The sequence below is a fragment of the Lissotriton vulgaris genome, chromosome 4_1 (genome assembly GCF_964263255.1).
Source record: "Lissotriton vulgaris chromosome 4_1, aLisVul1.2, whole genome shotgun sequence".
Taxonomy (NCBI): Eukaryota; Metazoa; Chordata; class Amphibia; order Caudata; family Salamandridae; genus Lissotriton; species Lissotriton vulgaris.
This window is the reverse complement of record NC_141691.1, coordinates 1,559,929,940-1,560,188,776: the sequence shown is the minus strand read 5'-3', so window position 1 is coordinate 1,560,188,776 and position 258,837 is coordinate 1,559,929,940. Positions and strand designations below refer to the sequence as shown.

The window sequence follows — 258,837 nt, the reverse complement described above, 5'->3', positions numbered from 1 at the left end:
GTGGTAGTGGATGTGGGGGTGGTGGAGATGGGTGTGGTGGTGGACGTGGTGGTGGTGGACATGGTGGTGGTGGATGTGGTGGTGGTGGACATAGTGGGGGTTGAGGTAGTGGTGGTGGATGTAGTGGTGGTGGATGTGGTGGATGTGGAGGTGGTAGTGGTGGAAGTGGTGGTGGAGGTGGTGATTGTGGATGTGGTGGTGGTGGATGTGGTGGCAGTGGATGTGGTGGTGGTGGACGTGGTGGGGGTGGACGTGGTGGTGGTGGATGTTGTGGTAGTGGATGTGGTGGGGGTGGACATGGTGGTGGTGGAAGTGGTGGTGGATGTGGTGTAGGTGCTGGGTGTGGTGGTGTTGGCCGTGGTGGTGGTGGTGGATGTGGTACTGGTGGACATGGTGGGGGTGGACGTAGTGGTGGTGAATGTAGTGGTGGTGGATGTAGTGGTGGTGGATGTGGTGGTGGTGGATGTGGTGGTAGTGGATGTGGTGGTGGCTGTGGTGGACGTGGTGGTGGTGGGTGTGGTGGATGGGGTGGTGGATGTGGTGGTGGATGTGGTGGTGGATGTGGTGGTGGTGGATGTGGTGGTGGTGGATGGGGTGGTGGTGGATGTGGTGGTGGATGCAGTGGTGGTGGATGTTGTGGTGGAAGTGGTGGTGGTGGTGGGTAGTGGACATAGTGGTGCTGGATGTGGTGCTGGTGGACGTGGTGGTGGTGGCTGTGGACGTGGTGGTGGATGTGTTGGTGGCGGAAGTGGTGGTGGTGGATGTGGTGGTGGTGGACGTGGTGGTGGATGTGGTGGTGGTGGTGGAGGTGGGTGTGGTGGTGGTGGACGTGGTGGTGGTGGATGTGGTGGATGTGGTGGTGGTGGAGGTGGTGATTGTGGACGTGGTGGGTGAAGACATGGTGGTGGATGTGGTAGTGTTGGTGGTAGTGGTGGTGGACATGGTAGGGAAGGTGGTGGTGGTGGTGGTGGTGATTGTGGACGTGGTGGTGGTGGTGGACGTGGTGGTGGTTGTGGTGGTGGTGGTGGTAGTGGTGGTGGACATGGTGGAGGTGGTGGTGTTATAGTGGTGGTGTTGGAGGTGGTGGTGGTGGTGTTGGAGGTGGTGGTGGTGGTGGAGGTGGGTGTGGTGGTGGTGGATGTGGTGGTGGTGGATGTGGTGGTGGTGGATATTATGGTGTTGGTGATTGTGCTGGTGTCGCTGGTGGACATTGTGGTGGGGGTCATGGTGGTGGTAGTGGTGGTGGATGTGGTGGACATGGTGGTGGTGGTGGACATGGTGGATGTGAACGTGGTAGTTGTGGACGTGGTAGTTGTGGACATAGTGGTGGTGGACCCGGTGGTGGTGAACGTGGTGTGGACGTGGTGGACGTGGTAGTTGTGGACATGGTGTTGATGGACGTGGTGGTGGTAGAGAACGTAGTGGTGGTGGATATGGTGGTGGTGGACGTGGCGCACATGGTGGTGGTGGATGTGGTGGTGGTGGTAGTGGTGGGGGTTGTGGTGGTGGTGGAGGTGTGTGTTGTAGTGGTGCACGTGGTGGTGGTGGATGTGGTGGTGGTGGACATGGTGGTGGTGGGCGTAGTGGTGGTGGACATAGTGGTGGTGGATGGGGTGGTGGGGGTGGAGGTGGTGGTGGACGTGGAGGTGGTGGTGGACGTGGTGGTGGAGGACGTGGTGGTAGACATGGTGGGGGTGGTGGATGTTGTGGTGGAGGTGGTGAACATGGTGGTGGTGGACATGGTGGTGGTGGACATGGTGGTGGTGGATGTAGTGGTGGTGGATGTGGTGGTGGACAGGGTGGTGGTGGTGCTGTGTGTGGTGGTGGTGGCCGTGGTAGTGGTGGACGTGGTAAAAGTGAACATAGTGGTGGTGAACGTAGTGGTGGTGGATGTGGTGGTGGTGGATGTGGTGGTGGACGTGGTGGTGGTGGATGTGGTGTTGGATATAATGGTGGTGGTGGATGTGGTGGTGGTGGATGTGGTGGTGGATGTGGTGGTGGTGGATGTGGTGGTGGTGGATGTGGTGGTGGATGTGGTGGTAGTGGTAGTGGTGGTGGACATGGTGGTGGGTGGTGGACATGGTGCTTGGTGGTCGACATAGTAGTGGTGGATGTGGTGGTGGTGGATGTGGTGGTGGTGAATGTGGTGGTGGTGGGTGTGGTGGTGGTGGATGTGGTGGTGGTGGTCGAGGTGGGTGTGGTGATGGTGGATGTGGTGGTGTTGGACTTGGCGGTGGTAGATGTGATGGTGGACATGGTAGTGGTGGTCATAGTGGTGGTGGTGGTGGTAGATGTGGTGGTGCTGGACATGGTGGACATGGTTGTGGTGGTGGACGTGGTGGATGTTGTAGTGGTAGTGGTGGACATGGTTGTGGTGGACGTGGTAGTGGTGGACATGGTGGTGGTGGATGGGGTGGTGGTGGACATGGTGGTGGTGGATGTGGTGGTGGACGTGGTGGATGTGGACATGGTGGTGATGGACATGTTGGTGGTGGAGGAAGTGGTGGTGGTGGACATGGTGGTGGTGGACGTTATGGACATGGTGGTGGTGGATGTGGTGGTGGTGGTAGTGGTGGCAGACATGGTGGTGGTGGAGGTGGGTGTGGTCGTGGTGGACATGTTGGTGGTGGAAATGGTGGTGGTGGGGGTAATGGTGGTGGATGTAGTGGTGGTGGATGTGGTGGTGGTGGATGTGGTTGTGGTCATGGTGGTGGGTGTGGTAGTGGTGGATGTGGTAGTAGTGGATGTGGTGGACATGGTGGTGATGGACATGGTGGTGATGGAGGTGGGTTTGGTGGTGGTGGACTTGTTGGTGGTGGACATGGTGGTGGTGGGGGTAATGGTGGTGGATGTAGTGGTGGTGGATGTGGTGGTGGTGGATGTGGTTGTAGTGGTGGGTGTGGTAGTAGTGGATGTGGTGGACATGTTGGTGATAAACATGGTGGTGGTGGATGTGGTAGACATGGGGTGGTGGTGGATTCTATGGTGGTGGACGTGGTGGGGGACGTGGTGGGGTGGTGGATGTTGTGGTGGAGGTGGTGAACATGGTGGTGGTGAACATGGTGGTGGACATGGTGGTGGTGGATGTAGTGGTGGTGGATGTGGGGGTGGTGGTGCTGTGTGTGGTGGTGGTGGCCGTGGTAGTGGTGGACGTGATGGAGGTGAACGTAGTGGTGGTGAACGTAATGGTGGTGTATGTGGTGGTGGTGGACGTGGTGGTAGTGGTGGTGGTGGATGTGGTGTTGAATATGATGGTGGTGGTGGATGTGGTGGTGGATATGGTGGTGGTGGATGTGGTGGTGGTGGATGTGGTGGTGGATGTGGTGGTGGTGGTAGTGGTGGTGGACATGATGGTGGGTGGTGGACATGGTGGTTGGTGGTGGACATAGTAGTGGTGGATGTGGTAGTGGTGGACGTGGTGGTGGTGAATGTGGTGGTGAATGTGGTGGTGGTGGAGGTGGTGATTGTGGACGTGGTGGTGAGTTGACGGTGGTGGTAGTGGTGGTGGAGGTGGGTGTGGTGATGGTGGATGTGGTGGTGTTGGACTTGGTGGTGGTAGATGTGGTGGTGGACATGGTAGTGGTGGTCATGGTGGTGGTGGTGGTGGATGTGGTGGTGGTGAACATGGTGGACCTTGTTGTGGTGGTTGACGTGTTGGATGTGGTAGTGGTAGTGGTGGACGAGGTTGTGGTGGACGTGGTAGTGGTGGACATGGTGGTGGTGGACGGGGTGGTGGTGGACATGGTGGTGATGGACATGTTGGTGGTGGAGGAAGTGGTGGTGGTGGACCTGGTGGTGGTGGACGTTATGGACATTGTGGTGGTGGATGTGGTGGTGGTGGTAGTGGTGGTAGACATGGTGGTGGTGGAGGTGGGTGTGGTGGTTGTGGACGTGTTGGTGGTGGACATGGTGGTGGTGGGGGTAATGATGTAGTGGTGGTGGATGTGGTGTGGTGGATGTGGTTGTGGTCGTGGTGGTGGGTGTGGTAGTGGTGGATGTGGTAGTAGTGGATGTGGTGGACGTGGTGGTTGTGGACATGGTGGTGATGGACATGGTGGTGATGGACATTGTTGGTGGTGGACATGGTGTTAATGGACATGGTGGTGGTGGATGTGGTGGACATGGGGTGGTGGTGGAGACTGTGGTGGTGGACGTGGTGGTGATGGATGTGGTGGTGGTGGATGTGGTGGTGGTGGCAGTGCTGGTGGACATGGGTGTGGTGGTGGGTGTGGTGGTTGAGGTGGGTGTGGTGGTGGTGCTGGACATGGTGGTAGTGGACGTAGTAGTGGTGGACATGGTGGTGGTGGACGTAGTGGTGGTGGACGTAGTGGTGGTGGACGTAGATGTGGTGGATGTGGTGGTGATGGACATGGTGGTGGTGGATGTGGTAGACATGGGGTGGTGGTGGATACTGTGGTGGTGGACGTGGTGGTGGTGGATGTGGTGGTGGTGGATGTGGTGGGGGTGGTGGATGTTGTGGTGGAGGTGGTGAACATGGTGGTGGTGAACATGGTGGTGGTGAACATGGTGGTGGTGGACATGGTGGTTGTGGATGTGGTGGTGGTGGATGTGGTGGTGGACGTGGTGGTGGTGGTGCTGTGTGTGGTGGTGGTGGCCTAGGTAGTGGTGGACGTGGTGGAGGTGAACGTAGTGGTGGTGAACGTAGTGGTGGTGGATGTGGTGGACGTGGTGGTAGTGGTGGTGGACATGGTGGTGGTGGATGTGGTGTTGGATATGATGGTGGTGGTGGATGTGGGGTGGTGGATGTGGTGGTGGTGGATGTGGTGGTGGTGGATGTGGTGGTGGATGTGGTGGTGGTGGTAGTGGTGGTGGACATGGTGGTGGGTGGTGGACATGGTGGTTGGTGGTGGACATAGTAGTGGTGGATGTGGTGGTAGTGGACATGGTGGTGGTGGATGTGGTGGTGGTGGGTGTGTTGGTGGTGGATGTGGTGGTGGTGGAGGTTGTGATTGTGGACGTGGTAGTGAGGTGATGGTGGTGGTAGTGGTGGTGGAGGTGGTGGTGGAGGTGGTGGTGGATGTGGTGGTGGTGGTGGAGGTGGGTGTGGTGATGGTGGATGTGGTGGTGTTGGACTTGGTGGTGGTAGATGTGGTGGTGGACATGGTAGTGGTGGTCATAGTGGTGGTGATGGTGGTGGTGGTGGTGGATGTGGTGGTGGTGGACATGGTGGACATGGTTGTGGTGGTGGACGTGGTGGATGTGATAGTGGTAGTGGTGGACGTGGTTGTGGTGGATGTGGTAGTGGTGGACATGGTGGTAGTGGACAGGTTGGTGGTGGACATGGTGGTGGTGGATGTGGTGGTGGACGTGGTGGATGTGGACATGGTGGTGATGGACATGTTGGTGGTGGAGGAAGTGGTGGTGGTGCAGATGTTGGTGGTGGATGTTATGGACATGGTGGTGGTAGATGTGGTGGTGGTAGTGGTGGCAGACATGGTGGTGGTGGAGGTGGGTTGGTGGTGGTGGACATGTTGGTGATGGACATGGTGGTGGTGGATGTAGTGGTGGTGGATGTGGTGGTGGTAGATGTGGATGTGGTCGTGGTGGTGGGTGTGGTAGTGGTGGATGTGGTAGTAGTGGATGTGGTGGACGTGGTGGTTGTGGACATGGTGGTGATGGACATGGTGGTGGTGGATGTGGTGGAAATGGGGGGGTGGTGGATACTGTGGTGGTGGATGTGGTGGTGGTGGATGTGGTGGTGGTGGCAGTGGTGGTGGACATGGGTGTGGTGGTTGAGGTGGGTGTGGTGGTGGTGGTGGACGTGGTGGTGCTGGACATGGTGGTAGTGGACATAGTGGTAGTGGACATGGTGGTGGTGGACGTAGTGGTGGTGGACGTAGTTGTGGTGGACGTAGTGGTGGTGGACATAGATGTGGTGGATGTGGTGGTGGTGGATGTGGTGGTGGTGGATGTGGTAGTGGATGTGATGGTGGTGGTGGTGGGTGGTGGATGTAGTGGTTGTGGATGTGGTGGTGGTGGATGTGGTGGTGGTGGTGGAAATTGACGTGGTGGTGGTGGATGTGGTGGTGCTGGATGTGGTGGTGGTAGTGGATGTGTTAGTGGTGGTGGATCTGGTGGTGGTTGTGGTGGTGGAGGTGGGTATGGTGGTAGTGGTGGATGTGGTGGTGCTGGACATGGTGGTAGTTGACGAAGTGTTGGTGGACATGGTGCTGGTGGACATAGTGGTGGTGGATATGGTGTTGGATGTGGTGGTTGTGGTGGATGTGGTGGTGGTGGATGTGGTGGTGATGGATGTGGTGGTGGATGTGGTGGTGGTGGATGTGGTGGTGGTGGTGGCAGTGGAGGTGGACATGGTGGTGGTGGTGGGTGGTGGACATAGTGGTGGTGGATGTGGTGGTGGTGGTGGATGTGGTGGTTGTGGATGTGGTTGTGGTGGCCGTGGATGTGGTGGTGGTGGATGTGGTGGTAGTGGATGTGGTGGTGGTGGAAGTGGAGGTGGATGTGGTGTTGGAGGTGGATGTCGTGGTGGAGGTGGGTGTGGTGGTGGTGGTGGATGTGGTGGTGGTGGTGGACGTAGTGGTGGTGGATGTAGTGGTGGTGGATGTAGTGGTGGTGGATGGGGTGGTGGTGGATATGGTGGTGGAGGTGGTGATTGTGGACGTGGTGGTGGTGGACGTGGTGGTGGTAGTGGTGGTGGATATGGTGGTGGTGGAGGTGGTGGTGCTGGACGTGGTGGTGGTGGAAGTGGAGGTGGATGTGGTGGTGGAGGTGGATGTGGTGGTGGAGGTGGGTGTGGCGGTGGTGGTGGTGGATGTAGTGGTGGTGGATGTTGTGGTGGTGGATGTAGTGGTGGTGGATGTGGTGGTGGTGGATGTGGTGGTGGAGGTGGTGATTGTGGACGTGGTGGTGGTGGACGTGGTGGTGGTAGTGGTGGTGGATATGGTGGTGGTGGATGTAGTGGTGGTGGATGTGGTCGTGGTGGATGTGGTCGTGGTCGTGGTGGTGGGTGTGGTAGTGGTGGATGTGGTAGTAGTGGATGTGGTGGACGTGGTGGTTGTGGACATGGTGGTGATGGACATGGTGGTGGTGGAAATGGGGTGGTGGTAGATACTGTGGTGGTGGACGTGGTGGTGGTGGATGTGGTGGTGGTGGATGTGGTGGTGGTGGCAGTGGTGGTGGACATGGGTGTAGTGGTGGGTGTGGTGGTTGAGGTGGGTGTGGTGGTGGTGGTGGACGTGGTGGTGGTGGTGGATGTAGTGGTGGTGGATGTAGTGGTGGTGGATGTAGTGGTGGTGGATGTGGTGGTGGTGGATGTGGTGATGGATGTGATGATTGTGGACGTGGTGGTGGTGGACGTGGTGGTGGTGGATATGGTCATGGTGGAGGTGGTGGGGATTGTGGACGTGGTGGTGGATGTGGTGGTGGTGGTGGACATGGTGGTGGAGGTGGTGGTGGATGTGGTGGTGGTGGTGGTGGAAGTGGGTGTGGTGGTGGACATGGTCGTGGTGGTCATGGACATGGTAGTGGTGGATGTCGTAGTGGTAGTGGTGGAGGTGATGGTGGTGGTGGACATGGTGGTGGTGGACATGGTGGTGTTGGACGTGGTGGTGGACGTGGTGGTTGTGGACATGGTGGTGTTGGACGTGGTGGTTGTGGACATGGTGGTGTTGGGCATGGTGGTAGTAGACATGGTGGTGGTGGACATGGTGGACATGGTGGACATGGTGGTGGTGGATGTAGTGGTGGTGGTAGTGGTGGTGGACGTGGTGGTGGTGGAGGTGTGTGTGGTGGTGTTGGACCTGGTGGTGGTGGACATGGTGGTGGTGGACGTAGTGTTGGTGGATGTGGTGGTGGTGCATGTGGTGGTGGTCAGCGACGGCTCGTGGAGGGAGTTACGGTGGGGCAGGAGGGTGGGGAGGGGGAGGGGCAGAGTGGAGGTTGCTAAAAACCGGCATATGGATAATTGCAGGTAAGTAAACAATTTAATTAATAAAACGAATTTCGTAGTGCGCCTTGCATCGCAAAATGCAATGCAGTGCGAGCTACGAAATTCGTTTTATTAATTAAATTGTTTACTTACCTTCAATTATCCATATGCCGGTTTTTAGCAACCTCCACCCTGCCCCTCCCCCTCCCCACCCTCCTGCCCCACCGTAACTCCCTCCACGAGCCGTCGCTGGTGGTGGTGTATGTGGTGGTGGTGGACATGGTGGTGGTGGACATGGTGAATGCGGTAATTGTGGACATGGTGGTGATGGACATGCTGGTAATGGACATTGTTGGTGGTGGACATGGTGGTGGACATGGTGGTGGTGGACATGGTGGTGGTGGATGTGGTGGACATGGTGGTGGTGGATGTGTGGTGGGGGACGTGGTGGTGGTGGACGTGGTGGTGGTGGACGTGGTGGTGGTGGTGGGTGTGTTTGTTGAGGTGGGTGTGGTGGTGGTGAACATGGTGGTGCTGGACATGGTAGTAGTGGACATAGTGGTGGTGGACATGGTGGATGTGGACGTAGTGCTGGTGGATGTGGACTTGGTGGTGGTGGATGTGGTGTTGGTGGATGTGGTGGTGGTAGGTGGAGTGTTGGTGGATTTGGTGGTGGTGGATGTGGTGGTGGATGTGGTGGTGGTGGTTGGTGGATGTGGTGGTGGTGGTGGTGGTGGTGGTGGATGTGGTGGTGGTGGACATGGTGGTGGTGGATGTAGTGGTGGTGGATGTGGTGGTGGTGGTGGATGTGGTGGTAGACGTGGTGGTTGTGGACATGGTGGTGTTGGACGTGGTGGTGGACGTGGTGGTTGTGGACATGGTGGTGTTGGACGTGGTGGTTGTGGACATGGTGGTGTTGGGCATGGTGGTAGTAGACATGGTGGTGGTGGACATGGTGGACATGGTGGTGGTGGATGTAGTGGTGGTGGACGTGGTGGTAGTGGAGATGTGTGTGGTGGTGTTGGACGTGGTGGTGGTGGACATGGTGGTGGTGGACGTAATGATGGTGGATGTGGTGGTGGTGGATGTGGTGGTGGTGGATGTGGTGGTGGTGGACATGGTGAATGCGGTAATTGTGGACATGGAGGTGATGGACATGCTGGTAATGGACATTGTTGGTGGTGGACATGGTGGTGGTGGATGAGGTGGACATGGTGGTGGTGGATGTGGTGGTGGGGGACGTGGTGGTGGTGGACGTGGTGGTGGTGGTAGTGGTGGTGGACGTGGTGGTGGTGGTGGGTGTGGTGGTGGTGGGTGTGTTTGTTGAGGTGGGTGTGGTGGTGGTGGACATGGTGGTGCTGGACATGGTAGTAGTGGACATAGTGGTGGTGGACATGGTGGATGTGGACGTAGTGCTGGTGGATGTGGACATAGTGTTGGTAGATGTGGTGTTGGTGGATGTGGTGGTGGTGGATGTGGTGGTGGATGTGGTGGTGGATGTGTTGGTGGTGGGTGGTGGATGTGGTGGTGGTGGGTGTGGTGGTGGTGGTGGTGGATGTGGTGGTGGTGGACATGGTGGATGTAGTGGTGGTGGATGTAGTGGTGGTGGATGTGGTGGTGGTGGTGGATGTGGTGGTAGACGTGGTGGTTGTGGACATGGTGGTGTTGGACGTGGTGGTGGACGTGGTGGTTGTGGACATGGTGGTGTTGGACATGGTGGTTGTGGACATGGTGGTGTTGGGCATGGTGGTAGTAGACATGGTGGTGGTGGACATGATGGACATGGTGGTGGTGGATGTAGTGGTGGTGGTAGTGGTGGTGGACGTGGTGGTAGTGGAGATGTGTGTGGTGGTGTTGGACATGGTGGTGGTGGACATGGTGGTGGTGGACGTAATGATGGTGGATGTGGTGGTGGTGGATGTGGTGGTGGTGGATGTGGTGGTGGGTGTGGTGGTGGTGGACAGGGTGGTGGTGGACATGGTAAATGCGGTAATTGTGGACATGGTGGTGATGGACGTGCTGGTAATGGACATTGTTGGTGGTGGACATGGTGGTGGACATGTCGGTGGTGGACATGGTGGTGGTGGATGTGGTGGACATGTTGGTGGTGGATGTGGTGGTGGGGGACGTGGTGGTGGTGGAAGTCGTGGTGGTGGTGGGTGTGGTGGTGGTGGGTGTGGTGGTGGTGGGTGTGTTGGTGGAGGTGGGAGTGGTGGTGGTGGTGGTGGACATGGTGGTGCTGGACATGGTGGTAGTGGACTTAGTGGTGGTGGACATGGTGGATGTGGATGTAGTGGTGGTGGATGTGGACGTAGTGGTGGTGGATGTGGTGGTGGTGGACATGGTGGTGGTGGTGGTAGATGGGGTGGTGGTGGATGTGGTGGTGGTGGATGTGGTGGTGGATGTGTTGGTGGTGGGTGGTGGATGTGGTGGTGGTGGGTGTGGTGGTGGTGGATGTGGTGGTTGTGGACATGGTGGTGGTGGATGTAGTGCTGGTGGATGTGGTGGTGGAGGTGGTGATTGTGGACGTAGTGGTGGTGGACATGGTGGCGGTGGATGTGGTAGTGGTGGTAGATGTTGTGGTGGTGGTGGTGGAAGTGTTGGTGGTGGACATGGTGGTGGTGGATGTAGTGGTGGTGGACGTGGTGGAGGTGGGTGTGGTGGTGGTGGACGTGGTGGTGGTGGATGTGGTGGACATGGTGGTTGTGGACATGGTGGTTGTGGACGTGGAGGTGATGGACGTGGTAGTGATGGACGTGGTGGTGATGGACATTGGTGATGGACATTGGTGATGGACATTGTTGGTGGTGGACATGGTGATGGTGGACATGGTGGTGGTGGACATGGTGGTGGTGGACATGGTGGTGGTAGTGGTGGTGGATGTGGTGGTGGTTGTGCAGGTGGTGGTGGTGGTGGAGGTGGGTGTGGTGGTGGACGTGCTGGTGCTGGACATGGTGGTAGTGGACGCAGTGGTGGTGGACATGGTGGTGGTGAACGTAGTGATGGTGGACATGGTGGTAGACATGGTGGTGGTGGATGTAGTGGTGGAAATAGTGGTGGGTGTGGTGGATGTGGTGGTGGTGGATGTGGTGGTGGTGGGTGGTAGTGGGTGTTGGACGTGGTGGTGGTGGATGTGGTGGTGGTGGAGGTGTGTGTAGTGGTGGTGGTGGACATGGTGGTGGTGGACGTGGTGGTGGTGGACGTAGTGGTGGTGGACGTAGTGGTGGTGGATGTCGTGGTGGTGGATGTGGTGGTGGTGGAGGTGGTGATTGTGGACGCGGTGGTGGTGGACATGGTGGTGGACGTTGTGGTGCTGCACGTGGTTGTGCTGCACATGGTGGTGGATGTTGTGGTGATGGTGGTGGATGTGGTGGTGGTGGCAGTGGACATAGTGGTGGTGGATTTGGTGGTGGTTGATGTGGTGGTGGATGTGGTGGTGGTGGACATGGTGGTTGTGAACGTGGTGGTGATGAACGTGGTGGTGATGGGCGTGGTGGTGATGGACGTGGTGGTGATGGACGTGGTGGTGATGGATGTGGTGGTGGTGGACGTGGTGGTGGTTGGCATGGTGGTGGTGGACATGGTAGTGGTGGACGTGGTGGTGGATGTGGTGGACATGGTGGTGGTGGACATGGTGATGGTGGATGTGGTTGTGGTGGATGTGGTGGTGGTGGATGTGGTGGTGGTGGATATGGTGGTAGTGGTGGTGGACGTGGTGGTGGTGGACATAGTGGTGGTGGATGTGGTGGTTGTGGTGGATGTTGTGGTGGTGGTGGGTGTGGTGGTGGACGTGGTGGTGGTGGACATGGTGGTGGTGGACAAAGTGGTGGATGTGGTGGTGGTGGATGTGGTGGTGGACGTTATGGTGGTGGTGGACATGGTGGTGGTGGACGTTGTGGTGGACGTGGTGTATGTGGTGGACGTGGTGGTTGTGGACATGGTGGTGATGGACGTGGTGGTGATGGATGTGGTGGTCGTGGACGTGGTGGTGGTGGACGTGGTGGTGGTGGACGTGGTGGACGTGGTGGTTGTGGACATGGTGGTGATGGATGTGGTGGTGGTGGATGTGGTGGACGTGGTAGTGGAAGTGGTGGTGGACGTGGTGGTGGTGGTGCTGGGTGTGGTGGTGGTGGCCGTGGTGGTGGTGGTGGCCATGGTGGTGGTGGACATGGTGGTGATGGACGTAGTGGTGATGGACATAGTGGTGATGGACATAGTGGTGATGGACGTAGTGGTGGTGGAGGTAGTGGTGGTGGAAGTGGTGGTGGACGTTTTGGTGGTGGTGGATGTGGTGGTGGTAGTGGAGGTGGGCATGGTGGTGGTGGCGGTGGGTGGTGGATGTAGTGGTGGTGGATGTGGCGGTGGTGGATGTGGTGGTGGTGGATGTGGTGGTTGTGGTAGTGGAGGTGGGCATGGTGGTGGTGGCGGTGGGTGGTGGATGTGGTGGTGGTGGATGTGGTGGATGTGGATGTGGTGGTGGATGTGGTGGTTGTGGTAGTGGTGGTGGACATGGTGGTGGCAGTGGGTGGTAGACGTAGTGGTGGTGGATGTGGTGGTGGTGGACATGGTAGTGGTGGTCATGGGTATGGTGGTGGTGGATGTGGTGGATGTGGTGGTGGTGGATGTGGTGGTGGTGGTGGTGGTGCAGGTGGGTGTGGTGGTGGTGGACATGGTGATGGTGGACGTGGTGGTGGTGGACGTAGTGGTGGTGGTGGATGTAGTGGTGGTGGATGTGATGGATGTGGTGGTGGTGGAGGTGGTGATTGTGGACGTGGTGGTGGTGGACGTGGTGGTGGATGTGGTGGTAGTGGTGGTGGACATGGTGGTGGTGGAGGTGGTGATTGTGGGTGTGGTGGTGATGGACTTGGTTGTGGGTGTGGTGGTGGTGGTGGTAGTGGTGGGGGACATGGTGTTGTTGGAGGTGGTGGTGGATGTGGGTGTGGTGGTGGTGGACGTGGTGCTGGTGGACGTGGTGGTGGTGGATGTAGTGGTGGTGGATGTGGACGTGGTGGTGGATGTGGTGGATGTGGACGTGGTGGAGGTTGACGTGGTGGTGGTGGTAGTGGTGGTGGACATGGTGTTGGTGGAGGTGGTGGTTGAGGTGGTAATTGTGGACGTGGTGGTGGTGGTAGTGGGCATGGTGGTGAGTGGTGGACGTGGTGGTGGTGGAGGTGGGTGTAGTGGTAATCCTGCAGGAGTCTGCCAGCAGGCTGTGCAAAATTCAGCAGCGCCTATAGGCGTTTGTTGCAATGCATAGACTTCACACAGAATCTGGCATCACAGTATAGAACATTTCTTAGCACATAATTAAATCAGAAGCTCAAGAGAGCTCTTTCGGCATCTCTGGCAAGTGTGAATGAACAGCACCATAAACCTCTAAGAAACAAGACCAGAACGGATAGGAATGCGTACAGTGTAGTTTCTGTAAGACTTTCCGAAAGTGACCCTAATCAGGACATAACTAAAGCTTTCATGTCTATTTTACAACATCTAGATAGCAAAAGACTGGGATCCAATGATGAAAGCGGAGGTGACACCAAAGTAGCAGAAAGCAACAATATAATTTATGGGCGCATTACCTCGGCTGTTTAATCGAGTGTGATCTTGGGCATGACAGCCTTCAGCAAGCAAAGCCAGAAACGGTGGGGCGGGGGAGCTGATTCCTTTGAAGTCTGATGTCGGCTGCAAGTAAACCAGCATGAGTGAGGAGAGAGGCAAATGGTGTGCGATGTGCACGCGCCCGCACACATGCACTGTAGGCAATCCGCCTTTGGGTGCATTTTTGAGAGCCCTTACTTAAGTCTCGCTGAGAACGCATGCACGTTCGCTCAGCGAGACCTACAAAGGGCCTACGCCCATTTCATTATAGAATCTGCGTAAGCCATTAGCGTGCGACGTTGCTTTACAAGAACAGTGAACAGTGTGGATTTTTTTCTCAGTGTAGCCAGCTATCATTTTACCCAAATAAAGATAGGACTCTAAGTCTCGTGTTTCTCAGAGCCTATGCTCCAGACAAAGTAGCAATCTTTCCTATTCTTTCTATTTTTTAGAATCAAAATTTAACTTTTCCATGTGTTCATCTTCAAGTATTGAGACATTGTATATTTCTGTAGAGGCTTAAGCTTTTTACTCAACACTATGGGAGTCAGATCCATAAATATAATATCGTCTGCATACATTAGACACAGAAAAGGGCGGCTGCCTATCTTCGGAGCATTGCCTTCTTGGGAAGGAAAACAATCAGGAAGATCAGCCACATAAAGGGAGAAGAGGATTGGTGCTAATAGGCAAGCTTGCTTCAGGCCATTTTTTGTAGGAATCGTGGCTGAAAGACCTTGATCTCCTCCTAGAAGAACCTGGGACCACGTATTAGAGTACAGGGCTATAATGACAGATAAAAGGGAGGGGCGGTTCCCATTTTTAGAAGTTTGTTCCAGAGTTATTGGTGATCTATCTTAAAGAAGGCTGTTGTAAAATCTATAAACACCACAAATATCTGTGAGTTGCGAAATTGAGTGTACTTCTCTTCAATTAATTTCAACTTACAAATATTATCTATGGTACAATGATCTCTCCTAAATAAGGCTTCTTTTAAGGGGAGGATTTGCTCTTCAGACACGCAATCATTAAGATGATCCAGGACGCTACGCGCAAAGACTTTCCCAACTGAGTCTTATAGGGCTATTTGCTAGTAGTTGCCTGTGTGGTGCCTAAGCCCTTTTTTAAAGAGTGAATTAAAATACTACCAGACCAGGAGGGGAATCTTTCCTAGCTGTTTGCAAAATCTAAAGAGAGGGGCAAGGAGTGTTGTGCTGTTACACAGATAGACAGTGATGCCAAGATTGGATCTGGCAGGCAAACTCATCCCTCATTAGGAAACTGAAGGCTGTGACTTTGATTCACCTCTGGCTCAGTAATGCACAAGTGGAGACTCCTGGAGAGAGGCCTCAAGTGCTCATTTCCGGCTGGCCAGGGAGAGGCAGCAGTCAACCTGAAGTGCACACTTTGTGGGCCCATGTGCGCTGGCTGGTGAGTATGGTGTCTGTCAAATTCGATACTGTTTAAGCCCCGCCCCCACACCCTCAGGCCCACATGCACTGGCTTCCAGGCTCTCTTCAGACAACCCTCCCATGGCTGAAGGCTGACTGCAGCAGGCAGAATAAAATAAACCTTAAAATATATACGTTTATTCACATGTTATATATGAGTGGCGCAGCGCCTCAAAGGAGGAACCAGCCCTGCAAAGCGTCCAAAACATATAGATGGGGGCCGCATATTTGATGTCATCGGGCCAAAGGGGGCCTGACAGGAAAGCAACAGCGACCCCTTTGTCAGTTAAAGGACAGATGATAGATATCCTGACAACTAGAGGGGTTGGATTTCATCACTCCGTGTTTCACGGGTGCAGCAACTCAAGGATTACCAGGAGGCCACAGACCCTCGTAAGAACAGCGAGCACCAGTGTCATGTACTATGAAAATTATTATATGCTCGAAATTGTATTCCTGGTATCTTTGCCTTGGTATTCAGGATGGTGTCACCGAATGGATTTTAACAGTTTAATACTCGGATCGCCAGTAAATAATCCCTGTGTGTCAATAAAAGTAGAAAACTTGAGATAGTTTCCCCCAACCAACAACCGTGTTGAACTCAGAAACTATGGGAGGGGTGAATTCAATCACGAATGAGGCTTAGTGTTGAAACGCTTCTAGTTTTTTTGGGTTGCAAGAACCACTGTTTGTGAAGCGGTCTCACAGTACGGAAGGAGGCAGTACTGTCAACAAACACGAGTGCAACGATAAAGGTCGCTTGCGAAAACCTGCGATCGTTAGCAAAGAGGTCGACATCACATTTCATCAGATCACGATCTCCAGGGCATTCGCATTGGGCGGATTAACCACTGCTGCGGCTGCGCGCGCGTCACGTGACTGCTGTAACCCTGGAGGCCGGGAAGGAGGAGGGCTGGATCCATAGGGGAGGGCGGATAACTTTCCCCATAGCTGCGGGGTGTGTTAGGGCAGCTATCGGCATGCCTCATTCAGGCACCTTTGACGACGTAGAGGAGTGGGAAGGTGTGGGAGCGCTGCCGCCCCCTTCCTGTCTGATACGTTTCATTCAGCGACCGCAGCATGTCCGAAGAGCCCGCGGATTTCAACAGAGGCAACCCCAAACTCAACGATTTGCCCAGCCACACCGCAGTAGTGAAGAAGGCGATCCTTGTCATACGGCAGAAAGCTGAGAACGAGGGCTCGCGCTGGCCCCTGGGTTTGTCAGACGAGTTCTTGCTTCGGTTCCTTCGAGCCAGAGACTTCCACATTGATCTGGCGTTCAAGGTAAACAAACGCACGTTTTCGTGTCACTGATTCATATTGTTGTCTATGATGGTTTTCATTGCATACACTTGGAGTTGCTCATTATTTGCGAGGCACTGCGTCGGCCAGTTACTTTGCCTCGGGCTGTCTGTGGCTGTGATTCCTCCTGGAGAGGTTCTCTACCGATTTTGTTCCTTGGTGTCAGTGGGTAGTTTGTGTGATGTGGGTTATCCCCCAGAGGTGTTTTGTCGGGTGGGGTTATTGTAACCTTCATTGCCTAACTCTACCAATGCTGTGTGTGTAGTGGAGTGTCACTACATGGCAGCCAGCATAGGGTTTTGGTCTGGATGCTTGTTGCGTAATCTGTGTCAGCAATGGTAGTCACTCATTCTTCCACCCTTTAAGTCATCCATCCTCTCTCCGTCGACCCTTTCACTTAGCAATCCTTCCTTCCATCCGTCCAACCAACCCACCCATCTACTCATCCACTCATGAATCCATCCATTGACCATATCACTCATCCATCCTTTGTCATCCATTTATCCTCACTCATCTATTCATCCTTTTGTCCATCTACTCTCCCTTTCACTCACTCATCCATCCTTACATCCACCCTTTCACTCAACCATAAATCCATTCACCCTTGCACTTATCAATTCATCAATCCATCCATCATTTCACTCATCCATCCACCCACTCACTCATCCACATTTTCACTCATCCATCCACCTTTTTACCCATCCAGCTACCCTTTTACCCATCCAGCTACCCTTTTACCCATCCAGCTACCCTTTTACCCATCCAGCTACCCTTTTACCCATCCAGCTACCCTTTTACCCATCCAGCTACCCTTTTACCCATCCAGCTACCCTTTTACCCATCCAGCTACCCTTTTACCCATCCAGCTACCCTTCCACCCATCCAGCTACCCTTCCACCCATCCAGCTACCCTTCCACCCATCCAGCTACCCTTCCACCCATCCAGCTACCCTTCCACCCATCCAGCTACCCTTCCACCCATCCAGCTACCCTTCCACCCATACATCCAGCTATTTACCTTTTCTCTCTTTCATCCTTTCACTCACTCATCAATCCATTCATCCTCTCTCATTATCCATCTATTCAATCTTTCATCCATTCACCCTTTCACTAATTCATCCAGCCATCCACCCATCTCTTCACTTACTCACTCGCACACCTTTTCATATTAATTTTGATCTGAGCCTTTTTGAGAAGAGGCCCATCAAGAACTTCACCCTCGCTGCAGGAGTCATTCCGGGACCGGGACAGAAGCCACCCAGGGCAGAGACAGGATCCACCACAGGAGGAGAACAGGAGCCATAAAGGGGGGGGGGGGGGCAGGTGCCATCACAGGAGGGGGAACAGGATCCACCAGGGTGGGCACAGGGGTGGGCATGCAGTATTCTAGTATCTTCCTGGTCTCTTCCAGGGTGGGGGTAGGGCTCCTCAACCCCTCCAGGACAAGACAAGGAGAAGACAGGCATTCTTTCCAAAATGTTAGTTTTTCCATTCCCCCCTGTGATGTACAGTGCTTAAAGGAGATACTCCAAGAGAACTGATTTAACTGATTGTCCTCCATACTATGTTAATCAGTGTGGGTGCGATTGTGCCATTTTTTTTAATTATTATATTACAGACTGCAGGTTTGTTTAGAATTTAGTAACAGTAATTAAGCTCTGTGAAGAGAACCACGTGCTGCCTCGGTGTAATCCGGGCCAGTTCTAGGATGTTTGGGGCCCTGGGCAGAAAGGGATTGTGTGAGGCCCCTCTAAATTGCATTGACATGACGCATTCATTTAAAAAAAAAATCTGAATAGATGCCCCTGCTCCTGAGGCTGCAGCCTCTCCCTCTAAGTCACCTTCAAGCATCTTTTAACAGCTCATCAAGGGCTGGAGGTGTGAGGGTTGCCATCCCGCTGTGCCTCTCCAATGCTGCTGGGTATCAGAGCTTTGGTACTGCATCGGAGTCTGTAAGGGAGGTGGGTGGAAGCTGTGCCGGCTGTAGGGTGATGCGACCGGTTAAAATTACGGACAAATGGCGTCTGTTAAAGAATCCTTCATGGACAACGTACAGACGGCTGAAATTACGGACTGTCCGTGAAATTTATGGACGGTTGGTCACCCTAGCAGTGAACCTGTTTTGTTGTCTGATTCCTGACCCAATGTGACGTCCAAGTGCCCCTTGCCTCATGAGAGTTGTTCCTGAGGTCATCTTATCCCAAAGCCACCTGCTACCTCTAATAAAAATTACAATTGACTCTCCAACAGTGGTTTTACTTGAAAATTATTTTCCTCTCAGAAAAAATGCCATTATAGATGGCAACAGGTCACATGTCATGTGTACAGGATTGTGCGAGTCCTGACTTTTTAGTCAATATTTTCTTTGTATGTTGGTAGTTTTAAACCTATACTTCCAATGGTAAAGAGTGAAAGTAGAAGCTAAGGAGTGTAACATAATTTAAGTTAGAAATTCAGGTTAACAAATGGTTCCATTCATAATATGGAGCCAGTGGTAAGTGATATAACATATGCATTCTGATCATCTTTATATGCTGGATAGTATATGCAATAGAAATTGTCGCTCAGTGTTTAATTCTCCCAGAGTACTCTGTGACATATCTCTTGGTTGCAGTGTGTCGTAAGGCCTTTCTTTGAAGTCTGTGGTTACTTTAAATAATTTTGGTGATTGGACTTCCTTGTTGTTGTAATTATTATCACTTTTGTATTGTGTTGCTAATTTGGCCGAAATTATATTTTATTAGGTGTTTAGAGTTACAGAATCTGCTATAAGAACAGGTTCCAATGGCTCGAAATTCACTATAGCATGCCACGGGTACAAGGGTATACCTAAGTGTTCTACCTAGAACCTGGGGTAATTACAAAGAGCAAAAGAATGCTCAGTGAGGGAAGGAATATAGGCAGGCTAGAGGTCCCAATTCAATATATGAGTGGCCAGTTTGAATCACCAGGCCAAGGCTAGTGTACAGTACCTTTTTAAAAAGAGACGGTCTAGCAAGAAGGCAAAAGGGCACTGCTAAGTATATTCCATCATTTAACCTATAATAAGACTCGGGGACTTTTTTGTGTGCAAATATTGGAAACCAAACAATAATTTGATTATCTTTGAGCATTTGGAATTCCTGGTTTTTCAGTCTAAGGCTTTTATATAATGTGTGTGTATGTGAATCACTGGTGAGCACCGAGCGCATTTACTGCACTTTTTTGCTCGTCAGTGTATCGTCCATTGTTTAGATTAAAAATTCCCTTGACATATCTGTGCCTGGCATGCCGTTTGTCTCTTCCAATGGGTTTTGTCTGTTCATATCTATCTTCTATGGCTCTTATGACCAATATTGTGCGTGTATATGCTTTTACGCAGTTGGATATAGCATTTTACGTCAGTATTTCCTTCATTTCTTTTTTGTAATTCTTTATTGGCATCCGTTCCAAAAAATAATATCCATCATGGGAACAGAAGAGACGGACGATCATCAAAAGCAAGACATGTATACCCAACAACGGGGGACGCAATAAATCTAACCGCGTGGAAACGACATTTGGGAGGGATGGGAAAGGGAGAGAGCAGAACCCAAGAGGGCGAAAGAGCGGGAGTATAGAGGAAAGAGGAAGGAGAGAGAAGAAAGCTGTGCGAGATAAGTGGAGAGAAGGGAAGCCAGGGGACAGAGGACAGGTGAGCTGTGCGAGCAGGCTGCTTCCGGAGGCGGCCTGGTGGCGAGGTGAGGGCCTGGAAGGATGATGGGAAGGGGGCATGGAGGGAAGCAGGAGGGGAGCGGGGAATCCAAAGTAACCAAGATTAGGGCCATCGCTCGGTCTGTCTTTCAGAATTTCGAATGTACATGAAAACGTTTGGTGGCTAGTGCCAAAAAGGGGGTTACCCCCCTGAGAAATTTCAACCTTTACTGGGCAGGCCTTGATTATTGTTAGTGAAACACAAATGTTTCTCTTTGTAGAACTTTAAAACTAACCAGTGAAGACCTCACTTTCATCGTGTTTTAAAAAAAAAAATTAAATGTCTCTGCAACTACTTATTTCTTTTTCTACAGCCGCTTGTTCACACACCCATCTTAGTCGCGCATTTACTTTTTTGTCCTTCACCTAAACTATAGAGATCGAATACAGTACATTCTGATATTGTCGCTCAGATTTTTCTCTTGTGTTTTGTCAGACAAAATAAATCCTTATTTCTGGTGCTGCTGTGGATCAAACACCGCGAGCAGTGGGCACTTTTGGTATTTTGAAAAAGTACTGCAGAATTTCCCTACTTTCTCTACTTAATAAATGCAGAACTGAAATGCAGCACTTCTTACTACCTAAAAGGAACATGTCTATGCTTTGGGGTATGTTTAGCAAGTGCTTTTTAGGTCTTGGCCTGATCCAGCACATGCGCTGGCCTGGCCGAGACATTTAGTAGCTGCTTTGAAAAGTGCTACTTTCCCTGCGACCAGCTTACTATCACGCGCACAAGAGTGCGTGTGCATGTGCGTAATAGCAAGGTGGTGGCCGGCAAGGTAGCACTTGCGGTGACGCACGTGCGCACCACTCGGGTTTTTTTTTTATTTCATTTCGCGGCCGCGCGCTTTACTTTTAGGGCCACGCGGCCAATGCTTGTTTTTTTAATTATTTAAATTTGCGGCCGCGCAGCGGTACTTTTACGGCTGCGTGGCCAATGCTTGTTTTGTTTTGCTCCCCTGCCTATCCCTCCTGTTTAATGACAGCTCATGCACTCATCTACTTACTTAGGACAACTGTAAACTTATAAATGCTTCACGTCCATCCATTCCATCGAAATGACGCTTATTTACCCCTTTGATCGTGCCCCCGTTGCAGAAAACCCCAAATAAATAAAAGTGGGATTTGTTTTTTGTAGAAACACATCAGCTGTTTCCTGCGTGTAGGTTACCGGCTTCAAACTCCTTCACAATGGTTGCGCCTTCTCCACCTGACCTCACCCCTGACAGCAAGTCTGCTGACTCAGCAGAACTGGGCTGCTATTCGCTTCATGGAATCAAGCCAGCCATGTGCGTTTCAGCCTGGCCTGGCTTATTGACATACTTCTGGAGCCTGAGTCATCTTTAGGGAATGGAGGAAGATATCACAGGAAATGCCACTATAAAGTGGAGGTGTGAAAATAAACGATGTGTGCCTTAAGAGGAGCCTGTCCGCTGCACTTTGAGGAAAATCCGATGAGCAACGAACGTGAAGCCGCGGCAACTAGAAGTGATTCTCCAAAATGTGTCTTCGACGCAAAAATGGTGCTCACTGTTATTTAAATGTGGAAAAACAATGACTTACCATGACATCATCTCTTCGGAGAGCAACAATATATTCCTTTTTAGCTGTGTCAGCTGCAGTTTTTTGTTGTTGCTTCGTGCCTAAGCTTGGGTTTAAGTCCTGTGGTTTCTCATTGTGTGTTGAAACTACACAGCGGGGAATAGGCGGCAGTGCAGGTGCCCTGTTGTGAATGAGCAGGGATAATTAATCAAGAGAATGCAACATTATTCGGAAATCAGACTTTCACTGTGCTTTTGCCCAGGTTAATTAATTTTTTTTATCTGTATATTTACAAGTGACTACAAAATAATCACTATGAATTTATGTGAACTACTGTGTGTGATGAACATCTCTCACTATTAGTACCATCTAAAATGTGTGTGGTATTTACCTGTACTAGCGGAGCAGGCCTAGATTAGGGGCTGCTACTTATCTAGTATCTTATGCTGTATTGAGTGAAATACATTTACACTGTTGCGCCAGGGTGGGTGACATATGGCTCCATTCGGAATGGAGCCCACAGTGTAATTCCCTATCCCTATGGAGTCCACAAAATTGACCTCCCTTATTGAACTGCATTATGATTGCATATATATAGCGCTTGCTATCCATGACGAGGCGTTGTACATACTTCTGGAATCTAAGATTAGCGGTTAATCCAGTGGCTGGTGGTTACTATCGGTTATTGCTATCAGTTTTGTGGCACACCCTCCTTTGTGCAACATGTTTGGTGCTATTCTCCATTCCTTGGTTGCTGCATCCAGGTAATGCACACCATTATGCAGTTCCCCTTTGACTCTTTAGGATTTCAGTCAAAAGTCCTTATATGGTGCTGCAGCACCTTTTAGAAGTAAGTGCCCTGGGGCCCAACTAGCCCAGCTCTCACAGCATGGAGGAATTGGGTGGAGTAGTGACTGCCCTCGGACCAAGCACCCATGAGTCCTGCTCATTTCAGAGAAGTCGGGCTGCTCGCGGCCCAACCGGCAGCACAGGCTCTCTCTCCTGAGCAGTGCTGCGTGAGTCCTTCTCAGTTGTTGGAGCAGCTCCCATATCATGAAGACGTAAGTTGGCTTTATCCAGTGGGGTAGAAGTCCTTTCATCTCCCCTGACCGGAGCCCAGTGAAAGTGCTACGTCATCCAAAACATCCTCAGAAGCCCTTCAGTCAGTCAGGGGCAGTTCCCTTGCTGTGCGGTTCCAACCCACCTAACACAACTTCAGTCTCTCCTTCGGGTAGTGACCTGAAACCTTTGGCACGTTGGAACCGGCAGTCTCTCTTGACATACAGGGTTTCTGCAGTACTTGGACAACACAGGTGCAGACTTTCTTGGTGCAATTTTTTGTAAAAGAAGAGACACATGTATGTAGTATTTTACAAATAAGCTTCCAATGGGAAACACATGGTTTTGGGGGAAAACAAAACGAGTATACAGGTACTGTAGATTAAGATCACGAGAAAGAATGTAAACCTTTTAGTCTGGACAAGCTAAACCACATCTTTAGTCCCGAGAGCTATGATGTGAAAGAGTGGCTTTAAGTGTCCTAGATGGACACATCCTAGAGGTGGGCCAGTTAAAACAAGCATTGGCATAGCCAATAGGTCTCGCCTTTGGGACCTTATAAGTGTTTAGTTATCCAGCACAATATCCTTGGTGCAACAGCATCAAGTGTTGCATGGATAAACACTTATAAGTTCCCAAAATGCGAGACCTATTCGCTATGACAATGCCTGTTATGCTTTATATCAATTTTTTACTTTTGAGTACAACAGGTTTAAAAGTTTTGCAAACTTTCATAGTATTTGGAGTTGGCCCAAATGTATTTCAGAATACATTGTGTAACCCTTCTCTGGTGCTAATCCTATTATAATGGCTCTTTAAATGGTTTGACTATATCACTTTTGAGCACTTAACTTGATGAGGCACTGTATTTTAAAAATGCATTTCTTGCCATTGAGAACGGTCTGTCTTTTCAGCCCCCAACCCATGTCTCAAGCAGAGTATGTGAAGTCACAGCAGACGTGGAGCTTCAGTGGGACAGTTTCTCCTTTGTGCATGTTATTTTGATGTTAGACACGCACTTCGCTTCCATGAAGTAAGACTGGAGGGATCGACCTCTACAAGACTTTTGAGACAGAGATATTCCAGCTGTTTGTGAAAGACAAGCACATGATGTGTTACACTGCTTGTTTATTTTCTAGATGAGCAAATTCCCTAAACTTCAGGGGAGGGGAGTGTACCGCATGATCATGTATGCAACCATTATGAATGAGGCTTTGCGAGTGTTTTTTTAAATTAGAAGTGTTTCATTTGGGGATTATTTTTATAGGCCTACATGCATGCCTTCAGGGGCACATGTGAAATGCTCTTCCAGGAGGCTTTGTAAAGCATTATCTTCAGGGCTCGAATGGTGACTAGGTCATCAGCATTTCATCACTCAGATATAAAGAATCCTTCCAGGTATTCCTCGAGCTTTGCTTGGAATTCATTGACATGATGTTGGTACATAATTGGGCTAAGGGTGCCACCTTATTGTTGGTATTTCTGTTCCAGCATGGCTTCATTTTTCACATTTCCTTACTCAAAGTCACAAGTCTACACCTGCAGATTGCCTCTTTTATTTAGATTATAGTTCTGTGTGTGTTGAGGAATCACAGACGGTTCCCGGAGTACTACTTCAATTCTTTGATCGCTTTAGGCTTCCATTGTTACTGCTACAGACCAGTTTATATTCATGTGATTCGGAAACTGTACACGGATAAGTAGGGACGTTTTGTTCTTTTGCACCCACAACCTATATTTTTCTTTCTCCACAAGGATTTTATTTCTAATATTCCACCTCTTTACACTCTTAAAAAAATACATTTGGCGGGAGTAGTGTTTTTGGTATGGTTTTAGGATGAAAACCTCTGTTAAGAATGTTTGTCAATATGTACAAAGTTATGACTTTGAGTGTACTTGCATTTTTAATTGTCACTCCTCCGCCCTTCCCTGGAACACCCATGTTCTTACACCTCACCCTACAAAGGTAGAGAATCTGTCATAATCTGTCTGCCCTTCAACATGGTATGTGAATTTATATATACAAAATTCCCCAACCAGGTGTTGTGAATCAGGATGTGAAATAAGAATCGCAAGTTACTTTTTTTTTTTAGAATCCTTGAGTTACATTCACAAAAACATGTCAAGCGGGTGCTTAATAGTTCGTCCTGGGTGCTAAAATGAATAAAATGGTTTAGTCATTCAAAGAAAGGACACTTTTCAATTTTTTTTGTCACTTACATATTTGCTTGTAAGGGTATGATGGAGTGCATGTTTTGTACGGAAAAACGTTCAGCTTCTATATAAATGTTACTGTCAATTAGAAACTTCAGGACTCTTTGGTTCATAAGCTTGAAAAAACAGTTTGTTCATGTCACCCTTCAAACACGTCTCTATTGTTTTAGTGAAGGGCTCCCAATATTTATAGAATTTGGTAATGGATGAGCCGCCCTTCAGTCAGGCCACGCGTTTGTTGAGCGCCCAGACTGCCTTATGATGTTGGGTGGGTCCCTTCGAGCATTTCGAATGAAAATTGTTTGCACATCAGATACAGTATGTAATAGAAGTTGTTTGAGCTTCTCATCTAGTTAGTTGTAACGTGAGCCTCGATATTTTTCTTTTACAGTGAATGCCCTCATTTAATTTGATTACTTCAATTCTTCCTCTTGTTGGTGTCTGATTTTCCTCCAGGAAATCTGGTTTATAAAAATTAACTTTTTGAGGTTTATCCCCTGCGATATCACTTTATCTGTATTTCTAAAGTGTTCAATTTTTACGCCCGCAACCTCTTTCAAAGAGCTAATAGCTGAGTTGTCGCTAAATCTAGCTGAGTCAGTTTACCTTTAATGTATTAATCTGTTTTCCGTTCCATTTTCTTGTATTGTATTCCCTGAGCGCGCAAGGGTGTTTTGACTGTAACTCGGGCTTTACCGCCACCATTACAAACTATGTAACCAGATGACCATTGTGTTCATCTTCTTTTCGCTGTTCTTTCGTAATTGATACTGTTGCTCTGCTGAGGAAGAGTGTGCCTGCATCTCGGAAAACCTGTTTTTATGTGAGCTTGTCAGTTTGCACATCCTGTTTACTCCTGAACTGCAGAGTCTTTTCTATCCCAGTGTTGATCGCATTTTCTTCTTGCCATTTGTGTTACTTTACATTCATGCCTCCATAACCTTTTTTCCACATAAGTGTCGTAACATCATAGGGATTCTAAAGGTACCCGGGGTTTTTGGATTCTTCTCGAGGGAACTGAGGAAAATAGCCAAAATATATCCAAAGTTTTTTGTTTTTTAATGAAATATGGCAAATCTATACTCCGCAAAAAAGTGTCCTTTCCCCCCTAAATATGGCATTAATGAAATGTTTGCTATGCTAAATCCCCATCTTCCCAGTTTATTTTTCCACTTTTGTTTTTAACCACGGTGTTGGATTTTTACTAAGAAGTGGCCAATTGTTCCAAATTTTTGTGGTGAAAAGGAATATGAAAGCCATGGGTGATGCTAGAAAGCTATACATCTCTGAACAGTAAACACATTCTGAATTAAGCAAAGGGTAATTTTGTGTAGATTTCTCAAGAATTTCACAATAAAATAACTGTTTAGTTAAAAAAATAAAATATAAATGAGTCGGCAAAAACAGCCATTTTTGACAACATTTTGACCTGTAACTTCTTGAGACTGTGGCCAATTTACAAAAGCAGTATACCATTATATCAGTTCGTCCATCCTGGCTGTTGGGTTTATATATGGTTTGTAGGTTTATCAAGAACTAGACGTACCCAGAGTCAACACCTAACTGAGCTACACGTACAATAGATTTTCATTGTGACCGAGTAGAAAACTATTCATGTGGTAAAATAAATGAGAAATGGAAACCCATGTATTTCTGAAATGTACACCAGACAGTGGCAGCTTGTGAGATTTGAAAGTGGTAGAGCGTAAAAGTTCGTGGTGAGTGGCTTGAGGTGGTCTAGCGAGCCCACACACCATAAGGTTGAGGGGGGTTTCTCCATCTGGAAATGTTTGAAAAAAGAGGGGGGAAATGGTGCATTTTCAAGCAAATTTGAGAATGCAAGATAGTTAATGAGCAATTGTCAAAGAGGGCTTGGGATCCGGTGCTGCAATTGGTACTTGGCAGATATGGGTGATTGACTCTCTGCGACTTGCACTTGATGCAGGAAGTCTGGTCATGCTTGTTCTATTAGATGTCTCAGCAGCCTTCAACACGGTTTCTCAGGTTTGTCAGGATGCTAGAGACCACTTTCTGAAAGGAAGACATTAAACTGTCCTCCTGGGCCCCTACTCCTCTCGCAAAATGCGACTAGACAGGGGGTTCCCACAGTCTCTTGCCTGAGCCCCACTTTGTTTAATGTCTATATGGCACCCCTTGCTAAGATCGTAGAGCATGGCTTTGAAATAATCTTGTATGCAGATGATACCCAGCTGATGTTTACATTTGAGTCACACCTGACTGCTACCTAAAAAAGCGCTGTGCCCTGGGTACGTTAGCCATCTCTGAATGGATGAATGAAAGTTGTCTCCACCTGAATGTAGACATGACAGAGATTATTCTGCTTGGAAAAACCTCTTCTGTCTGGTCAGATGAGTGGTGGCATTGCCAACTGGAGTCCGCCCCTATGCCCAAACAATCTGTTAAGACTCTTGGTATGAGAATCGACCAAGCTCTCGCGATGAAAGAGCACATTTTTGTCACCACTGCATTATGTTATCATAAAATGCGCCTTCTGCGCAGAATATTTCCTTGCCTTCCAAATCTGCCAGAAGAACACTAGTGCAAGCCCTAGTAATACGCAGGTTAGACTATGGCAATGCTCTTTTGGTGGAAGCAAATGAGACGCTGGGAACTAAATTACAAGTAGTCCAAACAGGCTTGTTCTGAATCTTCCTCCTGGCACCTCTTCGACACCGCTGCTAAAGGAGCTGCAATGGCTATGATGTAAATGAGGTGCATTTTAAGTTCTGCTCTCTAATATACAATGCTCAAAAGGCAAAGGATCTGTATATCTCCAACTAAAAGTAGACCATACCCACCCAATAAAAGCTTAAGATCATGTGAAAAAGCCCTATTGTGTGTCCCCCGCATTGGTTTAGCGAGATACAGGGGGAAGAGCTTTCTCTTAACTTGCCATCTGTTATTGGAACAAGCTTCCACGAACTACATGTCCGCACTTGTACGAATTACTGCAAATTCAGGAAATTGCTGAAAGCCCATCTATTTTAAATTCCTTTAATTCACTTTCTGCTGATACTTGTTACAGCGACTCGATGCCCACGGGTGAGTCGTGCACTATATTAAATTTAAATAACATAACATTTATGTTACTTGACTATGTAACTATCAGCATTGCACTCTTTGTTGTGCGGCATCACATAGTGTGTAAGTGTGTAAAGGTTCTGACATGTTTTACGCTTTTGTGTTTTATTAGAGCATGCTAATAAAACACAAAAGCGTAAAATATGTCGAGCCTTCGCATGCTTACATACTGTATATATTTCCTTAACCAGCACTTACGTTATAGAGGGATGTAGACAGAGTAACTTATAACAGGCGCCTGAATGGAAACCGGGCCTGTCCCATTTTTGATAAATTGTTTTTTTAAAGGTGTATTTCAATTTCACACACAACATGAATAATTGATAAGGAATTGACTGAACAGAATGGGCAGCACTTTCATGGGGAGGTGGGGGTGGTGGTGATGGGGGGGGGGGGGGTTGATCAATTAAGAGATGCTGGAATCCCCACCGAACCCCCCTTTTGCGCAGAGAAAAAAGACCCCTGAGCACAATGTCGGCTCCTATGTTTCGTCAAAATTAAAGGAACCTGTTTAGCACAAACACACAAAACATCCTGTACGAATGGAGCTGAGCTCCTTATTAATGTTTGTTAGTCACTTTCCAGTGCAAACAGATCGAGGTGAGAAGAAATGAAGCAAGGATTCCCGCGACCTACTTCACCATTATTTCTTCAAAACATGTAATTTCCTCAATTCTCCGAGTCCTAATCACCCTCACTTGTATACTAAGGCAGTTTTATTCTACAGTCTTTTTTGACTTCCACAACAGCAATGCTTAACTAAACACCCAGTGACTGCCGGAAAAGTAAACGTAAAAGTTCCTGGATCGAAGGGAGTCGGTCTGGGGTTGAGGAAGGAAATGTAGCCAAAGGCCATGGGTTAAAAAAAAAAAAATAAATCACGCAGGGGTCATTAAGAACCCCCAGGAGAAGGGACACAAACTGTATGTCCCACTATGTGCGCAAAACTTTGTAGTTTGCAAATAAACTACTTACGGGATGCGCAAAATATGTGGTGCAAATTTTTTTCCACTCCTAATTTAGTGAAAAACGGTGCAAAACACCAGTACACCACCCCTGCTTAATTTGTCACTTTCTTAATAAATTAGGCCACTTACACTGTGACAGGTCTGTGTGAAAGTCATCTGCATGGATATTCTCTACAAATGGTCAAAGCACATAAACTGTGCTGAATGAGTGCCACTAATTAATACATTAATGAAGAGACCGGAACTTGCACGGCACCATGGTAATCCTCAGAGGAGAACACTGTCCAGAAAATGGAAACGCCGAATGTAAATGACCCACAGCAACCGTCTGGCATGGCACTAGAAAGACAAAAACAAGTATATGGCGCAGGAGGGTTGTTAAAGGTAGTTTGCGCATAATGCCTTGTCGAAGCGTATGCATTTCAACACTATAATGTACTGGCTTTCCTAACATCTTTTGTTACCTTACAGTCGCAGACGGAAGAAATCTCTCGGACAATAGGTCCTCCAGAAGGCTGAAGTGAGGGGGTTTAGTGGAAAACTCAGCAGTCGGTAGCCAATATAACCATATATTCTAAGCAAAATCACACAGGGGACATAAAGAGCTCAAGGAGTGCTGCGTACCTAATAAGTATAAACACAGACTGTTCGTGAGAATATGTAAACACACACACCTTACCTCAGGCCTCAACGCTCAATACATGCTGCACCCGTACGGCAGCACCCGAAGGACTTTTTACGAGTAATACTCACATTTCATTAGGGGAAATTGGGGCAAATTCTAAGGTAGGCACTTCCCCAGACCCCAGATATTACATTTAGTAGCATTGGCTATTTGTACATTTCTGAATTTATGGTAACTCATACTAGCTTGTGATTCAGAGGCCATTTTGCAAAATGTCGTCTTTCCTTCATACTGCCTTACATGAAAGACACAAATGCAGGGCAGTAAAAACAAATGTTCTATCATTTTGTGTTCCCACAAGTCTCCTTATAAAGACTGTGCCCCACTTGTGTGACTGGGTCTAGTGAATGCGGGAAAACATACCTCAAAAAGTGACCTTGAGACATTGTATCTCACCCAGCACAGTCTAGCCTCTATTTTTCCTTTTCAATGTGGTAGCTGTAGATTTTGGGCCATAGTTCAGCCACCAACCAGGAAAACCTACCATATTCAGACATTTCTGAAGCCTAGACTCTCGGGTGTCTAGGATGGTGTGACTTGTGTGGTTCTAACAAGGTTGGCTTACACAGAAGCTCTTGCAAACCTAAAACTGTGGGGAAAAAAGAAAATCCTCATATTTTTGTGAGTAAAAGTTCTGGAAGGTGAGGGGAGCCACACATTTCCCTTACCATATAGTGTTTCCCCGCATCTCCCTATAATAAGCATTTGCAATGCAATAGGTCTCGCTTTTTGGGACCTTGTTTAGCTATTCAGCATATTGTTGATTATATTACATTAACCATTCAAGATATTACTGTTTGTGGTAAAAATTGGGTGACTGAGAGAACTTATATACCACCACTCTCACAACCCTCAGACTATCAGTGTACTTAAGTGCCGGCAAAGTGTTAATGGGTGGCCTTCGCTGTAGAATAATGAAAGTATATACAGTCAGCAGGGCTGCCTTTACAAAATCTAACAAGCACAAATATACAATCAGCACAAGGTCCTTTTATTCAGTCACTTGGCTAAATGTTCAAGTACAAGAATCGTCTTGTACACAGTCACACCAATGCAAGATCCTGCCATGTAGACACTGGACTCATGTGCAACCGTGCTGTGGGCATCTGCTTGGCCTGCATGATTCAACACATGGTCGTACAATAAATAGTCACTTGAACTGTACATGATGTTATGATTTATAAATGTGAGTTGGTCAGTTTGAATGAGTTAGAAAAACTGAGTGAGTCACACTGAGAATAAATGAGTGAGTGGGTATAACAGTGACTGTGTAAGTGAGAAAGTATGAGTGTGTCAGTGTATGAATGAGTGAGTGTGAATGAGCAAAAAAGAGTGAATACAAGACAATGTGTGAGAATGCATGAGTCCAAAAAAATGAGAATGAATGTTAATGAGTGTAAATGATGGAATGGAAGTGTGAATTCGTAAAAAATAGTTATTATTCCTGTGAGTCTGCGATTGTCCATAACATACTGAGGGTAATTTTGGCTTGGGGAGGCAACCATGGCAAGTTCCTGCACTGGAATGCTGCAGGCAATTCTTATCATGACAGGCACCTGTCACAAAATATTGGCACTGGCATATTAGAGGTAATTCTTGACATATGGGACACCCATGACAAAATTCTGGCACTGGCATAGTGCATGTAATTTTTAGCATAAGGACATCCATGGCATATATGGGGCACCCATGAAAATATTTTGGCCCAATGGAAATACTCTTTGACATATAGTGGTAGACAGAGCACATTTTATTTAAAAAAGGGTGTCTACTCCTGAGGAGTGTCTTATACGCTCAGCACCCTATGAAAATATTTAACAAGAGCACTTTTAGAGCATGTGGCATTTTAACAAATGTATGTGAAAATTGTGCTTGAAATGCACCGTAAGGCCCAGTTTTTTTCTATATGTTCTTGGGGAAGAAGCCCCTTGAGTCCACCTGAAGGAGCTTGATCACTGGCTTCACTCATTCACTACAAATGAGGGCAATATTACACTCCACCACTTTAAAAGATATGTGGTATCTAAACCAGCCATTTGTTGGTGTTGTGTTATTTATTTAATCATGTAGCTATTATGGAACATTAGCCATGTCGATTATCGTGGTAGCATTAGAATTATGGTCATGTGACTGTTTTCTGGGAGGATGGTGATAGGTTCACATGATTTCACTTCCTCTGATGTCATGACGTTCTAAGGGTGTGTGATGCCACTTCCACTACCCCTGGCATTTTTGTGAATCTACATCCATTTTCCGAATGCATATCACTAAATATTTTAGTTTTCTGAAGAAAATAAAACTGATGGTTGGTGTACCTCCTTTACGTGATGGGTACATGTGAGAGTTTCTCCTGCTCCTTCTTTCACTGCCATTTGCATGATTTCTAATTTAAATGGAAAGCCACCTGTCAGCGCTGCATGATGGTTTGTGAGACATGTTATGTTGTGTTATGTTACAGGTGCTATTATAGCGCGCAGCTGCCCCAGCTAAGGGGCGTCCCGGCGCTTTAATGAGCAGGAGAAGCGACTACTGCAGAAGTGGCCTAGCGGCTGTAACATGACAAAACAGATTTAACTAAAGAGGTAGGTTTTGATAGCTTTTCTAAACGGCAAGAGATCCTGTAGGCCCCGAATCTGGAGTGGTAGAGCGTTCCATAGTTTCGCTGCAAGGTAGCGGAAGGAGCGTCCTCCCTTCCGTACATGATTAATTCGAGGCGCCACAACTAGGTGCTGACCTTCAGAGAATAAGGCTCGCCTAGGGATGTAAGGGGTCAGAAGGGGACAGAGCATGGGGGGGAGATGCAAAATGCAAGATTTTAAATGCCAGACAGAGGGTCTTGAATTGAATCCTCTTGTCCACGGGCAGCCGGTGAAGTTTGGTCAAGGTGCTTGAAACCGACTGAGAGCGGGGGAGCCCTATTAAGGCTCTAGCCGCCACGTTTTGGACGCGTTGCAACCTTCCTACCTCTGCCTGATTAGCTCCCAAAAGTAGGGAGCTCGCGTAGTCAAGTCGAGATAGAATGGAAGACTGAACTATGAGCTGGCGAGTAGGAGGATCAAAAAAATGTTAGGATCGGCTTCAGGTTACGAAGGATCCCAAAACAGGTGGCGGCAACCTTTTTAGTGTGGGTAATAAAATTTAGCGAGTCTAGCCAGACTCCAAGGTTTTTTACCTCACTCTTAGGTTCGGGGAGGATTCCGAGCATCAGGGCGCACTACTTGAAATCGATCTGCACAGTTACGTTTTGCTTTGTTATCCTTCGACACTGATGAGCGTCTGACAAGACATCCCTCATTGTGTGTCTTCCGTCTTCGAACAGGAGCGGGGACTAGATGGGTGCAGGAGTGGGGTGCGGTGAGCCCCAGGGTGCCTTCAGCCAGTTAACTTGGAATCCGGGGCCCGCGCCGTCCTGTCATCCAGCAGCGCTAGAACTTGGACTCCCCCCGGGCCAGGCACACTGCCTGCAGCAGGTGTTGCGCCCTCCTCTGGGACAAAGGCAGCAGGTGTATGCATTGATGTGTGCCGGAGACAAGATGCTGCTAGTCTGCTCTCCCAGAGACGGCAACAGCATCTGGGACAGCGCTAGGAGTCACCATCCTGTAACCAACAAAATCAGTTGCTGTTCCTTTCATAATAATGCATTAAAATATCACTCTCAATCGAGCGGGTAGCGCGAAGCAACAAAGAAAAAAAATGAAGCAGTGTATGAGCATATGCTATCAACTGTGTTTTCTATAAAATCAGGAGTCTGTTTGTAATTACAGAGAAAATGTAAGAATAATTTTCAACTTCTTAATTCCATTGTGTCTGTACAAATAAAATCAAGCGACTATATGAATGTTGAACTAGGAATACATGATTAGCAAATACAAATACACGCAGGGAATGCTGTAATGTGAAGACAGTGATTATTTATTAGAGAACATGTTTAGCGTACAATTAAAGGGGAAATAAAATATGCATTTTTTGGTACGCATAAGTGCAATTTTGAACTTTTCACTTTTAAAACATAAGGGAAAATGCATAGATAAATCAATTCACATTTTTTTGCACAGTATTTGTACAGATCGAGATCTTCGTACTTTCTAAGTTGCAAACATAATAGAAATCATAGCGCTAAAACATAAGCGCGTCCACAAAAGTTAACTGTTTTTAGAGAAAGGGGGGAGCAAGAGGTGAGCCCGTGAGTGGTGAACGCGAGCCAGGGAGAATCTTTACTTTTTCAAGCACTGCACTCGTGCTTGTGGCTTGCCCCTGCGCTCTCCAGAAAGGTGTATGCCACCACAAGCACGAGTGCAGTGCTTGAAAAAGAGCTGAACGATGGCTAAAGGTCTCCTATGTATGCAGCGCATGCAGGCAGCGTAGGTGAGACCTAAAAGTGTTACCTGGTATTGTGGGTGGGTATTGCTCCTATGACCGAAAAGGGCCCAAAATGCAATATGGACTAATTACGTTTTTCCACTCACAACTGACTCTTGTTAAGCAACTTGGGTTGCTGTTCATTTGGAGTACTAGCTCAGCCTGGACCCAGGAAAATCTACCAAACCCATACATTTCTGAAAGGTAGATGGGATTCCAGTGTAGTATATCTAATGTGAATCTCTCAACGTTTTCATATCCACAATGCCCTGCAATCCTCAAACGTTTACTACAATTGCAAAATATCCTCTCATTTCTGTAAGGGAACTTTCTGGAACCTGTAAGGAACCACATATTTCCTACTACCCAGCATTCCCTCCAAGTCTCCCAATAACAATGATACCTCACTTGTGCGGGTGAGCCCAACTCCTGTAACAGGAAAGGGTAAAACACATAACCTGATCAGATGACATTTTCTATTCAAAACAGACCCTTTTTGGCACCATGACTAACTGTTGATTTTGATCCCTAGCTCAGCCAACAACTAGAGAAACCTATCAAATCTGTGCATTTCTGAACACTAGATGTCCGAGGGAGTACAGTGTGGTGTGCCTTCTGTGGATCCCACAACTGTTTTTACCCTCCTTGCTCTGCAAACCTCAAATTTTGGCTAAAGCACACGTTTTCCTCACATGTCTTTAAGAAAGTTCTGGAATCTGTGTAGAGCCACAAATTTCCAACCACCGATCATTCCCCTTCCAAGCTGCCTGATTAAAAATGGTACCTAACGTGTGTGGGTTGGTCTAACACCGGCAACAGGAAAGGTAAAAAAAAGCAACATTGAAACATCACATTTTTCCCAAAATGCCGAAACTGCTCTCGCAATCTAGTTAGTTGAGGGTTTGGGGACTTTTCTCTTCTGCCACACAGAGGAACCTCCGAAATCTCGACATTTCTGAAAACTAGACAACAAGGGGTGTGTAGAGTGGTGTGGCTTTTTTGGGTACCACAAGGATTTCTTACCCAGAAGCAAGCCTCCCTTGAAAACCGTAGACTGTGATTAAAAAACAAATTTTCCTGAATTTCTGTGACAGTTCTCGAATCTGCTGGGAGCCACAAACTTCCTACCACCCAACATTCCCTCGTCTCCCCATAACAACGGTATCCCACTTGTGTAGGGTGGCCAAGAAACAGTGGCCACAGAAGGCCCTAAAGTAGTACGTGCAGAGATCAGTGATTGGTTTAGTTGCCGTATTTGCAGCCGGGCTGGATGCCAACGGTGGAAACCTACCAACCATAGAACTTTTTGAAAGCTAGACAGCCAGAGCATTCTAAGGTGGTGTGCCTTGTGTGGATCCCACAACATTTTCTTACCCAAAATGCTCTGAAAACCTCTAAAGTTTTCTATAACTAAGCATTTTCAAATCATTTCTGTGATGGACGTGTCTGCAACCAGCAGAAATGCACAAAATTCCAGTACCCAGCATTACCCCATTTGCCCTGATAAAAACATTGCCTCACTAATGTCGCTAGGGCTAGTGACCGGGGCAGGAACGTACCATGTCTCACCATTCTGGACTCCACAGTGTGTCTAGTTTTCAGCATTGTCTGGGTTTGGTAGGGTTCCCTTGATAGGGGTCAATCAAGGGTCAAAATCTACAGGTATTCTCATTAGAAAAAAAGCATTGGTTTTGAGTGAGAAATATTGATTGTCCGTGTTGCATTTTGTGCTGTTTTCTATTGTGGGTGCTAGGCTCACTCACACAAATCGAGATTCATTTTTGTGTAACCATGTGGGAACGCTGGGTGGTAGGAAATTTATGGATCACTGCAGATTCCAGAACTTGTCCTCACAAAACTTAAAGAAAATGTGTGATCTTAGCTACTTAGGCAAAGTTTGAAGTTTAAAGGGCATTGTGTGAAAGTGAGTGGGATCAATGCAAAGTACACCAACCTGTACATCTCACGTTGTTCAGTTTTCAAAATTGTGAGGGGATGTTATTGTTTCTTTGGAGTCCATCCATTACAGAAGTGAAGACTTACACTGGAGATTTTGGCAAAGCAAAAAGTGCCAGCTTCAAAGAGCAAATTTTAATAACCGTATCAGAATAGTGAACCCTCGACTATTGGAGGTGAACTGTAAAGCCACGTCAAGGCACCAACCACTTTAAGGGCCATTCGTATGCCATTCCTGCTCCGTACACAATGACTTTCATGCTGCCAGCCACTGGCCCAATCCAAAACAGCAGAACACACATCAACATACCGCCTGCATTCAAAGGCATATCACATTCAAACAGAGGACAGAATCACCAGTCAAATCACCCCTCATCCACTCGTTGACCAACTTGCACACAAACGCACCACATGCAATCCTTTATACACATATGGACAGACACGTTGTCAGTAGTGGCCTTATTTACTTTTTGCGATCGATTTTAGGTCTGGCATTAGCCAAGATCTTTTGAATTTACTAAAACTAAATGTAACTTCTAGGGACTTCCAAACTGCTTTTTTCATCCGTTGCTCTGTTATGTCATTCACATTTGTTTGGCCCACTGCAGCTTACAACGTGCCGCAGCGGTTCAGCTCACTTATGCTATTGCCTAACTTCGCTTTGAGTCACAGCATTCTTATCTTTCCCTCACTGCCAGGGTGGCATTGTGCGCTTTTTGAGAGTAAAAATGTCATTTCAGTCCATTTTTCGTTTTTTTAATAAAGGCAAGTGCGCTCCTCCTTCGGCAATAAAGTTAAATGAAAAAACATGCTAGAGCATAACCAGCATCGACCAAGCCAATCTGCTTGTGGCCAATGGCAGACCTATTGGCTTTACCAAGGATATTTTTTATGCCTGGCTTGACAGCACATCTTGCTGCTTACCTTTTGTTACTACAAGACAAAGTAGGCTTTGGCTATGGCTAGAGGAATATTTTTCAGTGAACTCGTGCTTTTGCCTGTTTTAGGTATTCAAGCTCCTATGGAGTGTTTATATTGTAAGAGAATAGTCTAAATCTAAATAGGATAATTAATCATGGCTCATTAAATTATTTACTTCCTGAATGTCCCTTCATTGTTTGCACTGTTTTCTTTATTTGCTTCTTCCCCTCTCTCCCCGTGGTCTGGTTTATTCTACTCCTAGTGCCCCTGTGCTGTCGTTGCTTCTTCCCCTCCCACCCTTGTGCTCCTGTTGCTTCTTACCCTCACAGCTCATGTTGTTTGTGTTGCCTTTGCCCCCACCAGCCATGACAAAAAAGTCTTATGGTGTGGCCAGCCCGGGGTTTGTCATATAACTTTTTTTACTGTCCTGTTCCCACCCTCCCCCACTTGCCCGTCTCCTCCCTACCAATGTCCGTCCTGCCTGCCCTCCAGAAAAAATAAAGCTCCATGATGCGGCTACCGCTGTCAGTATCATAGGGCTTTTGTTCTGACTTTACATTTAGCCACGCTGTGGTACACATGGCTAAAATACATTAGCAAAGCCAATAACTCTCACATAGGCGAGACCTATTGGGTTAGCCAATGCTTGTTTTAATGAGAAGGCATAGCACAATAGCCTGTGTACAATTAACTATTACTGTTCCCCGAACCACGATCAATAATAGAAAATTGTGAATTGCAACACTGGCAGAATGTTATTCTAAGGAGTAAAAATGGGGTTACAATGTATACATATTTGCTAAATACTTGTAGCTGTTCTAAAAGGTGAAATGTTTCTCTGCATCGGATCATTACATAGTTATCATGTAGCAATATCTGTTATTAACTCAATTTGTTCCATCTTCTGAGTGATATTTTGGAAGGAAGAGGGCGAACAGATTTAACCTAACTATTCTTACCTGCATGGAGACATTCTTCAGTGTTTCCTGTGCTGCTTCTTGCCAGCGAAACTATCAATCTCCTTTTACTTTCGCATTAACCAACACGAACCATCGCTAAACTAGACAATTAACGAACCATTACTATACACAACAAAGAGACCATTAACAACCTGTAGGCGTGGGAGGGGGGCTGGGTACACTCTCTATGCTGGGAACAGGTGCTGCAACAGTAATAGGCTGACCAGTATATTTCTTTAGACTCGGTTTTATTTTTATGGTAGGCCTGGTTCTGAACGTCAGTCTCTCTCTGGCAAACTCCAGCTTATCCGTGATGGTGGTGTCTTGTGGCCGGGTTGTCTTCAGAGGTCGTCTTCCCAGGTGCAGCGTCTCCGTAACCCAAGGACAAAGAAGACCGACAGAGGGAGGCCGTTAGGTTTTCGTCTGATACTGCCTTACCCCCAATGGGACCCAGTGTTGGTGAGGGAGCACCTGTGAGTTATACAATTTCCACACGTGTTCGTGCTCAGGCGAGGGAGGAGTGATGTGAGGAACACAGGTAGGGGAAGGGAGGGGTAGCGGGAATCGGGAAGGACACAGGAAAGGCACGCACAGGGGTTTCTACACTATTTACACGGGCGCTCTTTCGCCCCACCCAGGTTGCCCAACGCCGCCGTACCTGAGAAAGCCACACTCCTCCCTCGGGAGTGTGGCACGGCGGATCACGGGGTCGTTGGCCTCCTGGCTCTCCTCCGCTATCGGTTCTCCCGTCCTCTCCGCCTTCTTCTTGCTTCGCCTTCGGACTCTCTTCGCCTTCTCCGTCCCTCTCCTCCGCAGTGACGTCACACGCCGTATACAGGGCTTCCCTCTCTTTCATCCAGCCGAGTCCTCCTACGTCAGCCGGAGGCGTGGTCTCGCCGGAATCCCCATATGCCCAATTAATGGAGCCGGTATCATTTTCCTCGTCCGGTTCCGACTGTGTTCCCCATTCAGCCCTCGATGTGCCAGTCTGTGGGGAAGGAGGGGAGTTAGGGTCAGGGGTCCACTAGTCTTCCCGGCCTCCCGTCCCGACCCCGTTACACAACCATTGTTGTAAGGTGCAATGTACTCATGTTTTTGGAGCAATGGCATGCAGCTTGTTGGTAGGTTTTTATAGTTCACTTAGGTGGTTCTTAGAAACCCCAGTTAACCACTCTGGCCGTGCGACATTCTGTATGAGGATACAGTACATTTTAATTTATCCTTGGATTTCTGCAACACTATGGTGCTACCACTCTACGTATTTATTCTCTGCTCCGGTCACCACTGGCGAATTCATAAAGCATGATTCCAACAGTCCACTACTTTCCAACCCAAATCGCAGCTAGGCTGTTTGCTATATTATCTGATACAGTAATTTAGCACATGTAACCCTGCTGTTCTCTTCCTCTATAATTAATTTAATTATGCTAACAGAAAAGTTCCTGTCAAATAGTCCACACCAAAGTCAATATCTCTAGTCCTGGACCACTTTTGGGTTGTCTCTGTGGGGACCAGAGACATCAAAGGAAGAAGGTGGAGAAGTGTGGCTCAGGGGTTAGAGGCGGCAGACCTGGAGCTTGAGTTCGGCCCTGGACCAGGGTTCAATTCCACGCCTCGGCGGGTCTTGGGCTCAAAATTCCACGGACTCGTTAATTCTCGCTTCGGTGCCTTCTCGACTCACGGGTTCACACTCTGCGACTCTGGGCAATAGCTTGCTTAATCTCCACAACGGCCCCTCGCGGTGGGATGCCTGGCTTTCACCTTGTGGATACCCTGCCAGGGTTATCTCACAGGGGAATACCAGGACGGGTTCCCTAAGCAAGCGCTGAGATGCCCCAGGGTAAGTCGTGCGCTATATAAGTTTCATTCATTTCGTTTCAGGTTGGAGTAGACGTCCTGCTTCCCCCTGGTACCCACACAATAACTAGTGAATTCTCGTGTGTAGTCCTTGGTAGCCGTAGCCCTGACCTGCCTTGGTCTTCTTCGGATTTCATTGGGTGGACATTAACCAATCCCCACTTTGGGTTCCTCCCCATTCTGGGGATAGGCATTTGTGTCGTAGGGCTCCAGCTGTAAAAGAGTGTTGACTCTCCTCTATGTGGCAGTTAAAATGCCATAGAGTCCCAACTGGTTTGTCGCTGCTACCTCTCCCAGGAAAACTTGTAATGTTCGTTCAAGTATCTCAACCTCGGCCCATGCTTCCGATGGGACAGATTTCAAACCTGCACTTCTAACTATTGTGTACACTCTGGGATACTTTGAAACACGTTTTTGGGAGGGTCTTGCTTTGGAAAATGAACACCCTTTTCCTGACCCCTAATTTGGTAGGCTCCAGACCGTCCAAGGAAGCTACCTTGCCAGTCGTGAAGGCCAGTTGTACACCTGCCTTCTAAACAGATAAATGTGGTTTGGACAATTGCTGCGATACCTTTAAGCCAAACCCAAACTAGTTGAGTAAGGAAGTTGAGTCCTCCCTTTGTGAAACACAATAAGCACACTATACATTTTAGATTCAGTTTTTAAAGTGGAAGTGGAGTTCTAGTGTTTGAATGAAAAGTTAATTGCATTCTTAGCCCATTAGGTTAGCTAACTGTGAGTACATGTACATATTGCATTTTGAAATTGTGATTCTTTAGATTGCATGTTGTAATATCATGTAATTTCTACTCACCATACACAATCAACCAGCTATAAACAACAAACAGATTGATATCTCAGAATTATACAAAAAGGACTCTCATATTAGGCATAGTAGTGGAATTGCAATGGTCCAATGTCTTATACAAATGTTGATAGTTAAGCTTGGCGTACCCATAGAGAGACTGCCCATCTTCAGTTGACTGTATTGTATTGAGATTTATATATCCTTTTCCGTAACTCTTGCGACACCTAAAGAACAAGGGGCTATTCTGCATGTTACTTATACAGCACAGCCGAACCCTGGTTGGGCAACAAGAGCATTGCTTAGTGTTTACAGGTAAGGATGTTTTCCCTATAATGTTTTTCTTATACCCAGGAATAATTTCAAGCAGTGCCATACTCAATGTTGCTTTCTTGCTTTGGATATAAATTGTGAATTTTGACTGAGGAAAGATTGGTCTATTTTTGTGTATTACACCTAGCACAGGGCAGAGGGGTTTGAAGGATATTCTTCTTGCAACAGCTTACCATTGTAGGGCCTTCAGGGCAGGGATGATGTGAGTGTGTTCGTTCAGGCTAAGTACTTGTCTGGCAGCACCATTCTTGATTTTTTGACTGTACATTGTGGAGTGTGTAGGCATACACCGGACACAAAAGAGCAGTTGATGATGGACCCTGTGAATTTGGCCTGGGTAGAGTGAAATACATTGTAATACGCTCATACTGTTGAAGGTGATTTTTCTGCTTTCCAAACCATCACACCTAAGCTTTTGTTCAGTTGATGTGGTTGGAGGAAGTCCAGTCTCCTTTTTCGTTCACAGTCTATCATTTTTTGGTCTCACCTTCAACAGCTCATGCGCTCTTACTTGTAAGAGATATTGTATTTAACAGGGCTGGTAGCCCACCCATTGCATAACTTACATTGGCTTTATTGTCACTCTTATTTGCTACCTTCTGAGTGGACAGTATGTGATGGCTTCACTTCCTCTTCTTTCAGCTGGAGCATGAGCCAATCACTGATTTCTTCAGCTTGATTGCTGTCTTGCTGATCGTGCTGATTGTTGCACTGCTTTTAATTTTTTTCTTCCTTGTCATCCCTGTTGAACCTCTTGCCATTTGTAGCTGTTCTTAACTATGTCATATGCATGAAAGAAGACCGTTTCTCATTCGAAATGGATATTTATTGTGACAATAGATGTTATCTGCTTTTATTGTGATAACAGATGTTATCTGCTTCTAAATGTATTTTCGCTAAAGCATAGGTGCAGTTGCTTTCTTTGATAGTTGTTTTTTTTGTTTGCCAAATGTCATTTTCTTTTTCACATTTGTGGAGATTAACTGATTTGGTGTTTTGTACCGAGACCTAACAAACCTAGCTAAAGCCAATAGATCCCACCTTGGAGGCTATTGGCTCTGTCATTGCCTTTTGTTTGTGTTGTACAGCCTAGTCATTGACAACTTCAGCAATGATTTTGTTGTGCGTGCGACTTGAGTTGAAACTGTTTACTGATCATGCCGATGACCAGCTCTTACAGAGTCTGTGTAGGGATGCTAGTTGGGACGCCCACCAGCGATTCCCAACACTTCGCATCAACTTGCACAATGCATGCTCTCCTATTGGCAACCTAGAACACGTCAGATCTCAGTCACAAATGCCAATTGGGCGCCTCATAAGAAATGCCTTTTATTGCTCCATGCCGATGTTGATAGAATCTCTTGCGACCCCATGGCTTCTTACCCACAATGGCAAAATAGGCCTCTTGCGCTACATTTTCTTCGACTAAATAATACACTCATAAAAATACACTTCAGGCAGCCGGTTCGGTGCAGCATGCTGATCTCTTGCTTATCGCCACTTATTGCCAACTTGTGATGCTGGACATATATTACACATGAGATGTTGTTTTCTATTGTGATTTATTGGGATCGCAGCACACCTCTTCTTTTCTTCCTGCTCCTTGCCTCAGCCCCTCTAACTGCCTGAACTGGAATGTCCAGTACCTGGCAACCACACCACATTCCATCCCCCGTTGTCAGCTGCCCTCCATTCTTCCCAATACATTACAGATTTGTAGACATGCTGCATAGCAGCGTAACTGCTGTATAGCATGGCTAAAAATAATAACCACAAGCATTGGCATAGCCAGTATGTCTTGCCTTTGGGACCTTTAGTTTAGCCGTGCAGCATATTAACCTGGGTAGGACAATCTCAGGAGGAGTAAAGCCTGGGAGTAGGGGAGAATGCTGTAACAATGGGCAAGCATCAGGGAGGGTGGGGGGCCAGGGCAAGCAAGAGCAAATGAGGAGCAGGGAGTAATGAGGTTTGTTTTCAGAAAGAAGGGACGAGAACCCAAGCAACCCGCAACAAAATGTAGATACCTGTAAGTGAACTGTATTTGTTCGGCAAGTTATGAAGAAGCATAAAGAAAGCACAGTTGTGAGTAATTCAGAAGTGTGCTGGAAACAAAATAAATCAAGACACTCTTGTTGATAAACGAAATATTCACTGAAACCTGATTTCCACACATTATCATTATTTGTGCGCTATATATCTTTATTGGTAGAACTGTATGTATATGCATAGTTAGTGGCCACTTCAATAGAAAATGCACCGTCTGGAAATTACGTTGCAGTACCACACAATGCTTCAGTTTCATTCCGATATCGCCCCTCCTTGTGTCCATTAATGTTAGGTGGGTTGTGAAAGTTTGTTGTTTTAAAGTCATGAGACCTGGTTCTAAAAAGATGGTGAACAACTATTCTACATACATCCCTTTAAAGAAGACTGGTACACTGTAGATAAAATTCGTACCAATTCTCCTTCCTTTGCAAGTTTAAAACATTGGATTTCGAGCAGACTAACCTACAAAGCCACCATGGCTACACAACTAATTTGTAGCTTTGGAGTAATTTGGATAAATAGAAAAATAGGCCACCGAAAGGACTCCTACCTCTGTCTCAATCTAAAATGGAGCCATGACCTTCATGTGGTTTTGAAGTTGGTTCCTCTTGCCTTCAGAAAGGAAACCACTGCAGAGAGGCCTGTGCCAATTAACAATACAGATACTTCAATGTGGAGACAAGAGCTGTCTGCCAGTTAAAGGCTGGATTCTGCGTACATTAAGCGCCAAAGAGTAGACGTATCAGCCGAACGTTACAACAAGGAACTCTTCTCACGTCTGAGGTTACTTGCAGTCACCGACCTGCAGTCACATCACCACATGCTAATTCTAAGACATGAAGTGTTTCATAACAGACGTGCTGGCCACCAATGCTAAAGATGCCCAAAAGCTTCATAGAAACAGTCTGGCTGAAATTGAAAATTATATTGGTTTATAAGTCACCCAAAACCCACTACCACAAACCTTACACAGCACAGAAACACAGTGTATCGCTGAGGAAACTTGTGCATTTTAAACTCCTATTGATTCAGAACACATTTTTAAACTTGCTAAAAACTGTCAGCTGACACAAACGTACATAAAGTAACAACAACAAAATAAGCTGTACGGTAGTGACCTGAGTGATGCACCGCATGCAGCTCTTTAAATTGAAATATTGGCAGCACTGAGTCCCTAGCACTGCGATGGCAGACCATCTGTGGAGTGAAGAGATAGCTTGTAACTTGTCTCTGCCTTTTTTTGGGGGGGGCATGGGGGGGGGGGAAGAAGGAAGGTATTTTTGTGTGGGGGGCAGGATGTAGTAGACAGCGCTTGGAGCCTGGAAGTGCTAAGGTATTAAATAAACAAGCACAGCGAACCTTTCATCAAGCCAGCGAAAACACGAGCAGAAGCAGGCAAACTAGAAATAAAAGTGCTCACAGAGTATCTATAACACCAGAAAAAGTAAGAGCGCATGTAACAGAGGCAGTCCTCATGGGATGTTACAAAAGTCCAAGAGGAGGGACTATTTAGCATATCCACCAAACAAAAGGAGGCATTTATGAAAGGAAGTAACAGGAACCAAGAAAAAGATGGAATGTGCATGAAGCACACATTGTAGATAAAGCATTTCTTGAAGAGACCGCCTATGCGCGGCCTAGGTGAGACCTAAAAAAAGCATTATGATGCATCCATCACGAATGCACTTTTTTTTTAAGTGCATTAGCCCTGGCTGTGTCATAGCACTTTTTAAAATGTGTTTAACTAAACTGCAAATCACCTTCACTGCTGCACAGTGTGGCTACAAAACATTGCCTTAGCCAATATCTCTCCTAGATGAGATATATTGCTTTTGCCAATGCTTGTTCCACATGATTTGTAGGGCTTTTATTTTAGTTTTTTTTTGTAGCATTCCATTGTTCATTGCTTTTAGGACTTTGTGAGCCCAGATGTCGTAAAGACTGGTTGGCTTTCTAGTTTATTGATGATCTGGGTTTCAACTGTGTAGTCGTAACTGTTTAATTTAAATTATTTCATTCGCTTGGGGAGTCGGACAAGATATGCATTGAATGATGCACGTGAACCTTGTGGAACTCCCCTGCTGATTGGTAGGTGGGGAGGGACACAGATTGTGTTCTGTCCGAAAAAGTTCTCTATCCATTTTAAGGCTGTGCTTTATATTTCTGTTTCGTTTATCCCTTTGAGTTGGGGATTGTGGTCCACAGGATATGAAATATGAGAGGTTGAGTAAAACGTGCAGCGAGTCAATTGGAGTAACCGTTTTATTTAATTTCTCTCCCGATTGCAACTAATTTTGGCTATGTGCCTCTGTGTTGCCAGAAATTAGATTATTTTGCTTTTGAAATCGGATAACTCTGTGAATATTGCTTTTTCAGTTAGTTTGCCCAGAAAAGGCTATGTTAGAACCGGGGTCTCTAGTTGGTAGGGGTATGCACCCTAGACCAAGTAGGGACCATTGCTTCCGACAGGGTAGCTTGGCTCGGAGCAGGAAGGCGTAACTTAAGAGGCAATGTGTAAAGTATCTGTGTAACACACACCATGTATAACACAGTAAAACATTAACAAAAGAACACCACACCGGTTTTTATAAGGAGAAAAATATCTTTATCTAAGACTTTGGCAAGAAAGTTCCATATATTATGAAAGGTTTCCACTATGTAATGTCTCTTACGTGGGAACTACTGGGGCAAACCAAATCAGTTTCCACCTGCCGTAATTTAGACACTGCCCGCAGTCTTTATGGGCCTGTACCACCTTGGCAGAACAGATATTCATAAAGCAGTTCCTGACGCTAGGTTTCCCCTACCCATACGAGGTAGAGTCATTAGGTTCCCGCAGCTCTGCCCTCTGGAGTACCCCCTAAACAGTCAGTCCCCAAGGGTGTGTTTTTATCTATTTGGGGGCCCAAGAGGTACTCTGGTAATCGGCCCGCTTCTGAGATGAGCCAACGCTCCCAGTCCTGCCGGAAAGATTGAGCCATGGCAGATGAGGTTTACCAGGAGCGGGGCGCACGATTAGTTCAGTGAGAATGTCTTGCCAGTCCGTACAGAGCGAATTTAATTGGGCCAACCCGCAATCATAAGAGATGGTCCCCAGTAGGCAGTGTCCCAGCAGACAGTCCATCAGCAGCTCTGCGCTTGGCAATATGAGCGCCCGCTCGGAGAGTTACCTGGTTGCGGCGTAAGGCTCCCTCCTGGCCTCAGGGCATCCACACTGTTTCCGTCCCGCAGTCCGGGCAGGGCAACCCCAGGCGCTGCAGCTGTTCCCTGGAACGTGATTGGTTTCCTCGTGTTCCCGTTACTCGGCACAGCTTCCTCCTGGTGACGCGCCCCTCATTGCCGGGCAGCGGCGGCACCAATCCCAGCGCGGTCTCTGCTCAACGTCAGCAGTGAAGCAGACGGAGTACCCGAGGCCCGGGCTGCGGCGGTGACTTCAGGTTTGATGTGAGACTGATCCGGACTCGGCCTGCAGCAGTGCATTCGGGGCTAATTTCAGTAGTGTTTCTGGAGCGCTTGCACCACAGGCCAGTGGCGCGGTTTTCAGGCAGCAATTTTGCCACGCATGGACTCAGGCCTGCAGAGGTGACCTATGGGGGAAATCAGCGCGTTCCTGTCACAGCGCTCCCTAGTCACAGCACAGTCAGGACACGGGCAGCATGACGACAGTTGAAGGGTGTTCCCCGTGCACCCCAGCAACGATTATTTTAGCACACATCGCTTCCCTGACACAGCGCCTTTCCTCCACAGCCCTCCCTGTCACAGCGCTACACAACACAGCACAGAGCTATACAGTCCAGTTAGGTCCTGAGCGGCAGCTGTAATTCAGGGATGCTGGAGAAAAGTTTGGCGCACCCAGGGCTGCAGAGGCAGTCTGATAACCGGGCTAAAATGTAGTAGTCCTTATAAATTCTCCACCAAGCAGGGGGACAGTCGGCATCCAGTTGTGGAGGCACTCTGGAGATGGTATTCCTGGTTCCCCTCTGGCAGGGCAAGATCAGCAGGCAGGCAGGGCAGCTCAGCTAACTTGGGGCAGCAATTCCTAGGAGCAGTCAGCCTCAGAAGTGTAGCCGTCCTCCTAGCACAGCAGTCTTCACTCCAGCAGAGAGTGTTCCAGGTCCAGTAACACGCAACAGGAATGTGTGGCCAGAAACCTCACTAACATACCCTAATGTCAGGTGTCCGGGTGGGGGCTGCACTTCCTGGAAGAATCTATGAGTTAGAAAACTCTGTAACACAGTTACAAAAAGTCCCAGAACATGCAGACTACCAGCATGTAAATGAAGGGTAGGCCTCATTGCAGTAGCAGGGCCTGTAGCTGATAATCTAGGGTCATCATGATTTTAAAGGAGAGCACCTGCATCTCAGCACTGTTTAGCAGTGGTAAGGGGTCCTAATGTCCAACAAAAATATGGGTCCAGTATGAGGCAAAGAGGGCAAAAAAAATGTAGGGGAAGACCACCCTAGGACTGACTGGTCTAACAGGCCCATTCTGTATTGGTCTGTGGATTGTTGGGTCCTTTGGGTCTGGATCTTGTTTCTTCAAGATTGGTCTGATTTTTGATTCTCTGGGAAGTTCTCCAGACTCCGGTGACTCCTTGGTAATCGCTCTGGCCGGTATGGGTGCAGAGGCGGATTCTCGAATGTTCTTGAATATATGTGGGGATCATGGTGCTGCAGGTGGCACAAAAAACACTTTCTCGCCGTTTTGACCAGCAAGCATTAACTTCTTTAATTCCTAATTATCGATCTGGTTTGGAGTGTGCCCTAGTCACTGCTGAAGGTAGTAGACTTGGCCTCAATACTCGATCGATTCCAGCTGCAGAATTGGCTGTTTATTACAGATCGGTGGGTGGCACATTTCTCTTAACACACTTCCTTTTACAAGCACACACACACACGCACACACACACACACACATCTCAGGGGAAGGCATATGCTTTGATGGGCTGAAGTCTACCTGGTGCAGTACCCTGCACTGTTAAACCAAAAATAGTGAACGTGCACGATTTGGGGGAGGCGAGGGGTGTTAATCGATGAAGAATTTCTATTTCTTGTCAAATTAGAGTAATGTAATCTACCAGGAATAAATTGCTATTGGATCATAACATTATATAAACTCAAGGTAGACCGGTTCATATGGGACATTTCTACTGTTATTTACAGTCTTTAGAAGAGTCCCGGGAAGTTGAGGTGTACTGTACACTTCGATTATAATTGGCCTTCTATTTTATAATCCCTTCTTAAATTTCACTAAGGCCCTATTCGAAGTTGAGCAGAAAAGGGAGGGGTGTTTACCATGTATGCTGAATACCATTAGCTCAGGGTGAGGTATTTACCACATGAAAAATACTTCCAATTTTGAGAAAATAGAGAATATCGTGCAGAATGGATTTTAACACACTTCATTCCACATCATTTGCGTTTTTACTAAACCTTTTACTGTACTTAAAACCCAACTCGTAATTCCGGTACTTGTGTAAGCGCTTGTTTCCTCAGACTTCAGAGTTTAGCCCTTGACTTACAATTAGTGCCTAATACTGAACGAGGAGGTCCTCTGATGCAAGCTGAGTAATGTGTTTTTCTCATGCTTAAGAAAGTGATACACTTGGGAAATTTGTAGGAACAGAAATATTACTCTGCTGCAATTACAGTGGCATTTGGCTTACTGAGAACGAACAACAGATCAGTGGTATTTCTCAGTTTACAGTGAAGAATAAGGGACAAGGAGGAAGAGACAAAATATACATGCACTATGCACTCTCACACTGAACTTGCAGTGGTAGAGAAGTGTTGAAATCACCTTACTGCACATTTCTAGCTATTCTTTTTAGGTCGTACAGTAATTCTCTATTTGTCGAAAATTACAAAATGTTGGTGTGAACAGGTCTCTTTCACAAAAACTGTTGTAAAACGTTTGTAACAGCAGGTCCAGTTTTTTCACCTGTTCTTCGTGTTTCACTACATGTTATGGTGCTTAGACCTCCTACCCTGTGGTATTACCCCACACCCTAAATGGGACACCTTTGTCGCTATGCTGGAATACAAACCTAATCAAAAAGTCTAAATGAGCATCTGAAAGACCAACATGATCTGTGTTGATAAGTATTCTCTATTTTGCTGTTTGTCTTCTTAGGTGGACAATATAATCATATTTGACTGGTCAGACTAGAAGCTGGGAACGTTGCAGTGCCAGGGTGAATTGTGTCTGCTTAGGTATGAGGCGGGAAAATTTAGGACCGGTATTTTAAACCGACTTTGCAGAAGGAGATTCTGCCTATTGCAAAAGCAATTTCTCACAGCGTGCAATATTTTGAAAAATGCTCCCAGGTAGTTATGATACTGGGAACTGATTAATGATTTCAATTTATTTAATTTTAATCTAGTGCTAAATCGCCCGGATTAGGGTATTCGAGAGCTTTTAATAACGAAGCAAAGGCAATTGGTGTCACCTTTTGGCTTTGCCAATGCAAACCTTTCTGCTTTGCCAGTAGTTTTTGAAGATGCTGATCAGCATCGGTGGAAAGATTAATAAAAGCAGGATGACGTGTGCAAACATACTCACGCATCCACTTGTATGCATCATGATGGTTCAGTAGCTGCCATGTGATGACATCTACACATGCGTCACCGTGCATGTATGCGCAGCCATTGTGATATAGCAGTTGTCTTTTTTTTTTGGGTGGCGGACACCCTTGGAGCCATAAATTACAACAATAAATAAAATGTGTGCAGAATTGCTTCCTTATGAAGGAGAGGCTCAGCAGCAAATTGCAGCTGTTGGACCTTTCGGAAAAGTAAAAAAAAAAAAGCATGGGAAAGGGGCGCAATGAAGCGCAGGGAGAACTAAAGACAGTAGCAGAGTTGGTGTGGTGTGCAGGGGGCTTATATAAAGGTGTAAGAAAGCAGTGGGATGAAGAGGGGTGCAATGGATGAGCTTCTACAGACTAAGAAAAAAGTTTACATCCGCACAACGTTTAATCAGAGTGTTTTATTTACTGACTTAATCTGTGTCAGTGCTGGTGGGTTTTGTGCAGTTCTATGTATATTAAATTACATGCTGCTTGGCATAAAATGCATTCCTCTGCAAAGCGCATTTAAAGGGCAATTCAGCAGCATGACACACAGAGAGGATCTGGCAAAAAACGTTTTTATTTTACAGCTTCCCCGCATTGGAGAAACGTGTAAAACAAGTTGCAAAATACACAAGGCATGAACTTTTTTAAGGTGCGCTTTAAAACGGATTACGGTTGCATCCCAAAAACACTAGCTGTATTGTGAGGAGAGACGCGTCAAAGGTTATTGCCGATTTGTGACTGATACAGAGACTCCTCTCGTCATTTGGATCCTTTGTGCACATCGGCGGCCCAGCTTCTGCAGCTCTTTGCTGTGCACTGGCAGGTTTGCAGATCTCTATTTGGGGCCACCCCAACTGCAAATATTGGAACAACTGTGCAAGAAATATTTTATGGGCTGACACAGCTGCTTGAAAGCACAGGGGCTAGATTCTGGAGTAGCAGGTCTATCTACATGGGTGAGTGGGCGGTGCGACACTGACCTGCTTGGGCAGAAAGGCCTGGAGCTCGGTGCTGTTCATCTCGTCCCAGGCTGCGTTGAGCTGCAGAGAGTCCAAGTTGAGCTGCAGGTTTTCCATGGTCCCGGTAAAGGGCTGCGCAAGACCAGGAGCCTGTCGGCACCTCCCTTCACGCTCCTACAGCACAGCAGTGAGCATAACTGCCGTGCCACATGTGGGGAAGAACAGCCTACTGGTTGGAGAGTGCTTCCGGGGGGCTGCGGCACTGCGCTGGGTGTCCTGATAGGAGGCGAAATGATCACATCTTCACTCAGCATTATTGAAGATGAATGCAATTGACCACATAAGAGAATAGTGTTTGCTTTTTTTCAAACATTATCTTCTCTGATTTTTTTATACTATGCATAATGTGAATAACTTTTATTTTGTAAAATCATGTGTAGGAAAGTAGGATCTGCTTTTATGGTTACCCCCACTTTTTGCCTGGTGCTATGCTGTTTCACTAGTCTGACTGGGATCCTGCTAACCAGGACCAGGGCCGGACTGGCTGTAGCGGGCAGCAGGCGTTTCCCTGGTGAGCCGCCAGGGTGGGGACTGGTTTTCAGCCCCAGAGGGGCCATTTATGTTACCGGGGCCGGCAATATTTGCCCCCTGTAACAAAAATGGACGAAATCAGCCCTAGTAAACAGCTTGGCCGCTCCCTCCCCTTCATCTCAAGGGGGGGCGGCCGAGCAGTTTGACAGTGCGCGTTTCGGTTGCCAGTCCGGCCCTGACCAGAGTCTGTGCTTTCTCCCCTATACTGGTATGGTAAGTACTTGGGTACATCCCAGATTGGATACTGTTGTACTGTTGTACCCTTATCAGTCCCTAGTATATGGTACTGAAGCACCAGGGGTCTCCCATGGGCTGAAGCATGTATTATGCCACCCATGGGGAACCACTCAGACTGTAACTACAGTCCTGCCATTACAACTTGTGTAAACTGGTACTAGCACCACTTTAGAAAGATATAGGTTTCATCTATATCTAAGGTCACTGCACTTAAAACCTATAAGTCAACCTTAAAGCAGGCCTTTCAATCCCGAAGGTGCTCAGTTCTGAGTGTGAGTGTGCCCCTTCATCACCAGGATTCCCCTACAGCCTACGGAGTCCATTCTCCTGGGGTGTAGGTGCGACAGCTGTATAACAAAGAGGGGCAGCTCGTCATTACACGATGACCATCTCGAAACTGGCTTGAACAAAATCTGTTGGAATCATACTTACACACCATAAACGGTGTGAGAGGTATGATTCCATGTACTGTAAAGCTCTTCCAGAGCCCCTCAGTGCTCCCGGTACCAGTCTTCTAGGCCCGAACAGCACAAGGCTGCTGCCGACCAGAGACCCGATTCTGCCCTCCTGCTGCTTTGCAAGCTCGAGCAGGGGAAGGCTGAACAATACGTATCCTGTCACATGGAGGTGTGGCCACCTCCCAGACATTGGGGCCAGGTGGGAGCGCTTGCCAGTGCCCATCAGTCTGCTTGAAGGGCACATTTGGTGCCCTCCTTGCATAGTCCAGTTCTGATCAAAGTAACACAAGAAGGGAGTGAAGAGGTAATTCTTAAAAAAGCAGAAGAGATAGATACGTCCTCCTCAAGTTATATTGTCAAAAAACAAAGGGATCCACCTTATGGGAAAGTATGAAGTGTTCTTCCAGACTACTTGTGTCTCCTACAGTGGTGGAAAGCACACAGCTTTGTTTAAATAAAGCTTTGTTTTTTGACAATTGTCCAGTTCTAACCAGGTCAGGGAGCCCTTGGCTCCCGCTTTGGCGTGAAACTGGACAAAGGCCATGGGAATATCCTCCCCTCTGTCTGACCCCTTCCCCTGGGAGGGAGCCCTGAATCACCCCAACCCTTTCATTAGAGTACTTAAGGGCTTACCTGAGAGTGGGTCCCTAGATTCGTCGTGGGACAAGATTAATTTCAAGACACCACTTCTTCGACCGTCTGGGCACCCTGGACTTCGCTCTAGGCATCACGGCTGCAACTGGGAAGACTCCTGCTGCTCCTGATCCTGTTGCCCTGCTCGTCTGCTGCAATGTCTGCGCCTGTGCTCCATACAGGAACTTTCCAAGGCCTGTGGGTATCCAAGACTGAAGGAATCTCCCTTGAAGTGAAGGAGTCGCTTTCCTGCATCTGCAGGCACCGCAACTAAGCTGACCGGTCTGCTGATCCTGGGCTCCCACAGACTCCGGAAGGCTCAGCAACACAGGTGGTGGTTCTAGACATCCCTCTAGGCCTACCCTGTCCTCTCACCAAGTTTGAGAGAAGTATCCCTCGTCAGAGCCGCAGGAACTTAACCACTGTGCACCGTGTTGACTTGCTGTTTCAAAGGCTTGTTGGCTACCTTCCTCCAAGATCTTCGGGCTCCAAGTAGCCCCCACCTCAAGCATCTCCTGTGATCAAGATCTTCATCCTCCCCGCATTCCTTGCACCGTGGAGCTGCATCTTTGGTGAACTGCTCGAGGGAATTTTGCGACTCCAAAGCCTCCGGCCTGTGGGTCCTGTTGAGGTTCTTCTTTGATTTCTCTGGGCTCTCCTGATTGCTCAGGGCCTGCCCTGACTCCCATGCTTGTGGTGAGTCACCTGGACCTTGCTGGTCCCGACACTGCACCTTCTTCCCTTTCCACGTTGTTTGCAGTTGCCAAGGCTTGTTGGTGCTACCGACGGACTAGACCCCTCAACTCTCAACATCTGGCATGGCACAGCTCATGAGCGGCTCCTGGTCTTCCACAGCGTCGCCTGGTACTCACAGCTGCAGCTCCAAGGTCACTGTCATCTTTCCTGCAGCACCCGACTTTGGTGGGCATTAGTCTTCTGGGCACCTGGTCACTGCCAAGTGGCCTAGACTCTTTCTTCTCTGCTTGCAGGTACATCTCGACTTGAATCCAGCTTTTGGGTTCCACTGGACACTTTCACCTTCCCCAGCTGCTGCACCTTCGTGTAGTCCTCTATTGAGTTCAATGTTGATTTCTGACTCCACTTCACACATATGCACCTGGCTTCCCTGGTGTAGGTATCCTGGTCCCTAGGGTATCCACGGGCGGGGTGGCTCTCTGAACTTCTGCCTTCCATGGAGTTTCTTCAGGGTCTACTGGGAAGGGTTCTTCCTCTTTACAATTGCAACTGAGACTTACCCATTGGCTTGCATTGATCTTGCGGTCGCGTTCCCACTCTGCAAACAAGTGCTTCCTTGGATCCCCTGCACTTCTACGTCTTCTGGGTACAGTCTTGAATTGAGTCGTGGTTCGCACACCACTATTTTAGTATATGGTATCCACTGTCTATTTCGTGCTACTTACCTGTTTCTGTTTAAAAATATTGTGCGCATTGTGTATATCTCCGGCTAGGAGATATCTGTATGTGTTAGTGAGTGTCTTATAATAAATACATATTTTTATATATACACTGTGTGGTTCCTTTTCACTTAGTTTATACCCATAACAGTATGTTCAGGTAAAACAAGCTGCTTTACACTCCTTCTGGACTAAGCCTGAAGGCTGCTCTCCACAGCTACCACTTGGAGAGCTTTTTAAGGTTGTCTAAGACCACTAACATCACCATAAGGGTTGTCTGGATTGGAGCAAGGTGCCCACTTACATAAGTGTGCATCATATACCAAGCAAGCCTCGCACATCATGTGAGCAAAAACATTAGAAAATGCATATTCAAACATCCAGTGTAAAGATGAATCAAAGAGCTGTGCAAATGAACTGACAACAAATATGCCTCCAAACCTGATTTTGATTGAAAAATGATACAGCTGCACATGAATAACAAGACAAGAAGGAGCTGAGCAGAATAAAGCATGTACAACAAACATAAGAATAAAACAAGTTAGCGATCTGTTTACTTTGAGCCTGGGGACACGGGTTTGAGGCTTGGCATCAGCTCTAAGAAAAACCTGCAGATGGCATTAAATGAATGTAAACTCGTAACAAACCTAATTAAACAATGGTTGAATGAGTACCGTTACAGGATCGAGTAAACAAACATTGTGGGAGCAAAAGAAAACAAGCAGGAGGGGAAATGCACGGAACAGGTGCCCTCTAACAGTGTCTGAGCAGAAAACAAAGAAATGCAAATGCTGTGTGTGTTTGTTAGCTCGAAAGCCAATGTGGGAGAGGGCACTCGGACCGCATCTGATGAGTGCAAAACAAAGAAATTCAAATGCTGTGTATGTTAATGGGGAAGCAAAAAAGCAAAAAGTCAACACAAAGACTACCCAGAATTTATCATCATTAAAATGAAGAGTAATGGCACAAGTAACGGGGGCAGTCTACATGGTTGGTTACAAAAGTCCAAAAAGAGGGACTGCTAAGTGTATTCATCAATCAAAAGCCAGCATTTACAAAGGACAGTGAGAGGAACCTATGAAAAACATGGGCGGTCTTGAAGCCCATATTCCAAATACAGCTTGTCTCAAAGAGAAAGCGCATGCACTGCCTAGGCGAGACCTTAAATTAGCTACCTAAATGTTAGCAAATTAAATCCAACCAAAACATGGCAAAGAAGAACTACACAAAAAAGGAACAGGCAGGAAAGCATAGGAGCAGGGAAATGTAATAGACAAGAAAGCCATCCAATCAAGAGCAAGTGGCTAACCTAAAGCCTGCTTCATTTATATATTTTGATGTATTGGAGATAAGGGCTCTTTGACAACAGGCGATACCTAAAAAGAAGTTCCAGTATATTATGAACCATAGAGGCTTATACAATAAGGCCATACTGTACAAAAATGATGTTTAATATCAAAACTAGCATATAAGATGAAGTACATGTCCTCGGGTATCTAGATGTTATTTATGTTAAATTTGAACATTGAGGAGGAGGGGGCTTTGTGTATTGTGGTATGGAATGAGTTCCAGAGTTCAGGGGTATTGCTTGAGAGAGTTTGGTATGGAGTAAGTTTCAGAATTCAGTAGCACTGCTGAAGAAACTTGCTTCACAGGGGAGATTTTCTTGAACCTAGGGAGGTTGAGTTGTAATGAAGCTTTACCTCTCGGGTTCCTGTTTACTAAAATGTTTGGCACTTAGACATGGGGTAGATGCAGAGTAAACTTGAAAAGGGCTAATTTAAATTCCGGTGTAAAGTAGCAAAGCGTTTCTAAGATGCAAAATAGTAGTGTGTGTTGTATTGAATACATTATTGATCGATAACAAAGAGTTGATAGGGGTTGTAAAGTAAAATCAGTTTACATTAGCATTAGTGCAAGAGGTGCAAGAGCATCTGGAGTGCTCCTCAACTTGCAGATGCAAAAGAGTTCCAGCAGTATCGGGCTGTCTGACACATCTATTCTCCAAGACCGGAGCGCAACTGAAAGAGCTAACTTAATGTTCTAATCTCCCTCAACCAGGCCCACTGGTACAACGTCCTGCTGTGAGAGTTCTGTGTGCAGTCGCACCCCTGCAGATCCATACTTTAAAGGTGGAAGTAGCAAGCCAGCTATCTTGACTGCAGGCACTAGTTCATCTCTGGAGGCGTGCCACCACAGCCCCATGCTTATGTCAGTGGACTTAAAAAAAATCTGTAACTCATACTCTGGAGGCAGTTTCCTACTTACTTTGCATGGTCGTGCCTAATTGCGTGTTTCCAACAAGCACCGATGAAAATGTGGATATTTAAGCAATCCAACGTGGATGATTCAGGTCGTTTTTAAAAAAATAGTTTTATAATAGCACTCATTGTCCTATTTAAGATATTTTCATAAAAATCTGCTAGAGAACACCCGAAAAAATGAAGACATCACCTTGTGTTAGAAATATTCAAAGTAGTGAATCCTACCTGATTACCGGGTCACTTGGTTCCATGGATGGCCAAGAAGGACATCCACTTGGGCATCTCGTGTGACCTTAATAGAGAGTAGATTCCCCCCTCGACCCCCCCACAAAAAAAAAAAACTGTTATTGTATAGTGTGTACCCTTAAGGCTCTCATCCTCAAGATTGGCAAATTCTCCCCCTTCTGGTGCCCTTTGCTGGTAACAGATGCCAGACAAGGTAAGGAGCAACTACATGATTTTCTCAAGTTAGTGCAGACATGAGGCACACTAACATGAGGAAGACTAGTAGGTAATTGAGTATTTTAATTTTCAGTTAAAGCAGAAGTTTACTGGGATTTTGAACCATGAAATAGCGGACAATTTGTGCGAGATGTTTACATTTTAAAGCGTATGGAATCCAGTCTAAGGGCCCGATTACGATGTTGGACGGACCGGAGTCCATCCGACATCGATCTGGAAATGGAACCGAACGACCTCCTGTCGTCGGTTCCAGCCAAGCTATTAGGATGCGACAAACCCTGTTTTGGTCGCAATGCTATACTTTGCTTTGGGAGCATGCATTCCGTTCCGAATGCATGCTCCCAAAGCAAAGAGCAGAGGTGCAGTTTATCCCTGCACCTCGTGGCAGGCACCTCAAGGTGCCCTCCACCGGGTGCAGGGATCAACAGGGGGGCACCATAGGTGCTCCCTAGGCCATCATTTGGCAGCCTTGCACCCATGGGGGCCCTGCTGGGGGCTGCCAAAGAACGTTTCCCAATGCCTTTCTGCGTTGATAAGGCCAGCACTGAAAGACAGTGGAAAACTGCCATCGTATTGCTGAAGGCCTTCCGAATGGCTTAGGGGCTCTCTGAGCCCGTTGTAAACCATTCGGAATTCCTTTTTTGGAATAATTTCCAACCAACTCCATCAAAATGGGCCACTCTGAAATTATTCCGAACAGGAGATTACGATGCAGTAAAAATGGCTCTAACCATTGGTCGGAGCCATTCTTACTGCATCGTATTTGTGCCCGAAGTCTGTTAGAAGCAGTGTTTCTTGGATCAAAGCACACTTTCAGAACCCAGATTGCATTGCTTTTGTTCGCCTCTTGTGAGGTCAGAAGATTTCTACTGCTTTGTACAGTCTTCATGAGCACTCTAGGGAGGCTGAGTTGTACTTTAAATGCCAAAGCCAGTTAGCCTTGGATCGTGTAATCCCTAAGGAGCTCATTAAAGCAGAACGAGGATATGACATAATGAAAACAAACAAATGTTTTTCTCATGCCTGAGTAAAACTATACACATGGGAGAATTCCTGGAACAAAGAAATGTGCAGCTACTCCGAAAACGATAGCAATAGGTAAGTCGGAAACCAATGCCGGCGAACAAAAAGCTGTGGTACTTTCCTTAGTTGCCGTGGACTAGTAGCCTGCCAAAGAGAAGGAGTTGAAACCTCACCAAAGAAAACACCTGGCAGGGCATTTTTTAGCATTGTCCATTTTTAAGCAAATGCGGTCATTAGAAGTGAGAGACCTAATTCAGACTCCCCAGCAGTACATGACCCCAGGGCAAGGGTTGGTGATCCTCTAGTAAGGGTGAGTGAGGCACTAGAAACTATAACACTGAGTGAAGGGTGTCTTATTTCTCCTCCATGCTCCCCCATTCCTCCATCCTGGAGCAGACCAAGCATGGGTAAAATAGATGACGTGAATTGTTTGGAGCAGCATTGATGAGGCTACCTCTTCTCGACCCTCGGTACTCTTTGACCTGACACATCCAGGACTGAACCCACATTCTAAGAAGAAAAGTAATCCAGCTGTGCCTTAAACGGGGTACCTACGGTGCTGTTGGAGGACTCAAAGAATTTCTTTAAATCTGCTTTGTTATATGTTGTCAAGTTTCTGTGCAAAACAAATAGCTAAATTGCTGAAGCTAGAGCTACATTTGATTACAGTCTCGTACTGTAGTGGCAGATGTGGTGCATAAAGATGAAAGTACTTAGCTGGGAACTTTATTGTGCAGTGGAAAATTGTGCTTGTGTAGTTGGAATGTAAGATCTGGTGGAGCTGATTCTTCATCGCCACCAGTGGGGCGAAGAACCACATTTTACACAAAGGGGCGGAGTATTGAAATAAGCAATGTGGTGTTTTCTGGAGCAGGATATTTAAACGGTGTCAATATCACTGCCTTATGCTTACCTGTGCTGGTTTTCTTGGTGCTCTTTGAGTGTTTCCTTGTATTTTATTGGTTAGTTGATCATTTGGCATTTGCAACACACCACAACTCATTTTGTTAGTGATTGATGACTTTCTGAATAGGTGAGATTAATTTGTACCTGCTCCAGCGTGTGCACCAAAGGCGGCCCAAGGGAAAGGCATCTGAAAGTGGAGTGAGACATTGATCCACAGTCAGGAGATGCGGTTTGCATTCGAATGCCACTCATTCTCTTTGACGTCTCTCTTTATGAGCACACTCTCTGACCATGGTACTGCAAAGCCTGCTGTAAATTGTTCCCCGCACTTATTTTATTTATTAATAATATCAAAGCCCATAGATATACCTGCGGGCGACCCTCCTCTTTTCCTTACTTTGCTGCATGTTCATGTTCACCTTTTAGCTTGGCTTTCTGTCGAGATTCGCCATTTACAACAAGATGCTCATGCTGGCATCTTTGCTTTTACTTAAATGCTACTGAAAAACCACCCTGCCTCTCTTCTTATGCTGGACCAACATACTTTAATATTTGTAATACAAATCGTGGATGTAAACACTGGGAGGTAGGGAAGGACAGTGGCAGTGAGAGATTAGGGGCCATGATTATTTAAATAACAAACATTTAAAAAAATAAGAGTACCTTGCCCTTATTTGCCAACTTGCCTGTAGTTTCTCCTTTATTCTATGAGTTTTCATCTGTAACTCATAACTCATAAGGTCATGAAAGATATTTTCTTGGATTTCAGGAACAGCTGAAGTCTTAAATGTCTTTTTTCAAGTCTCGAATAATGGTTTTAGGGGCTGCATTTTTTAATGTTATCCTAGATTGTTCTGATAACTTAATATTTTGACTGCCTAGTAGTTTGTCTTATAGCAGTTTTCTATATTAAAGAACGCAGTCAAACATTTTTCTCAAAACAATACTGCGACCAAAGTCAGTTGATTTTTTTTTGGGGGGGGGGGGGTTGAATCTTAAGCCTCTATCACTATTTGCCAAATGATTTGATTATCCGGTTGTGGCATGGGGAAGGGAAGTATATATAAGACTCATGTGGTTGTTGAACCATGCCTCTAATAAGCCGACTTCATATTTTACTCCAGCAGTTTGGTTTAACATCTCCCTCAATTAGTGGGATGTCACTCCTTCCTAGACTCCTCTACCTCTTTTGTTGTGGTTTAGCATTGCCTCCATCGCATGTCGGTGGCCTCCAATTACTACCCCTGTGCTGATTTATTAATGCCTCACATGGGTGGGCTGCATATAGTACTCCCATGGTTTTTTAACTACTTTCCAGTAGGTGGGCCTAAGTCAGTTCTGGGTTGAACAGATGAGGAATTCCCATAGTGGTTTAACAGTGCCTCTGGTGTGTGGGCCCTCTGGACACCATGCACTAGGCTCATGGTTGCTGAACAACTCCCAATTGGTTGGGTGTTTGATTGAGGGGCTCCAAAGATCTTGTTTTACCCAAATAATGATTATAATAGCAGGTTGTGCATTTCATGCTGTTAACCCTAAGTTGTTATGTATGTCTATCCACAATGGCATCTAGTCTCACTCTGATTGCTACACTCCATACATTTTGTGCACTTTGCTTCTACCACACCATGAAAACCTCATCCGCCTCACCCAACCTGTCTCATACATGTCAACCTACAAACACCCTAACCATGCACTCCAAAAGGTGCCTAGAAACGAGCTCACTAGGGATATGAAGCGCTATATGAATAATGAAAAAGCACCGCCGAAAAAGCACTTTCTGCTACAGAAGGTTATGGAAGGCGCCATAAATAACAATGCAATTGTTATGTCACACCTGTCAGTGCAGAGGATAATAGCGGATATGACCTTGGCTACTAACTAAGTAAAGTGCCATTGTACAGTAAATTCGTTTCCTGTTGCAATTCATGTCACCTACGCTTATCAGTGAGTCTTATTACAGGAAAGTAGGTCACCTTTTATCTCACAGCCTTAATTGCTGAGTAGGGATTGCCCAACACTATCGCAACACCTCTGTCCGTGGCTTCCTCTACAAGTTGCAAAATATCCTGGATGTCGTGTAGAACTGTGCAATTGTTGACCTAACTGGCGCATTCCTACTAGTACTGTGGTTTTCCGCTTCCACATGTGACCGTAAACGCAACTTATTGTTGTCTCACATTTCACAATATGCATTTACATGTGATTATTAACTACTATTGGTTAAGGGAGCCCAGCTTGTCAGTTCATTGAGACTTTGTGTTTTAAGGTTAATTTGCATTACTTAATTGACTGTACCATTTTTAACATTGCTTTTAGTATATATTAATGTGTTTTCTTAGTGACAAAAATCCCTTTTCATTGAGTACTGGATTTATACGGGAAAGCCCCACTACACTTTAATTTTGAAAATAGAGCTCTCGGAATCCGGCATTTAAAAGCAGGCTGATTTACAGACCTATTATTATAAAGAAAGCCCCTTCACATTGTAAGAGAATTTGGAAACGGAGAGCTGCAGTCTCCTAAAAAACACATACACACCGGGCCATATTGAATAACATTTTCATTGGTACACAAAAGGAGCAAACCCATTTTGCAACACATTTATTTGTCTTTAGGGAATGGCGCAAATGGATTTTGCTCAGTTCTTAATACATAATGAGTTTTGCATCCTAGCAAAAATGGAGTAAAAACTTTCGAAAGCCTTTACATGTCTGGATAGAAATTATTTATTATAAATTATTTTACACATTTAAGCAGATTACAAAATAATGGATTAAAAGTGCTTCAATAGAATAAAAAAAAACAATGGAACAACCTTATTTTACTAAAATGTAGAGATTGTCACTTTAAATTGTCCCATATTTCACATGTGGGAATGTCAGCAGAGCAAAAGTAGGGTGAGAGAAGTTTGTGCTATTTTTTGCTCTTGTGCAAAAGTTTAGTTCGCAGCAATTATCGCTTGATATATCCCAATCATACATGCATAAAATTGGTGTTGAATGTGTTTACTCTTTTTTTTCAGTGGTGCATACATTATTAGCACCATATGATCAAATATGAAATGGTATTTAATGAACTGAGTTAACCTACTTTCACTGAGATCTCTCAGGTGATCTTTGGACATATTTCAGACAGCTAGGCAGTGCTAATGCACAGCATTTATAATTGAAAAGTCACTGCTTTGGAACAGGTATATTTGATTTCTTATTCATACTTATAACTTGAAGATTCCTCACCTTAGAATACTCCCCAGGAGCCAGAGTGGACCCGGAAACCTTCTCAGCAATGCTCCTGCATGCTGCTCGTTGGGCCGTGTGACTACGCACTGACTCTATAAAGCCCAGAAGTCCTGGAGTGGAGGTGCATTTAAGCACCACCCTGACGTGCTGACGTCAGTTCCTTTTTTTTGCAACTTCTGACATGGGTCTTCCGACATGGCTGGCTCCCACATGTCTGCCCCTCTGCTTCTAAAACATTGTAAACCAGTGTTTTAGGGAACAATATCCCATCCTAAATCAACAGACTACAAGCTTGGCCATAATTGCAGAAAACAAATGCCGGTAACAGACCTGCACAAGCTGCATCTATGGTTTTTGAGCTTGGGGCACAATTCATAGTCCTGCAACAGGAGCACCCTTGTGTATCCAAAGGAGATCCATGACTGTGAGGTGAAGCTGTATGTCACTGAACACAAAAAAAGAGATCCTTCTTTAAGTCCCACCCTAGGTCGAAGGTGCAGCTTTAGTGTTGCTCTCAGGGCCACTCGTGCAAGAGGTCTTCAAGACGGCTGGTAAGCCTAAATTAAAGTCTAAATGCAACATAAAAAAGCAAAGCAAGGCCTCAACCTCATTTCATCAATTGATATTTAGGGAGGGGGTGCAAGTGTGTCACAAAGTTAGTTGGTCTCCACCGGGGTCATTGAGTGCCGAGCTTATTCTCCAGCCGATCCTTGTGCGCCCCAAATTTCCCAGGCCAACGGCGATGCTACAGCTAATTGAGACTTTGAAAGAGGCCATGCCGCAGATCTACAGTACTTTTCCAGCCCCCTCAAGCGTGTCTTTGGGCCCCAAGGATCTTCAGGGGCATCCAGTGTGGTTACTATTGGCAGGCCCTTCCCTTGTGCCAACTGGTCCATTAGGGTCAGCTCCAGGTCCAGTACAGACTCATTTACAGTCATCTATTCTAGTGCCTGGACCAGCTCTGGCCCCAACTCATCATTGCTGGTGCCGATGGTGCCTGAAAAGGATTGTTTTCTGATCCCGATGTCTGACCCCAAACTAAATTTAGCCCTGTCTTGACTGATGTCGCACTTTGAAATTACTAATGTACAACGGGTCATCAAACAGCCTGAATCTGCACCAATTCTTCTAAAAGGGTGGTGCCGATGGCGCCTGAAAAGGATTGTTTTCTGATCCCGATGTCTGACCCCAAACTAAATTTAGCCCTGTCTTGACTGATGTCGCACTTTGAAATTACTAATGTACAACGGGTCATCAAACAGCCTGAATCTGCACCAATTCTTCTAAAAGGGTGGTCATGCCAACAGAGGCTCCATTATCTTTTCAGCTGTGACTTTCAATAAGGTACACCACCAGAGGGTCATGATGATTGTGGGGAAAGGATTGGTGATTGTCTGCCTCAATATGAGATGACAGTTTATATATGAGTTTGCAAGATACCAGTTGTCTTGCTGCCACGCCTGATATGGGGCTGAGCTCACCATATAGACCACCGATTGAAGAGAGTGCTGAGGTCCTGGATTTGCAGCTGCCCTCTTTTGCAACTAAAACTTATGTCTCTACAGAAAGTCTACAGCCATGGCTTGCAACATCCAATTTCCTTGCTCACCTGCAAAAAGGCCCTCACTGATACTTTGATGAGCACTTAGTCGAAGTCCTGTCTCTGCCTGCCAGGCATCACCAACTAGCTCCTGGCCTCTGTGATAGTCTCACAAAATATCCTACGCCAGAAAACCTGGTAGTTCATTTGGCTTCAACCAATAAGATTGACCCCTATTCTTTCCTCACAATTCCTTCCGATAGAGAGTTCAAGAGAACTGAGGCATTTGGAAACCAAATGTCTCTTTGGACAGCCTTACGCTGAAAACGGTTAATGCAGTCTGTTTGCTTTGTCTCTATCTATATGCCCTCTTGGCCTAGCCAGTGAGATTTTGGCAGTGCTTCAGGAAGACCTTAGAGATTCTCTGTCTCAAACAATTCATGATGGCAGGTCTGGGCCAAGTACGTGATTTGTGCTGGTTTAGTTGGTGTGGACTGATTGGGGAGGGTGGGTGTCTCAAGCATTATGCTTGGCCGCCACACATATATGCACTCCATGGTTATTCCCTTTGATGGCTCTCACTTTTTTTGACAACAAAGTTGATTCTGCGCTGGAGCATTTTAAGGACAGTAGGGCCGGAACTCTCCCTGAGACTGTTGACCCCCTCCATGTAGTTCCTGCATCACTTTGGGAAACTCTGCGCCTACTCTAGGTGACTTGTGTACAGAGTCAATCTCCTCAATCGCTGACAGTCACCTCAGTTCTTTTGAGGACCGGGTCTATCAGGCGTAGCTCCCCAGTCTCCTTTGCCTGTGGCAGCAACCTCTAAGCTGCTTTAGTCTGCACTTAGCACCGCACACCCATTCCTTAGGGGCAGGATTCTGTATTTTGTTGTTGTTGTTGTAAACAGATTGTATTCAGTGGCAACAAAGCAGTCAATAACAGTATAGCGAGGATCCAGAGCTTACAATTCACAGTCGATAATTGGCTTTTGACATCTATACATAATAATCACAGTTCAACATCCACCAGAAATCGTCAATATTGGTCTTGTCCAAGGTGTTGACATGTCCCTGAGTATAGTTCAGGGTTCTCGAGCTAGCCAGGCTCTGCATCCCCTTAGTAGACATTCAAAGTCCCAGCATTCTGTTCCATTACTAATTTGCAATAATCAAGAAAAAGAACTCTCCCTCTCCTCAAAACATCTACCAACACCCACCCCGCCAGGCATGTCGCTCAGTCATCCAATACCCCGTTTGGTAATGATATCCGGTCATACAGGGCATCGTATACATTATTTACGGTAAGGTAGTTTCCTAAAAGGGTCTGCTCACATTCAGCTCCTCCATGGGCACCACATTCTCTTGGATGGCCATCATAGTTACACAGTTAGGCCGGTGTGCCGGTTTCCATACCTGGGTCTGCCCACCCAGGGGTTGTTTCGTTATAGCCACTCAGCTGTTTTAACACCTCCACTAATGCTACCCACGCTCTCACTGTTTCCAGTGTCTTTTCCCTTTTATTCCTTTGGGCCATTTGCAGTCTAATGATCCCTTCACAATCCGTCCACTTTATAAACTCCCTCAGCCACCTCAATTCACTAGGGTTGCTTTTCGCCTTCCAATGACTAGTGAATTCCATTTTGGCCATTACCAGCCCCAGGTCTATGAATTTGCTGGTGACTTTATTCTGGGTGGTGTGAGGAAACCAGTGTAGTAGGCAATACCCCGGTGTCAGTGTTATGTTGCTTTACATTGTGTCCCCTAATCTAGTCGTTACCCCTCTCCAGAACCCCACCCCCCCGAGTGACGGGCAGTCACAGAACACATGTAGAAACTACGCATTTTCCAAATTACATCTCGGACAAGCTGAAAGAGTCCAAAAATATTCGTTAAACTTGGACGGGGTAAGGTATGCTCTATGGAGGACAAAAAAATTTATCAGCTGGAAGCGCGCATGCCTGGAACTTTTCCAGCTTTTTCTACCAGTTCTTCCTACGGCTTCTCCTCTATGGGCACACCTAGATCTGCCTCCCATTTAAGACGCAGTCCTTGCAGGGTCGCCGCGCCTCTTGGGTAAATCGTCTGTATACAGGATTCTGTATTTCATCCCATGATGACGATCCTTCACCTCCAACAGATGGATCATAAAAAACGTTCAGCATGGATACGCCCTATCCTTTGTTTGTTCCTCCTCATCTTCCTCCATACCCACATCTGGTCGACTTTCAAAGGAGCACCTCTCCATTCTGCTGTAGGAGGTTCAAGTATTGATCTCCAAAGTGCTAAAAGTTGGACTCCGAAAGAAAAGAGCGTTGTTAATCTTAATTTCTTATTGCTAAAAATGGACTTGAGCCTCAAGTATATTGGATTTTTTAACTCTGAATGTCTTTGCGCAGAAGGAAATATTCAGAATCCCCATGTTGGCCCGGATCTTGGTGGACTGAACTCAGGAGACTAGATGGTGTCATTGGACCTACAGAATGCATTTTATTATATTCCCATTCTGCAGTCCCACAGGCATTACCTATTGTTCAGGGGCAGCCAGGAGCATTTCCTGGTTTCAATGCTCCCCTATAACCTTATCAGTGCCCCTTGGGTGTTCACGAAAGTGATGGGATGGCGGTGGTCATGGTCCATCTTCAGAGGTTGTGGATACCTGTTTTTTTACCTTACCTCAATGGTCTCTTTGCCTCGTGCCTCTCCCTGGTAGACTTTGCCAGATGGCACATGTGGGCTTTGCAGTCTGCTCAGGACCAAGGAAATCTGATGGATGACACCCGGATTTCAGAAGAAACCATTCACAATCTGCAATGGTGGATGCTCGAATGCAGTTAAACCAGCTACAAGCCCTCTCCCTTCCCAATCCAGAGCTGACGGTGGCAGCTGATGTGTCACTGTTGGGTTGAGGAAGTCAGCTGGGAAAGTGGTGATCAGGGGACTCTGTTCTCCAGCGGAAGTCCTGCTCCCTAGCAATCTCTTGGACTTGCAGGCCATTTATCTAGCATTTAAGGGCTCCTACCACATCAAAGGGTACAAAGTGCAGGTTCTCACGGACAACATCAACGCCATGTCATAATACAACAAGCAGGGCAGAGTGAGGTCCTAGTTCTTGTGCCAGGAGGCTCTGCGCCTCTGGAATTGCCTGGAGCAATAGGGCATTTCCCTGGCTGGGTATCACATAACCCGTGGTTTCTGATCGATCATGAATGGAGTTGAAATCTTCTGACCGCGGAAAGAGCACTGGCTAGATCTTTTCTTCCACCTTTGAGAACACGTAGTGGCAAAGGTTTTGCATGTTCGAGTTTCTGCAAATACACAGCCTTGGAGATTATTTCCCGCTGGAAAGAAACACAAGACTCCTGTACGTCTTCCTACATGTGCCTCTCTTGAGTTAGGAAAAAGATCTGAAACAACTGGGCCCAAGTAGTCATTATAGTGACTCTGGTTGAGCCAGGAGAGTGTGGTACCCACAACTTGATATGGACAACTGCCCTCTGATCAAGCTCCCTTTTCGAGAGGATCTCCTGTCACAGCAGCAGGGCAGGCCTTTCGCTTGAACCTGCGCTTTCTACTCCTTGCATGGAGATTGAGTGGCAGCAGTAAATTCCGTATGATCTGCTGCCTGAAGTGGTAGATGATCCTCCTTGCTAGACTCCCTTCCACAAAGTCAATTTATGCCAGGCACTGTGACATATTTGTGGCCTGGTGTGGATTTTGAAGGAGACCCTTCACAAGCCAAACTGTCACTTCACTTGTTCTCCTGTTCATTTTCTGTGTGGCTCTACAAGGGCTTGAAATGGACACTATTAAAGGTGAATTATATGCCCTTTTGGTCTTTCTGCATTTACCAGATCAGCCATTCGTGTTTAAATCACCTGTTGTGGTGTGGTTTATTAAAGGTTTGACACATGGTTCCTCCCAAACTGTTTGTGACGCCACAGTGGGAGTTTAACATGATCTTGACATTTCTCAATTGTATACCTTCCAGCCAGTGCACATGCTGACTCTAATGAATTCCTCTTTGTGATCACTTCAGCTTGTCGCTTGAATGAACTCCAGGTCCTATGTCTCCATTTTTACAGACAATCTTGCGCTGAGGACTTAGACGGCATTCTTGCCTAAAGTTATGCCTCCCTTCATGTTGGGCAATCCATCACCATACGCGCATTTTTTGCCCCCTCTTCACCCCATGAAAGAGGTGGAGAGGCTTCATCAGATGGACCACAAAAGGCCTTTACACTTTTACATTGATCGTACCAAGAAACGTGTGTATGATCTGCTTTCTGTGAGGTTTTCAAGGGTGAATAATGGGAATGCTGTGCAGAAATGGACCCTGTCAAAGCGGATAGTACTTTGCATCTAGAACTGCTACACACTGGCCAAGAAGCGGCCTCTGGAAAGAAGAGCCTATTTCACCAGGGCCAAGACTGCTACCATTCCATTGACGCACAGAGAGCCTATCCTTGACATCTGCCAGGCTACGAGGTGGGCGTCTGTGAACACTTTCACAAAGATTAACTGCGCTCACAACCCCGTCAGCCAGGAAGAACATTTCACTCTTTCTGCTTAAGTATCTTTTCTAAGGTAAAGAGTTATGGTTGTAAGGATCCATCAGAAGAAGTTATTTACCTTCAGTAACGAATTTCTGATGGATAGTCTATTTGAACATGGATTCCTCATCCCCCTACCCCCTTCTCCCCATTCTGTGGTTTGGCCTCTCTTTAACATCTAAAAAGGTCCTAATTTAGGAATGTGTACACTAGTGCCAGCATTTGTTTTACTATCTGCATCTGAGAGTGTGCAAAAAGTCGAGCAGGAAACCAATATCGGTGTGCAGTAGGGACGCTTGTATGCTGCTCTACTCTACGCACAGGAGCATTGTTGATTTTCGTTTTGGAGTATCCACCAGAAAGAGTGTTAGCAAAGGTGAGTAACTTATTCTTCAATTCATTTCCTTTAAGTGGCTCTTAAGGTGTTTCATGGGCAAAGATTATGTAAGCTTACTTCTATGGATTACATACTGCTAGAAAGAAAAAACACAATAGCATGGAAATGTTCCCCCGTGAAGGCACACTGGTGCAGGGTCACCCTCTGGTCCATGGGTCCGAAGACTAATAAAAGGGAGATCTGCACTGGAGTGAAGTTAAACAAACCAAGTTTATTAAACACTCATGAGCGGGACAGCGCCTGAACAACACCCTCGTGTGTTATGTGAGGAAGTACATTGAATGCAAAAACCATCACTCTTATATACTGTTTGTTGCAGTGTAATCGCATGGGAAGGAAAACTGAAGGAAACAAGTTTAAGCACGGAAATAGCTATAGGCAAACAAGAGCAGATGGGTGACCAGGAGATAAGGAGGGGGAGTAAGGAATTTTATGTCTGCAATAAGCAATCATTTGATAACATCTGAGATGAGGTGCACCGGCAGCTGCAGCCCCTCAGCACGTACACCAGTTTGACCATGTCAGAGAGGTCAGCTAAAGTTAAGGACACAGGCTTGGTGAAAAGGCGAACAGCAGAGAGTAAAATGAATATGATAAAGTAAAATGGACATGACCGTCAAAATGGCTGCCTCTTATGCTAACATAGAATTTACACTTTTCCACACTAGCAGTCAGAGATTCCCTTTCAAAATTTAATACCATGCTCCTACTTTTTGTTACTTGTCGACAGCAGTATTAAGTCTTTGGTGGCTTAGTCCTACTGCAGTGGTCTTCAAACTTTTTAGTGCTGCACCCCCCAAAGTAAAAAAATAACGTTAATTGAGCCCCCCCTCAGAATTTTCCACAATTATTCAATTACATTGGCAATGTTTAAATGTATCTTGACTTATTTAAACAAAAGACATATTTAAAAATTGTAGGTAATTTCTGTTACTGTTTTAAAAATGCAACCAAATACATGATTCCCAGACATACTATTCTGGTCAGGCAGGCCTTGTCTATGTGCACAAGTTTCCACAGTGTGATTATTAGAAATGGGGATGGGGGGTTTTAGAAGAATATTTGGAGTCCCTTCCCTTTTGACACCTTCTCCCAGCCAGCTGTAAATGGCAAAAGATGTCAGTGATGGCCCATTACAGAGCGGGTTCCTGCTCCTCATTTTTCCCTGCTTAAAATAAAGCACTCCAATCAGCATAATGATTGTTTTGACCACAGCCTAGTGCCCCCGCTGGGATAACTTGAGGCCCCACAGTTGGAAGACCCCTGCACTACAGGCACGTGTCATGATTTTAGATATGTGCACTTTACCAATTCAGAAATCATGGAGTGAAGGTTATGTTTCTCTGTGCGCCAGGTCGGGATTGAAAACCAAAGTGTTCTGAGTCAGATGGTACTGGCTCTTCATTGTCATATATGAAATATAGTCTGTGTCCATAGTTTTCCTATTGCAAAAGATTTCTTTTAGGCATTCAGTGCAAGTATTGGCCCTTGGTGTCACAGAACTGGGATCAGAATCCGGGCACGCGTCGGGGGTGCACGGTGTCCATCCACATTTTCACAGGGTGAAAGACGTTCACCCTGCCAAGAATTTGGGCCCCACTCTATAATGTGCTGAACTCGCCCGGTGTAATTTCCAAACACAGGGACACTTTCAGCAGCGCCTGCACGTTGTCTGCTTTCCACCAGCAACAAGCAACAAAGTGCAGGCGGTGACGTGGCTTTCTTCTTTAAGACTCTTGTTGGGTCCGTAACAAAGGCCGAATTTGAGGGGTCATCAGGCCTCCTTTTGTTCCAGTCTCTTGGCTGGGAGCAGTCAGGATTCTCACACCTGATGCAAATGAAGTGGAGTGGAAACAAAGGCTCATACCTTGTTAGCACTTTACATATACTTAAGAGAGGCAGCTTTTCACTTTGTTCAGTCCTTGTTTAGGAGATATGCATGCACTGTAAAAATATCAGATGTGTTGGTCTTTCCCAGTATTTACACAAAGCAAATTGCATTTACATAGAGCTTACTTCCCCTGAGGAGGCGTTGAAATAATTTAAGTACCACCATTTTTTCTTGTATAGCCCTACTCATTCTAATGCAGGGTGTCAGAGCGCTTTACATCAACACGTGCATATTACATTTACAATAAATTATATAAGTTTGTAAATTAATGTATAGGATGTGTTACATAAAACTGGGGGATTGCAAGGCCTAGATGTCACATATCATCTTCCATATCTCGCTGTGCTATTATCCGTGCAATGCACTACAACGTGCACGATACACCTGCTAAACTTATATGTGAGGGCTTTATATCTGATGTCACTCCTTGTGATGCCACTAACTGTAAATTCGTGGCTTGTGATGCCACTTTCTAAGATGTCAATTCATGTGAAACGATGTGTGATGTCGTGCGCCATGATTTTGTGCGCCGTGATGTCCACTTGCATACTGCCAAACTAGGTCCGTCCTCCACTTCTTTTTTTAGGACTTGTGCCCTGATCAGAATACTAGGGTGGACGCTACGGGATGTTGAACTGTCCTCTCTTTCCCCCGCCGATATTTTCCTCACCCAGTTCCCGAGGGCTGCTGTGGGAGAGTGACCGCAGTGTCTCCCGGCCTGCCTGGGTGCACAGACAACGTGAACCTTCCACTTGCCGCCATGTCTGCTCCAGCGAGTGCTACGGAGGAAGACCTGCCGACTTGTGCTGGCTCTGCCTTTGCTGTGGCCCAAGGGTCGTGACCCTGTACCATGGACTGGAGGAAAGAATCCTCCACCTATGAGTGCTTCCCCAACCTGATCGAACTTCCTTTGCCTGCACGGCTGCAGTTTGCATGGGCCTGAACAAGCAAGCCCCTGTGACAGCAAGAGCGCTGCTCGTCTCTGTGTGTTGGGAGACTGAGCACCGGCGCTTGGAGGTTCTAATGCACGTCACCTCCGATAATGCGGATGGCAGAGCGCCCGACTGAGAACTTGATTTTGGTTGGACTCTGAGCTTATTGCAACACGCTTCTAGAACTGCCTGGTAAACGCATTCAGAGTGACCTTCGGATCACAAATCCCAAGAAGGCTGGCCCATTTCACCAAAGTTAGCCTGCACCTGCGTTTCAATCTAAAGCTTGTGCTTGTCTGTGCAGTAAACCCCGTAGCATCCATAGAATACTTTATATGAGAGCTGCATATTCATTGTATGTCATATTGAGTTGAGGTGTGCTTAAAGTACTTCTCTTTTCCTTAAAAAACGCGCCGTGCTGGACATTAAGGTATTGTCTATGTTTTAAACTGCTGGATTTCGGAGTCTCTCTCCCACCACATTACATCACTTCCTTCCACTGCTACCCTCGCTACCATGAGTGACGTTTGGTAGGGGTTTTCTTGGCCCAGTTTGCAGACGGACACAAGAGGCAAATGACCCCCACCACCAGAGTTGAGGTCCAGGAGCCCCTGCCTGCCCTGATTGCCAGATGGTCCAATCAGTCGTTTAGAAGGGTGTCTAGAGTTTGTACTATACCATATTTGGCAATTATTAACAAACCCAATAGGTCTGTTTTTTTTGCATAACCTGCTTTATATGTTGTTTAAAAATAAACTAATATAATTACATGTTGCTATTGGCACGGTGAGGGGGAAACTGGATGTATGGTGTGGTGCTGTAGTGGATGGTAATGCAGGAGTGAAGGATGTTAGTGCTGGGGTCTGGTAGTGCTCTTCCGCGGCATGTCACTGTGAAATATGGCAATTAGTGTTGTGCAAGGGTCATATGGAAGGACCAGCCTGTATAAGTGGGGAGTGGGTTTGAGATGCTACTCTGCCGTACGTATAGGGACACTAATGAAAGGTGCTGACCCATTCCATACCTCAGTAGCAGTAGATGTGTCTTACATAGCTGGTAAAACTGGCTCTTTACATAGTAGGAACCCTGCACATCTCTCCCGTTTGTAATCTACATAGGGCTTCATTCACAGCAATGCAAGAATTGAAAAATGAGCTCTGTACATTGCTCTTCAACTCGGTCTCTAAATCCACAGTTAAAATCCTGACTTTACTTTTTGCTGGTGAGATACTCCCATCTCCAGTTATTTGTCCGGTTGCGTGCTGTCACAGCTTGGCTATAGTTGTCTTTCCAAACATATTATTCTCTCATTGCATCTCTGGAGCTGCAGTTTCTTTCTCTTCATTCATCACATCAGATAACTTGAAGAATGCAATTTTCAACCCAGTAGAATTTAGTAGCTTAGTCTAGTGCGATTTGGGGTGCGCCGTTTCTGGCATCCTGAAGACTGAAAAGAGCAAACTTGGGTTCTAGTACTTGCTGTGAGTCTGGCCAGTGCATTGTTGATACTTGCTGCATTTTGCATAGCCTCACATCAGATCCCAGGTCTTCCTGTAGGCCAGAACCCTTCGCTGTAGGAGATGATGTGCGTTTGCCTATGCATGTTTGTTTTGACATTGTCATCTAGGAATGTCTTTTTCTTTTTCTTTGGGGAGAAAACCGATCCGAACTGGCCTCTGTTGTGTCCTCATGCCTTTGAATGCATGGACCGCAACCTCGGAATGTTTTTTCATAAAGAAAAAAAGCATTAGAAGGGCCACGTGTGAGTGTGTGTGTGTGTGTGTGTGTGTGTGTGTGTGTGTGCCTGCATTGGAATGCACCTGCAGCTATTTTGGCACCTTTTAACAGAATTTAGTTTCTTATGCCAAGATCTTTTCAAAACGTAACTTTAAAAAGAGTATATGTAGGAGTCTTAAAAGAAAGAAGTGAGTGGCATGGTAGCAGCTGCAAAACACCCTCCGCCCCCAACGAAATGTTACATGGGAGCAATGGATGAGTGGATTTGGGATGGAAAAGAAGAAGCATGCGGCTGGGAAATGAGAATGTGTGAGCTGGGTAGAGATCATAAAAGTCATGCGCTCCCATCGTGTACTAAAAATAGCGAAAACAAGTTCTGATGTCAACAGTGGAAGAATGCAGCTCCTTCAGTCACAAACTTAGCTAAAGAAGATACACTCCAGGGACGGATTCAATGCAACAATAGGGACGAATACCATCCAATAAGATGCAGGGAACTGAAATAGACCTGAAAGCCACCCAGTAATCAGCAGGGAGTTGACCCAATGCCCCCTCTTTCTCTTGTACTGTGGCCAATAGATAAAGCACGCAGTTCAAGCGGGCTGTAGGCCAGAACTAAAACTTGATTCTGCTCTAGAGAACACTGCAGGATACTCTCCATGGAAGTGCAAGCTCCAAACTTTTTTCTGAGCAGAACCTGTTTTCCAATTCCTGTTTTTATTTTATTACGTAAGTTGCAGATTTCTTTTAGCTATAACTTCTTACGAAGGTCTATATACCTATCTGCACTTTCTGTAAGGAAGGAAAAGACATTCTCATGCTTTGTCCAGCAGTCGATCCTGCCTTACCGCTGCGGCCCAAAGTGTTGCTTTCAGCGACCATCTCATGTCTAATCGCCATAGTATCTTTTATTTTAAACTTTGAGATGTTATAATTTAGCCGCTTCACAGAATAATACAACAATCTACTGTCTCTAGACTGACCTCAGTGTGCAGCGCTACTCCTGCTTGTTCGCTTTTTTGGACTTTCCATTTTATATTTAGTTTTAGGTTTCTGCCCCGTCAGAATAAATTACCCTCTCACTTTGTGCACCCCGCCCCCTCCAAATAAACCCACCTCATCCTTACATGCTTCTAATGCAGGAATTAGGTCTGATGAAGCTTGGGCCTGTTACAAACAGCCACAGCCTTTCCTCTTCCACCTGCGACGCTGTTGGAGGGGTGATGATCGAGATTGTGAATTGTAACTTTTCTTATTTATGCATTTATTGGTGTTTTTTCAGTCGCCCGAGTTGCTCAGAGGCTGCTTTAATTTTAGAAATGTTATTTTACATCAATAGTCTGAGAGAAAGGGGGCGCCCAGTAAATAATGTAGTTGCAGAAAGGCCTCTCATTGCTTCAGAATGTAGATTTTTTTCGGGGGATTATTTGCACTCCACTGGACTGGTGTTATTGTCATTGTTGCATGCGATTTAATATACATTTTCTCATTATGTGAATTTCATACACTATGTACTGCATGTAAAAATCCTCGGTTTAGGACTTTGGTTGACTTTGGAAAGAACCCAATGCAATGATTTTTCAAGGCTGGTAAATATTTGCTGTTGACTTTGGGCCGAAGTTTACTGTGTATTCATCAAACGAAGTAGCTTACCTTTGTACAGCCAAAGTCACGGAGTAAGTAAGTACGTGCAAAGTTACGTCAAAACCAAAAAGTGTTAATGATTAGCATGTGTGACTAGAAATCAATAATACACTTTTTCATCATGTTTACATTCACTTGGAATTTTATCCAATGTGGACAGCAATGATATGCTCTCTCTGGTAATTCGTGTGATCTAACTCTATAAAATAACCTTCAAACTCCTAAACTCCTGTGTGTGTACCCATGGGAGCAGAGAAACCAACAGATGTCCTCTGGTAGTAGGGTGGGTGTTAGAAATGGGGTCTATAGTTGGCAGAGGTATGCACCCTGTCCAAGGAGGGACCCACAATCCTAGTCAGGGTAAGTAAGTTGCACAGCAAACCTAATCCATGCTCACTGCCTTGGTAGCTTGGCACAGAGCAGTCCACTTTATCCACAGTCGCAAGTTGTAAAGTATTTGTGTACAAACACACAGTGAAACCACTACACAAAAGTACTCCACACCAGTTTAGAAAAATAGCCAATATTTATCTGAGTAGAACAAGACCAAAACAACAAAATTCCAAAAATACACAAGTCAAGATATGAATGTTTAAAAATGCAGTGTTTAGAAGTCTATAGTTCCAAATGGGGCTATCTGGTAGCACTTGACCAGGACAAATCCAAACGTTCAGTCCGACCATGATGGAACGTGGGCCTTCTACTGGAATCATGCAGATTCCCTCACAGTACCTTGAATGCATCGAAAATCAAAGACCGTGCATGGCGCAGAGGAGGTGAGGTGTCGTAGTTGCAAATGATGCATCTGTTCCTCAAGGTGGTGCATGGTAGTTGAGCTTCCTATTAAGGTATGATGCGTTGTGCTTAGGATTTGAGACGTCAGTTGCTTGTGCAAGACCTCTGTTCTTGAAGACGCCCCGGTGTTGATGATGAGTCAATGTCGAAAGCGCGCTGCATTAATTCTTCCATGTCTATGTCGAACCACTGGGCTGAAGGTGCTGCATCAAGCGAAAGTCACGCAGGGCTGGGCCTGCATCAGATTTGGAGTGGTGCATCACGGACTTAAGTGAAGCGGTGCTAGAGACACACAGCGGCTGTTCTTCAGAGTTGCTGCTTCAGCAAAGTCTTGGCTGCGTTGTAACTCACGGTCATTGCTTTGCGCACTCAGCGAGCAGGGGCAACAGCTTTTGTGCAGCCAGCAGCGATGCGTCGAGTGTTGCAGAAACACGGCAGTTCGAAACTAATGCTAGGAGTCGATGTGCGGGTTCTTGGTTGCAGCACCAATATCACCTCCAAGGGCCCAGGAGTGGATTTGGCATCACTTGGCAGGACCGGACTCGCCGCAAAGGAGCTCAGGTGCTGGTAGCAAGATGCAGGTGAAGTCTTTGACAACAAGCTCCTAACAAAGGAGCAGTAATGGGTGGACAGGTTGCAAAAGCACAAACAGGGTCTTAACAATGAAATTCTATGGAACCAACTCAACACGTGTTGGACCCACTCATCAGTGTCATGAACTACCTAAGAAGTATAAACCTCCACAGCCTTATGAGGGACCCATGGTGGAAATGTAACATGTGCTCTCTCTTTTACCATGGCAACACCCAAACCCCCCACACTATGTCACTGACAACTAAGCACCTTAGAGCCATCACATACAAGTACATGTATATCACAACACACAGCCCCTAAGTTAGAAATGACAATTACAAACTCCTCATGCAGCGGACATATGGATCAAACTGCTTGTTCCCTGGACCGCTTCCCACCGTAACCTATATTTATACGTATCTGACACCTGATCTATATTAATTACATTACCACTTTATACTGGTATGAAATGCAGTGCCAACACATGCCATTTACATTTCCCAACTACTGTGAAAATTACTAGTGTGGTCAGTACAGGAAACGTACGTTTCCCAGTGATAACAATATATTCATCATGCAATAGTGTGGGATAATTGACATATTGTGTGTCCCCCCTCACATGCATGCTGCTCATGCTAGTGCTCACATTTTATATGGAACCTGTAATCCCTGACAATATGCTGCTGTGAGCTCCTTTTCAACACTGCCTAACAGCTATTGGTGAATCAGGACTACATCTCCCATGATACCCTGGCATGGGCGTATGCACGCACCTACCAGGGCTGGGAAAAGCAAAGTGTCAGCTGGAGGTGTACCGTTTTTCAAAAATAAGTTTGTATATGAGACTGAACAAGGCAGCAATGAGTGGAACATAAATGTGTGCATTCTTTAGCATGCACATTTTTCACACAAAGAGAGGGCATATGTGTGTCATGGAGGGTGAATCACATGATAGCCAACATCCTTATACCATGTGCATCTGTATTTGCAGGTATCTCCCTGAGCGGCAAGTATCACACGTTATGTGAATGCTTTGAGTATTTTTGCATGCCATACAAAACAAATGAAACGTAAGACATGTCAATGGGGAATGACATATTTACGAACCCCGTCTTGACAAAAGCCTCGGACCTTTTTAGGCCATGAGTATTGGGCTCAAATAGGTTGATATTTTAGAGTTATAAGACTATTGCATCCTAATAACCTTACATAGTGTTTATTTGTAACCTTCCTACCCACCCCAATAATAAAGGGATACCTTTGGAGTGGGTGAGGAATTCTCTCTTTAAAGTTACGTCCCCTATCCAACTATCTTCGTAAGTGCTCCATGGAATATGGCCGACCACACTGACCTTTTACGAGTCAGGGTGAACCCGATGATGAAACATGCCACTATTAGAGTGGGTAAGGGTTGTGTTTAGAGTCCACAGGTGTGGCACATCACAGATTTCCACTTTTTTCTTTGTGGAGATTCTTAAACTCCACAAGGGATACTCTTTGGTTAATAGAAGTATTTGATTTCCCGGAGACTTCAGCAACAGGAGGCAAGCTCAGTCAAGCCCCTGGAGAACCTCCAAAAGCAGAATGCAGACAGTAAATTCCAGTCTGCTCACTCTAAGGTAAGAAGCAGCAGGACAACACAGCAAAGCAGACAGCAGTTGCAGCCCCCCCCCCTGGCTGCAAAACAGTTAATCTTCCTGGTAGAATGTCCTCAGTCTAGAAGTGTTCCGAGTCGATGATGTCAGAGGTCTAGTACTTATACCATTTTAGCCTTTGAAGTAGGGAGACTTCAAAGAAACGTCTTTGTAGTGCACAAAACCCTTCCCTTCTCTGGCTCTATACATACTACAGGTGGTGGAGACTTCTTTGTGTTGGGACAGGCACTGCTCTATTCAGGTGCAAGTGTCAGCTCCTTCCACCACTTTAGCTCAGGAAGGCCCATCAGCTGGGTGATGGGTCATCTGGGTTATGCAGGGCACTCATCAGGTCTTTTTGTGGGTGATTGTCTAGAAAGAATTTGCAAAGCCCAACTGTCAACCAACTCAGACGTGTATTCTAGGGCCAGGCAGAGAATGGTTTAGTAAGAAAATGCCATATTTCTAAAAGTAGTATTTTCAGACATGCAATTTAAAAACCAACTTCACTAAAACCTGTGTTATTAAATTGTCAGTCCAGAGACACCAAACTCCACTTTTCTATTTTCTCCCAATTGGAAGATAGACTTGTAAGATGTTGAAGGGCAGCTCCAATGCTAACCCGTGGGAGAGATTGGCCTTGCAGTAGTGAAGAATGAATTCAGCAGTTTTTCACTACCAGGCCGTGTAAAACTTAAAAGCACATGTCCTACCTTTTAAATACACAACAGCCTGCCCATAGGGCTAAATAGGGCCTACCTTAGGGTGCCTTACATATAATAAAAGGGAAGGTTTGGGATTGGCAAGTAGGTACACTAGCCTAGTCTAAATGGCAGTTTAAAACTGAACACACAGACTCTGCAGTGGCAGGCCTGAGACCAATTTTAACAGCTACTCATGTGGGTGATGCATCAGTGCTGCAGGCCCAGTAGTAGCATTTGATTTACAGGCATCATGCACTGTACTAGGGACTTATTAGTAAATCAGACATGCCAATCATGGAGAAACCAAATGCTACTACCTTTTAGACACAGAGCACAAGCACTTTAGCACTGATCAGCAGTGGTAAAGTGCCCAGAGTCCTAAAACCAGCAAAAACAAAGTTCAGCACACAGTCATAAACAGGAGGTCAGAAGCAAAAAGACAGGGGAACCTACCCCAAAGTTGCTAGCTCAAACATGTGTCCCTAACTGAAAATGGGGACAACTACCCATCCTGTTAGGAGTTATCTTCCCTAAAGTGGAAGATCCTGGAAGGACAATTAGCGTTGACGTGTTCTGTTCCAGGACTGTGTTCCACCTTAAAGTCCATTCCCTGTAGGGAGATGGACAACATCAACAGTTTTGGATTCTCACCCCTCATCTGTATTAACCATCTGAGGGGTCTGTGGTCTATCTGAACCCGGAAGTGAGTCCCCAACAAGTAGGATCTTAGTTTCTTCAGTGTCCAGACCACAGCAAAAGCATACCTTTCTATTGCGTTTCACCTCTGTTCCCTGGGAAGTAACCGCTTAGTAATGAAGGCTACAAGTTGATCCAGGCCATCTTTGTTTAGTTGTGAAAGCGCAGCCCCCACGCCATGCTCTGAGGCATAAGTCGGTCCCATGAATTACTTGGAGAAATCTGAAGCCTTGAGCATGGGCGCCATGCACATGGCTTCCTTCAGGGTGTCAGAAGCAGTCTGGCACACTTCTGCCTGCATCATCTGATGTGGCTGCTTCTTGGAAGTTGGCTGTGTCAAGAGGGCAACAATGGTGCTGTATCACAAGATGAATCTCCTGTAATAACTGGTGAGGCCTAATAAGGCTCTTACCTCTGCACCATGGGGGTTGGAGAGAATTGGCACCCAGAACCACTGGACTAGACCAAGGGCTGTTGGCGGACTCAATAACTCCTAACTCCAACATCTTAGTGACTTCCTCTGTGATGCTGGCCCTCACTCTGTCAGATAACCTGTTCGTTTTGTGCTCAACAGGATGGCTGTCCCCAGTATCAAGGTCATGAGAGCACCAATGGTTGAATCTCTTCACTGACCCATGCTGCTCTTTGGAAGGCAGGAGGTCAGGGAGAGGTTCATTCTACTTTTCCACCCCATAATCACCAATAGCATGGTCAACTATGACCTGCTTTCAAAATGTGGTTTGAGGCTTTCCAAATGCAGGACCCTCTAAGGGTTCCTAGGAGTCTGCAAGTCCACCAGGTAGGTGACGTCACTCTTTCACCTTAAATGAGCCAGACTATTGGCCATGTAGGGCATGAGGCTCTACTGACGCCATCATCCATGCCTCTTGACCAGGCTGAAAACTTAATTTCATGTTGTTCTGCCTAGCTTCCAGATTCTGCTGGGTACGTTTCCAGAAGCATACGGTCTGATTTCTGTAGGCTAGTAACGGACTACATCCTGGGGTGGCTTCTTGGGAATTAACTCCCAGCCCTACTTCACCAAATTGAAAGCTCCTCTCACAGGTAGCTCATGCAGAAGTTCATATGGGCTGAAGCCAACCCCCTTTCTGCATACCTTCCTATAAGCAAACAGAAGGCATGGTAAGAAGGCATCCCACTTACGCCTCATGGGTTCCGAGAGGCTCCTAATCCTGGATTTCAGGGTTCAGTCGAACCTTTCAACTGGTGGTAAGGCATGGAGAACTTGTAGGTAATTCCACCTGCCTTTATGTTCAAGGACATGAAGTTGGTACCGCCTCTTTAGTGAAATCCACACTGGGTATAGAACCCCATCAGAGCTGGGGCCACTCGCCAGACAGGTAGCACAGGACACGCAGAACACATCTGAGGCCTTCCTCATTTGGGGCCAATAGAAGTGGATGACAAGCCTGTCAAAGATCTTGTCCTGCCCCAAATAACCTGCCGAAGGCACAGCATGCGACAAACCCAGTAGAAAGGCTCTGAAGCACTGGGGTATCACCGACACACAGGCTGCCCCAGGTTCAGCAACCTTAGGCTCGTTCTATAGGTGATCATTCTGCCAATAGATTGGGTGAGTTCCAGAGGTATCACCAGCTGCCTAGACCTTGGCCTGCTTCTGAAGACTCACAACAGTAGGACACTATTTCTGCACTGCTCAGAACTTCTCTCTGGAGGTACTTCCATCCTGCTGCCACTGGGACAGCTCAGGCAGTTTCCCCAGTTTGGCCAAATATTGACACCTCCGTTCTGTGGTGTCTCCACTTGGGTTCAGCCTCCACCCAGACCGTGGGCATCTCAGGAGCAGGTTTCCTGTACTCCTTACCCTTACCTTCATAGTAAAGACTTGGGTGACTTTCAGGCTCCAGGTCCTTCTGACCACTTTCACCTGCTGCCATGGACCATGTGATCAGGCACATCCACTCGGGCAATCCCAACATCTCCAAGCATGACCTGAGCTCCACCTCCACCTCCTTCCAGGCCGTATGCTAAAAGTCCTTGCCCATCAGACAATCCACAGGCATGGATGGGCTCACAGCTACTCTTAAGGAACCTGAGACCCCTCCCCCCCCATTCAAAGGTAACCTCAGCCGCCAAACATTGGCTCTCACTGTTGTCTACAGCAACTACTTGGTGGACGACATTAGGGACCACCTGCTCTAAAGACATCAGATGACATCTGACAGTTGTCATGCTGGCTCCTGTGTCTCTCAGAGCCTCCACCCTCTTCCCATTGACAGTCAACCACTGCCTGTACTCCCTGGTGCTGTCAGGTATGAGGGTTCTCCAGACCATCTCGCTGTCAACTAGGGTCATCTCAGATGCCCCCCAACTCATTAACTGGGACCAAGTCCTCCCCAAGCGCCACATTGGCCATCCCCTGGGTGTGCCCACCAGTGGGGAATTGTGTCCGCTTGGGACACTTGGGATCCCCTCTGAAGTGCCCTTCCTGATTACATTCAAAACACCTCAGGGGTCCCTTCACTGCAGGATTTCCTGAAGGGAGCCAACTATTCTTTTCAACAGGGAGTTTGGAATCCTTACCATGCAAGATAGTTTGGGGCCCGTTTAGAAAAATTCCTTTTATTTATTGCTCCCCCCCCTATTCTTCAGTTGGGAACCCATCCCACCTTTGGCTAAGTCTCCCACATACAGCTTTTTGTGGTCCCTGGGGTTGAGCCAACTGTTAGCCTCCTTAGTAAGCTTCCTGGGGTCAGTAAGCTTACTGCCTATCAAGTGCTGGTGCAGCTGTGCAAAACAAAGACTAAACTGTGTTCTTGTTCAATCAAATTGCCCAGTCCCTGATAGTCTGTTACCTCACTGCCCTTCACCCAACCACCCAAACACTCTACTCATGCCTGGAAACCAAGCTTCTCACTTGTCCTAAACTTCTGCCTGTATTTATCTGTGGTCAGACCATATCTCCTGATAAAGTCTTCCTGCATGTCGGAGTAACTTAACTGGAATGTTAGCCCTAGAGTCAATAAGGTGTCCCTTCCCTTCACTGCAAAATGCTTCCACAAGCCCACACCAATCTCGATCAGGGACCCTATACATATATAAAGCTGCTTCATAGCACTGAAACCACTGGTCTGTGTCATCTCCCACTTAATAATCAGCCACCACATTCTTGGTTATATGTACTTTTCCCTGAACCTGTACTGAAGAAGCGCTACCACCATCTGTGCTGGACTTGGCTTTTAAATCCAGCTCCTTCAAGCTCTGTTCCTTAGGTAGAAGCATCTTCTCCTCCAATACCAATTTATCTTTTTCCTTATCGACTTTGATTTTGGCAGTATCCATCCTCCGCTTCCTTTCTTCCTGCCTGTCTTTCAACTCTGCTGCAGACAGGCTCTTGGATGAAGACTACTGCCAGCTCTGGAGGGAGCCCTTTGATCATTCAGGCTGCCCCCCCACCCCACAGGCTTTGCTGGATCCTGCAGCCTTTCCGGATGCCCGCTTGGATCCTCCCCTACAACAACATAATGCTCCTCCTTTCGGTGTCCATTTGCATCTCTGGTACTGCAGCTACTCTTTTTGCTTTCTTCACGTCATCACCAGTGTAAATGAGCTACAATTTACTGTAGTTCTTCTACGTGTTTAATAAAGCTTATTGGAATAAAGTGCTACAGACCATAGATACTCCCTTATCATCTTGAATTCAACCACCTGTTCACTAATCAAACCATCTCACGCAGAAAGGCGATGACCCTTTACCCTGATAATCACAAAACTCGCCCAGTGTCAAAGACCACTTTAAATAGACAAGCGTTGTCAATTGACCATGTTTTTTCACGTTCCGCAGGAGTTGAGCTACTGTGCAACACGATTTAAGAGAAAAGCGATATGACGCAGTCAATGCTGACCGCATTGTAGCAATTTTTTTTTTTTTTTTACTTTAAGCCATGTTGCAGCGGACCTCAAATGCTGTGCAACATGTGAAAAAAAAACATTGACAAAGCCAATAGACTTTGCATAGGCGAAACCTGTTGGCTTTGCCAGTGTTTGTTAATTTTTGGTTTCTTGGGGCTCGGGACTCAGTCGTTTTGAATCTCAGATACTGGAGTTTGTCTCCTCGGGTGACCTAATGTGAAACCAGAGCAGAAAATAGGCAAGAAGTAGAATAACTTGGTATTAAATGAGATTAACATTTATTCTGTATTCAAACCCCAGCACAGATATTTAGGAACATAGCAGAAGAGTAATAGTAAATACCTTACAAGTAGCTCTGTCTTGCTGTCTTCAACCAAGGCTTGTCTTTATTTACACTTGTGTTGCCAGTTTGTTTGATTATTCCATGTATACTACTTGTATAGTCAACATGTGAATTAATCATAGCATTTGAGGGTACCTTCCTATAAAGTATTTTGGAACCAAGATTAAGAGCAAATTGTGGTCAATGCATTCCCATGAGCGCATATCTTTAGCACAGTTCAAGCTCTTCCCAAGGCTTGATGTAGAGTTGTCACTTTTCCTAGATTTTTACTTGTCATGTTACATTCCAGAAAGCTGTGAGTGGTTGATGTTGTAGCAGAATGTGATGTTGCCTAAAATGGGAATGATTCATTGTAGCCAGAGGGATAGGTGGAGAGTTGAGAGGGACGGGGTCTGACTAAGCGTATAGGAGAGTGGCTTCAGATAAATGGGATGAGCACCTGAGAAGTCTGGAAGTAGTAGGGAAGCTTGGTGTGGGGAGCAAACAGAGCCATGTGAAGTGGTTAGTGAATGCAAGGAAGGCTGCATTCGCTCATTGCTTAAGAGATTAAACTTTCAATCAACCTGCCCGTTTTCCATGACCCATCTAATGGTAGCCAAATCCTTTCTCATTTGCGAGTCTCCACATCCGGCTTCATTCCAGGTTCATCCCTCTCCCAATGCATACTCGGTTTCAAGATCAGTTGCATGGGATGCTCCACTATCCTCACTTTTTACAGGCTGGTATCATGCAGTCTTCCATCTGCACATTTACTCTTCTAATCCTGCAATTTAGACCCTTTGCATTTCCTTTCCGGTAGGTTTTCTACACTCAGCCATTCTTCCAGACCTTCTTCAGCTAACCATAGGATCCTGCTCACTCCCGCTGGACCACACCTTCCTTTTTTATGTCTACATGTTTTTATCCATTCCTCCGTTGACTTCAAAGGCCTGTATGTCAATTGGGCCTCAGATTTGGTCTCAAGCTCCTTGTGGTCCCTTCCTGTCTAGTCTCTATTTGGGACTTGGTGCTGACAAAATGGCACCATTCTCCCCCCAAATCCCCCCCCCCCCCCCCCCCCCCAACAAATTCTTCTAGATGCCGTTGCCTCCCACAGTCTTTGGTTGTCTTTTGGCCTTTGATTCTTATGTGTGATGCCTACTGTTATGAAGAACACCTGCCCTCTTGTGTGCAGAGTCTTGTCCTCTTTCGGGTAGAAACCTCTGGGGTCTGTACCTAGAGGTTGGAGAGCCAAAACGTAACCGGGAAAGTTGAGCCAGAGGCCAGTCAAGGGTCCAGCTTGGCTCTAAGAACCTGTGCACGAGACGAGCCTTGAAAATAGTTAGCATGTACATAATGCAACCGATATATATAAATATGATCATGTCTCCACAAACACACAAAAAGTGTATTTCTTTAACATGCGGAAGCATTTCACTATAATACATCCGAGTATATCACTGCATTGAGAGATAATTATTAAGTGATAATTGTCCTCCCATCCCCGTTACATCAATGAACTGAGAGGCAAATCAGTTGTCATGTCTACGCTATAAGTGGGCTAGATTCTTGTTACATATGGAGCAACCTTATAGTCTGTTAAATCATACATAAGAGGTTTTTGTACGGCGCAGATCCTCAATTCACATAATTGAAAGCTTTCATACGAGATAAGGAAAAAAGAGGCTTGGTGAAATAAAATATTTGCCTGGGATCAAACATTTTGGTGGAATGGGGAAGCCAGGATTGATCTCGGGTTTTATGGTTTCACATTATGTAAATCAGCCACTTGATGTGTCACAATTTCTCTCCTTTTTAACATCAAAGGTTTAGACTTTGGCGAGCTTTGTTTTTTAGGTCTCGCCTTTTCCATTGGAAAATGGCGAGAATTCAAGTGCTCAAAATGCTCGTCAAACCAAGGGCTTTTTGGTGCGATTTTCTTTGGGTTCACGTGAATCACGTGACCAAACAAGCACGCGCATCAGCCTCCCTCCCTCCTAATTGCATTTTTTCACGGCCGCCACCACATCAAAGGGCTTCTCCCAGCGTGCGGTCTGGGGCTTCTCCTCCCCTAATTATTCATGGCTGGCCGGTGGCCGGCCGTACTTTCACTTTCCCGGCCGCTCTTGTTCTATTTCTCACACATTTTTTTCATTTATTTTAGTTTCTCACGTTTTTTTCGCAACTTGTACATTCTGCCTTTACCACACTTCTTCCGGGTCGCGTACATGCTTTGAGATTTAAAGCCAGCACGTCAGGGGAATAGTTGTGGTTCATTAAAGCACTGTGCCTCACACAGTTGAAGTTCGGTCTAAAATGCGGGGAAGCTGCGACTACATTGGTAAGCGTAATTGCTTCGTTTTTTTTATTAGTTGATGGCATTTGTAGAAAGCAGATTGGAGCTCCATAGAGCTAACATCAAAGGACACCAGCGGCTCCCTGAATCCTCTCCCCACTCGGAGCCACAGCCTCGTGCCACCCTTCCAACCCCCAGCGACCGTCCGCTCCCCAGCCATCTGCGCAAACCCCCTCCCGCCTCCACAGCATCTCTTCCTGCGCTGCATTTACCCTGCAGTGCCACGGGTATCCCGGTGTCAAAGAGGCAGGAAAACTACATCTGGGGCAACATAAACTCCTTATATCTTGCCCCTCACTGCGCAACCACTATGCGCTCTTGCGCCCGATTCCAAACCGCACGTGGGCCTTCTGCATGCCCCCTCGCTGCTCCCATCTGCAAACAACCCCCCCCCCCCCCCCAGCGCCATGCACTGCCAAAAGGCACTAACCCTCCCACCTGCCACACCATCCCTCCTAAGGCCTACGGCTCACCTAGCCCGCCCCAACCCCCGCCCCCTCACCTCACTCAATGCAGCATCACCTCTCTTCTCCGTAACATTCCCAGGAGAGAGGAGTGTGGCGCAATAGCCAGAGAAGCCAACTAGGAAACTAGGTTATAGTCGCAGCATTAGCTCAGCATCCGTGATTCTGTGCAAATTACATTATACCTTGCCTAAACAATTAACGTGAACTTGTTTAGTGTAACCGGTGCAAATGCAAAGCGCTACAATACAATTGGGTTGCCCAGTATAAAACTGGAAAAAAAAGCGATGTCCCTTGGAACGCTTTTTTACACTTGCGCAAAATAGCGCATTTGCATGTCAAAGTAATATTCACCTCAAGCTCGTTAATTCTGTTGTTCCTTCAGATATGTCATTTATAATGTTATTCGTATAAGCAGTATTTTGGAAATTTGCTTGCCAAAACAAGACAGTTCAGTTTACCCACTTTGTCTGCAATGGGGGCAATAGGGCACAGTACTGCGGAGTTTGGGTGCATTTATTATAGCGATTCTGTGATTGCCTGCACTTGGAGACAGACTGGTCTGCATTTATTAAAGGAATGCTATGATTGCTGGCATGCGGAGATGCTCTAAAGAGGTTTGATTTATTGCTGAGAGCTTCAGAGTCAGCGTTTCACAGCACTTGCAGATTGTCGCAGACTGTGTAACATTTGGCACAGGCGCATCAAGAACTCCTTTTACTCCCACAAAGGAAGAAAGCTTCCAAATAATTAATGGAGAGTGATGCGCACCAGAGACCAAATCATTGCAAACTGAAGGCCTGGGTGATGATAACAATCTTATCTGTTTTCTTTAGACAGAAGAATGTGTCACATGGGCCGACATGCATCACCACCACCAGTGATGTTCCCTCTCCAATCCCACAGACTATCTGAAACAGGTGTCCAACAATGGTCCTGAGAGGCTGGACCCATAACTCCTTTTGAGGATCATGATGATTTATGTTGAAACAGTTAATTTATTGTATATGAATGGATCTTATGTGAATATTCTCAATCGCTGGCCCTCGTGGGCTTACGTTGGACACTCCTCTTCTAATGCTAACCACTACCCCACTCAGTGAAAACTAGCATTAGCCAAGCCTACAGGCCTTGTTTTTCTTTGTAGTTACTGATCCGAGTTGGAGCGATAAAGGAAACAAGCATTTGCAATGCAATAGGTCTCGCATTCACGAGAGTTTGAGCTATTACAATTGCAAATAACAGTGCCTTTTATTTTTGTTTTCATTTTAAAAACATAAAGGGCTTTGTCATTTACAAAACCAATAGCTCCAACTTTCCGACTGCGAGACCTATTGGCAACGCCAGTGCTTGTTTATTTCTTGCCGCGTGGGGGTAGAGCTTGGTGGCAATAAAAGCTACATGAAAGCTTGGCTCGTTTTGGGCTCTAGCTAATCCAGGCATCTGGTTCGAGCTGTCAGTGACTCGCCCACCTCTACTTATACCATCATCGCTTACCTTGTTAAAGACTCCTTCTTTGGGAGCTGCAGTAAAAGTGCTTCCCAAGGCTTGTTGAAGAGTTGTCACTGTTCCTAGATTTTCACTTGTCATGCTACATTCCAAAACGCTATGAGGTGGTTGGTTTTGTAGCAGAATGTGCTGATAAATAAAATATGGAAATAAGGAATGATGCGTATGAGCCAGAGGGGTAGACCGAGAGCCAAGAGAAGAAGGTGTCTACATAAACATATAGGAGACTGGCTTCAGAAGGATGGGATGATGATCATTTATAGGGAGTCCTTCCGAGAAGTCTGAAAGTGGAAGAAAAGTGTTGTCTGGAGCAAAAGGAACCATATGAAGTTAGTGAGCGAAAGGAGTGATGCATTCACTCATTGCTCACCAACTTTTTTAGATTGAGCGTACGAAGCGCATGCGCTGTCTCTGGAGACATGGAGTATCGGCTCTGGGGGTTTTCAGCACGCTCATCACTTCTTATTGTTCCTTCATGTGACTTTCAAAAGGCCTTGTTTTTCAGAGGTCAATCCTTGCTATTTGTTCCTCCTTCTTCTCAGTTGTTTCCTCACATGCTACTGCCCCTCTTACACAAATATTTTTGCATCTGGACATTTACTTTTTATCTCGGGCACTATTTTTTACATTGGTTTCTGGGCATAACCCCAGCACACGTGCCTTCACTCGCTGTGTTCCTGTTTTCGATCGGAATTTAATTTGATTTCAGCATTGTTTACATTCAGTTACAATTGTTATGCGCTATACTTATGATAATACTTTTTTTAAGCATCATGAATTTATTTGGTTTTGTTTGTTGTGGCTCAGCATGTATCTGCAGTAACACCATTGGTTAACTTTGATTACAATTAAGCTCTAGTTCGACTGCAGTGAGCAATGATTGATCTTTTATTGTATTTTAAAATGTATTTGTTTCATCTATTAATGGTATTTGGGTATCTAATCTAACCTGAGCAACTACTCAACATTACCAGACAGGCAGATTGCAACGGCGACTGCTATTTAACTGTGGTAGGATCATACAAGAGTCCTTCCTCTATCTCCATAGCCTCCAAACAGACCTGCAACTGTTTGAACATATGCCAGACTAGACGTTTTTCGGGCTGAGATACACTGCGGGCGCAAGCTTAGACTGCTATGTCTGTCACCTTTGCATGCTTAGGAGTGTCCTAGGTTTTTCTTTTTCAGATTGCTCACAAATCTTTCATAAGACCTGCGGGTCTGACACAAGGATCCCATCACACTAAAAAACTATTTAAAAAAATCTGTAGTCTATGGAAGATGTGACTAATTTTTACCAAGTGCAGAGTGTGACAGTTCGATGAGAGTTATGAGGTTAATCCAGAGGACTGGCAGTCCCTGTAATTGAAGCTTCTCCAGCAAAAGGCCTCATCCCAGTCCTCAATGGCACTCATGTTTACTCATTTATCTGTCACCCAGAGTTTCATTCTCCTCATCTTCCCAATCCGTGCAAGAGCAGTAAAGAGGTCTAGCCACAACCAATCTATTTGATATCACTTATCTGAGTCCATTTCCTTCCAGCCGCCTTCTGGGTGTTCCCTTTTTAGGTCTCGTGCCTAGCGTTGCAGTGCGCAGCATTGCTCGCGCAGGGAGAGACCTCATGTACGGGCTTCAGAAAGCTGACCACACGCTAGTGCGTGTACTTTTGTTGTTGTCGGCTGCAATTGGCTTCTTGATGCTTTTTTTAAAAAAAGCCAGCACGCAACTGGGCAAAGGCGGGCGCATGTCCCGCCTTTGCTCCGCCCATTCCCATTGGTGTCCATTACGCGCTGCAGCGGCACATAAACAGGCTCCTCGAACCTCGCTCCTCTGTGGTGCACTCGCACCACTGTTTAGATTCCCGCCCCCGCTCATTTGTGGTGCGTGCGCACCACTGGTTTAATTTCAGCACGAAAGGGGCCGGGGAGATGCTGCTGCAGCAGTGTGGCACCATACTTTTATAGATGCTTTAACTGCAGTGTGAGTAACCAATTCTTCAACCCTATTTTCTATGGCCAGATTTAGCTTTGCTGCTAATAAGTTCAAATAATCGAGCCATGGATTGTTCCCAGTAGTGAAGATAGGTTTTAAGACCGCTTTCTTTTAGTTCTTGGGTGCTAAAATCATCTGAAAAAAGTATTTTGTATCCGTGGCCATGCATTCCAGTTTTTGTGTTACGAGGCCGAACTCCAAGCAAATCAAAGTGTTCCACGTGGGTGGAGGTAGATGTAGGATTTGCTTATACCCCATACATTGTGTTTTGTCAATTCTGACCCGTGTGTGCCAGGAAGCGCTTGTTTACGTTTACCACTCGCTCACCCTCCTTTCCTACAGCTGCTTTGGACATTGCGCTTTATCGACCGTTTTATATTTCTAATAAGTGAGCAGCGACATCGACCTTTGAATTAAAATATGGTAGCAGCACCTCATGTGTGGCTGTTTCATATTTACAAAAAGCGCCCACTGCAACATAGCACTTGAAATATTATGTTTTTGTTTACAGTGAAATACACCACTACGCTTCAAACTTAACAAGGCGGTTGTGTCCCTTTATTTTATGCTGAGCTGCTCGCCTACATAAACTTTTACAAAAAAATGTTTTCCCCCAACAGTGCGCCATGCTGCACTTTAACTTTAATAATGGCGTTTCATCTTGAACAACTTTAACTATGGCAGCCGCGCGCCTTTCTTTAGTTGTGCACAGCTCACCTTAAAAAAAGAAAAAAAAACTGAAATGGAAATTCAGTCATCACAAACAAATCAGTATTGCTTACTGACGCCATCTTTGTTCTTTAGTGTCACTGGATCAATTGCCCGGGATGAAAGCACAAAGTTGTAAACCGGTTTATTAGCTTTTCTGCCATCTCTTTCAAAACTGTTCACACTTCACAATAACTTACAGCCAGAAATGGCATTGATTCTGGCCGACTATCTGTGCCTATCAGCTGCACAGCACATCCCTGCAACATTTTTGTTTCTAACAGCGTGCCATGCAGCGCTTTAACTTTAATAATGTAGCTTCATCTTCAACAACTTTAAATATGGCGAGTACTCGCCTTTCTTTGGTTGTATGCAGCTCGCCGTAAGGCATTACTGCTTCCTGCCATCATCTTTCTTCTCCAGCGTCACCGGAGCCAGGTCGGGGATATAAACATCATTTGCAACAGCAATAGCTTTAACTTTTACTAATGCGAGACCTATTGCATTGCAAATGCTTGGTTAGGTCTGAGGTAGCACCGCAGCTGTCTGTTTGACCTACTTTTATTAATCCTTTAAAATGTACATATGGTGGCCTCTGGCTCTACCCAGAGTATTTCTCTCACATTTCATTCTGTTTCATGTGTATCTATCTGCCTCCAGTGGAAGGCTTATACTGTAATCCACTATGACCTATTTAACTTCACAGAAGAAAACTGAATCCTCACTCGTTAAATACTTTGTCACGTATGCATTTTATACAGAAAGCAGTTACTTTCTGTTTTGTTTATTCCACTCCAACAGTAATAATATTTTCGAATAGTTTAGTCAGCAATTGAAATTTGGCTACTTAAGTGCACGATATACACGGACAAGGAAGCATTGGTAAAGCTTAGAAGTCTGTTTTTAATGTGCCAACACGGGCATGCACAAATGATGTTTACATGCTGATACACGCTAAAGTCAGACCTATTATTGTCTCTGCCAATGGTTGTTCTTGTTTGTGCTCTTCTGCTTCTCCTGTGGCATCACAGTGAGTCTTTCGTTCCAGGCACAACCAAGTAATGCTTCAGGAGTTGTATGTGATCCTGGTGTGACGATACCTAGGTGAGGTAGTAAGCAACATTAATTGGCTACGTTTTTTTTTAACACATCTAACATGTATAATGTATTGTCTTTTTTTAAAGACATGAATGAATTTTTTTGGACGCTGTGTTTTTGTGAACAGCATGATTTCTTCATAAAGCCTTAGAATGGTTGAAGTTGTACAGTCCTGATTTAAAGGCAAAAAGCAAACCTTAGATGACCTGCTTTTGTGTAGGTGTGCGGCACGGATCTTTGTGTTGATGTACTATACTACTTTGCTTCTCTCTCCTATTAGTCACGTTAACTCCTCAACGTCCTAATTGGCTGTGAACAGTAGGATGATCTGTTTCCTTCCCAAATTCCTATGGTGAAAGGGGCAGTGGGTGCCCTGCCTACTGGTTGGGTGTACAACCCTGCACGAGCCTTACCCCAGCATTGCAGTCACGCACCTTGAATACAACCCACAGACATCCACCATTGTGATAGAGGTGTTAGACATTCTGTCGAAACTCTGAGCCAGCTATCTCTGCAGACAGTATTCCTCACTGTCAATGGACGGGTCAGAGTAAGGACCAGTTGGCTCAGCATCCACCATACTGTGCTGTGTTATTTCATCGGCAAGTGTAAGTTCGACTCAGTAATACCCGTCTCCCTTCTATCTGTTCACTGCCTGACAGTAGAGGGCTGTTGAAGAATTGACCAAGGAGGCATGGTGCTTCTTTGTCTGCATGTTTATTTGGAAACATATTTCTAAAGGCATGTTATCTGAACAGGGAATACTATTATTTGTTTTCTAATCTAAATTTTTGGTTCATAGTATGTCGCGCACATAGTTTGGTTACAGTTGTACCACTCTACTCACATGCCACTTAAATTTTCTTTTCAGCTTTTCAAAAACTATCACAAGTGGAGAGCTGAATGTCCCGAAATAACTGCAGACCTGCGTCCATCTTCTGTGCTCGGCCTCCTGCGTAGTGGTTACCACGGCGTGCTGAGAGAAAGGGACTCCCAGGGGAGCAGAGTTCTCATTTACAGGATTGGTAAGCAACCGCTTCTCCGATTTGTTCTGTCATTGTTTTCTCTTTTTAGTGAGCATCCTTATTAATAATGTCCTGAGGAAGGGTTTCACCCCTTTCTCACCAAAATAGGAGCATAACTGTACGATATATTATGAAATGAGGATTGCGACCATTGGAAGTAAGACTTTATTATATAAAGTTAATTAAAACTGATACAAAATTGAAGATAAAAAGGCGTGCAAATAATGCTTGTAAATGACTAAAACAATAGGTTAAAACCAGGTAAGATCATTTGGAGGGTAAATAGTTATCATGTGTGTTGCAAGGACGGATTAAGGCCAGTGTCCACAAGTCCTTTAGTTTTACACTCTAAAAGTATTTGCCTGTTAGTTCTTCAGTCTGCTTGCGTGAAAATTCACCTCCGCTCCATTAGTCGTATGTGCTTTTCCCGCTATGCGGGGATGTTCTAATATTTTCCTGTGGCATTACCAACATTTCCCAGCTTCTCATCGATCAGTGCTAAGAATTTTACTAGCTTACCTTTCAACTGTGGATCGTCTGAATTAAAACAGAACTATCACAGCTTGCCTCCGTGTTCAGATCCCTCACTGGTTGAAGTGGTACTTGAGCATGCACAATCTTTCTCTTGTCAGACTGGGGCAAATGCATATCAGGTGAGCCATGTCCTCAACCGCCAATCTAGAGACATTTGCCCTTGCAGCCATGGTGGGAAGTGCTGAATGACTGGTAATTTTCCTAGTCTATGTTTCAGGAAATTCTCCTTGATGGTCCTGGAGTACCCTGCACTGAAATAAGGTTGTGGACGGAGCGATGCGTAACGGTAAATTGTCATCCAGGCGTGTTTTCTCTGTGCAGAGGTTGCTTTATGTTCTATTAATGACATGCTCCTTATTGTCTTCCACAAGAGTTTCTTCATGCCGGCGTGTGTGGTCTGGACTGCCCAGGCCTGGCTGAGACCGGTGTCTTTAAGGCTCTGATGTAGGTGTTTACTTGCCACTGTTCCCTGTTGAAGCTCCTGCCAAAGTAGATGGCTTAACCTTTTTACGGCGGTGTTCCTGATCTATGCCAGCAAATTATATACGCCCCCTGCCTTGCTAGCTGTTGTTTAATATTGCCAAATTCTAGCCTGATCAGAGCAGTAGATGATTATGAAGGGATGTAAAACATAATTCTTTAGGCCCTGATTAGCGTGCCATCCAGGTATGTGCATCTCTTCAGCTTAGTGCTTTACTACCGTATGTAATTGTGGGCAGGATTTTGGCTTGCGCAAACTGAAGGAGTGGAGAGAGCCTCTGACCCGTAAGCTGGTTTATTTATTTGCCTCATAGTTATCGCAAGGTTCGCTCCTTTCCTTTTCATCATCGCTAGCTGACTTGTCAACTGGCCTCTGTTGTCTACGATTACCCATAAGTATTTATAACTTCTTGTAGTTTGTATTTTGGCATTCCCATAGTGCCAGTTGTGGGGTTTTCCCCTCATCTTTTGATGGACACTAACTTGTTTTTTCCAGGTTTACTTCCAGAAAGTTGTCATTAGAGAATTTTTGAAGAGAGTTTAAGAGGCTATGCATACCCCGTACGTGTGGCTAATTAGGACTACGTCGTCAGCGTACAGGATGCTGGCTAGAGCCTTACCTCCTAACCTTGGAGCGTGTGCATTACATTGGTTGGCCATTAAAAGGTTAAACCGGGTTGGGCTAAGCACACAGCCCTGTTTCAGCCCTTTAGTTGTAGGAATATGCCTTGACAAGCGTGTGCCATCACCCAGTTTAACCAGGTATCAGTGTGAAGTGATATTAGTGTGCCCAGCAGTGCCTGCAGGATCTTCCAGTTTGTCAGCTTTTCCCAGAGTTTGGCTCTCTCTATGTTATCAAAGGCAGTCTTGAAGTCTATAAAGCACAGGTGAAGTGTTTTGATGATGTTGCCTTGACCATGAGTAATGACAGTGTTGAGTGGTATAATTTCTTGTTCTGCTGCCCATAGCTGAAGTTCTTCAAGTAAGGTGCCCTCAAAGTTTTTCACTTTGTCGTCTAGTAAAGCAACTAGACAGTTGTTTTAGGAGGAGATTTCTCACCGCTTTTATAGATGGGAGGAATAATGGAGTCTTTCCAAGAGGCTGGTAGTTGCCCCAACTGTCTGACTTCCTGGAATAGTGGGTCCAAGGCCCCTACCCAAAAGTAGGCATCCTGCTTAAAAAGGGCTGGGGTGGGTATTGGGCCCTGAAGCTCCTTCTCTCCTGCCTTTGGTAATCTGGCGTTTGATCGTTGCAATGTCGGCGGGCTCGTCCATTTCCTTGTGTGCTGTATCCATTTTAAAGTTGTTATTTAACTCGGTGGCTTCTTTAACCTTTAGGACACGTATTTCAGTGCACCTCCTGGGTAAGGCCCGATGGTTGAAGTGAAATGTCAAAAACTCTGACCATGCCTCTTCTGTAATGTATGAGGATAAGCCACCATGCGAAGGGCACATTATTTTGTTTACCGTAGACCAAAAGCATGAGCTATTGTGAGATTTGGAATTGTGTAATAGTTTCGCCCATAGCTCCTCTACCCTGGATCTTCTCTGTTCGCATTTCAGCTTCTTGAGTCTATTCCTTTGTTGTTGCAGGTTTAGATCTTCTGGTTTGAGCCTCAAAAGTCTCAGCGTTTTGTTTTAGACTTTTTTTATTACCTTTAATTGCTTATTTTGTGCTCCAGATGACAGATGCTTTTTGTCTACTGTTGAGAAGGTACTTGATAAACTTGGAAATTAGTTGTTCCCAATTGACAATTGGACATTTTGTGTGAGCATTTGGGTTCTTTAGTAATTCTTTTGTGACCTCCCCAGTGTTTAGTAGGGTAGATTTGATTATTTTGAGATTGATTGTATGGTTGGACAAGGGGCCCCCTAGCAGGGGCTCGAATGTAGGTGGAGTTGCCAGGAGAATGATTTCCTGTGCTCGTGGTCCCCCTGGTCACAGATCCTTAAAGTGACCACACTGTGGAAGAATGAATGGGAAATCAGAGTATAGTCCAGAGTTGAGGATGCCTTTTTAGATTAGAAGGAACCAGATGGTGGCGAATCATCAAAGAATCTGCCATTGAGGGCCCTGAAGTTAATATGCTCCAGGTCTTCCAGCAGGCGTTTGGCTGTCATGATCACTCTACATTGAGGTTTGTAGTTTTGTTCCGGGATGCTCCATGCCACGGACTGGGCCAGAGTCTCTCCGTCCTCTGAGTAGCCTAAGAGGTGAAGGTTAAAATCCCCTGAAAGCACCAGGTTAAGGGTCTCATGTTTTGTAACGTGTGTCAATATACAGTCAACCAGGATTTTTGCATCTTTTAATTTCTTTCTCTGGTTAATGTATATTTTGAAAATTAACACCTCATCCCGTTTCCCTTTAGTGTTGAGATTGATCTTGATCACATTAACATTTGATATGGAAGCGGGGGGTTCTTTTATTGCCTTTGAGATAGTTATTGATACGTAAGTTGCCAACCCGCCTGATAGGTGGCCATATTGTGCGATCCTGATTGCTGGCACGTGAAAACAGCTGTATCCCTGCATTTGAAGCAGTTCAGTTGTCCATGTTTCATGGAGTAGAATTATATCATGTGTTCTGAGGTATTGGTTGTATTCTAGGTCCGCAATTTTACCTTTTAGACCGTTTAAATTCAATGAGCAAAGACTGGTGGTTGCATTGCTCTTTCTAGTTCTTCCCAGGTCTTGCTTGATTTGTCATTGGGGACCCCCAGTCCAGTAAAGGTTTCAAGGGATTAGCTCTGGTACTCGACGAATGGGTGATTGTCAAAGGAACTGCTGGCCGTGGCTATAGCGATTGTTTCTCATAGGAGCTTTGACCCTGGCCCACTTGACTATTGAAGTTGTTTTCTGTTTAGGGCCACTATTGTACCCTATGTTAGAAAGGAGAGGAGATAGATATCCTGTGCTCTGATAGCCAGATATAGTTCTGCCTCATGCCTTTAAGTTGGCTTGTTATTCTTACTTCCCGTAAGGATGGTATGGTTGATATTAGTTGCAGAATGTTATTTCTGTTCAGTGTCTCAAGGCCCTTTGGACTTGAATTTTGGCTTCAGAGGCGTGATACAGTTGTTAGTTGGAGAGCTGATGAAGTTTGCCCTTGGGCGGTCTTGTCCCTGCAGTGGTCCTCCAGGGGAGTGGCATTTTCTTCTCTCCTCGTTGAAGTTTGATTGGGCTGTCAATTCCAGGTGAGGGCCGCTGAAGAAAGGCCCAGTATCCGCTGGATGGTAAAGGCGGAGAGAGATCCTGATTCTTCCGTTCTTGGGGCTTGCTTCATTGTGTCCGCCGGATGGTGATGGCGGAGAGAGATTCTGATTCTTCCGTTCTTTGGGCTCGCTTCAATGTGGAAGTTTGCTGGGTAGTTATTGGCGCACAGTTGACCATAGTGTCTGTGTCACCGTTCAAAGAAATTACTTGCTGCCCTTGTTTTCAATTGTTGCGATTTCTCTCGAGACTTCTGGATTTCTTATATAGGCTTGCCATGTAGTATGTACTTGGCCGTTTGATAGTCTGCTGGTGGAGGTGTGTGAGATTATGAGCGGAGTGTCTTGCGCTCCAGTCTGGAGAATTGAGACCTCTTGGTGGGTAATGTCAGTGGGTAAGCTATTTACTTCAATGTTGACGATGCTTTGTGTGGTGGCATCTATTGACCCTCCATTGCCACAGCTCGCTGCCTGATTCGGACTTGGTCGACTGCTCGGTGTTTGTGAATTTGAGTTTGGGCATTCCCAGGCAAAAGAGGGGCTGTATGGTTGGCTGTTTTAGATGTGGGGCCAGATGTACGACGAATTTTAGCATGAGCAAAAGGGTTAGCGACCCGTTTGCACATGCTAAAATTGGTATGGCCATGTACCAACTCAATTTTGCGAGTGGCAAATGAATTGCAACTCGCAAAAAAGTGTTGAGACTCGCTATTTGGAAGCGCGTTCCCTTCAAAATAGCGACTATCTAACCCATGTATGAATGTATTGCAACCGCAATTGCGGTCGCAAAACACTCGCAAATTACCACCCTCTTCAAGAGGGTGATAATGCAGTCGCAATTCCGAAGTAGTCCCCAAGGGACCCCTTCCACTTTGTGACTGTCTCTAAAAATATTTTTTACTGTCAGAAAGTTGTCCCAGGGACCACAACCTGCCCTTGAAAATGAAACGGGCTGCATATCTGGGAGGGCCTGTCATTGCCAATGAGCTCACAAATTGCGAGAGGCTCATTAAAATTAATGAACCTTGCAATTTGCAAACCCATTGGGAATCGCAAACCGTGTTAAACACACTGTTGTACATAGCAAATTGCGCCTCACAAAATGCGACTTGCAAAAGAGTCGCAATTTGCGAGGCACACTTTTGTTGATCATACATCTGGGTCCCGATCCTTTGCTGCAACCTTTCCTCCCGAGTTGTCTTCTTTGCTTAGCATTTAGGGCTGTTCTGCCAGCTTGAGTTGGTGTTAATCCTTCTGAGGGAGTCTTGTCGGGAGAACTTCTTATGTCGTCTATGTTTGAATTTTTTACATCTTTTCTTGCAGGGTTTTGTGTTTTGAGGACTTCAGGATCACTGGTCAGTGAGTTGAATTGAGATTTCCGTTCTTTTTTCAAGTCCTCAACTAGGTCCGTCAACGCCACATAGCTTCTCGACAATTGGCTCACAGACTCAGATAAGACTTGTATCCCGTTGAGCTCAAGTTATTAGATTGTTAAGATCCCCAAGTTTTTCGCTTATACTGCCCACATATTGGGGTAGGGTGTTCAGAAGTGACAATTCTATGTCCATCTTTTCTGATTGGTGCAGGAGAGCTTCCACTGATCATTGAATGGTGCTTAGAAGAGAGATGAACACACTTTCCCTTTGCAGCGGAGCTGTGTTGTTCAAAGGGGTTCTCCTGTTAGGATGCTTTCCCTTACTGGCTTTGCGGTCTCTGCCGGAGTTATTGAGGGTGGTCTGAGCAGGGGCCTTTTTGGGGAATCCTGCTAGTAAGAGGCCACCATGTCAGCCCATTCCTGGGTGCCGAGATAGGAGAGGACTTCTTGATCGTCCTCTTGCTTCTCTTTAGGGCCGGCCTCTATGCAGTGCTTAGGGTCGGCTGCTTGAGGTGATTTTTCCAACTGGTGATCTTGAAAATGGAGAGGGGCCCTTCAATGGACCTGGGGCCAGGGTGTGAATTGCATTTTCTAGAGCAGAAACTCCCACCTCTGGCTTCTTGTTGTTGCCAACCACAGGTACCATGCAGAACCTTTCAGGGATATGGGGGAGATGCTCTAGTTGGGAAGATTTACGCGACTGTCCATCTCTTGACGAGCGACTGTGTACTCTGGGGATGACATGTCTTGAAAGTGCAAGTGCATTTGTGCTAGGGTTTGCTTTGGGGTCCATCTGCTCCTTGGCTCTTCTGGGCTCACCCCTGAGATGGGGTCTTGGCATCCCGATCCTGGTCCATGGCGGTGGTCCACTCCTCTGGAGCCGCCGGTTTCAATGCTGTTAGATTTTGTGGAAAGTGCTTCTCTTGTGCTGTTTGCCTGGCTTGACATGCTGCAGGCAGTGAGGACAATGATCTAATGGGTTCCTGAAGACCTTGTATCCCACTGCTGGAGGAGAAGATGGAAGAAGCTGCATCTTTCAAAATGAATTTTTTAAAATAGATTTTTGGCTGGGAAAGGGTCCGGCGTGTCCCATGCTAGGCCTCATGTCTCGTAGATAGTAAGTTCTGTGTGGCTGGGTCGAGTGAGATTAACTGTGTTTGGGGCTGTACTTCCTCGCCTGAGTTCTCCTATGCCTTCTTCTTGCCTTTCACCCCTCTGGGATGTGGGGGAAGAGGCCCTCTTGTCTTCCCTCACCTCATGTCCAAGTCACGTGGTTCGCCTGGTTTCCTTGGCCGAGCCTTGCGCTGCCTCTGCTGCGTTGTAACCTTGACTTGAGGTTGCAGTAGTCCTTTTGATTGCTCTTCCGCCCCAGTGCCAAACGGAAGGCCGCCAAGGCCACTGGCATTTTCTGGACACTAATTCTCACTTTCTGGCATCGGAGGTGTCCTGAGTGAGGAGGCTGAGTGCGGTGGGGGTTCCTGGGTAGGCCGAGATAGGGGGGTGACAGAGCTCCAGACCAGCTAGGGTGCCTCCCTTTCAGTAAACCCTCACCACCACCCTGCTCACCCCGCCCTGCCCTGTCCCGATCAATGTCCTGATCTCTGCCGGAGGGAAGCCCCCCAGACCCTCAATGCCGTTGTGGGGAGGGTTGTTGAGGGGAGGCAGGAGAGGGGCGTCGTTTGAGTGCTGGGCCAGGCAGAAAGATCAGTTACGGGTGACTGGTGGGGTGACTTGCTTGGTTTTGGTAGCTAGCTTCCTTGTCAGAATGTAGGGTGGGGTCACCGCGAGGGAGCAAGCTGCCCCAGCCTACCACTGGTCGCTTCTTACCCACCCCCCGGCCCCAAGAACCTCCACAGCTCTGAGCCATACCTGCTCGATTGCTGCTGGTTTGCTACTGGTTACTTTGGAATCTCGTTGGCAGACTGAAGGCGGTCCATCTGCTGGTGCCGGAGTAGGCTCGTGTATGGACCGTGTATGCGAGGCAAGGGCTGGTGCTGAGCAGGCTTGAACCCGACGCCTGACACTTGATGCCTGCTGTGCCTGTCACTCAGGGGCCCCACTGGTTTCTTTACTACGGATCCCAGGTATCCAGCTCTTGGAACAGAGTCCCCTAGCCCTCTAGTCGTGGTGGGGAGGGTGGAAAATGCGGCTTGCAGACCTCAGGATCTCCGGTTCAAATCCCGGCTGGTCCACTCAGCCTTTCATCCTTCTCAGGTCGATAAAATTAGCACCATTCAATTGGGTAGCAATAAACATCTGTTATTCAGCTCCAAGATGCCCTTCGGCGTGAACATGGGCTTTACAAATACCTTTTATGCTATATTTACCTTTAAAGCGCTGGCTGTACATAACCAGATTTAACATACTCAATTTACTATTCTGAAAAGGAAGGAATCGGAGCTGACCTTGCCAATATGTGAACTCGTGACTTGCAGGACATAGACAGCTGCAGCGAATGTTGAACTCACCAAGCTGTCTTTCTGCCACTTGCTACAAAATACATTTTTAACTGGTAATAATTCAGATTAAGGGTTGCCATTTCTTTTCCAAGTGTAAAAGTTATAAAGATAACCTAATTTCGTGAAAATGATTTCCCTACACAAACGGTTTTGGCAGTTTAGCTCACTCAAGTCACCATTCAGAAGGCCCAAATTAAAAAATTAAATAAAAAAAGCAGAAGGCTATTTCGTTATGAATAAGTCTGAAATGGTGTAGCGCTTTGTAGTTAGCAAAGTCCTTCTATGTGGATGTGAACCTCGCAGAAAGGCAGCGTACACTTCATAGGATGATACCTCATATGAAAGAGTGGATCCAGATATTGAAAGGTGTGGTACAAAAGGGGGTGGTGATGGATGGAGCATCGGAATCAATCAAACACTCACACCCAGTCAAAAGATCTGGTGTGACCTGGACTGATTGAAGGGAAGAGATCAATTCACCATCTATTTTCCAACAAACAGATCAATATTCTTCACCACTGTATATAGGGTTATTTGCACATTCATTAAATTGTGAAATATGAGCAAAATCACGAGTTTCAGAGCTGAACCTCAATAGACTTTCAGTATGCACTTACGTCTTCATTTGTCAAACTTTATTTTGGAAGACCCTTCAGTCCCCCTACTGCTACTCTACTCGTCATATGGAAGGAATACCAGAAATCACTGCAAACCATTGACTGATGCGAACTCCCCTAATGACATTAGTTTTTAGCCAACTTAGTTGTACCACTGTGTATATTTCTGCTTTGTGCACTGACTCCTTCCCGGTTCTGCCAAGCATTTCAATTTATTGAAAGCATTCCTACATCTCCTGCAGGTAGGCAATCCCTATTCAGCATGCACTGTGCAGGGCAATGGCTGGTGGTATGACTAAATTAGCAAGGTGTAATGACTTGTTGGCTGGGTCAGAGGCATGCCAATGTAACCTTGTATTATTGAAAAGTACTGGGTAAGTGAGGAAAGCAGGCAGCCATTGTTGCAGTTAACTCGATTTGTGGAAGAGAGCTGTTTTACAGACATGGTGTATTCAATCCTAAATTACTCTCCAGCCTGCGAAAACTGAAAGGAGCTCGAATGCACTGTTATAAAATAAAGGGAACACCCAGAATTCCTATTTCTTTAGTAGTTGTGGATAAATGTGTAGTAACGCATCTTTAGTTAATTCGAAACCGTATACGCTTAAAACATAATGACAATTTTCATTTTTTTTTCTCATGAAACGCACAACATAAATCTGCATAATCATTTTTGTTGGAAAACAACCTATACAGTTTATTCAATTTCATAAGTGTCTTTGATGTCCATTCAACGTATAACCTGTTGTTCTTGTATCCCAGCCTTTGCTTCATGTCTACTGAGTTTCTTTTTTAATTTTAAACTCTCCAGGAATCGAACTACACTACTTAACAGTTCAGTTTAATCATCTAACAAACAAAAGACTCGATCATCTACGTAGCACTTCGAGGTCATTACATAAACTGCATTAAGTACATGTTTCATCGTCTAAGCATAACCTCACAATTTTCAGAGACATTGGTCAAGCACAACACAAACCTAAATCCTTTATAGACGGATAGCATAACAGTCTGCCTAAAACACCTGTCCAAAAACAAACTGCTGGATTTTGATCTTAATTTAACCAGACTCCGGTTGCTGCTTCACCACGGTCTTAATAAATGTGTCATCATCTGCTTCTGCCATACCCTTCTTAGGTCTGTCTCTGCAAGATATGCTGTATTCAGGATATGGGCTTTAAAAGCTCTGCCCATTTTCAGGGACTGCCCCTGTTACATGTATTGTTACTCCGAGCTTGTGAGCACTATTTCTTTCTTTAAGATGGAGCACTGGAGACCAGTGCTCATGGTTTACAGAGCTGTGTTTTGGCAGTAGCTGCCTCCTCCTCCTGCCTACTTTTGAAATGCACGGCCTGGTGTCACGGTCCCTGCCTTCCTATGGCCCTGCTCACCAAGGACCACAGGCAGGCTTTACTGGAAAAGTACATCTCAAACATTTTGCATACAATTCAGGAATCTGCAAATAGCCATTTAACTGAATTTGTGATACTGTTGAGCTATGCTATTTTTTTTGCATTAATGTGTGGGATTAGGAAATAGGCGATAGTAGGAGGAGCTACTTTCTTATATTTTACTTATGCGGGAAAGCTGAATCGCTGTACGATCAGATGCAGATCTGCATATGAAGGTAGTATAGGTAACTTTAAATGATATGAGGCTGAAATAGTTGAGCTCCATTATGTCCGATCTTTACAATGACATGTCGATGTCTCACCCCACCCTCCGCATCCCAGATGCGATACCGGTCCCTTTGGTCCTTGATTTCAATATGACTGGAGTCTTTTCTGCGGCCTATCAGGTGACCTTTAGTCAGCCGCTGCTCTGCCTGGCAACACAATATGGCATTCGTGCCCTACTCACCAGAGAAATGTGTTAAAACAAATCTCGTGGAAATTAGTACAAGAGATTTCCAAGTTGGTATCCAGATCCCTGCTGATCTTCTGGTTGTTTTTTGAAGATTTTTATACAGAGCTACCCTGACCGAAGGGCACTAGAACACATTGCATAACAACTAGATGTTTTCGATGAAATCAAGACATTACATATTTTTTAAGGTAGGAGATACGTGATTTGCCCGGAATCAAAGGATTTTGAGGCGAGGCCAGATTCAAACCTGCTTCCCTGGTTCCTGCTCCGGCAGCTCTAGCCGTTAGGCCATATCGCACCCATGACATCTCTCACAACACAGTGAAAAACAGCAATGACTTGCACAATTCGGTATATAATCAATTGTATGGAGCAGATTTCATAGGACAAATAATTATGTATGAAGAGCTGAGCATGAGTTCATCCAAGCCCAGATGCTGAATATTTATTGAGTTATTAATTCATTAGTTCCCACCCAATACCCCTAATAAACCTAGGAGCCCGAACCTAAAATACAACTTAAAAAGTAACTATTCCATAACTTACATAGTTAAATTAAATAACTAACCTTTAATAATTGTTAATTATTTCTTAACTTCCCACCCTATATCCTTACAAACCTAATAGCCCACAAATAACATATAATGAAAATAAGTCAGTATTACATAAATTACATAATAAAAAGCAGTCGTATAATTAAATTGAATGTATTAATTAATTCCTAATTTACTTCCCACCCTATCTCCCTACAAACCCCACCAACCTGGTACAATACTATCAAGCACTATGAAAAATTAAATAAAAAATTCTAAATCACTTAAAATTACAATCTGTATTTTAAAAACAAATAACATTGATATAAATAAGAGTAATGCATACAATTCATATATCAACAACAGTAAAATATTTAGAAAATTATATTTTTATCCACTATAGTAGAGAAAACATAATTAAAACATCGATATTGTTGAACACAATATTACTTCAAAAAAACAATATTCTTGTCAGCAATATTTGTTCACTACCATGTTTGTGTGCCACAATATTTAATTTCTGATGTTTCTATCTATATTTTTCACTTAATATTTTGTCCAACTGCTGATTAGTCTTCCTGTAGCACTACCATTTGGTAGATGGTGTAGGTGAAGGGTGGGACTGCATTCTCTGTTCAATGTGAAAGTGGCTCAGCCTTTTGTCTTTCTTCTGATTACCTGTCTGCTTGGTCTCTATAAAAGCGAAACCCACAAACCCACTTTTTTCAGTTCCAAGTTTCTTTATGACTTACGAAAGGAGTGCTCCACAGAGTAGTCTGGACTGCTGTGCAACCATAGCTCGTGTCTTCTTGATAGCTGGCTTTCCAGATATGGAGGAACTTCATCAAATCCATTCCTTCCAGCAATATCTGAATACCTCCCCTAAAGTGCCTAGAAGTGGAAGACAACAACTGCAGGAGAGCAGCTAATATGCCCTGGTGTCGGCAATCCACAGACTCTTATGTAGTTCCTCATGGGAATCGTGAAGAATGTGGCATGCTGTAAACGAGCTCTAAAGATTGGCAGTGTACTGAGGTGCTGCACCTGAATTGGGAATCTGCAGCATCGCCCCAATCATTGCTTCTGTCCCAGTTGCACCCTGACCCAGAGTCCAGTGCAACCAAGACCACAGCACTCCTGAAACTGTTGCCCCGGGGTCCTACCCGAGAGGCCTCTGCCAGGTCTCCACCTCTTCTCGAGTTTGGCCAAGCTAGGCCACACCAACCTGGACATGAACAGTCCTAACAGGCTACAATAAGCACCCACCTGACCTGTTAGGGAAGGATCAGCTCCAGGAGTGCAACACCCATTGAACTCACCGGGCTTCAGCCCCCCCGTCGTTTGTGGCAGCCCGGGGTGAGACAGATCCCGTGCACACACAGAGCCCCACCCAAACGTCTCACAGGTCTTTAAAAGACCATTTGAATGTTAATTAGGCCTTGCAGTTGTTTCACCCCTTCTAAGAGCCCCTGCAGCTTCACTCTGCCTACTGATTAAAGGTTTAGCCCCCCCCCCCGACATTTTTTCTTACCCCACCACCCCCTCCGAAATTTGGCTCTAGTTGCGCCTCTGATCAGCTCTCCCCTAAGCAGCCCTCTCTGACCACAGTGGCATTGCCTGATGCAATCCCTGAAATGGCCAGGGAAGACTGATGGCTCAATCTCATCCCAAACGTGGGTGAGGGTGCAAGACCCAGAGGAGCAGGGCTTTCTCAAAGAGGTTCCAGCCCCCATCATGGACTAAGAGGTCTGTAAGATTCAAGTGCACCAGGGATTGAACTTTTGGGCCATTTTGTAGAGCTATAGTAGGATGGACACCAGAGGCAAATGACCTGAACCCCCATGGTTAAGGCCCAGTAGCCCATTCTTGCCAGATGCACCCCCACATTGAGTCTTACAGTGCAGCTTTGACTAGAGATGCTGAGGACTTCAGGGAAGAGCTCATTTTATTTTGAGTATCAACCGAAGCAACTATAAAAATGGAAAGTATGGATTCCTGTCAAAGTGATAAATGGAGATATTGGAACTTTTGAAAATAAAAGTGTTCCTGGCCAGTTCAGATCGTGTCTAGAACCTCTCATTTGGGACAGCACTTTATGCCAATGATCTCAGGCAAATAAGACCTCTGACCCTAAGGGGTGAAATTTAAATTATCCTTATACTTGCACAAGGGTAGAAATCGCAGACCCTGCTGTTTATACAATGCTGCTTCTTTTTGATAGAATACACACATTGCAGCAAATAACATGAACAACCATAACTTCAATCATGCTGTCAGATAAGGACATTGTGCCAGAAGGCCACATACCCTAGTCAATGAAATTTAAATTAGCAAAATATGCTGCTACAACTATTGTCTATTGTTATAAAATAAACTTTTGCCTAGGAGTAAGGAATTGATCCCTATTGTAGTTATTTTCATTGTGGACTATTGTTAGAATTGGGGGTCTCTGGTTGGCACAGGTAGGTACTTGTGACAAGCAGGGACTCTCTCCTCTAGTCAGGGCAAGGGAATTACTCCCTCAAAATAACCCCTGCTCACCCTCTAGGCGGCGTGGCGCAAGCAGTCAAGGCTTATTTCAGAGGCGATGTAAGTTAAGCAGTTGTGACCATATACAGTAACCCAGTGACAACACTACAAAGGGACACCACACAGGTTTTATATAAAAAATAAGTTATACTTTATAGAGTTACTGCAAGACCAATAATGGACAGAAAGAATCCACAGTACTATCAAATTTCAAGAGTTCAGGTTTAAAAAGCTAAGTTCAAGATTCTGTGCGAGTCGGTAGCCTTGTCTGGCTGAAGCAGGGCTGAAAAGAACACAGTCTAACAAATCCAGCGGACCGCGGCGGTCCGGGCCCACTCAAATGTCGACAGACTCAGTCACAGTACCTTTTCCTTGAGGCGGGTGGCACGGATGTGCGAGCCGGTTCCAGGGTTCGTCGCGGTGTAGAAAAAGAAAGCGTTGCAGGTCACGGTGTCCTTCCAGTCGCGGTGCAGGCTACGGCTCGTTGATGGAGTCGGTGAGCTCAGAGCTTGCGTTGTTCGAGGCGGACGTTGTTCATTGCGGTGCTTCCAGCTTTACGGTGCGGTGAACAAGCCGGAGTTTGGGAGCTGGCGTCAATCAGTCCAGACAGCGGTGTGATTCAGGCGGTGCGTTGCAAAGCTTGCGAGGCGGTGCCCAACTCCGGTGCGGTCACAGGACTCAAAATCAGCAGAAGTGACTGCGTCGGTCAGACCGGTTCGATTCGGTGTAGCCAGGCGTTGCACGTTGCGGTGAACTTCCAGTCGCGGTGCAGGCTACGGCTCGTTGACGGTGTCGAGACAGAGTCGGTGAGCGCAGAGCTTGCATTGTTCAAGGCAGACCTTGCTCAATGCGGTGCCTACAGGACACCAGGCTGGTCGTGAGAGTCGGTCACAGCTCCCTGCCTCTGTAGCCACTGGAACAGCAGCAATTCACAAAGGCTGGTGAAGTCCACTGGTCCTGGGACTTCGGTTTGGGGGCAAGCTCTCTTCCAAGCCCTTGGAGATCTTTGCACAAGTTGAAAATTAAAGGTAAAGTCCACAAAGTCCTTTCTCCTCTCTTTGGCAGTCAGACAACCACTGCAGGCCAATCCCCCAAGCAGCACTTCAGCTTGGGAATAGTCTCTCGTCAGTTTCTTCAGGTTCCTTCTCCTCAGCAGAGGTTTCGTCTTGTCAGTTCAAGGAGTGATCTAATTTCATGGGATCAGGGTCCCAATACTTATACCCTGAAATCCTTTGTTCTCTGAGGGGAGAGGGGCCTTTGCCCAGTTCAAGCCAGTTCTGAAGCACTCTGTTTACCAGATTTCTCCTTCCCTTTCACAGCACAGGGCAGGCACCTCAGACGCCCCACAGGAGGTGGAGCCAGCTTTGTGGAAGGAGAGTACAGTCCTGGAGCACTTTGTTGACAGTCTTCCTCCTCTTCTTTCAGTGTACAGGGCAGAGACATCAGACACACCACAGGGGGTGGAGCCAGCATTGTAGAGGGAAGGCCTAGCCCTATTCATGTCCCAGGTGCAAATCCTCCCTCACATCTGGATGCAGATCTCCCTATTCACCACCGGGCTGCCCCAACCTATCTCCTGGAATTCCCCAGTACTGTCACACACAAACCCAGACAAGGAATACACAACCTAGCAGAGGCGGGCTCAAATGGTTAGGCAAGCAAATACCTACTTTCTAAAAGTGGTATTTGCAAACACAGAATATTAAAATTAACTTTACTAAAAGATGTATTTTATTATTCTGGGTCCAGGCATACTAAACTCGAATTTCTACCATGTTCTCTGAGTCTGTTAGGATTATAGAATGTAACAATTCTAACAGCCCATTCTGGCCCATGGAGAACAGGTAGCCTTGCAATAGTGAAAAGCGAAAATGGCTGTAATTCACTATTAAGACATGCCACACACATCAGGGCTTGTCCTACCTTATACTTGCAATGCACCCTGCCCTTGGGCCTACCACAGGGGTGACTAATATGAAGACAAGGGAAGGTTTAGGGACTGGCAAGTGGGTGCACTTGCCCAGACAGCATGACAGTACAAGACTGCACGCCGGTTCTGTAATGGCAGACCTTAGATACATTTTACCTGGCTGCTTCTGTGGGTGGCACAACGAGTGCTGCAAGCCCACTAGCAGCATTTGGATCACACGCCCTGGGCACACTTAGTGCACTGTACTAGGGTCTGACAGTAAACCAAACATCTTATCAGGGAACAACTAATCAATACATCACTTTACAGTAGGGAGCACTTGCACTGGACAGCACTGGCACAGTGCCGAAAGCATCTATTACCAGAAAAACGCATGAGGCAACAGCAAAAAATGGAAGGGAGACTCGCGCCAATGGTGCCAGGTCTAAAAACTATTGAGCAGTGCATATACGAGCATCATTTATGGGGGAATCCCACACCTTTTTTGTAAAGATGAAGGTACAAGTGGAAGGAAAAAATGTTGTCTAAGCACTTTTTTACACTTCCCTAAAAGGGAGGAAAGAAAATGGAGGGAAAAGGAAGGTCCACAATAGAGGAAAAGTAGGCCTAAGGGAATGGGAGTGAGGAAGGAGTCTTGTCAAAGTGACATGTCACAGTGCTCCGATATCTCACTAGCTGACAGTGATAGCGCATCATGGGTCACCAGCCTTGTATATCTGCCATGCTGCAGAGCAGGTTGGGAGTGGAAGAGTCGAGCAAGAGAGCCAGAAAGCAAATGAGGATAGGTAGAGAGAGGGTAGGAGGAATCAAACCTGGCAGAGTGAGAAGTGCATTTGCCTGCTGGCATCTAAAGCGACCATGACACGTATGGGAGTAATTGTTTTTTTCATTTGATATAGAATGTCTATCTTAAAAGCTACATGACCAAATGATAGTCTGACCTTTTGTTTTGAATTGTTCACATTTAAGCTAGCATTATATGCTGATGATCTCTACTTCTGTACCTCATATCTCAATGCACCAACATCAACATTTCTCTTTAAGATAACCAGATATAAAAACATGAGTTCATCAAACCTGGAAGGTCATTTATTCTGTTCAGGCAAGTTCCTCGCTGAATGCGTTTTCCCATGCAGAGATCAACATAATACTATATGTGCTTTGAAAATGTGAGCTTGCCGAGGTCAGTGTTCACTGTGTCTTGGTAGGGTAATGTGAATAAGCTAAATATTTTTAGAAAAGTAGAAAGACAAGGGACTGTGCCTAATGCTTAATTCCGAGTGCTCTTTTGGTATATATCTCAAAGACGTGGGAAAACCCAATAAACCCTTGTAGGCTTGGGCAATGAATAGTTAAAGTGAGAGGTGGCTACAAGGGATTTTGTTAATTGATAAATTAGCTTAAGTATGATGTCTATCAGTTATAGGTTCTTTAACAAATTAAACCCGATGTATCCACAGGATTACTTTGACATTAATCAACAGATTTTCAGGTAAATATATTCAGTGTAAAACAATACAATAAAGAGAAGAAGCCCAAATCAAAAAAAGGTTATGTTTGAAATAGATTGTATTGAAATCAATCGCAAAGAAAATTCATGGGGACAAAAAATAGAACAAAACTTTCAACTAAAAGTCATGAAAAGCAGTATATCTATGTTAACTGGTCAATTCATAGCAATGCATCAGCTCCATAAATAAATGAGGACAACCAAAATCATAAATGTATTGTGGTATCCTTCGGTGCAAACAATCCTGAGGAGTTGAAGTCTTTGGTCGACGTTTCGGTCTTGTATGTTGTCATCTATAAGACCATCATCAGGACTTAACTTTTCATCAAATAAAACCCCCTATACAAAAATAATTATATACAATTAGTTGATGTATCGACACAAATCAATAACATCGGCAACTCACTATTTACATAAATAACCTAAAAATCGTGCTGTGTGCGTCACATCCTATTGATGGGACTCCTGGTCAATCTTTATTGTAGCCAATAGAAAGAGCTATCTCTTAGATTGGAATCTTCTCTTATCTGGCCAGCATGGTATGAATCTCTGGCTTATCATCAAGTGAACTCAAATTTAAAAAACATTTTTTTTTTATAAGACAGAGAAAAGAGGTTCTACACCAACGAGATAATGTTGTTGTAGAACCTCTGTTCTCTGTCTTAGAACAAATTCTTTTTTTTTTAAATTTGAGTTCACTTGATGATAAGCCAGAGATTCATACCATGCTGGCCAGATAAGAGAAGATCCCAATCCAAGAGATGGCTCTTTCGATTGGTTACAATAAACATTGACCTAGAGTCCCATCAATAGGATGTGACGCACACAGCACGATTGTCAGGTTATTTATGTAAATAGTGAGTTGACGATGTTATTGATTTGTGTCGATACATCAACTAATTGTATATAATTATTTTTGTATAGGGGGTTTTATTTGATGAAAAGGTCCTGATGATGGTCTTATAGATGACAACATACAAGACCGAAACGTCGACCAAAGACATCCACTCCTCAGCATTGTTTGCACCGAAGGATACCACGATACATTTATGATTGTGGTTGTCCTCATTTATTTATGGAGCTGATGCATTGTTATGAATTGACCAGTTAACATAGATATACTGCTTTTCATGACTTTTAGTTGAAAGTTTTGTTCTATTTTTTGTCCCCATGAATTTTCTTTGTGATTGATTTCAATACAATCTATTTCAAACAGAACCTTTTTTGCTGTGTGCTTCTTCTCTTTATTGTATTGTTATACACTGAATATATTTACCTGAAAAGCTGTTGATTAATGTCAAAGTAATCCTGTGGATACATCTGGTTCAATTTGTTAAAGAACCTATAACTGATAGACATCATACTTAAGCTAATTTATCAATTAACAAAATCCCTATTGGTATATAGGCATAAAGTGATACGTTAATTAATCTATTCTGGGATACTATACGGCTTGGAAGCTGGTTGATAATGCTCATTTCAGAATTTCAAGTTGCTTAAAGCTGGTGGTAGCAGTCCTTAGAATTTTGTGTTGTTACTATGATCAGTTTGTGGCAGGCGCTGGGCTTTGCATATTATAAATGTAGGCTATACTCACAGCAGGTTGCTTTCAAAGAGTTAGTGGTCAACAAAAAAGTTTATTCACGTTTAGCTGATCTTCCAAGACTTTACTGTTAAGCCCTAGCAGGAAAGAAATGTTGAAGGTGTTGGGGCACGTTTTGTAATTCGGATTGGAATGAGGGTTGGTTATCAACTACGATTCAAGCCTTCTTTCCAAGCTCGCAGAATAACATTGGGCCACAATCTGGGTATAAAGCATTTATGTAGTAGCGTGAAGGATTTACCTCCTATGGGGCAGATATATTAGGTCGTAGGCTGATGAGCACCACAACATATTGCTTCACTTGAGTGAGGTGCACAAGTATCGACGAGCTACTAGAAAGACTGGCTCGTAGCTATATGTGTAATATGCTGTTGCAACGGGAAAATGACGATTCTGGAGAAAGAAAATTCACTTTGTGTGTGTGTGTGTGTGTGTGTGTGTGCGCAAGGGAGGGTCAAATAAAGTGTGTGTGGTGTGTGTGTGTCTCTCTCGCACAAGCACAAACTCGTACACCCTCCCACACATACATACCTAAATATAATCATCCTCACATATATCCTGACATATGTACATGCACTCTTATGCACAGATTAATGCACATAGTAAATAAACGTTTGATAATATTTACATGTGTCGATGGTGTAACTTTTATGGTTTGGTTTGACAGCAGAGCTGTCGCCAGAAAATTAGGTGAGCATCACCAGGGAAGAGGTTTTGACTCCACCCACATGTTGGGAGCCAGGAATACATGTTTTGATTGGGCAGAAGTTGTGTGCTTCCTTAATAGAAAGTGCTGGTCTCCACACTGCTGTGATCATTTTATTTATTTATGCAGCTGGCTGACCTTGACCTTTCAGGGGCACACGTATGACTATAAATGGTCTTACATAATTAAATGATGTATCTTGTTTTTCACTGACATCCCATTTGGGACGAGGGCAGTCATTAACCTAAATGGGTTTTTATTTAATTGCTTCACATTTCCATGCACCATTGCTTTAAATTCTGACCTATTGGCATTGCCAAACGTTTATGTGCTTAATAGAGAGGATGCACGCTCCTTAAACCTCTGCCAAACAAGTTCCTATATTGTTGTCATCTGACTAAATATATAGGCCCTTTTTCCGCAAGGACATGTTCATATGCAAGGGATAGCGAAGGCCATGTCATGAAAATAAATAGCAACGATTCTGTAAATGCTGTCTGTGCTGCCGTTAACCGCAGCATGTTCTCCCGCATGCTTCTTTCCCACTCGCTCTTTATGTGCGGCACGCTCCCAAAGGTGCAGTGCTACTCATTAAAAAATGTCTTTCATGTTTCTTTGCACAGCTCAGTGGGACCCGAAGTTGTTTACAGCGTATGAAGTATTCCGCGTAAGCCTAATAACCTCAGAGCTTCTAGTGCCAGAGCTAGAGACCCAGTGCAATGGGATCAAGGCCATCTTCGATCTTCAAGGGTGGCGGCTGGTGCATGCCTTTCAGATTACTCCAATGCTTGCCAAGAGGATTGCCTCAGTGCTTGCGGTAAGGCGCATGAAAAAATCATTTACTTATAGAGAAAACGTTTTTTTAATTACATAATTTTTCTATTTTCTATATTTCATAGGGGGGTAAATTACTGTAGTCATTGAATATAATTAACATTTCTGGTTTTATTGCATTTTTCTGTTATATTTGTGTGTAGGTAGCAATATTTGTGCCAGTGAAAATAAACTAGGTGCAAATACTATATTTCCACATTTATTTAACTGTTGACTCCACACCGTAATGTCCTGATTACTTACCGGTAATCCTCATTACTCTTAGTCCTACTCGTCCTTGACCCAGTCATGACACATGAGGTATATTCCACAAACAGGAAACAAAACAGGAAATGCTTGATGGCTCCACCCACCCTCCTGCCAGGGACTATAATGCCATAGCCAGCACAAACCACTTCTTGACATACCAAGCACAAGAAAGGCCTGAAACAGGTAGGATGGGTAGGAAATATGACTGGGTGGAGGACGAGTAGGACTAAGATTAATGAGGATTAGCGGTAAGTAATTAGGACAATACCTATATACCCTCGTCTTCGATCCAGTCATGACACATGAGGCCTACCAAAGCAACCACCACAAAGTGAAGGCCTTTGGAGCACTGGCAGAAAACAAACCAGACAGCACACAGGAGAGTTGCGCACCACAGTGAAACTTTTAATGACATGAAAGAATCAACGAGGAGCATCATGCTCCACAGCACGCAAAACACCACACACACATTTTAAAATGGTCATTCACAGCGCAATTCAACCTGAAATGCTTAATAACCGTAGACTCAAAAGCCCAAGGCCCTGCACGATCTCATCCAAGTCACCCCATGAAAGGCAGCCCATGAAGCCGAGACACCCCTCATGGCCCGGCCTGCACACCCGAAGGACACAGCAAACAAGAGCCCTGATAAGCCAAGGATATAGCGGACTTGATCCAACGACCCAGGGTAAGCCGAGAGGCAGCCTTCCCATGGTCAGCCAGCCCAAAAGTCACAAACTGACTGTCAGATGCAGGAAAAGCAGCTGACCTGTCCACATACATGGTCAAAGCACACTTCACATCAATACCGTGCAACAAGTGATCTTCTGGAGAAGAAGGGGCATGGTAGAAAGAAGGCAACATCCACTCCTGAGACGTATGAAACTTAGAACATATTTTAGGAAGAAAACAAGGATTCAAATGCATCCTCTACAAACCTCAAAAAGGGGGACAACAGCGCAAAGTAGAAAGTTCCCCCAACCTCTCCAAGCCAAGGTGATGACCACCAGGAGAACCAAGAGAGGAACTTAACATAAACAGACCACAAAGGATCAAAGGAGAGGACTGCAGAGCACGCATGCTCAGATAGAGATCCCAGGCAGGCACTGAAGAATGGACAGCAGTTGAGGGGAGAGAAAAGCTCCGGAACAACCGGGGCACCAACAGCCCGCCCAAAGAGAACAAAGAATCCGGATCCCGGAAAGCCCAGACAGCCGCCCACTGGTCCTTCAGGGTAGACGGGGCAAAAACCCTTATGGAATCCGCCAAAAAGAACTGCAGAATCTCAGCGATAGAACAAGGAGAGGACTGACCTTAACCAGAACACCAGATGTTGAAAGAAGAGCAATGCTTAGAATAAGAAGACAAAGTTGGCCTCCTGCGTGGGGCCTGTATCACAGAAATAATGTGGTCAGGCAAGCCCCAGCCACTTAGCGACTAACGTTCAACCTCCAGACTGCTTAGGTGAGGGGGACCAGCTGGTGAGGAGTGAAAGACTTCAGAGGAGACGGGCACCGTGGCAAGATCCAAGAAGGACCCACCGCCAGACTGCACAAGAGCGGGAACCAAGACCTCCGTGGCCAGTGAGGCAGCACCTCTGGACTTCCATCAGGAATGCACTAATGCGGGGAAAGGGAGAAAAGGCATACAGCAACCAAGGAGGCCACATGAGTGACAAGGCCTCCACACCCCACAACCCCACTCCCGAATCCGGGAACAAAAGATGGTCAGGGAAGCATTGGCCCTGGAAGCAAGCACGTCCATCTTGGGACTCCCAAACCTCCAGGTAAATCAAAGGAACACTCTGGGAAATAGGCACAACGTCAGTCAGGATAAAACCTGCGACTCAGGGCATCCGCCACCACGTTGTTCGAGCTCAGGATATACTGAGCCGAAATGGCCCGGAGATGAAGCACCACCTAACCTGCAATAGCAAAGGCCACAAGATTCAAAGACTGACTGCGAGTACTGCCCTGATGATTCATGTAAGCCACAGTCAGTGTTGTCGGACCTCACCAGAACATTGCAACCCAACAGAGGACCCTGGAAGTACCGATTGGCCCGATCCACAGCAGACAGTTACTTCCAGTTGGAAGACCGGCAGGATTCCGACCCCTGCCAAAGAGCCTGCACGGTCCACTGACCTAGAGTCGCAACCCAACCCAACGCACTGGCATCTGTCATCCACTGGTGGAAATGAATACAACCACATGCCGCAGGAGAGATTGGAAGTGCCCATCCACCACTGCAGGCTGCTCACCACATCCGGACATATCGGAACTTCCAAGGAGAAGTCCTGAGTAGGGAAATGAACAAAGCGGAAAAGATGCCACATCAAGGGGCGAAGATGGAACCTGGCCCTAGAAACAGTTAACACAGAGGCCGCCATGTGCCCCTGCACCTCCATCCAACTAAGCAAGGAAACCAAAGTCTGAGACAACAGAGCCCACAATAAAAACAGTAGATGAAGGATCCTGTTGGAGGACAGGAACACCGAATTGTCAAATACAAATGCTGAGACATCACCAGGGCACAGGTGGACTGCAGAAGCCAGTCATTCAGGTAGTGAAACACAGACACCCACAGGAAGTGAAGGTGAGCCACACAGGTAGCCACCACCTTGGTAAAGACTCTAGTTGAGGAACGCAGGCTGAAAGGGAAAACAGTAAACTGCCAATGACGACCCCCCACAGGCAAAACCTCAGAAACCTCTGGAACCCCAAAACCACAGCCACATGCAGATGTGCATCCTGAGGATCCAAGGTAGACATCACCCAGTTGGCCTCAATCAACAGGCTCACACGCTGCAGGGTCTCAATTTTGAAGGGTGTCTTCCAGACAAAATTGTTCAAGGGTCGGAGGTTGATCACGATGGGTAAGCCCAGTGACCTTCGGCACCTGAAAGATGATCGAATAATTGCCCTGACCCCACTCCAGCCAAGGAACCGGAATTATCGCCTTCTTCCAAAACAGCTGAACACTCTACAACAGGGCCCGCTGCAGGTACACCTCCTTCGGAATCAGAATCCGCACCCTGTTTGATGCGGGGGTGGGGGACAGGAACTTTATCTGGTAACCCTGGTCCAGGCCATCCAGTACCCACTAGTTCGTCGTCATGAGATGACACGCTGCAAGGAAATGGTGCAGTCTCCCATCAACCTCTGGCAGAACTCCTGCAGCACCACCCTGGAATGTGGCATAGTCAGGAATGCTGACACTCAGGACCTGCATCACAAGGAGGCTTCCTCTAAAACCTTCCATGGAAACCCTTCCCAGGGCCCTTCTGGTTCCTGGGGGAATTTCTCTGCTGACGAGAAGGCTGACGTAAAGGTTTAGCCGAAGTAAAGAATGCCTCCTTATGCTGCTGCTGATGCCAAAAAGAAAAGGAATGCTTTAGTTTCTTGAAAACCTTGTGCAACTTCTCCTCAAGGTCTTTACCAAAAAGAAGAGGACCAGTAAATGGCAATTACAAAGCCATGGACCGTTGAGCAGCATCTGTGTTCCAACCCTTCAGAAGTAAATTGTCTGGCAGCAATGGACACCCCACAGGACAGAGCACAAGCACAAACAGTCAAACGCAATGTCAGAGTAGGAACTCAGCCTGACTTTCCATAGATTCCAACAATTCAGGGCAATACCCACCATTCTGCATAGTGGAGAACAAGGACTTGAAGTCGGATAATAACGACTCCGCAACATATGCATCATACACCCCAGAACAGATGGCAAGATGGGACCCTGCATAAGTCTTCAAAGAGTCAATCTTTTTATCCTACCATCCTTTAGGACATTAACTTCATCCACGGACGGACACCCCACCAGACTGGCCACAGTGAGTCAACATGAACTGACTCCGGAATAGTATCCTCCATATCCCTCAAGGGGTACAGCTTAGACCTGAACCGATGCATCATAATGCGGTCGGGATCCTTCAACTCCTTAAAAAGAACTTCCATCACGAAAGGATGAATGGGCAAGGTCTTTGTAGACTACTTCTGAAAGTGGGGCAAAACCATGTCCCTGGACGTGCTAACTACTTCATCACGGTAACCCATGTTATCTCTCACATGGGAAAGATGTCCAGCAGCATAATTTTAGATCTCACTTTTCCCTTAAGGTCCACAGAACCCAAGGATGAACCGTCAGAAGACTCCAAGCTGGAAATATTTGAGTAAAGGTCATGCCCCTTTCTAGCGCGAACACCAGCCACCCTTTTAGTAGAGTTCTTAGCAGATAAAGTCTCTAAAATCAGCTTTTTCAGCCTGTCGTCACCACCCCCTTTACACTTCATCAAAAGAGGGGCCGCATTCACCCTGCCTCTGAGGAAGAGGGCGAAGAAAGAGGAAAGCAATGTCTGCTCTTATGATTATGCTTCCCCCATACTGAACCATGGGCAAATGACAGCACAACTACAAAGTAAAGCACTTAAATAAATCTTCCTGCAGAAAGCAGAAAATTCTGCATTCAACCATCCCCAGCGCGCAAACTGACAGGGAAATACATAGCTCGCTGTCTGCGCCGCGCAGCATGAAGGCATGCAGAGGCGTGGTAATCGAACATGACACTGCAGCCCAAGTCTGCAAGGAAGAGCCGGCATAGCAGACTGCCATAGGCTGCACCATACGGGGAGGGGCTCCAGTCGCTCCGCACACGGAGGTGGTCCCAGACAGAAACCAGCAGAGCAGCCTCCTCAATCACCAGGAGGCTGTGCCAGAAGGCCCGGGTTCAAACGTAAAAAGCCAAGTCAAAGCCAGCCTGCCCCGAGATTCAAACAGGAGCAGATTGGTTCCCACACTGCCCCTCCTCTGCCGTTCAACCTCAAAGTATCAACTGCAGGATGGGGCAAGGACGCCTACTTCCGGCCGTAGGCATAACGCTGACAAAGTTGTGTCGGCAACACGCTATCTGTACATCAGTCTCCACAGTATTCAGCTTGAAAATACAAAGATAAGGTGACCAGGGCCCTACCACGCCCAGCAAGCCAGACACCTGCTAGCAATTAACAGAGTCCAGGAGGCCTCCAAGCGCGTCCCGACTCCAGTCACTCCCACGAAGGTCTCAAGGCACACCCAGAGCTCAGCAGAAGGAGAAGAAGCCAGGAGACAACATAATGGAGGTAAGAGCCCGGCAGCTACCTCAGCGTTCCCCATCATGTCCACCGACCGGGAGCAAAAAAGGAAGTGCTTTGTGCTGGCTAGGGTATTATAATTGCTGTGATAGGTTTATATTATTGTTAAAAAAACAGTAAAGACTATGTGGTGAGCTCAAATCTGGAAACACCCAAAACTCCTGATATTCAACAACTGAATTTGCCACTGTTAGTGGGACATTTTAAATGCCATAATTGGAAAGTCTACAATCTTACTTTGGTTGGCTCATCACTTATCCATCATGGCCAAACATATTCCCTGACCCATCACACCAACTGCAATACCTGTAACGTAATCTACGCTATAAAATGCTCCTGTGAGATGATGTGTGGGCCGGACTACACAAAAAATCTAAACCAGAATACTGCAACACTGTAGAAGGATCTGGTGCAAAGTTCAAGGCGCACCTCTTGTGGACCACTACTCTGCCTCTGGTCAAACAGTAGATAACCTACAGTGGTGGGTGTTGGAAAAAATCTGTCTACACCCTAGAGGCGGTGATATACATTTGGCCCTTAACTTTAAGGAGTGCCGGTGGATCCATTCTCTGGACTCTGTAAATCAGGGACTTAACGAACAGGAAGAGACATATCAACAGATGGTCAGGTTGTAGCTGACTTAGAGTTCCACTGTTACCCCACTCTGAATGTTAGTATCCCTGTTATTGAACTCCCACCTATGCTGTGTATGACATGTGAAAAATGATATCAAAAGACTGTTATTCCGTACTTGCAGGTGGTAATACGCAATAAGAATTCAGGTATATTGCTGATTCATAACATTGTATTTAAACATGCCTTTATCTGTGTGACAGCGGGACGTAATGCATTTTTAGTCAACTCTGTGCACGGAATTGTATTTAATTATATGTATAACCACGTTCCAAATATGTACATAACGCTCACATTTCTTAAATTATTAAGTTCGCGATTTTGGCATTGTTTTGTAATCTTTGCTTGTAGGCCACTGTGAGGTGCAATCTACAAATTGATATACAAGCTGTTTTTTGCCCTAATCAGGTACAAGAATTACATAACTTAATATGTCACGACTCAACTCTGTACATTGCAATACATTTGATTGTATGTGTAACCACGTTCCAATTTGTACATAACTTTTAAGTGCGCACTTTGAAACTCTAAGTTCGTGTTCTGGGCATTGTTGAAAATAATGGCTTATAGGCCACTGGGAGGTGCCCCCTGTAAATTGGCATATAAGCGGTGTATAAATTACAGGATTTATTATGTCACATTTCATGCGGCCGAAAAATGCACACTATCAATATTCTATACGTCATGTGCCTTTAAAAATATGAGATTTTATAAAAGTATATTGTGTCAGGTTTATTAGGATCATAACGTAAATGTTGCATATTTCACTCATATACACTAAAGCACAGTTGGTATGAGCTAATCAAGTATTAGTTTGAAATTTGTCTCCAATATTTTTCGAACATCGCAGTGCTCCAAAGTGTCACATCCACAGATAGGTCAATCAAACTAAGGCATCAGTGATGACAGCAAAGCCTTACGATAGCCCCATTGAGCTGCTCTAGCTATCATAAGTGAGCGAATCCCACCGCGCTGGTGTGAAATTGCTTGACCTACGGCTGACGAGAGATTCATTCTGAAGGTGAGACCTGGGCTGGTCCTTGGACTTCTGAGGCCCTGGGCGAAAGGGAAATGTGAGGCCCCTCTAATTGCATCACAAGAAGTGACATCACAGAAAGTGACTTCGCAGGACTATTGATCTTATTTGGCATCACTGAAGCAACCTAACGTGGATATCAGTAACATGGCCAAAAAGATGAGGGGATAGAAAACAGGTGAGCAAATATATAATTTCTTAAAAGGAAAGATTGCAATCAAACAATGAGGAGAGAATGAACACATACAAATACAATTCCAGTGAAACATAGAGTAAATCCAACGTTCTAGATTATTCTTGTTGAGTGGCTCCCTGGTATTGATTCATTTAGGGAAGGCCAAGTATCTGGGTGTGTTTAAAGTGAAGGTATGCTTCAGATTCAAGGACTTTTCAAATCATTGTTTTTAATTTGGTGTTAGAACTGTAGGAAGTGGCACAGGCAGGGTGGCAGGATTCTGATGACAATGCTCATACTCCCCAAAAAGACAGCACTATTGTTGTTTATATTTCCAACTTTATGGGGTTGTACAACTTGAGGAAAATTGGGGTAGGGGTAGGAAAGGGAAAAAAGACATTGTCATCTTCATATCATGTCCTGTACGCATCTGGAGGTCAGTGGTCGAATCTGCTGTCCTTTTTGTAGGTGGCAGCGCACCCCCATGTTCTATTTTAAAAGTTCTTCACACATTTTTGTAGATTAACTATCTTGTCTGGTGGCTTGCTAGAAATTACCTCTTAGTCACAGGTTCGAATCCCAGCAGGTCCACTCAACCTTTCAACTTCACGCTAAATTAAGTAATTGGCACTAAGATCCACTTTGGTTTGAACGTGGACTTTGCATACATTGAGGGACTGCCCTGATTGATGTATGTAACCACCTTTAACAGCTGCGCCCACATTTGAAGAAAAAATCGAGAATTTTGGAGTGAACCTCCGCTTATGACAAATCTTATAATCACTTTGAAACTAAATTGAAGTGTGCTGCAACCTTTGTTTGATATTTTAGTGGGCCTTCAATTCTTGAGGAGCCCACCATACAAAACACAGAGTGTTTCAGTTTGTTTTGACTATTACATTGTTACACCACATCTCCATATTGCCGTCATTGTGCCTACATCTCTACTACAATTCACATACTTGACGAGGAGTGCAACTAAGTATAATCCCTGCGACTAATGTAATAACAAACACCTATTACAGTCAGACTCATTCCTATTTTACATTACTCAGGAGCACTGTACTTTTACTGTAGGCCCTCTTTTCCAGGTTTGACTTCTTCTGTAGCAAACTGAGACAAGACCTATCACTATCCTCACTGTTTTTGAGCTGAGATGGAGTTATTCAGGGGGTTTATGTAATGGCTAATGCTGAAAGGAGCAGAGAGATCACGGAGTGCCCCATACTCCCCCAGTATTTTATCCACCATAAGTCACAAATCAGCACCTTCAGCGAAAGAGGAATTTGAGTATTCATATTATACAACACATGTTCTGGCACTCCCTAATTAGAAAAAAATCTCTCCTTTCTATGCTTTTCTTTTCTTTATTGCATTTTGCTCTTAAGGACAAAGCGGAGGATAAAAGGTGCTTCTCAATATTTAATTCAATTATTGATACATACTCTTATTTTGCAAGGTGTCCTAGTGCGCCCCTATTTTGCTGCCCCTGACTTCTTTAAAAGTCATAAAAGGGCTCAGGTGTATTAAAGGTGAGATTGGTCCTTTTTGACCTACTTTTCCAGACCGGAATAGTTTGTCTTTCTGTGGCCGAGTGCTTATTATAACTCAGCAAGACTCACTTTGTTTGCCAGTTAAACAGCTATAAAATAATGATATGCTATTATTGAACATGTGTATGAATAATTGGTGTTCTTCTTACCCTCTTTGGTAGGATGAGACAGACTGGGTCCTGCTCAAGATTAAAACATTCAAACTTTTTGTTATCCCACTTTGCAATAAATACATTAATCTATGTTTGTATACCTTTGGCCATGTATGCTGTATCTTTCTTGCAAAAGACACCTAATTGAAGGACTTAATGCAGAACAAATCAAAACATTCACCCCAGTTAAGAGATCTGGGTTAAATCCAACATTCTTTTGCTCACCATACCACCCCAGTTTAGACCTGGCCATCTGCAAATCAGTCTTGACCGTGCCTCATGGGAACAGTTCAGCCAAAACTGCCAAACCAGGTCTTCCCTGGACCGGAAACAAGCATCCTAGGACTGGTTTCAGGGTTTCACCCCTCATCAGCCAGGATAGCTTGAAGCCAGGGGCACAGCGAGCCCGGGACCCACGGCTGGGCATACCCAGTGCACTTAGGGTGAGAAAGAAAAAGACATACATTTGATGGACGTAATACAGAACAAATCAAAACATTCCCCCCAGTTAAGAGATCTGGGTTAAATCCATCATTCTTTTGCTCACCATGCCACCCCAGTTTAGACCTGGCCATATGCAAATCAGTCCTGACCCTGTGCCTCATATGAACAGTTCAGCTCAAACTGCCAAGCCAGGTCCTCCCTGGACCGGAAATAAGCATTCGAGGACTGGTTTCGGGGTTTCACCCATCACCAGCCAGGATAGCTTGAATCCAGTAGCACTGTGAGCCCAGCACCCATGCCTGGCAATCCGGGCTGGACTGTTCCCATTGGGCACCGGGTCAAGATTGATTTGCATATGGCTGGGTTCAAACTGGAATGGCATGGTGAGCAAAAAACCAATGGATTTAGGCCCGGATCTCTGTACTGGGGTGAATGTATAACATTGTTCTGCATTCTGTACATTATTTGTTGCTTTTTTTATGCCACCCTGAGTGGGATGGGTATGCCCAGACAATGGTCCCGTGCTCACAATGCACTGGAGTCAAGCTATCCTGCCTCATTAGGGGTGAAACCCCGATACCGGTCCTAGGAGGCTTGTTTTAAGTCCAGGGAGGACCTGGCCTGGCAGTTCGGGCTGGACTGTTCCCATTGGGCACAGGGTCAGTACTGATTTGTATATGGCTGGGTTCAAACTGGAATGGCATGGTGAGCAAAAAACAATAGATTTAGTCCCAGATCACTGCACTGGGGTGAATGTATGACCATGTTCTGCATTCTGTCCATCAATTGTTGTTTTTGCACGTATCTTCCTTGCAAGCACAAACACTGCAGCTTCAGTGAACCTTGAAGTCTTTGTTGTAATGCAAATGCTTTTGCTTCTACTAAAGATGTAAGTAGAATTTTCTTCTCATTCTGTGCCAATCTCCTGCTAGGAGTGCAATTGCACCACTTCTTAGAATATCTCAATCATGTGGCTCTTTATTGCCGACATCCCATGTACTGAGTATGTGATAATGCTTCCCGCTTTTACCCCTTCCAACTTGGTGCTCTAAATTTCTACATACACAATTCCCTGTCTTCATTCTACTTCCTGTAACATAAATGACCAGTCACGCTTCAACTATGGCCATTCAGTGTTGCTGCTTACTGGAACGACTTCCCGCTGCAGCTTAGTTTCCACACTTTCTTGTTACATGTGAGCCTTGATTATGATAAAATATAATAATTGCCTTGCTCAGCTAATTGCTAATTATTTGGATGTACCAATTGGTATCTAAACAATTTTAAACGGCTGACAAGGTACCTAACTCCATGGTGCATGTGACTTTCTCTTACACATTGGTGGATCCATGAATATCATATAACGCCCATTAAGGTCACCATTTTTGTTACTAATCATAAAAGCTATTGCTTGACATTCACAGATTAGAGGGACAATAGAGCACATTGAAACTTTTTGCCTTTCCAAAATCGCAAAATCGGAAAACATAGCTTCTCACAGCACCCCCCCAGCCAGCATTTGGGTGCCTCTGATGGTTTTCTGTTACTTCATTCAGACCTGCCATAATAACTAATCGGCGGTCAAATGGCGCAAAAAACAAGCATTTGCAGTGTATTAGATCTCGTATTTATGAAAATTTAAGCTATTAGTATTGTAAATGACAATGCGTTTTATTTATGTTTTAAAAGCCAAAACATAAATAAAAGGCATTGTCATTTACAATGTCAAGAGCTCAAACTCGTGTAAGTGCGAGACCTATTGCATTGTAAATGCTTGTTTTACACGAAGCACCAAGATTCAACATTCAAAATTAAATCAGTGCAAAAAATCCATTCAGTTCTTTTGTCCAAGGAAAATCAAAAAACTCATTCTTTATTTGCCAGTGGGCCGTGAAAGGGATTGCTGAGGCCCCTTCAGTTCACAGCAGCAGAGCAAGTCAAAATGAGAAGGAAAAGAAAATGGCCCACATCAAGCCTCAGAGCCTTGGGAACCAGCCAAATATCGCCCTTCTTAATTTCACCCTGGCATTACATAAAGGCTACAATTCCCAGGGCAGGGGCCCCCCACACCTGGACCTTGGGGCTTGATCCAGTGCTTCGAGGCCCAGGGAAAGAGGCCCCCTCCCCACGGCCTTGAAACAGTGAGGAGGCACTTCCCAAAACAAGGCAGTTCTACAGACAAAGGGTAACCAAAGCCAGTTGATCTGGCTGCTCCCTCCTCCCCGCAACCACCTCCCCTTACCTGTGTTTGGGTGGTCCTGGAAACAAAGGGGTCTTCTGTCGCCTGGATACAAAATGCACAAAGGGCGTCTAGAATGACCGGTACTTAACAGAGGCACTGCCCCTGACACTGTGAGCCAACATAATTGCTGGCCCAGCTGCTGTGCTGTCCGCGATTCTGTATGTACCTTCCCCGCACCCCTACACCCCCAGGAATGTCACCACGCCCTGACCAGCAAGGTCAAGATGTAATGTGATCGCGTGGGGCAGGGGGCCCTGTAGGAATAGGTGGCCAAATTGTAAAACTGTGGCCTTTCACAGTGACGCGGGCCCCCTGTTTTTTGGCAGGGCGCGAGGCCCTGGGCAGCTGCTAACACTGCCCGTGTCTAGCGCCGGCTCTAGGTGAGACTGTTGCTTGTAGACACACTTGTGTCTTGTTGCAATTCACTGCACCCCAGTAACCGGGGTTTGACAGGGTATCCCTTTTTAATTCCGTAGTACTTGACCACATTTGGTGGCACTAAATCCTTACAGATGGGACTTCGACCTGCTATTGAAAGTTAACTGTGCGAGCTACTGCTCTTTTCTAAGGTATGCTCCGCTTTACAGCTTTTAATAGTATTAGTTAATTAATTCACGTAGCAATTTTTCCTAAAGAAACCTTTTGCTCATTTTCGTTTAGACCCCAACCTGGTGCTGGAGGTTGCCCGTAAATGTGCGTTATTCTAAGATGAGGTATGTTTTCCATATCACACTAATTACAGATGTTTAAATATTCCCTAGACTCCAACCGGATGGTGGATGTCCTTAGCTAAGCCAATTGATTCACTTATTTCCATCACTTTCTGCTCCGTCACAGGATTTCTGGTAAGGCTCCCTTCCGCATTTTAATGACTTCGAGTAGAATTAGTCCGTTCTGATTAGTTAAATTAATTTCATATCCTGGAGTGGTATTAGCCCCGTCTATTATGATAAAATATTTCTATGCGAAACCTATACAATTGGTCAGCCGTATGTACCACGAGAACACATATTGACTCCCTTCTTATCAATGTCATAGGCTGTCCATTTCCCCCTTTATAGTCCTAAGGAAGACCCGCTTTTGACGCACTGCAATTACGCTGTTACTAGGGTCGATGTTCACATCATACTGTCCATAAGGCCACCTTGACCCCAATACAGATTCGCCAGTCTGTCTAGGATTCATGAAAAAAACAGAAGAATGTACATGTGTAGAAATGTTTTTTTAATCTAATTTATCTATATTACTTATGTACGTCTGTATATAGTGCACCACTACTTCACGGATCACCACACGTCACCTATTTTCACTATTGTCAAAATCTTTTCTTCCATTAATTAAGTTGCATCTGTGACCGCCTTTCTTTGAACAAACAAAAAGTAAAAAGAGACTTTTTTCTCTGTTGTATTCTTACCATAAAGCTTCAATTTCTTTAATCACTGAAAAATCATTTTACATTTGTTGAAAGATCAATTGAGACACTTTTTTTCCTTTTAACAATAATATAATCCAATCACAGCTATTGTATTACCCGGCAGGGCCAATTGTTTTCCATATCGCCAATACCCACGTCCTGAGGGACATAGGTTCACCCCATTAACTTTAATGGGCTATAGCATTATAGTCTCTGTCTGGAGGGTGGGTGGAGCCATCAGGTGTTTCCTGGTTTGTTCCCTGTCTGTGGAATATACCTCTTGTGTCATGACTGGGTTGGGTGACTAGGGACGTAAAGGTTATGAATCTATTGTTTGCCAGGCACATTTTAGGGTAAACGGTAAGGAAACACTATGCAAAATATACATTTGCATGCTCTGCAATGGCAAAGTTGTGCTATAAGAACATAGTCTCCATTCTAAGATCTAATAATTGTGCATCTGGTAAGTATGATCTCTTTTGTTCTCGGGTGTGCAGTTACCACATGGGATTGTGAGGCCCTCGTAACGAGGCCGCAAATTGAGGATCTAAGTTATCAGAATCTTTGCCTTTCAGCCTTGTGTTTGTAATTGAGTTTGAGGAGAGAGCATCAAAGGAAAAGCGAATATCTTGCTTTTTTTCCCCTTGAAATTAAATTGAGCAGGGATACAAATTGTTTTCCTTCTGTATTATGTCCAGAATTCGGTAAAAATGGAAAACTGCGTCCCATAACGATCATACACCGATCTATAAAAGTATGTATTTTAAAATGTCCAGTATTGCATAGTACAGTTTTATTGTAGTGAATTCCACTGATCTTGCTGTAGCTGAGTAGCACTGCTTTTCCTAAGGCATTTTGACTTATTGTGCTGACTTTGAACCAGCCTCTTAAGTTTGAAGGCCACTTAATGCATGTACCAGACGTGGTACATCTAGTTTCTGGTACTAGCCTCATATGTTTTCTTACACGATCCCTACAACTACCTCTACTGACACGGGTTCACCGGCTTTGTTGATTCCTGAGAACAGGTCTCCATGATTTACACTTTGTGAAACCGTTGTCATGTCGATCCAAACACTTATTCCAATTAATATTTTTTTTCTTTTGTTTTTTCATTACCAAGTCAGACTTGCAGGCCTATTAATTGCCTATGACCTTGTTGCTATCACTTTTGTAAAGTGGCACCAAGACGCCCTTGTCTGTAGTCTTCTGGAGCTATGCCTGCCTGTAGCAAGCGGAGTAAATGGCTTTTTATTTCTTGCCCTATTGAGCTGCCTTGATAGACATGATGCTCATCTTATTACATTAGCAGAGGTAATACATTCCGTCGAGCCCTCCATTTTGTGCATGAGAAACAAAACCTTTTTTTGCTATATGTTTGCAAGTAATGAGCAGCTAGCTGTATCTGTCACTCAAACCACACAGACCATATAGTGTCCTTGAACACTTCCTGGGCAGAGGTGCTTTCCTTGTGCCATTGAAGAACAGAGTGTGCTTCTATTCCGCTTGACGTATTTTTAGGGGAAAAAATGGTTCTTATTAGTGACATTAGTTAGTTCAAGTATAGTAAGAAGCAACAATGGCTATATGTAGTGTACTGTACAACATAAATTAAAACGAGAGTAGTCCAAAAGATCTACATAAATTACTATTCTTTATATTTCTCATGTGCATAGTGTGAAAATTGTGGAACAAAACAAAACTGCAATAACAATACATACATGTAACAAGAAAGCACCATAAACATATGTGTTACGTAGAACAATAAACAAGCATTTGAATATCCGTATGGAATAGGAATTATAGTAAATCCATGCCCTTGTGTCACTTAATGTATCGATAGTTGGTTTGTTTGTGTTACATAGGTTTTGACGACGTTTCTACCCAGTTTTTGATATTGGCTCTCATTAGGACCAACAAATAAAGGGACCCCTAGGAAATAAATGAAAAAAAAAATGACTACTCTGTGTAGGCAGTAGGTTAATTGCCATACAAAATAATAAACAACACTCTACTTTAGTCGCCACCTTCTGGACTCAGAAAGGATACACAGGCAACATCCAAGGTGCTCGAGAAAGGAAATCATTTTTTTTACAGTGAACACCATCTATCTTGTCGCCAGCTCACATCCACAGCTTATATTACCTCACTGCCCCATAACTATATGGATGACAGCCCCTCTCACCCTTTTACTCCCAGTGCTCCTTGACATCGCTGCATACCCGCCTGCTCTGGAGCACCATTCCTTGAATTTCCATTCCCTTTTGTCATATCGGAGCTAGCAGCCACTCCCCTATTCTGCCGGCTCCTCCCTTTATTGATTCCACATTTCCTTTACCTTGCATTTTTTTCCTGTTCTCATTAATTTGCATAACATTTTTGTCACACCCTAGTTCCATTTACATGTTTGTCTTTGCCTACATTTGTTAAAAACCTTCTTTTAATGTGGCATGACATCGCTATATGCACCCTCCCTTTTTTAGGCGTGAGTCATTTAGTGGTATTCTTTCATCCATTCCATCTCCGAGGTAACGCCACACTGCATCTCTTTTTAGGTCGAACCTAGCGGAGCACGCATGCGCTGCTCTAGAAAATGACCTCTTGGAATCACTTCAGCTTTTCAGCAAACTCATGCGTGTGGCTAAAAAAAGCCACATGCATGAGTTTGCTGAAAAGCTAAAGTGATTGGCCATTGCATGTGGCTTTCAAAAATTGGAAGCCTGCAATTGGCCAAAGGCGGGTGCATGTCCCGCCTTCTCGCTAAACGTTAACTCCCCTGGCCTAGGGAGCTCGGGAGCGAGCAACAGTGCGGCCGGATGCCAGTTGCATTCCTGACATTCCTTGTTAATTAGCGCTGTCGCTTTAACTTTCGCGGCTGTACTTGTTTATTTTCTGTTGTCTTCTGTTTCAGATCAAGCATATTCTGCAACTTTGGGGCAATCTAAGCGAGGTTGTTTAGTTCTGTTTTTCCGTTGGGATTGGCTGTTTTGTTGACTTTTTGCTCGCATTTCTGCTGGTGTAGTGCAAGATATTTGCTTGTTTACATCACAAACACACAGCACAGAGACTGGGTTCTGATTGGCCATGAACCATTCTCAGAGCTGAACTCCATCAAAAAGCATAGGCTGGTGGCTTGCATCACAGACCGCTGCACATGGGTGGATCCCGTTTTGCATTTGCATGTATATGTATGCAACAGTGATGCATACATGGATGCGTGTTTATATTTTGTGCTCATCCATGTAAAATCGAAGCACACATTTGCAAATACAGAGCTATTGCGTGTACTAAGATGAGTTTGATCTTGAAACTGCATTTTTGTGAGTGTCCGTGTTTTTTGCTTGTTATTTTGAAGGGATTTCTTGCATTTAAATGTTGTTAGATTTTTGATTGTCACAATACACAGACCTGCATGGCTCAGCCATTTAACACTTTGTTGTACTTTGTCTGCATTGTAACTCTGTGCACATTAAATAGAAAAAATATTATAACATAACTATAAACATTTGTCCCATGGTAGAGATACAATCGAGCACATTTCAGGTGGCAGAGTTCTTTTCATCAGTCGTATCTGCTCGAGGCTGTCCACCAGTGTCCATACAATGACAGTGAAGGTCCTCCCAGCTTGATCACTGCAGTCGTTTTTTGCTTGTTTTATACACCCTATCTCGCCGGAGGATAAGAAACGTGGTTTTATTCAGCATTAAAAGCTTGTTTGTTATCCTGGGGATTATGTAACAATGTTAGTGTTCCAGGCACTCTTTTGTAAATCTTGATAAGATAATTGATTGAGCTCACTCTGCCTCAGTTTGCTTAGTGGTTTAGAAGATATATGCAGTGTGGTAGCTGTCACGTTAACCCATTGAGCTATGTTACCTGCTTGGCAGTGGGGGGTGCACTGAGAGAAAGGTCACGCTGAGACACTGTTCTGAGTGTTTTCTGCTGCTCATACCACATGGGGTGAAAGGAGGTCTACACTCCGAGGAGATTTCCATGTTTTAATATAAGTCAGGTCCCACCGTGATACGCAGCTGCTGAATATTAATGTGCCTGCAACTTAATGAAAACAGAAGACGGACTTAATTTAGGGTATTTGATGAAACGCATGCCAGATGAAGCGAAGCTCCAACGCTGCCCACCTTTTTTAATAACATGAAATGTTCTGTCCTGGGGCATCTTTTCTCTCTCCTCTCATGTATTCTCTCACACCTGCTTTTCACCCATGCTGCATGCATCCAAAGCAGTGAGGCCAAAGCAATCCACGCCTGTGGGCGGGATTAACCTTAAGCAAAATAAGACTTGTTTAGAAGATCAAGAGACGGGGGCACCACTGAAATTTCTATTGCTGGATTTACCATGGGCTATATGGTGCAAAGCTGCAAATGGTGCAGCTAAACCTACCAAGAAAGTGCAAGTTTACAAAAATAAATAATATTTTCCATCTTCCTGTAAGTTTTTTGTTTCATTTTGAAAAATACAATTTTATTTTACGGATTAAAATTGTTATATTTTGAATTGTATATGGGGCACCAAAACTTTTAAATTCTTATGGCCTCTAAAGGTCCTAATCCAGTCCTGATTGTACAGTAACGTTTTCATGGCCGTAGCTTCAATGGCCGGATTATGAGTTAGGCAGGATACTGCTCTGCTTGATCATGTTGGTGACGCATCGTCAATTTTTTTTTCTTGCATTTAATGAAATGCTAACAAATGATCATTGCTTGCATATATGCACATAATCTTTTAGATTTGGCTTGACTGAGTGATTTTTATACATTTTACCAGCTATAGTTAGCGAATGTTCACATAAATTTAGCATGTCATGGTGTAGTGTAGTTCCTATATTCCCAATAGGCTCTGCGCATTGGAATAATATATCCTATAGATGTGACGTAGGACTTATGTCTACTAGGTCTGTATCGAATATATTAAACTTAATTGTTGAGTGCCAGCTAGCTCAGAGGTCACTAGAAACTTTCTCGAATAAGCAAGAAGGGAATAGTTTCTGACAACCGCATAAACATGACAACTTTGTTTCCCCAAGATAAAACGTATCTTCAGAGTCGTGGAAACAATAGATAGATATTTCACTCAGTCATTCGTGCATGCTTCGTTTCACCGGAGGTGCAGAGAAATTAGAGAGACGGGGGTTTTCAATAAAAGTATTTATTGAACAGTCTTCTTTATCATGCAGAAGAAATGAACTGCTACAATCGTAATACTGGCTGTAAAGTATAATGCGTACAGCAGGAAGAGGATTATAAAATAATACTGTAAAAACATGGTATGGTTTCTAATCCATAAAATACATACATAAATAAATAAAGACTAAAAGTTCTCAACTGGTGCTTCTAAAATACGCCTACCCGATGTTCCTAACCTAAGTCTAGCACGAGGGAAGAAATAAGTGTGGTGTAGCATAAGTTTAGTATTCTTTTTGCCAAGAAACTATCCAAGATTTCTCTTAGGGTCTAATCAGCTCCGTACCTTGATTTAGAATGAAGGAGGTCTGGTATCTCTCTGTCTCGGTACTCGATTCCCGAACACCCCGCCAGGGGAGCTTGGAAACACTGGAGCTGGATTTCTCGGCAGGAGAAAAGACAGCGTCTCTCCCAGTGCGTCTGCTGGAGGGTCGGCTTCCTTTGTCACTTGCTGTAGCAGGATGCGTCGGGCAAGTAGATAGGCGAACTGCTCCAAACCCCCGTGTGTTTGCTTGGGCAAGTGTGGGCATATTTATACCTTGAAGGTGCTGAGTTTGACGTAAAGGTGGACATAATAACGTCATCAAAGAGTCTCAGTTCTTTGAAAACTCCACGAGTTCTTGGACAAATCAATATTCAAGCAAGGGGAAGCCCCTAACTGCTGAAGCTGAGTTTTCCAAGAAATCGTTGTGGATTTTCGGACTAGTGGAAGTAGCCATGCCGTATTTGGACCTCTTGAGCTATGTCTGAATATGGTTGATTTCTATGCCTATATAAGGATATGGTGATTTATACCTATATAAGGGCATGAATCGGGAAAATTACATTAGGGTACTAAAATGCTATACAACAATGGTAGACCTCAGATGACCACTCCATTTGAATTGAAATGTTGTATTCTTGCTTGCTGTGCATAATCTTTCTTGTTCCAGGCACCAAAAGCTTCTGTGAGCTGGTTGGTCTGAAATTGTATTGTTAAAGTTATATGTGAAGGTCGTTTTTTTCCAACTTAATGGTGTGGATGGTAGCTCTCCGCACTTGTGAAAGGAAGGGGTCAGAGGAGAACCTTCCCATTGTTTAGTGGGGTAACATTAGACCCCGCAGAACCCCTGCTGCAGGGGGCAAGCCCCTTAGCACTTGCATTGTAATCTCTTATAAGGTCCCAAAGGCGAGACCTATTGGCTATGCCAATGCTTGTTTGACCTTCTGCTCACTCCATCGGCCTGGAACGCATGCAATCAAGACCTCGCTTTGACCTCTGTCAGTATCTTGAGGAAGAGCACTTGGGCCTCTTCACTCTGACACTGACTGAGATACAAGGCTGACCCCTGTTGCCGCTATTCCTTTATCTTTGTCCGGAGCACACCTAGTCTCCTGCTATGTTTGAATATATTATGGAGCTTATCCTTTTAAGAGATGCTTGACTCCTATTCATTGTTGTTGCAGGGGTCATATTCCTGATAATGATTAATTCTTGTATTTTCCTGTTCTCATCAAAGATGGAAGCAGTTCAATGTAACTGCAAGGCTGTGCATGCTTTCAACAGCACACATGTCTGTGTTTTGCTATCTTCTGGGTACATTTTACTCATTCCCACTTACTTTTACTTTCAATTGATGGTGGCCTTGGTTCTCCTTTTCTTGTTAATGCTAATTCATGAACCCCTTTGCTTCTTTTTCTTCTTTTAAGCTACACATACTGATCCCCCGAGTAAGTAGATTTCTCGAGTACCTTGGTTGTTGCTTCCATATCGGTCTGAGTCCAGAAGGAGACGACTGTAGTGTCATTTATTAGTATGACACTTATACTTCTGCCTACACAGAGTAATCGTTTTTGCTTTTCATTTGTTTCCTAGGTGTCCCTTTATTTGTTGGTTCTTATGAGATCCAATATCCAAAACTGGTTCGAAACATTGTTGACATTTACATAACACAAACAAACCAACTACAGATACCCTTAACTGACACAAGGGCAAGGATGTACTAAAATTCCTGTTGCATATGGATATTCAGATGGTTGTTTGTTGTTCTATGGAACTCATATGTTTATGTTTCTTTCTTGTTATTTGTATGTATTGTGTGTTATTGTTGTAGTTGTGTTTAGTTCTGCCTATTTCACATTGGACACTATGCACATAAGAAATGTAAAGAATAATAATTAATGTATACCTTTTTGACTGCTCTCTCCTTTTAATTTATGTTGTGATCATTACACTTGCATACAGCAGTTTATGTTTTTGTTATCCTTACACTAACTGTATCACTAATGAGAAGAATTGTTTTCTAAAAAAAACTTTACGCCCTGGTCGAGTAAGGGCTGCCCTTGTTTCCCTAAAGACAAGCTATTTCACTTTAAAACATGTGCCAAGTCACAGGGCATGGCCCTTTATGAACACGATGTGAATCGACTTGCATCCGCCTGAGATGGGAACTTGTGGTTTTGGCAAGCACAAATTGTGCATGGGTTAGTGAACAGTGAAATTTCTATATGACGTAGAACTGTCTGTCGACAGGGAGTTTTGTAGTAAATAGCAAGAAGACTCCACATCCAGGAAGGTGGCAGGTAAGTGGTTTATTGCAGCAGATAGAAAAGTAACAGGACCGTTTCCTCATCTGGCCAGGAAGTAACTGACACAGAATGGAATCACTGATGGTGACACAGAGAGAACCATGTAAACAGTCTAGAAGGTTGGAGTCAGGACAGGCAGGGAAAGGACAGAAAGGAATAAGCTATGTACAACAAGTTTCTCTTTTATTCTTTGAGGAACTATATGATCTGTTTATAAACCTGTGACCCGGAGACCCAGAATGTGTGTCATCCGTTCAGGGAAAATGACTCCAGCAAAGAAGGTACACTGATCTATAATACATCTGACCTTATTGCCTTCCGGCCTTGTTATTCCTAGCGCCAGTCATGGATGCATTGCTGATAATATGGAGTATTTTCACCAACCATCCTTTTGAATTGGTCTCATAAATAGCTGAACATACATACGTGTTTAATACATTCGGCATTTTTTTTATATTTACCTTTCTCCCAACTGCCTCCAGCTTTCCAACAGCAGCTTTTCATTTTTTTCTAGAACCTATGTCTAAACTGCCTGGGGTGTTTTTAATTAAGTTCAGGCATTTGCTGTCTGTCTCTCCACTGCCTTCCCTATTCCATTTTCTTTTGTAGATACACATTCCTGCTTTCGAGATCGTGTTCTCTTTTTTAATAGCTATGTGTCCTTTTTGCGACTTGATCATTTGTCCATTTTATTCATCACTCTTGAAGTGAGGAAAATGACTGATCAGGAGAGTGGTGAGCGGAAAATTGAGTTGTGATAATTTCTTAAAATGGATGCTGTATATTTAGGGCACCTTTAAGCAAAATGTGACAGTCTGTTTGCTTAGTATAGCTAGTCTCTTTGCTAAAGTGAACCACATGCAGCAAATTCTGTCAACTCCCAGTTACGTTTGAGGAGATGGGTAGATTTGACTACTTGAGATCAAAAGATTTTGCATTCTGGGCTGAATGAGCTGGGTATCTCCTCTTCAGCAGTGGATAGACACACAAGTTACATTGTTTTCTCATTTATTCCGTCTTCTAGTGGGTATTTATATGAGGTGAGTAGGACAGCAGAACTGAATTTATTCCTATAGATATGTAAACAATGGGGATCTCATTGTTATGTAAGGTGAAAATTAAAAGAAAACATACTACTTTTGGTCTCTTAGAGCTATACACTATAATATGCTTATTCTCATTATTTGGACAATTTTGTATCTTCACAGGATTCGTTTCCCATCAAAGTTCGGGGCATCCATCTGATAAATGAGCCTTTATTTTTCCATCCCGTCTTTGCATTAATAAGACCTTTTCTGCCTGAAAAAATGAAGGAAAGGGTGAGTAAATATTAGCAAATGAATTTTCAATACAATCTGTACTAGCTACCTTTATGTTCTGCTCCTGATGCAAGATAGGTTTTTAAAGTATTTTGAATAATTGAAAGAACCCGGTAACTTCACATCTTACTGATCAACAAATTATATTACAATCCAAGTGTTTAAAATGTTTTTTTCAACTGGAAACTAACAACAAAGTTTACTATAGGCGCAGGTGTCATGCAATAGCATTCAATCACTGATCAAAAATTAAAAACCCAATCAGTATGACAAAAAATATACATTGAATTCATCTTTATGAAACAATTTTATTTTTGTTTTGTTGATCATTCTGTCTAGGTCTATTCAAGAGTTTTGGATTTTACTAAAATTCCTTATAGGCGCTTTCCGCCAGCCTTGTTTATCCGTTAGTGTTGTGGGTCTGTCTTTCAAATTTTTCTGTGATGCACTACTGCATGTAGCTAACTATAACTTCACTGTGAGTGGCTGCATTCTTCCCTTACACAATGAGCACTTGCACACTCAAAAAGCAGACCAACCGGGGCCACCTCTCAGACCTCCGTGGAGAGAAAGTTCAGCGAGGTGCAGGTCGATGTGGCCCTTATACGCCAGGACCTCCGCAATGCTATGGCGCAGTTGTCGGAGGCAGAATGGCTCCTCTCCACCGCAGGAGACGGCCGAGCCAGTTGAAAACGTAGGGGGTCCTACTGCAGACTCAAACCTCAGAGCTACACCGCCAGGCGTAGGATGCAGAGAATTGCTCGAGGCGGAACAACCTGCACCTCATAGGCTTATCTGAAAAGGTTGAACAGGGTCATGCAGACACCTTCATTGAGACATGGATTCGGTCTTGGATACCTGCAGAAGCCCTCTCTCCGTGGTTTGCCATCGAGCGCGCACATTGTCTCTGGCGGCCAAACTTCCCACGGGGCACCTCCACGTCTATTATCATCCGAATCCTCAATTTCGGCGACAGGGATGCTGTCCTGAGAGAAGTCTGACTCCATGGTCCCTTGAAATATCAGAACAGTACCATAATGATCTTCCCAGATTAAACGAGGGACATTCAGACCCAGCATCGTTCTTATGCAGAGGTTAAGCAGAAACTCTGTAACTTGGGCCTGGGTTATGGGCTCCTCTTCCCAGCTTGCCTCAGAGTTAATTTTAAGGACAAGGCAATCTTCTTCGACACACCTCGGAAGAAGATGGCTCACGGAAGAACGCCCTCTGAGAGTCCATCCTGCCTCTCCTCCTCCCATGTAGGGCCCATCCAGACCACCTCCTTCTCCACCCAATCAGCAGCGGAGGCACAATCGCTCCTGTAGGAGTGTTGAGCGGCGTGGAGACCACTAACGATCACCTGGGACTTGGGCGACTGTAGCTGGGCCAGCTCCCTGCTGAGCCTAGCACATGACCACGAAACTACTTAGACGCTGCGCCCGTCTCTCTCTGACTCAGATCTATGTCGAAGCCTGGTGCTCTGGGAATCCGGAGACGACGCTGGGCTCTGACCGGGAGGCCCCATAGAAAGAACACTGACTTTAAACTCATGGGGCTTGTGGCAGTGATATTTAAATGTTGATAGTGTATTATCCGACTAAATGGAGGGGTACATGGCCGTCGCCACGACTTGCCCTGCTAACCGTTTTAGGATAACTTCTTGTTTTAGTTTGGGGTGACAGATGCTTCGGGTTTGGAAGTATAAGGTGGGGGGTGTTGTGAGGGTGCGGGAGGGCACATGCCCTCAGTCTGTGTCTAGTTTGACTCCATTTGAGTCACTGTATGCAGCTTTACATATGTTGTTGCCTTTTGTTTCACATGACAGCCCACTACACACACGCACCGTCTTCACCAGTAGGAGATACACAGCCAAACACCGGTCATGTTACATCCTCTTACCCGAGGCCTAGATCTCCCCCGACCCTTCTCACTTCACACCAGCCACTCCCCAGACGCACTTGCAAATTAGGTCCCTCCAGATCCAGTCCTGGAATGTCAATGGATTACTAGACTGCATTAAACATACTGCCGTCTTAGGAGTGCTCAGCTTCAGTTCCCCGACGTCGGGTACTCTGGTTTCGTACGGGGCTCCCAGGGGGTGGCTATATTGATCTGGCGTGGGCTCCCCTTCACACCTCTCAAGGTCTCAACTGATACACAGGGGCGCTGTGTATCACTCTCCGGCAGGCTCGAGGGAAAGGTCTTTAATTTCCTCTCAATATACATTCCCCCTACCACGCTGCCCTCTGCCATCCATTGCCTTATGGAGGTGATCACCGCCCTGCCCCACGGCCACACCATAATTGGCGGGGACTTTACCGTGATACTACAGCCAACCCCCGATGCCACAGGGAACCCCTCCTCTTCACCCCACACCTGTTCAAAACAACTCTCGGTCTGGTCATCTGCACTCGGGCTCTGCGATGCCTGGCTATGGCACCCCGGGGAGAAACAGTACGCTCACCACACCCACTCCTGTATTGATTTGCTTCTTCTCCCCGCCACCAACTGCCAACTGGTCTCCAGTGTTTCTATCCTCCCATGTGAAATTTCGGATCACTCCGCTATTTCTCTCCGCTTTGATACACGCCTTGTCTGACGGTTTAATGCCTGGTTTCTGCATGACGCAGAGATTAAGGATGCGCTCGAGCTAGAGTTGACGTGGGTCCCGTGCTCAGTAAGCCACTGGAGTCAAGCTATCCATGCTGAAGACGGCTGATAGCCAGACACCGGTCCTAGGATGCTTGATTCCAGTCCAGGGAAGACCAGGCTTGGCAGTTCGGGCTGGACTGTTCCCATGAGGCACAGGGTCAAGACTGATTTGCATATGGCCATGTCTGAACTGGGGTGGCTTTGTGAGCAAAATAACGATGGATTAAACCCAGATCTGTGACTGGGGGTGAATGTTTTGCCATTGTGCAACATTCCGTCCATCAACTTGTGTGTTTTGCTGTCCACCCTATGTGGGAAGGGTATTCCCAGGCGTGGGTTCCGTGCTCACTAAGCTACTGGAGTCAATCTATCCTTGCTGAAGACGGCTGATAGCCATAAACCGGCCCTAGGATGCTTGCTTCCGTTCCAGGGAAGACATGGCTTGGCAGTTCGGGCTGGACTGTTCCCATGAGGCACAGGGTCAAGACTGATTTGCATATGGCCATGTCTGAACTGGGGTGGCTTGGTGAGCAAAATAACAATGGTTTAAACTCAGATCTGTGACTGGGGGTGAATGTTTTGCCATTGTGCAACATTCCGTCCATCATCTTGTGTGTTTTGCCGAGCTAGAGTTGAGGCACTATTTTTTGGCTATCAAGGGCTCGGTCCCCTCCGTCGGCACACTGTGGGATGCCAGCAAAGCCACCATACGTGGGGTGGCCAGAGGCCTAGTGCACTCGATATGAGCGGAGCAAAATGCTCGCTTGATTCAGCTCAAAGCGCAAGCCGCGCGACTAGAGGTGACCTCTGGCATAGCGGAAGATGCCCTCTCAGACGGACTACTTGCACTGCTTCGTGAGGAATTTCACCAGATCTCCCTTGACTCGGCCAAGACGCTCTTCTGTAGCCCATGTCTATGGGTGGGGAGACGAAAACGGTAAACAGCTTCATAACCTGGTCTCCTTCCCTAGAGCTAACAGAACTGTCCCCGAATTCCGGAATGCCACTGGTACCCGCCATTGTACCTCTACAGCCATAGTCCAGGCCTTTGCAGGGTACTACGCCCAGCTCTACTCGTCTCGACCCCCCACGACATCTTTGGCCGAGGTACTGGAGTGTGTGGAGGTCTGACTCCCCTGCCTCTCCCAGTCTGACTCGACAGACCTTGACCGTCCCTTTACTCCGGAGGAGATCCAGGGTGCCATTTCCTTATTACACTCCAGGAAGACGCCAGGGCCTGATGGTTTTCTGCAGGAATATTATGCGGCATATCGGGACTTCCTGGTTCCTCACCTCGCTGATCTTTTCCAACAGGTGGTCAAGACTGGGTCATTCCCGCCAGAGACTGACGTGGCCACCATTGTGGTCATTCCAAAGTCTCAGCCACCTTCCTTCTCCTGCGCGGACTACCGCCCAATGTCCCTTATTAATACCGAAATGAACATTTTTGCTACAGTCCTAGTCCATCGTCTTCTCCCCTTGCTACATGACTTGATCCATCCCAATCAATGTGGCTTTATGCCTGCATTTGGCACCCGACACTGCATACGCCGCCTCCATCTGGCCCTAGCCCATCGCCACCGACTCACCCTATAATAGAGTTTGAGAAGGCCTTTGATACCGTCAACTGGTCCTACTTAAGAGATGTTCTGACCGAGATGGGCTTCGGCCCCCGCTTTCGGTGCTTCATTCAGGTCCTGTACTCGAGCCCTCAGGCAAGGATCCTGACTAATGGTGCCTTCTCTGAGGTGTTCCCCATTCGAAAAGGCACCAAGCAAGGCTGTCCTTTCACCACTTTTATTCGCACTGGCGATGGAGCCATTGGCATGCTTCATACGCTCTAATCCCTGGATTCAAGTGTGGTCTTGGGATTCCCATCAGACCGACAAAATTGCCTTATACGTGGATGTCGTTAAGCTTTTCTTGGCCAACCCGGAGAATTCCAGTCCGCGCTGTCTGGAGGTGCGCCGGTCCTTCGAGGAGGTCTCGGGCATACGACTCAACCCTGCGAAGTCCACTTTGGTCCCCCTTCACCCCTTGTGATCCTTCTTTGACTGTCAATCTACAGTCCCTCTGCAGAGACAGTCATTTAAATATTTTGGGATTTGGATAACCCTGCTCCGTGAACTGGAATTGGCTCTCAATCTTACCCGCCTGGTCACGAAAGCCAACTCTGATCTCAAACGTTGGCAGTCTCCCCTGCTTAACCCTCTTGGTAGAGGGGCACTTTTTAAAATGATGATCCTTCCCCGCTTTTTGTACATTTTACTTAACATTTCTTTTCATCTCCCAGGTAGTTGGTTTCGTGAGTCTGATGGGGTAATTACCAAGTTCCTGTGGGGGAGCGGCAGACTACGTATGGCCCTAGCCCGCTGTTGGATACCTATCTTTGATGGGGGTCTGTGAATGACCAATCCTCTATCTCTATTACCTGGCCACCTGGCTTATTGTCATCCATGACTGGTTTGCTGTGGGCTTGTCTGATCCGGCTTACTGGACCGAGCTCGGGACTATGGACTTCCCTCAGCTGCAGGCCTACCTGTACGGTTCCCCTATCCCACAGACTATCCCACCCATCACTAGGGAGGTCCTAATGGCATGGCGCTCGGCCCTGCGCTACACACAATGGGACAAGAAACTCCCACAACACATACCCTGGGACTTGGCTGCTGGAGGTATCGGCTCTCTCAGGGTTTCACCAGTGGGACCGGATTGGGATTACACTTTTCGGGGATATCTGGGTTGGTGACCACATCTGGGCCTTCTCAGATCTACAACAGCGGCACTCCCTTAACCCGAAACAGTTTTACAATTATTTGCAACTCCGCCACGCCCTCTTTACACATATCCCCCGCCCCCGGAACCTCAATCCCCGAATTCAACCCGCTTGAGGCGCAGGTCATAATGAGAGACTTGGGGAAAGGGTGAGTGTTGCGGATCTATCGTTTGCTGGTGAACAATGGCCCTGCCACCTTAGATACGCTGCAAACTTGTTGGGAGGGATGGGTGGGTCTGTTAGAAGAAGCAGATTGGCGAGACGTATTAATTGCACCCGAAACTCTTAACTACCTCCTCTAAATGTCGCCTTATTCAACTGTAGTACCTTCACACAGCATATCTGACTCCGGTACGAATACATAAGGCAGGTCTGCGTCCCCTACCCGACTGTACCCATTGTGGCCATGTGCCGGCCGATTTTTTTGACATGGTCTGGCAATGTCTCCCTCTTACATCCTTCTGGAAGGGTGTAGAGTCTGAACTTACACACACACCAGGTTGACAGGTTCCCCACAGCCCCCTGCGCCTCATCCTCTGAGTCTTTGATAGCTTGAACGGCTCTCAGGCTTTCCTGGGTACGGCAGTGGCGGCTGCCAAGCAGGACATAGCCGCTGCCTGGTCCCAAGCCAAGCCTTCTACTGTTCGTAAATGTCGCAGATGGGTGGATTGGTGCGCGGTCCAGGAGGAACCCCTTTTTGACGCCAGAGGGTGCCCCGAAAAGTTTGAGAAGATATGGGGCAAATGGTTAAATTTATTGTTTTGAATTTTGTGTCCGTTTTTCTTTTTCATGGTTGGTTTAACCCCTGCAGGACACATTGTGCTTATGGACGGTTTCCTTAGTTCACGCCTCCTGTTGTCTGATTGTGATGATCTTTGCTATATTGTGCATTTCTTGGCTGTCTTCTTATGTCCTAGGTTTTGAAAATGACAATAAAATAGATTATCAAAAAAAGAATAAAACCCACAAATAGTGCCCCCAAATAGTTGGTTCTGCAAGCAAGAGACGCCCCAGTATCTTATCTAGACCACGTGCTTTGGAATGGGCTATTTTACTTATTGCACTGGTTACTTCGATCAAGGATATATCAGGGGACTATTCTTATGTAGATTTTTTGCATAAGCTAAGGAGGTACCCTTGGCCTCCGGCATGGTGCATCGGGCCAGGAAGTGTCCCTTCCAGATGTCACCTGCTATATTGGGCTCAAATGCCTGTGTCCCTTCGCTACAGCCTGTGTTAACTATATTCCAGAAGGCCTTCATATCATTTGCTGATCGGACCCTTCTCAGGGAGTCCCATTTTTCCATCTCCCATGCTTTTCTTTTTTGCTAAAGCAATGGTTTCTCTTTATGATGCCCTCTTTGTCTTTGCTACAGTCAAACCAGGAACACCTGGTTCTGTTTTTCCCCACTAAAGAAACCTACTGGAAAGAAAATGTCTGGAAATTTTATGAGAGAGGCCCCTCTCACCAAAGGGACAGGGCTCTTTAAGAGCTATAAATAAAATGTAACTCCCTTTGGGTAAACTCAATTCAACACTCTCAAACACATTCATAGAGTCTCATCCAAAAATTAGATGTTAACCTAAACCTAAACCTAAACCCCAGTCTCGCTTGTAGTACCACAAACCGAAGTATATAATTAAATACAATTGTAGTGTAAAAAAAGCATGGCCACCAATATAGTATTACATTAAAATTCCTATCGTATTCGGAAAATCTAAAACTTGATAGTGCTATAATCAGTCGATTTACTAAATACAAGGTGTCACTAAAATATTAGACAAAAAAATCATCAATAGGGTTTGTATATCATTATGACTTAGCTATAACCTAAGTGAAAAGGAGAAGAAATGCAGAAGGAAAAAACAGAGAGAGAGAGAAAAGACATACGACAATACAATTATACTTACTGATCGTTCACTAATCAGTTAGAGAATTGACATTGGCGTCCGTATTAACAAATCTTTTTGTGTTTCCCTCTGGCACTCCAATATTTCCACCAGATTTAGTTAATTCAATGCGTTGACCCATTTTGGCGGTACCAGGCAATTAAAGCCAGCTTTACAAGACCCAGCTTGTTCCTCTCCCTAAACATACAAAACATCTGTAGTGGACACCTATGTAGAATACATAAACACCAATATTATAATCCATATAGGCACATATTACATGATAGCATAAAATAGGTGAAGAATATAAAAATACTACCCCATAAAAGTCATAAAAGGCACAAACATCAGTAAAAGTCTTTTTAGTTCATATAGAAAATATAGCACCATAGTGTTTCCCGGGGTTTAGGGTACAACAACCCAATAAGCTTACATCTATCCATTAGGCATACATCCCCTATAATTCCAACACGTATCTACAGACACTCAGCCTGGTTTGTTATAGTGTGTCTTAGTTAAAAAGACGGGCCCACCCTGTCTCCTGTGGAATAACCACTAGAATATAATCTCATGTTATATTATCTTATGCTAATTCATTTATAGAGCACACAATTACCCTGAGTTGGCCTGGCGCTAGCTCAACTCTACTGAGAAACATGGTGGCACGGAGAGAAAGTGTTGCTGTTGGGAGTTATTCGTTAAAAAGCCAGGTTTTGAGTTGCTTCCTGAAAGCTAGAAGGTTTGTAGCATTCCTCAAACTCCAAGGGAGGGCATTCCGAACCTTGGCCGCACCATAAATCTGAGTGATGGTATATGCGAGAGCCCACGTCTCCCTTGTGTTAGTTTTTCTTCTAGTTTTCTTCTATTTCTAATACTTAGAATCTATAGATTCAAAAAGGAAAAACCAACAACCTATTAACTATAGTGTTGCTGTACTTAACGTATGGGCACATATACAAAACTATACCAAGTTTTCCAGCCTTCATGCCAGTGATATCCCACCTTCAGATTGATCCAGGAACCGTGCGAGCAGATGGCTTCAATAACCCTTAGTCTGCAAAGTAGTGATGCTGATTTAGATTCAGTCGTCACTACGACCAATTCCTCTGTTCAGTTTTGCTCTTTTTTTTTTTTAGAATCGTTACCATTCACTGTTACTCTCCCTTAACCACAGCGGCAATTCTGGTGCGGCGGTTTGATTGAGTGGGCGGGGCGGTGTCGGCCAACTGACGTGCGAAGCACTACGGAGGTAGTGCTTGCGACGGCCGTTGGCCAACAGGTGCAGTGAAAGGGTTAACTTATATAACAGGACAGGGGACCTACACTGACCAGAGAGCACTTACCGGCTTTATCTGGTAAGGTATGGCATCCAACAAGATTGCTTGGTTCACAAACACGCCCCTTCAAAGGCATTTATTAACACGCCTCTTGAGGACACCTGTTTACGACACAGCACATTCCGTAACAAGGGCTCTGTTACTTGTGACTCCAGACCCGCCATGTTTAAATAGTAAGTTCACAACCGTCTTTCAGTAAGTTCTATATCGGTTGCCACAAGACCTATAGCCCTTTGTAACATCCTATCGATTGAGGTGTGTTGCAAAGATGAAGATAATGGTTGGGGCTGCGCTTGCTGTTTGTCATGACATGACCGTTTCTCCATTGCTGCGTGGTGTTAGCAAAAAAACAGAGGGAGTCCCACTATGCCGACAAGCTGTTGCACAGCCAACTTAGAAGAGGAAATTTAGCAAGCAAAGTGCAAGATACAAAATATTAAAAACAACACAGATTAGATACCATCAAAAGAGCTTCACTAACCGGTTTTATCACCTTTTGCTGCAAATGTCGTTGATTATTGGCAGCATCTGCCATAGGTATGTTGTAATTTGTACACACTTTTTTGAAAATTAAACAGGGTCTTCCTCAGGGTGAAAGCAGGTTATTGCTGACATCTGTCAAAATTCATACTGTGGGTGAGATCATCATTTGCAGTGCAATTTGAACACATATCAGACATGTAGACTGATTTCAGTTTTGGCTTTCTTCACTAGGAATAAGTTTTTGAGTTATACCCATTGTCTAGTCGGAGCCAATATATTACCATAGCTGGAGGTGAGATCTGACCTGAGTGTTTCATGCTAAGAATAAGGTGATTTGCATTACTTTTTTGTAGCTTTACTATCATTGTTTAGCGATACGTCAATAGATTCTATTTCAGTTTTAATTGAGAAATGAGTACTTCTAAGATGTTTAGAGTTACCAAATAATGGATTAAAAGTTATAAGTGAAAGTACAGTGTGACCGCTGTTTATTGATCTTTATAAGGCATTCCAGCAGATCTCTCCGTCACTAATGCCTACACTTATTTGTATCGGAGTCAAGTGAAATTGGCCTGGAGTTCCAAATGAATGGTTGCGCTGCTTTTATTACCAACTGATGGGAAACTAGAGTGAAAGGAAAGTTAAGGGCACATTAATATAATTAAATTATAAACATCCCATTCTGACTGATGTTTCTTCCCACAGATTCCACACCTTATGAATATTCTCCATGTACCAGACTGGATCCTGAAAACATTTTCTCTCCAGCAGTAGCTTTCCAGCTCTGCCTGGTAGTGCCACTCAAGTCCAAAATGCCTTGTTCCGAACAAGACTGGACTACATAAATGGTGCCGTCTGCCTTGCTGGTGTCACTTCTTGTTAGTCTAGGTCTTACCCAAAAATCACTTTGGATTACATTGGTATCTACTAATTAAATTCCTCAGTGAACTTTAAAGTGACTAGGTCAAATGTCTCCTCCTAGGGGAATGGGGTATAAACACAGTTGACAGTGTCAAAAGATGATGTCCTTATCTGCTCCACACAAGCCCTGTAATTGGTGTGTGGGATCAGACCACGATCGGTCAGACCTGATGATGCAAGTTTGGTGATCCCTCTGGCTCTAATTCCGGCGCATCCTGTCGCATGCCACAAGCCCTTGCCTACCAATGCTCCTACTCCTGCTACATGACATGGGCATCTCCATCAATATCCTTACACATATGAGGAAACTAATTTTAGTACATGTACATGAAAGTAATATTAAGATGAGGTATAGAGAGGTTTCTCAGCTTGCATCCCACTGCACTCAGATTAATGTGGGCTCCATCAGAGGAGGAAAGTGAATGGTGGGATGACGTTGGCCCTCTTGTCAGACTTCATTCTCATTCCTTAATAACCAGACCCCCATATCATGGGGAAACAGTAGATTAGTATGACAAACGTATCAACAATTACCTAAATGATTTCCATCATAGTGTAAATTCCTATCCAGTAAAGCTTTCACAACTAGATTTTTTAGCAATTTAAAAACACTAATTGAAAAGGCAGAATAGCTTTATGCAGTTCTGCTATAAAGGAGGAACTGAGTTTGTGTTTCCTTTTTAAAACTACTCCCCCCAGTACTACAAAAGAAACATTCTCTACTCTTGCTACCTCAGGTGGTGCACCTAGATGAGGCATACTGTTATAATGGCCACTATACACTCAGTAACACTGTTGATAGCCCCTCTATGTATCTATGACAATCCAGAGTGGACACAGTTATTGTTAATATGCAAGAAGCAAGTAACCCCGATCTCTACTTTGGCCTCTCCCACACCTCAATAAGGAAAGGAAACCGCTAGATGTGGGGAAGAAGGTGTAGCCTGTAGTTCTTACGGCGTCTAGGCATTTATATTGTTCTTGGGGAAGAAATGGACATGGGAGGGTATGTTGCCACTTCTAGGCACTTGAAATACCTGCTATTTATGGTAGGCAGGAAATATTTCTGATGCATTCGTCTAGATTTAAATTGTTTTTCAATGTTTTAGGAAATGCCAGCGTAGATTCGAGTTTCATACATACCAATACTTAGATTACTAACTGCTGAAGGGATATGATTTTCTCCAATGTAAAACAACAAACAAACAAACTACATGATTGTTTTACCTTCAAAGTTTTCTGTGAGCATGATTAAACTGTACCCTATCCATACTTAACAGAAACTAAATTATAGGAACAGACGTTTATGGTGAAAGTTCCAACAATGGAAGGAATTGTGACATTTCAGAAGAACAATCTTCCTTCGAAGAAGAGAGTTGGATATCGAGGGCAGGTCTAAAATTTTGGAAACGCAGCATCTTGCTGCAAATGGCACCACATGTGCATCTACGCTGAAAACCATTGAAGGAATGGCTCTACAGTCGATGGTCGTGGAGATCGAGGGACTTTGATGATTTAGTGTTTGCAACAAAGGTCTTAAAGGAAAGACTGTGCTATTACACATGTGCTTACATTTGGAGAACTTGCTTGCACCCATTAATACAGTGCATCTTTATAAGGTTGAATAGCACAGATGATAGATCCCATAGTGAAGGGTCAGTGGATGTTCAAGTAAACTACCTTACAGAGAGTAAACTATTATGACAGTAATGTATCTAATCACTATAGAAGAACTTGAGATGTTTTCTGTTGTTCTTCACTTTTCTGAGCCATTTACACATTTTCGAACTACGGGCCTTATGTATTGCGGACAAGTACTAATAGGTTCCCATTCAGAGTGGAACCCAATAAGAACTACCTCCTGAATATTAATGAAGTAGATCGCAAATTGAGACTTATCCTGATTTGATTTCATGACAGGGATGGTGGACTGCTAGGGACCACCTTGTCTGTGAACCAAGTAGACTTTTTTTTTAATGCAATCCGTTTTTCATAGGGGAAACGTGTGTGTGCGTGTGTGGAGAACTCTGGGTAGTTCTCAAGTTTAGGTGGAAAGCAGCTCCAGTATAGAGCACTCTCAACGCCACAACACTCTAGATCTGCTCACCTCAAATGTCTGCTTTTCTATCAAAGTCTTTAAGCATAGTATTGGCACAGTGCTATCCATGCCAAGCTGTAAAATGGCCAAAGCCTTTTACCACTCCAGGCACAGTATTACAGCTTTTGCTTGGTAAAATACCATCCAGGCCACCTGAAATGTGTGTGTGTGTGTGTGTATCTATATATGTGTGTGTATATATGTAATGCAAATTTGTAGTGCACACCATCACCCGGGAGGGTGTCCTGAGGCTGAGCAGGTGTGAGGCTAGGCACACTTAGGGCCTAGTGGAACAACTAAAAAAAGTCAGGTTTTCATCTGCTTGTGGAATTCAAGAAGTGAGGAGGCTCTTTATCTGTAGAGGCAGATCGTTCTATGCTTTACGAGTGATGTAAAAGGCTTGACCATCAGATCTGGTTTTCCGTATGCATGGGATTTGTGCAAGTAGGAATCCGGATAAGCGGAGGTGTCTGGAAGGTTTCTAAAAGCAGATGTGATTGTTGAGGTACACTGGGGCAATGTTATGTAGGTAGTGATCTGGAAGTGTGGGTGTGGGTGTGGAGTTTGAATTGTGCTAATTTGTGAATGGGGAGCCAGTGGAGCTCCTACAGGTGTGGTTCTTTGCGAGTGCAGCATGTAAGGTTGAGAGTCATTCTGGACACCAAGTTCTAAATGGTCTTCAGCCTCCTGGTGAGTTTTTTGTTGGTCCCGACATAGAGGGTGTTCCCATAGTCCAGCTTCCTTTTCATCAGGGCATGCATGACCGTTTTTCAGGTGCTGATTGGAGCCATTGGAAAATCTTCCTCAGAATCTTCAGGGTATGGAAGCATGAAGCAGTGACCTCATTGACTTGGGCAGTCCTGTTGAGTTTACTGTTGATGATGATCCTGAGATTCTTGGCGTGTGTGTGTGTGTTGGTCCTAGCTCTGTTGGCTACCAGGTGGAGATCAACAGTGATGTTCTCTTCCCCAATAGCATGGTTTTGTTCTTGTTGGTGTTCAGCGTTAGAATTCGGTCTTCATCCAGTGGGTGATTTCAGTCATGCAGGTATTTAACTTGATCCGCTTACTGAGCATTTTGTTTGTGATGGAGAGAATGAGTTGCATGTCAAAGTTGTAGGAGAGGACAGTGATACAGTGAGTGCGGATGTTGCTGTCTAGAGGGATTATGTGTGTGTTGAAGAGGATCGGTTTCAGCGAGGATCCTTGTGGTACTTCACAGAAGGTTGCGGGCGCCGGAGGTGTATGGTACCAGGCTGACTGAGTTGGTCCTTCCAGTCAGGAAGGAGCAGATCCGTTGTAGTGCTTGTCTTTGAATTCCGATGTTGTGTGGGTTTCTGATGATGATGGGTTGAGAGAATGTGTCACATGCTGTGGAGATGTCCAGGACCATGATGACCATCATGTTTTCTTTGTCCAGAATCATGTGAATGACATCTGTGGCAGCAATAAAGGCAGTTTCTGTGCTCTGGTTGGGTCTGAAACCAGACTGAGTGGTGTCTAATAATTAGTGGTCATTGAGTTATTCTCTGAGGTGTCGGGTAATAATTTTTTCTTAGACCTTGGCTGGGAATGGTAGAAGGGAGATAGGTCTGTTATTGACAAGTGTTGAAGGGTCCACAGAAGGTATCTTCAGCAGTGGAAGGACAGTTGCGTTTTTCCAAGCATCTGGGAAGGTCACAGAAGAGACGGAGCCATTGAGAATGGGTGTGAGCCTGGTGCTGATGGGTTGAGGTTCTCTGGAGTAGGGGGCAAGGGTCATATGGATGGACTTCATGGTGGCGGCAGTTTCTCCTGGAGGGATGATGGTGCAAGTGGTTAGTGATGGCTCTTATTTGCATGAACTGTACAAAAGCCAAACTTGCTTGCTTGGATAATGCTGGTTGGCTTCACTGGATCTTTCCAATCCTGTATCACTGATTTATTTGTTTCCTTTGTGGAAGCTGCTCTGAGGGAAAATAGAAAAAACAAAGCTGTGTGAAAGAAGAGCACTGTTGAGGCTTCAAATGACATAGTCGTAATCTCCTCATTTGTTGTTTCAGATCTATATGCATGGAAGTGACTACACAGAGAGCCTGCAGCAGCACTTTGGAGCGAACATCCTCCCTCCCGAATATGGCGGTGTGGGCTGTGGCATGGATGAACTGTGCGAGGAATGGACTGATTTTATAATGAAGTCAGAAGAATATCTTCTTGACATTTCTCAGGTTACCTAGTACGAGGACAAAATTTGTCAGCCAAGCATGGACTGTTCTTCACATCGACAGCGGAGATGGTCGTGCTCACTGGCAACTCAGCAGCAATAGATGCTGTGCTGTAGGCAGTGAAAACTAACCTTAGCACATAACGTTTCAAAATCCCCGAAACACAAGTGAGAAAGTTCTCTGTCCAAAACTGTTTACACGGGGTAATTGAATCATTGGTCAGCTTCATCTCATGCGTCAGACAAGGTTTTGCGAATGTACCAGAATACTGTTTACAAAAGACACACTTTTTAACCTGCAATTCCTGCGTGTATACAGGTTTGTTAGTAAAAAGTCTGACTTAACAGGTGATTTATGAACAACGTGCAATTTGCAGAACAAGAGAACCTACCCTCTTATTTCACTGTCCTAACAGCTTTTCCCTTGAAATTGTGTACTAGCCTGACTTTTCAATCATAGCTAGAGTTTAGGTCTTTCACCTGTGCATCAGGATTTCATAAGGCCAATCAATGCTTTTGAGCGGTACTGGTGGCTCAGTAAAACACAAGGCCTCTGGCAGAGTGGTTTATAAATGTCACCAGAACCCCGAGATAGCTCTGTTGGACCATAACACCTGGTACCAATTTAGTACTGTTTGTATTACAGGTTTACTTTTTTCGTACGTTAATTTTCAAACAGGGTTAAGTTTTTTGACAACACACAGTTCAAAAGTACACTAATACAATAACATGAAACTAAACACAATGTAAGCCCGGCTCAACCTCTAGCCTCTTAGCAGCTATGGAACGTCCAGCTCCAGTGCTGAACGTTCCATTGCGCAGGTGAGGTTCGAACGTCCGACGGCAGCACTCCTGAGGTAGTGGTGCCGTCGGCCGTTGGAATAGGCGCAGCACTTAAGAGGATAAAAAAGCACGATGTTTTTGTGCTGATGTTGCCTTGCTATGTTATCCAGTCCTACTCCTTCCATTGGAGGAAATCCTTAATTCACGGAGATTATAGTTCCTCCAGTTAGGAAAATTCCCAAGTTTTATATCATCCCTATAAAATATAGGCCTTGAAACCACCCATTTCTGTGAAGTTGCCAGTCATGCTTCTTTGAGTTTCAGAAGCAAGGTTAATAGCAAAACCATTGTTTCACTTTTTGCTAAAACAAGCAAGAGCCTGTTTATGGTATGCTGAGAAAAACAAGGGTATTCAAGTAGTAGAGCAATGCAAATTTGCTGACTTGGCATCCGCTTTAATAACCTAGAACTGGTGTAGTGCCATTGTGGACTGAGCAGCTGTGGAAACCTCATTCTTGCACTGGTTTGTCAGTACAAATGTTGGTGTTAGAACAAGCAAGTTAGGACCAAGTTGCACTGCGAATTGATAATGTAATCTGGTCCGTGTAGATGTATATATTTTTTATAATTCAACAGGGCACATCCTGCTTGCATTACCAGCTGACATGCCACGGTAGGCTTGTAGACCTCTCAATCTGAAACCAAAGAGCTGAATCACTGCTAAAAGTAGCGATTTATGGTTTAGCACATTATGTGCTAATTTCAGCCCAACAGGATCCCAAGAGGTATTTCCAACTTCACCACATTAAATGATCCTGTGATAATTGTTCTCTACATGGGTCCCCTTTCCCTCTTCTACCAAAAGTACACTGCGAGGTGCCAATGTGAAAGCTGTACAAGCAACTGGACTTACTCCTGGAAGATGATATAAGCTAACTGTGTGCTCATGTTGGGAACAGGACCAACATGATCCACTGGATTTTCTAAAAACGTTTAAGGTCATTGAAGTTCACACTAACTGGTATCAGGGATTATATTCAAGCTAGTATATGTTGTATTTAATCCTTTGAACAGTAGGGTTCAGGAAGAGATAACGTTTTCATTAATTTTCCATCAAACGTGTATCCCTCTGCCAGCATCCGCTACAAGGGCTGATTCAGGGTTGTACTACCAACTTTATATTTGCAGGCGAGAGATTTGTTTGAATTGATTGGGGTTTTTTCTTAATGGAACCACCTATTTTTATTGAGAGATTACCAATTGCTGTAGAACATGATTGAATATCTGGATGGATTGCCCAAAGCGCATTTTATAAATTGCAGGAAATTGCATTTTATTTCTATGATACAGGATTCACTCGCTATGTGAGGATCCCAGGAGCTCCTCTCCAACTGCTTGCAGTGACGTTTACTGTATGAACCATTGATTAGGCAACTCGTTATCCAGTACTTTAGTACAAGTGGCAGAAGGTTGCCTCCATATTTCTGCTGATTTGTTCTTCCAGTTGCTGCTCTCCTAAACTGGAAGAGAGAGGATCCAGCTTCTTTACCAAATCCATTTTTGGGTTGGATGAAGGTTCTGTGGTGTTTTAGCAGTCACAAACTATTCAGTTCCCTGTGTTTGAAAACCTAATTACTTGAATAATCCTGTGAACCTTAAATTCCTAAAGTATTTTACTTAGAATAGTTTTTAGTATGTGAAGATTTCAATATATGTAAATAAAGTTTTTTCAGGTGACATAGCTGCGAGTATGTGTAACTATTCATACATATCAAGCCAGATGTGTTTGTTGTGTCAATTGAAACTAGAAGTACTCCATAAAATCCCAAGGCCACCCGCAAAGCCATACTGCCATACCCTCGCAGGTCGAGTACAGTTTGCAATAGTTCTAAGTAACCACCTGGAGTACACTGATGTCTTCTATGTGGTAGGCCACAGATAACAAGCTTGATTTTTTCACAAAAGAGAAATAAAGATCTACCTTAGCAGGGATGGAGATTAATCTCAACACCGTTAACAATACTAAGTTAAGAGCACTTTTAAAGCCAATAGGTCTGGAGTTGACAGCCAGCCTTGTGACTTGGTCAATGCTTGTTTTGTTTTGTCATGTTTTCTGCAAAACTCTTTTGTTGGGGAAGTAGTGTGGTCATCGTCAGTCAGTTTTTGGTCTCAAAAAGCACAAATTGCCATAGTAGTCCCTGCTCCTTTGAGTGACTCCTTGTTGCCCTTTAATGTGCACAGTGAAGTTAGCCAGTGGTTGAAGTGTCGAAAGTTCCGCTGACACCAGTCTTAAGGCCAATATATGTGGGTCTTTTGGTGTCTAATCTGGCTGCAAACCTGGATGTTTGGTGCCTTTTTCCAGAGGGTGCTTCAATGGGCGGCTTAGCTCTGCACCCTTTGGTGAAGACTTGCTCACAGGCTGGACTCTAATCTTGATGCTTGACTTGGGAGTGGTGCTTGCCTTGGTCTGGGGTTGATTGACCTTGCTGTGTTGCATTATTGGAGCCCTAGGCATGGACCTGGTCTTTAGTCCGGAGTACTTTGGGGGCTTCAGACGACACCACCTTTAGGCTTTTGTCCCCCTTCGCTCATCAGTGCCAGTGGGTTTTCCTGCAGCACAAGGCTTGAAGTCGCAGGTAGGCTTGTTGTGGTCAGGCAATAGGCAGAATACACATCATAATAGCCTGATCAGGAGTACTTGGAATTGCAACTAAGGCAATTCTATAAAGGTGTTTGTTTCATAACAACCCGGCTGTCATTCTCCAGAATAAGACCTGAAATGTGTTGTTCCCCCCCCTTGGTGCCAGTTGTTGGAGGTGGTGTCTAGTCTCAGTGCATCAGTAGTTGAACACAGTGTGTTGGAAAAAAAGATGCTCAGGCATCAATGAAGAATTCTTCGTCTGTGTGCTAAATAGAGAGCGATTGTTTTCGAAGTTGCTAGGTTGGAAAAAGTTTAAGTCTGCTCCCTAAGAATCTGGCGAAGAATACATCAGTCCCAGAACTGCTACTTAAATGTCCAAACCCGATGGCAGAAGAAAACAATCTAGGTGGAGCCTTTGTCCTTGTGCAAGTAAGGGAGGAGTCACAACAGATTGTATGACACAAAACAAGTTGTAAATGTCCAGACCCAGAACTAAATGGGTGATGAATGGGACTCAACAGTCCTGCATGCTATGAAAAGATGGTTACAGGGTAATTAACGTTTTCCTTGCCAGAGCATTTTTGCTGCACAAGTAAGAGATTGATGGTAACCGAAAGTAGGCCTGCAGTAATACCTATTTTGCTCATTTTAATCCTCAATTATTGTTCTGCAAAACTGAAAATGAAGTTTGCAGACTTTTACTACTTTCATCCTGATTCTGTGGCATCCTTTGTTACATGATGTTGCTGTTTCTAGTTGCATTTCTCATTCTTTCGAGCTAGACTATATTTGAGAAACCTCTGATAGGCCTTTCTGCAAATCAGTAGCTTAGAGGAAGTCTTACTCCTTTCATGACCTCCAATTTCTTATAGGTTGTGAATGTTTGGTAGCTGTTGAACCACACCTAGGGGGTATAAATAAAAGGGATTACAAACATGGTGCTGACATCAAAGGTGAGACTCAACTTGCTTGATCTTATGAGCCACAATGGTCCTCGTTTTAGATGGCCACACCCTCCTTTTCACACTATTTTCTGTTCCAAAGACTCTACTTTGAGTTCTGACCCTTAAGTGTTCTACAGGTTCCAATATATTTGTAAGGAATTTTCAGATGTATACATGTCATGTTAAAGTTAGGGGTGTACAAGGTTCCAATCCTCATCCCCACCATTTTCACAAATTTTGCAAAGTGGGAGAAAAATTCAACCAAAAGTAGGTTGGCAGGAGAAATGAGTGAAATATAAAAACCTCTTTGGTGGAAGGATTATCATGCTGCAAGTTATTGCAGTAAAAATCCTGTGGACTTCAATTTATATGGAAAAGTTCTCTTGTAAGTGAAGGTAGTAAAATATTGAAGCTTATCAAACTGGATGATTTGCAGAGTTTGACGACTTTGACAACTTTGCCTAAGAATGTTGAATACAATGAAAATGGCAATGTGATAGCATAATATGACCTTTGTGAAATGTAAATATGAAGAACAGAACTAATGCCATGACATCGAAAAATTAGTACCTTAACAGGCACAGACCAATTTGTTCTGATATTTTTGTTGGATTTGCCATTTGAGCCACTGTTTCTTTTGTGCCTCAGATTTGAGCATTCGACAAACTTCCAGGGAAAAGTTGTTGAGTTGTTTCCTCTGACCGTGCCCTCCCCAACTCTTCCAATGAACATTTATTGTCGAAATTGCTCTTCTAGGAAGATTCTTCTTCTTCTCCTGTATCGCAACTTCTCTTTAGTCAATGTGATTTATGAGGTAGTCAAATCAATCTTTCTGGTCTGCAGCTGCCTCGTTGAAATAATTCTCTTCGCATTCCAAAGCATTCTTGTTCATTGGGCCTTTTATTCTTCTACACTGTAGTGAATACATGGAGGATTAGTCTTGCTACATGATTTTCTACATGATCTGTATTTTTATAGATTGAATTCTGGAGTTGTGCTTCTGTTGCTTGTGTTAGTCAGTAAGTTGTAAACAATTATGCTTCTCTGTTACTGTAAGCTTACCTTTTTCAACAAATGCTATCATGGCCTGAGAACGTTGTAGCCATGATCTTACCTGTTCTGTTTTTTTGTAACCGTACATCCGCTATAATGTTGTCGATTGCTCCAGTCAGGACTTTTTGTCTGTATTTTTTTTATTGGAGGATCAACATTCTGTATGTTGTTACATATATATAAATTAAGTCAACGGTTCCATCAAATTGCTTACAGTGCCTAAGTGTCTTTATGGCAGGGCTCAGTTTTTTAGTTAATGAAACCATTATAAAATATTTCTAGTAATATAGTGCATGATACAGAAGACTCATAACGGTTATGGTTCTAAAACTCCAACAAAGGGCTCTGATGACATGATAAATCACAAGGCCTAAAGAAGAGTGGTTTGTAATTGTCACCAGACACCAGGCTTTATTGCACCATATTAGACCTGGTAACCATTTTGTGAAACTAGTTTCTTTTTCCAGGTTTTCCTGTATGCAGTTTACACAAAGGGTGCTGTTGCCATAGAAATGGCCTACTTATTATTAAAATATTCATAGGTACCCTATCAGTACGTTATAGGCTCTAAATAACTGCTATCAAATAACATATATTTATACTAATTGTTTCAAGGTGGAAGAAATATCTATGCAATATGTTCATATATGTCTGAGTCAGGCCCTGTTGTATATCTTTTGATTATGAAAACTGGATTTCTTACACAGAGTTTATTCACTGGGAAGAAACTGGAGGAGGCCTTTTGTTATAGCCAGGTGCCTGCTGATGTGCATTTTGTCTGCTTGTTCGGAAGAACTGTTTTACAAAAGTGAAAAAGAAGTCGTATCAAATGTAAGATTTTATTTTAGATCAGATAGATATATAACTTTCAGTGGCACACCTTCTATATTCATCATGAAGGTAGAGTTTTAGTATGTTTGTATTGGGAATAAATCAGTGTTTTATATGTTTAAATAAAGAATACTGCAATCAGGTTTCATGTTGAAGAAATCATGTAATCAAAGGGCAAGCAAAGCCTTTGGTGTGCAGGATAAGTGTGCGCGATCGATTTAACCAGCAGCAATACTTCCATATGATGCATAAAATGTAAGTGCACTATCTCAATTTACACTTTTTGAGACGTTTGCTATATTGCAGGCAACATTAAAGCCCCTATCTTGAGTGCTCAACATGAATCTGTTATTTCTCCACCACCAGAATTACAGTAACTAGAGTTTACTGTAAATGAAGGGATGGAGAAGTCACATGGATTGCACTATTTGGAAGATAGCCCACAGGAATCTATATTCCTGTGGGACTGATTTGCTCGTCTTTCCCCTCAGTGTTTTACTCTCAAATTGTTGCTGTTTTAGTAGTCTAAATCTCACCACAAGAAACAAAAACGTGTAATTTCGACAGGTTGCCATGGTTATCAGAATTTACAAACCTTGTATAATCGAGGCCTAATGATCATTCACTGTGAACGCTGTGCAATAATTTTTAAAATGTGTTGTGTGTGTTGATATGATCTATCTTCTAAATAAATAATATATATATATATTCTCTGGGTAAAGCGAGTCGTTTCATTTTTGATTTTTGCCTAAATATGTTTTTCTTTTGCATATCTGCATTGTATGTATATGTTACCTGGAAGTACACAACCTCAACGCTAATTAGGAGAGCAGTTTCATTTTTATGGGTGCATTCAGTACTTTATTGGAAGCATTGATTGCACTGGGCGCACTACGTAAGGCACATAAAAATATTGAAGCAATACTTTGTGTAGAAAAATTCCTTTATTAAAGTGGAAACCTATTCTATCTGTATAAGCCAACTCGTTTCATGTTTTTTATACTTACCTAAAATTGTTTTTCCAGCATATATCTACATTCTGTTCTAGCCCAAAAGGCACCACTGATGAAAAGCTGGTAGAAATCTTGCATTAGGTTCAATCAATCAAAGCCATTTGTACAGCATGCAGCTACCTCCACTGAGGCGTCCCAGCGCTCAAAGCAAGACTGAAGAATAAACTGGCCAGCACTATTTAAGCTTGACTGAAGAGACATGTTTTTCGATCTTACCTGAATCCCAGATCTGTCTTGGCCATGCATATTTGGGTTGGCAGGGAATTCCAGAGCTTAACCGTCCGTACCAAGACTGACCTGCCACCTTATCGTGCTTTGGCAAACCTTGGAGTGTGAAGGAGTTGCAGGTGATTAGATCTCGAGACTCGCTCCTGCTGGTACATGCTAAGCTTATTCCTGAGATAGTTTGGCCCTCTGCCCCTTAAGGCTCTGAGGGTAAAAGTCAGGGCTTTAAACTCAACCCTTTTTGCAACCTGAAGCCAATGAAGTTGCCTCAATTAGGGGGAGATGTGATGGCAAAAAGGGACCAGACGAATGAACCTAGCTGTTTTATTTGTAATCTACAATTCAGAAAAGCTGGAAGCCCCATATATAAGCTATTGGCAGAATCCTAATGTGATGCCACCAACGCATGAACAATGATCTTTCGGGTCTCCTCTGGGAGAAAATGCAATAGCTTTCTGACGGCTCTCAACTTAACAGAACAGGATTAATAAATATGACGAATTTGGGCCCCAAAAGAGAGATTGACATCAAACCTAATTCCTAAATTTCTAGCAGACTTAACCGGCAGTGATGCGGGATTCAAATCAGAAAGCCCTCAAAGGCTAGATGGATGGGATGCCGTTTAAAACAGAGCACCTCAGTTTTATCTGCGTTTAGTTTCAGAAAGTTGCTGTTCATCCACTTTAAATATGTTTAAACACTCTTTGATATTAAGAAAGGCGGCTTCTAAGTCTTCTCTGAACAAAAACACAAGCTGCATGTCATACGAGACAACATTCACTCCCCAGGATTCTATATGAGTGGCCAAATGGGTCAGATTTAGATTGAAAAGCCGCGGGCTAAGAGTGGAGCCCTGTGGCACTTCACAAACTAACGGTCTGGGTGAAGATGAAAATGGGTGCAGAAGACCCATTGGGATCGATCTTCCCAAAAAGATTGGAACCAAGATAACACCGTGCCCTGAAGGCCAAAATTGCTTAATCTCTTCAGCAGGGTAGAATGAGCTACTGTGTTGAACGCTGCAGAGAGATCAAGCAGCTCTACCATAGTGGAAGCACCACCGTCCAGCGCTTCTCTGACCGCTTCAGACACTTCAGTAGAGCGGTCTCCATGCTATAAAGTGCATGGAAGCCAGATTGCGTGTCATCCAGCAAACCATTGGCTTCTACGAGGAGGATAGTTGGCGCTGAACCATCTATTTTTTAAAGATTTCTGCAGATGCTGATAATTATGAGTTGGGCCTAAAACTGCTAAGCACCCCCGGGTCCTCATTGGGCTTTTTGAGCAGTGGCAGCAGGATTGCCTGTTTCCATACTGAAGGGAATATGCCAGATTTCAGAGAGGCATTCCAGATTTGATTACAAAATAGGTTTATACTAGAAGCAACCATTCTGAGAAATTGACGTGGGCAGGGGATCCTCTGGAATTCAATGGCTCCTCCAGTGAATCCTTTTCGGAGTTTGGAAAAAATCCGAAAAAACAACCTGAGGGTTGTTGGATGATGGTGCAGATCCTACCAAGCCAACTACTGGCTGGAACAAACAGTAAAGCATTTGATTTTTTTCCGCAAAGAAAGAGTGCCTAGTAGGGAGGGCAGGGAAAGTATGAAAGCCGCTGTTGTCACATCCAGTGTGGTAAAAGATTTTACAATATTAAAAATTTCTTTAGAGTAGTTACCCGCATTCTGGATACTCCTCGAAGTGTTCTCTCATCATATGTTGCATCAGCTTGCAAAATATATTTTTTTTTTGCGGGGACATCCGTACTTGTTTGAAGCAATTAACAGACCATATACTTTATGGAATGAGCAGAACATAGTTTTATTTTTTAATATTTGTCGAATTGAAATTAGAAATCCAGACTGTAAAATACAAAACGGCGAACTAAGGGGGTCATTATAATGGCGGAATGACCGCCACTGCCGGGCCGGTGGTGGCTGTCCTTCCGCCACCACCAAGCGTATTACCCACTGCCAAATTAGGATGGCAGTGGGTACCCCGGCGGACGCAAAGTCAGTCTGCCGCTTCACCACCAAAGGCAGTCGCACTGATTGCCTGGCGGACGGTGTAGGGCTACTAAAATGGTGGCAGTGCCTAGCAGGCACCATCCACCAAATAAGGATGTGGGTATTGGGTTTGGGGGTGTTGAACAACTGTGAATTCTGAGTGGCCTGCTCCTGCAAATTAATCTTCAAAGCATCGTAAAAATGTTTATAGAATCATTTCAACAGGAATAACAAATATATGATCTTAAATACTGCTATAAAGCTACAGTCATTACTTGTATAAAATCTACTATTCTTGTTCAGTGATTGCTTATTCTAGACTGCACGTGCTAAAGGAAGGCCTTGAAATTTGCTTTTTAGAGCATTTAGTTATTGTGCAGCACCTTGAAAACCATATCACATGGTCTTTGAATGTGCATGTTTTATAAAAAATATATTCATCTTTTACATTTAAAGGTGGAAGAGCTAATATCTATGTAACATGTTTATGTCTGTCTTATGCCTCTTGAAAATATGGAAACTACTTATTTTCGGTTACTTGAATACCTGTCTGCACATTGCCTGTTTCATGAATACTCCCATTGCCTGTGTTTTTGAGTACCTCTCTTTGCACTGCTTCCCAAGAAACAATTCGTCATTCACGTCTTGAAGGCCTTGAAATGGAAAGGAAGACCTTGAAATATACACTTTGGACCATTTAGTTAAAGAGCATCGCCTTGAAAACCAGATCTGCATCAGTTTATGTCCTTTAACAGCACACGTTCTTTGAATAATCCATAAGTATTTACATGTTACAGGTTGCTACATAAGTCATATCCACAATGTTTCAGATGCTTACTATGGATTGCTAAATTTCTATTATTAGGTTAGGGCTATTAACTGGCCATACACAGGTTAAAGTATGTGGTTTATACCTGAAGGTTATTTTGTACTTGGTATCTTCCTCCACCCCTCCCTTTCCTACCCCTTGGAATGTTCCTTACCCCGGGTGGCTACTGTAGAATGTTGACAGCGGAGACTGATCTTGAGGAGAGGATGAACTGAAGTGTACTGTTATTCTGCTGGCGCTGTGGAGGCCGTGAATAAAGAATAAGTCCAGCTATTTCAGCTACGTGCAAAAAATTCAACAAAAATGGCCATTTATCTAGACTTTGCCATAGTATTAGTTCCAAGTATTTTTCCCCTTCTGGTCCTCAAGAGAAAAAAGTACAGTCCATTAACAAGATTGTATTCCAAATAAAAGAGTCAGATGAGGTCAATCATGTAGATTATCCCCAATGTGAAGTTAGTATTGATGGAAAGTTAGTTAAAATGTACGCAGATTCATGTTCCCCATTCACATTGATGAATGTATCGGACTTTAAAAACAGTAACATATGTGATGAAGAGGATTTGTTGGGGGCGGATATCAAGCCACGTAGCTACACTAAAGGACTTATTCCTGTCAAGGGTATGTTAAACTCCCATATCACCTTTAAAGACCGTTCCATCCTAGGGAAGGTTACATTGTAGAGGAAGGTTCCAACCTACTGGGGTGGCAACACCAAAAAGAGCCGGGCATAATACTTAATCCTAACGGCCATGAGCAGGTTCTTTCCATGAACTCGCCTAGTTCTAGTGACAAGTGGGTTAAGGATTTCTCGGAAGTATTTTCATCAGAATTGGGGCTCCTTAAAAACTTCCAACACAGGATTAAACTAAAGCCCAACGCTAAACCCATCACCCATAAAACAAGGCCCATACCACACTTGATGGGTGAACCTTTAAGGGAGGAGCTAGACAGACTGCAAAAACTGGGAGTAATCAGACCTGTAGATTGTAGTGCATAGGTTTCTCCAGTGGTTATTGCTAAGAAGGCCGATAATAATGGAATAAGATTATGTATAGACCTCAGGGATCTCAATGACAACATTATAGTGGAAAGATTCCCACTTCCCCGCATTCACGAAGCATTGAGCACCATGGGGGAGGCAAGTTGCTTTAGTGTTCTAGACTTATCAAGCGCTTACCACCAGGTGGAGCTTCACCCTGAGTCAAGGGAACTTACCACTTTCACCACTCCTTTAGGTTCCTTCATGTTCCTCCGTATGCCATTCGGGTTGGCTTCCGCGGCTGCGGTATTTCAAAAGATCATGAAGCACATCTTGGAAGGAATCCATCATACGATATGCTTTCAAGACGATGTATTAATTTATGGTGCCACTAATGAGGAACATGATACGTATCTCAGGTCAGTTCTTAGGAAATTCAAAGATGCAAGTCTCACCCTTAATGAAAAGAAGTGCAGAATCTGAGTGGGATCTGTAGATTACTTGGGGCACTCAATATCCAAAGAAGGTTTCCGTCCTAAGCTCAGCCTCCTGGAGGCCATAAAAAAAGCCCAAGCCCCAACAAACAAGCAAGAGTTAGTTTCTTTTTTGGGACTAGTGGAATATATGGCAAAGTATGCAAAAAAAATTGCGGACATTGCTGGAGATCTCCGAGATCTCACAAAGAGTCATGCCCAATTCAAATGGTTAGAAGTACACCAGAATGATGTTGAGGCCATCAAGTCAGCTATTCTAAATGCCCCATATCTGTGTAACTTTGATCCTTCAAGAAAAACTATACTTACCTCGGACGGCAGTAACAAAGGGTTAGGTGCTACCCTGTCTCAAGTCATCGCAGGCAGAGAAAGAATAGTGGCTTTCGCCTCTCGCACCCTGATCAGTGCAAAGAAAAACTATTCGGTAATAGAAAAAGAGGCACTAGCCTGTTTCTGGGCCGTGAGACTCTTCAAGTTTTACCTTTGGGGAATCAAATTCACGGTGCGAACGGATCACAAACCCTTGGTGTACATTTTTTAGTTCTAAGGGGGCTCCCAGCTGCACACCTAGGATAGCCAAATGGGTACTAGGGTTAGAAAGTTTCATCTTCAAGGTGGAGTTGGTTGCCGGAGACCATAACAAGGCAGCAGACTTCCTATCTAGAGCACCTTTGGATAAAGTGGAGCAGTTTGAGGTTCAGGAATTCCCCTTTCTACAAGTAAATTCAAACACCATTAGTAAGGAGGAATGGGTTGTAAGTATGAACAATGACCCAACTATCTGCAAATTGAAGGACATGACTGTAAATGGGTGGCCTGAGAGTCGCAAAGAGGTCGATGATGAACTGAGCAAATTCTGGGAAGTAAAACATGAAATTAGTCTTAACAATGAGTTGCTCTGGAGAAAAGACAAAATAATACCTCCAAAGACCTTAATAGACAAACTCATCGATCTAGTCCATGAAGGACATTTGGGGAGAAGCCTTACGAAGAACAGACTCGGGGAACATTATTGGTTTCCTGGCATGGATTCATGGGTAGAGAGAAAGGTGAAGAACTGCTGCGCTTGCGCCAATAGTGACAAATCCAAACATATTTTGAAGGTTCCCTTATAACCAGTGACAATCCCGAGTAAACCATGGGACAAACTGGCGCTGGATATCATAGGCCCGATCAACAGATCAGGGGTGAATAAACGCTTCATTTTCACTTTGACTGATTTCCATTCGCACTGGGTGGTGACTAAAATGGTCAATGACATCACTACCGGTTCATTAATAGAGTTCTTGAGTGAAACGTTCTCCAATGAAGGTATTCCCTCTGAATTGGTCACTGATCATGATGTGCAGCTCCCGTCATCAGCAATGTCAGAATTCCTGGAGAAGCTCAAGATTAAACATCTTAAAACAACACTGTACTGCCAGCGGACAAATGGCATGATTGAGAGAGTGAATAGAATGATTAAAGAGAACATCCAATTAGCATGTGCCAATAATGTTCCTGTAGAAAGGTCAATCCGAGAGCTATTATGGGCATTTCACACAACTCCACTGGAATATCTCCTTTCTGTTCCCTCAGAAGAAGGAAGCCGAGTACTAAATTCTTCCCTTCATGGATAGGAGGTGGAGAATGTTCTTCTCATTCGGTTGATGAAGCAAGAGGAAAAATAGAATCTCATCAAGCCAAATATAAAGAACAGTATGATACAAGACATGGATACAAAGCACAAAATTGGGCGGTTGGAGAGTTGGTAATGGTAAAGAGACCAAACATTACTGGAAATTTTGAATCAAAATATTTAAAGCCCAAAAAGATTGTAGAAGTTAAAAAAAACAGTAACATTGGAGAATGGACAGAGCTGGAGCATGGACCGATTGGCAAGGTATCATGAACCAGGAACCCCTGCACAGGGGAGCGTTAGGAGGACCACCGACCAAAAGAAGAGAGTTAACAAGACTCCTAATTGGCACAAGGACTATAGGATGTATTAATGTTTGTTGCAGACGATTTATCTCTTTGTATTTTTGTTAGGAGGAAAGATGTGTTATAATCCATAAGTATTTATTTACATGTTACAGGTTACAGAAAATGACTTTTTATGGTTTATTCTTCAGAAAGTTACGATCGGCAAAAGAAGTGGAGATCTGCAATCAAAGCGCAAAATGCTCGAACAATGGTATATCTCCTACCTGAATACTGAACGTAATGGTCTGAATTCTAAAGAGGAATGGGAGCGATTGATTGGGCCAATATGATTTAGATATTTTCTGTATTATTACTTTTTATTAAACCTGTACTTAACTTTTTTATCTTTGTTATGCATGTTACTCTTCTATACAAATGAGCAATTTGCCTCGTTATTGCTTAGTTTTCAATATTCTTTATGGAACCAAGCAAGGACATAATGAAACTGTATCTTTATAACCCTTCAACGATTACTAGCTAGAATAGATCACTGGTTTGCAAATACCGATGGAGTAAAGCCGGTGACAAAGAGTAAAGCTCGGGTCGTCTCCGAATGTTGTCATATACACAATAGGATGAGCAACCAGTTGCCGTAGAAAATAACGGATATATATATATATATATATATATATATATATATATTATATCCAACTTCAGGAAGCACAAAGAGGGAGGCCACAAGAAGCTTAATTAGGTTCTTTTTAATGAAAGACGAGCACTTGCCAGCAGTCACCACCAAGATACAGGCTTCCAATCTTTAAGACACTGCCAGACGCGTTTCAGGATTAACAATCCTTTCTTCAGTGGCTACTTGCAAGAATGAAACCTCGCGCTACACAGTTTTAATTTTAAATACCTGCCCATGTGGGTGTGGCGCTCCCACTGCCTCTTGGTGTTTGTAGTCCATTACCCAAGTGGGTGCGCTGTTCACCCCTTGATTTTCACAAAGATAAAATGAAATCCCAGGTGGGTCGATGCACTGTACTTAGTACTGTGGCTGCCGTGCTTTGAAGTGGTCGAAAATGAACTCCGTGCAGGCTGCAGCCCTGAAATGCAGCCTGTACTGCTTCCTTCTGGTATTTCTTGCTCGCAGTGAGAGCCCGAACAGACCTGCAGACAGCAGTGGGCCTTCCTCGTCAGGCGTGCAAAGCCCCATATATCCAACTTCAGGAAGCACAAAGAGGGAGGCCACAGGAAGCTTAATTAGGTTTATTTTTAATGAAAGACAAGCACTTGCCAGCAGTCACCACCAAGATACAGGCTTCCAATCTTTAAGACACTTCAGTGGCTACTTTCAGGAATGAAACATTGCGCTACACATACTACTAGTATGCATGTTGTTTACTTTGCCCAAAGGGGATTTTTTCTTTGACATTTATCTTTATTGGTACCCTACTCATTTGGGTTATTGGGTCCCTCTCTTTTATTAGAGTGTGTAGGGCAGCTAAAGTTCTTGAACGTCTATCCCTACTTTGGAAGTCGAAATAAACATTTTGATTGAAGTCTTGCAGCTTGGCCAGACTGCTTTCAAGCCTCTCCTCCCAATGGGCTTGATGGCTACCCGTCTGGTGGCCTGGCTAAAGCCTGCAACAGCCCTCTTGCTACCATCAAATTACCAGGTGCCACCACCCTGTTCCGGGGACCTGGCCTTCCTCTCTCAGCACTCCTCTGTGGAGAGTCTTGTGGTGCAAGCTTCCACTAGCCAGAACAACCGTAACAATACCTATCACCCCCTCTGACAGGAAACCTAAGTGGGTGGAGACTTTTGTCTCTGCTGAAAATCAACCCATCCTGTCTACTAGGCCTTTATATTCAAGCCATTTGAGACTTGGTGCTAGAAGACCGCCCTGGTGTTCCGGAAGACCTTCCCTCGTTCTCTTCCAGGCCATCCTGGATGGTGGTGCTGCGATCAAGTCAACAATTAGTTCTGGCCTGGACACTTCTGGCTCTGTTAAGTGAGCCATAGGCACTAGAGTCTCCATTCCCCACCATGCATGGCTATGATCCATTGGGTACTTAGGTGACATCCAGTTCACCTTAATGTACCTGGCGTTCAAGGGGATGCGTTGGTTCGGGCACAAAACTGACTCTACTCATGAACAATTTAAAGAGAGTAGGGCTACTACTCGCTCTCTGGGTTTTTCCACCCAGTCCCACTAGCAACACTTACAACTTTCCTTTCATGGCTTCAACAGAGTAATTCCATACTGCCAGCCTATCCCACCCCAACCTGGAACCCTGCAGTTTTGCACGAAAGGTTGTGGCGCTCACTGCCCCGCGGCCTAGATCAGTGTGCCGCTCAGTCCACCACCCCCATTTACCCCTACCCACCAAACCCTTATAGCTTATCCTCTCAGGATCACAGCCACCTGGTGAGAGGCAGTATCCACTGATTGTACCCGGGTTGGCAAGCGATCATGTCACACTAGTGGATCCCCCAGATTGTCTGCCTTACCTTTCATCCCTGCCCCACTGTCCACCCAATGACTAACGAGTCATCTCTCCATTTTGTGGCAGGAAGTGCAAGCACTTTTGGCCAAAGGGGCCATTGAGAGGGTTTCTGCGCCAGAAGTTGGATGTGTTTGTTATTCCTGCTATGTTCTCGTACCCAAGAAGGACGATATCCTCCAGCCCATTCTCAGTCTGCACCCTCTCAATCTCTTCCACTGAAAGGAGAAATTCAGAATGCTCACCCTAGGCCTGGTCTTGTCTTGGCTGTCTTTAAACCTGGTGACTGGATGGTGGCGTTGGACCTGCAGGAGCCCTATTTCCTTATTCCCGCCCTACCGGCCCATTTGTGCTACCTGCGGTACATGGTGGGAGAGGGGCATTTTCAGTTTGCTGGCTGTACTCCCCTTTGCTCTAACAAGCACCCCTTGGGTGTTCATTGTAAAGTGATGGCGGAGTGCCAGTCTTATCCTAACGACTGCCTGTTGAAGGCAGGCTCGCCCCAGGCAGTAGTCAACCACCTCCAGATCATGGCAAACCTTCTGTCATCTTTGGGGTTCACTATCAAAGTGCAGAAGTCACACACCTTCCCAGATACCCCCTTTCATCTGAGCAGTTCTGGGCACAGCTCAGTTTCATGCTTTCCCCGTGAAAGAGTCCAGGACATTCAGGCTATGATCTTTAAGCCTTGGTCCTGGTTTTCAGTGAGGTTGACTCTTGAGGCTGCTGGGACTGATGTCCTCTTGCATCATGCTGGTCGAGCATGCCAGGAGGCATATGAGGGCTCTGCAGTGGGATCTGAAGCCCAGTGGTCCCAACATCATTTTTTTATTTTTTATTTATTGAGAGTTCATACCAGTAAATTACAAATTCATAAATACATACATAGATACATAGATAAATATACCATCAATAAAAAGAATAATAGACAGGTTAAATAACTACAATACCAATAAGTCATTCATTTTACACTCTAGCTGTCCTCCAGGCAGCTACTAAGATCCTAAGGATTGCTACAGAGATAAAAACTAAAGCTTCTGCCTCAGTGCGCATATTTAATTTCACATCACATCCAATTATTATCAGGGTTGGGGATAGATTCATTTTGACATCTAGCAGCCCCTCTAGAAACCGTTCTATTTCAGTTTTAATGCTTTTTAATTTTTCGCAGCCATAGAACATGTGTATAATATCAGCTGGACCATTTCCACATCTTGGACAATTGCTATCTGCCGCTTTCCCCCAAGAGAATAATTTTTCCGGCCTATAGTATAGATAAAGTTTTATAGTGTTGGGCCCTGAGATTCGAGGAGCGCAGAAACCTTTTTTCCATAGCTAGAGCCTTATCAAGGTCTACTTCCGGATCCCCCAATTTTTTGGACCAGGCAGCTTCCATTTTACCCATATAGTCCATTGATGCATCAATAAATATTTTATATATATATCCCTGATTCTATGACCCCCTGACTTCAGATACTCGAATAATGCATATCTCCTTGACAAAGTGTTACGTGGCCTAATTGATTTAATTCTGTTGACAATCTGTAAGTATTTAAACTCTTGATAACCTTGTAATGAATAGTGTTGCGTAAGTTCTTCCAGTGTTCTACATTGATCTCTAATCATTATTTGCCCCAGCTCCACAATACCCTGACTCTCCCAGTGACGCCTCGTTCCATCCTTGCTAAGGTTTGGAAAAAGTGTTGAGTTCCAGAGTGGTGTGCTATGATGAAAAGTGGGTATATCTAGGATTTTTTTAACAGTTTTCCACATATACCATACATCTTCAAGCGTCTTATACCCAAATTTCTTGTAATAACTCCTCTGGGTTTTCCTTAATAAGAGCCCTACTGCTTCACTTCCCACCAATAGCTGAAAAATTGATGGCATCACTGCCTGCCTGATGGTTGGGCCCCCTGGATGGAATAGGATTGCCATGTCTGTGAGGAGACATGCGAAATGATAGCTCTTTATATCTGGCAATCCCAGCCCTCTTTCTTGTGGTAGTGACATATATCTGTTTGATTGCCTTGTTTTGCCATATTGCCACAAGAATTTCATGAATATAGCCTCGATCTTCTTAATAATCTTCTCATCAATTTTGAATGGGATTGACCTTAATTTATAGAGAACCTTGGGAAACATTGTCATTTTTATAACGTTAGCCCTCCCAATTAACGACCGCTGTAGTGAATCCATTCTTTTTAATTCTGTTTCCATTGAATGCATAAGCGGTGTGTAATTATCATTAATTATTTTACCCGGTTCTGCGTTTATTATTATGCCCAAGTAAACTACAGAGTCTACATATCTAACATCCAACTTGGCTATTTTTTTAGAGCATAGTACTTGTGTTTGGCCACATTTAATCGGTAACCAGACACATCTCCAAACCGACCGGGTATATTAACTACTTCCCTCATTGCTGACTCGGGGTCTTTAGTGATTACTGCTAAGTCATCCGCATATGTGAGAAGTTTAGTCTGAAACCCATTAGTGAGTACTGGTTTAATGGCCACACTGTTCATTATTTGTGTAATTAAGGGGTCTATATAAAGCGCGAAAAGGATTGGTGAACATGGACAGCCCTGTCTCGTACCCCTTGTTATGTTGATCTTACCCGATCTTTCACCCATTAATTGGATTCTTGCCATAGGTGATGAATACATAGCCCGGATGGCTTGGCAGAATCTAGGGCCGAACCCCCTTGCCTCCAGGACCTTCCAGAGAAATCCCCATCTGACGCGATCAAATGCCTTCTCCGCATCGAGGAGGATCATTGCGACCCCCTCCCCCCTAGCAGCACCGATGTCAAATAGGGTGATAGCTCTCCTAATATGATCTGTGGTACCTTTTCCTGGGATAAACCCATGCTGCCAGGGGGAAACCAAGGACGCAATGATCCTCCCCATGCGTGCGGCCATAATTTTTGCATATAGCTTGTTGTCGCTGTTAATCAAAGATATTGGTCTATAGGAACCAGGGTTGGTCTTAGGTTTCCCTTTTTTGTGAAAGATCGCTATGTTGGTTTCTTGCCAGGACTCTGGTATTATGCCTGTATTCATGACCCCTTTGAATATATCTAAAAGCATTGGTGTTGTTTCCTCCCTTAAGCTTTTATACACCTCTAGCGGTATAGCATCCGGGCCCGCAGCCTTTCCGCTTGCCAGATCCTGCAGGGCTTCCAATACCTCCGACATAGTGATATCTTGTTCCAAAGATTCGATGTGGGCCTGTTTTAACTTGCTACCCATGACTAGCCAACTTATATTAGGAGCCTCTACACCAGCCTCCTCCTGATATAATTCTTGAAAAAATTTCCTGAAAGCCTCCAAGATTTCACCTGATTTGTCATATATTTGGCCCTGATATTCAATTTGTGTCACTATGTTCTTACTGGCCACCTGCCTAATTCGTAGGGCAAGTGCTCTGCCTGCTTGCTCCCCAGTTTCGTAGAGGCGTGATCTCTGTGCCTGAAAATTTGCTACCGCCTTTATAGCTAGTTGTTTCTGGATCTCTGCTTTTAGGGAGTTTACTCTATGTAAGCTCTCGACAGATTGAACCCCTAGAATTATATCTTGTCTGTGTTGTGTCTCTGCCTCACTCAGCTTTCCCATCAATGCTTCCCTTTCCCTATTAATCTTTTTCCATACCCGAGTAGTATAGCTTATGGTCTCTCCTCTTAGTCCTGCCTTGAAGCTATCCCAAACAACTCCCCTTGATGCACTATACCTATTGGCATCAAAAAAGGCCTGGGACCATATTTTCATATGATTAATATATTCCATATCTGCTAATAATTTTTTATCAAATGTCCAAGGCCTAGGAACCTTATATGGTTTATTGATGTCCATGATTAAGACTAGGGGATTGTGATCTGACAGGATTTTAGGAAGCTTGTTTATTTGTAACACTCTTCAACTGGGTGGTCGAGATCATGAAATAATCCAGTTTCGAATATTTATTGAAGGGATGCGAAAAATAAGTAAACCCTGGGTCACCCATCACTATATTTCCCCACACTTCCTCTAAACCATGTGATTGCATCATTGATGTTATCGCTCTAAACACCCTCGGCTTCCTACCTATGTATGGGCTGCCATCCGAGAAATTAGCTGAGATGTTAAAATCGCCACATAATACTATGGGGGTATGCCAGTCAATTAGTTCATTTTCGATGCGACTAAAGACCTCAGACTCATCTGTGTTGGACCCATATACCGAGTAGATAGTAATACCTAAATTCATTTCGCATATGGCCCATCTGCCTAGTGAATCCGCCTTACACCTTTTGGCCCCCCCTAGCCCCGCTTTGCCAATTATGGCCACGCCTCTTATCATGGAAGTCTGGGATGTGCATGACAGCAATTCGTAACCTTTAAAGTTTAACCAATGTTTTTTCTTCCAGGGTAAGTGGGTTTCTTGTATCTAGGCTCATCATATTTAGATATTGTTCAAACTTCCCCCTCTTTTTCCAATCATTTAATCCTCCTATATTAAGAGATCCAACCCTTAATTTAGGCATACCTAGTTTTCAAATATTGCCAGTCCATCAACCTATCCAAGTAACTAGTACTTATGTGATATACAGGATGGGAACATATCCTTAGTTTCAAATTTACTCTTACGTTTATGACCACATTACCAGTACGAACTCTCTTCAATTTTTTGATTTCTCCCCCCTCACCCGCCACCCAACCCCCCTCGCCCCCCCTCCCTGCCCCACCCTCTAACCCCCCCTCCTGCCACCCTTTGAGGCAACCTGGGTTTAGACTCACCCAGTTGTTGGTGGCCGTGCGGTCCGTGCGCCTGGGCTTGGCCCTGACCTGATACTATTCCATCCTAGAAAATGTCAACCATATAACAAATAATAATAGTTTGTCAGCACTAGATTCCCTCGTTAATTTATTTGCCGTTATTTTGTTTCACTCTCTCTTCAACATTCTTTAAGATAGGCCTCCACCTGGATTTCGCTTATGAAGCTCCTCGTTGAGCCTTTGTAGATTATTTTTAGACGCGCCGGATTTTGCAGATAGACCGTTGCTCCTAGCTTTTCAAAAGGAGCGAAAAGTTGTCGCATTCGCCATCGTCTTTCTACAGTTGCATGCGCGAAATCTGGTCTTGCAAAAAACTTGAAACCCTTATATTCTCTTTTAGCCGTTGGCCTAGCCAAGTTATATATAGTGTTACGTACTAGAAAGTTTCCAAAGTTGACTAGAAATGCTCTAGGGTATTGTGGAGATTTCTCTGAACGTTTTGGTAATGAGAGAGGGAAACAATGTGCTCGGCATACTTCTCTGTCCATTTCCCAGGAGTTGAGTTCCGGGAAAGAGGTTTTTAGCAGGTTGGTCATGAGGCTTCTTGGATCACTTCCTTCCGAGCCCTCAGGAATCCCAAGAAATCGAAGATTATTTCTTCTTGCTTGATTTTCTTGGTCTTCAACCTTTGTCATTAGATCCCTAATTATTCCTTCATGCTCCTTTGCTTGAAGTTGTAGCTTACCGTCGTCTGATTCCAAGTTTTCCGCCCGGACTTCTACCGAACACATTCTGTCAAAGATCTCCAAACATGTAATGCCAACTTTATTGATAGCACCTTCCAATTTTTGGATATCGATATGGTTCCTTTGGCTATCTTTTTTTACATCCTGATGAAAAGTTTTTATTGATTCGAGGACTTCACTTAGTGAGGGCTCTCTATGCTTCATCTGCTCGTCTTCATCCGGGAAGTCAGAGATATTCTTGTTTCTTTCCGATTCGACGTTTGATTTTCGAAGGGGGGGCGTTTGCGTGAGAGTTTAGTTCTCACCATGGTATGTTCTGGGTTGCTCCCGGGATCTGTTGTTTCATCATGAATTATTTTTGAGTGCCTTTTATGTCTACTTCTTTTTTTTCCCCAGTTTTTTTGTTGGTGTGTTGTCGTATATTGGGGCATTTTTAGTTCCAATATCTGTTGGAGAAGGTACTTTCTTGACCTGTTCCTCTTGTCTGGGGTCCCAACATCAAGGTGACCTCTCTAACCATGACCAGATTTCGGAGGAGACGGCAAAAGATCTGCAGTGGTGGCTACTGAAGCATGATTCAGACTGTGTCCGATACCTCTGCTTTCCCCGTCTAGAGTGGACAGTTGAGACCACTTCTGGGTTGGGGCGGCCATCTGTAAGACATAGAGATATGGGGCCCATGGTCTCCGCCAGAGACGCTGCTCAGCATCTGTCTTCTTGAGCTGATGGCTGTACTCTTGGCGCTCAAAGCCTCCCTGGCATCGAACAAGGGAAAGCTAGTACAGGTATTCATGGACAACTCCACCACCACCATGTGGTACTGCAACAAACATGGAGTTGGGAGGGGGGGGGAGGATGGGGGCAGGTGCAAACCCTGTGCCAGGAGGCCTTGATTCTCTGGAAATGGCTGGACCACCAAGAAATATGCCTGGTGTGGGACTGCCTGGCAGGATTGTTGAATGCAAGGGTGGACAGCTCTGCCATGTGTCTAGCGCAGGCTTCTCCAACGAGTAGCTCATGAGCTGCTAGTAGTTCTCCAGCAACCGGTAAGTAGTTTTCCTGTGTGCAGTCCAGCCTACTAAATTGGAAGCTTCTGCTTTATTGAATTAATATACAAATGCCAAAAATAAGAGTGTATATTTGAGACTCAAATGTGTTTATTTTCAGATCTTAGACGTCAATATTTTGAGGAAAATAACAGATTTTCCAAAATCTATTTAAAGCGGATATTTGAGTGATACCTCATGTGGGATTGGAGCTATGGCTGTTATGTATTACCCATGTAGAGGCATTCAATATTGATAAAGCCTTTTTAACATTACTGCTGGCTACAATACCTTATGCACTGAAGTGATCCCTACAAGTAATCTCGCTTATAGTGGCTGACTGATATGATCTTGTCTGATGTGGTCACTATTACAACACTGCTAATATTAGTAAAGGGGTCCCCTCCCAGTATAAAAATAAGTCATTAGGGCCCCCCAGAATTGTTCTATTATATTTGCAATGTTTAAATATGTTTACTTATTTAAACGTTACAGTTATGTTAAAAATGCAATCAAATATATGATTGCCAAACATCCTATTCTGGTTAGCTAGGCCCTACTAATGTTTAATTGTATTCAACAGTGTGATTATTCAAAATGGGGGCAGGTTAGTTTGAAGAATATTTGAAGTCCGTTCACTTTAGACAAATATATAAATAACAAAATATGTTAGTAATGGCTTATTACAAGGTGGGTTACTGTGAATCCTTTGTTTTCAGCTCAAAACAAAGCACTGCTATCAGCATGATGCTTTTTTAAAACAGAGCCTGGTGCCCCATTGGGACCCACCCCCAGTTTTAAGATCCCTATATTAGAAGCTCTTGATGAGTTTCATTGAACATAAGTAGCTCTTGTTACAGAAAAGGTTGGAGACCCCTGGTCTAGCAGATGACGAGTGGCAGCTACACCCAGAGATGGCACAAGGTCTGTTCTGCGAATGGGAAGAACCTTGGCTCGATCTTTTCGCCAACGCTGAGAACACACAATGACCGCAAGGTCTCTCTCGCTCAGAGTGTGTTCTGCCTTGTGTGAAACTTGGAACTCCTTTCCACTACCGGGACTGGGCTCAAGTCATCTAAGTGATGCCAAACTGGTCACAGACAGCATGGTATCCAGAACTCCTGGGCTTAAGCATCTGCCCTCTGATCAAGTTGCTTCTCTGGGAGGGTACACTCTCATAACAGAACGGTCGGGTTCTCCAACCAGGCCTTTTCATCCTCCACCTTCATGCATGGGGATTGTGCGACATGATCTCAGCATGTATGACCTTCCTCTGGAGGTGGTGATGTCATCTTGGCAGCTAGGCATCCCTCGATGCAAACTATATACGTCTATCATTGAGAGTGCCTTGTATGTAATGCACAGGGTTTTAAACTTGATCCGTCTTTTTTATTGGCAGCCAATGCAATCTTTTGAGATAAGTACCCACAGACTGGAATTTGGGAATCCCCAAAAGAAGTCTGGCTGCCGCATTTTGGATCATTTGGAGCCTTTGCAGTTGTTTAATGGGTATGCCGAGATATAACCTGTTACAGTAATCCAATCTAGAGAGTATTAGAGATGTAACTACCGTAGTCCTGCTTTCTGTGGGAATCAGAGGTAGGATTTTTTTTATGGCTTTTAGGATGGAAAAACTGGAAGATGACACAGATTTAACTTGAGCTTCAAAGTCAAGTTTCTGATCTATAATCACACCCAGATTTTTCACTTTGGGAACTGGGATAGGTGCTGACCCTAAATCATTTTGCCACCAAATTCGTGACCATGAAGGGGAGAATTTACCAAATAGAATCACCTCTGTTTTCCCAGAGTTTAATTTAAGACAGTGCGAGGTCATCCAGGAGCTAACTGCTGTCATACAATCCCTAAACCTGTTTACTGCTGGTGATGTATTTTTGGTGATAGTAACCACAATTTGGGTATCATCTCGTATGATGTTAGTGCCATCCCAAAAGATATAATAAGAGTTGCCAGTTCCAAGACATAAACATTAAAAAGAGTGGGACTTAAGGAAGAGCCCTGAGGAACTCCGCAGGGGGGTCTGTAAGATGAAGAGGTCAATTTCCCCAAGGCCACCAATTGTATCCTATCCTCAAGAAAGGAAGAAAACGAGGTCCGTGCCTTTCCAGAGATGCCCAGAGAATTCTAAGTTTTTAGCAAGGTTTTATTTATTTTATTTTTATTTTATATTCTTCTATAGCGCCTGAATAGACCCCCGAAGGGGTATCTCCGCGCTTTGCCAGTAAGAATATCCTCAGATGATTATAGATAGATGAAATGGTACATATTAACAGAGGGGGATCAGTTACTGGGGAATAGGTGTGTTTTTAGGACCTTTCGGAAGGTCAGATGACTGGTGAGTGATCTCATCTCGAGAGGTAAGGAATTCCAAAGCTTTGGTCCTAGATGGGCTAGAGCTCGCCCTCCTTGTCTGGACTTTTTTATTCTAGGCACCTGCAGAAGCTGCTGGTTGCCTGAGCGCAGGGTTCGTCCAGGGGCATATGGCTGGAAGATTTTGGCTAGATATTTTGGACCTTTGCCTATCACACTTTTGTGAATAGTGCACAGGGTCTTAAACTGCACTCGCTTCCTCACTGGTAACCAGTGGAGCCTAATCAGTAGCGGGAGGGAGTCCTGGGGGGAGCATTAAGGACTACCCTTGCTGCCGTGTTTTGGATCACCTGTAACTTTTTAAACTGCCCTTCATTTGCTCCTAATAGAAGGCCGTTACAGTAATCCACTCTGCTGATGACTAATGCCTGCACAAGTGTTTTCCTGTGGCAGTCTGGCAGATAGGGAAACACTCTTCTTAGCATTCCGATGGCTCGGAAACAGGTACTAGCCACCTGATTTACGTGGTCCTTGAAAGTGAGTGTCTGATCTAATAGCACTCCAAGGTTTTTCACCGTGTTTTTAGGGCTAGGAACAGGACCTAATTCCAGGGGCCACCATTCAGGTGTCCAGTGTGCTGCTGCTTGTCCAAACAACATCACCTCCGTTTTTCCTATGTTGCATTGGAGACAGTTTGATGACATCCATGCAGATATTGCTCTCATTCCCTCTGCAAAAGATCTTTTTATTGCAGGTGTCAGGTCTTTAAAGGGAAAGAGGAGTTGGGTGTCGTCGGCGTACGACACCGGAGTAAACCCAAATGATCTTGCTAGGTTGGCCAAGGGAGCCACATACACGTTGAAAAGTGTCGGGCTTAAGCAAGAACCCTGTGGCACTCCCTTATTGAGCTCCCTATAGATGGATTTGTGGGAGCCCAGCCTAACCTCTTGAGAACGGCCTGACAGAAAGCTTTCCATCCATGCCAGAGCCACACCTTCCATTCCTACGTCCTTTAATCGCTCAAGAAGCACTTTGTGAGACACCGTATCAAAAGCGGCGGAGAGGTCCAACAGCACCAGAATCATAGAGCTGCCTTCATCCAGTGCCATTCTGATGTTATTGGTCACTGTTTGAAGGGCTGATTCGGTGCTGTGGTTCGGCCTGAAACCAGATTGAGAGTAGTCCAGGCCCTCCGTCGCTTCGAGATGTTGTGACAGATAGGTGTTCACATGCTTCTCAGCTATCTTGCTGATGTATGGCAGGAGTGAGATGGGACGCAGGTTGGAAAGGTCGGTCCATGGGGATGCCGCTTTCTTACGTATTGGGTTTACCACCGCCCTTTTCCAATCTGCTGGGACTTGTCCTTTAGTGAGGGAGATGTTAATGACATTCTGTATGAAAGGCCCCAGGAGAGGGATCAGAGGAGGAACCATCTTGGCAGGGAGGAGGTCATTTGGGGATCCTGATTTGATATGATTGATGAGATGAGGGAGCTCTGTACTTTCAATTAGAGGGAAGGAAGATAGTGGATGTACGTTATCTTTAAGCGAGGTTGGAGATGTGATCTTATTGATGTCACTCGTGCTGTTATTGGCAGCCACTATTTTTTCATATATAGTGTTTATTTTACTCTCGAAAAAAGACGATATCTCGTCGCATAAGGACTGTGGGAACTAATCAGAGCTCTCACATGCGGCGGGTTTAACAAAGTTTTGAAGGATTTTAAAAAGCTCCTTGGGACAGTTAGCAGCTTCTTCTAGCTGTTGCATAAGGCGATTTTTCCTAGCCTGCTTGATGTTTTTATAGTATTTTGATTGAGCATGAAGAAAAACCGCTCGAGTCTCCTCGGTCTTATGTTTCCTCCATTTTTTCTCGGCTCGCCTACATTTCTGTTTTTCCTCCCTTAACTCCTGAGTATACCAACTTTCTTGTTTAAAGGAGGGATACTCTTTGTGTAGCTTTAGAGGGGCCAGGATATCAATGGCTCGCTTGATTGAGCCAGTGAATTTTGCCAATGCTGTATCTACTGTGTCTTCTGCTAGTATGATGGGTTGTACCCAAATTTCCTGTAAGTTACTTAAGGAAATTTTATGCCATTGGCGGTGCCAAGTGGGAGGGGAGGGTGCTTTATTAGTGGGTCTTTTGAGAGTTGAGAGTAAGATTTCTAAAAGGAAGTGGTCTGTCCATAAGATCTCTCTTGCTGGGAGGCAGGTGAGCTTGGAACAGTTGGAGAGGACTAGGTCCAGCGTGTGGCCACCCCTGTGCGTGGGTCCATAGTTTTTTAACTCTAGACCTAGGTTGGAAAGGTCAGTGATAAGGGAGTAGGATTCAGGTAATGTTGGTTGGTCTACATGGATGTTAAAATCCCCTACAAGAATAAAGTCTTAATTGGATTTAAGTTGGGGGGCTAGCAATTCTTGGAGAATGAGCGGAAAATCAGGGTTTGGTCCTGGGGGACGGTAAACCAGAGCTCCTTTCCAGAATGTGTGGCTAGTTAGGTCAATTTTAAAAAACATAATTTCCAGTTGTAAACTTTGATGTTGTGCAAATATAGTGACCTTTAAATCGTCCTTGTGTATGATTGCTAGGCCACCGCCTGTCTTCCCTTCTCTATCTAGATGTTTAAGCTTATATCCGATTGGGATCCCCATTGTTACAGCTGTAATGGTGTGGGGCTTCATCCAGGTTTCAGTGACGAAGCATATGTCCGGCTGGATAGAATTTACCAGATCCCATACCTCATGCTGATGTTTAGGCAGGGATCGCACGTTTAGAAGGAAAAACTTCAGCCCTACTACAGGAGCTTCTGCTTCAGACGGATTGTTATTGCTGAGCGTTCGGCGGTGGCTTTCTAAACATGAGAAGGCTCCCTCAACAGTATGCCACGGTATTTTAGTACAGCATGCGGACAGCGGTTTTAAGTCTAGTAGGGAATTAGCAGTATAGGTGAATAGATGTGGCTTCGTACCTAATCGAGTTGTAAGAGAGGGAGCACTGTCCATGGCCCCTATGCCCCGTCCTGGCGCGGACGGGCGCAGACGGGCAGCTCTTCGGTGGGGCTGCGCGCGATCGCTGCGCGCTCGAGAAGGCGCGAGGGCTATATAGCGCTGTGTGGATCCACTAGAGTGCTAACCGCTCCCAGTGGAACAGGAAGTGAGTCAAATGCCTGCCACCCCCTTGTTACCGTGGGAGGCGGCAGCCTAGCGCTGTGACCAACCGTGGAACACACGAGGATGGCTGGAAGCAGTGCTGCTTCTGAGTGAGTGCGTGTAGTGCAAGTAATGCGCTCCAATTTTAAAAATTACACAATTTAAAATGCAGTGTTAATTCCAATTAAAATGATGCCACAATTCGATTTAAAAGTAGTACCATTACTTTCACGCTCTCCTTATTCGAGGCAACCGGCAAGCGGGTTGGAGACACTGCCACCGTCTCCTTCCCTATGATCCACTGTATCGAAGGCAAGCAGCACTAGGGCAGCACCACCCCCTGTGTCCATGACTTCTAATTTCGTCTGTGGCCTTAATCCGCACCGTTTCTGTTTCTGTGCTGTGCTCTGATCTAATTGCACCTCATCCAGCAGGTCATGCTTCAGTAGGCACATGATCAGTTGGTTTTTCATAACTTCTTCGGACAGTTTAGCTGGCACTGGGAGACATGAGATGGGTCTGTAATTCCCTAGATCCAGAGCATCAAGATTAGCTTTTTTTAGAGTAGGTAGTATTGAGGCTCTCTTCCATATAGAAGGAAAAACGCCTTCGAAAAACATAGTTAAAATTACAGTTTGCCTTGACTCAAGTGCCTCCGGGGCTTTTTTAAATATCAAGGGTGGTAGTGGATCGTAAGGGGAACCTGATCTTATTTTAAAGATAAGAATCATTATCTCTGCGACTGTTACTTCCCTAAATTCTGAAAAAATAGGGCCATTAGGATATGATACCTTTTGAAGTGTTTTGTTTCTTCAAATTTGAATGCGCCTCACTATCGAATGTGGTGAAAATTTGCTCTACTTTATTTTGAAAGTGCTGGGCTAGATTGTCGCAAAAAGCCTGCAAATGGTTGCTCCTTTCTCTAACGGGGGGCGTAGACAGTTTGGTCACCACTCGAAAGAGTTCTTTGGATGAGTTTTCTGCCTCCTTCATTTCCTTAGAAAAGTAAGTAGCTTTTTCCGATAGATCAGTTTTTTATAGCCTGCTAGTAGTAGTTTGTATTTCCCCAATTCTTGTTCACTATAATTACTTCTCCAACATTGCTTCTATCTTCTACACTCCTGTTTTTTTGTCTGAGTGTCAGTAAACCAGGGGGGGGTGAAGTATTCCTATTTCTTGTGGACTTTCTGAGGGGAGCTAACAGATTGGCCGTTTCTGTGAGCCATTCATTAAAATGAACGGAGGCTAGTTCAGGTTCTAGTGGACCCTGTTTGGGTAAGCTGGTTGTTAAACTGGTTACTATCAACCTGCTTCCAGTTCCGATATGATCCTATTGATTGATTAGATTGACTTGGTTGGCCCTTGACTGGGTTCTCAAGCTCAAATATGTTAGCGCTAAAACCAGTCCAGCAATGTGGTTAAATTTGCTTAATCCAAGGGCATTATGGTTGGAAAAAATCCCATCCACCGTATGGCCAGCCTGGTGAGTAGGGCCTTGGACCCTTTGATTTAGCCCGACAAATGTCATAGTATCAATTCGTGCAGTGGTATTTACATTTGTATCTGCCTCAATATGATAATTAAAATCACCAAGTATAGTGAAGGTATTTTCCAGTGTGCAGGTTTCCAGCAGTGCATTACAAAAGGCATGGAACACGTTTTTCTTTTCCTTTGAAGGACGATAGACTAGCATTCCTTTAAAATAGATACAGTTGGCAATTTTACAACTAAAAGACAATAGCTCACAGTCTGTCGAGCCACTGAGTAGGTGTCTTGATGTATAACAGCAAGACCACCACCCTTTTTATGCTTCCTGTCATGTCTGAAGACTGATGTAGCCTGGGGGCACCGCCGAGCAGAAGGCTGGTCCTGATGCCTGATCAGCCCATGTTTCAGTGACAAAGAGCATATCCAGGAGATGAGCATCAATTAGCTCGTAATGTCTAATTTATGTTTGTGAACTGATCTAACATTTAAAAGTGCGCCTCAAGTTATTTGTGCTCCTACCTGGCACATTATTCCAATGCATATTTTGTATAGGTAGGCTGTGGTTTAGTTTGAAACCACAGTTTTACATTTCATTGGCCTGATAGTATCTAAACATTCAGGAGGAATGTGTGTGCAGCTTCCCACGGTATTCGGTACAGATTGATTTAGCCTTTTTAGGTCATGACTTGTATATGTTGTAAACCGGGTAGCCTTTCTGGCGCTCATGGCTGACTCAGCGCAGACGGACGCAGATGGACTTGCCTTCGGCGCGTGCCCGGCGCGTCCAGCATATCATGCGAACTAAATAGTGCCGGGAGGGCGCTGCACTAAAAACCCACCCAGCCGAAAGTGAGTACAGCGCTTGGGGGAGGGGTTGCGTCTCTCCGCACAAATGGCACAAAAGCTGCGGAGGACCGGAGATGCAAACAAAGGAATTGTGGTAAAAAAGAATTAGGAATGCAGCGTTACAAAATGGCAGACTAAAATGTGGCGTTTTAAAATGTCAGAATAAAAAGTAAGACTCAGTTTTTTTACTTGAATGTAAAATCAGATTATAGTAAAAACAGTAATGTCCTCCTGCACAGTGAAGGAGTTCACCCTCCCCTTTCATTACCCGCTTCAGGTATGCTGCGCATCCGGCGTATCATGCATTTTAGCAACTTCAGAAGAAAAGCAGTGCAGTAGGCATAAGGAAATGGTGGAAGAGTGACAGTGGAAATATTGAGTGCCTTTTAAAATCTCCATTGCCAATGCCAATAGGTCTGGCTTTAATCTGCTTTTGGCTAATATAAGCATAAGCAGGCACAAATGGGTACCAACTGTTTATGCTATGCCCCTATGCAGCCTGTCTTTCTGTACCTTTTATTGTATTCCCCAAGCTTGTGGTGCTGCATGGTACTAGTACGTTTAGCTTGGGAAATAAAAAAAAACTGCATGGTGTACAATTTGATGAATAATAAATAGAGTTGACAAGAATTTGTACATTAGGGCAAGGTTTTTCGTTTTGCCTGTGTTTTTTGCCAATATTTTTGAGGTAACTAGCGGTTATCCTTTTTATTTTGGGTTTCACATGGGGACAGTGTGCTAGATCAGTATTTTAAAAGGCGCAGATAAGTGGCATGACTAATCCAGTTTGAGAGGGTGAAAGATTTGTATGTGGTATTTCTTTATGAACATTAGGCCCATGGTAGAGTCCTTACTGTGAGTAAGGAATGTGCAATGTTGCACTTAGTTGTATTGTGTGCAGTATGAAGGATTTAAGGGATTGAGTTGTCTGTCTTTTTTCCAGGAATTGCTCAAAAACATCACAAGACAACATAAGTTAATCAGTATTATAATCAAGAAGACTCTTTGTCGCCAGTTGGGCAATATAAGATCTTCTGCCTTTCTAATTTAGGTACCATATTGTAATTGACAGATTAAGGCATTGGAATGAGTGCGAGTTTGTGTTAATCAGTGTAAGAATTTGGAATATTAATTAGATTGGGTGATTTCCTGCTCAAGCAATATTTACAACCCTTGTCGGGATAAACCCTTAAAATCGCTAAATTAAGCTGAGTTCAACCACCTGGTAGCTATGGCACTGTGCAAACAGGTTTAACTTGGGCCAATGTGTAAAGTAGTTATACGATACCAAAACATTAAAGCAAAAATGCTAAACAAACACCAGACCGAACAACAGAGTAAAATATAATTAAGAAAATGACATCCACATGACAAAAGTCTAATAATAGGAACTAGAGATATTACTTTTTAATGTTTTAAGTAGACATAGTGACAAAAGGATCATTGCAAAAATGATATTCAGTGGTTGCGCAAGACCGTGCAATTTGAAGCGGACTGCGTTGGCAGTGGGTAGGATATTCCAACTAGGTTTCTCCTAGTCAAAATGTTACTCTCTAACGTACCCCTTTAATTCCCAATCCACTATAGGAGTACACTTCTAAGACCCCCCCTATGACCTTAGGGAGAGGCTCTTAGAGACTCTAGGTATCAGGCTGAAGCCAACAGCAGAGGCCTGTCCAGGTACCACTGGGCATTAGCAGGAAAGGCCTCTTGTAGCTTATTGTCTTCCCCCCTGTAGCCACTCAAGGTCAGCCATCTGACCCCTGGAGTCCACTTATTTGCTCTTGGTACAAGATGGAGCAGATCCACTCCTTCATGGCTCCTCTCACGTCACATCTTCTGATCTTTCATAGGTCCAGGGGCTTGGTGGTATCACATTTATCATTGGCACTTGCTCGGTGGGTGGAAATGACTCCTGGGTACACCCGAACCAATGGGGTAAAGGTTCCGGGGGCCAACCCTAACCTTTTAGGCATTTTCAAGATGGCAGTCTTTGGCCACACTAAACTTGGGCTCTGAATGCTCGGTTGTGTGTGGGCAATGTACTTTGGTAATCCTATTGTCCTTTCTTCCTACACCAAAATCTAGTTTGAAGCAGCCGCATTGTTTCCAGTAAACGCAGTCAGAAGTCTCATAGTACTAAACCAGGGTTCCCAAGCAACCATACAGTGGCTATACAAGAAGTGTTTTGACATTCTTTCTCTTTCCTTTCAAGTGTGCCAAAAAGTATTGTATGTAAACCCAGCAGGCCTGTCGGGGCGTGGTTTGAGCGCCGACCGGGATGGCTATGTGAGCGTGCAGCTCCGCGCCGAGTCCCAACATTTATCCTGACATCCCTGCCATTGGTGCTCCCGGAGGTGTGGCTTTACCGCACAAGGTGTTGCTCGAGCGGAGGGGAGAGTCTGAGGGCCAACGGGACCTCGGAGAAAGTGCAGAGGTCCGGTCCCGGAGTTCGGAGGACCCGGGCCGAGAAAAAAGGAAAATGGCGGCGTGAGAGACCTGAAGGACCCAGGGACGGAGCGCACCCAAACTGAGCCGGAGCTCCAGCGGCTGCCTAGCAAAGACGGAGGGTATCTTCGGCGCTGAACCGGGGAAGCGCAAGGACATCGTAGCCCCAGGGATTGGTGAGTGCGGCGCCCCTCCCCCCCCCACTCCCCGACATGGTGGCCGAGTAAACAGCGGGCTGCTCTTGGGCGGCGACGCCTGCAGTCGGCAGCGGTTGGAATAACCGGGGCACTGGCCGTGATCCTTTGGAGGGGGCCGCATGGGAAGGCAGATTCGGCCGCCTGCATGAGGGACAGTGCAAGCGGGCGGCGGGCTCCCACGCAGCAGCGGGAGCGGACCCGGAGCACGAACGTTTCCGGACCCTGAGTACCGGGGGGCGCTGCGGCTGCCGAGGGTGACTAGGACCAGACTTGGACGTGCCCTGCACACTATTAGGGGCTGCGGGGAGCCATTGTCAGTGGCGAACCCAACCCGTCTGGACAGCTCACAGAGTGGTGGTGGAACGAACCCAGAGCGAGGGCTGGGACAGCAACTTAAGCCTAACACAGTGCACTACTCGTGGGCGGCTGGCACGATTGGCTCTGGAGGGCGCCCGCCTGCTCTTTCGGGATTGCATTGCTGGCTCGCTGCGGCTGGTTTGGACGCTCCCTGGGTCTATGATGGAGTTCTAGTGGACCCATGTAGCACACAGCCAGAGACCATCTGTGGAAGCCCGTGGATAGAGTGTGCTCTGAGGGTGCAGGAGAAAGGAGGAAAGGGCATGAAGGATCCTTTGATTGCGGGTGCTGAGCCCTTGTACTAACAAACACTGGTCCCTACTGGGAGGCGTCAGTGGGCGGTGTGCCTGTGCCAGGAGATCTGGGAACTGGCGTGGCCCTTGGCGGTGGCCCGGGAACAGCACCTGACGCGATCAAGATGGCCGCTCTTAGCGGTGTTTTGAATATGCCACAAGGTCGAGACAACGCGACCGCCTTGGTCCAAGATAGCGGAACCCAAGCCCCATTGGAAGCATCGACGCAAGAACAGAGGCTGAACCTGCGTCTCGACAAAATCCTAGAGGCGATCACCGCGACGAAGGAATCGCTGCACCAAGACATAGCACAGGTCGCAACGGGGCTGGGTCTACTGAGGGCAGACCATGCCAAGCTCTCGGACAGAGTAAAAGAGAATGAGCAACTGCTTCGGGAGCTGAAACCAGCGGTGGTGACCGCGGAACACAAACTGACGGATATTCTTGGCCGCCTGGCGACTCTGGAGCGACGGGCGGAGGATGCTGAAAGTCGCAACCGGAGGAATAACGTGAGGGTGGTGGGCCTTCCGGAAAAAATTGAAGGGGGTGACGCTGTGACCTATATGGAGAACTGGTTTAAAACGGTTGTGGCAGGGGCGTGGCCAAGATGGCGGGGTGAGCGGACGCTTCTTCCCGCAGCTCCTCCAGCCCGACTAGGCTCGAGCCCTTTTCTTCAGCTTTTCTCCCCCCGCTGATGCTCAGCGGATGAGAGGAGTGTGGCGGAGAACCTGGTGCACGCATTGATGCAGCTTTGGCCCTGATCGCTCCGGTGGAAGCGCCTCAAAAGACCGATTGAAGATTGAGAGACGACGGAGCGCCCGGGAGGCGGAGCGTTTCGGAGCGCTGTCCATGCGCCTAGGCTGGGCCTAGTGCTGAAAGTTGGCGATTTGGGTGGAGACCGTCCCGGCGCTCGACGGAGGTCGAAGGAGAGCTACCGGCTGGGGGGCCCGCTACGCGGAGGACTCTGAGTGCGCGCTCTGGTGCTTGGACTTGAGGCGGTGGCCTCCTACATGGCAGGGGTCCCGGTCCCGGGATTGGAGGACGATCGACTTGAGACCGGGGCCAGATCTGCCGTCTCTTCTAAGTAACCGAGCGGCCCCGGCTGTGGAACTTTCCGGATGGCCTGGTTTCTGGAGTGGCCGGTGGTGTCGCCGGGCTCGGGCGATCTGCTTGGCCCCACCCAGCCGCCATTTGGTCCTCAAGAGGTCGGTGTCGTTGGCCTCCTCCGGAGTCCCTTGACGGCAGATTCTTGTGCCCTCCGCCTCTGCACAGCTCTCTCCCTGTGGAGCGTACTGGCCGGGGTCCCCCCAGTGTAGGTTCCAGCTGCCACCCCGACTGGGCGCCCACGGCTTGTTGTGCCCGGACCGACCCGCCATTTTGTAGTCTGTGGCGCAGATCCCCGGTCCTGCCGGGAGCTCCCCATAGCGAGTACTTGCTGGTGATTGGACATTTCTCGGAGCGGTCGGGCCTGTGCCCGCTTTTCAGCTGAGGCGCTTGGAATGTCTGGAAGAGGTGGTTCGAGGAAGGGGGACCGCACCCTGCCGGATATGCTTGGCAGGGCCCAGCAGCTACGGGACAGAGCACAGCCGTCGCCGGGGACTTCCCGGGCCTCGGCGTACGCGCCTGGGGGAGAACCCCCTGTCACGAGATCTTTCATGGAAGAGCTGTTCAGTTCCCTTAAAGAGGACTTCCAGACGCTGAAGCGGGAAGTGGCTAGTGAGGTCCGCAGAGAGGTGGAGGGCCTCGGTGACCGGGTTGAGACGGTGGAGACGGCGGCTCAACGCCGGGACGACGAGATTGTCCACTTACAACAGGACGTTCTCCGTCTCCGGGAGCAATGCTTTGAGCTCCAGGCCCACTCCGAGGACCTTGAGAACAGGTCAAGGAGAAATAACATTCGAGTGCGTGGTGTGCAATCTGCGGACGAAGGGACTGACCTGGTGGGCTATCTGCAGGACTTGTTCCGGGAGATCCTGGGGGAGGCCGCGGACTTCCCTATCCGCATTGATAGAGCTCACAGAGTTGGACGACAGCGCCAGTCATCGGCGCCCCCGCCGGACATCTTAGCTTCCCTGCCCGACTTCCCGCTGAAGGAGCGCATCATGTCTGAGGCCCGTAGGAAACAGCCACTGACTTTCCGGGAGCGGCCTGTGGCGCTCTATCAGGACCTGTCCGCCATCACACTGCAGAAGTGCAGGTCCTTCAGGATTGCAACCGACTTCTTGCGCGAACAAGAGATGCCGTACTCCTGGGGGCACCCCTTTCGCTTGATCTTTCGCTGGAACGGAGTGCTGCATCAGCTACACTCCTTGCAAGACATTTGCGGTGTCCTGGGGCTCACGGCTACGGAGGAGGATGGAGCCACGCCGTCATGGAGGCGATCAGAGAGAGGGGGCCGACGGAGATCAGCGAGGAGACGATCGACGGCGAGCGCTGGGCGTCCTGATTCCCCTACCATCGGGGCGGACATGGCCGGTGCCTTGAGGGCGGCGGCCAGGGACTTGGCCGACTCCAATGGCGTGGCCTTGACGGCCTAGATTCACTCCGGGGGGAGATGAACATAGCTTCTTCGATGCCAGGTTTGGGGCTGGGGGGGACGGGAGGGAGCAGGTGGAGGTGAGTGGCCGGACGTCCACTTTTCTATTTTCTACGGACTTGCCCGTTTTGGGGCTTGACTGAGACAATGGGTTGTTTGAGTTGGCATTTGGCTAGTTGCCATGGGTGTGTTTGGGGTGGGGTTGGGTGTTGTTCTAGAGTTGGGGAAGTCCCGTCCGATGTTGTCCATGCCCACGCTTGGCTAGCTCTGGCCTGTCCCGCGCGGTCGCCCCGCGCCCCCCACCCTCTGGTTCCTTGCCCGCAGCATAGCGTTCCTGGTCCCTGGGAGACATGTCGTCCCTGAAGGTGGTGACTGAATAATCCTGTTAAGCGCAGGGCGATTTTGTCTCTGCTTGAGGGGACGCAGGCTGACATCTGCCTTTTGCAGGAGACCCACTTATTGTCCTGTGACTGCCATAGATTGCGCTCTGCTAAGTTCCCCACCCAGTTTTTCTCCTCTGCAGCGACCAAAACCGCGAGGGTGGCCATTCTCATAGCGAGCTCCTTTAGGGGGGAGGTGCTATATAAATATGCTGAGCAGAAGGGGAGGCTTCTGGCATACCGCCTCCACCTGGGAGGTATATCGTTTACAGTTGGCTCTGTCTATAGCCCGAATGACCACCAGGAACGCTTCTTGGACTCAGTACTGGTGGATGTCACTGCCTCTCCTGATCAACATGTTATTCTAGGGGGGGACCTTAATATCGTCTTTGATTCCATATTGGATAGATCAGCGCAGCGGTTTCCACAGACTGGAGAACTTTCCCAGGCTGTGAAGGCCCGGATTGCGGACATGGATTTACACAACCTTTGGCGCTCCATGCACCCCACGGATAGGGACTACTCCTATTTTTCGCATGCGCACCGAACCTACGCACGGTTGGATTATCTTCTGGTTAGTGGGCCGATGCGCGCCGCTGCTACGGCAGCGGACATTGGGGTCCTGACTCTGTCTGACCATGCGCCGGTTACTGGCGCGTTTGCATGGCCGGCGGCCTCCCCATCTCGGGGGGTGTGGCGCCTTAGGGACATCCTTTTACACAAGAAGACGGTGGTGAAACGTATTGAAGAGGTCATACGGGATTATCAGACACACAATAGTAATACCGACACTTCACTAGCGACACAGTGGGCTGCATTGAAGGCGGTTCTTCGGGGGGAGTTCATCTCCATCTCCTCGGCGGAAAATAGGGAGCGGCAACGGAAGAGGGATGAACTGACTACTCAGGTTCGGGAGCTTGAGCAGGTCCACCGCCGTACGGGTGCTCCGAGGGTTTGGAGGCAGCTGAAGGCGGCAAGGAAGCTCCTGTCGGCGCTGGACCTGGATAGAGCGGAATACGCTGCCTTGCGCTTGAAACATGCCTACTACACGGGGGGGACAGGTGCGGCAAGCTCCTGGCACATCGGCTTCGGGTCGCGCAACAGCGTAACGTAGTGAAGGAACTTTTGAGTACAGCCGGAGTGGCCGTTTCCGGGGACGCGGAGGTGGCGGAAACCTTCTGCAGTTTCTATGAGGCGCTGTACGCTGGGGAGCCCGCCTCGCCGCGGTACACCGAGGAATATTTAGAGTTGGTGCCCCTTCCGGCGCTGGATCCCGCTCAGGCGGAATATCTGGAGCGGGATATTCACGTTGAGGAGGTGATTTCTGCTATAGCTCGGCTGAAGCACGGGAAGGCCCCGGGCCCGGACGGTTACACGTCCCTGTTTTATAAGACCTTTTGCCCGGTTGTGGCCCCTGTCTTAACTCGGCTATTTAACTTCTTCTCCGACCCGGGAGCCATACCACCGGATCTCCTGAGTGCGACGGTCTCGGTGATTCCGAAACCCGGGAAGGACCGGGCTTTATGCGGCTCGTATAGGCCCATCTCGCTCCTAAATGTCGATCTCAAGCTGTACACGGGGATTTTGGCATCCAGGCTGGCCCTACACCTCCCCGGTTTGGTAGAGGCGGACCAAGCTGGCTTTGTACCCGGCAGGCAGACGGTCGACAATACCAAGCGGGTGACGCACGTTTTAGAGAAGGCTTCGCGGATCCCGGGGGAGCGGATGTTGCTGGCGGTGGATGCTGAGAAGGCCTTTGATAGAGTGCATTGGCCGTATCTCGAGCTGGTCCTCAGGAAACTGGGAATTGGTGATAAATTCCGCACAATGGTCTTCAACTGCTATAAGTATCCTTCAGCGTCGGTGTGAGTCAACGGGTGTAGCTCCCGTAGTTTTGCATTTGAGCGCGACACGAGGCAGGGCTGCCCCCTCTCCCCACTCCTTTTTGCTCTCTACATGGAGCCGTTCGCCCAAAGGATCCGCCACAATCCGGATGCTATTGGGATTAGGATGGGCCAGTATGTCCACACGGTCAGCCTCTATGCGGACGATGTCCTGCTGACCCTGGACGACTCTAGGAGGTCCTTGCCCGCCTGCATCCACGAGTTGGATGCCTTTTCACGTGTGGCCGGCTTTAAAATGAACATGAGCAAGTCGGTGGCTTTAGATGTGTCTTTGGCTGCGGACACTAGGAGGGACCTTCAGCGACTCTTCCCTATGCAGTGGCCTTCGTCCCTTGTACCATACTTAGGGATCCTATTGGCACCCACGTTGCCAGCGATGGTGGCGGCCAATTACACTTCTCTCAGTAAAAAGATCAGGGAGGAGCTCGGCCGCTGGAGTAAGGGCCTACTATCCTGGCTGGGAAGGATCGCGGCGGTTAAGATGACGGTACTGCCCCAGATACTATATCTTTTCCGAGCCCTGCCTCTCCAGCCTCCAGTAGGCTGGATTAGACAAACGCAGGCCGACATCTCCCGCTTTGTCTGGCAAGGCCGCAAGCCGCGGATGAAGAGGGTTCTCTCCACGCTTGCCCCGGAAGCAGGGGGCTTTGGTATTCCGGACCTCCGTAAGTACTTTCAGGCGGCACAGCTACGATACCTTGTAGAGTTGAGCAGGTGGGAGTCCGACAAACATTGGCTTTTTCAGGACCAGGCGGTGGCGGGCCGCACCCTACAGGAGGTTCCATTCTTGCGCCGTGCTCACCGCCCCCCGAACCTTTACGCTTCTTTCGTTACGCGGGTTCCCTTGAGGGTGTGGGACGCAGTCTGCGAGGCCCGGGACCTTACCACTTTCCCTTCACCATTTACACCCATAGTGGGTAATTCTGACTTCTCCCCGGGGATGGAGCCGGGCGCTTTTTCCCATTGGAGGACTGCGGGCTGCCGGGCGCTCTTTCAGGTCTATGGGCAGGCCTGGGAAGGCGTGGTTCCCTTTCAGCAGCTTCAGCAGGAATTCGGCCTGACGGAGTTGGATAGACTACGTTACATGCAGGTCCGACATTGGGCCCTCCAGCCCCAGGTGCGTGAGGACACCGCTGATCGTCAAATTACACCGTATGAGCGGTAGCTGGTGACCCGAACCTCTGATGCTAAATTGATTACTGATCTTTATAAGCATCTACAGCCCCCACCGTTCCACTATTATAACCCGGGGAGGGAACGATGGCACAGGGAACTGGGCAGGACACTCAGCCACAAGGAATAGGACCAGATCGCACACCGGGCAAGGCACTCTGCGTACCATACCGGCCTTACGGAGACATTTACCGAGGTGTCCACGTACTGGTACTACACCCCAGAGAGACTGTATGAGATGCATAGGCATACTGATAGGGGGTGCTGGAGAGGTTGCGGGCAGGTGGGGACCCTCTCACATATTCTTTGGGATTGTCCCTTGCTGGCCGCCTATTGGAAGGAGGTTCTGGATGAGGTGGATAAGCACTTTGAAATTGAGCTCCCGCGCTTTCTGGCGTATGTATTACTGGGCCTCCCTAATGGCCTAATGTATCCGCTGAAGTCCCGCAGGGGCAGGCAGATCGCAATCGCGCTGGGGTCTGCGGTCCAGAATATCCTCATCCATTGGCGCACCACCACTGTCCCCTCCATCACGGGTTGGTTACATAGACTCTGGCACGTGTTGGGAATGGAGAAACTGTCGCTCACGGTGGCGGGGGAGATAGACCAATTTGATGAGCTGTGGCAACCCTTCCCTGCGCTGCTAACCACCGAATTCAGGGAGCTCACCTGCCCGAGGTACCTCAGGCTTCTGAGGCTGACACCGCCGGCGACTCCGGCAGACTAGAATAAGTGGGGGGCGGGTTCTTAGTGGGGGGGGTGTGGCTCTGCGGCGGGTAGTATTGGTAATGGGCCATTGGACGGGGGGGTTGGGGGGAGTTGGGGAGTTGTTTTTTTCTTTGGGGCGGGGGTTCTAGAGGGGGATGGGCTGTGCTTTTTTGTGTTAATTTCATTGCCTTCTCTGATTAGATTTGGGGTGCTGGATCTGCGCAGAGTGGAGATATAAGTTGCATTTCATTTTTTCATCTGCCATTGCTTCTCCTCTGGCCTAACGACCTGTTCCACGAGCACACTCCTGATACTACGATTTTTCTTTTATTGTAATATATGTAACCCTAACCTCCTGTTCCCTCTCCCCGTATTCTTTTGTCTTAATAAAATGCTTTAAACCTAAAACGGTTGTGGCGCCGGAGGGTCTATCTCCCTTCTTCTCCCTGGAGAGAGCGCATAGGGTTCCGGCCAGACCGCCCCTGGAGGGCCGACCACCTCGGCCGATAGTGGTAAAACTATTGCACTACAAGGACCGCGATCTGCTGATACAGAGGGCACGGTCTCAGGGCCCCTTCCAAGTGGACAATAACAAAGTTACGGTCTTTCCGGATTACACGCAGGAAGTTCAGAAAAGCAGAGCGTCCTTCTTGTCAGTGAAAAAAGAACTGAGGGAAGAGTGGATTCAATACTCCTTGCTCTTTCCTGCCAAGTTAAGGGTGATCCTTGATGACAAGACCCACTTCCTGCTGGAACGGATCGCACGAACAAAAGTGGAAGGGAAAGGCAAAAACCGGTCCAGATTAGGAAGTCGCAGCGCATTCGCAAACGGAACAAACTCAAGAGGGCCATGCGAGAGGTTCAGATGGCGGCAGACAGGAAAGGAGCATTGGCTGCGACGGCGATCATCACGGGGTCACAGCAGGAGAGGACATCGGGGGGGTCGGAATCGGAGGAGGAGGGGTAGAAATCTGGAGGAGACAAAACGGACACGGGGAGTGCGAAGGGGCCGGCGGTCACCCCGCAGACCTCTGATGGACTGTTTAACGAGTGACGTTTCGGAGAACTGAGCAACTCCGAGATACCTATTGGGACAGACTCTCCAGATCTTTGGTGGACTATCAGGTATGGGGCTGTGAAAGCAGCATGGGATCGAGGGCGCGGGGTGGGAGCTCTGCCTACCCTGGATCGGCGATCACTCATCCTCTTGTGGCCCTTAAGGCCTTCTGTGGTGACGACCACAGATTAGTGTAATGTGTGTGGTGTTGATGGTTTGGAACGGGACTGAAGCTGGGTTATTAGGTCCTGTCCTGGGGAGAGGGGTTTGGGGAGTTTTGTGGGGTGTTTTGAAGGGAGGGTACAACTGCTGCGATGTGGGGGACAACTGTTTGTTACTAATACTGTGCAGAAACGATTATTATGGGGACGTTACCTAATTTAAAATGCATTACATGGAATGTCCGTGGACTTCGAACGATGGTGAGACGTCATAAGGTGCATGCCTATTTGGTGAGGCGTGGCATTCAGATAGCAATGTTACAAGAAACTCATTTGACCAAGAAGGAATGCGTTGCCCTACAGAAGAGGTGGCGGGGTCAGGTGTTTGGCACAACATACTCAGCATTTGCCAGAGGGGTGCTAATATGGATAAGGGCGGGGACACCATTCCATGAACCAGCGGGTTGATCCTGAGGGTAGATATGTGGCGGTGGAGGGACGACTTTACGGTAGGGAGGTGGTCCTGCCCCCAATTCCGATCAGGCCCGCTTTTTTGACGGTTTAACAAGCTCGCTGGCCTATTTCCTGGCTGGCCCTGTCTTATTGGGGGGCGACTTTAACTCGATCACTGATGTGATGCTGGATAGATCGCATCCGCCATTAGCCGACTCCCCAGTGCGCAGGCTGGCAGCTCACAGGAAGGATTGGCAGGAGAGGTGGGGACTGGTGGGTGTGTGGAGGAAGCAGCATCCTGAGATTAGGGATTATTCCTACTTTTCCACAATACACAAATTGCATGTTAGACTAGACTCGGTGCTGTGTAGTGGTCCCTTGGCGGCTGTGGTGACTCATACGGAATATCTGACCAGGACCATTTCGGATCATAAACCCCTTATTGGTGTCAGTGCAGTGGCAGCAGGCGAGGTCGGCGGTTCCATCATGGCGGTTGCGGCCTGATACACTAGAAGATCTGGTGTTTAGTGACACGGTCCGACAGGGCATTGACCACTATTTTGAGGTGAATGAGGGCTCAGCCACGACGAGATCAGTAGAATGGGATGCGATGAAAGTGGTGGTGAGAGACGTGTGCATGGGTAGATTCTCGAATGCAAGGACGGCAGTCTTGAATGACCTGGCGAAAGGGGAAGAGGTATTAAGGGGGCTGGAACGGCAAAGGCCTGAGCGACCGGATCTACAGGAGCGATTGCTGGAGGCTAAGGAGGTGGTGGCAACTGAGACTGAACGGCTGCGGTGCTATGATTATAAGTTGTACGCCATTAAGGTGCACACGAAACGGGATAAAGTGGGTACACTCCTTGCCAAGCTTGCCGATCCAGAACCTAGGGGGTGCCCGGTCATGAGTATAAAACAGAGGAGGGGGACGTAGTCTACTCACAATCAGCAGTTCTGGCGCGCTTTCAGTCTTATTACACGGGATTATATGAATGCCAACTGGAGGCGGAGGTCTCTGAGATAGGTGAATACTTGGACTTGATCCCACTGCCGGTACTGGATAGCGAGGATGCGAAGGAACTAGGGGGACCCATAACATTGGCGGAGATTAGAGTGGCTATTAAACAGATGGCTAGAAATAAGACTTCAGGGGTGGACGGCTTACCGATTGAATTCTATGCCAAATTTGTTGACATCCTAGCACCCAAACTATTGGTGGTGTATTCGGAGGCAAAGCAGTTGGGATGCTTGCCTGAGTCAATGAGGGAGGCGCTAGTAGTACCACTGTTGAAACCAGGCAGAGAAGTGTTGGATGTGACATCTTACCGACCCTTGTCTATGCTGACGGTGGATTATAAGATCTTGAGTCGCATCCTGGCCACCAGGTTACTGCCACACATGACCACATTAGTGCACAGAGAACAAGCGGGATTTATCCCGACTAGGAACACTTCGATGAATATACGTCGACTGGTCCGGATTTTAGATAGTGCCATGGCCTCAGCTTATGACCCCGCGGTGTTAGCAGTTGATGTCGAAAAGGCTTTCAACAGCCTCGAGTGGGAGTACCTAGATGAGGTGTTGCTGAAATTCAGAGTCGGAGAAGGATTTCGGAGGTGGACAAAGGTGCTTTACTCGTCGGCGAGGGCAAGGGTACGGCTGGGGCCGATTGTATCTTCGGCTTACCCTGTTTGTAGGGGAACGAGGCAGGGCTGCTCACTGTCCCCCCTGTTGTTCGCATTGGCGATGGAGCCGCTGGCGGCACAGGCAAGGTCAGGTGCAATGTACAGAGGGATCGCGCAAGGGATAGAGTCGCATTATATATCATTATATGCTGATGATCTACTACTGTACCTAGCGGACACTGGACAATCCCTAGAGGGAGCAGTGGATATGCTGACTAGATTTGGGCAGCTGTCAGGCCTTCGGGTGAATTGGACCAAAACCTGTGTATTCCCATTGCGGGCTGGTACACCCTGTGCCACACTAGCGAGAGAGGTGGTGTGGGAGCCCTCCTGCTTCACTTACTTGGGTGTGCGCATCTACCATGAGGCTGCGGACCTATTAGAGGGGAACGTGGGGCGTTGCATTCGCGCGCTGAAGGGTTGCATGGTTTTTTGGGCCTCCCTCCCTCTGTCGGTGTTGGGTCGATTGGCATTATTAAAGATGGTGGCACTTCCGCGGCTGCTTTATTATTTCCGGACACTGCCGATATGGATCCCACAGCGGGTCTTTAAAGAACTGAAGATGTTGGTGACTGGCTTCCTTTGGGGTCGTGGACGACGTAGGGTGGCGTTGGGTACCCTGACTAGACCCAAGTTTGAAGGGGGGATGGCAGTCCCCGACTTTGAATTATACTACCTGGCGGCTCAACTGCAGATATTAACGCAACATATTGTTAGAGAATTCAGGGGTCCTGAACGCGAACGTGGGACTGGTATCCAGAGGTATGTCTTGTCATATATAGTCATGCAACAGAAACTGGATACGAGGGACCTTACGGTGGAGGAAAGGATGCTTAAATTATGTTGGCACAGGAGTCTAAAAAGAGCGAAAAGAGACCGGCCGTATGCACCGGAGATACCGCTGGGGATGCTGACCGCACTGCCGCATGGGGGCGATTGGTCCCAGCTGTTAGAATGGGAGGAGTTGGGCTTGCAGATGGTGGGGGATCTGTACATTGATGGGGTATTGGTCCCCTATCAGACGTTGCAGGAGCAGTTTGGCCTGCGAGACGGGAATTTTCTGCTGCACGCAGCACTGGTTGCGGCGATGCGGAGGCAATGGAAGAGAGGGCTGGCCGAGCCGGAAGCGACCATGGCATGCCAATACGTGGTGATGGCTGCGGGCACTGTTAAAGCGGTAACTTGCCTCCACACTAGAATGTTAAATGAGGGACTGGTGCCACTGCTAGCACTGAAGACGCGATGGGAGGACAGCATAGGCAAGCCTCTACCGGACACTGTCTGGAGCCATGTTCTGCGACGGACGTGGAAGGGTACAAGGAATGCACGATTTCAGCAGGTGCATTTCTTCATCGTACATAGGGCATACCTGACTCCGGAGAGGATAAAGCGGTACTTTCGGGTGCTTGACGCAATGTGCCCGAGATGCTTGGCGCTCGAGGTTGATCTGGATCACCTGTTGTGGGGATGTCCGAGGCTAGGGGCGTACTGGCCTGAAATGGGGGAACTCCTGAATGCAGTAACGGATAAGGAAGTAGACTTTGACATGGTGCATGCCTACGGCTCTGGTTCCCTCATACAAAGAAGACGAAAATCACGAGTAAATTTATTGACCTGGGACTCATGTTGGCTCAGAGAGAGATAACTTGGCACTGGAAGTCTAAAGAAGGCCCATCAGTGAGGAGATGGATGAATGAGCTGTTGAAATGGTCAGGCTGTGAAAGTATTATCAGAATGCGACAAGCTACTAGAACTGGCAACGAGAAATGCTTGGAAATGGCGAGAGCCTGGGAAATGGTGGTCCAGGCATTGCGTGACTACATGATAGAGGATGACGTGGAGGCGCAAGGATTGAACTGGGCTCCATGTAGCTTAAGTGATTGCAAGCAACTCCTGATGAGTAGCATGCTCCAGTGTTGGTACGGATTACGTGCGCTCGCGTCAGCAGCAGTTGGGGGGGGTGGAGGGGGGTGATTTAAGGGAGGTAGTTAAGCACTGCGACACAGTTTAGGAGAGTACTGGCGGATGGGACTTAGGGCTGGTCCATGATGAGGGGGGCTCCCGAGGAACGCAGGCAAGCACCCGGGAAGTAATACTAGGGGGATCCGGGAGGAGGTCTCTAGAGAGATATAGGTCGGACTGCATTGGAGCGGGTAAGAGCTGTTGATGTTGTCCCCATGGGAAATCTGTGTCTATTTGACGGTGCATGGAGGGTGGGACTTTAGGGTGGTAAAAGCAGATACTGAATGGTGAAGCTGACCGAACGCCCGGGAAAGGTGAACACTGTGGCATCTTTTTGAGAACGAAAGACTTGGCGCGCCGCCCAGCCTCCGGGATGTGGGCTAAATGGCTGTGTACGATGTCTAAGTCACTTCAACTTTTGTGATGCCATAAGTGTACTGGTTGGCCTATTCTGAGGTCTTGTTTCTAATTCTGCAATAAAAATACATTTAAAAAAAAAAACCAGCAGGCCTGTCAAGTAGGTTTGACCCTGTATTCTCGAAAACAAGGTTCAAGGCCCCCACTCTTCTCGCTGAGCACAAATGAGTCATCACATAGGAGTCATCAGTGCCCATTCAGGTCGATCTGTCAATGACTGTAACATATTGAATAGCTCCTGGGAGACATTTCACACATATTCAAATGCTAATAACTGGCTTGGAGAAGCAAATGCAAATAAGCATCCAGGAACTACAGGCAGAGAAAATGCCTTTCTAAAAGCGACTTTTCTTTAATATTTATTAAAAATATGTCCACCTTTGAATTGGAATTTTAAAAACATTAAAAAATGGTTGTTTCTTAGCCGGATATAGCATTACTAAATATAATAGTGCATACCAGTGTTTCCATATGGAACAGCCAGCCTTGCTACAGTGAAAATAGCTTTTGGGGGCTAGTCACTGTAAGGACATTTTTAACAGGAAATCATTACATTTTCTGCTTTGAAATACCATGCACCCCCCCCCCCCCCCCCCATATTGGCTTTAAGATCCACATATGGATCAGTTACTAGGGAATTATAGGTTAAGTGAAATATGCAAAGTAGGAGTGTACCAATTTCACCATGTTGAAAGGAGATGCACATGAAAATACAAATAATGAAACCAATATATACTAAACAGTAAGTCGAAGGAAAACTTAAATTATTCCTTTCACCGAGATTCACTCTCCAGATTAATCATATACAAATTAATATCATTGACAAAAAGCAGTTCAGGCTAAGTTTTTTTATGTGTCTATATGCAAAAAAGTGAAACAACACTTTAAGTATTTAACTATATATACATACATACATTAACAAACCATTATATACAATACATCATTTTACACAAAAATCTAAAAATGTAATTAAAAAAAATATGAATATATCCTCTATTCCCTACTACCCTATTGGTAAATCTGGATGCTCATACTTTTTAACAAGAGCATTCCATTCATCAGAGGTAGTCCTAAACTAAGTACTATGAGGAAAATACTCCGCCCTCTAAACAATTGTTCTAGTACTTTTTTGTCTATTTTACAAATCATTTTAATTTGCTATGGCTTCTTCAATTCATAAAGTCAAGGAGGTGCACAGGCACTTTATCGTTGGTTAGCAAAGGTGAAGTGCACAGAGTTCTAAAGCTGGCAAAAAAATTGGGGTGGCCGCATGGGAGAGACGGACTTCTGCTATCAGTATGCATTTAGGGAGCTCCTTGTGGATGAAGGCTAACACCTTCCCCATAATATTTTATTGTTCTACCAAATGGGGCATGTTGCATTCTAATAGTAAGATTGTGGTATAGCAGATATGCAGACCACAGCTTCAATTGTGAGTGCAATTGTGTCAAGGTGAAAGTCTAAGATCAGGTGCCAATCCAAATTCTGTTTAATTAGATTTGCAGTAGCTCATGACACCAGCCCAACTATCCAGGTTTCTTTATATTTTGAAGCTTAATTTCTCACAAATGGTGGAACAGATTTGGTGTCAAAGTTTTTTTCTGTACCGCTTCCAAAAATTCCTAAGGGAAAAATTGGGTTTTGGGAACCCTCTGTTTCTCGGCACTCGCACTTGACAAATTGCCACAAAACTTCCCTGGAAGATGCAGTAGTTTAATTATTTTGTTTTGGAAAGCTTTGTAAAGATTTGTCAAAACAACAAAACAAAAAAAAGTTTCCTATGGAAACTCTGACTTAACTATAACTAATACTTAGAATAATAATTAAGTTCTAGAAAACATATGCGTATAAAAATAAATAGAGGCGCAATCCGAAAAAATGCTAAAAAACTTATACTAAGAAATGTAGATAAACAAAATATCTATACTCCATAGTGTTGGGTTTGCAGATTTTTTTTCTACAAAGAATTTTGAGTCACACCACCTATTGTGACTCCATCATTGGTTCGCTTCGGATTGTGTTTTTTTGTCCACCTAGCTCCGACATTTGGGATCACGCTCAGGGAACGATGAGTTCCATGTGGGCTTTTTCGGTACCAGCTACTCACGTTTCAAAACTTGCCACCAGAAAAACATTACTGTGTGCCATGAGATTATCCCCACGACTCCAGGGTTTTGAACGCAGCAGTTATTGACCATTACTCTTCAACGCACTCCTCCTCCTGGCTCCAGCACTTGACAAACCTCAAGTCTTCTCAGTTGTCCTAGGGAAAGGGTATGGAACATACACCCTTCCAGTTCTGCCCTAGGTGTATCATCAAATACTCCTAGGGTGAAAAATATTGTGTGTCTAATTTGCGTTTCTCACCAGATAATGAGAAGTCCTATTACTCCTCTCACACCTTGTTCTGTAAGAAGACCCTCTGGCACTGAAGGGATAGGTAGTGGTCTAGCCACAAGAAGCAGCAACAAGCCACCTAGTAAATGCTGGACATCTTCAGGGCCTAAAATGTGTCTGGCACTGAAGAACAATAGGTCTTGTCCTCTCGCCTTTCAGTAGTGCAAGGAGGAGGGAGTCTGGGGCCCATTTTCACAGAAGCCCCTGAGACAGCGGAGGAGGAGTTGCACAAACTCACTGCCAAGTCACCAGAGAGTACTCTATATCTTCATGTTAACAGGATTGCTCAGGTCACCCATGAATAACTTTAAAGAACCCATAAATGCAAAACTGGTCACGATAAAGGTTGGGAAAATACCTTTCAACCTGATGACTTTCTCTATGTCTGTGGCCAGATCATCCTGACTCGTTAGTTGTGCACACCGCATGTAAGAGAGTGTCCACACAGACCACAGGTGACGCTCAGCTATCCGATAAGGAGTGCGACAAACAGCGGGCAAGAGGAAATGAAGGAGCTTGTCAGACACATCCCAGGTCCATGTGTGATGTGGTGCCCCATGCCTGTTTTTTTGTGTAATTCTAGATGTGTAGCCTTAGTTATGCCATTATAAAACAGGACTACAAAAACATGGTTTGGAGCAATGGGCAGACCTGGTGATCTTTGCGTTTATTTTCAGTGCAGTCTCAGCTCCGTGCTGCACCAGCTCAAAATATTGATGGCTGACACTGGTTTTAAATACGGAATTGGCAGCTCAGCCAAGTTTCCTAAATCCCTGCATGATGAACTCCCCCCTCACCCCCCCCCCTATCGATACACTTCTTTGAATTCTAAGACTTGCAGACTTTGATAATAAACTAGCTCTACAAGTCCTCTAATATAAAGCACTGTCATTTATTTAAATATATTTTTTAAAAATCTGGGTGTCATGTGACAAATCCTCTTGCTGCAATGTAAACACTATGTAAAAAATATATTTTCAAGCAGCTCACTGAGATTCGCAACAAACATCAAACCAGATATTGCAGGTTTATATGTCTTATGTTCTTGGTGATCGTCTTTCTAGCATTTAACATCACCACCAACTGAAGAACGATAAAGAATCCCATTGCGAAATGGCAAAGGTTGAGACGTCAGACTATGAGCAAAACTGCACAGATCCAGGATGTCAGGGTGTGTCTATGTCTGTGTTCTTCATGTTTGTTTTTCTGCTGTCTTGTGCCTCGGTCTACCGAGCACAAGATGCATGCCAACACTGCCTGGTTTGAAGTGTTGACAGCCAATGAGCATGCAGCTTTCTCGGCAAAGGCATGCTGATTGGCTGCCACTGTCTGTCAACACTCCAAAACAGAAATTGTTGGCAGCCATCTTGTGCCTCGGTAGACTGAGGCACAGGAAAGCAGAAAAACAAACGTGTAGAACTCAAAAAGGGGGCAGGGTAGAAGCACCCTGACCCTCTAGGCCTGCTCAGGGGGTCCCACAAGGACCCCCAAGGCGAAATGTTTATTTATTTTTTTCCGAAAAATCACGGGGTGCTCGCACGGTGCGCGCTTATAGATATATACATTTTTTCACATTTGATTTTCTCAACAACTACTGGAGGTATTTACACCATTTAAACAAAAGGGCGATCTGCGAATCAGACTCAACCATTTTGCCAAATTTCTTGAAATTCTGTTCAGCCGTTCGGGCTGTAGCCGTGTCTAATCGTCCTATGGAAAATAACATGGGGAAAACACGTTTTGGGACCCCACTTTTTTCTCAGCCCCCACTTTACGAATCCCCCCAAAACTTTCAGGGAATGAGCGGAGCGGAGCGAAGCGGGCCATCTTCTTTGAGAAATTCGCAGAGATTCATCAACCGGCGCCAAAGTTATTCCCAATAGAATGTTGCGGATTTCCTATGGAAACTAGGTCCTAACTATAACTACCTACTGGCGACCGCCAGTAGGTAAAATATATATATATATATATATATATATATATATATATATATATATATATATATATATATATATACTTACTAAAAAACAGAGGTTGCAGGGATGTTATAGTTAAGTTCTGAATTTATTTACATAGAAATTCAGCAGTTATAGTTATACTTATAGGTAAACTTTTATGTTAAGAAATTATGACTCATTGCCTTAAATTACTTAACGGCATGACTTCTAGTTTCTTCAGATAAGTTTAACTATAAGTATAACTGCTGAATTTCTTTGGTTTTGTTCGAGTAAATTCAGAACTAAAAAGTCCCTGTCCTTTGGGTTTTTTCAGTGAATTTCGATGGCTTTTTTAGCATGCACGTTAATATAAACCACACCACACATGATCTTTGGCCGAGCACGGTGTGGGTTTGGCCGCAGGGCCTGGCCTCCTGTCGCATGCTCCCAAACACAAGCAAATGCATGCGCTGCATTGCGTTGGATGCAGTAGGTGATTTTTTTTCTTTCACTTTTTTTCTGGATCCGCTGATACTGTTTCTGAATCTGCGAATTTACACAGGGGGCTGCAATGAGACTCACAGGTGGATCTGCAGATAGGGTGAAGGTGTGCAAAAATTCCCATTTTTTCCATCCTAACGGACCCCTCTATGTGTCCTTTGGGGTCAGAATACCTGTATTCTGACCCTTTATTTTTTTGGGTGCTCTCATGCCCATCCCCCCCTGCCAGCCAATGCAACAAACAAATTGTCGACCACCACTTTTCTGTGAGGTTGCGGCCAGAGAATCACAATCATGCTTTGACACATGTATCCGCAAATCCACTGTAAGGATCCGCGTCCCTATGTATCTATACTTATTTGCCCTTTAATATCCCTAACAACTACTGAACCTATTTACACCAAATCATGAATAGCATGCTTTCTAGACCAACATCTAGCTTTCTGCCAAATTGGTGTAATTCCATTCCATATATCGGGTTGTAGGCATGTTCAAAATTCCTATGGGAAAATGCATTAAGAAAATGTATTTTGGGACCACCCTTTTTTCTGGATGGGTCACCCTGAAACTTTCAACACAGCACCTGGATGGAATAATTATATGTTTTGAAGATTTTATGAAGGTTTGTCAAGCAGCAAGGAAAAACAAAAATTATCTTCCTATGGAAACTATGTCCTAAATAGGTCTGACCACCTCTATAAGTTTCTACTACCAAAGAAAAACAGCACTCCAAAGTGACTTAATTCAGTATTTATTAAAGGTTGCACAGTAGAAAACAAGTAGTCCTACATTTGTTTTTCTTTTTATACCCCTGCTGCCAGTACCTTTCTGCTGCATTGTGGCGTATGTGGCGTATGTAGTGTACAAGTGTATGATTCAAACATTACAAAATCAACTTGGGGAATTATACTAGCGTAATATTGAGACATTTAGCATCAAGAATAGAACCATTAATCATCTTAGGGAGGAAATCATCATTTGTGAACAATTAAAATACATAATTTGTCCTGCCAGCTAGTTGTATCTCTTGTGTTATAAACAACAGTAATGGTTTAGACCTGCCAAGATCAGGCTCAATAAGGGCCAGCCTAGAGAGGCTCAATGCTCTAGAATCTCGCAGGCAATCAGTTACCCTACCAGTATTGGGGCCTGTTTTACCTATTGAGGAACATGCCCCTACTGGTAACCCTATAATCCTCGATGGCTCTCCTGTGCAAATAGAATCAGAGGCTGTTACAGGAGATAGACCACTTATAGGAGTTAGACCAGTATCCACTAAAAGAAAAAGAGCTATAAGTGATCAAAGGGGCTGTCATTATAAAACCTCAAAGAAGTTCAAGGCAAAATGTTCTAAGGGCATCACAAAATCTCTGGGGTTAGGGAGGCCTGAGAACCATATGTTATCTAAAGGTCAAGGACGGACATGGGCCAGTGGGCAGTCTATATGTACCCCAAGTGAGTTGGAGAACGTAAAGCCAAGGCCGTCCTCCATCATAGGCACTATACCCCAGAATCCTCCCATTGCCCAGATAGACAAATTGATGAAATCCCTGATACTCCCTGTACTTGAGAGGGTGAAGGTCTTGACGGAGAGGCTGGATAGATTAGAGCAAGCTACTCTCGACAATTTCTTTTCCCTAAAGTCTTTAATTAAATTACACTCTAAAAACAGGCATGTTGTGTCGGAAGCAAAGGATGACCCCCCGATGGATCTCATTTCCATAGAGGCGAGGGTTCAAACGGCGACAGAGGTAGCCCTTGGGCCTCAATTGGGAGAGAACGCTGTAGTTCCAGTTGCACCAACCCACATTGGCAACCCAACCAGCTCAACTTCCAACTTGAATATAGCCAAAAGGCAAAAAGGTACCCATCAAAATGTATCCACTCAGAGTAAGGGCTCTAATTCCACCTTGGTAAGAAAAGGGGGACAAAGTTGTAATCTACCTGCACTAGTACAAAAGCCTATCCCAGTTGCAAATGGAGAAACCAACCTTCCCCATATTAACTTACCGCCTGAATGCCTGCCTTATGTAGTTGTGCTCACCGGGGTCCCTCAGCGGAAGGCTGGCAAACAAGAACCGTACGACAAGCTTAAAAACAAAACCATGTTTTGGTTAAACGAGAATAGACCTCTCCCAAGCCAATTTTACGGTCAGGTTCTTCACGTTAAAAGGGTCAGTTGGGTGGGTAATAGGACTAAGGACACTACGGGAGATTGTATTCTAGTTAATTTCAGGGACGCTAGGGTTGAGAGCTATATCTGCAACCAATATTATGTCCATAGTAGTACAGGAATTGGCACATACGATCTAAGTCACTTCCACCTACAACCAGCATACTCCATGAACGTCTGTCACCAGCCCTGGGGTGGGAGGGTAAGAGGATCCCATTCTAACGACTATTATACCCACATGGCCCCTGTTCCAAACACAGGCCTAGACGTCTATGGGATGGGTTGTGGCTGTTGACATGGTGCTCACACTCTTGTCAAAAGGTTAACATTTGCAGCGGCCACGTCTGGGTGTAGAGAGTTGAGTGAGTTTAGTGTACCACCGGGGCCCCCACACATTCCTGACAGTTTTTTCCCTCCTATTACTCTTAGACTCCCAACTATGCCAGCTCCTGATATTTTTCCAACAGAGTCCAGCCATATGCTTGCTGAGCTGGAGGGCACGCCAATGGAGTCCGTAACTAGGCCCAGCATGCTTGATATACAGGCCCCCCTTGAGCCAGCTGTAGCGGACACCGGCATAAGGATTCTCAGCTGGAATACAGCGGGCATTTCCAGAAAGTTAGATCTCCCAGAATGGAATACTCTTATTGAGTCTTTTGAGATTTGTGTTTTCCAAGAGACCTGGAGTATAGAGCCCCGTTACAAGATTGGCTATGCGACCTATTTTGTACCAGCAATCCCCCCTCCTACAGGGAGAGGTCGCCCCTCAGGAGGCCTTCTAATATGGGTTAGTATCTCTCTGGGCTGTCATATCAGGCAAAGAGAAACCAATTTCCCAGACATATTAAGAATCTCAGTTAGGGGGCCCCAGAGAGGGCGTACTTTGGAGATATTTAATATCTACGCTAGGGGTACTAAAGGTGGTTCCTCATCCCCAATCATTACCATGGTTGAGGATGAACTTAGACAGTGTAGTGTAAGCAAGTATGTCCTGGTCGCAGGGGACTTCAATTGTACATTCGAGCCCCTTGCGGCAGAGGACATCCTGGACATTTCCGATGAGGTCGCCAGGAGGGGTATCCCATCATTAACAATACTGCCTATAAAGAGATGGTCCAAACGGGCCATTCAGCTTAATACCTTGACAATGGAATTTGGTTTAAGGGCACCAAATGGCAGAACTACATCGGACCCTTTGGGAGCCCATACGTTTAATAGGGTAGGCCATTCTTCAAGGATAGACTATATCCTCCTGGATCTCAAGCTCTGGAGATTCATGAATGATATGGAAGTCTTACCAACAGTGGAAAGCGACCACAATCTGCTCTCCTTGATCTTGCACTCTCTGTGGGCGCATAAAAACGACTCGCTGGTACCACCTAAATCACTGTCAACCTCTGAAGTCTGCCCATCAAACTGTGGGAGGCGCCTTAAATGGTGCAAGGTTGTCTTGGATGAGGGAAAGTCCAGAATATAGGGGCAATTATGGCAGCGGCTCAGACCAAGCTGGACACTATTACCATGGGTCCCTCAGAGTCAAGGGTAGGCACACAAACCTGCAGCTCTCTGCACAATTTTATCCTACAGACAACCTTCTCCTTTGCAAACATTCAGCACTATTTCGTTTCTGACTGTGATGTTGGTGGATTTTATGCAGTTTGAAGACTTTTTAGTGCTTTGCGTTTACAAAAGGCTGTTATTTCTGTTTATCTCTCTTTCTATCATTGCGTATTTTGCTCACAATAAAGTGTCACTCATAGTTGTTGAAAGTCACTCATAATTACACTGAAATTATGGAAATATCACTCATTAACAACCTGAAACCTTGGCAGCTATGCGTAATGGCGCGTCGTAATCCCGTATGGAGCCATACAATTAGCAACTTACTCTGGTCTACCCTAATTAATGTATGCTCCTCAGGGCGGTCTTCTCATTACAAATTGTCCAATAAGCTCCGGCCATACATCTAAATCATACCCCAGAAGTAAAGGTGTGCTTTCATAATCCTGAAAACACACGTCATGCTTCTTGACTTTCTGCATTTCTTTTAATAATAGTGTGCTGCTGAGGGGCTGATGTGGGCCTTTGAAATAGTTAGTATTCATGTTATTTGCAGAGCTCGTGTGCGCTGCAATTAACATTAATACTATTTCAAAGGCCCACATCAGCCCCGCAGCAGCGCACCATTATGAAAAGAAATGCAGAAAGTCAAGAAGCACGACGTGTATTTTCAGGATTATGAAAGCACTCTTCGTGCTTTAGATTTGCTGCATTTTTTATCCTAACCGTGCGGGGCTGCAAGGCTGATGTGGGCCTTTGAAATAGTTCATGTTAATTGCAGCGCACATGAGCACTGCAATTAACATTAATACTATTTCAAAGCCGCACATCAGCCTCACAGCTGCCACTATTAGGAAAATGAATGCAACAAGTGAATGCTGGTGAATGCGAGCCCCCCACAGGCCGTAAGGGAAAAACGCACCTTGTGTCACCCTTGTCCCTTCCTCTGACTCCCGGCCGCAACCAGGAAATGACCAATTTTCACGCTGCTCACGTTTTAAAAGCGGCGGCGTGAACTGTCTCGCTGGATGTCAGGAACAGTATGCGCGCTAAAACCAGGAAACTGCGCACCAGTGTTGCCAGATTTTGAGATCCATCCCAAGCCCAAAGCGGCTCAAATATAAGCCCAAATCCAGCCGAACGCAGACCAGTTCCAGCCCAAAAACCACCCCAAAGTAGCAAGTCTAAAATTATGCAGAAATAGTCATCAGAAACAATTTTAAGGACAAATATACATTCTATTCAACATAAAGATAGTGGGAGAGAGTTAACTGGGCACCTGCCTTAATGCTACTCATTTTTAAGACCAGTCCTCACTGTGTCTTTGTCATGCGAACCTTAGACCCATCTAATGTTCTAGTAATTGGATTTTGATATTTTATTAATTCAAGTTCGCTCCATTTTGTAAATTGATTTGGAATTGGGATTTTGTTTCACTTTATTACTGCTGGAGTGCTGCATAATTATTTTACACATTGCTATCAGGTTAAGCCTGATGGCTTTTGTGCCAAGCTACCAGTGGGTTAATCACACATGTATTTATTGCCTTTTGTGGCACACCCTGACAAGGATTGTGTTTCTTACTTGAGTGGGGCTTTCACTGCTCTCAACTAATAACCCCATTTCTTACACTTTACAATATTATTTATGAGGTTTCTTTGCCCCTAGAGACAGTAGTGTATGTTTACCAAAACATATAAATATACATACTTCGGATATGTAAGAAGAAACTGATAATCGTTTTAAACCTATTTTGACACTGTTCCAGAAAAATATGCATCTCTCTATAAAATCTGGGGGCTAATTAACATTGAACAATATCAAAGAGCTTAATGTGTCTAGTTTGTCCAACTGCTGGTATGAGTGATTCAGACAGCAGATTCTATTAGTACTGCATTTTTAAGTTGCCATTTTGATTATAGCCTTATAGCCCGCCGTAGAGGGCTATACCGGCTATTAAAGGCCCTCTCCAGCGTTAAAGGCCCCGAGCCGAAGGCGAGGGCCTTTAACAAGGGAGATGGACTTTAATAGCGGTATAGCCCATCTACGAAGGGTTATAAGGCTATTAGAACATTCTGTCACTAGAAGACAGAATGTTCTAACAAAAAAAACAAAGCCTTTTGGGAGCGTGATCCCCTCAGGCTCCCTGAAGCCTTTGTTCACAGCCAGAGCTGTGAACAAAGAAACATTGGAATGTTGGAGCTCCAGGCTTATACCAGCCATTATAAGCCCAGAGCACTCCATTGTTTTCAATGGAGCTCCCAACATTCCAATGTTCTAATTGTAATTACATTACAAAAACTGTATGTCTAAGAGCAAACAATAAATAGATTGTCCACCACCATATTGGCCATTGCAAGTGGACAGAACTTGTGAAAACAAGAAAAATGAAAATACCACACCTTGGTATACTGTAAGCACAGCAGTGCCAGACATATGCATACATAAACCTGCCACTTATGTGTACGGAACAATAAATTAACAGTACATCACAAGGCTTCCAATATTTGCTAGCTAAAAGGTGTGATGCTCATCCCAGGCTCACTCGAACCACGCGGAGTGGTGTGGCTCACTGGTTAGAGGCGGCAGACCCGGGAGCAGAGGACGGCCCGAGACCAGGGTTCAATTCCTGAAGCGGCAGGGTCGTGGACCAGGGTCAGCGGACTCGATAATTTTCACCTCGGTGCATACTCTAACCAGGGATCACACTCGGCAACTCTGGGCATTAGCCATCTCACAGGGAAAGCCAGGAAGGGTTCCCCAGCGGTCTATTCACGCCAGGATACTCCGGTAGTAATTGAGCGTGGTATAAAACAGCATATAACATAACATACCTGGCTGAAGAGCCCTAACTAGGCCGAGACTACTCCTAGGTTGCTTGGGTTCCGGTTCAGGGAGGACCTGGCCAGACAGTTTGGGCTTGAGGATCAGTGTTAAACATGATTTGTATATGGCTGGGTCAAAACTGAGGTGGCACAGTGAGCAAAAAAAACGAGTGACCATACATTTTATCCATATGTACATTTGTTTTACTGCGTAAGCTGTTTACATCCACGAAAGGCCCAAAAGAGCACTTAAACAAAAAAAATAAAGAGGCAAGGGAAAGGATTCGTGAAGCCAGTCTTTAACAACATACTGCAACATTTTTGAAGCAGGCACAGAGAAGGCTCATGCCAGACTCTCCAGCGCTACGACCGAATTGAGCTCCTAGGCTGCTTGTGATAAGGGCGTATGGCTGTACTAAATGGAAGGGGAGAATCACTGCTGAAAGACTTCTGTCCTGTTTAAACCCAGCATGGCAATTTACATCAGTAAAGAACGGGTAGAATAATCGATACAAGACAGTGATGTGTTTGCTCTTCCCAAGATAGTCCAGAGGGGAGAGGACAGAGCTACTTGCATTGGAGGCGAAGGAAAAGGGCGACACAAGACTCAGGATCATGCTCAAGAAATACTGGCATCTGTTAACATAAGGTTGGTAGGCCCCTCCACTAGTTCAGCCATATATCACTACTTAATTCAAAGCTTATGCGCAGGTATATGCTCACCGGCACAGCTTGGAAGCAGGCCCTTTGGTATATAAACACACACACAAAATACTTCCCACGCAGGTCACACAACATTCTCGAATTTCTCTCCATTCACATCCCAACTCTCATAAGCCTATGCTCCTTTCCCCTCACTACACAAGGCGCAGGCATACAATCACGATAGCGAAACACGTAAGACACTGAAACAATACAAACACGAGTCACAAGAAGTGCACGCTTTTCCACCCAATATTTCCCAGAAGCAGCATGTTATCACTCTACAAATGCCTGTTGTTAGGGCTTTGAAGAAATATACAGATAAAACTACAAAGCAATAAAGACAGTTAGTTCTTCCTCGAGAAGAGAAGCAGGAGCCTTACGTAGTTACTGTCAATGTCTGACAGCTGTCACTGTTTAATAACGGCCCACTTATAACTATACTTATAACTAGGGCCATCTACAAAGGGTGCACGTTTGTTCATACCAACCATACCTTAACGGGGTGCCTGCGCCATGTACCGGTGCGGCCGGCGGTTGCTGCATGAGGACCGATTCAGAGTCAGAGGGTGGACATCTCGAATTGAGACAGGAGGGTGCACACAAAGAAACTTCCACGGCCATCTTATGCCTCCAGCCCTGTGCCTCATTGCAGTCATCCAGGGTTGTTGTCCCGACACGTGCCGAAACTCCGAAAGACATAGCGCGTCTGTCACCCCCAGCCAGCATTTTCAGAAACAGGCAGCGCCGCCCAGAGCTGTCAATCATTGGTAGCACTTTTGCGCGCTATAATATTGACAGCCCTGGGGACTCACATTGGCCCGCACACACTACTACCAAGCAAGGTGTCTTGGCTGCACTTCACAATTCACACGAGTGAGGGTGTGTGGTCTTGGGTCCTCCAATTATTAGCACTGTGCTGCTCGGATGTCCGCGCGTGCTGCGCGCTCATTTGCCACCGGACCTTCTGCACCACTGTGATAGGCGCACACCACAGACTCATTGTGGTTGACGCCCGCCCAAACCAGTAAATTGTGCACACAGCCTTAATACTAGCACAAAAAGTCGCCCCCCACCAGGCATGGGTTTTTCCCGCACAATTGAGAAAAATGTCGTACAATTGGGAAAAAATGTTGCATAATTGTGCAGGAAATAGTCCAATCTGGCAACATTGCTGCGGGCTTGGGATGATGTTGCAGAGCGAGCCCTCAGGCGCTCAGCTTATCTGGAACAGTGCCCCCAATGGTCTTGGACCTATTAAGAGCTTTTATCACGGTACCGATTTCCTCTAGAGAGATTTCCTCTCCAAAGTCTTGTACAAAACTCGAAGCAGTCCGTCTTTCTCCAAGAAATTATCTGTTGCCCGCTCTGGGCCAACCGGGCCAGGCCAATACACGACCTTGAAATGATCTACAAAGGCAGACAAAATATCCTACCGGCTGGCAACTAATACAGCCCGAAGGTGCATTTTGGGAGGAACTTCTATTTTTCGTCTAAGGATCCAGGCCAGAGCTCTGCCATATTTATCTCCTTCCCTGTGTAATCGCTGACCATATGTTTTGTCTAGAGTATTCCAGAGCCTCCGCATGCATCTCTCTATGCACCCTCAGCATTGCCACATGAGTATCTAAGGAAGACACTTCGCTTTTTTGCAGGTCAACCAAGCGTCTCTCCTGCTGTTTGAGATCTGCCTCCATTTGCCTTGGGTTGTCCCTATACAATACTCTCTTGTCACTGCCTTCAGCGCTTGCATTCAATAGCCCTGGTATTCATGGTCCCCCAATTCACCTCTAAATAGCCACCCAAAGAGTGTCCCGGCATGCTGCGTCCATCAGGAGACATTCACTAGTACTGAGAGCTGCAAGGTAAATAATCTAATGACGCGCAATCAATATAGGGGCATGATCAGCAGGGAACCTTAGCGGATGAGACACCACAGCAATCTGTGAGTGATCTAACCCCCCCTACCAAGTAGTGGTCCAGACAACTGTAGGTATAGTGCGGCCAAAAACGGCAAGTAAATTCATGACCCTCAGGGTGCAACGAGGCCAGCCATCCATAAAACCCAGATTGCGTATGACTGTGGCAAGAGAACCCACCATCTGGGGCTTGGTACCCCCTTTATGCGGGTAATGATCCATTTTTCTATCTAGAATACAATTGAAGACGCCCGTCCAGATTATAGGAGGCCCCACTCTGCCCTCCAAAAGGTCCCCATTTCTGTTATAGAAGACTTAGCCATCCATGTCGGGCACATATGTGTTCAGTGTTGTGATTTCTTTGCCATTTAGAGTGTCTTGAAGTAAGAGATACGCCCTTCAACATCTGCTTCAACATAGGTATGCCTGAAGGGTAACCCCCCCCAGCCATAGAGCCACCCCATGCATACAAGGAATATGATGCAGAAAACAGCTGCCCCTCTCCATGTTTTCATAATTACGGAGGTGCACCACTCACAAGATGCGTTTCCTTTAGGCAGGCAATCTGGAGGAAAGAGTGGACTCTATAGTGCTTGGTGTAACTGTTGAGTTCTCTGACATTCCACGTGACAAGGTGTAGCAGTTCAGCCATACAAAGAGTATGCCCCCACCTGCAATGTCAACCACCTCCCCACCCATTTTCCTTTCAGCGACCCTCAGTAAGGGATACCAGTGATATGACCACACATCGGCACTGTTACAAAAACTGGGCACTTCCCAACAGTAGGAGCGTAGAAATGTCTAGGATCCTCAACTCCCTCACCCCAATTAGGCAGTGTAACAGCAAAACACCACACTGAAGATCTAATATAGCTTCTGCTGTCAAGACCCACAGCCTAAACGTTTGCCTACCACTCACCCTGGAGAGGCACCTTTTAGACCCCATACACAATGTTATGCTATATCCAATAATGAGTTGCCTATGAAGCCCCAAGCACAATCAGTGGTCCCAGCCATACTCCTCATAGCTGATAAAACACCCTTACTAGAAAGAAGAAAAGGGAGATCAAACATAGCTAGGTTAGTGAAACACAGCGTATAACATCAACTCAAGCAACAGAATTACTTGACTCCAATGCAGCCTCCTATGTGGCCAGGTCCCCCTCACCCCAGCAGCTGCCCAGAGGAGCCAATGCCATGGTGCCATCCTCCTGGATGACAACCCTCCTAGGGATGTCCCAACCGAGGAATCACACCCCCGTTGCTGCAGTCTCCTCACATGACCTCCAATTAGAGCTGCGAGCTCCCTCTGGAAACCAGAATCCAGACCACCAGGGGCCTCTCTTATCACTGGGTACCTTGTCCCACACCTCCAACCGCCTCCATACATCGTCTGAGTACCAAAGAAGTGAGATTTCCCCGGTGACTACTCCCACAGCCTAGCAGGATACAAAAGCAAGTATTGGAGGCCCATCGATCTGAGCTTGGCCATCACCTCCAGAAAGCTCTTCCGGGAGGCTTGTACTTTATTGGTGTAGATGGAAATGTTATGGTTCTCAAATCGGGCATTCTCAGTTCATCTAGCTGCACAAAGGATGCAATCTCTATTCTTATTGTTAAATAAACAGGCCATTATGGCCTACGGAAGTGCCCTTGGCCTTGTTGGAGCTACCAAAGTGATCAAGCTTTGGTAGCTCTGTCGAGGGTACCTTTGCGGGCCATAATAGCCCACATATTGAACTATAAGGATAGAAACTACATCCTTTAGCAAACTGAGAGGACAGTCCACATGGCCTAAAAAGTATCGCAGATCCATCTTTCAACAAAACTCTGTGGCTCCCCCGTCCGTACTCTCTGGTACCTTTAGTAATCGCATGGTGTTGTGGCGAGATCTCCCCTCTGCATCCTTCACCTGTGCCCACAGGGCTCTAGTTTTGAGGCGATTATAGGCACCTGTTTCTGCAGAGAAGCCACCTCTCACTGGAGCTCAGTAATAGAATCCTAGGCAACACAAACCTTTTCAGATAGCTTACGGAAACCTGTACGGAGTAGGTTCACCTCGAGGGCTCTCGACGGCCTCCCTGGAGCCCTGAAGGGCTGGCAGTGGTTACGGACATATGGGCTCCCCAGTGGATAACTCCAGATCACCCGTACCACAGTCCTAACCTTTGTGTCACTGAAAGGGGGTCGCCAGGGTGTTGTATTGCTCCATGGTATTCCTGTGTGGGGGCCTGTACTGCTTATTTCTCACCATGGAAATGCCAAGAAGGTCCAAGAGTGCCCCACTCCTGGTCTGCAGGGCCTCTAACTAGGTGCAAATTGTAAAGGGCAGTGACCCCCTCCCCTTCCTCAGTAAGCAGGCACCACAAGGGAGAATGGGCCTCAGGGAAATGTCTACTCCGCTCCTCACAATACGTGTGATTGACCTCCCCAGTCACTGTTCTGCAGAGATGGCACCCACAGTCAACAGGCAAGAAGACTCAATAATGAGATCCTGTCCAACTTTTACCCTCACAGACCTCTCCGCAAGAACCAGCATTCGGTTGCCCGGAGAAAGCAAAATGTCACTTTCCTGTGGGCATAGGAGGCCCCAAACTGAGGCAGCCATAAAGCCAGTAGATTCAGGTAAGAAAGTAGGCTGTCGGACATAGAACTCCTGGTGCCCATAGACCTCTGCATTGGTGGGTAAGATGTAGAGAACACTCAAGCGGCCAAGGGCAACCAACTCCTCGGTCTCCAGCGGCAGCGAGTTCCCAAATGTACAAGCCAGCCCGATATAAAACAAAGGGACCCAGGGGAGAACAATCCCAGGCACGACAGAAGCCCACCTCGCTGGGGCAGGCAATGTAATAGTCTGCGGGCCTCCCAGGAGACGCAACCCTGCCAAGCAGCTCCCCCTAGTGAAAGTAGTACAGGCCAGCCCCATCGGGGCATGTTCGGGCAGCTCCAACTCCTTTCAGACCCAACGGACTCTAGCCGCCAATAAGGCCACACAGGAAGGTGTGCTGCAGCCATCAGGAGCGGGCTGTGTTTGTGCACCTGATGCAGCCACACACCAAATCGGGAGCCTGCCAGCCTCCCTCCCTTATTGGGCTGCCCGGCACCCGAACTAAGGCTCCCTGTGGCTGCAGCGACCTCACCAGCACTAAAGGCCGCAACACACTATGGGGACTAGTCAGGTGGCGAACAAGGCCACCACGCCTGCCGCTGGGCATACCACTCACTTGGCCCAAGGGACTATGCCCTGTCACCGAACTTATAGTTGTGGGATGCAGGGGCTTGCTGAAGTGTTGCACACTGGCTTCCAGGGACAAGCAGTGCTAGAAAAGGCTTGATTCTGCAGGATATTGCTGGGGTCGACAGGGAGCCTCCCAGAAGCACGTCTTGTCGGCCTACTTGCATGGCCACACTAGCCCCTTTTTATGATTTCTTTAAGTTGTGGGCAGGCTGTGTGTAGCTGTGCTTTATAATTTGGTTTATTTTTGTGTGTGGGTGGGGTGGATGTCTACTCATAATTGGTAAGAGGAAGGTCTTTTATATGTCTTGAATGCTTTGTATCTAGTGTCTGCAATGTCTGTGAGGTAAAGTAGAATTCTGATGTGCACTGGATTACAACAGTCACTTGGAAGAGCTCTGAAGGGCTAGAGTTGAGCTAGTGTCAACATGCCCCTGAAGGCGAGTAATTATTTGTAACTTACGTTATTAAATGAACTTACATTTTCATCAATGCCCCTAATGGTCATTACTTTGCCCTCCTCTGGTCTGTATAAAAGAAATAAGGTGAGATAAGGGGAATTTATGAGAGGGGGGCTTGTCCACCTAGTTACATATATATTGATAAAAACTGGAACTCTACTCCTTAGTGAGTGCTAAACCTCCTACAAGGAGAACAAGCATTGGCATTGCCAAAAGGTCTCGCTTTTGGGACCTTATAAGTATTTAGCTATGCAGCACAATATCCTTGGTGCAATAACATCAACTGTTGCATCGCTAAAAACTTATAGGGTCCCAAAGGCGAGACCTATTGGCTATGCTAATGCTTGTCTTTAAAGGTCTGGAATGCAGTTTTAAATGTAGGCTGGTAAGAAAGGTGCCAACCCGAGGGGCAAGGTCCAGAGATAAGATAGGGAAGTTATAATGAGTTATTACAAATAGAAAGGTGAAGCACAGAATGATAGGTCAGGTAAATAAAGTAGCGAGGCAGAGAGGCAAGTAGAGCTGGTGGGATGAAAAATAGAAAGATATGAGAAGTAGAGAGAAAAGAGGTGCAGATGAGGTAGAGAGATGAGGCTAATACGGAGGAAGGGAGAGGGAGAAGTAGAGAATGGTGAAATACGGAGAGAGAGAGACAGGCAAGACAGATTTGTTAAACGAGCGAGACATTGGAAGCAGAGAGAGTGAACAGAAACAGTGAAGGAGATAGAATGAAAGATGAAAGCAAAGGGAGTGATAGATGGAGTGGAAGAGGTAGAGAGAGCATTGTAGCGAGAAAGAAAAAAAATAAGAAAGGTGAGGGAAAGAGGACATCAATAAAAAGAGAGACATAGAAGGCCAATAGGTGAGGTAAATTGAGAGGCTAGATAGTGTATGAAAGGTGGTGAAGAGAGAGATGAGGCAGTGAGTTGTGAGGCAGAGAGAGAATTGAAGATAATAAGTGTTCAAAATAGCACAAAACTAATCGAGTAAACATGAATTGATGCATGGAATGAGGCCTGGGGACATGCCCTTTGTTTATCTCATTTCCCACTGTGCGGTTTAACCGGTTCCATGCTCATGACGGAGCGGTTCTGTCATGGCCCTGCTGCCGCGCCTGCGAGGCGTGGTCTATTGAGCGGGCGGGGCCATGACAGAACCGCTCCGTCATGAGCACAGCGCAATCGCGGCTCGTGACGGAGCGGCTCCGTCACGAGCATGCGAGCGCCGCTCGGCCCCCCCCCTAGCGCTGCGGCGGAATTGCCGCCGCAGCGAAGGGGTTAATGTTCTCACGTGTTCCGAGTAAGCAGCGTCGTAACTTTTGCCTCCCCTTTCCCTGTCGTCTTTTTCAGCCTCGCACAGGGAACGTCACAATACGCAGTGTCGGCTTATACTGATAAAAAAGGAGTTTGAGTTGACATTTTTATCAGTCGCAAGTTTTTCTTGTTGCAAGTTGGTGCTTTTTAAATGTTCTAGTGCTTAATGCTGTTTTTTATGTAGCTGCTTAGTAATAGAATGCATTAAAACTGAATAGGAATTTTGCTTTCTAGAAAGGCAGCCGCCTCACAAGAAAATAGAATTTTTTTCTTCTATTTTTTCCGAAAGGGGAAATCAGTTTGATAAATAAAAACAGTGCTCAATGTCCTGTTTTTTAACGAGCACTTTAAGTGCTGCTGCAACTACACATATTGGATGTGGGTTATATGAAAAAAAAGGCTAGTGCCATAACGCTGTGAGCTTAAATGCTAGCAAAGTGCGTTATGGGGCTGCGTAGTCTTAATTCGAAAAAAAAAACGATCACAGGCTGGCTGTGAAAAAACGTTCCTAATTAAGTCACAAAGTGAGCACATCTCGAAGTAAACACAGGCGGGACATCGAACTAAGGAAGGGAATAGGCTTCGTGGGTAAGTGGTTCTACACCACAACACACAGCAAGAGAGATTTTATGCACATTCGCAAAAAAAAAATGTTAAAATATCACGAGCCCCCAAAAATGATATATGTCACCTCTCGGGACTAGAGTGTAAATCAAAGCCCTCCTTTCAGACTTTTAAAGTGTGTACTAAATTTATCTCGATGAATATTTCCAGAAAAATCTGCCATGGCTCCACTTCTTGGCACTCTGAATTTAGCATGTAGGCCAACATATCTGATGCAGGCCGAAAACTCATAATGTATGTGTGGTTCTGTTGTGGTGTGCACGCAGGCGGTGACGCTTGGTTCTCTTGTGGTGTGCACACAGGCGGTGATGCGTGGTTCTTTTGAGGACACAGGCAGTGATGCATGGTTCTATTGTGGTTTACACGCAGGCAATGATGCCTTGTTCTATTGTGGTGTGCATGCATGCAGCGATGCGTGGTTCTATTGTGGTGTGCACGCAGCCAGTGATGCTTGGTTCTGTTCTGGTGTGCAAGAAGCCAGTGATGCTTGTTTCTGTTGTGGTGTGCACAGTTCTGTTGTGATGTGCACGTAGGCGGCGAAGCCTGGTTCTTTTGTGGTGTGCACGTAGGCGGTGAAGCCTGGTTCTGTTATGGTGTGCACGTATGCAGCGATGCATGGTTCTGTTGTGGTGTGCACGCAGGCAGCGATGCCTGGTTCTGTTGTGGTGTGCACACAGCAGCCTTACCTGGTTCTATTGTGGTGTGGACGCAGGCAGCGAAGCCTGGTTCTATTATAGTGTGAACGCAGGCAGTGATGCAGGTTTCTATTGTGGTGTGGGGAAGCCCACTTTGCCATCAGCAGACGCCAGCAGTCCCCACACTCACCGGTGCCCAGGACCATGGAGACCAGCCTGCAGTGCGGCTGACGTCATCAGCAGCGCCAGGAGGTGCTTCAAAAGCGTGCAGCAGCTTCAAGGACTGCTCGGAGGAAGGCCCACAGGAAGAGCATATAATGGCCGAAAGTGAAAAGGCTGTGCAGCCGCGAAAGTGACGCGGCCGCGAAAGTTAAAGAAAACAAGCACGTGAGTGGTGCGTGCAGAGAAAGCCAGATGAGGAGGCGCTTCAAAAGCGTGCAGCAGCTTCAAGGACTGCTCGGAGGAAGGCCCACATGAAGATCATATAATGGCCGAAAGTGATGCGGCCGCGAAAGTGAAAGAAAACAAGCACGTGAGTGGTGCGTGCAGAGAAAGCCAGATGAGGAGGTGCTTCAAAAGCGTGCAGCAGCTTCAAGGACTGCTCGGAGGAAGGCCCACATGAAGATCATATAATGGCCGAAAGTGATGCGGCCGCGAAAGTGAAAGAAAAGAAGCACGCGAGTGGTGCGTGTAGAGAAAGCCATATGGCGGCTCTGCGGGATCACGCGCGCGTAACCGCAAGCTTGAGGCAAAGCTTGTGGTAGCACTTTTAAAACTCCACTCCTAAATGTCTTGCCAGAGCAGCGCATGTGCTAGCTCAGGTGAGACCTAAAAAGTGCAAGGCTTTTTCTATATAGAAAAAATCCTTTTGCTTTTTCTCCCTGTAGGAGGTTTAGCACACACAACAGAGTAGGGCTCAGTTATTTCTATATAATCCTCTGGTCTTACAGAAAATATGAATGACACTGCTTTTTTCAAGCAGTGGCTTAAAGGGCTGATCTAGAGAAATCAGTTTATGAAGGGAGCTGACAAAACTCCTCTCTGTTTTTCAGCAAAATCTGTCTGAAGCCATAACCAAAAGTAGAATTAGTTATTTGGTGGACAAAAGACAGACCAGAGGTGGAGGACACAACCGCTTAAAGAGGTTGAAACTGTGTCTACTGCTACTTTTCAAACATCTTTGAATGTGGTCTCCCCTTAGATGTATCTGCTTACTCAGGAAAGTGTCTGACAATCACAAAATGGGATGAAGAGTGCCCCATCAATATAGCCACCTGTAGATGCCAGCAAGTGCGTCCGGCACTGATCGGAGGTAGGGGGCAGAGGCATGAGGTAGGGGGAGGATGCATAAGGGGGGAAGCAGTTACGAAAAATGTAATTAAAACTCTTAACTATTGTCCGCATCCTCGCCCATCTCTCCTCCGTAGTCCTTCCTCGATCGGAGTAGGCCATAGGAAGCACCCCTAGGCTCCCAGTCAGCCAATCACATCACTTCCTTAGCAGCGTTGTGATTTGTCTGAGCGCCGTTTTTCAGTGCTCATACGCTGACTGGAGACCTGGGCCTGTTCTCCACGTAGGGTGTGATGCAGCCTGCATGGAGAATATGCGAAGTGTGCAAGACTGTTTTGGGCGGCCCCCAAGCAGTCATTGCGCACTTTATGAGGGTGCTGTTGTGTCCCTGGATCGCAGGCGCAAGGTTGCAGAAGCGCCGCTGCGAAAGGAACACTCGGGACACGTGTGTTACTGTTCACCGCGTGGTCCGGACTAACTCCGGCCACGCCTCCTTTATTTTTATAAGCGAGCGCGTTAAGTCACGCGCTCGCGTATGCGCACCTCACGGTGCACGATCAACTAGACCGCTAGCTATGCGGTCCAAGACATTACATTCCTTCTAACCTTTATTTTTTTTTAAACAACAACAAAACACAGTGTTGTCGACAGAATCATAATAAATGGAGAATGGCTATGCAGCCAGTTACCATCATGATGAGTAGACAGTTCATGGTCAGCCCACGGCAAAGTCTGCTAGTTGGGACGGCGGAGCCGGATTCCTCCGCAAGCCATACCCCGTCACCTCTCCTCGGGCAGGGACCCTCCGTGGGGTCGCTTGCGGGGACGCAGGGGTGTAGCTTGACTCCTTGTCGGACCGGTGGGTACTGGGTCTGGGGGTTCTGGATAATGGTGAGTTTGTCTCTCCGGCTCCGTCCTGGGCTTCGTAACCATTTTCCCCCTCTACTCCATTGGGCTCACCTAGTTGGCTGGGGGCTTCTTCTTCCGGTTCCTGTGCTGGGGGGCTTGGAGTGTCTGGGTGAGCTCTCTTAAAGAATGACACATTTCGAGCGACGGTTTCAGTTCCTCGTTGAGCTGTTACCATGGTACCTTGGCAGTGTGTGACAGTCCAGGGCCGGGGTTCAAATGGGAGTCGGAACTTGCTCCCGGGATATCTGTCTTTCATGTATACTCTGTCCCTCTCGCGAATATCTGGCTCTCTGGCCCCTCGCCTGAAACTGGCGTAATTGTTGGACCGGGTCCTTTTTGAAATTGTCCTTTGCGTATCTGCCTGGTTCGGCGTCCAGTTTGGATGGTTGAGGAGTGTATCTCTGACCACTCGACTTAGCGCAGATGGTCCCGGTGCCACATCGGTAGTTCGGTGTGGCGTCAGGCGGTACTCTCGAAGAAAAGTGTATATTGCCTTTTCCATCGACACTTCCTCAGCATGGGCTATTCTGATTACCTTGTTCAGTGTGCGCATGAATATTTCTACCTCCCCTTTGGCCTGAGGGCAGCGGTGGGTCACTTTCCTGTGATGAATTCCCCAGCTTCTTAGGTATTCAGCAAACTCCTGTCCTTGGAAGGGAGGTCTGTTGTCCGTCTTAACACTCTCAATAATGCCATGCGTGGCTATGGTTTTTTCAAACTTGGCAATAACCTCCTTGGCAGTAAGGGTTGTTACAACCTCCACTTCAGGATACTTGGTAAAATCATCGATGATGACAAGTACATATCTTCCGTCTGGGAGGCGCCCAAAGTGGATGTATGATGTTACAACGCAGGCTATTACAACGCCTGCCTTTACAATGCGGTTTTTACATCACATACCTTTACAACGCATAGCATTTAGAGGTGCTGGATAGTGAAAAGTTTAATTTTCTATTCCAACTCCAGTCCCTGTGGACACTAGGGAAGGTGTTGGATAGAAAATTAAACTTATTCCCTATCCTAGAGCGCCCCCCAGCGCAATGTGTTGTAATGGTTTGCGTTGTAATGACCGCGTTGTAATGGTAGTGCGCTGTAAAAGTTTCGTTGTAAAGGCTGTTTACCGCCCGAAGTCTGCGCTGACACACTCCCATGGCCTCCGTGGGTTGTCCTCCGTGATGACTAGGGGTGGTCTGTCAGGTTGTCCTGCAGCTTGGCACCATTGACACGCTTTGACTGTTTGTTCCACCAGATGGTCCATTTCCGGAAACCACACTTTAGCACGGAGCCTGCTCTTCGTCTTGACCACCCCTTGGTGTCCTCGATGGGCCAGCTCTACCGCTTGCCGGGCTAGGCACTCCGGCATCACAATCCTCGGGCCCCTTAGCAGGCACCCTTGATTGTCAAGCGACAATTCCTCTTTCACTCTGAGGAACGCTTCTATGGAGGTCTTGGCTTGTGGTGTTCGCTTGCTCAAGGACGCTTGCATTGCTTTCCAGTTGTTGGATTGGATGGCGCTTGCCACCAGCTGCAGCACTTCGTCACTCTTTGTGGCTTCAATGATCATCTCTAGGCTCATAGGAAGAGGTCTCGATCTTTCCATCATGACTTTGACATACTCCTCGGTATCCTCCGCATCATCTCTTTCTCCTTGGGTGGCCGCTCGAGGGTGCCTTGAAAGATAGTCCGCGGGGTTTGTCGCTCCTGGTCGATATTCCACTTGGTAGTCGTATTCTTGCAGTTGGAGGATCCATTTTTCAATACTGGGGGGTGGCTTAGACACTGACCCTCGGAATAGGGGAATGAGTGGCTTGTGATTGTTGATACAGAGAATGGGTGTCCGTACACGTAGACATGAAAGTGTCGGCAGGCCCAGTGGATCGCTATGGCCTCACGTTCTATTTGGGAGTATCTTTGCTCCATGTCTGTCAACGACCGGCTGGCATAGGCTATAGGGGCCCATTCCTCCTCACCTTGGCGTTGCGTCAAGGCTGCTCTAAGGCCATATGGGCTGGCGTCAACGGCAATGTTGGTGGGTTTGGCCGGGTCGAAGTATGACAGAGTTCGGTCTGCGGACAGTGCCGCTTTGGTGTCTCTGAATGCTGCCTCTTGCTGTTCACCCGATTGCCAGGGGGTCGCCGACTTGGTCAGTTCTCGGAGAGGTCTGGTGAGGTTTGATAGATCAGGTATGAATCTTCCGCAGAAGTTTACCATGCCCAGGAAGCTCCTCACTTCTGATACGTTGGAGGGGGCTGGCGCGCTCTGCACATCTTTCACTTTGTCAGGGTCGGGCGCTACCCCTTGGTCGGAGAAAGTGTATCCAAAGAAACTGATTTTGTTCTGGAGGAATTGGCACTTCTCCCTGTGTAGCGTTAGGCCTGATTCCTTGATCCGCTGCAGTACTCCCCTTAGCCTCTGGTGGTGCTCTTCAATGGTGCTGGCGTAGACCAGTAGGTCATCACTGACGTTCAGGATGCCCGGGAGTCCACTCAGCACTTCTCTTATGGTGTTCTGGAAGACTTCTGCGGCGCTGGATATGCCAAAATTGAGACGTCGATAGCGTCTGAGGCCGACGTGTGTGGAGAACGTGGTGATGTAGCGGGAGTCTGGGTGGAGAGGAAGTTGATGATAGCCTGACCGGGGGTCCATTTTTGAGAACCATCGTGCTCCATTTAGTTCTCCTAGGATGTTGTTGATCGTCGGAGTCAGATGTCTCTCCCTCTTAACTGCTGCGTTGGGAAGGCGCATGTCCACACATATGCGAACTTGACCGGGTTGTTTAGGCTTGCGTGCTATGACGATTGGGGACACCCACGGTGTCCGTCCGCTGACCTTTTCTATGAAGCCCTGTCGTTCCAGGGCTTCCAGTTCTTCCTCTACTTTTTTCCTGAGCTGAAACGCGATTCTTCGGTGCCTGAGTGCGACTGGCTGGATCGACCGGTCGATGTGGAGGGATACTTCCTTCCCTTTTAGGCATCCAATGCCCCTGAATACCTCCTCAGAGTCTTCCAAAATCGTGTCCAGTTCTTACGTTAGCACCGCCATTGCAAAAGAGATTAGTCAGAGTTCTTCCGCTGCTTGCCCACTGAGAAGCACACCGCTGCCTTCTTTGGTGACATATATGGTCGTCGGCACTTTCAATTCTTGATGCTGCAGCTCCATCCGGAAACAGCCTATCAGTGGTATCGGTGTTTTCTGTCGATACGCGAATACTCTGATCTTCGCGGCTTGCAATGGTGGTTTAGTTCTTAACTGGTTGCACACATCCGCCGCCATGAGTTCTATGGATGCTCCGGTATTGATTGTAGCCCTCACTTCTTGGTTGTGTATCTTGATGCGACACTTCGGGAGGCGTCTCTTCTTCTGCAGGGGTTGGTCAATGGCAAAAACATAGTGTACGGGATAGTGATTCGTGTCGTCGTCCATGTCCTCACTGTCTTGACATTCCTTTATGGTGTGGGCCGCTTCTTTCTTGGACTTGGCTAACCTGCATACTGCCGCAAAGCGGTTCATCCACCCGCACGAGCTGCACCTTTTTCCTCACGCCGGGCAGTATTGTATACAGTGTGGTTGACCCCCACCGTATCCGCAGTTGCTGCGTTTGTCTTGCGGTTTCTTCCCTCCGTACTGACGTGTCTTGGGCCTTACGACATTGATCTGTTCGGCCGTGGTGACCTGCTCCACCTTCACTGGTCGGTGGAGAGTCGCTTCCATGTGTGACGCTCTTGCCTGGGATAATTCTTTGGAACGCCCCAGCTTTAGGATGTCTGCCAGCGGTTTCCCATCTTCTTGTAATATCGTCACTCTCAGTTTTGAAGAGTAACATCCTTGTATGATTTGCCCGCGTATTTCCTCTTGCTCATCGCAGAATCCACACGTGCTGGCGAGCTCTTTGAGCCGGCCGTGGAACGCATCCAGCGATTCATCGGCTTCCTGTTTTGCTTGTCAGAAAATGAACCTTTCATAGTCTTTGCTCGCCATTGGTTCAAAGTGCACATTAAGAGCATTGAGGAGCGTTAAGTAGGTTTTTGGGGTGGCCTCTACGATGGTCTTGTAAATTCTGTGAATGTCTTTCCCGCCCAGGTGCAGGAGCAGGGCTCTGCGGCGTGCCCTCGCTGTCCCAGCGCCTTCTAAATATATCTGTAGACGATCTGTCCAGTCCTTCCAGGGAGGCGCCAGGGATGCTGGGGCGCCATCTACCACAAACGACTCAATGGCGGGAATGGACGCCGCCATTTTGGCACGTGGAGGGACCTAGTCTGGTGCCTGGAACACTCTTCCCAGTGTAACTCTGGTGCCGACCCGGTATGGGCTTGCCTCTCGCGTTGGGGTGTTTAATAGCACGTGCTACAGTGTGTGATTTGGCCAGGTAGAATTATATGTAGGCACCGACCTGCCGCCGTCGTGGCTCGCTATTCATCCGCCCCTCCGGGTTGTGGTGTCTTGTCTCAGCGTGCCTCTCTCTCTTGGCACCGATTTGCCGCCGTCGTGGCTTATTATACATCCGCCCCTCCGGGTTGTGATGCCTGAGCGTGCCTCTCTTTCCTCCTTTGCTTGCGCTGTTCCCCTTCAGCCATCCGGTTGCTGCGCAAGACTATTGGTGTCCCTCAGGAGGCAGCACTGCCCTCAGACAACCGGGGCGCTCCACCACATAGGCTGCGTGGGGCACCGGCCGCAAAGCTCACGGCCTGGGGGGAATGCTGCACGTGGGGTCGGCATGCCGCCGGGTCATCCCGTTGTAGGCCCAGCCGCTTGACGGGGCTATGCGCTATTGTGTGCCGCCGAGCGCGGCGTCTGGAGGGCTGCCCTGGGGCACAGCATGGGTCACTTAGACCCTCGTCGCCATTGTCATGTCCCTGGATCGCAGTCGCAAGGTTGCAGAAGCGCCGCTGCGAAAGTAACACTCGGGACACGTGTGTTACTGTTCACCGCGTGGTCCGGACTAACTCCGGCCACGCCTCCTTTATTTTTATAAGCGAGCATGTTACGTCACGCGCTCTTGTATGCGCACCTCACGGTGCACGATCAACTAGACCGCTAGCTATGCGGTCCAAGACATTACAGGTGCTACCACTCCTCCCCCGGCCCGCCCCCACATGCAAAGCTGTAGTCAGAAGTAGGAAAAAATTAAATGATAACGCGAGATGCCATTTTATTTTCTCTGTCTTTCACTGCAAAAAAGCAGTGCGGCGACGCTCCTCTGCCTTAGCGGAGGAGCCACCACTGGGTGCCAGCTAATGTAGAATGGCTGTAATGATAGTGCCCGTCACAAATTGTCTTCCTAGCTAGGATATATGGTATTCAGTTCTGCTAAAACAGAGCCTGGTCCACCACATTCAGAACTGACGAGTATTGTGGAAGTGCAAAGAAAAAAATTGTAGTGTAAAGAAAACAATTGTAATTCTGAAGGAGAAGCTTCTGTATGATCTGTCACAGCCATCCCTCTCTACTCCCTGTTCTTTGTGTGTATGTTTATTCTTGATTTTTCAGAATGTAACAATCAAATGAATCACATCCATTGGTTTAAAAAGATCAAAGATCATTCCACAAAAAAAACACAGAGTAGCTGTAACAGGGTCGGGATGGGTGGTCGTGTGGAATGGTGGAACCCTGATTGTGACCCTTCTAATCTTCAGACTGCGACTCAGAAGAATGATTGGGACGTAGATCAATCCGAAGAAACGTACACGGGTCCCTTTAAGTGGGAGTTTGACGACTTCCAAGAAGCCCCGCCTTCTACTGACGTCGACAATCCTGGATGGTTGAAAACAGGGGAAGCCCTGTACGCGGCGTGTGACGTCATCGGCGAGCCGGAGGACAGAGAACGCGAGGCACACCGACCGGAGGAAGAAGACGTGGGAGAAAACCGAGGACGAGAAGAAGACGGAAAGCCAGGAGGCCAACGATCCTGTGATTCGCTGTGCCACACTCCCGAGGGAGGAGTGTGGCTTAGCCAGGTACGGCGGCGTTGGGCGGCTTGGGTGGGGAGAAAGAGTGCCCCGAGTGTATAGTGTAAAAAGCCCCTGTACGTTCTAACCCTCTGTGTTTCCATCCTCCCTTCCTCTTCCCGCTTCCCGATTCTATTGCCGTACCTTTCCTTCGTACCTCACTCCTCTCCTTGTTCATCCACGTATTTCACACTGGAGTGTTTGTATATACACTGGTGTCCCTCACAAACACGGGAATCCCTTGGGTGCAAGCGCGTATCAAACCTAGCGACTAACGGCCTCCCTCTGTCCATTCTTTTTCATGTTGCTGGACCGGGAGACGAGAAACACCTAAAGCCCGTAGCCTTCCTGGAGCATTAACGACGCTGAGCCATCTTGCGCACCCTGGAATCTGGGAGTCCTTTGAGCTGTAATCCTGCGTGCCCCGAAGTCCACCACCACGGATAAAATTGAGTTTGCGAGGGAGAGACTTACATTCCATACCAAAAGAACCCTAAAAATAAAACCCAGTTTGAAACGATATACTGGTCAAGTGTCTGTTGAGCCACCTGTTGTTACCACTGTGAGTATCCCTAGCCCCCCTGCCCCGGCTACAGTGGTGTCAGAAGTGGGATTGAGTCCCTCCATACCAACAGCAGACATGGAACAAGTGGTACAACAACTTATTGAAGGCCAACAGAAATTAGAATGGGCTATCAGCCAGCAAATGTCGGCTGCAGACGCTGATCGGGACATGTTTAAAAACACCATTACTGCCCAACTTGAAGGATTACACAAGGTAGTACAGAGCCCCGGGGTACCCTCAGTAACCGAGAGAAGAGCTTTCGGACCTCACCCTTCAGGAATGCAACTACAGAAATACGTACCGGGGGAAGATCCCGATGCATTCCTTCTCAATTTCGAACGGGCGGCCAGAGCTTGCGGTTGGCCCGAGGACAAGTGGCCATTTTTTTTGGCTCCCTTACTTTCCGGGGAGGCTCAAGCAGCTTACCAGGTAGCTAACCATGCAGGAGTAACGCCATATGCTACTATTAAAGCAGTAATATTGGACCATCTGGGACTAGATGCAGAGGCCTATAGACTCCGGTTCAGGAAAGAAAAGGGAATAGCGGGGGAACACCCCAAAACGTTATACTTGCGGCTAAAGATGGCCGCCGACAAGTGGTTAAAACCAGAGAGTAGAAGCAAAGAAGACGTGATGACCAGTATATATCTGGAACAATTTATGGAAGCCCTACCCTATAGCACACAGCGTTGGCTAAGACAGCATTCAGGTCTTACTGCTGAACAGGCAATTGAAATGGCTTCAAACTTTAATAGAGCTATGCCACGAACCTTCCCTTGGGATACGGACAAAGGCCCCAAAGGACCCACAGGGTTGGTGAAACAAGAAAAGAAACCCAAACCAGCAGCAGAGCAGGTGAAAACACGGCCCTTAAGATTTGAACCACCATCACAAAGAGGTCCGCAGTGCTTTGACTGTGGAGAGTGGGGACACATAGCCAGAATGTGTCCCCGGAAACGACCGCCCGAAGAACCTATGGAGGTTGGCTACATCCCTAAGGCCGTGATGTACACAGCGGAGATGGGACCATCCTTTTACGCAAGGGTACTTGTGAACAGTAAATGTATAAAAGCTCTTTTAGACTCTGGTTGTAAACAGTCAGTCATAAAAAAACAGCACGTACTTCCCTCCCAGTTGGGCCCTGGTTCAGTCGTACACATAAGATGTGTACACGGGGATGTGAAACCGTACCCGGTAGCCCAACTTACTCTCAAGCCCATGGGTGGAGAACCTTGTGTAGTGAGGGTAGGGGTAGTAGAGTCTTTACCGGAGGATCTGATATTGGGGGTGGATAACCCCGACTTCCTGAGTCTCTTCAGAAAAAAATTGGAACGACCAAAAGAAGCGTTACTCACTACAGATCCCTGGGTGTTAGACCGGAGTTTCAAGTTTGCACAAAGTAACGACCCTACACTCTTGAACGCATGGGAGGCAGCCCATGTAAACGAAACAACACCGACCTCAGTATTTCCCAAGTTCAGAATCATAAACGACCTATTGTATAGGGAAGGAAAAGCAGGCGACTCTCCTCAGTTAGTCGTTCCCAAAGACTTTAGAGAACAGATACTGTTCTATGCCCATACACATTTAACAGCAGGACATAGCGGAGCTGAAAAGACACTACAAAACATAACAAAACTGTTCTTTTGGCCAGGCATTTATAAAACATCTGAGGAATACTGTCGACAGTGTGAAGTATGCCAAAAGAAAAACATGAGCAGACCGCCAGCAGTACCTCTCCAACCATTACCTATCATTGGTAATCCCTTCGAAAGAGTAGGGATGGACCTTATTGGCCCCCTTCCACGTACATCTAGAGGGCATACCTATGCACTCGTTGTGGTGGATTATAACACCAGGTTCCCCGAGGCCTTTGCTCTCAGTGCTCCAACAACACGGAATGTAGCCGACAAATTAATTGAATTGTTTTCGAGGGTGGGGTTTCCTAGGGAAATCCTCACAGATCAGGGGACACACTTTGTTTCAAAAATGATGGCGGAAGTATGTAAGACCCTGGAACTGAGGCACATACGCACCTCGGCCTACCATCCACAGACAGATGAATTGGTTGAGAGATACAATCGAACTCTCAAGTCCACGTTAAAAAAAATGCTAACCGCCGAAAACAAAGACTGGGACAAACTGTTACCCCTGGCTCTCTACGTGTTGCGAGCCCAAGTACAGAGTAGTTTAGGGTACTCCCCGTTCGAGTTGTTGTATGGTCGACAACCGAGGTCACTCTTAGAGATCACCAAAGAGGCCTGGGAAAAGGAAGAGGAGACAGAACAGAGGTCACTACTGGAATACACCAATCAGTTGAAATCTCGGCTAGGTAAACTCAGGGACCTAGCGTATTCCAATCTAGAAAGAGCCCAAGTGAATCAGAGACATCAGTATGATAAAGGGAAAAAATGGAGGACGCTGAACAAAGGAGATTGGGCACTAGTGCTCCTTCCGTCGTCCAGCCAAAAGTTCAGGAGCGAGTGGAAGGGTCCCTACGAGGTGGTGGAAACTATTGGCAAAACAACCTATAGGTTGCAAATCACACCGGGAAGGCAACAAACCTTCCATATAAATCTGTTGAAAAAATGGATAGGGCCACCACCCAAATCAGCAAATTTAACCTTACCATCAAAAGACTCGAGTACTACTCTCGATAAACTTCCTATAAACCCTGATCTGACTGAACCCGAAAGAAAAGAACTTTTGCACACCCTACAAAAGTTTGCTCCTATGTTTTCGGATGTGCCTGGACACACTCATTTAGCTGAGCACTGTATCGACACTGAACCTGGCAAGGTAGTGAAGCAAAGGGCCTACCGTATTCCGGCTGCTAGGAGAGCCGATGTAAAAAAGGAAGTAACAGACATGCTTCGACTAGGGGTCATTAGACCATCACGTAGCAACTGGGCTTCGCCCATAGTGATGGTTCCAAAACCGGATGGGTCCACCCGGTTTTGTATGGATTACCGCGCATTAAATGCTATTTCATCATTTGATGCCTTTCCAATACCCCGAGTTGATGAATTGATTGAAAGAATCGGAGAGTCCAGGTATATAACAACCCTAGACCTGACCAAAGGGTACTGGCAGGTTCCGCTTCGAGAAAAAGACAGGCATAAAACAGCTTTTGCCACAGATGATGGGCTGTTCGAGTTTACCGTATTACCATTCGGGCTCCATGGAGCCCCGGCCACTTTCCAGAGACTCATGAACACGGTATTGGCTCCTCATACCAAGTATAGTTCGGTATATCTAGATGATATCGTCATTTTCAGCAGGACGTGGAAGGATCATCTAGATCATATAGCCAGTATACTACAGGACCTACAAAATGCAGCACTGCACATAAATTCAAAAAAATCACGAGCGGCCTTTCCCAGAGTGAAGTATTTGGGGTTTATGCTAGGAGAGGGGGTCATCGCTCCTCAAGAGGAGAAAATAAGAGCCATCACAGGTACCCCTTTCCCATCCACAAAAAAAGAACTTCGTGCTTTCCTGGGATTGATAGGCTACTATAGGAGGTTCATAATGAATTTTGCAGAGACTGCAGCTCCTTTAACTGACCTTCTGAAAAACACCTCCAAAAGCAACCTAGGGAAATGCCCTTCCAAAGAGGCTAACAAAGCTTTTGAAAACTTAAAAGCCGCCATTACATCAAGTCCTGTCCTGATTCCACCAGACTTTGAAAAACCCTTCTCGTTAGCTACCGATGCCTCTGATGTAGGAATAGGGGCAGTGTTGTCGCAAACCGGTGACGATGGGATTGAACACCCCATTCTCTTCATCAGTCGAAAGTTACACCCGAGGGAATGTAAATACCCAACGGTGGAAAAGGAATGTCTGGCGATCCGCTGGTCTGTGGACAAATTGAGGTACTATCTGGAAGGGAAACCTTTTACACTGTTTTCGGACCATGCTCCGCTACAGTGGATGCAAAAAAACATGTCACAAAACTCCAGGGTGTTGAGGTGGTTTCTGTTTCTTCAGCCGTTCTCATTCCACATAGTGCATCGGAAAGGAGTCCAGAATGGTAATGCAGACTACCTGTCGAGAACACCCATTCTCCCCGATCGGGAGAATCCTAGGGGGGAGCAGTGTAACAGGGTCGGGATGGGTGGTCGTGTGGAATGGTGGAACCCTGATTGTGACCCTTCTAATCTTCAGACTGCGACTCAGAAGAATGATTGGGACGTAGATCAATCCGAAGAAACGTACACGGGTCCCTTTAAGTGGGAGTTTGACGACTTCCAAGAAGCCCCGCCTTCTACTGACGTCAACAATCCTGGATGGTTGAAAACAGGGGAAGCCCTGTACGCGGCGTGTGACGTCATCGGCGAGCCGGAGGACAGAGAACGCGAGGCACACCGACCGGAGGAAGAAGACGTGGGAGAAAACCGAGGACGAGAAGAAGACGGAAAGCCAGGAGGCCAACGATCCTGTGATTCGCCGTGCCACACTCCCGAGGGAGGAGTGTGGCTTAGCCAGGTACGGCGGCGTTGGGCGGCTTGGGTGGGGAGAAAGAGTGCCCCGAGTGTATAGTGTAAAAAGCCCCTGTACGTTCTAACCCTCTGTGTTTCCATCCTCCCTTCCTCTTCCCGCTTCCCGATTCTATTGCCGTACCTTTCCTTCGTACCTCACTCCTCTCCTTGTTCATCCACGTATTTCACACTGGAGTGTTTGTATATACACTGGTGTCCCTCACAAACACGGGAATCCCTTGGGTGCAAGCGCGTATCAGACCTAGCGACTAACGGCCTCCCTCTGTCCATTCTTTTTCATGTTGCTGGACCGGGAGACGAGAAACACCTAAAGCCCGTAGCCTTCCTGGAGCATTAACGACGCTGAGCCATCTTGCGCACCCTGGAATCTGGGAGTCCTTTGAGCTGTAATCCTGCGTGCCCCGAAGTCCACCACCACGGATAAAATTGAGTTTGCGAGGGAGAGACTTACATTCCGTACCAAAAGAACCCTAAAAATAAAACCCAGTTTGAAACGATATACTGGTCAAGTGTCTGTTGAGCCACCTGTTGTTACCACTGTGAGTATCCCTAGCCCCCCTGCCCCGGCTACAGTAGCATAAAAGCAACTTAACACATTTTCATAAGGTGCAAGTACCAGCTTCAAAATCTTCACATACTTACAGTGAACGTTTAGGCTGGTCATAAATGAACGACATTTACAATCAATTTAAGGCAAGGGTTATTTAAACAAGCAGAAAGCGCCTCTTTCAGTATTCTTTTAGACGATGATTATGCTATAACCCGAAATCCCTTTCTGTCCCTCTTGTAATCCCCTGCAAGGTGCCCTGTTAGGCCCATCCCATTTCCCTACAATGTGGCCATCATCCATTGGTGTTATCCTGTGGACAAGCTTTAGCCAGTTTTAGTATATATGTTGTTTTGTTATAACTGTTTAGCGTATGAAAGGGCAGGTGTCTGAAGTGTATTTCTATTTGAAAATATGACAGCGCTTTGAGGTGCAAAATTACCCTGAGAGAGAGAGAGAGATAAGCTTACCTTGATATCTATGATTTACCTATTCTGTTTGGGGACGGAATGGGATATTAAATTGTTCTCTACTCTGCATCTAGTCTGAGTTTGTCAGAGAAGTCTTCACTGCTTGCTGTCTGCAGGTCGGCATTCTGTAGTAGTTGAAGGCAGGGTCTTTACACCAGGGTCTGGAGGCCCTCAGTTAGGGGTTAAGTTCTTTATTTCATGTTAGGCCCACATCACTACACGTGCACTGTTCTCCTGTCCTGTGAGTGATGGAGGCTTGCAGTGCTGCTGCCTGTATTGTTTGTATTTGGAAAGATGCACTGCTTCTACCCGTGCTGTACATAGACCGTATGAGGGACGTTTGCAGCAAGCAGTGCTATACAGTTGTGTGAAAGGAAGTCTGTACCGCTGAATGCCATGCTGTAACTAACTGTTCTGTGTGTATTTGAAGAGTTAGAACACCTTCCCCTATACAAAATTAATAATGCTAGGTTTGGTGTTACTTGTTTTTCGGGGTAATTACTCTTTGAATATCTCTATGTTTCATCTTTCCTGTCTGCTTTCATCCTATTGCTATGTTAAAAGCGTTCTTTTGTCTCCGGGTGTGGTTCGCCCTGAAAAGTTAGTTCAAATACATTTTTGTTGTTAGGAAACCGCCTAACACAACTGGTCAACTCTATAGTTAAGGAGGCAGATAATCACCACATCGACACCCGTTAGAAATATCCTCGAAAGTTAAAAAATAAATAAAAAAGTGCCACCCGTATAATTGTGTTTGCCAAACAATAACAATCGTCGCGGTCATTTTACCTCCTTCAACACTGTTGTTGCTTCCTGGAAGTCACTGATTCCGCCCGGGGTGGACTGCTTGTTCTTGTAGATTCGGTTCATTGCAGCATGTTTCTGAGCTCGGGCGGGGAGCCCAGACAAGCCCAGTAGGGCAAAGGCTGAGTCTGCCTCGTGTATTATCTTATCACGCGCCAAATAAAGACAAATGGCACTTATTGTTGTTGATGCAAGAGAAAGCTAACGAACAAGTTACGTTTGGACAAGGGGTTACACCAAACATGTTTTTTTTTAGTGATTTCGATGTAGACTGTAAGACCGCTGCTGATGCCGCCCGATTGGGCTGAAATGGCCTTGGCCCAGGATTTTAACAATACATAATCACATCGAGGAGCTAAAAAGGACTTTTCACCGCAACTATCCTGAATAACCATAAAATCAAACTGATCGATTAACGGAAGTGCATGAATCGTTCTGCACGACTGCTTAAAGTTTATCTCAATGTTACCTACATTCCATAGTTTTTTAGATTCTTTGTATCAGAGGTTTGGACAAAAAGTATTTAAATCATTCGTGTTACACAAGGGTCAGTTCAGTTAAAAGTCTATCGGCCAGATTCATGAAGCTCAATTGCGCTCGCAAAGGGCCAGATTCTCAGAATCTGGCCCTTTGCGAGCACAATTATTGTATTTGGGATTCATCATCCCAAATGCAAAAATCGGTAATAGCGAAATCGCTAATTTGCGAGGAATCACATTTAAGGAATCTCTATTTTAGATTCCTTAAATGCAATTCATTATCCATATTTAAATTGCGAAATCGCAATTTCGGGCGCTATTTACCGCAAGGTCAAACCTCGTGGTAAATAGCAAAAACTTAGAAAAATGCTTTTAAAAGCATGTTTCTAAGTTGCATGTTGCACACACACATGCCCTTTGGACATGTGTATGCTCAACACCAATGTAGATTCCCTTTCAGGGGTGCTACAGGGTGTCCTTTGGACACCCCTAGCACCCTTGAAATCGCATCCTTATTTGCGATCAGCAAATCAAGTTGCTAATCGCAAATAAGGAATAACTCCCCATTCATTCCTATGGGTCTTTAGGCCCATAGGAATGAATGGGGAGTTATTCCTTATTTGCGATTAGCAATTTGCTAATCGCAAATAAGGAATGTGTAGGAATCGCAATTTATTTTGCGATTCCTACATGAATCCCGTTTTGCGAGTCTGTAATAGCGATTCCTTATGAATCGCTATTACAGACTCGCAAAACGGGTCTTTGATGAATCTGGCAGTATGACCGGTCTCTTCTGAACAGGAGCACAAGCAGCCTCAGATGTGCTTTAGCCACATAAGGCCTCATTCTTCCAATTCATCTTGAGTGGCGGTAACACTGCAGCTCGGGTCCATGGTGCCGGCATACCTGTGTCACTTAGGGCACCACAAGTTAAAAGAAAATGATAAATGGGCAGGTTGCACTCAATGTGAAGCAATAGTGATTACTCTGGTTGCATTTAATTCCCCAATACCTTATCTGTGCCATCACACCATCTGCCACCAGTTTAGAATGGGCAGTCTATTCAAACTGCTAAGCCAAGTCGCATGTGAAAGCGACAAACCTCCCTAGACCATGTCAGCCACATTAGGCATCGTTGCTAGCATGCAACTTGAGTACCTGTGACACATCAGCCAGTCAAATTGCTCTGTCAAGACCTGGAGACATCCAAGTCTGCAGGGTACTCAACCTATGTCCCTAAGGTTTCTGTTTAAACTAATCTAGTTTATACAATGTTCAATCCAAAGATACCTCTCCTGTTATATTCAAATAAACGCCAAAAATCCAAGAGATTTGTGTTCATATATTCTGAACATGATTACGCTTCAAATTTACTCATTAACATTCAAAACCTGTCAGAGATATGAAACAAAATGAAACAATATATCCTGGTGTTTACAAAATCAAATCAAATGAAACCCAATGCATTTCTGGTTCCGCTGAACCCTTCTTCGGGGGTTGAAATTTTCAGAGCACATCAGCCAGTCACCCATGTTTGAGCATATCCATGCCACATACAAGAACTCAAATTGTAAAAAAAAAAGTGATTGCTGAACTTCCTGGACTCCATCTAAAGCAACTACAATTTATCGGACCGCAATCCATACCATCATGTTTTTAGGTCTCGACTGGCGTACACTGCGCAGCAGTGTCGCGCAGCTCAAGAAATTTTGTTTTAACAGTAGTGGGGTTAAACCCGCCTCTCTCTTCCATTGGCTAGCTCCATAAATGGAGGCTAGCATTGAAAGAGAATAATGCCAATCATTGTCGGAGCAGATTCGTGGGCGTTTCTGTGTTTTTTTTAGCCCCGCCCCTTTTTTTACCGTCATGGGGCGGTGAGCGTTTGTTTGTTTTTTGTTTTTTTCAGGCCATGTTTTTGTCATTTGGAACGTGTCTGTTGCACTGATGGGCTGCGCGATTTCTGTTGCTGATTATTTTGCGAGCAGGTAACCCAGTGTTCTGTTGTTTCCTTTATCTTCGTGCGTGGCTGTCGTCTTTGTGCCTGTCGTCTCCGTGTTATGTTGTGCGTGGCTGTCGTCTTCGTCCCCTGTCATCTCCGTGTACCGTCGTGCTTGGCTTGTGGCTGTTGTCTCCGTCTTCCATCTTTGCCTGGTATGTATGCTCCGTTTTTGTGATTAAGGTAAGGCATCTGTTTATATTTAAATTAGAGAGGGTGCATACCCCTCGTTTGCCCCCGCCCGAACCGGAAGTCAGGCAGGCCGAGGGCGGGACTGCGGGACCACAGGAAGAGGCCGGGAGCCCACCCCGCCTCCTCTGGAAGCTGCTGTGTCCGGAGAGACACTGCCGCCGCAAACCCCCCCCCCCGGGCTCCCAAGAGCGTGGGCGAGCCCGAGGGAGTGAGAGGAGAGAGAGAAGTACAGCCGCGAGAGCCGCAAGGCTCCCAGAGTAAAGGGAGAGCCCCGCAGCCAGTGAAGGGAGCCGCCGCCTCCAGGAGCAGCGCAGGAACGATGAGGAGCCCCCGCCAAAGCAGCCCAGTGAGTGTGGGCATCTGGGGGCCCAACAGTGGTTCTAGAGCGGCCCCGGAGGGCAGAGGGCCGCTCCATCGTTCCGCCACAGCATCCTGGGCCGCGAGGCTCCCAGAGTAAAGGGAGAGCCCCGCAGCCAGTGAAGGGAGCCGCCGCCTCGAGGAGCAGCGCGGGAACGACGAGGAGCCCCCGCCAAAGCAGCCCGGTGAGTGTGGGCATCTGGGGGCCCAACAGTGGTTCTAGAACGGCCCCGGAGGGCAGAGGACTGCTCCATGGTTCCGCCACAGCATCCTGGGCTGCTAGGCTCCCAGAGTAAAGGGAGAGGCCCGCAGCCAGTGAAGGGAGCCGCCGCCTCGAGGAGCAGCACGGGAATGATGAGGAGCCCCCGCCAAAGTAGCTCAGTGAGTGTGGGCGTCTGGGGGCCCAACAGTGGTTCTAGAGCGGCCCCGGAGGGCAGAGGGCCGCTCCATCATTCCGCCACAGCATCCTGGGGCATTATTGTTTTAGAGCCTGTGAGAGGCTCTTGGGCAGTTTCTGATTCAGAGTCCCCCAAGCGGGACTCAAATGTTCCAGGCATTCCTTAAAGCTGCGAGCCGCGTTACTCTCTGCCCTCGCAGGTGCCCTCAGCTCTGAATCCTCTGCCATCTGATCTCACCCGGGGCCCTCACTCCTTACCCCTGTACTCTCAGCTCTTACCCCTCTGCCTTCAGCTCTTCCTAGGCCCTCACTTCCTGCACCTGTGCCCTCTGACCTCAACCCAGGCCTCCAGCCCTCACCATGCTGCCCTCTGCCCTTACCTGTGCCCTCACTGACTCCTGTGCCCTCAGCTCTTACCCCTGTGCCCTCAGCTTTTACCCTTGTGCCTGCAACTCTTACTTCTGTGCCTTCAGCTCTTACCTGTGCCCTCAGCTCTTACCCGTGCCCTCAGCTCTTACCCGTGCCCTCAGCTCTTACCTGTGCCCTCTTGGATCCACAAATTTCCACCCACCCCGCGTTCCTCAAATGTCTTCTGAGAAAAATGGTATCTTACTTGTCTGGGTTGGCCTACTGTCTGCGACAGAAAACGGCACAAAACGCAACGTGGTCGCACCTCAATTTCGCAGTGAAAAATGACCCTGGTTTTGCCTAGCTGTAGTTTTTTAACCTTAGCTCTGCCGGCACCTAGGAAAACCTATCAAACCTATACATTTTTAAAAACTAGACACACAGGGGAATCCAGGATGGGGTGACTTGACTGCCTCCCACCAGGTTCTGTTACCCAGAATCCCTTGCAAACCTAAAACATTTACCAAAAAAACACATTTGCCCCACATTTCTATGGTGGCAAGTTCTGGAATCTGGGTGGATCCACAAATTTCCCCCCACCCCACGTTACCCAAAGTCATGAGAAAAATGTTACCTCACTTGTGTGGGTCGGCCTAGTGCCTGTGACAGTAAACGGCGCAAAACGCAACATGGTCGCACCTCAATTTTGCAGTGAAAAATGGCCTTTTTTTTAAAATGTGCCAAGCTGTAGTTTTTGAACCCTTGCCCTGCCGGCACCTAGGAAAACCTAGCAAACCTATACATTTTTGAAAACTAGACCGCAGGGAAATCCATGATGGGGTGACTTGACTGCCTCCTACCAGGTTCTGTTACCCAGAAACCCTTGCAAACTTAAAAAAGTGTAAAAAAAAGAAATTCGCCACATTTCTTGGTGGAAAGTTCTGGAATCTGCGTGTATCCACAAATTTCCTTCCATTCTGCGTTCCCCAAAGTCTTCCGATAAAAAAGGTACCCCACATGTGTGGGTCGGCCTAGTGCCTGCAACAGGAAACGGCGCAAAACGCAATGTGGTCACACCTCAATTTCGCAGTGAAAAATGACCTTTTTTTGGCAAAGTGCCTAGCTGTAGTTTTGAACCCTAGCTCTGCCGGCACCTAGGGAAACCTAGCAAACCTATACATTTTTGAGAAGTAGACACCCAGCGGAATCCGGGATGTAGTGACTTGACTGCCTCCCACCAGGTTCTGTTACCCAGAAACCATTGCAAACTTAAAAAATTGACAAGCAAAACACATTTTCTCCACATTTCTGTGGTGGAAAGTTCTGGAATCTGCGTGTATCCACAAATTTCCTTCCACCCTGCGTTCCCCAAAGTCTTCCGATAAAAATGGTACCCCACTTGTGTGGGTCGACCTAGTGACTGCGACAGGAAACCGCACAAAACGCAACGTGCGCCTCCCACACAAGTGAGGCATCTTTTTTATCGGGAGACCTGGGGGAACGCTGGGTGGTAGAATATTTGTGTGACCCCGGTGATCCCACACTTTCCCACACAAAAATGTTTGAAAAACGGTTTTTTCAGCTAAAATTGAGGTTTGCAAGGGATTCTGGGTAAGGGGACGTTGGAAGATCCACGCAAGCCATACCTCCTCGGAAGCCCCCGGGTATCTACTTTTCAAAAATGTGTGGGTTTGGTAGGTTTCCCTAGATGGCCCTCTAGCACGGGACCAAAAACCCAGGTGACCCCCTTGCAAAAAGCAGGTGGTTATGAGATAGGAAATTTTGATGTCGCCTCACTACGTTTTGGGCCCTTGCCTGTCAAGGGGACTTGCGCCTCCCACACAAGTGAGGCATCTTTTTTATCGGGAGACCAGGGGGAACGCTGGATAGTAGGAAATGTGTGTGAGCCCGGTGATGCCACACTTTCCCACACAAACATGTGTGAAAAAATGATGTTTTCCGCTAAAATTGAGTTTTGAAAGGGATTCCGGGTAAGGGGACATTGGGGTATCCATGCAAGCCATACATCCTTGGAAGCCCCTGTGTGTCTACTTTTCAGAAATGTGTGGGTTTGGTAGGTTTCCTTAGATGGCCGCCGAGCACGGGGCCAAAACCCCCGATGACCCCCCTTGCAAAACCAGGGGGTTTGAGATAGGCAAATTTGATGTTGCCTCACTACGTTTTGGGCCCTTGGCTATCACAGGTACTTGGGCCTCCCACACAAATGAGGCCCAATTTTTATCAGGAGACCTGGGGGAACGCTGGGTGGTAAGAAATTTGTGTGAGTCCGGTGATGCCACACTTTCCACACAAAAATGTGTGAAAAAATTGATTTTTTCAGCTAAAATCGAGCTTTGCAAGGGATTCTGGGTAAGGAAACGCTGGGGGATTCACACAAGGCATACATCCCTGGAAGCCCCCGAGAGTCTAGTTTTCAGAAATGTGTGGGTTTTGTAGGTTTCCATAAATGGCCGCTGAGCACGGGGCCAAAAACCCAGGTGATCCCCCCTAGCAAAACTAGATAGTTTTGACAAAATTAGTTGTTTAGTTCTGCAGCGTGACAATTTTGGCACAATATTGCAAGGAAAATGTGACAGACATTATGAGTTTTTCAGGACATTGTGGATAAAATAACTTGTTAGAATTCACCAGAGAGACCTCACCATGTACTCCCATGGGTTTTCAAAAATATCTACAGTTGGTAGGTTATTCTTAGGTGGAATGTACACCTTGGCAGAGAGACTAAAAAGACAAAGATTCCTGCACAGCCATCTATTCCTCAAACACACACACACACATACTGGTTGGATTTGGCACGAAGGCGAGTGATGGTTCAGTATATAAAATTATATTAACAAGAGATTTCACAAAAATGAAATGCACTGTCAAATAAATGGACAAAAAAACTAACCAATGACTCGCAGCTCGTGAGCTGTAAAGCCACTTCAAGGCACCAACTGCTTTACAGGCCATTCACACACCTATCATACTTGATACACAGAAGACCATTCACACCACCAGGCACGAAAGCAACACATCACAACATTCACAAAAAAGGGACAAGGGGCACTCTGCTTCAAAAATACAAACAAAAAAAAATATTACTGCACAGCCATCGATTCCTCAAACACACACACATACTGGTTGGATTTGGCACGAGGGTGAGTGATGGTTCATTATATACAATTGTATTAGCAAGTGATTTCACAAAAATGAAATGCACTGTTAATAATTGAAAGGATGAGAAAATGAACCATTGACTCACAGCTCGTGAGCTGTAAAGCCACGACAAGTCACCAACCTCTTTACAGACCACTCATACACCTTTCATACGTGTGACACATACAAAACATTCACACCGCCAGCCGCGGGTCCATCACATTACAACACTTCCACCAGCAGACAGTGCCATTCAAAGGCCCATCACTTTCACACGCCAACATTCCACGCACACCGCCAGCCAAGCACCAGTCCACGCACACCACCAGCCAAGCGCCAGTCCACGCACACCGCCAGCCAAGCGCCAGTCCACGCACACCACCAGACAAGCACTAGTCCACGCACACCGCCAGCCAAGCACTAGTACAAACACACTGCCAGCCAAGCGCCAGTACAAACACACTTTCAGTCAAGAGTCAGTACAAACACACCACCAGCCAAGCGCCAGTCCACGCACACCACCAGCCAAGCTGCAATCCGTGCACACTGCCAGCCAAGCGCCAGTACAAACACACTGCCAGCCATGCGCCAGTACAAACACACTGCCAGCCAAGAGTCAGTCCAAACACACCACCAGCCAAGCACCAGTCCAGGCACACCGCCAACCAAGCACCAATCCAAACACATCGCCAGCCAAGCGCCAGTCCACGCACACCACCAGCCAAGCACCAGTCCAGGCACACCGCCAACCAAGCACCAATCCAAACACACCGCCAGCCAAGCGCCAGACCACCCACACCGCCAGACAATCGCCACTCCACGCAAACTGACATCACATTTAAGATTTTTTTTTAATATAAATAAGAAAACACAAACAAATTGCAAATTGATACAAATCTACTAACACAACAACTAAAACTAAATACACTACACAAATGCCAACCTTGAAACTGAAAAAAAATTATTAAACAATAGAGGCCAGGCAGTTCACTTTACCACTCATGGATGCTCCCAAAAATTATTTTGCGTGTGGTACATTCCAAAACAAGCAGGCACGCACAGCCCGGGGTTAAAAGGACACTTCGGGAAGTACATACAAACCTTCTTCCGCAAACCTCTTCGCCAACAGACTGAACCTCTCCTACTGGGAAAGTCTTTTGAGGATGTAGGAGGAATGTGATCAGGAAAGTGGTGATCTTTCAATCTAGCAACATCCTCCACCACTCCAACTCTAAGAACACTTGCCTTTTCCACTAAAACAAGCTGCCTATTACAGACTCCTGAAACTTTACAAAAGTAATCTTTGGCTCAGGACAAGATTCCTGGAACACAACAAAAGCATTAAAGTTTGCCAAGTGGAAAAGATGGATAGCCAACTTCTTGTACCAAATGTAAGCCTTACGGTGAGCAGCATACGGTTCCAACCTCTGATCTACTCTGTCAACACCACCCATGTGCCTAATATAGTCTAAAATGCACACAGGTTTGCGCGCTTCAGCAACCTCACCCCAAACAGTCACCGGTTCAGTGCTTTCATCATAGATGGTAGTCAACATGCAGACCTCTCTCCTGTCTGAACACTTCACAGCTAGAACCTCAATGCAATGCACTGTCCACGGACAAGCTTTTGACAAACAAGTTCTTTTGGGAAACCTTTACGATTACAGCGGATTGTGCCACAAGCAACAGTGTCCACTTTGGCTAATTCCCTGAACAACCGCACACCAGTGTAGAAGTTATCTACATATAAATGATGGCCTTTGTTAAATAATCCTCTACCAAGTTCCCACACAATTTTCTCAGTCACTCCAAAAGTGGACGGACAACCAGGGGGGTTAATCCTGGATTCCTTACCAGTGTACACCCTGAAATTAGAGACATATCCAGTCCGACTGTCACACAGCATATACAGCTTAATTCCATAGCGTGCCCTCTTACTAGGAATGTATTGCTTAAAAACCAAGCGGCACTTGAACAACACCGAAGACTCATCCACTGCAATTTCTTTCCCTGGAGCGTAGATCTAAGAAAAATGATCAACAAAGTGATTAATTACAGGCCGAATCTTGAAAAGACGGTCACAATCAGGGTGATCTTGTGGCAAAGCTAAACCATTATCGACAAAATGCATCATCCGAAGCAGAAGCAAATACCTATCACGACTCATGACTGACTGCAGTTGCCATCAAGGGACTAGTAGACCAATATGAAGCCATTGATGGCTTCCTTAGCAAGCCCATCAAAAAAGTTAAACCCAAGTACCTCTACATCTCTTCCAGATTTGTGGGAGTCCACCGGGTAGCTCTAGAGTGGTGCTTAAGGGTGGCACTGTTCTCCCTCAAAAACTGTTTGGCATACAAATTCCAATTCAATCTTTATTTCGATCAATTAGATCATAAAAGATATACAGGCAATAAAACTCATTATAATTTATACAGATCAATAAAACATTGATTAAAAGTTGGGGTACAACATATGGGTCAATTCGTCCGCAGGGAAGCTTAAAATCATTAATAGACTGGAATTATCAAAAGTCCAATTCCACCTTCAATAGGCGGGTGCGAATAAACCACATTGCTGTTAAAAACTTTGCCACTGCAAACACAGTTGGGGGAGACACATCAGTCTTTAAGATTCTGTACACCGGGAAGAACTGTCTGAAGCTCAAGTTTTTTAGGAGGGGGACAAGCCAATATTTCCTAATTCTTTGGTAAGCTTTACAGAAGAAGACCACGTGTAAGTCATTTTCTTGGATGTGCCCACATGCCGGGCAGTGCTCTGTAGTCGGAGGCAATGACCAGGAACTAGTGAATGACCTCAGGGGTAATGTGCCATATCTCCACTATAGAAATAACTTCCTGGTCAGGACAGGGGTCATGCCATCCGGAACACATTCCAGGAAGTAGGAGTCTTTGCTTTGAACAAATAAGTTTGTCAGGGATCCCTCGCGCGTGCTATCCAAAGCAATAGTAAGTTTTAGGTCGTAGTAAGCTTTTGACAGTACTTTGTGTGGGATCCTGGTACTTGCGTTTACTGGATCAGTCCAAAGTTCTGGGAGGCCCAGACTCTCACATGACCTTTTTATATAGTTTAGCCATGGGATGTGGGTGGCATTTGATAGGGTTGAAAACTCCTGGAGCTCGGACCGGTAGTTGATGAGTTTGTGGCTGCTCCATAATCTTCGCCAGAAAGTTAATGGTTTGAGACCCAGTTATTCTGCTATTGGTCTAATTCCCAAGTCTAGTCTCAAAGGGAGTAACGGCGTGCTTGGTGGAAGAGCTACCAGCTGTTTTCCGTGATCATCAGGTTTTGGGCAGAAGTGTGTCCCCACAATTCGGCCCCATGTGTGACTGCCCCCATGCCTGAGACTTATATATTTGGATGACAGGGCGAAGTGGACGATAGGTTGATTTGTTCACCATCCTAGTGATGCCACCCACTATCTGCACCAGTTTCATATTTGCCTTGATCTGGTGTGCCCCCCATGTCAAATTCTCATTTAAGGTTACTCCTAAGTACTCAAATGTGGAGACCCGCTCTAATCGCACTGAACCAAGCAAGGGAATAGGGCGTGTTGAAGGGGTGGGGTTTAGGATCATATGCTTTGTTTTAGAAGCGTTGATCTCAAGGCCCTTCTCCGTGCCAAATTTCAGATACCCATCGAGTACCCGTTGTATTCCCATGGGGGATTTTGATAGCAGCAGGGTGTCGTCCGCAAACATGATAGCAGACACCCTACTGACATTCAATTTGGGAGCATCAATGTCACCAATCCTGGTCAGGTGGGCGATAACCCCGTTCACAAAGAGGCAGAACAGGGTCGGTGCAAGCACACAGCCCTGTCTCACCCCTCTGTCAATGGGGAATCTTTCTGTTAGGTTACTGTAACACAGCGGGGTCTACACGAAGCAATGACTGTAAAGGATATGAAAGTGGACAAATGTTAAACACTACCTCTTCCTCTCCACAGAACGTTGAAACAGAGGTAGACACGCAATTCACACACTGGCCCTTTAATTCTGAATGGACTTCGGAATGGGAGGAGTCGCGTCAGGACACGGACACCTCATATGCCGGAATGGACGAATCAAGGGTGTGCTTGTTCACCCAGAGCGAGGAAGGAGACGAGGAGGAAGACGGAAGCGGAGCGGAGCTAAGGAGAAACGTGTATGCGGAGGACGAACGGAGCGACGAGAAAGAAGACGGAAGTGGAGCGGTGCGAAGGAAGATCGGGTCCGAGGAGAGACAATGGAGGGACGGAGCTGAGGACGTTAAAGAAGGAACGCCAGGAGGCCACCGACACCACGAGCCGCCCAGCCATACACCCGGGGGAGGTGTATGGCTTAACCAGGTGCGTGACAAGTTAAGGGGCTGGGTCACTCGTAAAATAGTATCGCCGGACTAAACCCGGGTCTCCCAATTCCATGGTGTGTTTTACCTACCCCAAGCACAAAACCGTTCACCTCGGCAGTTAGACAGAGTGCCTCACGTGTGTTTGGTCCCTCACTCCCCTCCCTGAAACAACAACATAGAACGGGTACTGATACACCGTTTTCTTGCCTTTTTCCCTGTTTCTGTAACTGACGGGCACCACGGAAATCGACGGAGATCTTCCTCGGCGGACACCCGACCGAGGACGGAGAACAGCCTCCACAGATTCAGGCATCAGGAAAGCAGCACGGAGCCGTTCTCCAAGACTGTCACGAAATATCAGAAAGAAAAGTTCAGATTCTGTGCATACGAAAATAAAACCTAGAACTACTAGAATCAGTGTATTGCCTATCCTTCCCCCGCCTGCTACAGTTACCATTTCTGTCGCACCTGACACATGCGAAATTATTCTGATGTAATCTCATTAGGATGGCAAGAATGTCTACCAGGACCCCTAAGTCGGCGAGCACACTCCTTAATTTGGATCTTGGCACCAAATCGAAGGCGGCTCGCAAGTCCACGAAAACCGTGTACAAGCTGCCGCCCTCGATTAGTGCAGTCCTCCAGTAAATAAGGTTTAGGTGGAATATCTGATCAGTTGTTGACACCCCCCTTCTGAATCCCGCCTGGTATGGGCTCAGAGTGGCAGTTTCCTCGAGCTAATACTGGAGGCGATCTAGTATAAGCCTACCAAAAAGCTTCTGGAACACATCTATTAGGCTGATGGGCCTGTAGTTGGCTGGGAGCAGAGGCGAGCCCTTTTTGAATATATGAACAACCTCTGCGCCCAGCCAAGTACTGGGGACCACCATGCCCTTCAAGACAGCATTAAATATTGTCAATAGATAGGGGGCCCATACATCGGGCTCTTGTTTGAACAGGTCGCCTGGGACACCATCCAGCCCCGGAGCCTTGCCTGATGACAGTCCCGCAATAGCAGCTCGCACCTCTTTATCTGTAAAGGGGTCCCCCTCATGGTAGCTAGATATGGTTGGGGATGGTTGGCATAGAACCCCAACTTCCACAGTATAGAGGGACTGGAAGTGCTCTTGCCATACCCTTGGCACAATATTCGGTTCTATTGCTGATGCTAAATGCTCGGAACCCGTATTAACAATCCGCCAGAACTTACGATAGTCCCTAGAAGCTAGCGAACTAGAGAGTTCCTCCCATTTAACCTGGTCCCACTCAATCTTGGCCTGGGTGACCAGTTTCTTGTACTCCCGTCTTCTGGCCTGAATCTCCAGTCTGCTTTTGCCCTCCTTGATGCAGGACAGGAGATCTCCCTTCGCCTTGCGGCATGCGGCGTTATACCATGTAGTACGGTATGACCCGCCACCTCTGCTTTGTCCCTCTGAAAAGATGTCTGCCGCCAAGGTCCTGATCAGCTCTTCATGTGCCAAATACAGTGAATTGTGGGTTTCCTGGGTGCTGGATTCCTCACTTAGGTTACCCACTTTTTCCAGTATTGGGATGAGTCTAGCATAGAGTCTGGGTAGGTTCTCTGTGCTCGTAACTAATTTTTCACACCTTATTCTCCTTCTGTTGTTTTCAAGGAGAAGCACTGAATTTGCCACCGCCATAGCATAGCCCCTGCCCTCCTGGCCAGGGAGAGCATAGTCCAAATCTAGGGCCTTGTGGTCGCTGTCAGATCTTTCTATCACCCTGAAGTCTATGATATGCGATCACATGGACAATTGTAGTAGGACATAGTCTAGTCGTGACTCCCTGCCTACTCTGTTAAAGGTGTATTTACTCGGAATGTCAGATTTGGTGCGCCCATTGCAAGCTCTGACCCCATGTTTGAGGGTTAGGGCAGTAATCTGTAGAGCAAGTGGGGTCCAAGCTCGGGGGGGGGGGGGGAGCCACCGTGGAGGGAACTGACCACCTTGCGTCCTCTTGCAAGGAGGACCCATCCAAGAGGCCTGCAAGGGGCTCAAAATGTGAGTTCAGGTCCCCATCCACCACAAATGGAATGCCCTCAGGAATTTCACTGAGGAAAGCTGACAATTCCTCTATAGTAGGTGATTCCCGAGATATGTTTACCGGCCTTGAGTATACATTTATCACGGCAAGTCTACGGGAGTTTGTCCATTCCAGCAACACCACTAGTATGTCCTCTGAGGCCAGGGGGAGACGTACGGCCTGACAACCCAGATGGGTAGCCACCCAGGTTGAAAGGCCTCCAGAAGGACGGACCCTGCCCCCCCCATTTCGCAGGAATGGAGAATGCCACGAAGCCTTGGCGAGAGTACTCGTCCCTCGCCCAGGTTTCTTGGAAAAGGCATATATCTTTAGAGTCAATAAAAGCGGTCGATTCTTGTTGATCCAGCTTGTTGCCCAGGCCAGCCACATTCCATGATACTATCTTCAAAGATGGTGGCCTTAGGTGCGAAGCTGGGGTTGAGGAGGGGATGTTATCAATAGCAGTGCCCAGGGGCCTAATTGTTGGAGTCAAATCTCCTAATGTTTCCCCTAATTCCCTGAGTGTAAGGGGCGGGTCAGCAGTAGTTTGGTTGTCCTCCTTGCTGTGTGATGGAACATCAGGATGCCCAGTCTCTACCATTAGATCCATAGTAGATCTAGGGGATATGATATCTGCCTCTGGGATAGCAGTGATGCTCACTAGCGTTACACATAAACTGTCAATCTACCATGTCTAGATGACTAAACCTATTGAATGTAGGAAGATATGTGCAGTGATGGACTCTGGGATGGCGATAATCTCCTGTCTCTCTACCCCTCGAGACGCCTCCCCTCCCGTAACACATTTCCCAATCCTCCTCCTCAGTAATTGGTGTAAAGTACGCTTGTTGTTAACTTCTGGGATGGTGGAAATCTCCTCTCCCTCTGGCGTCCCACCCTCCCACCCTCTCCGGGGGTCTACCCCATCCCTCCTCCTCACATGCGTATGTCAGCCGGGGGTAAAAGAAAGAAAGGGGTAGGGACTGGATGTTGCTTCCCTGCTCATCGGGGCACCATCCACAGATGTGGGAGACGGTCATGGGATCTCTGAAACTAATCAGGACACAGTCTCCTTTGATGGATTTTCTTGTACTACCCACCCATGGGACCCTTCTTACCATAAGCACCTCACTCATTATACCTTGCGGGAGAGGTCTGTACATTGATAACCAACTTACCACCTTGTTCTTTAAAGAGGCGGTAGATCCTTTAAAAGTGGTTTTTAACTCGGGTACCCCCGCTAAGATTACTGTATATGGACTCGCCTCCGGCGGCAAGTTCACTACTCTTGCCTTGTTAGCATTGCCTAATGCCTCATCAGTTGGTACTGCTGCTTTGTGAGGTTGGCTAAGAACAGGAGTGTTATCTTTATAGTGCTTGGACATGGTTTGGGAAGGGTATGCTTGCGCATGTTGAACTGTAGGCTGGTTTGGAATAGCAGCGTTAATTTTTGACTGCGTGGTGGTACTATGGGAGGGAGTAGATTTGACCAGTTGGACTAGGGGTACTGCACTATTGCCCACCTTGGTGGTAGCTGAGACATCCCTCTTATTCTTTGTTTCTGCCCCCCTCTACCACCCTTGCTATCTACTTTGCTATCCACTTTGAGATTATCGGCTAGTTGCACCGTCGATTTCTCTATGTTCACTAGCCTAGCTTCCATCTTAATTAGCCGTGCTTCTAGGGTACTTAATAAAGACCTCAAAAGTGATCCTATATCGGCAAGAGTAATATCTATGCAGGAGGTCTCAAGGGGGTTCGTGTTAGTAGGTTCCTGTGCCTCTACAACAAAGATCTCAATAGGTGTGGCTTCCGCTCTATCAGTAGGCAAATTCCCCGTTGTGCACAATCCGGAACTATTGACCTCCAAAGTAGGATTGAGCTTCGGAGCTTTTGCCTTCCTTCCCCCTTTGTTTTGTGCCCTTCTTTTCCCTTTGGGGATTGCTCCTTCCCTTACCCCCTGCAGAGGATCTCTGTTATTAGTGATATCCACAACTGGAGCGTGTTCAGGATTGAGGAGCAGGCTGGGGTGGGTTTGAACTGGTGGTAAATTTAACAAGCTCAGATCGACAAAATCACTGAGGTCCTTTGCACTAATGTGAGAGCTGGAGTTGGTCAAATCCGAATTCACAGAAAGCTCTCTTTCACTAGTTACCCCTTTATTGGACTCATTGTGCTCGGTACGCTTGGGTCTGTTATCTGGGCTCTTAGCCTGTGCCAGGGGGCCCATGGAAGATCTTCTCACCCAGTCTATTTCTTGAGAAATGCGCCTTTCCAAGATCATGATTTCATCAATCAGTAATGACACTGCTTTGACAAAATAATTATCCAAAGGACCTTTGGCAGCACCCATTGCTACCAGCGTGCTTTTGCTCCTTGTTTCCCTCGTGGTCATCATCAGGTACTGTTATTTCGATATTTACCAGAGAAAGGTCTGAGAGGAAAGAAAGGGCGGACCAGGGGGGGTGGCCCGGTCCCGGTCACGACCGTTCTCGAATGGCCTCAAACGGCCCGCCCTTTGCCCGGGCTTCGCCCCGTGCTCCGTCCCGCACGCGTCCTGCGTGCGCTGCTGTAGGCACTCCTATACACAGGGGAGGAAGGGGGCGGTGAGAGTCGCAGGTGCGCCTGCTGGTTTTTGCGCTCAGCCTGCTGGGACTCGCAGTCCCGCGCCCTCGGGACAGTGAAGCAGAAAGTCAATCTCTCCCCAATGACATAAGCCTGGTTAAGATCCTCGCTGGCTTCAGTAAAGGGTTTCTCCTCTTACAATCAGGAAACTGTGTTCACCACGGAACGGCTGCGAGCGGCTCCCGCGAGCCGTTATCAGCTGCAGGAGAGGAGGGGGGCGGAAAGAGTCGCAGGTGCGCCTGCTGGTTTTTGCGCTCAGCCTGCTGGGACTCGCAGTCCCGCACCCTCGGGACAGTGAAGCAAAAAGTCAATCTCTCCCCAATGACATAAGCCTGGTTAAGATCCTCGCTGGCTCCAGTAAAGGGTTTCTCCTCTTACAATCAGGAAACTGTGTTCACCACGGAACGGCTGCGAGCGGCTCCAGTGGAGTGGGGGCCGCAAGTCGTTATCAGCTGCAGGAGAGGAGGGGGCGGGAAGAGTTGCAGGTGCGCCTGCTAGTTTTTGCGCTCAGCCTGCTGGGACTCGCAGTCCCGCACCCTCGGGACAGTGAAGCAGGAAGTTAATCTCTCCCCAATGACATAAGCCTGGTTAAGATCCTCGCTGGCTCCAGTAAAGGGTTTCTCCTCTTACAATCAGGAAACTGTGTTCACCACGGAACGGCCTCGAGCGGCTCCCGCGGAGCGGGGGCCGCGAGCCGTTATCAGCTGCAGGAGAGGAGGGGTGCGAGAAGAGTCGCAGGTGCGCCTGCTGGTTTTTGCGCTCAGCCTGCTGGGACTCGCAGTCCTGCACCCTCGGGACAGTGAAGCAGAAAGTCAATCTCTCCCCAATGACATAAGCCTGGTTAAGATCCTCGCTGGCTTCAGTAAAGGGTTTCTCCTCTTACAATCAGGAAACTGTGTTCACCACGGAACGGCTGCGAGCGGCTCCCGCAGAGCGGGGGCCGCGAGCCGTTATCAGCTGCAGGAGAGGAGGGGGGCGGAAAGAGTCGCAGGTGCGCCTGCTGGTTTTTGCGCTCAGCCTGCTGGGACTCGCAGTCCCGCACCCTCGGGACAGTGAAGCAAAAAGTCAATCTCTCCCCAATGACATAAGCCTGGTTAAGATCCTCGCTGGCTCCAGTAAAGGGTTTCTCCTCTTACAATCAGGAAACTGTGTTCACCACGGAACGGCTGCGAGCGGCTCCCGTGGAGTGGGGGCCGCAAGTCGTTATCAGCTGCAGGAGAGGAGGGGGCGGGAAGAGTTGCAGGTGCGCCTGCTAGTTTTTGCGCTCAGCCTGCTGGGACTCGCAGTCCCGCACCCTCGGGACAGTGAAGCAGGAAGTTAATCTCTCCCCAATGACATAAGCCTGGTTAAGATCCTCGCTGGCTCCAGTAAAGGGTTTCTCCTCTTACAATCAGGAAACTGTGTTCACCACGGAACGGCCTCGAGCGGCTCCCGCGGAGCGGGGGCCGCGAGCCGTTATCAGCTGCAGGAGAGGAGGGGTGCGAGAAGAGTCGCAGGTGCGCCTGCTGGTTTTTGCGCTCAGCCTGCTGGGACTCGCAGTCCTGCACCCTCGGGACAGTGAAGCAAAAAGTCAATCTCTCCCCAATGACATAAGCCTGATTAAGATCCTCGCTGGCTCCAGTAAAGGGTTTCTCCTCTAACAAATTAGTCTGCTCCACAATCTCTGCCAAAAACACATCATCCATAAACAACTGAAAAAAAATCGGAAAAACATTTTCAGTGGTCACCCTACACCCTGGAACACCAGTAAAGTCTGGCAATGCCGGCTGCACCATGCCTGGGGCAACCCAGAGGTCAGCACTTTCAACTGGAAGCCTTGCAGCCCTAGGCTGCCGCCCAGCTGCCTCTTGACTCACTATACCAACGGGAAGTCTTGCAGCCCCAGGCTGCAACCCAGATTTCTCTTGTCTCGCTATACCAACAGGAAGAGCCCCAGGCTGCAGCCCAGATGCCTCTTGTCTCACTATACCAAAGAGAGGTTTTGCAGCCCCAGGCTGCAGCCCAGATGCCTCTTGCCGCACTATCGGCACATCAATGTCCTCCTCTAACACAGGCACTTCATCCGCACCAAGAATAGCTTCATCATCAGATGATGACATGTGGCGAGAAAACTCACTGCCTGAATCTTCCCCTCCCACCTCTGCCTCAGAATCAGAGTCAGTTTCCGGACCATGGTCAGAGGAAGAATCAAAAGCCTTCCAACAACTTGCTGAGTTGTAATCCGGCTGCTAGCCATCATCCTTACTAAGAAAGGAGACTGCACAACAAGTCAACAACCAACACTGTGCAAAGTAAGTAAACAAATGTGTGACTTTATCACAAAGATATATATGCTGAAAAACTATACAATTCACTTACATGGGACAGCTACACTCACCAGCACCTACTCTGCAAAGACACAGCAAATAGTCAACGATATACGACTAGAAAGAAGAAAAAAAATATTAATCTACAGAAAACAAAATACACATGTAGCACAAATGCAAAACATTTTTTAGACACGCAAAAAACAGAAACCAAGCAAACTGGTATTATTACACACGGTAAACATCCTTTACGAAGCAGTGTTTACACCGCGTGTCCTTTACTACGCAGCCATTACAACGCAAGTCGTTACTACGACTTGCGCTGGAGGGCGCTCTTGGTAAAGGAATAGTTTGATTTTCTATTTCAACACCTTCCCTACTGTTACGTGGGCTGGAGTTGGAATTGAAAATTAAACTAATCCCCAATCCAACGCGTTGTAATGGCTGCGTCGTAAAGTACTGCAATCATTTTGATCGCGTTGTACTGACGTACATCCTTACACACTTTGGAAAAACACATTTACATTGAAATTGTACAAAAAAGGTCTCTTACCAAACACATGCAACTACACAAACAGCAGAACCACCAGTAACGAAACTGCAACCTGCAACAGCCTAAAGAGCAAAACCCTTGAACTAAAACAAAAAAGGGGGAAATAAAACATTACAATTCACAAGAAATAAAAACAATACACATTATAACAGGCTATGTCACAGGCTATGTCACTACACAAATGGGGGCAGAAAGGCCAAATAAAAAGGCTGAACACACATAAACAAATATATGTCCCCTGGAAGCAACCAATTTATTTATTTTTACATCTCTGGCACTAGTGGGCATTTCCGCCCCTCCCAGGGCCAGAAATGCCAGAAATGTAGGTAATCTGTCAATGAGGGGGACAGAAAAGTCTTACAAATTAATTAGGCCCTTAAGGAAGTGACCCTTGCCCAAGGGGTCGCTTCCATTTAAAATTTAAAACAACCCCTAGTGTCTAGTGGGATTTTCTGCCCTCCCCTGGGGGCAGAAAGGCTAAATAAAGAAACCGATCTGCCCCTGGGGGTAGGGGTCAGAATATACTTTTTTTTTAAATGGCCCCTGGAAGCGACTGGTCATTTCCAATTTTGAAAAAAACAAATCCCTTGCTCTAGTGGGCTTTTCTGCCCCCTCCCCACCCCCGGGCCACAAATGCCCCAAAATCAGGCTATCTGTCCCCGGGAGGGGGGGGGGAAGGGGCAGAATATATATTTTTTTAAATTGGACCCCCTGGAAGCGACCCTTGCCCAAGGGGTTCACTTCCATTTAAAAAAATGAACTCCCTGGTGTCTAGTGGGTCAAACAAATAAACCAATCTGCAGAATGAACTTATGCCTAATTTGGGGCCCAAGGAAGCAACCCATGCCCAAGGGGTCGCTTCCGATTTTTCTAAAAAAAAAAAAATCCCTGGCTCCAGTGGGTTTTGCTAACCAGCCCCCCCCCCCCCCCACCCCCCTCCACGATTGCAACGCTGTGCGCAATCGTGCACCAGGAATGCCCTAAATTGGGACATCAGGGGAAAGGAAACAGTGTTTCCTCCCGCCGATGCCTCAAGGCCCAACGAAATGCCCAACCCCGCTCCACCGGAGGCTCAAACTTACCTGTTGTTCCTGGACACGCTGGAAACAAATGGTTTCCAGCGCGTCCAGCGCTTCCTGATGACGTCTGTGCGCCCTGACGTCATCTGGAAGCGTGGGGTGGCTCGGGGGTGGCATCGGAAACTCTTCCGCTTCCATTCCTGTTTGTGTGGGCACGATCGATGCCCCTCAGGGGCTGTGCTGATGACGAAGCGGTTCCGTCAACAGCACAGCCCAACCGATGCTGAAGACGGAACCGCTCCGTCATCAGCATCATAGGGGTTAAATCATCTCTCACGTCCCATACCCAAATGTTGTTTGATCACTTTGAATGTTCTTATTCTAATGTGCATTTGCTCTCTAAATATCTTCAAATAGCTCTCCAATTCTTTCTTTCCTTGTTCTCTATTCAACAAAATGTGTTAGCAAAAACTTAGAAAACTAGAAAGTGCTGAATGTTTTCCCAGTAAAATCAACACCTTTAAAGGATTTTCGAGTTCAACTTCTGCTGGTCCCCTCCTAGCCCGGTGGTAAGTTTTGCTACCAACACAATCCTTTAATATACATAGAAAACAATATAAGAATTGCTTCTCTGAGAATATGTAGAGAGAAAATCAAATTCAGTTTCTCCCAAAAGTTTGCCAAAACTTTATCTTTAGCTCCTGGAAAACCCTTGGAAATTGAAAGAGCTTACAGATCTCTGTCTAACAACAGTGCCCAGTTGAAGTCCACATGCACCATTAGCGAGTTCACGTGCTTCCAAACATAAGCAATAGGAATTGATTGCAAAGTTAATGAAGGAAAGCCTTTTTCATTAACCCATTACCTAGCCTAAAGATAAAACCTAACAATAATTATTTTCCTGTTCAACTACATTGCAATTTAAAATGTAAACTTCGTAACCTACTACACTTATTGACAGAAGGCTGCAATGCTGAAAGGTTTTTGTTTGATTATTCTTCAGGGTATAACTGTTATTTTGTTGTCCTTCTTTTACATTAAGAGATGTAGCTTTACCTTATTATCTACTATCAATAGCTTATTTTCGTCCTTCTACAGTTGTCTAGTAGTGGATAGCTCATTTTCGGGGATTGTTCATACTTTGTATTTTAGGCGGTCAGTTTCATGAATTTATTGGCGATGCAGGAGGGGTATGAATGCTAAGTAACTTTCATGTGATCTTTTGTGTTGTGCTTTATCTTAAGTGTTTTATAATATTATTTATTTGGAAACCACTTTGCTGATGTATTTTGGCTTGGACATTCCATGATGCAATACATACATAAAGTTGTTTGCTGTGAAGAGGATTTATTTCCAAAACAATTATGACTATCTGCCTATTCTACACATGGCAGGCATACTGAATACCATGTTAACTTATTTTGTTCCATCTAATCATCATCTCATAGTCTGACTGAAGAGATACATTTCTGTTTTGGTTTTATAGTCACTTTGAGAGTGCTAACTCCTGGTATGAAGGTGTGAGGCAATTTTTATCTTTGATCTGCACCACACATTCCCTTCCCTACAGGTACAAATTTGAGTATTATCCCACCAACAATGTGACCTGGGGGTTGCACATTCTTCTTTGCATGGCTTTCTGTCAGATTGTATAAACTGACTACAAGTCATTCTACCTTAGCCTATTTAAATGCATCAATATACTGGCCGTAATATTAAAGGTATGCTACAATAGATTGTTCGCCCTATGAATATGTTTTTTTCTGATGCTCGGTTTCTCAGGATACTTGATCAGTCGCCACAAGCTATGTCTCTGGTACTACTTTAAACTGGGTGCAACTGTTACACACTTAGTAGTAACAAAACATAACTAAAACAGTCTTTAATAATTACCACCTTATTCATCCTGTCACCCACTAAATTAAGTATCATCATTCTCCACCTTACACGTCCCAAAACTTTAGTCCGTTATGGTACTTCCTACTACCTATACCTGAATCACACACCCACTCACTATTCCTCATATCAACTGATTTGTCACAAGGTTCAAATCATGCACTGAAAACGTAATATGCATTTGTTTTATCAAGAAAAAAAATCAAAATAGATATCTTTGTTTTTTGTATTTGAAAGAAAGCATGTTGAGATTGACATTCACTTTGTGGGATTTCCCTATCATATTTCTTTTTGCAGTTAGATGTTCTTCAGCCCTAAAGAATACCCCATTTCTAGAGTTAAAGAAGCTAAACAAACAGCATAAGGAACAGGATTGAAATACGCTTTTTTTCAGACAAGTGAGAAATTACATTTACAGAGAGAAAGGCTTATTTGTGATTAAAATTAACCTTAATACAAAGCATGCATTTAGTAGATTGTGTAGTAATTATTGGTATTGGGAGTTATATATGTTTGCAGTTATAGCAGGAAATACGGTTCAGTTTTGGACATCCTGAACCCTCTGGACAATGGAGGCTGAATCCAACTCAAGCTAGGGTGTCAGGCAGACTATAACCAATGTACCTTTTACAGCAGACTTGAGGATGGTGTGTATATGTTATTGAACAGTCCACTGAGACTACAAGCTTACTTTAAAAAAATCTTTATTAAAAATGAGCGTCTAGATCTAGTTCACACTATATGAATAGATGTTTCTACAAAAGTAAACATAAACGCTGTAATTATGCAGATGATTAAAAAGAATTTCAACATTTTAGACAGTGTTCTTTAAATTGAACCATTCACTGGTGAAACCAGCCTATGATAAAACATCTCCCTCTCTAGCCCCTGGCTAAATGTTTCTTATTATGAAAGTGCCCATTAGAGTTTTCAAAATCACCTCTTAAAGTGCATACCTCTGCTGAATAACAGAGTTGTTTTTGATCAGCTACTGTGCAGTGAGAAGGTTGTAGCTTGTCCTTAATATGGTGGTTTCAGCTCTGAAAACAAACAAAAAAACAGTCCCCCCAAGCCTGTGGCCTTCAGCTCAACCAATTGCAATGCAGACCTCGCTTGACTCTCCCAAGAAAAGCTGAGGGTGCTCTCCTCAAAGATGCTTTTTCATGAGACGTAGTCTTTTAGCTATTACAAAAAGGCCAAAACATGATTATTTTACTGTAGAATGCAAGAAGTAGCATATGAATTCTGACACACACTTCGTAAAATTTGCCTGTATTGTATATCATATATAAACGATTGGGAAATTGGTACGATCGGTGAAAGGTATAACAAGAAAAATTGCATTTTTTGAAATATTTAGCCCATGACCCCAAAGTTTTTCATCTACCAAAAGTACACAAGAGATTATATAACCCTTCATGATGTCCAATAGTCTCCTCCAAATTAGTTTCCTCCAAAATAAGTCCCCTAAATAATGCATCAATGTATATAGACCACTACCCATCAGTACATGTCAAATCTTTGCATTGGTATATAAGAGACACAATTATCTTCTGGTGACATTGGACGTCTGTAGTTTATATGCAAGCATATAAGATGAAGACTGCATAGTGGCCTGCAAATATTTATTGAGGACTAGATCATTAGTGTATTATGAACAGAACCTAATTCTACTAGACATGTTAAATTTCTGCTTGATGGAGAGTATATTTATGTTTGTTGATGTGTACAACAGACAGAAACAAGGGACTGTGATGGGCACCTGTTTTGCCCTCAACTATGTGAATTAATTCATGGGCTGAAGGGAGGACCAGGTGGCCAGAGCAGAAACCATGTCTCAGAGAATGGATGAGGAGCTGGGATGGCATCAATACTTAGATTGCTCTCCATTCCCTTCCATATCAGAAAGAAGTAATCTTGTGTTCATCAAGGTATTTAATAACAATTGGAATCTAGAATTAACAGCTAACATCTGTTAGAAGGAAGTGGAATATTTGGAATTACACGTCACTGTTGTAAATGAAAAGGTGGTAACCAAGCTGCTTAGGAACATCCACGGCTGGGTGCAACCTATTAGATGCCAAGAGGGGATTTCCTGCTACATTGAAATCGAACTTCATGATGCAGAGCTCTTGAGTGGCAGGAGAACTGCAAATTAGATTCTGACTATGAGGTAACCCAGTAGGAGATCATCTTAAGATTTAGAGAGAGTGGATATCCGCAGCGAGTACTAGAACAAACCGTAAAAAGTGTATCCACATTAAAATAAAGTGACACTCTAAGAGAAAAGAGACTGGAAGATATGCCCTCACAAAAAAAACTTCTAGATCATCACTGGATTCAGTATAAAAACACCTACGTATAGGAAATTATTAAATAAGAATTGGAGGATCTTAAAAACAGACCCTGTTGTAATACGATTGTTACCAGATCACCTATTGGTCACATATTTGAAAATTTGCCTCTTCGAATGATCACCTGGTGCATAGTCATTTTCTAGAAAAGGATAAGTCCCATTGGCTATTGGAACTGTCAAAGAGATGTTTTGTGACATGTAAAAAGTGCAATGTGTGGAAATACAGTAAGGATGTAATTGAATGTGAGACCCAAATAGGGATGAAAAATATCAATAAACTAATTGCATGTAATTTAGACTACTGCATATGTATAGCATATGTGCCCTGTGAGAAACAACATGTGAGAAGTACAATACACCCACAAAAAGAAGGTACTAGAATATTCTTGAGCCATTAGTAACAATGACTATATGTATCCATTGGCACTTCAAAGAGAAACACAACAGCAATAGCAATGAGTTAAGTTTCTTTGCGATAGACTGGGTGTCACCCGGAGAACAAGGAGGACCAGAAAGAAAATGTTAACAATCTTTAAGTAGAAATATTTTATGGACCTGCAAACCAAAAGTTCAGAAGGCCTAAATGAGGATGAGGAGCTGGCAGGTGTCCATTTGATAGCTAAGGAAGAAATTGAATTACATGTGAATTAAGTATTCTTTTCATTTCCATTGAAGAAAGTGATTGCAGTCCTTTTAAGATGTTTACACATTGTGATATTTACACATTATGTAGCACATCAGCACTTAAAAAAATGTTGGTTTAGGGGGTGCGGCCAGGCAAGATTTCCAAGTGGAAGTCATCAACAATGGCTCTGCCACCATCAAGACCAGATGGCAGGCCATACACCAGTAAACGGCCAACTTTGCCAGAGAGGATAGTCTTAATGAGAACAATTGATGGACAGAATGCAGAACAATGTCATACATTCCCCCCAGTACAGAGATCCGGGCCTAAATCCATCGTTTTTTTGCTCACCATGCTATTCCAGTGTGAACCCAGCAATTTGCAAATCAATCTTGACACTGTGCCCAATGGGAATAGTCCAGCCCAAACGGCCAGGCCAGGTCCTCCCTGGACTGGAAACAAGAATCCTAGGACTGGTTTTGGGGTTTCACCCCTTATCAGCCGGCTAGCTTGACTTCAGTGACCTGGAGAGTCCTGCCACCATAGAGTGCCCAATGCTGCATGGAGAACTGACTCAAATCAGTAAAGACGAAAAATGACACTAGATTGAGGTCCGGGTGAACGAAAATGAAATGGTGGCGAGCTCTACCTGAGACAGCCCAGCCTCTGGCAAGAGGCTTAAAGGGCCCCAGATTCATCGACGGTGGCACAGGTACAGCGGTGCATGAAACGGTGGACAAAGCTCTGAACAGAAGTGAGGTGGCATGGCAACGGCCCGGTGAGTGCGGATCAGCAGCCAGAGTCCTGCCCAATGTGTGTGGACCCAGGGGTAGCACAGAGATAGTCCGACACTGCTCGTGCCAGGTGGTGGTGTAGAGGGGGACCCGCAATACCAAGCAGAGATACCGATGACATGGAGGGAGCACAGACCACAGTGGATGAACCAGAGACGTTGTGCTGACCTTAACAGGGCAGCTTATTCCACAAGATTTACTGGCAGAAGGAATGGAGAAACGCTGTGTGGAGATACCCCCTCACCCGTGTTAGACTTGAGGATTCCTGTAGGGCATAGAAAGTCCTGGTGGACATAAAGAGTCACTCTAGTCTCCACTAGAAGGAATTATCCCATATCACCACGCCTTACTCTAAAATGGCGGCATCAACAAACTTTGCAACAAGGCTCCACACACTGCAGAATGCCCTGGAGGTCTCCAGATAGAAGAAAGCAGTGTTTAACACTGGGAGACACAAACAGAAATAAAAACAGCACTATAGAAAGAGGAGGGCACTTTTATCTCCCCACCACGACCGTTCTAGCATAGACTCTCTTCACTGTAAAGCTATAAAGGGGGATCGGAACATCTGCAACAGCTTGGGTGTCGGGAGACCTTGCTACAGATACAAGCGCCCTCCTGGGAAGCAATCTATGAGGAAGCACAAGCACCCTGGGCTGATGAATAGTGCATGAATGTCCGGATAAAGCAAGGACACAGAGTCGCTCAGATATAGTCACTGAGGGCACAAGACAAGTGGAGGAAACACTGTGTGAGGTCTATGCACCAATGTGGGAAGCTCCTCTTGCCAGAGCAAGCTCCTAGTGGGAAATCCCGAAACGCCTATAACTGTAGAAGACAGAATACCACGCTATCAAGGGTAATGCACCTGGCCTGCCCCCACGATGCACAGAATACCCTTTATGACACCGAAAAAAACACAATCAAATAGGTCGTCCACCTGCTTTACCAAAACAGAGACACAGGGAGCGGCGCGAACAGAGGAGACCGTGGTCTTAACAAAAGAAGAACTTTCAACTTCCCTCAGAGAGTTTAAGAGGGAACTCTGGGAGGAACTAAAAACTGACCTGCAGTCTTCCCTCGATGTATTAAAAACAGAAATAAGCGATAAATTACTGACCCTTCCAAAAGACATTTACTCTGTAGAGACAAGGGTAGTGGACTTAGAAACTAAATCGACAGATGGCTAGTTGTCCAGTATTTGTAAAGAGCGATCAATTACCCAAGGGCATCAAGGGGCTGGGGGCTGTCGGGAAGAATAAGCAAGCTATTGCCCAGAGTCACATGGTGCTGGGCTGATCTGCTGCCGGCACCGGGGATCGAACCATGAGCCCCTGGGTTCCAGAGTCAGCTGCCCTGGCTGTAGCGACACACCTCTAGTTGGACAACATGTCTTTCTCCGTTCACACAGATTCATTATAATCAGGCATTCCTGCCAGCCTGAAACCCTGCCGTTTCGTTGAGTGGCGGGAGGGAGGATGCCTCACCTTGACTGACGTATACCACAACTGGGATGTGGTAACGCTTGAAAATGTAAACGTAACTTCTACCTCCCCAATTTCAAACACTTTCCCTACTAACAATTTAAACATTGTGCAATAATTCCTGAGGTTAGAGAGGCGGCAACAAGAAATCTTACACCTATTGAACAATTCGCTTAGAGAACAGGACCCTCTAGAGGCAATATCACGTTCTTTTACAGTCTTCTACTCTTTACGCATCATACACCACAACCACAACATATTTACTTTTGGGAACAAGTTGTAGGCAAAGACATTACAGAGGCGAAAGGGAGGAAATTCTGGAATGACATTCCCAAAAGCAACCACTCATTAGGTATGAGGGAACCTCATTACAAGATATTCAATGATTGGTATCTCTACTCCACAAAATTAAAGAAGATGTTTCCTGACACCTCTGACCTATGCTGGAGCTGATATGGACTGTTAGATTTTTGCCGCATCTGGTGGGACTGCCCAACCATTCGGCATTTTTGGGCAGACATATTGGCACAGATCAAGAAGGTGCTAGGGTACCCAACTCCAGATACTCCCGAATGTGTACTGTTGGGTTTCTGAGATGAAAAACCTAACCAAAAGTGATAGGGCCATAATGTGGTTATGTTTAGAAGCAGCAAAATTAGCGATAGCAGCAGCATGGAAAAAGGATGAGCCATCCTTGACACAATGTCATGCACGCTTATGGCATGGAAAGAATGGTGGATATCTTTTGAGATTTTTTTTTTTTTTTAAATGAATGTGCCTGTGGACCACTAGTGATATACCTAGTACAACGTCTATCACTGACCAATTTCTCCACGAGAACTAGGGCACTACACTTATTCCAATTGAAGTATAGCAGCTCTCCCCTTACAAACAAGACCTCCTAGACAACAAGTACTCCTAATCTAGAGCTACACTATAGAAAGTTGATCCATATAAGGCACCATAGGCATCCGTTAGATTTTCCAATTCTTTTTTTCTTTTCTTTAGGGATGGGGAAGAAAGGGAAAGAAAGTGTTTGGTTTTGAGATAAAGAAGTTTTAATTTTACTTTGGGGGGAATGCCCGCCTAACAATGTACTACGAAATGTAATACAGGACCTTACTGATTGGTATGAAACTGTACGATACACTTGCATATCGTTGTAAAATGTAAGATTTACAGGGAGATGGACATCGCCATGTTAGAGTTTGCATCTGTGTAAAAATCCAATAAAAAGAAATTTGACCAAAAAATGGTGGCTTTGTATTGAACAATAACAAGTGAGCAAGGCTGAGGAGAGCCGAAATGCGTCTTGCTTTAAAATAAAAAAATTAAGCCCCGGGTTGTGTGGCTGTGATTGGTCTGTCTTTGTGGAGAAGTACGATAGCTGTGACACTCACCACAACTCAGCACCCTCCCGCAAGCGAGCACTTAGGTTAAATAAAGACTTATGATAACGCAAATGTGTGTGTGTATATATGTATATGTGTTGTCCAAAGGCCGAAGAGCTTCGAACTCGCACTCCCAGCACATGTCACCTTCCGGCATTAA

General features: G+C 46.0%; 1 protein-coding gene across 1 annotated transcript; it reads left to right on the top strand.

The window, feature by feature from the left end:
- The first annotated feature begins 15,857 nt into the window (after window positions 1-15,857).
- On the top strand, window positions 15,858-149,450 carry TTPA (alpha tocopherol transfer protein). Its single transcript, XM_086965800.1, has 5 exons — window positions 15,858-16,242; window positions 91,873-92,026; window positions 112,000-112,193; window positions 134,214-134,324; window positions 148,523-149,450. The coding sequence occupies exons 1-5, from the start codon at window positions 16,039-16,041 to the stop codon at window positions 148,694-148,696; spliced, it is 837 nt and encodes a 278-aa protein (XP_086821926.1). The 5' UTR covers window positions 15,858-16,038; the 3' UTR covers window positions 148,697-149,450.
- Window positions 149,451-258,837: the final 109,387 nt, after the last annotated feature.

Bases quoted from the DNA above. Each gene is read 5' to 3' on its own strand.
- TTPA (XM_086965800.1), top strand. From the start codon at position 16,039: ATGTCCGAAGAGCCCGCGGATTTCAACAGAGGCAACCCCAAACTCAAC. The intron at 16,243-91,872 runs GTAAACAAACGC...TTTTCTTTTCAG, and splicing joins ACATTGATCTGGCGTTCAAG to CTTTTCAAAAACTATCACAA. The intron at 92,027-111,999 runs GTAAGCAACCGC...TTCTTTGCACAG, and splicing joins AGTTCTCATTTACAGGATTG to CTCAGTGGGACCCGAAGTTG.